The 206,507-nt window shown below is 41.3% G+C and overlaps 11 protein-coding genes and 1 long non-coding RNA gene across 26 annotated transcripts; 8 read left to right on the forward strand and 4 right to left on the reverse strand.

The window, feature by feature from the left end:
• The first annotated feature begins 62,893 nt into the window (after positions 1-62,893).
• Positions 62,894-92,369, forward strand: cbfa2t3 (CBFA2/RUNX1 partner transcriptional co-repressor 3). Of its 2 annotated transcripts, none has more exons than XM_028955807.1 (12): positions 62,894-63,548; positions 77,196-77,342; positions 79,452-79,702; positions 79,817-79,906; positions 80,710-80,891; positions 84,023-84,282; positions 84,367-84,452; positions 84,668-84,803; positions 84,998-85,066; positions 85,841-85,894; positions 87,289-87,479; positions 88,054-92,369. In XM_028955807.1, the coding sequence occupies exons 1-12, from the start codon at positions 63,359-63,361 to the stop codon at positions 88,426-88,428; spliced, it is 2,031 nt and encodes a 676-aa protein (XP_028811640.1). In that variant the 5' UTR covers positions 62,894-63,358; the 3' UTR covers positions 88,429-92,369. The 2 variants fall into 2 exon arrangements, with proteins under 2 accessions (XP_028811640.1, XP_028811641.1); XM_028955808.1 differs by lacking the exon at positions 62,894-63,548 and adding an exon at positions 69,118-69,912 and having other exon boundaries at positions 88,054-88,428.
• Positions 92,370-94,833: 2,464 nt separating this feature from the next.
• On the forward strand, positions 94,834-96,516 carry pabpn1l (PABPN1 like, cytoplasmic). The gene is made up of 4 exons (XM_028957083.1): positions 94,834-94,943; positions 95,908-96,016; positions 96,263-96,330; positions 96,406-96,516. Exons 1-4 carry the CDS (start codon positions 94,890-94,892, stop codon positions 96,514-96,516), a joined length of 342 nt encoding a protein of 113 aa, XP_028812916.1. The 5' UTR covers positions 94,834-94,889.
• Positions 96,517-97,715: 1,199 nt separating this feature from the next.
• Positions 97,716-99,472, reverse strand: trappc2l (trafficking protein particle complex subunit 2L). 2 transcript variants are annotated; one of them, XM_028956158.1, is made up of 5 exons: positions 99,312-99,472; positions 98,799-98,971; positions 98,258-98,345; positions 98,085-98,164; positions 97,716-98,018 (listed from the first exon to the last, which is right to left on the reverse strand). In XM_028956158.1, exons 1-5 carry the CDS (start codon positions 99,342-99,344, stop codon positions 97,973-97,975), a joined length of 420 nt encoding a protein of 139 aa, XP_028811991.1. In that variant the 5' UTR covers positions 99,345-99,472; the 3' UTR covers positions 97,716-97,972. The 2 variants fall into 2 exon arrangements, with proteins under 2 accessions (XP_028811991.1, XP_028811990.1); XM_028956157.1 differs by having other exon boundaries at positions 98,799-98,983; positions 99,312-99,373.
• Positions 99,374-120,635, forward strand: galns (galactosamine (N-acetyl)-6-sulfatase). Of its 3 annotated transcripts, none has more exons than XM_028956154.1 (14): positions 99,374-99,631; positions 99,706-99,829; positions 101,104-101,178; positions 101,611-101,713; positions 102,433-102,576; positions 103,380-103,446; positions 103,915-104,042; positions 104,818-104,957; positions 106,214-106,317; positions 110,597-110,733; positions 111,972-112,074; positions 116,496-116,617; positions 119,829-119,946; positions 120,330-120,635. In XM_028956154.1, exons 1-14 carry the CDS (start codon positions 99,527-99,529, stop codon positions 120,414-120,416), a joined length of 1,557 nt encoding a protein of 518 aa, XP_028811987.1. In that variant the 5' UTR covers positions 99,374-99,526; the 3' UTR covers positions 120,417-120,635. The 3 variants fall into 3 exon arrangements, with proteins under 3 accessions (XP_028811987.1, XP_028811988.1, XP_028811989.1); XM_028956155.1 differs by lacking the exon at positions 120,330-120,635 and adding an exon at positions 117,042-117,049; XM_028956156.1 differs by lacking the exons at positions 101,104-101,178; positions 101,611-101,713 and having other exon boundaries at positions 99,619-99,631; positions 102,433-103,446; positions 120,330-120,416.
• Positions 120,636-122,883: 2,248 nt separating this feature from the next.
• On the reverse strand, positions 122,884-127,095 carry LOC114766270 (uncharacterized). Its single transcript, XR_003742765.1, has 3 exons — positions 126,954-127,095; positions 126,773-126,836; positions 122,884-122,941 (listed from the first exon to the last, which is right to left on the reverse strand). It is a non-coding gene; the product is annotated as an uncharacterized LOC114766270 (long non-coding RNA).
• Positions 127,096-129,765: 2,670 nt separating this feature from the next.
• LOC114766437 (troponin I, fast skeletal muscle-like) lies at positions 129,766-137,851 on the forward strand. Its single transcript, XM_028957235.1, has 7 exons — positions 129,766-129,872; positions 130,765-130,792; positions 130,875-130,911; positions 131,013-131,141; positions 131,259-131,348; positions 131,431-131,607; positions 137,584-137,851. The coding sequence occupies exons 2-7, from the start codon at positions 130,785-130,787 to the stop codon at positions 137,668-137,670; spliced, it is 528 nt and encodes a 175-aa protein (XP_028813068.1). The 5' UTR covers positions 129,766-129,872; positions 130,765-130,784; the 3' UTR covers positions 137,671-137,851.
• Positions 137,852-137,974: 123 nt separating this feature from the next.
• LOC114766438 (troponin I, fast skeletal muscle-like) lies at positions 137,975-141,587 on the forward strand. The gene is made up of 6 exons (XM_028957236.1): positions 137,975-139,821; positions 139,940-139,976; positions 140,156-140,284; positions 140,634-140,723; positions 140,800-140,976; positions 141,187-141,587. The coding sequence occupies exons 1-6, from the start codon at positions 139,814-139,816 to the stop codon at positions 141,271-141,273; spliced, it is 528 nt and encodes a 175-aa protein (XP_028813069.1). The 5' UTR covers positions 137,975-139,813; the 3' UTR covers positions 141,274-141,587.
• Positions 140,901-143,963, forward strand: tnni2b.1 (troponin I type 2b (skeletal, fast), tandem duplicate 1). 2 transcript variants are annotated; one of them, XM_028957234.1, is made up of 7 exons: positions 140,901-140,976; positions 141,187-141,235; positions 142,539-142,575; positions 142,715-142,843; positions 143,015-143,104; positions 143,313-143,489; positions 143,615-143,963. In XM_028957234.1, the coding sequence occupies exons 3-7, from the start codon at positions 142,546-142,548 to the stop codon at positions 143,702-143,704; spliced, it is 516 nt and encodes a 171-aa protein (XP_028813067.1). In that variant the 5' UTR covers positions 140,901-140,976; positions 141,187-141,235; positions 142,539-142,545; the 3' UTR covers positions 143,705-143,963. The 2 variants fall into 2 exon arrangements, with proteins under 2 accessions (XP_028813067.1, XP_028813066.1); XM_028957233.1 differs by lacking the exons at positions 140,901-140,976; positions 141,187-141,235 and adding an exon at positions 141,648-142,417.
• A 7,483-nt stretch (positions 143,964-151,446) lies between these two features.
• LOC114765883 (non-muscle caldesmon-like) lies at positions 151,447-170,513 on the forward strand. Of its 3 annotated transcripts, none has more exons than XM_028956389.1 (14): positions 151,447-151,715; positions 155,514-155,636; positions 157,398-157,725; positions 157,809-157,954; positions 158,521-158,770; positions 159,165-159,302; positions 160,324-160,365; positions 160,563-160,606; positions 160,963-161,044; positions 161,611-161,751; positions 162,516-162,614; positions 163,179-163,262; positions 163,378-163,483; positions 169,998-170,513. In XM_028956389.1, exons 1-13 carry the CDS (start codon positions 151,657-151,659, stop codon positions 163,474-163,476), a joined length of 1,635 nt encoding a protein of 544 aa, XP_028812222.1. In that variant the 5' UTR covers positions 151,447-151,656; the 3' UTR covers positions 163,477-163,483; positions 169,998-170,513. The 3 variants fall into 3 exon arrangements, with proteins under 3 accessions (XP_028812222.1, XP_028812223.1, XP_028812221.1); XM_028956390.1 differs by having other exon boundaries at positions 157,812-157,954; positions 169,995-170,513; XM_028956388.1 differs by having other exon boundaries at positions 151,448-151,715; positions 169,995-170,513.
• Positions 163,397-173,028, reverse strand: LOC114765881 (mucin-3A). Its single transcript, XM_028956387.1, has 3 exons — positions 172,909-173,028; positions 172,526-172,562; positions 163,397-169,557 (listed from the first exon to the last, which is right to left on the reverse strand). Exon 3 carries the CDS (start codon positions 169,546-169,548, stop codon positions 164,800-164,802), a length of 4,749 nt encoding a protein of 1,582 aa, XP_028812220.1. The 5' UTR covers positions 169,549-169,557; positions 172,526-172,562; positions 172,909-173,028; the 3' UTR covers positions 163,397-164,799.
• Positions 173,029-174,362: 1,334 nt separating this feature from the next.
• tnnt3b (troponin T type 3b (skeletal, fast)) lies at positions 174,363-184,039 on the forward strand. 8 transcript variants are annotated; one of them, XM_028957244.1, is made up of 16 exons: positions 174,387-174,467; positions 175,474-175,513; positions 175,814-175,824; positions 176,512-176,526; positions 177,435-177,569; positions 178,601-178,618; positions 178,979-178,999; positions 179,574-179,592; positions 179,716-179,761; positions 179,853-179,969; positions 180,067-180,144; positions 180,221-180,334; positions 180,696-180,805; positions 180,963-181,053; positions 182,839-182,879; positions 183,870-184,039. In XM_028957244.1, exons 2-16 carry the CDS (start codon positions 175,494-175,496, stop codon positions 183,904-183,906), a joined length of 873 nt encoding a protein of 290 aa, XP_028813077.1. In that variant the 5' UTR covers positions 174,387-174,467; positions 175,474-175,493; the 3' UTR covers positions 183,907-184,039. The 8 variants fall into 8 exon arrangements, with proteins under 8 accessions (XP_028813078.1, XP_028813077.1, XP_028813076.1 ...); XM_028957243.1 differs by lacking the exon at positions 182,839-182,879 and adding an exon at positions 182,296-182,336 and having other exon boundaries at positions 174,388-174,467; XM_028957245.1 differs by lacking the exons at positions 176,512-176,526; positions 182,839-182,879 and adding an exon at positions 182,296-182,336 and having other exon boundaries at positions 174,363-174,467.
• Positions 184,040-184,652: 613 nt separating this feature from the next.
• LOC114766445 (myoblast determination protein 1 homolog 1-like) lies at positions 184,653-186,368 on the reverse strand. The gene is made up of 3 exons (XM_028957251.1): positions 185,751-186,368; positions 185,583-185,661; positions 184,653-185,278 (listed from the first exon to the last, which is right to left on the reverse strand). Exons 1-3 carry the CDS (start codon positions 186,315-186,317, stop codon positions 185,067-185,069), a joined length of 858 nt encoding a protein of 285 aa, XP_028813084.1. The 5' UTR covers positions 186,318-186,368; the 3' UTR covers positions 184,653-185,066.
• Between the last annotated feature and the right edge of the window lie 20,139 nt (positions 186,369-206,507).

Raw genomic sequence — 206,507 nt, forward strand, 5'->3', positions numbered from 1 at the left:
TTCTGTTGCTAAAATCAATATTGCTACCACTATTCTCCTAACACCAATATTAATACAGCTACAGTTGGCATGTTATTGTAATATTATTGCTAATTGTTTCATGTCAAAGATGAAAGAAAAACATTACACTGTGCAGCTTTTTTACAGGATGTCGCTGTATTTATTGATAAAATTGCAGAGAGGGTCCATAACCTGCCAAGAAAGGTGCAACTGTCACATCTGTCACAACAGATGAGGTGCAACTGTCACAACACGCCCCTCCTCCCAAGAATTAGAGTCTGTGTCTGCGTGTCGTGTGTGTGGCCACCAAAACCCTGGTTGGTCCTAATTCATTAGTGTGCGCTTGGCCGTAACATTCCCTCACTACTGGGTGGGAGTTATTTCATAGGGCCCTCATGGGTAACGAATGTTAGGTTGCATGACTGTGCAGCCACTACAAACTCCACCACCATCATTAAGTTTGCTGAAGACACTGTCGTGGTGATCTCTGACAATGATGAGATGGCCTGCATGGAGGAGGTTGGAAATCTGGAGAACTGATGCCAGCAAGACAAAGAAGTTAATAGTGGACTTTAGTACTGTCACATCAACACCGTGGTGAAAAAGGCCCGGCAGCGTCTCTACCACCTCAGACGCCTGAGAGACTTTAGACTGCCCTCAGAGGTGCTCAGGAACTTCTACTCCTGCACCATAGAGAGCATCCTGATGGGAAACATCTCAACCTGGTTCAGAAACAGCACCATGCAGGACAGGCGAGCCCTAAAGAGGGTGGTTCAATCAGCTGAACACATCATCTGTATTAAGCTCCCTGACCTTCAATCAACCTATAGCAAGAGGTGCTGGACCAGGGCCAGGAAGATAGTGAAGGACCTCAGCCACCCCAACAATGGACTGATCTCTCTGCTGCGATCAGGGAAGCGCTTCCGCTCCCTGAAGGCCAACGCAGAGATAATGAGGAGGAGCTTCTTCCCGCAGACTATACGAGCTCTCAACAACCACAACACTTCATAGAAGTCTAATACACTCCAGCACTTTCACTTTCAATCACTTCTGGACTCAATCCCCCCAGAATACTTGCACAAACTTTTTACTTTTACTCTTACACTTTTTTTATTTTTTACTTTTTACTTTCACTTCACTCATTTGCACACCGTCACCCTACCTGTTACACATATTGGCCCTCCGAATCAGCCTGTTCTGTCCCCAGCGGAGATGCTGCTGCCCCAGCAGACCACACCGTAAAAGAAGGCTGATGCCACTACAGAGTCATAAAGTCTTTAGGAGCGGCCCCTATACTCCAAAAGACCTGAGGCTCCGCAGCAGGTACAGCCTGCTCTGCCCTTTTTTTATTGAGAGCATTTGTGTTATGAGTCCAGTCCAGTTTATTGTTCAGATTTACCCCAAGGTACCTGTAGCTCTCCACAGCCTCAATGTCCATAGCCTGGATGTTCAGTGGTTGCAGTGGAGGATGTTCGTGCCTGCGGAAGTCTAGCACTGGTTTTTCCAGTGCTGATCTGGAGGTAGCTCTGCTGGCACCAGTCCGCAAAGTCCCGTGTCAGTTCTATGTACTCCCTGTTGTTCCCAATAGTGAGGAGGCTGACCATTGCATCAGAGAAATTCTGCAGGAAGCAGTTGGTAGAGTTGTAGGAGAAGTCTGCAGTGTAGATTGTGAAAAGGAACGGTGCCAGAACCATTCCCTGCGGGGCCCCCTTACTGCAGACAACCCTGTCTGACACACAGGTAATATTTGGTTATGTTTGCACTATTTATATATTGCATCATTGTATACTTGCAAAATTTGCAATATTGATGTCTATAGCAGTTGCTAAAGCATTTCACTCCATATCATACCGTGTATGACTGTATATATGACAAATAAAATTTGAATTTGAATAGATCCGGTTTGTCTTGTCTTTAACCCCTTATTTAATCCGGAGTGCTTCAGATTTTTTCTCCAAGACGTAAAAACAATGAGTCCCGCCTTGTCTAGTTTTTATGGAAGATCTGGTTTCTTCATTGTATTCTTTTGTGAACCCTTATACAGGTTTGAGCTCTACACACAGTGTTTCAAACGAGACGAGACCTTTCCAAGTGACTGTGTAACTGGGCTCGAGCGGAAGACTTAAAAGTGACAAGCATCAGTAGCATCCTCGGTCGCAGTACCAACTCAGAACTGGGGGACTTGATCAGCATTTGGTGTGGTGGTTTCTTTATTATTCTTAATAAACCCCTTTTTCGTTCCAAACCTCAGCGTCTGTCTTCTGTCCGTCCACCTCGGTCGGACAGTATCTAGTGTTTACACTCTTTCACTGTCAATACTATTTTGGATACAAACAAGAGATTATAGGACATAAGCTGTTCTAAACTATTTTGGGGCTTTCTCAGTCTTCTTATTTACTTACACTCTAAGTTTCCAGAACCACTTAGTCCTACTCAGTGGTGTCCTAGCGGTTAAGGAAGCGATCGAATCCCGATCCGCAAAGGTGCCACTGAAGTGCCACTGAGCCAAGCACCGTCCCCACACACTGCTCCCCGGGCGCCTGTCATGGCTGCCCACTGCTCACTCAGGGTGATGGGTTAAATGCAGAGGACAAATTTCACTGTGTGCACCGTGTGCTGTGCTGCTGTGTATCACATGTGACAATCACTTCACTTTCACTCAGGGTCACGGCCGCTGGACCCCATCTCAGGACACTAAATGGTGGTCAATTTACTCTCCTTTACCTTAATCATACTACATTTGAAACCCATGCGCTTGTGATTCCATTTGACAGGAAGAACTTAGTTGGCCAGAGGCTTCAGGATGTTACAGTATGTCCCCCCAAAAGCCACACCACCGGGGCATAAGGTGAAGGTCTAGGAGGAGGAAGCAGTAATGGAACATCCACCCAAGTAGATGGCAGAACCCCTGTAGATCCAGCTGTGGCATCATCATAGTTCTCCTTCGGCAGCTGAGTGTAGATAGATGAAAGCGTGTTCCTCATTGCAATCAAATTACCTACAGTCCAACCAGTTAAGCAGCTCCGGAGTCAAGTGCACAGTGTTGCAAGGAGAGCGCAGGGAACAATATTGTCATTCTTTCCTTCCAGCGTGTGTCAACTGACCTCTGACCTTTTCAGCAGGTCATTCAATGTCACGACTGAGTGTACATTTGCACAACATTAATTTATTAAAGTAACAGAACATAAACTGGAAAATAGGCACGTGTGTGAAAACAAAACTAAGGATTAGTGGAGCATGGTCCAAACTGAATGGGAACAGAAGAGAACAGCATATGAAGGGACATTCACCACACACAAGCAACAGGAATAAATAAACAAATATATGGCAGATGTGGAGGTTACATTACCAATTCTGATGAAACAAATGACAAAATTAATAATTGTTACAACAAAGAAAGGAGGAGGACCCAGGCGTGGATCAGTGCAACCTTTTCTTTATATTCTCACAAAACAAACCAACACAAAGGACTACACAACAATCACCACACATTAACCAAACGGCACCTGAGAGACACAAGTCACATCTTCCTTCCCTCAGTTTGTGGTTTGCAGAGATTGAAGAGGGGTGTGGCCTGCAATCGGTGTTCTGGGAATTCACGTCAGATGAGCCTGGTTCTCGCGGGATCCGCCATGACAATAATAATACTTGTTAATTGGCATGCATTTCATAGGATCATTTTGTGAATAGATATTTTTTATGTGTTTGTGTGTCTCCCCCAGATGTTACTTCCCATGTAGATCTGAAAGAAACATTAAAAAAGCACAACAGATGGATGAATAAAATATGGTATATGCCTCTATGTGTGCATGTCTGCATATCTGTGTGCTGCTGTGTCTGTGTACAGTACAGGCCAAATGTTTGGACACACCTTCTCATTCAATGTGTTTTCTTTATTTTCATGATCATTTACATGATAAACCTCGACTGGGCTCAGGTCCGGTGACTGTGGAGACCAGGTTTCTACTTTTTGTTAAATGCATATCTCCACAATGTGTTCATTCGTAGTTTTGATGCCTTCAGTGAGAATCTACCAATGTACATGGTCATGAAAATAAAGAAAACACATTGAATGAGAAGTTGTGTCCAAACTTTTGGCCTGTACTGTATATCTCACTCATTATCTGTAACCGCTTAGTCCATTCCAGGACACTGGGCGCGGGGTGGGGTGCCAGGCTGGTGTCTTCGTGCCAGCCTTTGGATACGTCAGCATAACTGCTGAAGTGGATGTGTCCTGTCTTAGTTTACGAAGCAGTTCACGAGGCAGGGGGGGTTTTGCACTGCTGCCATTCATCCTACAGAGGGCACTACTCATTGACATGTGTTTGATAGGAGTAGGTTGCTTAGAAGATCCCTTTCCATTTCAATGAAAATAAAGAGAAAATATTAATAAGACATGTAGTACCTTATCATCATGGCACTTTCTTTCCCCCTGCATGCTGAGCTTTGTAACAGTGAGCATCCACTCTGTTTGTGGTAACCTTCTCCTGAAGCACCCACTAGGAAAGTAGAAAACAAGGGGTGGGGTTTGAAAAGGAGAGAATAGGGGGGTCTCAGAAGATTGGGTCAGACAGATTTCTGTTTTTGGGGTCATTGTTTGATAAGGCTTTCAGTGATGTGATGGGACAAACTGACAGGCTGTCAAAAGCAGGGCGCAGGGTCCGACGCTAATGGGCACACATTTTGAGTGGACGTGGCATAATTAGGTGCTCATTATCATATAAGTTAATTATCAGGCTGGCTATTTTCTCTGAGGAAAAAAATCCCTTCTGTACACAGGCATAGGTTATTATTTTCAATTTTTCTTTATTATCAATGTGACAGGATAAAACAATAGACCTGCTTATACTGTGGTGGACGAAGCGACCATCTGTGCAGAGAATGGGGACACAATACAGTTCCATATGGCCACAGCTTCACGACTTTGTTTCAGTCTCATCAACACTTTGTGTCCCCAACACACACAAATGATGTGCTTTTAAAACCTTTCGAAAATTTGTATGCTTGCAATATACATTTAACTATAAAAACACGCATCTTCAAATGCCTCCTGTACACTTTATCCACACTTGTAAGCTGTGTACCAGCCCCCACACTCATCACTCCCATCCCCCCCAAATCCCCAACGCACCCCTCCAACACCACCACCAAAAAAAAAGAAAAAAACACCCCCACCATTCCAGCTGTCAGCTCAGTGCAGTGGGAATGGAAGCAGACATTCGCTTACCTGGGATTTTCTCGTGATTACCTGATTTCTGGTCTTAACAATAGGATATACATTTACATTTGTTTAGGTCGCACAAGAAAACAAATCAATTCCTGTTTCTTACACCAAAGGGTTGGAAGTGGATTAAAGTTTGCGAAAATCCAATAAATATGTGTGGTGGCAGCATGGCGACCCTCATAATCTCCCATCTCCTGTTTTGAAAATGCAGGATTTACTCTGGCTTCTGGTTAAATCACAACTTGAATCTTAAAAATGAACTGGAGACAATTAAAAAAATAGATTGGAGAGCATGTGCAGTTTCATTTAACAGTAAACCAGACTAACTGTGTAAACCAGGTCCTTGTCTGACCCTGTGTGTGTGTGTGTGTGTGTGTGTGTGTGTGTGTGAGTATTGGAAGCCTAATCCTTGTTATTCCTCTGTGCAGGAGGCAGGAGGTACAAGCTATTTGAAAAGATAACAGGGAAAGACCAAGGGAGAGAAACAAGTGTGGTTGGAGGGTGCGGTGAAGATGACAGAAAGAGAGCACATGAGCCACAGGGGAGGGTGAGAAGAGCAGAAGAACAGTGGGGAAGGGGTGGTGTAGAGTCAATTAAGAGTAGAGGAACAGGAAGAGGAGATTTATTCCATTTTATATTCGAATCTCTTTCCCCCTCACACTTGTCCAGATCCATCAGGTTTGTTTAATAATGATACTAAGAAGTTCAGCGCTCTCATATATGTGCCCATTTCTGCCAGTAAAAGGTGAAAGTGGAGCAGGGTGGAGCTGCTGAATAAATTGCTTTTCAGCATTCAAAATTAAGATATACTCTCCATGTGCAACCTACACATTGTCTGCCATTAATTTCAGATTGTTCAAGTCACTTGCATATTTACAACAAATGGTTTGGAATGAGGTGTCCCTTCATTATCTTTGACACAAAAGTTGTGTTGGATTTTCCTTTTGGTAAGCTTAAACTGATAAGTTTATTAATACAGTTTAACAATGTTACAGAATTCTGCCCAGAGTTCAAACCTATCACTTCTGCCAACACAGACATTGCTCCTTGGAGCCAAGTGGTCAAGAGGCATTTGTGAATCAGTCTGATGCAAGCACATCTACTTCAAGTTACAAGTATGCAGAGTATACACCGATGCTGCATGTTAAATGAAATACAGTATGTGAGGTAACAAAAGTTGTAGTTGCAATAAAAGATCATAAACTAGTGATTCAATTTGGGTGAAGTCTAGATCCAAATCTGCTAACTAGCTCCTGGCTGGTGAACAACGAAAGCTGTCCCTTCCATGTGACGTATTTTTACAATATTTATTGGTCACACCAAGATCAAAGGTGGAAATGGTCACGCGAAGCTTCACCACCAGCCAATGGAAAAAAGTGTTCCCTACTCCCTAATCCTCTCTGCCCAATTTCTATGGAACATGTGCATTACATTACAGATGCCCTTTTCTGGATGGAATTACAAATAAAATGCCAATACATTTTTTTCCACATTGAACATGTACAATAAGCACAGAAATTGAGACTTTAGAGGGTGCTTCGACATCTAGAGCAGATCATTACTCTACCTAGGTGCCACAGCAGAGAAGAGCCTTGATGCATCTATTCATGGTACCTTGAGAAATGGTGGGAGCAGTTGAGCAGTACCGGAAGATCGTAGCGGGTCAGGGTGGAGTATGATAAGCACTTTGAGGTTGGAGAGTGTTGGTTTTTGCTTTGTTGGTGAGCATCAGTGTTTTGAATTTGATGCAGGAAGGGACAGGAAGTCAGTGGAAGGAGGGAAGCAATGGGGTGGCATGGGTGAGTTTGAGAAAGTGCAATCAGTTGCAATGGATGAATGTACAAGAGACAACTCTGCCTGGAGTCTAGTCTTAAAAGGACAAATGACTAAACAATTACCTTGGTGGAAAGAAATAAACAAGTCATTGTGATGTTGGAAAAATTAATTTGACAAGAATTAGAAAGATTTGCAATATCAGAGGAATAGGACAGGTGATTGATTAGCCCAGACCCGATGATGAGATTTTGAATGAGTAAGTGAAAATGATTGTCATTGTGAAACACCACAGCACAACACACGGTGCACACAACAAAATGTCCCCTCTGCATTTATCCCATCATCCTTTGTGAGCCATGGGCAGCCATTAAAGTCCCTCGGGGAGCAGTGTGTAGGGATGGCACTTTGTTCAATGGCAACTCCGAGCCTCCAGTACTGCTCACCTGGTCCTTCCATCTCTGAAGGTAAAAGGAAAACATTCATCTAGACTCTTCTCCGTCTTGGCCCCTCGGTGGTGGAATGAACTTCCCCTCAAGGTCAGAACAGCTCAATCACTGAGCACCTTCAAACGACAGCTCAAGACCTTCCTCTTTAAAGAATATTTAGATTAAATTGTAACTTGTAAATTGCAACTTTCTTGTTGTTGAACTTGTGTACAGAATCTACAACAGTGTAAATAAAAAGATTGTATTCATAGTTGGGGTCCTAGTGAACCGGAATTGATCTCTTCATCGATGGTAACTTGAAAGCACGTTGTAAGGTGCTCTGGATAAGGGCGTCTGCCAAATGCCGTAAATGTAAACTCAGTGGGACCTTGGAGGCTTGGGATTTGAACTGGCAACCTTCTGATTAAGGAGTGAAGTGATTGTCACTTGTGATACACAGCAGCACAGCACACAGTGCACACAGTGAAATTTGTTCTTTAACCCATCACCCTGAGTGAGCAGTAGGCAGCCATGACAGGCGCCCGGGGAGAGGTGTGATGGTGTTTTGCTCAGTGGCAACAGCTAGGTTGCACCTGGTATTCCCAGGCAGTCTCCCATCCACGTGCTAACCAGGCCCAAGCCTTCTTAGCTTCCAAGATCAGGCAAGATCGGGCGTTCTTCAGCTGGTATGGCCGTAAGAGAACAAAAGAGTACCTGAAAGAAAGTTCTCAGTCCTGAGGGACACTAGTGGACAGTATAAGTAAATCACTTCTATGTTTCCTAAAAGGACTTGTCTTGAAGATACCACTGCCATGTAACACACTTGCCTATGAAATGTAAATTTAAGAAATGAGGCAGAGAATGAACACTGGTGACAGTTTTGCTCAAGCAGCGTCTTACTTCTTAGCTACTGCAGCTAGGACCACCTCTGCGGAATGTGCCACTTTCATTGTCATTATGCTTATGATATTATTATGTTTATTATGATTATTATGGAAATTATTGTTATTATTATCTAGCATCTCTTCCATGGACAATAACCTGGACTAAATCAAACTACAGTGGACTACGGGCTTACTGCGTTTCGTGCCAAGAGGAATGCAGCACTGTGTGGTGTGTTCACCATTGGTTGCAGCATCTCTAAGCATTTGCTAATCAGACCACATAACTGTTATGCTAATTCCAGCATGTCCAGCATGTCCGCTGTTCAGACTCTCAAAAACAATTCTGAGGCAGGTGAGAACCCGGCCAGCAGGAGCTATTTTTGCTCTTCAAGACAGTTTTGAGTGCACTGACTGAAAAATGCAACCAATGGTAACAACACCATCAACTTGAAGGAGTACATCACATCAGTGAACAACTACACCAGCAAATGCAGTGTAATGGATGATGAGTCCATTACCACAAGACCAAACAATTCACCTATTGTCTGAACCACTCGCACCCACCTGGACAATAAGTTCAGCATTCAACACCATCATTCAGCACCTAATTGAGAAGCTGAGCTTGCTGGGCCTGAACACCCCCCTCTGCAACTTATTACATTACATTTACAATTATGGCATATGGCGGATGCCCTTATCCAGTGAAACTTACAATGTGCTTCTTGGACTCAATCCTGGACTTCCTGATGGGAAAAGGCCTATTATATTCGGGAACAGCATCCTCCTCTGGGCTGTGTGCTCAGTCCAATGCTGTTCACCCTTCTGACCCATGACTATGCAGTGATGCATAGCTCTAGCCACATCATCAAGTTTGCTGATGACGCAATCGTGGTGGGTCTCGTTAGCAAGAACGATGAGTCAGCATACAGAGGTGCAATGACTGACGGAATGGTGTAGTGTGGTGATACATGAAAGTGTAGGTTGGTAGTAGCCTAGTGGGTAACACACTCACCTATGAACCAGAAGACCCAGGTTCAAATCCTGCTTACTACTATTGTGTAGTAGGAAAATACCCATCTCCTAACACACATTGAGACTATTGAGAGCATTCTGACCAGCTGCATCACTGTCTGGTTTGGGAACTTCACTGCATCGGACCATACAGCGGATTGTGACGACAGATGAGAAGATCCTTGGAGTCCGTCTTCCCTCCATAACAAACATTTACCACACACACTGTATCAGTATAAGTAAATCACTTCTATGTTTCCTGTATCAGGAAAGGCTCCAGCATTATAAAGCACTGTACTCGGCCCCAGAACCAGAAGGTTGCTGGTTCGAATCCTGATCTACCAAGGTGCCACTGAGGTGCCACTGAGCAAAGCACCGTCCCCACACACTGCTCCCCGGGCGCCTGTCATGGCTGCCCACTGCTCACTCAGGGTGATGGGTTAAATGCAGAGGACAAATTTCACTGTGTGCACCGTGTGCTGTGCTGCTGTGTATCACATGTGACAATCACTTCACTTTGGGTGCCTTTCATGGCGGCCTTCTGCTCACCAAGGATGCTCTGTGACAATCACAGGGGGGCAGTGGTGGCAGTGGTGGCCTAGCGGTTAATACAGCGGTTAGACTAAGTGGAACAGATGTAGGTAGGTTGCTGAAAATATCTTGGTATTGTTCACTGATAAGGCTTGTAACCTCTTTATTTTGTAAACTTAGTGTTTGTTTTTTTGCAAGCATTAGAAAAGCAGCACCTCTTAGTTTTTCAGTTTTTCAACCAAACCGTTCAGCGCTGACACCTTATAGGGTTTTATAAATGGCCATGAAGTAATGTTGCTGGGTTGCATTAAAGCATATAATGTCTTGTGTTTAAAATTATATCTGGTGGCAAGGTTTAAAGTGCATTTTGTCATTGTCACATCAAGATTGAATATCTGATTTTTTTTAAAGGATCTTTAGTATTTTAAAATTATTTGTGGAATAATAATATTGACTGTAAATGCCAAAAAAAGTATATTTTTAATTTTTGAGAATTGTTTAATATATTACCTTTTTTGTCCTAATCAGGAAGAGGGTCATTGAAAATGCTGATTTTTTTCCTTGTGCAAGGCAACTTTTTATTTGAACTAAGTGATGGAATATGTTGGTGACCATAACTTGTGGACCATAACTTGGTGACCATAACTTTTCAATGGCATATTTTATGATTTTCTAATACTCTTCCACTTTTCAGCTTTATAAATAAGGAAATGCTTAAGGAAAAACAGGGTTTTTTATTAGCTGTGATTGCTACATTCATGTAGTTGTAAAAAGCATGACAATATATAAAGTAATCCAAAGTATTCAGAATACGTTACTCACATTGAGTTACTTAACTGAATACATTACAAACTACATTTTGGGGCATGTATTCTGTAATCTGTAGTGGAATACATTTTAAAAGTAACCTTCCCAACACTGGCCATCACATATAGATCACATCAAAATCAGCGATTGTAATCAATAATCGGTTAATCGTGCAGTTGATTGTGTGTACAAATCTCATTCCATATATGATTGGAAATGGCTGTTACTGCTGTGCATGCATATCTCAAAGTGACAGAGTTCAGAGTTGTGAATGGAAGGTCCGTTCATTTCAGAGTGCCTCATATTTTAGCTTTACTTTGCAAATATGATTTATCAACACAGAAAGCATTCATACTTGCAATTTGCAAGTAAGTCTAAAATATGAGGCTAAGATGCCCCAATAGCCGGCTCTCTGAAAAGTGCCAAACTTCCCTTCACTAGTTCTGGGGAACGGAGCTGTCACTCAAATACATTTTGGCCAATGATCCAAAGCCCTGACTACGCTATAACATTGTGCCAAAATTTAAACCCAATCCTCAGGCAGCGCAAAAATAAAAACGGAGCGGAGCGACTGAAAAGCCAGCAATGAAACTGTAAAAAGTCTCACAAGCACAAAATTTAAAAGAGCGAGATGTAAGAAAAAAACGATGGTTTCCAGCCTCTTAGTTTACATTTCAATCTCAACATTAGGTCTGTATCTCCACCTCTGTCTCTTTCTAGTCCAGTGTGAAGGAGAAGGCATAAACAGAAGAAGATAGAGGAGAAAGGTTTGCTGTCTGTGGAGCTATCCAGGTCTTATTTAGTGTCAGAAAATCAAGAGAGTGACAGAGTGGCAGTTCCAGAGTCCTCCTCACTATACTATATGGGTGCATCATTGGAGGGAAGATAGCTTCTTGGATATGCAGATGTGAGCTTAGTAAGCTGTGAGAACAAAGTGAAAGGGAAGTGATGGCCATTGTGATACAGAGCAAACACAGCACACAGTGCACACAACAAAATATGTCCTCTGCATTTAACCCATCACCCTTGGTGAGCAGTGGGCAGCCATGAAAAGCACTTGGGGAGCAGTGTGTGGGTTCTTTACTCAGTGACACCTCACTGGCACCTTGGTGGCTCAGGATTCGAACCGGCAACCTTCTTATTACGGGTCCGCTTCTTTACCTGCTACGCACACAGAATCCTATTTTTACAGCAGAAACTCCTGATTGGACTTGAAGCACACATTTGTACATTTCGTGGTGGAAAGCCCTTGTCTTATTTCTCCCAGGACCACTCTTGGTCTGATGCAGGAGCCCTGGGACCCTGATTGGTCAAGTGATGGCTGACGGCCCTCTCATCCCCAATGTCCCTGAGTGAATCTGAGGCAGAAAAATATCTTGTTTTGAAGATTCTGTTCTGAAGAACTTCCTACATGTTTCCTCTCTGTTTTTTTTGTGTAATTCAGACTAAAAGGTGCAATTATTTTCACTCCTAAAATATCCCCCTCAAACTCCTCATACTGCGAAGGCGGCATGTATAATTTAATTTGAATTAATTACTTCTCCTGCGTTAATATATTCATGACTGCCAGTTCTTTGGGCTGACCCACCACCTGGAGTGTCCTTCCTTATCTGTGTCAGCCCTCTCTCTCCTCCTCCTTTTCTGCTCCCTCCCTCCCTGCACAGCCCCTGGGGGGTCATGAATGGGAGGTTAGGGCTGAGGTCAGAGACTCTCTCTCTTTCACACACACATAGACACACACACACACACGCACACACACAGACACACACATGGGTCCCCAGCATCATTAGGCTGCAGTGGAATGTGTTATGTTGAGCAGACCAGCTGGGACTGATGTCGACACCTCCTCTCTCCAAGATGGGGGAGATGGGGGAGAGTGCAGGCACCTGCAGCAGGGCCTGATGGGACTGAGGAGACATAAGGGCCATGTGGAGGACGTATGTATGTGTGTGTGTGTTGTATAGGAAGAAAGGGTTAGTAAGAATATCCTTGGGTAGACAATATAAGGAAAAAAAATTAAGAAACACACTCACAGATGAAAGAGTAAGCTGTAGTGTGAGGTTAGGTCTAAAGGGGGCAGTGATTATCTCCAGAAGGTCCCTCAGGAGAGCCGGTGAGATGTTGGATCGGGTCCCAGCAGGGAGATTTAATGCTTTAGGCAGAGTCCAGCTTGCCGGTTGACTCTGGCTGGTCCTGCTCAAGGCATTTCTGAGGAATCACACACCAAGTATCCTCTCATCAGCTGGCCTGCGCAGAAGCATTAAGATAACACCATCCGCACTACAGCTACTACTACCAAGAAGGCCTGTATGCCCACGGAAGCACACCTGCTCAACATCTCATGGTTACGAGACCCCAATGAATGCCCTGATTCAGAGCTAATTAGTGGTCTTCCATGTATGAAATCCTCTTCTCCTCCTCGACTTACCTCTGGATTATCCCTGGACTGACATGACTGCCTGATCTCGAGACCACCTATGCTTCATGGAACAATGACCCTTGCCTGAATCTGATGTTTCCGTAGCCCAAGTCCCCAACAGTAAGTGAGTTTTCTAACACTGATGCAACCTCCTGCTGTTTGAGCTTGAGTGATATACAGATGAAATATATACTAAATACATAATTTATATTAAATGTATATTTTGCAGTACAAACGTAAGTGTGTGCATTGAGGTATGTGTGTGTTTTTGGTGATAACTGTGAAGACCACAGAACAGCAAGACTGGCAGCCCATAATTATAAACCATTTCAATCTTTAGAGAATGACACTGATAAATAATCACACACACACACACATGCACACACTACACACAATTCTCTTTTCTCTGCTTTTTGCATCATGTGACCCCAATTCAACTTTCCTGTAAACCTCTCAGTCTCCATCTTCCTCTCTTCCCACCCACCCCCTCCTCATTTTTATGCTGTGCATATTTTTTCAGAGTTGATGATGAATCTGTTTATGAGCAGAGTGCCCTGATTTCCCCTGAGTAGGATCTCTCTCTACCACCTCTCAGTCCTGCTTAACCAGTACCACCTCTCCCCCTCCATCTGCCTTCACCACGAAAAATGGAGAGAGGAAGAAAACCTTGTGAACCGTCCCCAATCCATAGAAATACTTCATCATTCTGTGCTTTGAATGAGTGTATGTGTGTTGGATTTTGAGTGTAAGGTCAGTGCAATTAAAGCAGGGGTTCAAAACTGTCCTATCTGATGGCAGCACTTGCCTAAAGAACAAATTAATATAACTGCATTAACTGCAGTCACTCACTGATACAACACTTCACACATGGAACTGGTTTACACCAGCAATGGCCCAAAAAGGCTCAAATAACAGCAGTCTGGGGTCAGAGGTCACATGCACACTTCTGTGCCAAGGTCTAAAGTCAATCAATAGAGGGGAGTAGGGAAAACTATTAGGAAATGTCCCTCCATGAAAACCTAGGAGATTGCATTTCAACCTCTACTACTGATCCATATCCATAATGCAGCTGCCCACCCTCCAACCTCTGACAACCTCAACAACACCACAAGGTGGAATGAAAGATGTCAAAACAGCTGAGTCATTGAGTGTCTTCAAACATTAACTAAAGTCCACTTTCAGAAGTACTTGTATTAGCAACTATTATATTTGTTCTTAAATGAAAAAATGTTTCCATTTGTTCATACTGTGTGACCTAGCATATGATAAATAATACATTGTCAAAATGAATTTCGTGGATATCAGTATTGATGGCAGCTGGGGACTCACCTGTGCCCAATCAGAACTACAGTTAAAAGATGCCATGCAGCCACCCATCAGCGGCTGCTACATAATTTGTGGACCTGGCAACTGTTTGGTAGTGTTGTTTTGGTAGAGTCGCCAGCGGGCCAGTTTAAGTTCTCCCCTTGTTTACCCTGTTTATGGCCCTTGAGTATTTTGGTTTCTGTATTAAAAAAAAAATTCCTTATGTCCCGCCTCTGCTTCCTTCCCCCGTCAGCTCGCCGACATGCAGTGGTGGAATGTAACGAAGTATTTGTACTTCGTTACTGTACTTAAGTACATTTTTACGTATCTGTACTTTACTTAAGTGAAAATAATAATGCATACTATTTATTTTACTCCACTACATTTTGTGGCAATTATCTGTACTTTCTACTCCACTACATTTCTACAATTTATGCCGTTACTCGTTACATTTTATGAACACAATTTCCTCAAAATCTTGAAAAGCATGAAAAAATAGTTTGCCTATTGCGTTCAGGATTTATTAGCTCCGATGCAGTTCGCAGCACAAGCTGGTAGATGAGACATTCAACATGGACCCAGAGCTGCATCTACTGAGCTCTGAATCACAAAGAAATCCTTGGCCGGATTTAAGAAATTTATTTGAGTACAAAGGAGCAAAGAACGAGTCCTTGCGATTTCTTTGCATCCCATGATTGCCTCAACATAAAGAATTGTTGGCATTTAAAAACTCCACTTTGAAAAAAAACATATAGAGGTAAGCTATGCTATGGAATGCTATGCTTTTGGGTATGTTATGACATGTTATGATACTATTATCTTGCGAAATGTATGTTGACATACAGAAATAGTATAAAAATCACACCAGTGTAGCATCATTTTTTTTTTACATGGTGGTAGGATAAAACTGGTTTATTAGCTAAGAGAAGATAGCTTAATGTCTTTGCTAGCATAATTTCCAGCTCAGTGTTGTGCCAGTTCACACTGAAAAATAACTAGTTCACGTTCATAGTTAATTTTTTAACATTTTGAACCAAGTTCACAGCTCAAAAAATGAACTAGTTCACATTCGTTCTTCAGTTTTTTTTTTCTTTCAGTCCGTGAAAATTGAAACAAACTGCTTCTGCAGAGGCGTCCGGAATCGAAGCACCAGCCATGCTAGCCTGTAACCAGCAAACTTTACTTTACTTTACTTTACTTTATTTGGCAGACGCTTTTATCCAAAGCGACTTACAATGGGAAGACACCAGCAATTCTCGTTCGATTTCTATAGAATATCGAGTATACAAACTAAGAGCCCTGATAAGGCTTAGACTTGTCATTGAAGAGCATGCTCGGAGAGTGTTGGGTGCTAGACTAAGAAAAATTATAATGTATTTATACATTTTGTATTTGTTTGTTCAATGTGTATGCATGTGTATGTGTTAAATTTGTCTGTAATATTTTTGGAATAAGAGGGATTTCACCTTCTTCTTAAAAGTGGTGATAGTCTCGGCTAGTCGTGTGGAGGAGGGCAGGTTGTTCCACCAGCCAGGGACAACAACGGAGAACAGACATGATTGGAATCGGAGACCCTGTGAAGAAGGAATTTTTTAGTCTCCTTTCGTTTGCCGATCTGAGAGAGCGTGCAGGAGTGTATCTAGGTAGTAGTGTGTTGATGTAGGAGGGCGCAGTTCCATTTACAGCCCTGTAGGCAAGCATCAAGGATTTGAACTCAATGCGAGCAGCTACCGGGAGCCAGTGGAGGGAGGTAAGAAGAGGTGTAACATGGGTGTATTTTGGCTGATTGAAAATGAGACGGGCTGCCATATTTTGGATCATCTGGAGTGGTTTTATGGTGACTGCAGAGGCTCCAGCCAGGAGAGAGTTACAGTAGTCGAGTTTGGAGATGACCATTTAAAACGTGAGCGGCGTTCAGTCTCGCCAGAGTGAACGTCACTCACGTTCACGTTCATAATTTGTAAACTGATTCATTCAGTTCAATGTTCACGAAAAATAGGAATGCGTTCATTGAATGCGTTCATGCACAACACTGGTCCAGCTTGGCTGGAAGTGGTGCTTTCCGCCTGTTTCACAATCAGTAGTCATCTCTGACTAGAGAAGTGATCACAATACACCAACACTCCTGTATTTCCTGGGTTTCTCACATATTTCAGGACCCGCTCCAATTTGGTTTTATATTCACTTAAATGCAATCTTTCGTAATTATAAGGTTTATATCGGTAGGGCTGCACAATTTGGGGGAAAAAGACATGTTGCGATTATTGAGATCAATATTGCGATATGCGATTGTGATATGATAAAGGACACTTGCTTGTATATCAATGAAAAGTCACATACTAATAATGAAATGTTTAATTTCAAAGTGAAACATACAAACTACTTATAACAACCTGAAATGCCCAGTGCTTTCAAAATACAATATTCTACAAAATTAAATAAATCACAAAAACTCTTTACATTACTGTCGAATGACAAACCCTGGTAAGGCTACACAACTGTTTTGATTATATTTGGCCATTATAAAATCCCGTATGTAACTTTTTGATTTTGTTTCTTGAACCGCAAATGATGAGCTGACACCCGAGAGATTTTCTGTGCAAAGTGTATTCTGTACAAAAAGCAAGGTCGCATCAGAACGTCGTGCGCCTCTCTCTACTCTCACAACTCACGCCATGTGTCCAAGAGAACTGAACATTAACACAAAGCATTCACAATTTACAATACTGCATTCCTGTACAAAAAGCAAGGTCGCGTCAGAACATCGCGTCTTTCTGCACCTCTCTCTACAATATACAGTATTAAAAGAACATAAAAAAATCACAAAATAACACACATGCAAAATATTCCTAATTGTACATAAATTAAAATGAAAGAAATAACTGTTTGCACATAAACCCCGCACCTCTCATGCCATGTGTCCAAGAAACCTGAACCGGGTCTCAAAAACAAAATAAAAGTCTTTAGGAAATAAGAAACTAAAAGAAAGAAGAAATATACTTATAAATCTAGTGTAACCATTTAACTCCGGCACAATAGCTTGCGTAGTATAGACCCAGCTCCCAAACCAACTTTGTGAATAGATTAACGGCGATATTTTTTTTATTGCCCGATAAGAGTCTCACGTTAACGCAGCACGTTTTAATTGCCCGATAAGAGTCTCACATTAACGCAGCACGTTAACGACGATAGCGGCACACCACTAGTTTATATACATAGTTTAACACAGTAAATAGGCCTAATAATATACTTGATTGTGCTAGTTACTTTGTTACCACTGGTGTTTGGTTACTGTTGTGTTTCCCTTTTACTGCTCTTTACAGAAGTGTTGAATAGTTTTGCAAGTACATAAATGATTTAAAGATATATCATGTCCTGATTGGTTTATCTTAATGGTATATTAGTGGGTAATACCTAGTAGATAACTTGTCATCCACATAATTCTAAGGTACACACAGTTTTGCAGAGTGCACGCACAATAAGCACACTAAACTTTCCAATACACATATACTGTATAATTGCTTTTAATTATTACGAGCAATGACATCAGTACAGGCATAAGTCAGTATATGTACTATGCTTTTACAAAATGGCAAACCCCAGAGGTTGAGACAAACCATTGATGCAGCAAGAGGGGCTGCATGTACCCAGAATGCACCGGTGCATTCAGTCGTCGGAGTGTCCGGGACTGCCTCCCTGCGTGGGGCAGGGAACGACGCAAGACACGTGAAAGGGGATGTGCGGAGACAGGCCCTGCAGGCACCCGGAAGGGTCGGCTCTGAGTTGTCTGTGCAGGTTGGAGGGACCGAGACCACCATGCAGGACCACATCTGGGAGCCAGCCAGAGAGTCCAGTGGGAGGACACAGCAGGGCAGGCCCTGTGGTTGATGCCACCCACCCCTCCAACTCCTCTGATAGCCCATGGAGGTGGGGCTCTGTCAGGATTGATGGCACCTGGGGACTCACCTGTGCCCAATCAGGACAGCAGTTTAAAGGTACCATGCAGCCGCCCATCAGCGGCTGCAACCTTCTTTGTGGACCTGGCAACCGTTTGATAGTGTTTTCAGTTCTGGCAATTGCCACAGGCTTGCAAACTTGTTTAAGTTCTCCCCTTGTTTCCCCTGTTTTCGGCCCTCATGCTGTTTTGGTTTCTGTATTTAATAAATCAATGTTTTCATTATGTCCTGCCTCTGTGCTTCCTTCCCCTGTCAGCTTGCTGACGTGACAGTGGACCAGCATGAATTTTCACTGAATTTTCCAGATCTGTGTGTGTATTTGTGTTTATTATGGTTCTTTTTTTAAAATGTAATAGAAAAGAGGTGAGTATATGTCGAGTAAAAATGTTGTTTTTTTTGTTGTTTCTGTGTTGGGGGTGGTGATCTGTATGAATCTGTATGAACCACTGAGTTGAGCATCACATCGTGTCATTAAAAGCCAGCTATTATCAATCTCTCTCTCTCTCCCTCCTCATGTCTCTCTGGTTCTCTCTCTCCCTCCCTCTGTCTCTCTCTCTTGCTTTCTCCCTCTCACACTCACACTGTCTCTTTACCCACCCCCCCCCCCCCCCCCCCCCCCCCCCATCTCTCTCTCTCTCTCTCCCTCCCTTTCTCTCTGGCAGTGCCAGCAGAGACATGTGCCATATGGTTCTCTGTCAGCACTTGCTTTTAATTTACTCGTTGTCTGCAGTGAAAAACAGAGCAGCTATTTATCTGAACTGGTGATTTAATCAGGAGGCTTTAAGCAGGGACTTCACAAACACACACACACTCTGAGGAGTGAGCATTCCTTTACTGTAAGATAGAATGCACACACTCTGTGTCTGCAGACACACACGGAAGCATACAGGAATGGACACATTCACACTCACCACTGACGGACAGATTTACAACCATACAGATTCACAGATATACGTGCATGGTGAAACATCAACACTGGCACACTCTCTAAATAATTTCATAAATCTCACTTTACTTAAATAGTAATGTGGTATGTAGAGTCATATGGAATTCATCTTACTTATCTAACCTGGGCAATATAACTGTCATGTGCAATATAATTTAACAAGGTTTACATCCCCCTTTCATTCTCCACTCTCAACAGTACTGGAGTATATTTATTGTTCTGCACTTGTTTTGCACTGAATGTCACTTTTGTCACTAAATGTCATATTTGCACTGCAATTTCTGTGCTGCTTGTTCATACATTTTGCCCTTATTGTTTCCATTTGTTCTTATTAGTATAAATGTATCCTAGCCTAGTCCAGTCCTTGTTCATTTGTCTTTTACCTGTTCATGTGTAGTGTCTGTGTGAGGGACCCCCTAAATTAAATCCTCATGTTAGTGAATGGTGCGTTGCGTCTTTCCTTACCCGTCCTATGTCTGACATTAATCTTCAATGTTTACACATGTCATATAAACTGAGTGACAGTAATGACCTACCTAGCTTTACACATACAGATCTGTCCATGGTGCTGATTTGGTTTTGTCCAAATGTGTGTGTGAACAGTATGTGGCAGCACAAGGCTGTTGATGATCCAGTACGCTCAACATCAGCATCCATTTTGTGAAAAGTCCACCCATTGATCCAAAAATGTAATTCAACTCAGCAGTGAAAGGTGGACATCAGAGATTTTTTTTTTTACATTTTTTTACATTTTTAATTTTTCCATTCATTTCTATGTATTGCAATGTATTTTAACTCATCTGATGTTACCCCGACAGACATGACACAATAGAAATTATTGGAACAAATAGTTTCTCATTTTTACATTAAAATGTTGTATATAAAATGTAACAGAAAACCCCATATTAGAAAAGGGGGAAAATATATTAAAAGCAAGTAGCAAACTCCAAAGAGGAGAGCAGAAGCAAGGGAAAAGAAGAAGAGAAGAGTCCAGAAGCTTGGGGGAAAGAACCCCCAGCAGCATGAGAAAAAAGAACCACCCAAAGGAGCATGTCCTTTAAACTGGACATTGCGCTCTCGAAAAGGTTTGAAATAAAGTGTGGGGTCTAATTGACAAATTACAATACAATACGTTTACGGCATTTACTAACCCGTGTAACCCATTTAGTAACCCATGACTTACATCTTGAATCATGCTGCTTGATAGCATGTCTCAAACCGCCAAGGTGCCACTGAGATGCTGTTTCCACACACTGCTCTCCAGGTGCCTTTCATGACTGCTCACTGAGGTTGATGCAGAGGACACATTTTCTGCAACAAAAAAAAAACTGAAATACACAATATTACCCGGTAATACTAATGAATATTTCTAAACTACAATTTCCGCCCTCAATATTGTAGCACAGTATCTGCCACAGCTTATGACATAAAGACTTTTGTTTCATTGTTTTATTTGTTTAGTTTTTGTCAAGGGTATTGGCAATTACATCCATACACATACAAAAATAAAAGTTTCTTTGCTGATTTTTAATAATTTACTTTTACAATACATTGAAATGAATATAGATTAAAAATTCAAAAGTGTTTTTTTTAAATGTGTCACTTTCTATTCTGACATTATTTGTTTTTCACTTAATGCTCTGATGGGAGTCATGGGAGATTCTGTTTTCTGAATATGAGTATGTAAAATAAAATCTGTGCTGATAAGTGCTTACTGGCACACTTCTAAAATTCATATAATGTAGAAAACAGTTTTAGTCACTAGGCTGTATCACCTCACACCATCAACAAATCTGATTTAAGCTACAATCTGCATCTGTCACGGGTGGGCTGGACCGGTCCGGAACCCCTGCCGGTCCGGATCATGACAGCATAATTTACATTATGTACTTCCAGCCACTTTTTTCTGTGTTGTTGAAATGAAGCATTGCAACACCTCACTCTTGCCAGCCAGTTGAATGAAAGCTCCTGACTGTATAGGGACCTGAAAATTAATTGCTAAGCCTAGAGGTCCATATAGACTGAGGTGCATACTTTTCCTCTGTGTAGAAATGATCAAGCATAATAATTTCAATAATTGGGTCATCATTTTCTACTCTTTAGACTGTCTGATGTTCTGATGATGATCAGACACTCCGCACCTGGGCACCAGTGCTCCCCACTGAGGTAGCGAGAAAGGGAGGGACACCTATTAAAGAAAGCAGGATGTAGGGAAGGCATGTAGAGAATGAGTATGAAGGAAACTGTTTTCACAGAACATCAAAGGTGCCGTGTATTCCAGGTTCAAACTGAATTGCATGTGATTTCTTCTCCGACCAAAGCCTGAAGGACATTTTCTTCATACATCCTACATTTTCAGAAGGCAGAATTAAAAGAGACAGGCAAGCTATCTTCTCTTTTCATGCACCTAACTGTTTTCCATTTTGTTTCTGAAATGTTGCTGAGCTTCTAATATCAGCATTCTCTATATTCCTGATGAATGTGGCAGTTCACAAATGTGGCAGTGTCAGTCCTGATCTTGAGACAAAATGTGTGCACAGTACATAGAAAAACTACTCCAAAATAAGCTACAGATCTGCAAACCTTCATTCCATAATCTTTCTTATTTATGACATCAAATTGCAAGACCTTCAGTAACACATGTTTCACAGACATTAGCAATAGGTTTTATGAAGAAATGATCTCCTTAACAACAACAGTACATTACAGCTGAGTAATAAGAATTTTTAGTTCCTGCTGTAATCAGAGGAACTGTCATGGCAAACTCAGTTAATACTATCTGTAGTTTTTGTTGTGTTGTCATTGTTATCATCTGTATTTTGTGCACATCTGTAAATAAGATCCTGATTGGATATTGTATTTCTTGATCTCTACTGTATGTTGTATTTTATTTTACTGTGTTGCTTGAGAAACACCAACAAACAGAACAAAATTCCTTGTGTGTTCCTTGTTGGTTCCTTTTTTGTACAAACACAATTCTGATTCTGATCCATAAACACACAAACATTCACACAAACAAATACACGCACCATCATTGTGTTGAGAAAGCGGTAAAATGTCTCAACCTTGACATCAACATTTGGCATCGGTCAAAATGAATTTGTCTGACTTTCATCTTTTCACACAAGCACACACACCCACACATTCACAGTGGGAATAGAGTTGAGGGGCAAGGCTTCTGGCTTTGAGCACCTGAATACTTACTGAATTTGAATTCTTGTTTTTCTCTTCTCCATTATGCAGATGACAATCCCTCACCTTTTCTCTCTTTTCCCCAGTGAGCTTTTCACACACGAGTCAAGGCTGTTCCACTTTCTCTTCTCATCCCCCCACCTTTTCTCATTTCTCTTCATCTGGACAATGAGACATTCAGGTGCGGGCGGCGGTCTCAGGTATCAACTCATTACATCCATTCAACATAGATGTTCGCCTCCAAACAAGAAGGTGACAGAAAAGAACTCAAAAACATTCAACACTGCTAGACACACACACACACACACACACTCCCACACACCTACACACACAGCAAAAAAGCAAGCTTTGACTTGCTTTTGGTGAAAGAGGTCATGAAATCCATCCTTCCTCACCTCCCTCAGATGCTCCCTCACAACTGGCTACTGGTGTTAGACAAATTAGCAAAACAAAACAGTTATATAATGGAGAAGCCTGCCTCACTGTTTTTATTGGCAGGCTTTTTTCTTTTTTCTCTCTTTTTTTTTTAGTTGCAGCTTTCTCGACACAAGGGTCCCTGCGGACAGCACCAGATGTTCCAGGCAACACACTCCCCACTCTGCTCCTAATGCAATATTCATGGACAAGTGGGTGAACACTTTTATTTATTTATTTCATCATCCTGTGCAGAATAACAAGAGCACCAACATACAAAGAATCCTCCCTCCCTTCTCCTCTTCTCTTCTTCTCTTCTCTCTACCCTTTATCCCACACCTCTGTGTATTTTTCTCACTCCTTCGAGAGAGCTCTCAGTGCTCCAGACGCTCATTTGTTTCTTTATTTGTTTCTGAGCGATTTTCTTTCTTTGTATTATCCTTGACTCATCCTGTCTTGATATAAGATATCAATTGTTCACTAATGGCACATTCACTAATTCACCAACCAGAATGCTTGAATTAAAATGCTCCAAATCAGCATGTTTGGTTTGGTAGAGGGCATGATCCAAAGATGTCCCTGCATACCCTGGGTACCAGGAGTATTATTATTACAGAGAATGAAGAGATACAGAATGTGAAGGACTCAATGGAACACTAGGGTGTGCTGACAATCATGCATACATCCTCCTTCTTACTTTAACTTTTTTAATGGACAGAATGAATGCATTGATCATTGCAATTCATTTATGCATTTGTAACATGTTCAACGCAGGTGTGTTTGATTTGACTTATGACATGGATGCAAATTTCATCCATGCCAGAGAAAATCCCCACAGAAAGATGTGTCCTCAGTCCATCTGTCTTGTTTGACCAGTCTCAGTTCAAGTTATCGTCATAAACTGGACCAGCGCACTCACTTCTGAGCTTTCTGTCTGTTTAGATTCTTAGGGATCTCCTGCACTCCCAAACACAATCTGCAACCCCAAGATGTCACTGCGGCCAGCGCTCCCAAAACCCCACCCATTCTCCGTCTCTTTGCCTGTCATTCTCTGTCTCTCTGCCTGTGTCAATCTGTGTCTCTCTGCCTGTGTCATTCTCAGTCTCCCTGTCTGTGTCATTTTCTCTCTCTGCTTGTCCTTTTCTGTCTCTCTGCCTCTGTCATTCTCTGTCTCTCTACCTGTGTAATTTTTTTGTCTCTCTGCCTGTGTCATTTATCCATCTCTCTGACTGTCATTCTCTGTCTTTCTGTCTGGGCTTTTGTCCGTCTCTCTGCTATCTTTTTTCGTCTGTCTGTGTTCTTCTCTGTCTCTCTTCCTGTGTCATTCTCTGTATATCTGCCTGTGTCATTCTCTGTCTCTCTACCTGTCATTCTGTCTCTCTGCCTGTGTCAATCTCTATCTCTCAGCCTGTGTCATTCTCTGTCTCTCTGCCTGTGTCATTGTCCATGTTTCTGCCTGTGCCATTCTTTGTTTCTCTGTCTGTGTCATTCTCCAACTTTGTGCCTGCCATGCTCTGCCTGCATTGTACTTTGTCAATTTGCCTGTTACTATCCCTAGCTCTCTGCCTGAATGAGGGCTTCTGAATTCATGGTCCTGTCTGTTCACTTCCTGCAGGTAGAGAACCACAATGATGTCATGGCTGGTTCCATGGGATCCTGTGTTTGCTGCTGCAGGGCCAGAATTAAAAAAAAATTCAAATCCAAATTCAAATTCAGAACTGAATCCTAAAATTGAATTTGCAGTGTTTTATTTTGTAAAAAGACATGACCATCTCACTGTCACTCCCTGTCTGAGCCTCTTCCCCACCCTTGTTTCTTTTCAAAGTTTTAAATATGCATTATGGTAAACTTTAAGAAATAACCATGATTAACCACTACTTCATTAGTTCAGTTTGTATTGATAGACCACCCTGTTTTTAAGTTGCATGTTTTAAAAATGAAATGCTGATTACAGAATACAACTGCAAAATTACTGCATTTGCATTTACAAAACCTCACAAAAACGAATTTCTCCTCCTTCCAGATATAGTGCACCATGCAGAATTTGGAAAAGTGTTTCTGGTGCACCCATGATTTTGCCTAAGAAGAACATTGTGATGTTTTTATTGTTAGCTTGTTAGGATGTACATGTCTCACACACACAAAGACACAGAAACACATTGGAGAGAATTCAAAAGGCATCTATACAGCAAAGGAAGAAGAGTTGCAGAGACAGAAGGAGGCATGCTGAAGGACTTGACTATGGTCCAACTGAAAGCAGCAATGCTGACATCATGTTGCAGCAGATGTGGTAGAAGCTGACTCCAGCACTCGTCCTACTGCATATCCCTTGTTTCCACCTTTTTGTGATTTTACATAGCTATTTTTCTTTCTTTGCTTTTTTCGCTCCTCCTGTGCTTATCCTCCACCTGAGCCATGCCTGATTGTCCAAGGCACCCCCAACCATTGCACCCAAGCTAAATTACATGCTAATTGCTAACTAATATGTGATTTGGGGCAAAACGCATTGGGGAATAGTGGCTCCTGCTTGGATCATTCTTTAAGTCTTGGCACCAAACAGTGCAATAATGTGGATGTGGTGCTGTGAGCTGGCACAAGGCAAGTCTGCTGTAGTGATTGTGGCTAATGTGGATGTTTGTGTGTGTGTGTGTGTGTGTGTGTGTGTGTGTGTGTGTGTGTGTGTGTGTGTGTGTGTGTAGTCATTCCTAACATTAGTTATTGCATTAATAACATCACAGAATAAAAAAGAGGCACTATCAATGGTGCTGACTACTGATGTGTTACAAGACAAAGATATATAAATATATAAAGATACACATAAAGATACATGTGCATTTTGGGTCAAACACTCATGTTTTTTTTGTTATGAGTAAAACACTGTCTTATGTAAACCCGAATCTATATTTTGAAACCATTTTTTCCTTTCACTTCATTTTATTTATGTAGAATGTTACCACTGACAAGCAGAAGTCAAAAACTGGTGTATCACAAAAGCATTGCCATTTGGACCCAGATATTTTGGTGAATGCTTGGGAAAATTATATAGCAGATTTGTTTATTTATTCATAGCTAAAAAATTTGCATCATTGACACCATCAAATAAATAAAAACTGCATTCAGTCAGTTGTTGCATTTTAATCTTACATATACAGGGCCTGATAAAATTCTTGTCTCGTCTATTTTGTAGAAACACCTGCTATTAACCTGACTTTTAATGAATCAATTGTTGTTAGAAATCTAAAAAGCTGAAACCCTACCTCATGATGTTTAAGGCATTGAAATTAATTTGTTTCTCTGAAAAAAGATTAATCATTTAATCAAGACAGAAAGGTAAATTTTGTCGCTATACAGAAATTGAACTAAATTTACTGCAAAAACAAAAATATGTCAGTAAATTAAGTAGTAGTGCTGTGAGATCCAAATTTAATATCTTGTATAACTTCCATGAGCTTGAAGGACTGCATCCATGCGGTTTGGCAAGGATTCATATCATACATTCATCATTCATTTACTGATGAAGTCATCAAGAATAGCAAAGAAAGCAGTCTTGCATGCCTCCCAGAGTTCATCAATATTCTTTGGTTTCATCTTCCATGCTTCCTCTTTCATCCTACCCCACACATGCTCAATGATGTTCATGTCTGGTGACCGGGATGGCCAATCCTGGAGCATCTTGATCTTCTTCGCCTTGAGGAACTTTGATGTGGAGATGTGGAGTATGTGATTGAGCACCATCCTGCTGCAGAATTTTGCCTCTTTTAAGGTAGCTAAGATTTCTTGGTATTTCAGACTATTGATGTTGCCTTCCACCCTGCAGATCTCTTGCACATCCCCATACTGGATGTAACCCCAGGCCATGATTTTTCCGCCACCAAACTTCACTGTTTTCTGGGTGAATCTCGGAATCATGTGTGCTCCAGTAGGTCTCCTGCAATATTTGCGGTGACTGTGGTGTAATTCAACAGAAGATTAATCTGAAAAATCCACCTTGTGTGACTTTTCTAGCTTTTCTGAGACACATTGAAGGTGTCTGCCACATCAGCAGTGGATCTGGTCTTCAGCGTCTTGATAATCAACACTTTAGTCTCAGGGTGAATCTTAGGCATGTTTGCAGAGGTCTAGTTACAGTTGATGTGAAGGTCTAGTGTACTGGGGTTCTTTTTAAACACACCTGAGACCTAATTGATCCGTTAATAGTCACAGGTGAAGCTCATACAAGGCGACAACACTTATGTCTTTGCAAAAATTGACATGATGGTCTTTACCAAGCTTTGAATATTAGAATACTTTTTGACAGTTTTGTTTTACAAAAGTTGTTGGGAATAAAAATCTTGATTAGAAATATATTTCAGTGGCACTTGAGGTCAATTTGTACACAAGCGACAAGACTTTGTCAGGAACTGTACACCAAAAGAAGTTTATCTAGCTCACTTTTGCAATGCCAGTATCCACTTCCCAATATCGAGGGCAAAACGAACTTTCATGTATGTGTAACATGTAAGCAGAATAACAACATACAAAGCTGGGTATTGTAAACATCTATATTTTTTGGCTTTTTGTGTCAGATGACAGCCCATTTGACCTGTTTACTTCTACAATCAAGTCCAATCTGCAGTGGCTGAGCAGACTAAAGCGCTGGACTTAGGCTCCAGTCTCTTCAGAGGTTCAAGTCCCACCGCTGCCATTATGGGCAAGTAAGGAAATAGACCTATAATCATAAGGCTGCCTGTTTGAATTCCAAATTGCCAAGGTGAGCAAAGCACTGTTCATATAGAACCTCACCGGGTGCCTTTCATGGCTGCCCACTGCTCACCAAGGGTAATGGGTTAAACGCAGAGGACACATTCATTTCACAATGACAATCCATTCACTTTCATATCTTTCAAGAGCATTTCAGCTCCAAATGTTGCTGGATCCATTAGGACCAAGGGAGAGTTCATCTGAACCGGGCAGCTCTCACGAGTAGACAATTGTGAAGCTTGGCTGGCCAGGAGAAGGTAAGCTCAGCTGAACAAATGGTGTTAATTTGCAGCGTGTCTCAAAAGCTCCACATTAGAGAGAAGCCTTCAGGGAGAAGAGAGAGTAGAAGGTGGAGGGAGGGACATGGGGGGGGGGGGGGGGGGGGGGGGGGGGATGAGAGAGAGAGAGAGAGAGAGCAGCTGTGCAGGAATTAATGTCTGCATGCCAAATTAGAAACACTATGCATCACTGTCAAAAGAAGAAGAAGAAATGTTGGAAAGGAGGAAGAGACAGAGAGATGCATCCAGAATGTGTGGTGAGTACATTTCGACTGAGGTTTTCAATAAAATCAAGATATGCAAGAATAAAATTAACTCTTTTTAGGGCTAAACATGTCTAGAACTGCATCACACCACACTGCTCCTGCCTCTCAAAGGTCAAACATCTCTCAATCACAGCTTAAATATGTATATGTATTTGGATTGAAATATTGGTATAATGGTTGATTAATGGTTTCGAACACTCCAATGATAACATGAAACAACGGTGAGGTTTTAAATCAATACTTCTCTTTTTTTTACCATATCTCATTTTTCAAAGAAAGCCTGTGTGTGACAAGATGTCCTCACATCACAGGCGTTTGTGTGTGACTGAACTCCACCCTCACCTCGAGCAGTGGAAGTGAGATGGGACAAGCCAGGAGCCATCAACTCCAGAGCAGGTCCCTCAGTGGCCCCAAAGCTGCCTGAAGCATCAGCAGTCTGGGGATCAATAATGACCTTACAGGTCCTTTCTAATGATAGCTGCAGGTCACAGATCTGGAGCCTCAGGGCACAGAACGCTGAGCCCTGCAGGTCTGAACTGAATGTCAGATGAGGTATGGTGTGTGTGTGTGTGTGTGTGTTATGCATGTCAATAGAGCAGTAGGAATGCTGTCCCTCTGATCTACAGGAAGGGACTAGAAGTGATCAGCAGAATGTCTGGGAGTGTTTTATATGCTGGTTTGTGTGTGTTTTTCATTTGTTTATAGACATTTCAGATTTTTTTAAACTGTACATGTGCAGTATACGTGTGTGACCATGTATAAAGAAGGTGAGTCGATTGAAGGACATTTGAACAGATGGTGGGTCAGGTTGGCAAGCTTGTGTTTTATTATAATACATTTGGGCGCTCAAAACCACCACAAGGTTAACAATGACAAACCTGCACATCTACATTTTGTGAAATAAAAACATATTCATCCAATCTCTAAAATCAGTGTATAGAGCTGAACTGGCCATCTACACTCTGCTGCAGACACATGCAATACACTGCATGTAATGTCCCATGCATCAGTAACATGAATAACAATCATGGGCTGCACATCATTTAGATTTTGACTTAATTATTACAAACCATATACAATATAGTCAGGAACATGGGGCAATGAAAAGATGAATGCAAACACATCCATTTAATAAATAATAAGCAGGGCACAGGGACCTGAGAAATTAACACATAATTCAAAGGTAAAAGACGAATGACAGAACAAGGATGGGACACATTAATACTTATAATAACAGATGAAAAATAAATCATGGAATAATGATACAAAGCAAACATATATACTAAATATAGATTTTTTGGGTTTGTATAAAGACTTAACTGCATAGACAACTCTCCTGTCATTTTTAATTTTTAATTATATAGAAGTTGAATAACTTCTATATGTTTTTTTATCTGTGTTGAATAACACAGATAAAAAACTCATAACCTGACAAAAGTCCAAAATATTGCAAAATACATGGCAGCATTTATATTAATTTTGTATTACAAATTATAAATAACAACATTTAATGACAAAATATAAACAACAACAACCTCTATAAAGATTCTTTGTATCTTCTTCTGAGACAAAGCATTTCTCTGCAGCCTGCCTTAAACACCCACACACACACACACACAGACACACACTCCCCCTACAACTGAACACCACCCACCATCCAAACCCCCCATCAACTCCTCAGACATCACACACAGACACCTCCCTCGTTCTCTCTCTCTCCCACACCCCCCCGGGAGGTGACATCTGCCGGGATGCGCTCGGCTGCCTCCAGATGCACGGCAGGCCAGCAGCACGACGCACGCTCTGATTCCATCAGCCCTCCTCCAATCAGATCCTCTCTCCCCTGTGCAAAATTAACGAGCCTCTTTCATTTGAATACATAATTAGCCGACTGAGCACTCTGCTTCACTAATTTCGAGACAAAAGGATGTGAGGTTTGGGGGGAGGGAGAGTGAGAGAGAGGGGTGGAGGAGCACTAAAAATGAAATAGCGAGGAAAGTAAAATTCCATGTGGAGAAGAGTGGGATTGTTACAGAGGTGTGGGTTCTTTGGCGCATCTCTCTGCCTGGGCCATATCACTTTCCTCTTTTCTTTTCAAAGTTCAGTGGGTCCCACACACAACATATTAAACTATAAAGAGTGCTCTTTCTCTCTCTCTCTCTCTCTCTCTCTCTCTCTCTCAAACACACACACAGCCAGCCTGGTATCTCAGTTTCTCTATCGGCAGCCAAACAGAACTCTGATACCTTCATTGCCTCTGCCAGGTTCACACTCTTCTCATTAGAAGGGACATGTGCCACCTCACCACACAGACACTTCCTCTCCTCTGACTAGCAGTGCTGGCCCCTTGACACTGACTCATTTCACAACATCTATTGATTCGCCAAAAGTTTACTTAGGCTAATTCTGAGACAAAGCAAAAAGCTTCATTGTTCATCTGCATACAGAATCCAGAATATCATATCACACGGCAAGGAAAGGATACATTTAAAGGATACATTTAAACTAATACTAACAGATGAAAACTATCAAGCCTAGCGGGTAACACACTCGCCTATGAGCCAGAAGATCCAGGTTCAAACCCCACTTACTAGCATTGTGTCCCTGAGCAAGACACTTAACCCTAAGTTGCTCCAGGGAGACTGTCCCTGTAACTACTGATTGTAAGTCACTCTGGATAAGGGCGTGTGATAAATGCTGTAAATGTAAATCAAGGTCATTGGGTAAACACTAGACAGAGCAGACACAAAACCCACAACATGGAGAACATGCAAACTTCACCCAGAAATCCGAAAAAAAAAAAAAAAAAACGCTCACCCACTTCCTCTTGACATGATACTATAATAATAACCATAAATCCAGCTTTGGCTTCAAAGCTCACAGTTACTTGCTCTGAAGATTCTATCTACTTTTCAGCTACTGGCGCAAAATCTTAGTTTGTCATAAATACTCAGCTTGAGAGGGATACAGATTTAGTGTGTGCTTGTATATGTGTGTCTGTGTGTATGCTCCAAGTACTGCAAATACCTTACTGAGAAGCCAGAGGTTTTGACCTCCAGGTCAGTGCTAAGATGACTTTTGGTGGTGAATCATTGGAAATCATAAGAAAGGTCTAGAGAAGGGGGGGTATCTGTCTTTGATGACAGCTGAGTTAGGAACTCTCCATCCCTGACTGGTACCGGGGGACCTGGTGGTCTACAGGGAAACCCCACTCCAGCTGAGCCTCCTCTGACCAGTGGGTCTCTTCTCTGCTAGGGCTGGTGGTCTGTACAGCAGCTGTAGTCTGCAGCTGCTATCATTTACTCTGTCTTCTGTATAACAGGGCTAGCTGTCCAGAAGTACATCATAGTCTCAAGAGTATAATGAGGAGATGAAGACGATCTGAATGGATAAATGTGTATTAGAATTATTATATTATGTGTATTATAAACACGAGCAGAGTATTTAATTGCATAATGACAGATAATGATTGATAATGACATCTCAATGTTGTCATCTGTCCATCAAGATCAGCCAACAGCAGATTCAGAATCAGAACACATTATTTATCCTGAAGGAAACAAACTCTGACTGCACAAACACCTAAGACTCACTTGAATCCCATGTGGTTTTTAGTGGTGTTCTTCAAAACAGTAATGAAGGGAGCCATGTGTTCTACAGACACATCAGAATAAGGAAATTCAGCCTCAATTTAGGGAAACACTGGACACCCATTCTTTCATTGAGATTGATCTGATCTGTAACTCAATACGGCCTGTATTTTTACACCAGCAACCAGATTCTGGCAAACTTAACAATTCCATATCTTATTTTGACAGTAGTAGTAGTAGTAGTAGTATGTTTGTGCATGTGATATGTGATTTAGGGGGTTGAAGTATGTGGGATATTGAGATAAGGATCAATCACTCAGGCATGAAGCCCTTGACCCCTTCAGTGATCTCAGGCTCATTAAAGGTTTCTGGTCATTGAGGCTTAATGATTTTACCATCCAAAACCCCCCAAAATCTGAAAAATCGAAATCTGGATTCAAACAAACAAATAAATGTGATTTTAAATATATAATAAAAATAAATATCTTGACAAAAATAAAAGCATTTGCTTTACTGTATATGTATTCAAAGGGCTGTCTCAAGTGGTGTCTCAGCATCATGAAAGTGCACAGCATTTCCCACAGAATTCTGTAGATTCACATTATTGTCTCCGGACAGAATTTAGATTTTTTTTGTCCTTGTTTAACAGAGATTTGTCTGTATTGAAGTTTGCATCAGTGACATGACAGCAAAACAGATTCCACAACGAATTCTTATTGTTTTAATTTCTCAGACTGTCTGCTCTCTCCTGCTTTTTCCCTGAGACAACAGAGAAGATGAAGAGGAAGTCACCGTTTTTTATTGTTCACAAAACCACAGAGAAACTGACATTTTTCGGTGTAGGTGATGTGGTTGTTAAGCTTTGTGTAATATTTGCGCACACGCACAGACACACACAAACACACACATGTGCTGCAGCAAGTAAGGGGTTAAGCACACTCGCAGCATGCCTTGTCTCTGCATCAATGTATATTACGCTCTTCTAATTTGCATACTGCAGCACAAGCTCAATTAAAATGAACTTTTAATTTCTTACAAGTAAATTAGTTTTGCATGTGATGCGTGCAAATGTCGTTATAATGGCTGGTTTTTAATGAGCTCCAAAGCCAAATGCATTCCAACAAGCTGGGAGGAATATAGGTGTGGCCAGGGATTACAAATTCTCAGAGACCCAAGCTTTGTCTGTCTGTCCCTTTTTTTCTGTCTGTCTCTTTTCCTCTCATCATTTCAATTCTTCATTTCTCATATCCTTCATCTTTCTTTTTGCACAATTATTCTCTCTTCATGGCACCATGCCTCCTTTTGCTCTTTTTCTCCCTCTCAGGGGCAGAGGTGCTCTTTGTAGGGAGTGTGTGGTTGATGTCACAGGCTGGGAACAGGTGTGACGGCAGAAAGAGGTCTGTTGTCTTGGTGCCCCCTCCGTTGCTGCGGCTGCATAAACACACCCGCCTGCGGCTCTGCGCTGCTGTTGTTATCCTGCTGAAAACACACACGCGCACACACACACACTTTATTATCAGAAAGCCCATTGTGCTGCATTCTGCTTCTGGTGCAGGTGTGTTCAGCGTGATATTCTACAGGCCATAGATCCAGAGCAGGATTATTTCACTCATATACAGTTATTTTAGATCAAAGTCATAATTGTGACATCTGATCTGCAACCACATGTAACAATAAATCTTATGTAAAACATTACTACTATCAAATTAACTAACATTCTAACATTATAGAATAATATTGAGTAGGTGCCCAGATTGCTTCCAAAACAGCCCTGACCTGTTTACCTCAATGGACATCTGATGGTATGCTAAGGAATTTGGTACCAATTCATTAGCATCTGACCTGCTCGAACGGTATTGAGATCTAGAGAATCTGGTGTCCAAGGAAACAACTTGAGCTTGTTGCTGTTATCCTAAAACTCATCATGGTAGAGTAACTTCGAAATGATTCATGGGTTTCTTACAGGAAGCATGCCCAGAGCATGCCAGCTTGCCGTCTTCTCTTCCTGTATATTTACATTTACATTTATGGCATTTGGCAGACACCCTTATCCAGAGCGACTTACAACGTGCTTTCAAGTTACCATCGATGAAGTGAACAGTTCTGGTTCATTAGGACCCCCAACAATGAATACAATCTTTTTATTCACTCTTGTTCACTCTAGATTCTGTACATAAGTTAGACAATAAGAATCTAAATTCTTAATCTAAATATTTTCTAAAGAGGAAGGTCTTGAGGTGCTGTTTGAAAATACTCAGTGACTGAGTGTTACGTCCAGAAGTGGGACAAAGTCATTGCTTTTCAAGTCACAAGTAAGTCCCAAGTCCCAAGTCAAGTGCCAAGTCAAGACAGGCAAGTGTCGAGTCAAGTCCAAAGTCAAGACTGATAAGTCTCAAGTCAAGTCCTAAGTCCTGCAGTTTGAGTTTCGAGTCCTTTCAAGTCTTTTCAACCGCACAATAATAATATATTTTCACCGATCGTGTATGCTTTTAAAATCTATTGTTTTATTAAAACAAGTGCAATTGAAACTGCAGAAATACATAGTGCTGACATTGCACTATTAACTTCATTTTTAACATTTAACTCATATTTTTAAAGAATATTCTTCATTTTAAACCACTGCTTTACAGAATAAACACATCTGAAAAAACAAGTGCAACTGTAATTATTCGAACAAAAAGTGGTAACATTGTATTTCCATGACAAAAATTGCTATTCAATTAGTTCCACAGCAGTTTGTCCTGTACTGTAACAAATACATGGACAGAAACGAACAGGGCAGCTTTATACAATTAACACAGGTGAGAACGATTAGGGAACATTACACAGGACAGCAATGAAGTAATGTGAAACCCCATTTCGGACCGGATCGTGACACTGAGCTGTTCTGACCTCGAGGGGAAGTTCATTCCACCATCGAGGAGCCAAGACAGAGAAGAGTCTAGATGAATGTCTTCCTTGTACCTTCAAAGATGGAGGTACCAGGAGAGCAGTACTGGCGGCTCGGATTATACGAGGTGCAGTGCGAGGTGTAATAAGGGCTGTGAGGTAGGATGGTGCTACTCCATGTTTGGCTTTGTAGGCCAGCATCAGTATTTTGAATCTGATGCGTGCAGCTACTGGGTACGTAGCAGAGGGGTGGTGTGGAGAATTTGGGAAGGTTAAAGATCAGTCGTGCTGCTGCATTTTGTATGAGTTGTAGAGGTCAGATGGTACATAGAGGTAGAACTAGAACTGTACACTAGTGCCACATCTTCCCCAGGTAAGCGAAGCACACACACCCGCCTATTTACATGAAACTGCGGGTCATCGGACCAGACCAGACCAGACCAGACCTGACCAGACTTTAGAAAAGCATGTCTGATCTTTTTTTGCACACAAAGTGTGTCTGTTACAAATGATGCTGCCGGAATCCACATTTCACAATGGTTATGGATGAAGCATGGTTGAAGCAACAGCAATGTACACGAAGCGAGAAACCCAATTGCACAGTGGAGCAAAGAAGCAGGTGACTATTGTGGTGTTTATCTATGAACACAAATCAGTCTAACCTGCAGTACCCACTGGCACTGGTGTTCACACATAGAAACGGGGAAGCTTCAATCAAGAAACAATCAAAGGACACATTTGACAAGGGGAGAGCAGGATCGAGTACTTAGACGTTGAATCAGAGAAGAACTTCTGACGAATTGAACTCAATGACAAAACGAGAAAGTGTTTATTTGTCATGTGATGCACAGCACTGTGAGGCCATGGTGGCTCTGGAGACATCATTCACCTTGCATGACATGATAAGCACTCAGTGTACACTGTAACATCAGTAGAAAAGGGAGGACTGTTCACCCTCTGAATGTAAACAAAACATGTGTTAAATGTCCTTCAATAAAAAAGAAATAACACCTATTACCCTGCGACCTGTTTCTAAAAAGTGGGACTCATTTATCAAATGTGCGTATGGCAGAAAAATGGGTGAACAATCATTTTTATGACCCTTTGGTGATCGTAATCATATAAAAGGCTATGTCTGCTCTCAGATCGCGTAGACAGCACAAGGTAACAAGCAGTGAGTGTTATGCCTCAGTTTACCTGGACTAGCCAAGTTAAGCATGTTGACTGGTGTGTTGACCGGAGTGAACTCTTTGTATTTCAGTTGTTTTCTTATGTGCACATTGGTTCTTGCATGTTGATAAAACACGGTTACGTTGCCTTTAGACGTACGTTTCATTTATGTCTTGTTTCTGTGTTTCCAGCCAACGCGCTGTTTTTGTTTTTAAACCCCATCTTTTTCACCCATGTTATGAGCTGGTGCCTGTTTCTTTATTCAGAGTAACAGAGTATTCAGAGTTCATAGCTAGTTTTAAATATTAAGCAGCCAGGATTTTTAGGTGATGTTTGTTATGGATTATATGTGATTAATGAACGTTCTTTATTAATGAACTTTTTTCTCAATTTATATAACAGTGAGATTATAAGGTAGTTTAATGCTTTATTACAGACATGCTTATAGATGTAATTATTTTTTACATATTTTACATCATATTTGTGAAAGTGAAAGTGAAGTGATTGTCACACGTGATACACAGCAGCACAGCACACAGTGAAATTTGTCCTCTGCATTTAACCCATCACCCTGAGTGAGCAGTGGGCAGCCATTACAGGCGCCCGGGGAGCAGTGTGTGGGGACGGTGCTTTGCTCAGTGGCACCTCAGTGGTACCTTGGCAGATCGGGATTCGAACGGCAACCTTCTGATTACGGGGCCGCCTTCGTTAACCACTAGGCCACCACTGCCCACCACTTTAACACCCAGGTCCCTAGTGTGTAATTGTGTACCAAGGTTAAAGAAAATGAACACATCCAGTATAAATTAAATAATTTATTAATTGACGTAACATTGTAGGTTAAACAATTAATGAGACTGACTTAAATAAGAGCAATAACAGTCATCATTTTCAGCCATGGCAAATCTGGCACTGTTATCACACAGGAGAGGAAATATATCACACATAGCCATAACTTGTTGTAGGGCCAGTTTTTTTTCTCTGCAGGCCTCCGTGGTTCCAGACTGGTGCTTGGCACAGAAGCATGTGGTTTAATAAAATTTGAATTGTTCAAGTTTACATTTTTCTTTATTCAATGAAAAAAACAAAAAATATACTTAATATTTTAAGTAATAAGTAGCGATCTTCAAGTTCGACCATCAGGGAAATTCCTCTTCATAGAGATTTCTCTACCGATTTCTCCACTCATTTTGATAAATGAGGCCCAGTGTCCTTTTCAACCAATGTCATTTTGCCACCTGAAACACGTCATGTTCTTTGATGCACACGGGACAGCATGGGTATCTTGATATAAGATGTAAGTGTTACTGGTACACATTAGTGATGTTACCGGTCTTAGAGACCTGTTTTTGGTGGTCTCGGTCTCAATGCTATTTTGTCTCGGTCTTGTCTTGGTCTTGGACATAGCGGCCTCAGTGGGAAAACAGTGCATCCTCACAAACAGTATCATTATTTATTATGCAAATGCAACCAGTCAGATGTCATGATTCGGTCCGAAAGGGGTTACCCCAGTCCGGGATCTGGACCAGAGTTTCACTGTTGTGATGTGTAATGTTCCCTAATCGTTTTCAACTGTGTCGAATGTATAAAGCTGCCCTGTTTGTTTCTGTTCGCCGTCAGGTCTTTGATATGTTACATGTTCACGAACATCTTGGATGTCTCCCCTGCCCTGTTCTTCACAAATTAAAATGTGACGTCATGCGATTGTGTCCTTCTTCTTCGTCATCTCGTCACCTCTTCGTCCTCCTCTCTGCCTCGTCATGCGACCATGGTTGTGACTGAAAGACCTGACCGCGCATTTGGACGCAGCAGATGCAGCCCCGCTGAGATCAAAGGAGCCGCAAAGTCAAGTTCACGAAAATGCCGTCACTCTCGAAGGGACGGAAATCTCCGGCTTTTATGCGCTGTCCGGATTGGGCACAGGTGATGAGCCCATCTGCAGTCAATCCTAACAAATTTAAGATTTAAAATCCTGGGGGGACCCTGTGTCTTGGCCTCGATTTAGGCGGCCTTGACTACAACACTAGTACACATACACTTTTACATAGCTTGATAACACCAGATTAACTTGTACAAATGAATATAACGAGATTGTGGACACCTTCTGCCCAAGCCTATCATAATCACTGAAAGACTTTGCTTCCATAAGCAAAACCAGACCAATGGAGAATCAATTGTCTCAAAAGCCATGCAAAAGCATTTAATTTCCAAATCTTCTATGACGTTCCAGTAAGCTGTGGAAATAGCAGTATCGATGGAGACAGTTGCAAGAGAGTCCTAGCAGCTGAGTGGGGCATTAAAAGTGGATGCACTTTGGTTGCATGGAAAAATGCTGTGGAAGAACAAACAGTGAGAATGTTTGCTACTACAAATGCCACACCTTGAATAAAAATGGATGGAAAATTACCTTTGAAACAAAAGATTGAAGGTGTGTTTGGAAATGGAATTAGACACAGGAACAGCAGTGTCTTTAATTTCCAAGCAGCTCAATGACACACATTTAGCACATATTCCGCAGCACCAAACAGACATTCAAAACATGAAAACATGTTGAACGTGACGGTCAAAACGGGTCATAAAATTGGCAGTAAGATGAAACGTGCAAAGAGGCAAACTACCACTGTACGTGATGGATTGAGACACACCTTCACTTTCTGGTGGAGAATAATTTATCAGATTTTAAGAATACAGTCAATCCTGCACTTTGCCTGGAACAACACCCCTTTCACACATGATGTCAGGGATGCGTGGGGGTAAGGACAAGAATGGAAAAAAATCACAATCAATTAATAAATAATAAACAGGCAAATAGGCCCTCAATCGTAAAAAAAATTGAACACACAGGAAACAAGGTAAAACGAATATGGGGTGTAAGATTGGGCATCGCAGGACCATGCTTTTGTTTTGCATAGCGACCGTCTACAAGGAGAAATGTGACATTCCTTTGCCAATTGTTGTGCATGAAGATTCAACACCTCTGTTTCACATGCCTGTAGTCAGACGGCCTTTTGCCGAGCCAAACGTGTGAAGTGTTGGCCGTCGGGACCGCCTACCCTCTTTGTCTTGCGCAGATGGGAGGCCCCCGAGCCAAACGTGTGAAGTGTCGGCCGTCAGGACCGCCCAATCTCGTTGTCTTCCCCAGATGGGAGGCACCGGGGGGCGTGACATCAGAAACAACAGGTTCTGATTGGTCTGTGACAACTTCCTGTAGGTGAGTGACAACTTCCTGTAGGCCAGGGGTATAAAGGTCTGCTCACATGTGGGGAAGGGACTTTCTTTTCTTTCCCAGCTGTCTTTCCATCGAAACCGGATCTTCTGGTTTTCGAGCCTGCTCTATCATCTCATTATTTCCCATGGCTCTGCCTCTTTCTCTCTCTCTCCCCCTTTACTCTTACTTCTCATTTTGTTTTCTCTGTAACCTTGGTACCTTTTTACATTCAATATTCACATGTAACTACAATAATTATTTACCGGTGTTAATAAATTAGAAACTATTCATTTTTAACCTCTATTGTGCCATGTATCTTTCTGCCAGGTAACATCAAATTGGAGTGGTTGAATACAGTGTTTTTACAGGGGAAATGTCAGGATCTTGACAGTACCTCCCCCTAAGGTACAATGGTGGTGCGCCTCAAGATCATCGTGTAAGGAGCGGTGGGGCAGCAAAGTCATCATCCCAAAAAACCCACTGATCAGACAACTCCTCCATGCCTCGGGCAAAACCAGGGCCAGGGAACAAAGAGATGGGCATCTGCAACTGTGAAGTGAAGTTGAAGCCATTTCAGCTATGTACATGTTAGAGAGTACATAGTGAAACGAAACAACGTTTCTCTGGAACCTGGTGCTACATGTAACATTTAAGTGTAAAGTAAAATAGTGCAAATACTGCTGTGCAAAATGGAAAGGTGTATTAATATTACAGATAGATAATACTACTCAATATAACAGAGGTAGCGTGTGTGTGTGAGGGTGTCAGTCCAGGGAGTGTCTGATAGCCTGTAGAAAGAAGCTATTGCATAGTCTGGCAGTGAGGGCCAGAAAACCTTGGTACTTTTTCCAGATGGTCAGAGGGTGAAGAGTGCATGTGAGGGGTGTGTAGTCCTTCACAATGCTGGTGGCTTTCCTGATGCAGTGTGTGTTGTAAATGTCTGTTATGGAGGGAATAGAGACTCTGATACAGTGCATATCCCAAACCAGACAGTGATGCAGCTGGTCAGAATGCTCTCAATGGCCCCTCTATAGAAGGTGGTGAGGATGAGTGGTGGGACATGGGCTTTTCCTCTGCCTCCACAGGAAGTAGAGACACTGAAGAAAGTGTCTGTGTGAGGTGAGTGCCTGGATCCTGCTGGACAGAATGGGTGTCCACACCCTCCCTGGCACCATGGAGCGTGTGCAACGCCACAAGGGAGCTATGAGAACCAAGACTTCTTGATCCAGGGAAGTGAAGCAGGTGAGGTGAAGAGTCAGGATGTAACAACTGATCATGGGGATGAGTCGGCTGCATCCAGTAGTTGGTTTTCCTGTGAGGAATGTGTTGTGGAGAAAGAAGGCAGGATGCAAACGCACGACTAACAAACACAGGGTTTTGAGGGATAAATCAGGGCACAGGGAGCGTGATTCAATAAGTAATAAACAGGCAAGACATAAGACACAAGAAACATGAAAAATAAAGGTAAAAATGACAAATGGCAGACTGAGAACAGGACATGACAAAAATGCATTTTTACAAATAATCTCAAATGAAAACATGAAATGAACTTTGTCAAGATTGACTGCACCTGGTCTGATCACCTCTGCCCAATCCGAACAGCGGTTAAAAGCTGGGGATTTCCGCCCCTTCGGGAGCACCGACATTCTAGTGAATCTCTGCACTTCTCTCCCCCCTCAGCTCGCGGTCGTGACAAAACTTAATCAAGATGCACAACACAGAGAAGATGAACCTGTGGTCTGTCAGGCTTGTAACAAAAGCAGGTCATGTATTCTACACAATTGATGTAGGATCATCTGTAACCTGTTATGCCACATGGATCAGATATTGGGATGAGGAGATCAGTACTTGAATTGTGTCAGTCCAAAAACTTTGTTATTCTTCCTGACAGAAAAAACAATTGCAAATGCGAAAAAAATACAGTGTCAAAATGATTAAAACCCCTAAAACTATGTCATTGAATGCAATGTTTTGTGCAGCCCCTTATGAAGTAATATAACTAATTATTCCAGGTAAAGGAGTAATTGTTGGCCACACTGTCAGTCCTGGAGTCTTCCTTCTTACATGCTGATACATGGTGGAATGCTCAGCACCTATTCTCACCACGATGCGCTGTATCCATGGCCACATTCATGGTTGTGGTGGCCTAGCGGTTAAGGAAGCGGCCCCGTAATCAGAAGGTTGCCGATTCGATGGGTTTGATGCAGAGGACAAATTTCACTGTGTGCACCATGTGTCTCACAAGTGACAATCACTTCACTTTTTTACATTCAGAAATGTAATAGTGGTGGTATGTCTGGTGAAATGAAATCTCTTCCTTCCTCTTCCTTATATTCCTCGTAAAACCCCTCTCTGTCGACCAGCATCTCTAAATGCTAGTCCATCAACTTTGTTCCTGTTTATCTGGTGTGGACATATCTGATGCTCCCAAGCTTGACCCACGCCCATGGACCTTGATCAAGCCAGTCGCCTTTGTATTCACCCCTGCCCCAGTAAGTCTTAAATGTCCTTCCTTGCTCAGTGCCCATGCCATCCCCACTGAACTGGACTCTCCCTATCCCCTTGCTCCAACGCAACCATATCCCTACACCCATGGCTCCTTAACTCCACCTCCTATGCTTTTCTCCAAGTGCCATCGTCCTCAGCCTTCACTACCTGCTGTGTCATGTTCCAGCCCTACCCCTGGCTGGCTGACCATGAACCACAGATCAAGTGGACCACAGAGACAGTCCTACGCTGGGGTAAGCAGCACTCATCATTGACCTGGGGGCCACCCTTCTCTAGTCCCCGCAGCTCTTCTGGGACTCAATCATGACCACTCTTTCTGTCTATGCGTCATGCCAGCTCCCATGCCATACTAGATGCTAACTCAGCCTCCCACGTCTACTGTGCCACACAAGGACCTGTCCTCAGTCTGCGCCTGCTACCACAATCTGGCAGCCATATTCAATGAAGAACACCACCACGGCCCCCCGGATGACCTACTATTGGACAGAGGGAGCCAATTCGTAGTTGTGTAAACAGCTGGGAATGATCCTAGGTCTCACATCCGGATATCACCAGGAATCGAACGGCCAGACGTCTAAATCAAGAAATAGAAACCAGCCTCTGGTGCTAATGTTCCGCTTGTCTGACCTCCTGTTCCGCTCGTCTGGCCGCCCATCTCATTCACGCCAAACTCACCTGCAATCAAAACATCTTGTCCAAAACACCAGTCTGTCCCCCTTTGAAGCCACCATAGGCCATGCGCTCACCTAGTTTCCCCTTGAACCTGCAGAGGGCCCTGTCCCTTCAGTAAACCAGCACTTCTGTCAATTGCTTTGCACCTGGTATTTCATGCACAAGCCCTGGACCGAACAGTGGCATCAAGCAAACCAACACTGATGGCCAGCCCTCATTCTCCATCATGGGGGCCAGGTCTCCTAGTCTCCACACATGCCCTTCATGGCCAAGAATTTGGGACCTTGGTAAGACAGTGCCTTTTTTTTTTATAAGTGGAGTTTTTGTTAGAATTATGGCAATGTCAGGATTGGCTCCAGGTGATTTGGGACCTTTTTGTGTGGCCTGCAGGGTCAGTCCAGTGGCCTACCAACTCCCCCGGACCATGCAGACACTGGACCTGGCAGCTAAGTTGCCACTGAGGTGTCACTGAGCAAATCTTCACACCCCGGCACCTTTCAAGACTGCCCACTGCTGTGCTGTGTTTCACAATGACAATCACGTCGCTTTCACATGAATACGATCTGTGTGTTAATATGTGAGGGCCAATTTGTTTGTGAAGATTAGTTCAATCAACCCACCATTTAGGAAATCAAAGGGATTCAGTTTAGACTATGCATGCATCTTTTGAAATGTCTATACAACTGATATTATGTCTCTGTGTGTACATGTGTATAGCTTTAGGCATAGATATATATGTGTGTGTTTGTGTGTGTGTTTCTTTGTACTTGAGTGGTAATTAGCACTGCTCTGCCAATCACTGAAATTTACATTAAACCTAAAATTAATTTCATATTTTTTTCCTGCTCTCTTTTTAATTATGCCAACATCTGTTCCAAAGGAGAATTGCACACATGAATTTTAATAACGCTTTTTTCCCTTCCTCAATTCCCTATGAACTTTGTGGGAGAACAGCTTATGTTTTTTTTCTCTTCAAAGTGAAACACTAAGCCACATTGAGGAGAATAGACCAATAGATAATTAGTGTCTTCTGGCTCATCTTTCATTACAATGCAGTGTGGTGAATACATTACCCAGAGATCCCCTTTTCAAAACAGCCCCCCCCATTTATCATTATAAACAAGTCATAAATCTCCTATTTGAAAATTCTTTAAAAAAATAACAGTGGAAAAAATATAATAATTGCAGTGAGCCACTTCCTTAAAGATTGGTTAAAGATAGTTCAATGCTGAACTAAAATATTCAAACATTGGACAGAGAAGATAGGTGGTTTGAGAGAAGAGTGAGGAACAACAGAACAAAACCCTCACTCGACAGACATGGAGGCCTCAGACACATTTTATTTACAATTGTCACGATGGTCTGGACATGGTGAGGACATGGACAGGGGTTGCACGCAAATGCACGCAATAAGGGCCGCGACGCGACAAGGGAACATCACCCCACAATGACCTGATGGCGAACAAACACGAACAGGTTAGTTTTATACAATTATGTAAATATAAAACAGGTGAACACGATCAGGGAACATTACAGAGGATGAACATGAAACTCCGGTCCAAACTCCGGATCCGGAGTAACCCCTGCCGGACCAGATCATGACAACAATCTATAATGCTGCCCTTTCATCCATCCCCCCAAAAATCAGGCCCAATTCATACGTCCACCAGGTTGGCCACATTTAACAACCCACTTAATGGGGGCAGGAGGAGCTGTCAGGGTGGGGCTGTCACATGTAACAACCCCCCCCAGCACTTTTGTTTCACTTAATGAGCCTATTCAAGGCAGGAGTGATATTATTTTCAAAAATAAAATATTAATAACACAATGAACACTTCACATACTACAACAAAACACATATTGTAAAAACATATTTTTATATAATCACTGTTTTGTGGTGGCAATGTTGCCTCCGAGGTTATTGGCTACCTTAGTTACCAACTAAGGTTGTGAGTTTGAATCCTGACTTAGACCTTGTGAATTGCAATGTAAGTGCAGTGATTGTCATTGTGAACACCACACAGCACACAGTGGCAAAACAAAATGTGTTCTCTGGGTTTAACCCATAACCTTGGTAAGCAGTGGGCAGCCATCAAAGGCACTTGGGGAGCAATGTCTGTGAAGATCCTTAGTCATCCAGGTGAATTTTTCTGAAAGTTGAGTCATGGCAACTGGACTTTCTTTCTGTAATGTAGAGACGTTTCATTCTGCATCCATAGAACTTTGTCAATCTAAAGGAAGTTGGCTTGTGACCACAAATTTATCCTCCAGGTTGATTTCCCCTCACTCCTGCCTTGAATAGGCTCGTTAAGTGAAACAAAGGGGGGGGATGTGACAGCCCCGCCCTGGCAGCTCCTCCTACCCCCATTAAGTGGGTCATTAAATGTGGCCAACCTGGTGGATGTATGAATTGGGCCTGATTTTTTGGGGGATGGATGAAAGGGCAACATTATAGGTTGAAGATAAGTTGTGTCCATCTCTGAGTGAGGGTTTGTTGATTTGCACATGCAAACCTTCACTCACTCCTTTCTCAAACCACCTATTTTCTCTGTCCAATGTTTGAACATTTTAGTCAAAAAAGGAGTGTCCTTTGTCCTTGAGGTGAAGGTACACAGCTGATTCTGGCCCTGAGGTGTTGCTCCTTGTGTGCTGGGCCATCCTCCTGTGTAGCAGCTGTTTGGTTTCCCAAACGTACAGCTCGGAGCACTCTTCACCGCACTGGACAGCATACACTACATTGCTCTTCCTTGGTATCTTGTCTTTGGGATGGACGAGTCTCTCTCTCAGTGTGTGAGCAGGTTTGAAATGGTATGTGGAAAGATGGGGAGCAATGTGTGGGGACTGTTTCCTTGGCAGTTCAGCAACCTTCTGATTTATGGGTCCGTTTTCTTACCTGCAGGCGTCAGCAACCCATTGCACTGTGGCTATACTGCTGCTTCCTGTGGCTTTAAACAATAATTGCTAATTTTAATTTTATTTTTAGCCATGAATTTTTTGTTATTGTATTGCCTGCCCACCCCCACCAGAGCCCTTCATCAGTTTGTTTCAATAGTTGATGCCTCTGAAGGTAAGTTGTTTGTAATATTTAGTGTTTTTTTTTTTTTTTTTTTTCATTTATTTAAACTATTTTCATGTTGACTTTTTTTTTTTAAGTTGATAAGTAAGTTGTGAAGAGTTAGCATAGCACTGCCAAGTTATGGTGGCCAGATCATCCTCTTTTCCCAGAAAATGTCTGGCTGGTTTTTGTCTTGTCTGGGTGATTTGTCACATCATGGGCTTCTACACGAAAATTCTTGGTAGTAAAAAAAGCGGCACTTAAACCCTTCCCATCTGCATACATGCAATCTACGCAAGATGTTTTCCTTGCATAAATAAAATAAATCACAAACACACTAGCCTACTTTGTTCTTTTATGGAATCCGGGTCCAAATGGCTCTAGTATTAAAGATTGCTGACCCCTGCGCTAGGCCAACCACTGCCTCCCCATCAGGAAATTGAACCCCAGTCTCCCGCATGACAGGCAGAGATACTAACCATTATACTAACGAGGAGATGTGCAGAGTTTGCATGCTCTCCCTGTGTTTTGGCCCGTGTTTTCTTTGAGTTCTCTGGTTTCTTCCCACTGCTCAAAGGCATGTGTGCTAGGTGGATTGGCAACTCACAATAGTTTCCTAAATAAAAAGTAGACAAATTTTGTTCACCAAACGCAACAATGGATTAGTTCTGTCCAACTTTACGTACTACAAGCACTATGGACATGCATTGTTAATGGGAGATTACAGGTTAGGGTGTCATAGGCAAGACATTGTGAGGAAAAACTCCTAAAATCTCTTAAGGAAGCAGTCCCATAATCGAAATTTGCTGATTCAAATCCTGATCCGCCAAGGTGACACTGAGGTGCCACTGAGCAAAAGCACCATCCGCATACACTGCTGCCCGGGCGCCTGTCATGGGTGATGGGTTAAAAGCACAGGACACATTTTGTTGTGTGCATTTTGTTGTGTTGTGGATGATCATGAAACTAGTTTAATATCAGAGAAGATTGGTGGAATGATACATTGTTGCTGATGATTTGATTTGCAGCATTGACTGTATTGATTTGGTCTAAAAATGCCAGAATGAGAACTTTACAGTAAGGATCTAATGTTGGTGTAGTGCTCCATGTCACCAATTATATTTCTTACACACTGTTATAAAGCCTAAACCTGATGTGGGGTAGTGGTTGCCTAGCGGTTAAGGAAGAGGCCCCGTAATCAGAAGGTTGCCGGTTTGAATCCCGATCCGCCAAGGTGCCACTGATGTGCCACTGAGCAAAGTACTGTCCCCACACACTGCTCCCTGGGCACCTGTCATGGCTGCTTACAAAGGGTGATTGATTAAAAGCAGAGGAAAAATTTTGTTGTGTCACCGTGTGCTGTGGTGTATGACAATGACTTCATTTTGACAAAAATTAAGAACCTAATTAAGCAAGTTTTTTTACAATCCTGGGTCAGGTTATTTGAAAGACAGTGCCTTTTTTTTTTATAAGTGGAGTTTTTGTTAGAATTATGACAATGTCAGGATTGGCTCCAGGTGATCGCGACAGCTGAAGCCAATTCTGACCGCCTTTAAAAGAATGTAACTCCGCCCCTTCTGCAGCGGCGACATTCTGGTGAACTCAGTGTGCAAACGTTTGTGAACTTGACCTGGCAACAATGTATGTATTTTGAGTTCTGGCAATCTCCACACGCCTGCGGGTGTTTATGTTCTCCCCTTTATTCCCTGTTTTTGGCCACCGCGCCATTGTTTATTTGTGTTCTTTTATTGTTTGTGAATTAAACCCCTTTCCCAGCATGTCCCGCCTCTACTCTTCTCTCCCCCTTCAGCTCGCGGTCGTGACAGACAATCTGATAAGTGTTAAACTGGCCTGATATTTTTTATTTGAGTGTTTAATATGCAGTTTAACACCAAAAAGCCAAACTGGCACCAAAACAGGCAGTATGTGTGTGTGTTATTCCAAAAGTGTTTATGTGGCTGGATGACACTGGTATGTGTGTTTTGGTGTGGTGTGTGCTGGACTCTCTTTTCCAGTTCTTTATATCCATGTAATCCCTAGCAAGTCTTTAAATGTGACACCTGCCACTGCCTTTTATCACAGTCCAGTGGTTACCAGACCCATCAAGCAGCCACCCATCCATCCAGCTGCCTGTTCTCCTTCTCACTTACTCGCGTTCTATCCACAATGTCCTCTCACCTGCTGGTTATTTAGCTGTTCATCACATGAGCACAAAGCAGCCATGACCCAGAGGTCATCTGCTGACTGTCCCTCCCAGAGAGCCACCATGCTGACAATCAGCACGGCTATCAGCCTCCCCTTTCAACACAACCATGCACTGAGCACAAAGCAGCAGCATGTTTAGATGTGTGAGGGTTTTCTATGCTGTGGTCTTCTTCAGTGGTCTTCTGGCATAGAAAAGTCTTCAAATTTGAATAACAATAAATGACTTCAAATCACATGAGCCAACATAAGAAATTCTTAACATAACAAATGTTTAAACTGAGAATTAAAAAAATTATGCACAAAATGAGTTCATTCCCTGATACAGGTCACATGCACAAACCAATACAGGACAACAGTTTTTATGAGCCACATAAGACAATAAGCAAACATTTACACAAGACTACAGATGAACACGATAAGGGCAACAAGGGCACAATAGACGATAAACTCCAGACCAAACCGAGTCCGATCATGACAGTACCTCTGGTCCTAGGTGTAACTCCTAGCACACCTCTGCAACGAACCCCAGGACAGATCCCAGTTCTCCTCTGTCCATCCACTCCCCTCTTTGTCCTGGAACAACAAGTGGACGAGCTGCTCCCCTCTACCTTGCACAGCGGCAGACTGGGGTACCATGGAGCAGACATCCACGATCAATCATGCATGCCAGGACCCTACTGAATTCGAAGCCAACCGCAGCCGGGCAACAAGGGGCTGGCAGTGACTTCTGATGAGCAGCGGAGCCACGATGGTTGTCAGATTCTTCATAGATGAAGCCATGCTGCAGTATATGGTTTTGCATCGTCCTGCTGAAATACACTAATCCCTGAAATCTTCCCTGAAGGTTAGGCGTCACCTAAAATCTTGCTTTTTTTAGGGCTGGGCCTATTTTTAAGAGTAAAAATAACATAATTAGTTACTAGATTTTCACCCAGCTGAATACTTTTAAACCCATTCGTTTTCTGTGCATTTTTTGGAGACATGCAGCTGGCATCAAATTTGAAATGAGCTCATTTAATGGATAAAGTTGTACAGTTTCTCATTATTTTGTTTATTATGTTATCGGTTTGTTATCTACATGTTATCTATTTGACATATCTATTGTGTGATTTGATAATCTTAATAAACATTTTCTGGAAAAAACTTTTCTGGAATTCGAGTATAATAAAAGTCTTATCTTAATTTATGTATATGTGACGCATTGTTGTTCTAATCATTATATTATTCATAAGATTTTTGTAAAAATCACAGAAAAGGTTCCAACAATTAATGCTATTGTTATTAAAAGGATTATCAATTGTTGTTTTGTGCAAAACCTTCTAATTATGTCAAATTACAACACTGATTGAATCTACTGTACACACCATGATCCACATGCGATGGTGTGCTGCGGGCTTTGTTGCCACTTAAATCCCCATCCAATTTTGAGAGCGTATGGGTTTGCTGTTGCAATGATGGTTCTATCCCACCCAATCAGAAGCAGAAATGAGGTCCATGTCTCTCTCTTTCTCTCTCTCACTTTCACTCTCTCAGGTGATAAAGGGGCAATCTGCCTCCCCTCCTTCACTCTGACACCCACAGTTCCTCTCCTTCTTTAGTCACAGTCGTTGTCGTCAATGTGTGCTCAGTGTGGAGAGCTGCCTGCTGCTTACAAAATAGTTGACAAAAGACAGACACCCAGCCTTACACAGCTGGAGCTGAGAGAATACCAAGACAAGTACCAATAAGAGACTTGGGTCACACTATTTTAATGCCAATGGAAATATTTGTGTACACACAAAGTTAAAATTTTAGGGCAAAGTATACTTTTTAAGATACCAAATGAATTTCTTTTTGAGATGGCCTTTTACAATGATATGGGTCGGGCTGTGGATCTTCTGCCAAGGACATTTTTAACTGTTTACACATTATACTGTAAATGTTAATACTACACATGCTTTTAACACATGCCTGTTATATAAAAATGTTATGGCATAATTTAAATGCATTGTATATAGTTCACTGTTATAATTATAAATTATAAATATGCTTACTTTGTGTTACTGTTATTGATTGTTTCTTTTTAAAAATGATTTTCCAAATTATTTAAAAATTTGGCCCCAATTCTCCTAAGAAGGTCAGAGTTGGACTGATTAAGGGTTCATTTATCAGTTCTACTAAAAATAACACCTTCACCCAATCACAGGCTGCTACTTAATGGATAGCTCAGATCATATCCAACACAAAAAATGAAAGCAAGCAAGATTTAGAAAGAAGTGATAATGATCCAGATGCTTTTAGAACCAATTGAATAAAGAAATCAAGAAATGTTCCAAACAAATCAATACAAATAAATGTGCAGTCTGTCCTGCTACCTCCTGTTCATGACAGGGATGATGTCTGCACCCTTCTTGAGCGTGTGTGTGTGTGCGTGTACGAGTGTGTGTGTGAGTGTGTGTACACCATGAATTATGTATGAGCTTTCATTAAGAGGTGTGTGTGTGTGTGTGAGTGTGTGTGCCTTGTGGCTGCCATCTGGATGCACGCCACCGACTGCCAGCTTTCCAGGGGGTGGGGGTGGGGGCGGGGGGATGAGTGTCATAAAACAAAGGAAGAAATAAAGGCAAAGGAACGTGGCCCTATTGTACCACGATGCAGAGAACCAGCACTGATACTACAAAGATTACAGATACAAACACACAGACATGTATATGTACCGGTTGCATCACCGCAGTATAAGAGACAGATAGTGTTTGCCCACACACACCTACACTGTACACTCTCTAATGGCACAGTAATTCATTCACAGTAATATGAATTCCCCTCAAAGCCATTCCAAATCAGTAACAGTTTGGATTGTAGGTCTTTTCAATTGATGTCAGCTGTGCTGTAGAGCAGATGGATTGTAGAACACAAGTAACTGGACCAGTGACAATATGAGATCCAGATGGCTTACAGAAGGGTCACATGTGTGTGTGTGAGATAGAGAGAAATACACAGATTGTGTATTTGTGAGGCATATGTATTTTATGTGTGAGACAATGCCAAGTTCATCCATCAGACATTATATCACTCATCCTGTCACGGTGTATGTGTGTGTGTATACATAAAACAGCTATTTTTGGACATTTTTTTGTTAAATTTTCCTATCTTGAATGTTTATTACTAGACACATTTCCCCATGTCGCAGTTTGACTTTTGTGAGCATTTTTAATGCCCCAATTATCTGTTTCTTCTGTGGATCTGGCTTTTTTCTGTTCTCACCAATAATTCTCAAGTAATCTTCATGATTTTTAATCTCTTAAAATGTGCAATATGAGAAAATCACAAACAAATCTACATGAATGGTTCCACAGAGATGATTGTTGTGTTAAAGATACATCTAACTTTTTGAATCTGAACTGGATTTTAAAAACAAAGCCAAGGCCAGAAGTGGTAAGACATATAGAGGGGTGGGAACTTTGGCAGCTTAAGGATCAGCTAAGTCTGCCACAGAAGGTTCTCTTAGCCTGTGTGAATGTGTGTGTGTACATTTCTCCTATAGACAGAAAAAATATCAGACTTCAGATTTCAGTAAATGTTTTATATCACTTGTAAAAGCTGTGTAATTCTGTGCTAATTTAGTCTTAATTCAGTGTCACACACCCTAAATCTAAACTACAGGCTCATTGGTCAAAACCCTTTCATACATAGTATTTAAAATGCATTCCTCTGAACATACAATGTGTATGTATAGTCTAGCTTCTGTACTGTGATATGCCGCATGTATGTGTGTGTGTAGGATTACACTGTGGCTATAATGAGGCACCTTAAATGCAGACGCCAGCTGGGAGTGTGTGTGTGTGTATATGTCCATCTGTTGTCCTCTTTGGGGTCAGGGTAGTCTTCCTCCACCAAGCTCAACACCATCATCATCATCTGCTGCCTAAGCAGGTGGTGTCAGAGCTGCTGGAGTATGTTTTACATTAAACATACACACACACACCAAGCAAATTTTCTTAATAAAATTGTTGAAATAAAAATAATCAAGAGACATAACCATAATTAAATCAATAAATAGCCTAGTTAGCATTTTACACGAATAATACATTCTAGAATTAGACACATGCATGAAAATTTTGGCATATTTAATAATTAAATTCAGGAAATTCTTTAGATAATCTTCTGAAGAAATTTTTGCTATTTTTAGTGTTTTCTGCAAATTTGCATTTCTGCATACTCCCTCATTCAGGCCATTTGTTTCATACAGTAATGTTTATTTAGCTTCACTTTACAGTTGTAAGAGTACTACTATCTTGTTCTCATTTTCCATGTTGATTGAAGTTAAGTACTTTACTGTAATTTTGCAGTACAAATCTGCAGCATCAGTCTTGTGCAGTGCTTGGTAAGTTTATAGCATTTCTCTGTATACCTCAAAGTAATCATGAAGAAAGTCCTTGTCATCTAAATTGTCTCATAACCATCCTCTCCAACCATATTTCTGAATAAAATCCAGCACGACTTCTGACAATAAGGTTTTTTACTGAATTTCTTATGGTAGAGTGTGACAGATTAAAATAGTGCATGGCCATTGGAAGACTGTGTTAGTTTTAACACATTTTAACAATTTATTTATAGTTTTGGCTGATATTTTTCATTTTGCAAACAAACTGGGTCGTTCTGTTAATTGGGTGTAGGTTTTTTCTTTTAAACTCCTTGAATGCCATATCCAAAAGTGCAATGCAATGATAAGGCTGATGGTCACACACCTTCCAATGCCATGCAGAGCTATGATATTGATATAGCACTAGTAGTTATATTGCCCCCATGTCATCCTTGGACACTGATGATGGCACAATATCCAATAATGTTCCTGGCATGGCTTCCTTCTTTTTTTAAGATTGAAACACAAAATTAATTTCAAGATCCATGGCATATATGCATTGTTGTCCTTTTTGAGGACTGAGAGGACTGCTTTGTCTGCCCTTGCTTATGTTCTCTGGTGATACCAAGTATGAAGGAAACAGATGTACCGGGTGCCTTTTGAGCGGAACACTGAAAGAGTAAAAAAAACTGAGGCATAATTATGTACAGGTAACTATTAGACTTCAGGACGCTACATAAAATATTGCATTTCTTTCTCCAGTACTATAAACACAAACCTAAACTACTGTTTATTGAATCTTTTTTTGTTGTTAGACAGTGCTGGAAATGGATTCCCAGTGCCATCTTAAAAAAAATTTAAAAGGTTGGGAAAACTTCAAAGTTGTCTGTAGACAAATGAACACAGATGTGAACAAGGAACGATGAAGGGGAGGTTTTTCCGACTTCTTTTTTGAAAATAAGGATGGACTACATCACTCTGACTCAGCTTTCTGTGGAGCACAGAACCTTACCATATGTCTACAGCCACAGGCCATTCGCTTATTTACAGCCAAGTGAAGATGAGTCAGGACAGCACTGTGATGAACATACAAATTCTTCAAAAGAAGTTCCTACTGATAAAACGTTTGACACCAGTTAGGACTTAATTTTACTAAATAAACCCATTTACGACAACATATTTGTACAATTTGTATACAAGTGTACTAAAATCAAAATACAATTTGTGTGAATTTTTAAAAGCTTATTGGGTTGATTACGTTAACTGATGTTTTGTAAATAAGTCTTCCTCATCCTGCAATAAGAAGTAAAAAAATGATCAGTTTTGTCTCAGTGCACATCCATTTTTGGATCACCAGGTTAACTCTGCAACGTATAATCTAATAATTAGTTCTAGATAATATTCTATAGTGGAAAGTATACTTTATCTAATAATTGTGTCCTGATCAGTCCCAGCTGCCGTGAGTGATCAGGACCCTTTATAGGAGTGCATGCAGGACACACACGCCTGCCTCCATTTGTTTTAAGTCATCTTGCCTTATTTGTTTTCTGTTTAAAAATCAAATGCTGAGCTGCTGCATCTCCTTCCCATTCACACCGTGCGGTATGACAAAAGCAATACTCAATTCAAAGCCCTGTTTCTGCAAATTGCACTGCATAAGTACTAAGTACGGCACAAGTACTGAGCATTTTTTTCCCTAACATATCTATAACATAATTACATTTAAATTAACTACAAAACAATGATAAAAAGGTACTCTATAGTACCCTGGCATTTCTTTATAACTGAATTTGGACATTTGGCATCTGCTAAATGCCGTAAATGTAAAAGTACATGACAGTTTAAACCACATAGACTCCTGTTTCACAGTCTGTGTCTTTTAATAATGTGTGGAATCAGAAGGTTGCCGGTTCGAATCCCGATCTGCCAAGGTGCCACTGATGTGCCACTGAGCAAAAGCACCATCCCCACACACTGCTCACCAGGTGCTTGCCCACTGCTCACTAAGGGTGATGGGATAAAAGCAGAGAAGCAATTTCCTTTGGGATTAATAAAGTAAAAAAAATATTGATCAATGCATATTAACAATAGAAGAGACATGTACAATGTTGACTTTCTGTGATACAAAACAATAAAAAAAGTTAATATCTATCTAGATTAAATATTTTTATGCATTAAGTCCTATGGTGCTGCAGGGCTGCAAAAATATGTTGGTTAAAGAAAAGGTGCAGTGTTGATCAGCAATGTTACAGTAATATTATTACTTACTTTACTGACTCCCTCTCTAATGTAACTAAGAGTCACTTTTAAAAAAAATTCCTCACTACCCATTGCCATTTATTTCTCATCCTGGGCAGGTTGTCAGTGCGCTGCAGGGTGCACACATCACTCACACATCATTCACTGATAGCTATTGTGACAATTTGGGGTCACCAGTTTACCTAGTCTACATGTGTTTTTTATGTGTGTGTGAGGGGGAAACTGGTGAACTCCACACATAACAACTTTTCCTGATTAACTTGCCTGAAACAGCACATTTCTAATTGATCTATACACTGTAAGCCTCCACAGATAATATGTTGCACCCAGCCCTAACAGACGCATCTAGAAAAAAAAGATGAATGATGGAATTGTACAAAGTCAAGAAAAAGTGATGTGTAGTGTGCAGTTCGAAATATCTAGTATGAACAGACAAAGGTTAGCAGAGTGAGCAGATGTATAAAGTCTGTGTACAAATAGCATGTTCATATGTTGTATATTTGCGTAGTGTGTGTTGTTTCTAACATGAACACAATACTGTTTTTTGAGTGTATGTGTGTGTTCTGTGCAGAGTGTGAAGGGCAGTGAGATGGGCTTGGCTTGGCTCCAGTGGGCCACTGCAGGGTCCCTGTGCCAGCTGGCAGCCTGCTCCCTCCATCTGTGGAGGTGTGGGTGTGCACAGTCATCTGTGTGTTAAGGCACAAAGAGTGTGTGGTAATATCAGTGAATAAATGTGGTAACCTTCCGGTAGGTTATATGAGGAGAAGCCAAAAAATTGCAGGTTAAGTGCCCCGAGTTCCATAAAGTTATGTGTTAACATACACTGGCCAAAAAGTGGCTATATTTTTCAAACAAGCAAAAAAAAAATTATATTAATATAGTATTTTAAAAATCTGTTCTACTTCTAAGTCACATAAAAGTACTGGAGTCACAGACATCACAACATCTTTGTTCAACATCTTGAAATCATGCAACGAAGGCTAGGACTAATATATATATATGTTTAAACACACAGTATATGTGTATTGCAATTTTAGGAGCTCAAAACTGTGATAATTCTAAAAACAGATGCAATATCCAAATAAGAAGACATGTCCAGGTAAAACAGGATGTCTGGTCATCTTAGACTGAAGCATCATTTGATTTATTTGTTTAATTTTATGAGCATGGCACATCTTGACTTGGCAATATTTGTCAGAGTTGTCAGATTGCAAGGACATCTCTTGTGCCTCTTCCAAAACTGTAACCCTCAAAGCATTGCACTGTACCACTATGGGTATGGTGTCATTTTAGTGATGCAAAGTTGCATTTTTTGCACATTTTCTAAAGCTGTTGCCAAGACGTTCTTATCCGATCATAAAATTTTTCCACAAATGCTATTGGGAGATATTGAATCATTTATTTATAACTAGTCTAAATAGGAATTATGGCTGAAAATGTATAACATTGTGTGGTGTTACTACCCTTTGCCAGCATCATTTGAATAAGAATATATTAATGTATTAAATTATTCAATCAATATTAACATGGGTGCTAATAAGCATCAGTTTTACATATGAGGTCAAGCACAGTCACTAACTGGAACAGAAAGGGGAATGGCAAAACTCTACCACCAGGATGTATACACACACACACACACACACACACACACACACATATATATTAATGGTGAATAATTGTGTGCATTGCTAAACTGTAACAGGCCAGACAGTAAAGGTGAACAGTCTCCACTCGGTTCTTAAAGTCAGCAGCAGGGGCACAGGAGATTAATAAGCAGACGGCCATAGCAGAAGGACTCCATATTTATTTATATATTATTTTATTTTTTATCTTAAAAGGTGCTTGTTTGTCAGGAGGGATGAATATTGACTGTGAAATTGGGATCAGGGGTAACACATGCCGGCACAGGGTCCTTATCGTGCAGCAGCAGGCAGCCACGGCCGCGTTATCTCTGCTCTGCAGCGACAAGTCGCCACTCCAAACTCTCTCAAAGACTTTGCATTCCCTTTATGTTGGCTTGGAGAAGTCTGTTTACCTTGCAGGGACTTGATATTCCTATTAGAGCTGCTTCTGTTTACTCCCCCCACTCTATTTTTCTACATGTGCAGTCTCTCATGCCTGTCTCCCTTTCTCACTGTCTTTTTTCCTCTCAGTCCTCTGACCTTCTCAGTTTGCACTGGATGGCTTATTTGCTTGCATCTCTCTTGGGAGAAGATTTTTTTGTGTTTTAGTTTCTTTTTTTCTTTCATGATGCCACTGATGTGCTTCTTCTTTTCTCTCACTTCTTCCTCCATATTTTATTTTTCGGTTAGCCTTCCACCTGATTCAGGTGGCATGTGAGGTCTTATTCAGGACTGACCTTTTAGACATGAGACAGGGAAAGCAGATGACAGATCACAGTGCAAGCAGCACGGTCACTCCCAGAATGCACCGCCTCGCCACCAGCGGAACTTGCTGTAAGAATCGTTGGATGAGGATTACACATTTTGACCATGCAAGTGCAACATCTGAGGCAAAAACATGTAAAGGATATAAGTGGTAGAGCATTTTTGAGTCTGTTTACACAAGGCAGGGCTGAGAATTGCATCATGCACTGACTTCAACTTTTATTTTCTCTAATCACTTTTGTAAAAATGTGGATTATTAGTAAATAAACACAAACACACACACACACACACACACACACACACACACACACACACATATATATTTTTTTTCCATGTTTATTTACTGATAATATGCACACACACACACCAAATAAACAATAATGTAAATGATGATGAACTATTTTACTAATAAAATAAGCATTTCTCATAATATGTCTTAATACGTCATTAGGGGTTGCACAAACACTGAAGTTGATATAAAAGTCAAAGAACAACACTGTTCTTTGATATAAAATGATTCCAGTATTCCTTTCCTCTCTGTCCTTTTTAAGCTGTTTAGATTAAAACTGCTCTGATCTGCTCTAAACACAGTATAACCACATTACTGTAGTGTAACTGCTGGTCAGGATATTATGCATAATTCCCCTTGAAACAGAATCCAGCGTACTGTCTGTGGCACCCAGGAAAGATAAACTGATGCATATCCAAAGAATATCCAAAAACTGACACATTGTTTTGTCTCACAGGTGAAGGAAGAAAATAAATGTTTGTGCAAGACAGGAAGTTTATAAGGAACTTATTGTGACTGGGACATCCAGGTGTGAGAAGCTCTGGATGCTGGAATGTCCCAGCAGTGAAGAATAAAGGAGCTGTTCATTCATCTGGGTTTATCTTACTGATGTCCAGATCCAGAGCTGGCAGAGGTAGTCCATGACCTGCCAAGGAAGGTTTATAGTGGTTTTACACTCTTCCACGGTCAAGTTTAAATAGCACCACCTTGGTCTCACCACCACATTATATTAACACAGACAAGCAATTAATATAAATGCTTCTTCATATGGCACACTACAGGGAGTGCAGAATTATTAGGCAAGTTGTATTTTTGAGGAATAATTTTATTATTGAACAACAACCATGTTCTTAATGAACCCAAAAAACTCATTAATATCAAAGCTGAATGTTTTTGGAAGTAGTTTTTAGTTTGTTTTTATTTTTAGCTATTTTAGGGGGATATCTGTGTGTTCAGGTGACTATTACTGTGCATAATTATAAGGCAACTTAACAAAAAACAAATATATACCCATTTCAATTATTTATTTTTACCAGTGAAACCAATATAACATCTCCACATTCACAAATATACATTTCTGACATTCAAAAACAAATCAGCGACCAATATAGCCACCTTTCTTTGCAAGGACACTGAAAAGCCTGCCATCCATGGATTCTGTCAGTGTTTTGATCTGTTCACCATCAACATTGCGTGCAGCAGCAACCACAGCCTCCCAGACACTGTTCAGAGAGGTGTACTGTTTTCCCTCCTTGTAAATCTCACATTTGATGATGGATCACAGGTTCTCAATGGGGTTCAGATCAGATGAACAAGGAGGCCATGTCATTAGTTTTTCTTCTTTTATACCCTTTCTTGCCAGCCACACTGTGGAGTACTTGGACGCATATGATGGAGCATTGTCCTGCATGAAAATCATGTTTTTCTTGAAGGATGCAGACTTCTTCCTGTACCACTGCTTGAAGAAGGTGTCTTCCAGAAACTGGCAGTAGGACTGGGAGTTGAGCTTGACTCCATCCTCAACCCGAAAAGGCCCCACAAGCTCATCTTTGATGATACCAGCCCAAACCAGTACTCCACCTCCACCTTGCAGGCGTCTGAGTCGGACTGGAGCTCTCTGCCCTTTACCAATCCCGCCACGGGCCCATCCATCTGGCACATCAAGACTCACTCTCATTTCATCAGTCCATAAAACCTTAGAAAAATCAGTATTGAGATATTTCTTGGCCCAGTCTTGACGTTTCAGCTTGTGTGTCTTGTTCAGTGGTGGTCGTCTTTCAGCCTTTCTTACCTTGGCCATGTCTCTGAGTATTGCACACCTTGTGCTTTTGGGCACTCCAGTGATGTTGCAGCTCTGAAATATGGCCAAACTGGTGGCAAGTGGCATCTTGGCAGCTGCACGCTTGACTTTTCTCAGTTCATGGGCAGTTATTTTGCACCTTGCTTTTTCCACACGCTTCTTGCGACCCTGTTGACTATTTTGAATGAAACGCTTGATTGTTTGATGATCACGCTTCAGAAGCTTTGCAATTTTAAGAGTGCTGCATAATTGGTAGTAGGCTTTCGAGCCTATACAGCTTGGAGTAAGACAACATGCATGAAGAAGATGATGTGGACAAAATACTCATTTGCCTAATAATTATGCACTCCCTGTAACTGTAAAAAAACAAGCTGTCACATGAGGTTTGCACTGTTTTTTTTTTTTTGGTTACACTTAAATGTTTGTGGAAAGACATTTAAAACTTAAACTCAACTGCAACTATCTGCAACTTGGCTGCTACTACATTCCTTTGGGTTATATTTTTCATAATGCTGGCACAAGTTTATAAAAATATTTATTTATACTTTATTTATAAAGTTAAATAATGTAGTAGAAAATTGCTGGTTTGTTGGCAACGCCTACCTCTCTCCTCCATCCTTTGGCGGCTCCAAATCAGACGCTCTGGTTGTCTGCATAATTGATTTGCCAAAATGTTTATATCAGATGCCCTTTCTAATGCCACTGTCCCCATTTACCCAATCTTGGGACCAGCACCAAGAAATACACTGTCACATGCATACCCTATGCCCAGGGATCATCATATACCTACCTCTCCATTGGTGAAAAAGTCTAATTGGAACTAAAAGCTTATTAGCACACAAACATTAAGGTTTACTATATTTCTATTCACCAGTTTCCTTGACAGACGGATCAAGATAGAGTCTGGCACGTGTTGAGTAAACTCTACACACACAAGGTCTGAGCTCGGATTCAAACTCACAACCTTGGAGCTGCACCACCTTCTGGCCCAATATTAATCTATAAATTATAAATTAGTGCTTCTGCAAGAACAAATTAAATTCAAGACAATATGTCACATGGACATTAAAAAATTTAAAAGCTTTACACATTTTCAGTCCAAAAGCTGGTAAGGTGTGTGGTGAGTGAGTGTGTGGATGTGTGTGTGTGTGTGTTTGTGAACATTACATGAATGTGATAACATTATACTATAGAGAGGTGAATGGTTTGTAATGAAGTACTATGGCACCCAAAGAAATGAAACAGAGTGTGTATAAGATTAATAGCACTAGTGGCAGAGTACATGGTGATCACCACAGACCCTCTCTCTCTCTCTCTCTCTCTCTCTCTCACTCCTCATTCTCCAGAACCCAAAATGGCACACAGCTGCATGGAAGCAGTCAGCAGGGAACCTTCATTTCCATCTGTCCGCTGTTCAGGGTGGCACCGATTTAGAGCATGTGCTGTATGTGCCTTGAGAGAATGGGACTGGGTGGGGGTGGATGGAGGTGAAGGTAAGCCTGAGGGGACTGTAAACAGGTTTACACCTGGGACTCCACTTCTTCTGGGACAGTTTTATCCAGGTCAGTCGACGGATAAATGCCACTTAATTGCTTTTTGCCTTGAAGTACAGACACCCCTAGGTTAGTCAAATAATGTATATGAGACAAACATCTGCTCCTACTAATGGCCATGGTTTTATATAAGAGAATATGAACAGTCTCTGTGCATTCAGCATATCATCGCTAACCAAGGACGTGCAGGTGTGTTGGTGTGTGTGTGTGCAGGAGAATTCACTTCATTTAGCAGGTGCACTTTGACAGTTTTTGAATGTAAGCCAACGCTGAAGAAAAAGCAGAGAGTAGTTTCAAATAAATAAATAAATAAAAAAGGGAACAATCCCACGTGCATCTGTGAGACTGTGTGCCATGACAGATGGGGACGGTTTAACTTACAGAGTTTGGTTAAGATAGGGAGCATTTTTGGGGCTGCTTGTGCCAACCAGGTGCATAAAATTATCAGAAGAAGGAAAGAAAGAGAGTGAGAGGAACTGGAAACACCAATGAATAAAGCAGCTGCCACTTTAGAATTGTGCTCAGCTATGCTGTTTAGAACCATTTGCTAACGACCTTTTTTTACCTGGAAACTAGCAGACAAAATGTCCTCCATTTAGAAAACTAAGAACAGATTATGTGAAGTGTGTTCATCACCATTTTCCTTTGAAACGCTTGCATATTCTGCATCCACTGGGGATGCATGTGACTGTGTTTCTTGGTGACTGTCCCAGGCCTGGGTAAATGGGCAGGGTTGCATCAGGAAGGACATCCAGAGTAAAACAATTATGATGCAGACAGCCAGACCGGTTGATCCACTATGGCAATCCCTAACTGAGGGTGTGACTGGGCTGCACCTGGCTATCCCAGGGCCACCGAGGCATCACCACTCTTTGACTTTGCAAAAAATGATTTCCAAATGAATTGTGACATATTCAGGCTTGTTATACCCCCTCTTTTCTGGATTTGGGCCACTGATCACATCTTTAAGTTCAGTCTGAGCCAAATCAAGGATTTTCATGGCAATTGATTGATTAGCTGAAAACATTAGACAAAAGGGGGTTAGGGGGCGGGGTCTGGCAGAATCAGGAATAGAGTGATCGTTACGCTGTCGTCCTCCACCTATAATTCTGTATGTTTTAGCATTATCATTGTTATTACTTTGCAGAAGGGAGCCTGCAAGTTGCTGATAGGGGGATTTTTGCGATGCAACTCGTTGGGTCTGGCTGTGTGTGGGTCTGCGAACAGAAGTAGGAGATAAGGCCAGACTTGCTGTTTGCCTAGAACGTTGCCCCCTTCCCTCTCACACCCCTCTCCTGGGCTTATCGGGCACTGTAGAGGCTGCGCTGCGATAGCACAGGCACAGTGCAGAACTGTACTAAAGTGATTATGAAGAGGGAATCATTATCTAAGCCCCACTTTCCCTACTGAAAACACACACACACACTCACACAAAATTCTGTACATGCCAAGATCAGAGAGCAGTAGGAAGCAGAAATATTAAAATACAGAGACTGAGAGTGCTGTTATAAATTCCATTTCTTGTTCCTTGTGTTCATAAGAAATTGAAATATGTCATGATCAAACAAAACACAGGGCACAGGCAATGAAGAGCATCACAGAAAGTGTTGAACATACACACACCGTACAAAATTTATTGAATCCATAAACTAATTGTGTTACAGCAATGGGCACTATTATTATCTCAAAGAGCCATAAATATTGATTCTGTACAAGACATGGCTGCTTAGGTTCATATCTGTAACTGTGCAACTCAAACCACTGGTGAGAAGATTGAAAAAGATGCTTCCTGGCCTGCCATGACAGGGAAGTCCCAGAAATACTTCTGCAGTTTAGAGTATCAAAAACCTTACAAAAGTCATATAGTTCCACCTGGGCCACACACACACATCCACACACTCTCTACTCTCACATCCCCTGTGCTGACCACCATCTGGGAGGCGTTTGTTGATGACAGACGGTGCATCTGTGTGTTCACATCCCCTTTCACTTCTGCCAGTGTGTGTGTGTGTGTGTGTGTGTGTGTGTGTGTGTGTGTATTTGTTCTCAGACAGATTTTTGCATGAACAGCATATGAACAGTATACCTGAATCATTAAATCTGAACATCATTAAATGTGTTCAGCTATTCTTTGCTCATAAAGCCAGGAAACACTATTGAATATAATATAGACCTGGAAATATGGAAATGTATGTTTTATGAATACATGAACAGCTGTCAGGAGAAAAGTGCTTTCCTCCAGGAAGCATCTCACACTTAGAGAACTGCAGCCTGTATGCGGGTGGTGAACATTCCAAAGGATTTTTTTACACCAAAAAAAAACACATTGCTATAACAATAAGAAAATGAAGGTATAAATTAATCATAGACAAAATCAAAAACACATATGAATTTGCAATATTAGTGTCAGAGGAGCGTTTTATATAAAAAAAAAAGAAATAAAAAAGGCAAATTATTTCCCTGTGATTCACAGTCTGTTTCTTTCTTTTGTAATAGTTTTAAACATGCATTATACACTTTAGCTTTAGTCTTAAAATGTAATAGTGATTTTATTTAAAAATGTGTGATTAATGACCTAAAATAATTGACAAGTGTACTATTTCTATTCGTATTTGTGTATGAACATGTGTGTGAAGTGCAGGGAACAGGGCCATCCGGAGGGAAGAGTGTGCCGCCTGCAGCCACAGCTGGTTCCTGCCAGGGGAGCCGGGTGGAGGCCTGCCCCCACTATCACCTCCAGCCAGCACTGTTCACCTTCCCCTGGGGAAAACACACACACACACACACATTCTCACACAGACGCAGTGAATCGTGTGCAAGCGTGTGTGTGTATGTGGGTGGGTGGGTAGAGACCAGTACATGCTGTCATTCTGCATTTGCTGCTTCCTGACCTGCTGCTACCAGGCTGACCTCCACACAAAGGAGCTTCCAGATGACCTTCACCCTTCCTCACCTCACTGAGCAGAGACTTTCAGAGCGAGCGGCAAGAGGGAAGAGGCAGAAACAGAGACAACTGAAGGAGGAGTGTCTTATAATCACTCCTAACGCACCCACTACCTCACTATATTCATTCATCACTCGCCTTCATACAAGTATGTCAGTTTGTGTTTTGTTCAGATTTGGGTGAAGAAGACAACACAAAAACCAGAAGGTTCCCAGAAGTTTTCCAGGACATTGAAAGGAAATTTTAAAGCATCCTTAGAATCCATTAACGTGGAATACTGGACTGAAGCCGCAGCTGCTGCTGAAGTAGGGAATGCAGAGGGTGTCCACAGAGATGCACTGGAATCTGCGTGGCGGGTCTGAGCTCCATGGAGGTGCAGCGCCTCAGCGGGGCCCGAGGGTGGGACCTCTTATTGTCCCCACGGTAACACTGACCAGTCGCCATGCCACAGCAACGGAACACCGCAGGAACACTTTGCGGAGAATGGGGAGGAGGGTCGGAAGTAAGTTCATCCCACATGTACACACACAGCTTCAGGTGAGAGGCACGTGGCTCGTGGCATGCTAATTACTCTGAACGTGGCCTTGAACTTGTTTTTTTTTTTTGGATGTGGAGGCATGTGCTGGGAATGTGTGTGCTGGGGTGTGAATATTGAAGGAGAATGACTGGGAAATGACCTCCCAAACTGGGAAATGTTAAACCCAAATCCTGAAGATCACATCAAGGGCACCACATGGCACCAGTATCTCGAGGACAAGAGCAGGGTAATGAGAGAGTCTGGTGAGACCAAAAATGCTTATTTGCAGTCATTGATCTCAGGGGACCCGTGGGAGCTGTGTGTTGTGGGGTCCCACTAGAATGGGACAACTTTATGACAATGGCTCAACATGATGAAAAATTTATATATCAGTTGCTCCCATTCTCTGAAGTAATGGGTATCGTGAACATTTAGCAGAATCAGACTTATCTGCAAAGATAAAAAATGGGAGGCAGGCAGGGGGAAGTTTCTCTGGCCGGTCACCATGATACAGGTGGTTGGTGGTGGGGCTTTGTTTGTCTGGATGTGTTAGGTGGTGCTAGTCGTGTTTCTGGCTGGTGCCACAGACAACAGGCACAGCTGTGGTGGGTGATAACCAGGCTGGCAGAGAGACTCTGGAGCACGGGCACATTCTGCCTGCGCCTTATCAGCTCCATGCACACACACAGCCCTCCACAATGAAGACCGTCTGCAGCAGGGAGGGAGAGGGGGACTGATTTCTCGAGAAGGGAGGGGGAATCAAAACAATGCACGAGTTCTCTCTCTATCACAGGTTTCACAGACCTGAACTTAGCTCTCCTCTATAATGCTACCTGTGTGTGTGGCAGACTGATATGTCCTCACATCCCTATTATGCATGTGTCTGTGTGTGTGTGTGTGTGTGTGTGTGTGGATGGCTAGAATACGGGGAATGAACTTGTTTGTAATGGAAGAGGAACCAGTATTGCGGCTTGATGTTTACTGAAGACTGTGATCCCAGTTTCTGAGCTGTGTTAGACCTTGTGATCTGTGTGTGTATGTGTGTGAGGATCTGTGTGGTTACAAATCACATGCTGATTTAAAGAGAGAAAGAATGTGTGACTGTGTGGTGTTCAGATTGTTTGTTAACAGCACATAGCTGAAAACTGTTAATAACTTTATAGCAGCAAGCTACTTCCCACTTTATTTATGCATGTGTTTGTAGTGTGTGTGTGTGTGTGTGTGTGTGTGTGTGTGAGAGAGAGAGAGAGAGAGAGAGAGAGAGAGCTGTTATCCTTCCTATTTCCTTTGCAGCTTTTGCGGTTTGCTTGAGGAGCAGATGTTCACAACTTGATACACAGCGTCATCCCCTATGCCTGCTATCGCATCTCACAATACAACTGCCAGTGTGTGCCAGTGTGCTTCCAAAAGCTCACAGACTTTGTTAGCACACAGGTTCCTGAACAGGCCCAGTTAACAGTGAAAGAGTGCACACATGCACACAGACAGACACACCTGCAACTCTCTCCCCAAACTCAGAAACCATCTTCCTGTCCAACTGTCTCAAACAGCGCGGTCATAACCCTGACCTGGGAACAGTGGCAAGGTGACACAGATTACAATAGCGGAACAAACAATAGAGGCAGAGCCTCAAAACACACCTGATCAAGGTGTTTTCCAAATCTAGTCCAACAATACAGCCAAAGTTAGCTGGAAGTGGTCCACTGATTTGTTGGTGTATTCAGGACACAACCCTGTCCAAAAACATGTCAGTGTTGTATCAAGAAGAATTTAGAACTGAAACTGCTGTCACATCTCTCTCTCCTCCTTTCACCAAACAAATACAGGCTTTTGATTTTAGTAAGTATTCATTAGACAAGAGAATATCTACATTATAGTGAATTATTGCAGCTGACTTGTGTTAAGTAAAAATATGTTTCTGAATTGTAGTAAAGACTAGTGATGTGCAAGCCGATTCAAAAATGTTGCAGCAATGATTTTAAATGACAAGTGAGGAGATTATTTTAATTTTATTTGTTATTAGTTGTTATTATCTAATTTGTGTCCTGTGTGGAGTCTGACCTATGATGAGGATTAATTTTTACTTTTTTTCTTCAAATATATGTGACTGTCATAACTGAATGCCATCGATTGCAATGTATTTAGAAATCATTTTTGCATACACACACACGAACTGAATTATTTTTGAATGGAAGATAATAAAAACATGTAAATGCTGCTACCAACGATCTTCTAATTGTATAACAAAGCAGTTAGGTGAAGACAGGAAGCTTATCTCTGTCCAGCACCATAGCAGCTCTTAAACTGCAGAGAGCTCTGAGTTCATTATCTCTTCATCCAAACAGTGTCTGTATAGAACATGTCTGTGTGCTTTATTCAACAATTCCATCAACACAGACCTGCGTTTCTCAAGCAAATGCTGTTAGTTCATTAGAGGGGCCTCACGCTCTAGAATTCTTTCTCCCCAAATCTGCCTCCACCCATCAAACCACACATCCTAAATAACTATAATTTGCATTTACAATTTACTGACTCTAAATGCAGCTGAATTGCGATGGGCCAAGGAAGGGGGATCTGCACGTCAGAGCACAATGGGGCTAGGTTTCTCTCCACCAGCGAGAGCCCCTTATCTCCTTACAACATGCCGGCCTGTGACAGGCTATAGGAAAGGATTTACAATGTGCCAGCTCAGAGGAGGAAGAGCTCCAGAGACTCTCTCTCTCCTTCGCTCACTCACTTTTTCACTTTTTCTCATTCTCGTACCTCCACGAAGGAAGGAGTGGGTGCCATTTCCATGCCAGGACAATGGGGACCAATCAGTGCTGCCCATCTCTGTCTCCACTCCACTCCTGCGATCAAATAGAGACAATGGAGCCAGAGAATAAAGAGAGCAAGTGTATTTCTGTGTGTGTGTGTGTGTGTGTGTGGGTAGTTCTCATTAAGTAGACACTGGGTGAAGGTCGAGGCAAGAACAGTAATGCTGACAGAGAGTAGTCATTGTTTTGAAGATGACATTTTTGGGAATGGTGGTTGAGGTGGTGAGGGAGGTTGTCACTAAAAGGTGGAGAGTGAGAGCCGTGGCAACAAAGTTGGCAATTAAGCAAACTAAAGAGGAGCTGTCATCTGTCTGACACTGACAAGCTGTCTGCTACAGTAAAGAGCCATCAATCTCTTCACCGCCCTGGTGACAGCAAACCACGGGAACAGCAGCAGCCAGTGGTCTAGCCGCTGTTTCTTCTGTATCAAACGCTGTCCACTTTCTCATATTTCAGCTGTGTCCCGGTCATCAGCTGTTGTATACAGTACTAAGGGTAGGAGCTGTTTATAGATGCAATATTTCTGCACAGAGGAGCATATGATAAAGACCAGTACAATGACGGTGGTTAGGTCTAAATGCCGATGCATGCCCCACACACAAAGACGGGCGCACACTTCTTGTGTGGTCTTCAGAGAAAGCAGCAGGGTTGAGCAGCCTGCACAATAACTTCTCAGCAGGGCATAGGGCCATAAACACTCCATCAAACCCCGGCCACTCAGCAATCCATCTCCCTGACAGTCAAAATCCCAGCATGCTGCATGGCTCCTCTGATAGGGCTCTGATGGGTTAGCTGTGTGTGGTTTGTCCAAGTCTCTTGTGGGTATGTGTGATTGCTAAAAAGTGGTGTGCGCACTGCAGGTCTAAAAAGGCAGATCTAAATGTCCCAGTCAGTCAGCTCCAGGGTCGTCGGCCCTATTAACCAACACAACTCAAGCCCTATCAGCCTGGGTTAGTGCAGACTCAGCACCTCTGCCTCCCTCAGCTCCTCTCTCACAAGTGCTTATGATGACCAGTGCTTATAACTCCAGGATAAAATATGTAGTACAGTTTTTACTAGATCACTAGAACACACATATACACACACAACCAGCCCTTACACTTAAAACTGAATGACTTTCAGTCATTTTTATGCACATTGTTTCACAAATTATTTAACACTCATAGAATTGAGTGTAACACTTGTTGTAAAATAACTTGAACCAACCCTAAAAATGATACAAATTTGGATTTTATTTAAATTAGTTATTGAATTTGTGGTTTTACAGTTGGTATTTGTATGATATTCATTTCAGTATGTCAGAATGAATTATTAGTTTTTTATAAATTTTAGGACTACTGTGGAATTAACAAACAGAAGAGTCACATTATTACATCTATTTGTATCCTAAGAGAAAACACAGCGAATAGCCACCTGAGTGATAATGGCTCCGCGGCCGCCACTGTGCAGCTGTCTCTGTGTACTTTCCTCTGGCTAGGGATTTTTTTCTCTCCGTGTTTTTGAAGGTACAGCCATCACGAGATTTTTGTTTGCTGTGTCTCTCAGACTCTCCCGCTACTGCTTGCAAGGGAAGAAGTTGCAGATGGAGGTTTCTCACTGAGATAACCTGCTTCATCTCCAGTGAGAAATATTCTGAAGTCAGTCACGTTGCACAGTAAGAAAATGAGTATGACAGGTGTGTTGATAGTTAAACAGTCACAATGAAAAGGACTCGACTGATGAAGCAGGAGAAAATGAGAGGCAGCCATTTCTCAGACAGCTGTATTTACAGTACATTTGCAGCCAGAGCCCTCCCTGACTGAGGAATATTTTGTGTGTGAAGAAAAAAAGGCAACTCATATTCATATTCAAATGTTGCATAAAGTGAGCTTGGAAATGCCACTGCACATCCATATTCATCATGGAAGAAACATACACTTCTCTCACTTTCTCTCTTTCTTTTTTGATGCCAAACAGAATCTCCAGCTATTAAATATAGGATGTACAGCAGATTTTAGAACATAATGCCAAAACCAATTATCAGCAACTTTGTTACACCAGCTTCTCAATGAATACACTGTGCCACCTGAGGCTGTCTCTGAACTGAACTACAATAGGCCATAAATAAGAATAAACCACGTGTAAAACACATAAAACCACAAATACAATAATAAGGTCTTGTAGCTATTGGAGTGTTGAATTGTAAGCTGCTGCTCGCAGTCAGCAGCCCAGTTGGACTTGCTGATGCGAGGAAACAGCGGCCCCTAGAGGCGGCGCCCATCACCCTGCACTCCGCACAGCGCCGCGCTGCTTTGTCCTTTCTGGATGCACAATGCAGAAAAATGGATTACTCTGCGGAAAATAGGTCTTTCGAAGAAACACGAAATGTAATATTCTTGGTATTACATCCTTAAGTAATTTAAATATTTGAAACAGTTCATATCTGCATAAATGTGCATCTCCCCCATTCTTCTTGATTTACTCATGAAACCCAGGAATCAAGGCTTTCAAAGCACCATTCGTATTCCTGTTGTATTCTTAAGGGTTTGAAGATGTATTTTCCCCCAATGAAAAAATATTTTCCTAATGACAACAATAGATTTTTCTGCTGAAAGAATAAAATTAAGCTATTTTCATCTTTAAAAAATGACTTTTAACAAGTGAGAATATGTAAAGTCTATGTTGTGTGTACATGGTGAATTGAGGTAAATAAGAGCGCGGCGCCTTTAAGGGGCGGACCCTGGTCGCGAGGAGGCAGTTGTCAGAGTTACGGACGGAGAGAGAGAGAGAGAGAGAGAGGGAGAGAGAGAGAGGGTAGCGGGGTTAGCTGCGCTCCAGATGGTTTTTTAAACGCCGACAGAAGGCTACTGTGGGAACAGAGGACACAGCCATCAGGCGGCAGCGCACTCGACCCACCGACCATCGCACCAACAGGCAGACCGACCCGCGCGGCAGGATGAGCGGCGGCAGACCCGCGCAGATGCACGCCGGCTCCAGATAGTTCCAGATATCATGTTTCAGACTCTTCATTGACTTTTTTTTTTTTTTTTGTCCGGTAACAGTGGGAATATTCACTCCGCAGCGAGGCTCCAGTGTGGATGTAACCATGTTTCTCCATTGGCTGAGAAATTAAATGGGGTGAAAGTGGGCCAGAAGTGGCCACAGCTCTGTATCAGTAATAAAACACCGCGGACAGGATTCCCAGTCGTGTGGAGATGTTGAGCCTCAACCTGCAGCTCCATTCTCGCTTCCTTAAATAAAACCCCGCTGCCAGTCACCGGAGAGCGACAAAAATCAACCAAAGACTTCGACAAAAGTCGCACTAACTTCTAGCTTTCAAAATATACCTCAACATTTCTCTACCCGAGAAGGCCAAAGGAGCACCAATTTCCTCACTGTGATAAAAAACCGTCTATTTTTCCTGCTGAGGTTTAAGCTTTTCTTTTTTCACGTCGTCCATATGATGAGGATTGGGGCGATATAATCGCCCATCCATATTACTGCTGTGGATTATCCTTCCAGAAATTACCTCAGCTTCACCTCGACCTTCATCAGTAAGCTGCATCTTCTCTTTATTCTTCCTTTTCTTTGCATCCTTGCCTTTTTTTTGCCTGAATTCCGTGCATTTTATTTTATTCGCTGCAGATTGGATGTGACGTTCTTTCAGTTCTTGATGTTAAACTTGAAACATTTAAAAGTCATACACTTTCGTCGCTTTAAAAGTTATTATGACACGAGTTTATGTGTTTTAATTGAAATAACTTGGGCCCGTGGTGTGTCTGATGTCGCAATGGGACTGGAAAAGTGTGTGTGTGTGTTTATAAATTTGATGCATTATTACAGTATTACAGTATATGCAGTATTACAAAGTAAAGGCATTTCTGTAATAATTTCAATTAATTTGAATTTTAAATAAAGATTAACACAGAGCACTAATTTAAACTATGCAACTTTAACCAGATTGCGTCCTGAAAATTATTATAGTTTTGTCTGTATTTGTAAGCTCTTGCGAGATTAACTGATTTCATTTGGCAGTGGTAGTAGCTCCCCGTCCTATTAAAATTATTCCAGCTACATTCACACACAGTTAATTAAAACCATCAAATCACACAAGGAGCTGGTGCGCGAGTGTAAAAGGTCATTAAACAATCCTCGCCCAGGAGAGAAGCTGCCGGAGAGCCGGGGGAAGTAGCAGCGATAAAATGGAAATGTTTGCTGCAATGCAGTCTTTTATTTTATTTGAGATGCAAAGTGTATCTGAATTTCAGCTGCATGCTGACTGGTTCGGCTTCTCTTACGCTCTGTCAATCCGGCATTGATTGCTCAAAGTTGTCTACGTTTGACGTATACCCGGCACAGCACATCTCTGTGTCAACTAGGTGTGGGAATCACTCAGAATCTGTGTTGTGTACAGTAACAGTAAGATGTGACAATATTGAAGATTCAGCTACGATATGGTCATAATATCTGTTACCATGTTGTGTGCAGCCAGTGTCCTGGTGATTGTTGCGTGTGTGACGATAATGGCAGTTCTGCTGCCACCGTGTAATTGCAACTGAACTGCACTGCGTGTTTACTGCAGCGTGACCGTGAGAGTGACACACTAGAAGTGACACTGTGTCCTTTGGGGCTCCACCGCAAATCATCACATAGCAACCAAGGGCCGGCGTGTTATGAAACACCAGGCCAGTAATGGGTCCGCGGAGAGGGGCGGCGGCGGCGTGCGGCTTCTTGAAAACGGAGGAACAGATGTTAGCCAAGGTGGGAGAGGTGAGTCACACACCAGCTACTGTCACTCACCCTGGCATGCTCATCAAGTGTCACGAGGACAGTGGCGAAGCGAGCGCGCGTGTGTGTGCCGTGACCTGCCGTGGCACCTGGGGACTGGTGGCGTGTGCGCGCGATGATTATGGTAATTTGAGTGTGGGCGGCGCAGGTGAAGCTGGCCGTCTCGTAATTAACCAGGGGAGCAGATGGCGGTGGGCGGAGGCCGCCAGCCGGGCGGGGGGGGGGCGGTGATGGAGGAGAGTAGGAGAGGGGACGGTTCAGGTGTTCACCGGTGACACAGGTCAAACTGCCTGAGCGCCCACACACGCCACACGGTATAATTCATCATCAAATACAGATCAGTCACACAGTGACCTGGGATACGAAAATGCACATTTCATGTTGAATAGAAGCGGCTCCGCTGTCCTGGAATCTCAACCTGCTGGCAGCTGGGCAGATTACCAATCCTAATTCCTAATGCACTAATGCCATTGTGCACTTCTACACACGCGCATCGCCATGCTGGAATGCTCGTCTCTGAAGAAGAGTGGCAGCGGCAGAGATTATTGGAATATTGAAGAAGTGAATCAGCCCAGAACAGCCTCTCTTATTACTGTCTGTTTTATTGGATGCAAGCAGCCAAGGGTCTTAGGCAGAAAACGACTGGACGTTCCGGATTCATGGAGAACAGTACAGAAGTTGCGTTTGTGTGCTGGATTAAAATCTATGCATTTGACTGTGTACTGAACTGTCTCACTGGTGGCCACCTAATGTGCTTTTGTTGCCATTGTCATGTAAGATCTATGTTCGCGCTGGTTGTCTCAGCACACAAACACACACAAAACTTGTCTGTGTGAGGAAACCACCATCAGAATGTTTTTTTCTTAATCTTTTTTTGTGAATCGGCAGCTAAAGGAAAAGTTTCACACACACACACACACACACACACACACACAATACAATGTGTGTGACAAAAGACGTGAGGTTCATCTCACAGAAATGTTGCCGGTGTGTTTGTGGTGTGTTCTGTATGACAGTGAGCAGTACTGGCCAGCAGCTGGCCGGTGAGAGAGAGAGAGAGAGAGCAGCTGTCACACCTGCCACACCGGAAGTGCTGCCCCGCCTCCTCAGGAAGTGATGTCAGCGGCGTGGGCGTCGGCAGCAGATGTTCCTCCTTGTTGTTATTGGCAGGAGTTCCTCTCGTGTTTGTCAGGGATCGTCAGCTTCCTCCAGAGGAGCTCTGCGACGCCGTCTTATTCCCAAGCTGCACTTCAGCTGCTGGCGCGCGATTAGGGGAGTAATTAAAAGCTTGATGAGCTAATTGATGCAAGGTGAAGTTGCAGGTGTTTTGATGGGGAGCTTGTTTGTGTGGAGGAGAGAAGTAAACAGATTCTGCTTGACTGGGAACGAGCCTTTCCTGCTCCCCGTGGGGAACAGTCCTGTTCCGGTTCACACAGCGAAAAAGCCCAGTTGGAACCAAATATTAGCTGATTTTTCCAGCGATGACATCAGTGGGCATGTCCGTCTGGCACTTCTCTGCAGTGGACCAAATTTGGACCTGTCTACTAGATGGCATGATTTATTAGTCTCACAAGTGGGAAATGTAACTACTGCAGCATTACTAATGGTGTTGAGCATTTAGGTTTGTAGCCTGGATTGAAATATTGAAACTGCGTCTGATTACCGAGTATCTCCCCGCATCTTCTCATTTTTAGGGGTTGTCTCAACTTCAATGTCATATCCGGAGAGATCAGGTGACCATCACAGTGCTTGTGTCAACTTGCTAAAATTCCCACCATGACTCTTTTAGGGTCCTATGATATCTGCGGTGTGGAAAATGCAGACAGAATTGGTGAAGAGGCTGTCAGTGTCGAATCCGGGCTGCTCGCTCAATCGGTTCCGTGCAAACTCAGTGTAGTTCACAGAGGGTGGAGAACAGTGATGAGGGTGGAGAACAGGTGGAGAGGGTGGAGAACAGTGATGAAATGTCATTTGTCATATTGCATTTGAACTTTTTTCCCCCATCTACATTTACATTTTACATTTACAGCATTTATCAGAGGCCCTTATCCAGAGCGACTTACAATCAGTAATTACAGGGACAGTCTCCCCTGGAGCAACTTAAGGATAAGTGTCTTGCTCAGGGACACAATGGTAGTAAGTGGGATTTGAACCTGTGTCTCCTGGTTCACAGGCGAGTGTCTTACCCACTAGGCTACTACCACTCCCATCTAGTCCATATTAGGTGAATAAAAACATTTATAATGGAAAACATGGAAATCAGAAGAATTCAAATGGAAAAATACAGAATTTAAAAAATAAAACTGATTTCCCTACTCTTTAATAAAGCCACAGGCACCAGTTTATAGCATGTGTGATGTTGTCAGAGGTTACATGCTGTCCAAGAGGTCTCCTTATTTTCCTTTTAATTCTGTCCCCAGTTGAGTCCATATGTTTCACCATCCCTCTCTCACTCACTCTTTCCTTTATCTTCACTTTATTCCTCTCCATTTCATTTCTTTTTGTCTCTCTCTGGTTGTGGTGGCAGATGTGTGAGTGACGGCTGTGTGCCCACAGCGCTGGCAGTCCCCAGGTGGTGAAGATGACAGTTATTGATGTTCAGGTGTTCTCCAGCTCCCTCCCTCTGAGCAGCAGTTAGACAGGCGTTACTGGCGGATCCACAACTAGAACCATGAAGAAACGCAGCAAAGCAACAGGAGTCTGGATGAGCGGCCCCTGATCTTCCCACCCGGCAGATCCCGGCTTCACATTCGCCACGGCAAACACTGCAGAGTCTCACTGGGATATAAGATGTTGCGAACAGTCTGTGTGTGAGTCTGTGTATGTGTCGCCACATACACTGTGCTGCTGTAACATACTCAACGTTTTCCCGGGCCGCAAAGTTGTTCTTGGCACCGCCTGTGGCAGCAGAATCTCACAAATTCTTTCCTTTATTTAGGAATGGCTGAGCGTGTGTGTGTGTGAGTGTGTGTGTGTGTGGGTACGCGTGTATAAAGCATCTTGCTGCAACATCTGGGTTCTATTACGGCGAGGGGAGTTTTTCTCGTCTCTCTGGCCAGCTGCTGCCCGCTGCTGCTCTTGTTCGAGCGTCCAGTGTGGAGATCCCACTTCACCACGGCAACAGTGCAGACTGGGCGTGTGGAGGGTGACCACACAGACAGGAGCGTCCCCAGCCGGGCCTAGTCTCAGCTATCCTGTCCCTTTTTGTCCTGTTTTGTCTCTGCACATTCAAATGATGAAAGACACAACCCCCTGACCCCAAACCAATCTGGATATACAGATGTTATAAATTATGCAGCAACTGAATGATTATTTACATTTACAGCATTTATCAGACACTCTTTATATGGGCCAGTGGTAGCCTAGTGGGTAAGAAAGTGGACTTGTAATCAGAAGGTTGCAGGTTCAAACCGCCAAGGTGCCACTCAGGTCCCCTTGATCAAAGTACCGTCCCTACACACTTCTCCCGGGTGCCTGTCATGGCTGCCCACTGTCACTAAAGGTGATTGTTAAAAGCCGAGGACACCTATCGTCATGTCACCATGTGCTGTGCTGCAGTGTTTTACAATGACAATCACTTCACTTTCACTTTATTCAGAGCGCCTTACAATCAGTAGTTATAGGGACAGTAGATGATGGGGTCAGGTGGTGACGGAACCCCATCAACCGCCTCGCTGATGAATAATTATTTTTACCTTACAATCAGACGTTCTCATCAATGATGATGATGAGGGGTGGACAGACAGGATGCCCTTTAACTTTCATCACCATGAATCAGCTCTGAACGTTGTGTTGGATTATTGAGGACATTCAGGCAGTGGGAGAAAACAGTGGGATGATGTGGGTCACTGTGGGGAGTGTGTGTGTGTGTGTGTGTGTGAGACAGAGCAGGGGCCTCCGTTCTCCTCCATCTCCAGCTGCCCCTGATGGAGAGCAGATGTGGGAAAGCAGGCGGCCGGGCAGAGCGCCAGAGCAGCTGGGGAAATTAAAAACAACTACATTCCAGCAGAGAGAGAGAGAGAAAGAGAAAGGGAGAGGGGATGGTGAGAGAGGAACACTTTATTACGAACCAGTCGTGTTACAAAAGACAAAAGTAAAATAAAAAAAAATCAATCAAACAAAAAACCCAGTCTGTGTGAGAGACAAAGAGAGAGGAGGGTCGAGACACACACAGGATACCATGAAGAAAACCAAATCATTACATTTTGGGTAGAAGCACATGTGCTGGTATACTAAACACAACCTTGAAATAAAGAAGAATTATAAATGTATGTCAGTGTGTGCATGTATGTGTGAGAGAGAGAGAAGAGAGATGAACAGCATGTGTGGACTGCCTTATAAGTGTGAGGTGTATCTATCACACACAGATGCAGTCTGTCCATTCCACCGTAGCTGTCAATCAGTGAGGAACTGTCCAATCAGAAGCGGGATCATCTGGTGGGCAGGTGGCGGTGTGGAGTGGGATGTGCTCTAGATCATTTGTTTCAGTACAAGTGGACTATCGCTGGTTTGAGTTGGTGCACAGATGGCCACAGATGGGGGAAGGGTTTTTTTTTTTTTTTTTTGGACTTTCTAATGTATTAAAAGAAGAAGACTGAGTGTGAGAGACACCAGCCCTGTCCCACAGCTGGTCAGATTAAACAGCTGTCCATAATCCCACACACACACACTTCTCCCACCCCCTAGGGAGACTTGGATGGGGCAATTCCCAGAATCCCATGGGAATGAACACACTAAAGGGGGGGTCTGCGTGTTCATGTGATTGGGTGGAGTTGTTCATTTTCAGACAGAAAGTCTGAGTTGGGGATGCGTGGTGAGTAATGGTGAGTCCAGGTATGATGTGCAGCCCCTGCGCAGCCGGGCCGGGTGACAGATGGACCAGTCCTGCCCGTCTGGCCTCCTTCCTTCTCTGGCACAGGCCACAGGACAGTGTGTGTGTATGTGTGTGTTGCAGTACAGTACCTGTCTACATTTGGCCAGAGTGGATAGAATCTGGAGCCAAGCTGCCCTCTCGCCCTCTCTCTCCGTGGACCTGTGGTTGGCTGCTGCTCTGGCACCCGGGCACCTTGTTATGTTTGATGGCTGCAGAATGATTGGAGGCTGCTTAATGTTGGAGTTTGGGTGTTTCTGCCTTACAAATCATCATGGATTGTAAAAGTTCGGGTCAGAACGTAAACAGAAGCTGGTTACATGATGAAAAGCTGCTGATGCTGAGAGATCTGAGATCAGGGTGATGCTTTCTGTCATAGTGCTTGATATGATGACTGTCCCCGTCTGCATGGTCACTTTGTCCCCTGTAAGGTCGTGGTCCAGTTATGTGGCTGCGGGTTTATTTTGTCGCTAGCCATTGGGGGGTGGGGGGGGGTCGGACTCTACACAGCTCGGGCGTGGCCGTGTGAGGTCGTGCCTGGAGGTGTGTGGTAAAACCCCGGAGCAGCTGATGCTGCCGTGTTGGAGACGTGCATGCAGTGCTCATATGGCCAAATCCTTTTCCTTCTTTGGTCCCGGTAGGATGGGGGTCCTTCTTTTCCCAGTGGGGGTGTTAAAGTTTTATGCAGCGGGGTCCATGATCGACAGCAGCAGAGGGCTCTGTGACAGACAGCAGCAGATCCAGCTGCACTTGTCACTGACCGTCAACTTGCCACGGCCGTACGGTGTGTGTGTGTGTGTGTGTGTGTGTAGTGAGACGGGACAGATGCATGTGTGTGTGTTTGGGGGGGGCATGTAGGACACCAATGGGAATGTATGTGTAGGGGGGTCTCAGCAGCTGAGCCCACAGAGCAGGTGCTGCTGGAGGTTTCTAGATATTTACCATGGCCACCACCCCCCCTACGGAATCGGTCTCAGTCTCAGTGGGGCTGCATGGCTTGTTTGGCTGAGCAGTGCAGTGGAAACTCCTCTGGTCATTGCAGCCTGAGGCCTTCTACAGGATAAGTGCTTTGACGTGGAGGTTGCGACCACCTCTGTTTACCCTGCATGTGTGTTTGTGTGTGAGTGTGTGTGCAATTCAGTCAGACTCAAACCCCTGTCTCGCCTCTTTTTTCCACAGATAGCAGAGAGCTGCCATTTGGAACAATGCCAGATTCACCTGCCGATGTCAAAACCCAGCCCAGGTCGACTCCACCCACTATGCCGCCCCCACCTCCTGCAATTAGCCAGGTGGCCAATCGCAATGCCTCGTTCACACCCACTACCAGTAAGTTGCGTCACTGCTGCATCCTACTGTGGTCGAGTTAGACTAGGTGTGTATCAGCAGCGGGGCTGAACCTGGCTGGATCACCTACACTTGCCATTTTAATCCTCAGGCCACCAGCACCACAGAGTAGAGCTCCAGGAAAAGTTTTTTTTCTTACTGTCAGGATATTGGAACTATGTACGGGATGGTAGTAGCCTAGTGGGTAACACACTTGCCTATGAACCAGAAGACTACAGAGTCACAGGTTCAAACCCCACTTAATACCATTGTGTCCCTGAGCAAGACACTTAACCCTAAGTTGCTCCAGGGGGACTGTCCCTGTAACTACTGATTGTAAGTCGCTCTGGATAAGAGCGTCTGAAAAATGCCATAAATGTAAATGTAAATGTAAATGTACACAAACACACATATGTATAGTGCACATACACACACACACATACACTTGTGTATATTTCTATAATGTACTTTTCAGTATATTTTAGTAATCTCTATTGAGTTTTATGTAGCGTAATTTATCCTTTTTTATTAAAAATATATTTATTGGAGCACTCAGGGTTACAACTGAGCAAGTGACATTCACTTAAAGTTGCATTGTAATATACTGATGAACTGACAACAAAGCTGACAACTGTAAAAACAATTATCCAGGTCTTATTAAGGGCACTGTGTCCTTGTCATGGTGACAGTGCCATTGTCAGCTCCTGGGCTCTTTGCTGATCTCTTCCCTATATAGTCAGTAGGACGTATTGTATCACCTGTTGTGCTGGTTGTGCTCTCTTTCTCCTGCTCCGTCCCTCCCTGGTTTTCACCCTGAACCAGAACACAAGTGCAGGGTCATGCAGGGTCGCATGAAGCCATATTTGCACACAAGCATTTGAACAGATATTGTTTAAATGTTGTTCCATACTGATCTCTTTCCAATTACATTTGCCCAAACATTTGCAATGAAGAATTACATGCAATTTCACACTTCATACGTTGCCTTTAATCCTTTTTCATAAGAAATGAAAGCGTGCAGGAATAAGATTGATTGAATCAATGGTATAGATCTGATCAAGTTGTGTAATTTGATGACTTTCATTCAATATCATCCCACTGTGCACTGTGTATTTTGCCCTTCTGTGGAACTGGTCACATATAATCTGACTGTACTCCCAAGGGGAGGTGTAGGGGTTGAGTGCAGCAGAGTGATGGGTTGAGAGACCGGGAGGGGGTGGTGCGCATGTGCGCTGTGAGCTCAATATAGCAACACACCTGCCGCTGATATAAAAGTATCACAAGACAGCAGGCCTATTTTTGGCCTCCTCTTTAACAGATTCCTCTAATAGCTGCATCCTACTGAGTAAAAGACAGACACAGCAGTAGGCTGTATGTGTGTGTCTGAGAGACAGGTCAGAGACAACTGAAATATGTATAGCCAGGACACACACAGTCCAGTACGGTCACATGTACCTCATTTGTGCTATACTGGTGCTGGTGCCAGGTGCCGTTCTGGTGCTTGGCCGGTGCAGAACTGAGAACTGGTCCGCATTTACACTAGACAGGAGCTCAGTGTGACCTGTATGATAATGCATCACAGGTCACGCTCACTAAACTAAGCTAAGCCACTGCCACTTTTACACAGCCCCTTCTTTTGTCCCTGTTATCTTTCTTCCATTTCTTTTTAGCCTATTGACAAATGGGTTGTTCGTGGGAAGTTCCTCCCTTATCCCTTCATACACTTTCTTCTAGTGCACTAGAACTAGTACTGGACTATTGGGTGCTTTTTTCTCTTCTAAAGCTGCTAATCACTCCGCCCACCGCTCGTTAGGTCACAGGTTCTCACTATGAGACCAGCTAAGCTTAGGGGCTGCTGCCATGGAAAACCATGGCACTGCTTTTTTTCTGTATTTGTGTATGTGGGTGTATTTGGTTAGTGTGTCCCAGTTAACTCCATCCATAGAGTCATTCAAAGAACCATTTTTACTGTAGTTCACCATCTACTGACCACAATCCCATTGTGACCCCCATCTGGAACCATGAATGTGTTTTGTACTAATATAGTGCAGTGATGATGTCAGGACATTAGTGCTAACACCAACATGAACACTCTCTGTCTCTCTGCCTCAGTGCTGAATGGCAGCAGTGGGACCAGCCACTCACCCACAGCGCTCAATGGTGGCCCATCGACGCCCAATGGATTTAGCAACGGCCCTGCTGCCTCGTCAAGTGCCGCCCTGTCCACCCAGCAGTTGCCCCCGGCCTGCGGCGCCCGGCAGCTGTGTAAGCTGAAGCGCTTCCTCACTACTCTGCAGCAGTTTGGCAATGACATCTCACCTGAGATCGGCGAGCGTGTGCGTAGCCTCGTGCTGGGCCTGGTGGTGAGTTCAGCCTTGCCTCTGTGCATGATGGTCTTTGCATCATCTGAATATCTGATATTTCTATTTACCTTTCCCTAATTTTGATGTCCAAGTTGTACGTTGTTGTCTCCACAGAACTCTACTTTGACCATTGAAGAGTTCCATTCCAAACTCCAGGAGGCAACCAACTTCCCCCTGAGGCCATTTGTCATTCCATTCCTCAAGGTAAGGAATGAAAACACACACACCATCTCCAGCCCTATAAAGAGACAGTCTTTTCTCATGATGAACCATATGGAATCTAGAAAACACCTCAGACAAACAAAAAGTCATGAAATGGTGGCCAACACACAGGCTAAAGATGGATTATTTAGGCGTGTGTGTGTGCGCACAGAGATTACTGGAGTCGGGTGGATGCAGATGCCTACGCTGCCCACCATGCCAGCCTGCCGTGGCACTGTGTCCTCTCCATATGTTCCTCATTTGTTCCCCATTAAGGCCCCACACTGCTGTTTACCCCAAAGACAGAGGGGGTGAGGGCAGATTTTTCTGACACATGTTGACGGTGGCCTCAAGCTGGACTCACTTCTCAGAGCTGATCCCTGATCAAGCTTATACTCTCACAGACACACACACATGAACATCTACAAACGTATGGATCCACACCTGCACATACACACACACAAAAATGTACTCTGACTCACATACAAGCAAAGCACAAAACACACAGCACACTGGCACTGATGCAGTACAGAAACGCTCCCCCTTCATCTGTGGGAAATATGTGTGTGTCTTTCCACTGGCTGCACTGCATCACACAGTCAGGCGAGTCTCCTCCCAGCAGAGGAACTGGGGGGTGGGGTGCTGGGTGGGCTTATGTCTAAATTAGTGTTATCTCATGTCTGAACCCTCTCTCAATAACACACACTCTCTCTCTCTCACACACACACACACACACACACACACACACACACATATTCTTTCCCTTGTTCATTTCTTCCCACTGATTCCTGTCACTCTTCTCTCAGGCCAATCTGCCGCTGCTCCAGAGGGAGTTACTTCACTGTGCCCGGATGGCTAAACAGACCCCAGCTCAGTACCTGGCCCAGCACGAGCAGCTGCTGCTGGACGCCAACGTCAGCTCACCGCTGGACTCATCCGAGATCATGCTGGAGCTCAACGAGCATGGCAAGAGACGCACACCAGAAAGGTACTAACGCTGTTCCTGTACTACACCCACTACATATCATGTGATCAGAAACTGAGAGAGAGAGAGCGATTGCAGTGAGTCTCTGTACATGAATGCACCGCACACAGTCGCTTTAGTACAGCTCAGCTTATTCTCCAAAGAAGTCTACTTTAGTACATCAGGCCAATATTGGCTCTCCATTCTGTATTGATCTTGTTCTTCTGCTTGTCCTTTTTTAACACCTTTACACTCCTATTTACCACCGTCCTGCTCCTTAAGCTATAAAAGCTGAAACCAGTAACTGGCTGGCGGTCAGTTCTTTTTCAGGGGGGGTTTAAAATGTGGTGGCCTATATGTAAGCAGCTCTTACTTTAATGATGCGTCCATCCATTCACTTTATTGTTTATTTGTTGACTTGTTAAACACTCCCATAAAATGAAAGTCTGGGCTCCAGAGAGAAAGGGTCATTGGAATGAAATGAGATGTCTCAGTAGACATGATTAGGCCACACCTCATTCTGAGGTCTAACCCCATGATATTTAGTCTTTTCAGACTGGTCCAGAGGTATGGGACAGGACTCAGCACAGGACATGGTGCAGCAGGAAGTGGTGGCTGGACACCTTCCTTTTCTGTGTCTGAAAGTTGAGTCATGGCCACTGGACTTTCTTTCTTTAATGTAGACACGTTTCATTCTGCATCCACAGAACTTTGTCAATCTGAGGGAAGTTGGCTTGTGACCACAAATGTATCCTCCTGGTTGGTTTCACCTCACTCCTGCCTTGAATAGGCTCGTTAAGTGAAGCTAAGGCAGGGGGAGGGGGGTGGGTAGATGTGACAGCCTCGCCCTGACAGCTCCTTCCTTTACTGTATTAGATCCTGTGTATGTCAATGAGTTATTGAACTGATTTTCATCAGTTTGAAGTAGAATAAGGAAAGATAGTCCATTTGCATGAGTAGACCCGTTTCCTCTTTGCCATCAATAGGAGCTTATCAGGGTCTTCATCACAAGACATTTACATTTACAGCATTTATCAGACGCCCTTATCCAGAGCGACTTACAATCAGCAGTTACAGGGACAGTCCCCCTGGAGCAACTTAGGGTTAAGTCTCTTGCTCAGGTACACAATGATAGTAAGTGGGATTCGAACCCGGGTCTTCATAGGCGAGTGTGTTACCCACTAGGCTACTACCACAAGACACTTTTACTGCAGCTGCTGTTCTCCAGATCTTTCTCAGTTGCTGTAATTTTTTACCCTGTGCAGCCCAACACTTTTGTGAACCACTGAGCCTTCCACTTTGGACATGAGAAACCCACCAGTGGACAGACTTTTATATAACCTAGAAGTTTTCATGAAATTTTGCTTGATCTTAATAAGTGTTTGCACTTATCTATCTCTAAATGACCTCCTCACTACAATATTCCTTACAGTCATTATCTTCCGTGGTCTCACAGCTCACTTTTGTGCTGTTTTTCCTTTAGAAACAATTATTTCGGTAGAAGGCTCTTTGTTTTTAGCTACCATTAACTCATCAAAGTTCAGGTCAGGTTCAGCCCTGACACCCATTCCACATGTTTATTTCATGTAACTACTATACTGATGCAAGCAGGCTTGTGAAAATGAGCTGTCTGTGGTGCTGATTGACCCTGAGGCATTACTGGGTGTTCAGAAATCTAAATTAAAACCTGCTACAATCACTGGAGGCTGATCCTCCAGTGATTGAACACACCACGAAACAGACATGCACCACACTACCTTTTCACACAGCCTCATAATGTCTGGCAGCTTTCTGTGACTCTGTTCAGTACCATGGAACAAAACAACAACTGGTATTTACGGATTTAAGAGCCTCCCTCCCTCCCTCCCTCTTTCCTTTCACTGCTCTCGCTACCTCGTTAGTCTCCCTGCAGATGCCCATATGTCAGGGATGTGTCCAGATGGTGATCTCGCATCCAGAGTGGACAGAGGAAGGGGGCAAGCCCCATCATAATCCATACACCTCCGCCTCCAAGGGCCCAGTTTACAGTAGGAGCCCAGTGGGAAGCTCCAGCTGTTGCTTTGATTTGTAGGACAACGGGCTAGTGGGCTAGCAGCTAGCGTGGTATTACAGAGCCGCCCGGCCCTTTCATTAAATTGGGTCTGCTGCAGGGGTCCCACCCATGGACAGAAAAAATACTGGAGGGTGCTTACTCATATGGGGTGACGCACAGAAAATTTGTTTGATGTTGAATTTGAAAGTAAGTGATTTAACCTGAATAGCAACACTCCACCGGAAGCAGGCCAGATGGTGGAAGATTTAGGAATAAAAATACCATCGTCACTGCACTTCTGCTGGATGGGCATAGGCCTCATAGGTTTCATGTTCTGCTCAGATTTTGGGGAGGGTTTAGAGGAAAACTGAGGGGATTAAATGGTTGGGTTCTTGTTTGTGCGTGTGTGGGACAGACAGATCATACAAATGTGTTCATGTTTGTGTGTGCATTTTCTTTGCATATGGTCCACAGCTGTGCACACTTATCCTCTCTTCTCAATAATAACAGAACCTATCTACAACTATATGATGGGATTTCGGTCCCAGGAAATATTAATGTAACACAAACGTCAGCTGCCGACCACAGAATCATAAAATCAGAACATATTCACATTGGAATTCCCTGTCTTAAAAGCAAGCAGCAGGAGTTGAATTATCAAACAAATTCTAGCTGAGACTGATCAGATGAGAAAGATGTCTGTCTGTATGGCCGGCAAAGTGGCAATATTGTGAAATACTGTAACCTCCTTGAAAACAGAGCTGAAAGAGCCATTAGAAAAATATGAAGATATTGTCAATTTGTGTCAAGCAATTAGCATTCAATACTCCCTCGCTATAAAACCTCTATTAAGTGAGTGTAGTGTGGGATATTATCTTGACAACTTTGCCCTACTGCATCTTCTCTGTGTTTCACATGTTGTTGGCAGGGAATGTAAGGTGCATGAAGCTGTGGTTTTGTATGTCAGCATTGTATTTTCTTATATAGGGCTTGTGCAGCAGCTAATGCATTTTAGTCTTGTTCTGACTCAGAAAGCACCCAACATTTAGTGTTGTACACATGAATTTAAATTGTCTGTAGAGGAGCTGGAGTCATTAGTACCTTCCCGACTTCTATCTTCTAGGACCAAGGAGAGCAGCAGCGAGAGAGACGGGCTGCACCCAGAACACCTGGCCAAGCGGCCGTGTACTGTGAGCCCCAGCCAGCGCTTCAGCCCCAGTACAGGTGGCCCGCTGCCAGCACACCCCCTGCCCAATGGCCTGCCCCACCCGGCCCCACCGGCACCTTCTGCCCAGCACTACCGACTGGAGGACATGGCACTGGCACATCATTACAGAGATGCTTACCACCGGGAAGCCAGAGACAGACACCGGCAGACAACTGGTAAGGGATAAATTAATAAATTTCATCCATCTTAGAAAAAAAAATCTCTTTTTCTTACTCGGTGTGTGTGTGTGTGTGTGTCAGCAATACAAGGTGCACGTCAGGAGGAGGTGATCGACCACCGGTTGACGGATCGTGAGTGGGCAGAGGAGTGGAAGCATCTTGATAATGTGAGTGATGTTTGTGTGCGTGTGTGCACGTGTGTTTAGGGAGCACGTTTGGTTTTGTGTGGGAAACAGTAGGGGTGTGATGAGCTCATCTGTTCTGCTGCACCATACACAGACAGTGCATCTCATACATACAGTAACCATAAATGATGTTCTTGTTTCTATTTGCATTATTATCATGATAACAGGCATGAACCATTAACCTTTTCTGTGTTCAGCTGCTGAACTGCATCATGGACATGGTTGAGAAGACCCGCCGCTCACTGACTGTTCTGCGCCGCTGCCAGGAGGCCGACCGTGAAGAGATGAACCACTGGATCCGCCGCTACAGCGATGTTGAGGACATGAAAAAAGGTTGCAGCTTGTCCCAAAACCTTCCTCTTCCTTGTCATCTTCACCCATCCAGCAGCTCAATCACATATCAGCCTGTACTATTAGCATTTCACCTGTACAAATTCATATCTAAATGGAGGTGATGCACAGATAATGAAGGAAGAAGAAGGGATGTTGCTTACAGGGCTATCTTTATTCTACCTTTTTTTGCTCAGAGATTCACAGAGACTTCTTGCACCGGCCACCTTCGGGGTATATGCCTGAAGAGATCTGGAGAAAGGCGGGTAAGAGATGTGGTACCTCTGAAAACAGGTTTCTCCCTCAACCTAACCTCATATCATTCTTTAGATTCCACAGAATTAAAAGTTTTTTTGTTTGTTTTGGCTCCATATCTTTTTCTAGTTCTGGTTATTTGCCCTCTTTTTGCCTGTCACAGAGGCATGAAGACATATGACTCAGTACAAGCTACAGGAGAATTTGGATTTGGGAACAACTCAGCTCAGCTGGATGTTCTTCATTAGACTAATGCAGAAATCCTGTGATTGTAGTGGAGACAGGCAGACATGCGGACCCTGTAGAGATATGGCACACTAACAGGGTTCCATCACCGTAGTTATGTAAGGTCAGGGATTGGCTGGGGCTACCGCCCATCATTAGTGGTAAGTGCTTTCCATCTGTCACTACTGTGAAAGACGACTGCAGTTAAAACAAATGGAGAAAAAAAGAGAGGAACCCTGGCAGAAAGGGACTGTGGTGAAAATGCAGTAAACATGTGGAGTGCAGCAGCAAAATGGCACATATGGTAATGATTTGTGGAAAGAAGATGGTCATTGTTTGGGGTTTTTAGGTTTTATGAATGCTGGCCTCATCAGTGTAAAATGACAGAGGTCCAGCCTTTAACCGATCACAGCTCATAACAGCTCATTTCTTAACCCAGTGCTGTTCTTCTACTGGGTCCTACACACAGTGAAGAAGGGGATGGGATGCTTCTCTGAAGTCAGGCTGCATTTTCACTGTCAGTTTAAAAGCCATTTTAACTGCAGCTGTCTCTCATGCAGGTTCAACCAGCATCCCGCTCTCCCCAGCACTAAAGCATCTCCAAAATAAGCAGGGTGAGTACAGCACCCACACAACACTGACCTCTGTGCACATAAGAGATAATAAATAAAGCTAAAAATAGTTATGACAAATAATAGCATTTTACACAAGATTTGAGTGTGTGAATGTAAACAGAGTATCTATCAGGAATCAGCACTACAGACAGCTCCTCTTTATTATTCTGTAAGGTTCTATCTGTTGTTAATGCAGTGGCTACACTGAATAAAGATGCGTAATCTATATGTGGGTGTTCAGGGATCAAGCAGTTGACAGATATTCTCACTCCTGGTTGGGTCTGACATGACAGCAGGGTCTTTGAAAAATAAGATCTGAAGTGTGAGGAGGAGGAGGAAAAAAGGAGGAGGAGGAAAAAAAACATGAAACCTGCCAGGTCCCTGCAGAATGAAAACGCTAATACTGCTGCCCCAGTGTTTTCCATTAAGTGCTAATTGCTCCAGCATCTGCTCCTTGATAAAAATTAATTACATTTGCAAAAAAATAAATAAAATAATTGAAGGCTGAAGGTAAAAGAAGACAACAGAAGGCAGTGGGGGAGGTGTAGAGTTTATGAACTAACTTTCCAGCACCCTAGAATTTAGTGCAATGTATAAAATAGAAGAATGGAGAGGTTACACTGTTTTATGATATGTTATAGCAAAAAAAGTGGCATTCATGACATTATTAATGGTACAATATCCAGTCAAATTTACCACAATACCACATCAAGTTTAATAATCCTAATATTGCCAGATTTCATTTTATTGTTTTTTTTTGTAAAAATAGGCATTTGAAAAACACACGTGAAAGGGGTGGGGAGATCTGGTTCATAACACTTACCTGCTGCATCTGGCGTAAGACATGATAAACAGTGAGATGAAATGGGAGTGCAATTATCACTGTGTTGAACACTGATATCCTCTTAATGAGCGGCCTGTCTAAAGAGGCTATTTTCGCTTGTACGCGCACCTGCCTGTCCTAAAAAAACACACACAACATTCTTTCACATACTGCGGCGTATATAGAGCAAAACAGACAGAGACCCTCCCCCAGATGCACCTTTAGTGGAAGCCATTTGCTTTATTTAACCTCATTCTTCAGTTCTGCCAAAAGAAAACAAGCAATGGCAGAAATGCATCAAAGTCAAAGAGCAGTGGGTTAATGGCCAGGTTTGTCTGTGTTGTTCAGAGACAGCTGGCATTGTCAGTGTGCAGCAGGGGAGATGATTTGTTAAAAGGCTGGATGAATTAATAAAAGGCTTCTCTTGCAGTTTTTTCCCAGACAGAATATTTTAAATCATGGATGATACGCATCTGACTGTAGAAATAAAACAAGCAGGCAGCTTAGATGGCCTCAATAAAAAACGAGGGAAAGGTTTACCATGACTGAACCCTTCCTCTGGTTCTCTCAGAAGAAGCAGTGAACGAGGTGAAGCGACAGGCCATGTCGGAGCTGCAGAAGGCCGTGTCAGACGCTGAACGCAAGGCCCATGATATGATTTCAGCCGAGCGCTCAAAGATGGAAAGAGCACTGGCAGAGGCCAAGCGGCAAGCATCAGAAGATGCCCTGACTGTCATTAACCAACAGGAGGACTCCAGTGAGGTGAGCACACACACACACACACACACACACACACAAACATGTACAGAACAGCAAACTCACCCTCACAGACACACATACTCAAGCTTACTTCTATGGGCACTTCCAATACACTTCAGATGGTTTTTTTTGCCTAGTAAACAATTTGTGTGGACATTTGTTTCCTACTGAAAATACAGTAACAAATAATTAGATATTTAGATTTCCCAATCATTGTTGGAAATTTCAAGCTACCATACACAAATGTAATAATGTAACAAATAATTGCTTTTTATCAATAATTAAAACATTTCTGAATGACCAAGCCTTTGAATTGTAGTGTTGTGCCACACCCCTTCAAAATACTCAGAAATGCACAGAATGAAATGTAAATAGCAAGTGCAGACCCAGTATTTCGTACATAGTGGGAATTCAAACTGCTTCTTCTTTTTTCCAAAAAGAAAGAGGATCTGTAGAACATTAAATACACCAAGAAAGGCCTAAATAAAGGTGTAAAATTAAATGAAGCGTTGGGAAATTGTGCTACATGATTTAGTGAAGTTTGCCGGCTGTCTTTCTCTCTCTTTCTCGCTCTCAGAGCTGTTGGAACTGCGGCCGTAAGGCCAGTGAGACATGCAGCGGCTGCAATACGGCTCGGTACTGTGGTTCCTTCTGTCAGCACAAAGACTGGGAGAAGCACCATCATGTCTGTGGGCAAGGCCTCCAGGGGCTGCCAGGAGGGGGCAGCAATGTTCCTGTGGGGACACCTTCCTCCACCACCTCCTCTTCATCCTCCTCCAGCGCCCCACCCATGCACTCGGAGAATGCTCCATCTGGTGCTCTCTCTCTGGTCGGCTCTGGGGTTGGTGGAAGCGGCAGCCCCAAAGATGCCAGCTCCAGCTCCAGCTCCAGCAGTGCCTCTCGCTCCACCACCCCAGCTACACCTGCCCTGTTGGACTCATCCTCACGCTGAGGACCTCCACCCTTGCTCAACTACCACAGGCAGCCAGATGCAAGGTGACCAGACTCCAGTGGGGCTAAACAGAACCTTTTACCCCAAATTCTCCCAGAAAGAGGAGTCTCCTCACTGTCTCCTGTGCACATCAGACTGCACTTGCCATGAAGGCGCACTACTTTCTTCACCTGCTCCTCTTCTCTTCCCTCAGAGGAACCAACTAGTGTTAAAAAAAGCAACTATTTATTAAAGAGAGAAAAGCACTCCCACACAAACATGCTATGAGAGCAAACAAAATAATGATGGAGCAAACTGGGACCCCCATCATTTGTCCATCTTCTTCAGGGTTGGGGTGGTACAATTCCTGCAACAGGGCAATGTTGCTGACAGATTACTTCAAGTTGTACTTTTTTTGGCTTTAATAACCCTAAGTCCAAAAATCCACTAAGTAATAATAAATAATAACATGAAAAATAATTATTAAATAGTAACTGTTGACTACCTTGCTAGCGAGCCAAGAAAATCTACACCAGACTCACCTCTCGTTCACTGATGCGAAACCCAAATACATTTTACTAAGAAACAAATGGAATCCAAACCTTTATATGACACTGCCAAAGCAAACTGAGAGACATGGAGAAGCGCTCACCTTGAAACCAAAATGGAGAAAAGCCTCCTCCACCCCCTCAGCCATCCTGTGAGAGAGGAACAACTCCATGAGGTGGGGCCACCAACGCCCTCCAAAAATCCTTCAAAACTAAAATGCACTCGAGCGGCCCACCAAGAGACTGGTGGAGGATGGAAATCCGGAATTTGATGACAGTGCATGCACTCACTCTCTCTCTCTCTCTCTCACACACACACACACACACACACACACACGCACAAACTGAGATGTGTCCTGAAGGGGCATTTTGTTGCTTTGTATGAAATGGAGGGCAGTGAAGTGACAGGAAGATGAACATGTACAGGACCTGTCCTTATCTGAGCAGTGTACACTAAGAGCCTCCAGTCCTTTTCTTCCTCTCTGGGCTGTTCCAGTGGAGTTCTGCCTCCACCCTTGCTTCCTCCAAAGCATGTCAGGTGGTGAGAAATGCAAGAGGCTCCAACAACAGTGTCGACTTGGTTCTCTTCTCTCTCTGTCTCTACCTCTCCCGGCCTCGTCCTCATTGTTCCTCCCCTTGTTTTCCCTGTGGATGTCTCTACTACTGTAGCACTGATCAGATCTTCGGAGAACCTGCTTGTAGATAACTTCTTCCTGTATTTATTTTCTTTCTCTTTGTGTCCCTATGCTATCCTGGCAGTATGTCTCAGAAATATTTTTTTTTTATTGGGTGGTGTAGCAATGTTTTCAGCAGGGGCAGGGATTCCAGCCCACACTGTATGTTTTGTTTAATTAGTTGTATCTATATGGATGAAAAATGGAAATCCCCCCTGTAGAATATTTTATATGGCTCGCGTTTTGCTAATCAGTAAGAAGAACCGAGGTGCAATATCAAGAGAGCATTCAGCTACTGAGCGGAACCTCACATATAGCCCTTAGGCTGACTTATAATACAAAGTATACTTAGAAATATATTTAAAATGACAACAGTAACTTAATGTGAATGTACATAGTATTTAAACAAGAAGCGGTCCAAAAATGTGTTTGCCAAATAACAGAAACCTTAAAAGTATGTCTGGATTTTTTTTTCTTTTCTTCATGGCGATATAATTGCTCGGCCATTTTTGTTTTGGGTGATGGTCACGCTGTGTTATCTGTTTTAGTTTGGGGACTTGGGAGTGAAGATTAGTTGACTTGATTGGAGGATCATTGTTTCACCCTGTCGCATGTTTCCATGGTGACAGGTGGTCCTGGCATTTGTCTTGCAGTAGTCAGGTTAATGACCTTGATAAATTTCACTCAGCGTGGAGGAGCTAAGTGAAGATTCATCCCCGCTCTGTCCATTTCTCACACAACCTCTGAGTTTGGTTTCATCTGCAAGGCCACAGAATTGTGTGATATATACATTTTATTAAAATTTCCAAAAACAAAAAAGCCCAGACAGTAATTATTTGCTGATGAATTCAAGTACATTTAGCCACATAAACCTCTGAAATGGACCAAACTTGAAAGATCATCCTGTTATTTTTGTTTGACGCCGTTACCTGGCTGTTAGCGCTAAGTCATTAGCATCATCAGCAAGTTTGCTTTTTAAATTATTTAACACATAGATATTTACATGACCTATTTTCTTATTTAATTATAAAAAAGTAATATATGTATTCTGTCAGATTCTGTCACATCCTGATCATCGACCAAGCTCTCCGTGATTGGGTGTAGAAGGCCATAGCAAGTATTGGTCAGGATTCAGTATACCATTGTGTTTGCCCATTGTTGTCTTCTACCTGTCCTCCCCCATATGCTACGTGTCATGTATGATGAAAGGTGCCAGCAGATCTAAGAACGTTGCTGCCAGCAGACATGCAAACTAGTGTGAAATGCAGAACGTGACACGGACACAGGCACAGTATATTCACTCTGAGTGTATCTGTGCTTATGTTCACCCGTGACAGCTTGCCAACCAGGAATCAGGCATTTCTGTTTGAGCTCACTCACACCTCCATTGTGTGTTTTGTTTTTGAGATCTTTTTTGAAAGACCAAGAGTAATGCAAATGAATTCTGACAAGGATCTTGGCAGCAGCAGCAGAGCTTCAACATGATGGCAGACAGCAGGTCTGATTTTACTAAAGCTTCGTCAACTCAGTCATGACTTCGACAGATTGTCAGATTGAGAGTAGAGCAAAAGGCTGCCGCACACAGAGGTGTGTGCAAGTCAGAGCTGCTGCTGTGTTGAGTGAATATAATCAGAGACCTTGAAGCCATTAACCAAAGTGATAAAAAAAACAGATAAAGAAGGCCAGGGGTTCAATGCTTGTTCTCACAAATCCAAGGCTCTGGAAAATACTACAGCAGAGCTGAAATGAACTCGACCAAGCTTTGCTTGAAACCTGAAAGAGTGTGTGTGTGTTTAATGATTTTGCTCTACAACTTACATGAACCTTGAGCGCTTTAAAGAAATATCTCTGTTCAGCTCACATCTGAAGCGTGTGATTTGCATGTCTGCTGGAATTAATAGATGAATCTTAAGATCAAAACTAAACCATGAACAGGCGCATTGTTCTCCAATTGCCATACTGCTACCTTTCTGAAATACTGGAAGTTTACATCTTTGACTGATCGGATGGGGCATTTAGTGTAGTTCCCGCAGTCCTTGAGATGGAGAGTGTTGGGAGAGGTATCTTCAGCACCACTGCTGTGCACATGTAGAACATTGGGGCTTTCTGTGATTTTTATCAGGTCGGTACGGGGTCTTTCTTTTTTTTCTCTCACTCAAAGGGACACGTTTATCAAAAGCAAGAACTGGGCAATGTAGGGGCTCTCTGAAATTTTGAAGGTCTGCAATTCTGCAATTAATTAAAAAACAAAAGTGTCATGTTTACTGACTTGTGTATGAATGCACACATGTGGACTTACTTCTGGTCTCCTAACCACCAACATGATCTCATTGTTCATCAGACTGTACTGTTAAAAACGCAGCACTTGTCTCATTCAAGCCACGTTAGAGTGAGAATTGAACTATAGATGCTCAAGTCATTATCTTGAAGTATGTGTAGAAAATCATATATACTGTACTGTGCAATACAATGACAAAGAAAAAAGAGAAATGTTTGTAGGAAAGGTTGGCATGTTGAAGAATTTTCTTTTTTGTGTTGTCATTATCTAGATACCGTGAACCATGCCAGGATCATTCAGAATTTTTATTTATTTCTTGCATGCCCACCTCCCCCCTCCTCTCACTGTTTCTCTTTGCTAACTGTGCGCTATGTTGGATATGTGAAGCTGTAACCATTCTAAATCAAGTTATTGTCTGTGTTGAGCAACGTATCTGTGTAATAAAAAAAATCAGTGAACATTCTTTGCTGTTGTTTAAAATTGTATCACACTACATTAATTCAGATAAGCCACAAAATTAAGCACTGGTTACAACTTCGTTTTCGTACTGTTTATATTTTGTGCCTCCAAGCCACCTTCAATAATGTTAAAGGTGAATATGTCTTGATATGTTGAAGCAGAAAAACTGACACGTGTCAGAATCTGAGCTACTCTGAAGACTCTGATTTTCTTTAGAACAGCAGGTTTTGTGATGAAAACATTCCAACAACAAGTGAATGTCATTTTTAAACAATGACAACTATTAAATAAAAGCAGGGAGGGTGATCAGTATATTCCCATAGGAGTAATTTAGGTAAGCTTCCTGATGAGGATACTAGGTAAGAAGGAGCTTGGTTGGTAAAGTTAAAATGGTTGTAAATATGTAGCATTTCTGGACAATGTTCTGCTGAGAAAAGCTGGGTCCTGGTCCTGACACTCCAAAAACACTCCTACTTTGATAATATTTACATTTACAGCATTGAGCAGACGCTCTTGTCCAGAGCAACGTACATCAGTGCGTTCATCTCCATGCCCGTATAGTTAGGCTTAAATCAACAACTTCTGATTAACAGAGACCACAAGATAAGTTGCATACCATTAGAAAACGTATTAAGGTTAAAAAAAACCTTACATTTAAAAACCAACCGTCAGGAGAAAACATGGATAAGTTGTTGATTTAGTCCATGGCAATAGGAAGTTGGATCCCGAGTGATCTTGTGTATATGGAGAAGCGGAGGGATGGAGCATTGCAGAACTCCAAGAAAAAGAAGTAAATCTTGGTGGGCAGACTGGGATCCTTGCCATGCCACCTGGTATGTTTGATTCAGATGACCATTTTTTGGACAGAATCAGCTTGTTCCTGAAATGGCAGAGGAGATACTGGTCTGTAGCAGTCAAGAGATGGTTTCTTCTGAACTGGTGGAACAACCAGTTCAAACAAAAATTTCACAGGCACTGTCACAATGCTGAGAAGCCAGGAAATTGGTCACCACAGGCTGGTAGGGGCAGTAGGTGGCCTAGCGGTTAAGGAAGCAGCCCCATAATCAGAAAACAAACAATAATAAAGTGATAAAGTAAAGTGATTGTCACTTGTGATACACAGCAGCACAGCACACGGAGAGGACACATTTCACTGTGTGCTGCTGTGTATCACAAGTGACAATCACTTCACTTTATGGTGGCAGGTTGGCATTCAGTCTTTTGATTGGATGGAAGACTCATGCAACGGCCATCAAAGAAGTCCTCTGGTGAGAGAGAAGCAGGGGCAGCAGGAGATTTGTAAGTGATGATAAAGTATCAATAAGTTTGCAATTGATGGATTTGAGGTCAATCTTGCTGTGTGTTGTCCTCCATTTTCATCTGATAGCCAAGATGGCACAGATCATGGACACACATTAATCTGGAAGACACTAAGCAGAGTTGGTCCAGCAAGTTTCGAAGATCATATGTAGCTGAATCTACCATTGAAGGCCAGTGAGTAAGTAAGGAGAGAAGATAGAGACACAGCTGAGGACCCTAACCCAAAGATTTTTGCAGACCATCTAGACTTATTGTAGAAATATTCCTCAGGACCTTTCAGCATGAAAAAAATGGTTTAGAAATGTTCCAAGGACGTGGAGGACTAAGCAGTTATGGAAGGTGAGTGAATGAGTGACTTTGCGTGTGACAGACTGGTTATAGTCATATATATAGAAATCATTATTGTAGATACATTAAAATCAGGAAATGCAAAATATCACTATTGTGATTTGTATTTTTCTAAATAGCAATGGATTATCAAATTACTGGGTAATCAAATACAAAACGCATACTCCAGAAAAGTCCAAGTGCTCTGTTTTAAGTCCTATGGCTACATATAATGAATTTAAATAGTAGTATTTAATGTGTTTGTATTTACTATCTAACATAAGTTCAAACTACAACATCACATTAAATTAACCTGTTTTCACGACAGACTAGTTTTCGGGCAAATCGTCCCAAAATACATTGGAATCGTCGTCGTCTTCCTCCGCTTATCTGGGTCCGGGTCGCGGGGGCATCATCCCAAGCAGGGAATCCCAGACAGCCCTCTCCCCAGCCACCTCCACCAGGAGCCCAAGGCGGACTCCTGCTGGCAGGACATGCCCGAAACACCTCCCCAGGGACGTTGGAATATTTTTTTCTTTATTAATAATTGCAAAAATATTTTGTTGGTATTGTTCAATTTGCTTTCGTACTGTTTATATTTTGTGCCTCCTAGCCACCTTCAATAATGAATTTCACACTGGCGCCTTAACTAATTGGTCATTAATGTGGTCTAACGTTCGCACAGAAGGAACAGCAGGTCGCTCAAAATCTCGCGAGAAGTGGCATCGGCGCACAGGTGGGCGCTAATTAGGGCCGACCCCCAGGCATGCTACTTATCCTGCGCCTGGCGCAGGCCGCCGCCTGCCGCTTTGCACTGCTATGGTCTGTCCCCCAAGCGTGGTGAATTCTTGTTGTTACTGGGGGAATGGTGTTGGAATGGCGGAACATCTAGACGCGGAGATTCTGGCCACGCAAGGCGCGACAGATCCTGTGAGTGGTTCTTGGCGTTTCTAGTGTTCTAGGTCGAGAAGGCCATTTAATAGGACCACTGTCCAGTATACATGCGCGGCATTAGACGCAGCTGTTATTGGTGACTGCTGTGGCGCATGCGCGGGGCGCCCATGCGCGTTTGCGGGTTATCTGAACTTATTTATCTGTTAATCGAATTCCAGAGACCTTCAAGCAAAACGCGGCAAGTTGAGACGTTTGTCCTGCAATAAACTCTTAAATGTTATTTCAGATTTGCTCCTCTTTACGTAACTTTTTTTTTTTTTGTTCCCATATCTAGATTGCAGTAGAGAAACTGTATAGAATTCCATATAGAACATGCACTTTTAAAATAAATTTTGGTCTAGATGTATTTCTGTGGGAACCTGTGACTTGGATACCAGGTAGGTGTTCCACAAAGATACTTTCAGTAAACTGTCCAGTAAGCACTGACAAGCGTTACTTCTATCATAATTGACACCAGCTAATTTATATGACCATGCCAGTGTAATGTTTCATGTACCTTTGAATGTGACTCTTCATATAACAAAACTCAAAATTTACCTGAAGAATACCTTTGGTTATTTTAAAATCTTGTGGAAACAGAAGTTGATTTCTGAAGATTGCATTTTTCTTACATTTTACATTTACAGCATTTATCAGAACGTTCTTCTCCCATCCCCATATTTTCCTTCCTTTGCCATCGTAGGCTGAAGAAGCACTGGAACAAGTGTTCTAGGTCGAGAAGGCCATTTAATAGGACCACTGTCCAGTATACATGCGCGGCATGGGACGCAGCTGTTATTGGTGATTGCTGTGGCGCATGCGCGGGGCGCCCATGCGCGTTTGCGGGTTATCTGAACTTATTTATCTGTTAATCGAATTCCAGAGACCTTCAAGCAAAACGCGGCAAGTTGAGACGCTCGCCGCTCCACACTAGTTAATTTTTATCTACTTCTCTCTTTAGGAGCTTGAGGCCATCAAGGTACGAGTTCTGGAGTTGGAGGACGAGGATGAGAAGCTGAGAGAAGTTCTGTATAAACCAGAGGACATCACTCTGGACAGCCCTCTAGCAGGTGAACTGCCAGACCCTTTTTTATGGGTTAAGTTTTATCTTAAGCATCTCTGTGGAACACCCTGGTGGTTGAGGTTCTGGTCATTTTGATGTCCTTTACCACCAGCTGCAGGTTAAAGGGTTTCTATATTCTTGGCGGTTTTGTCTGTGGAATGACTATAATTGTCAACTGATCTCTCTTAATCCCCTTTTCTTTTTTCTTTTTTTTTTTCTCTCCCCCCTCTTACGTTGTGCATTAATCCCTCAGCGTTGTACTATCGTGTGACCCATGAGGAGAGAATAGAAGTAGACAATAGATCTGTCTACGTTGGAAATGTAAGTCTCATTCTGATGCACAGCACCAAGCCATGGATTTTATTTTCAGCTTGTTGAATAATCATTCCCACACAGGTTGACTATGGCACCACAGCAGCCGAACTGGCCTTCCACTTTAATGGCTGTGGTACTGTCAACAGGGTAACCATTCTGTGTGACAAATTTACCGGCCATCCAAAAGGGTAAGCGTGCAGCCACTTTATTGACTGATAATGCTATATATTATGCAGCCTAATATATTATTAATGCGTTGCTGGGCGAACGCCACACGTACACCTATTAAGAATAGTTTCCTTTTTAATCTTTCGGTCCCCAGGTTTGCCTATGTTGAATTCTCCAACAGGGACTCTGTCCTGGCTGCCATGACTCTGAATAGTACTTTATTCAGGGGTAGGGTGATTAAGGTAAGTGCATGGCAAACGTTATCAGGGTTATGACCTTTTCAAACTGGCTCAGAGCTGTCTGAGATTCTTCTATAAACCGTTGCACAGATCTGGTCTTAGTCTGCCAGTGTCATCGCTGTGTCTGAATGAAAGCCCTTTTTGGTGGGGTTGTTGATGAGGTCTGCTTTGAGACATACTGCAGCATCGCTTGATCCATATGCTGATTAGCATGGAACTTCTTCAAATGTGAACTGACTGAATGATGCCTAAAATGTTGCTGCTCTGAATGATTCCCCCTGCCCCGTATATATAGCAGATGGACGTTTGAGTGAACGGTTTTATTTTGAGGCAATATTTGTTTTGTACAAATGTGTAGGACCGTGCTGATCCAAAACCGCTCTGGAACCTGCACCTTAATGGCACTTTTATTATGTGATTTTCAGAATGTGGTTGTGACATTTATACAGAGAATATTGCAACATCCCCTCAATATATCTTCTAGTTTATTTCATGGAATTGTTTGTTTGTTGACTGCCATAATAGGTTTTGCCCAAAAGGACCAACATGCCCGGCATTACCAACAGAGGCAGCCAGCGTGGGGGCCGTGCGTGGGGTAGAGGATTCCGCGCCTACAGGATCGGCGGCAGCTTCCCTGGCCGCTTCAGGTGTGTACAGTTCACAGAACCAAAGTAGAGTCAGTACATAAACTACAAATGGTAAGGAGAAAGTGTGTAAGTCTGTCAAATTGTGAATTTTCCCCAGTTACTACAACTGTACACATTCCAATTGCTAAGCTTTAAGAATATAAGTGGTTAAAAGTTTTTTTTTTTTTTTTTTTTTTGGGGGGACTTCCTCCTTCAAAATACTCTTGCTGCAGGGGACATGGAAGACCACCATGGGTAGCACATTATTGAAAGAGAAATACATTTATTAAGATGCTTTTTAATTTTATGTTTATGTGCCTTGCAAGGATTTGTATAAAAATCAAAACAAACACTGATACTGATTTATTTAATCTGGCCATTTTTATTTTCCATGTTTTATTTTGAAAAAGATGTTCTACTCTGCCTAGGCAAGATGTTTGTGTTGTGTTTTTTCTATTACTGGAAAATAAATAGAAATTTATTTGCTGTGGCCTTCTCTTCTACTTATTCTGCTCATGGTATGGTGACTTACTGAAATATACAGTATGATTTGTAATAGTTTAATGGTGAGTGTACAAGACAAGATCTATTTACAAAATCCAACTTCACAGGGCATCAGCACGCTTGGACCATCATGCCAGACACAACACTGTCAAAAGCCCTATTGGAGAAAACCAGATCAGTTGCTGTTAATCAACAGTTAGTTCTAGGTGTGGGTGCTCCTTACCTTGACTGAATTGCATCTCCAGGGTTGTAGAACGGATTACACATCACATCTGTAAATGAGTTGTGAAGCTTTCTGAACATCTGCAGGAAGAACAAAGCATGGAATCAGAGGTAGGGTCATACAGCAGGCACACTGGCTAAAAGTTTTCTGTATATTGTACAAAAAATACTTACACTTCTTATCTCATTATCCCGAAGAGAGGTGTTTGAGGAGTCAACCACTATTACGAACTTCACTTTGGAGTTTGTTACGTACCCGTATCTGTCTTCTGAGTGAAGGACTACATATTTCTACAGAATTTTACTGCTGGCACCAAACGTGCTTATATTAAGAGGAGAAATCGTCTTCCCCAAGTGGATATTTTCAGCACATTTTAAAGGTCCCTAACAATGAGGAAAAAAAAAACTACTCTAATACTGCATAACACTTCTAGAAGCCATGACTGTGGAGATAATAAGGAGGGGTAGGAATTTCTCTGTGTGGAAAAAGCATGAGAAACGGGAGATAAGCTTTCCCCTTATGACATCATAAGCGGACAAATTCCGGATCCGGCCATTTGAACAGCCACTATGAATGACCAAAGCACTCTTTCCACCATAGACAGGCTAGAAGAACTTGTATTAACATTAAATAATCTCACAAGGTGACATTTTCATGTCAGGGGACCTTTTAATGCATGGACAATTCCAGGATGATGTTAACGGTGAAGGATACACCTTGTAGTCTTCTGTGGGGTATAGCAGGCCCAGATACAGCTCTCTCTGGTCGGCCAAGGCCTTGCCCACTGCTGAGACCTTCTCCTCCACCACGTCCAAAGAGGTGTGCACGGTGTAGTGAAACTTCAGCTCATTCTGCGTCGGAACGCTGCGTATGTACAGGGGGTAGTTCTGAAAAGACACCTGAAATAAATTTTCTGTAATGGAATTTCTACGCAACTGAAGCCGTTTTCAATATCGCATGAATCCCTCCAGAATCGCGTATTCGTTGTTGCGATCGTTATTTCGAAGTCCTGGAGGGACTGAATATTAATGCAGCAATAAAGTCAAGTTCTATTATTATACGTTCATTTCCTTTCAAATTGGAGTTAGCGATGGCGTCAGCCTGGTTTAATACAGAAGAAACCTCCGGAATTGCGGAAATGACCCCGGTTTTCTAGAAATGATCGTGGCTACTGGAGATCAGAATAAAACGGAATGCGCGCTGAACAGCGGCGACGCGGTAGCCTACCTCTTTAGCAATGACAGCCACGCACACCGCCATGTTGGAAACGTCGGCCCCGTCCGGTCACGTGACGCGTGTCACGTGACGATCTTCTAACCTGGAACGCGCTTCTGATTTTGACCAGTCGCGTTGCGTGTGTGAACGCGTGCAGTGTAAGTCTGTAAGAGCAGGAAGTCGCATGTCCAGCGAATCAGCACATGACCGCGGCGGGGTGAGGTGAGATGAGTGGCATCGGTCTGCTTCTACTCGCTTTGATTTGTGGTTTCGGTGCGGTGAAGATCCAGGATGAAGCCCCTCCAAACATCATCCTCCTCCTCATGGATGACGTGAGAAATGAAAACACTTCAACGCTTGTTTTGTTGGTTTATCTCTTTACTCGTCTCATCACTTTACTTTTCAGATGGGGTGGGGTGACCTGGGTGTTTTGGGGCAGCCCTCTAAGGAAACCCCCAACCTGGACAGGATGGCAGCACAAGGGATGCTGTTCTCTAACTTCTACACTGCAAACCCACTCTGCTCTCCTTGTAAGTGTGGGTTTGGTCACATGTTCTGTTCTCTAATATTGACCACCTTCAGCTTTGGTTACAGTATGTATTCATACTAGTAAAGTTTCAGTAAACTTACACAATGTCACAACATGCATTTCCTGGATTTTATTCAGATGGTCATCAGACCATATTTTATTGCTAAATGGTTATGATGACAGATCAGGGTCATTGCATGTCAGTTACTCAAAACAAAATTTGCTGTATCTGCTTAAACTGAACTTTTTGTGTCTTGGATTCATATTGAGGGAAATTTATTTGATTGGCTTTACCTTAACTTTGTGTTGAGTTGGTGTGGGTTTCCTCCTGCTTTCCAAAAGGCTTGTACACTGGGTGAAATAGCAACTCTGAATTATTCGTAGGTATTAGAGAATGGTGTGTGTGTGTGTGTGTGTGTGTGTGTGTGTGTACACCCTGTGGTGGGATAGCGCCCCGCCCTGGTCTCTTCGGCATTTTCTAGTAAAATTGTTCAGTAATATGATTGTTTCTGGGGCATAGAAATAACAGACTGCATGAATTAGATACCATAGAATTTTTTTTTTTTTTTTTTTTGCCGAACTTTACCAAGACGAAGCAGTATTTATTTTATACAGTCCCTGGTACATCGAAAAACCAGGCCGAAACAGAGATGCTGCCGCCAGGTGCAGAGTGAGAAACCCAGCAGTTATTTGCATTATAAACAGGGCATGTTATGAACTAAATGTTGCACACTGCACCTTTTACCAGCATGGAACCAGGGGAGAAGGCTTCCTGATCTCACACCATTAAAGGTCTTTTTTTTAAACTCCCTGAGTAAATGTAAATAAATGGTTGGAGGCCATGTGTGTCGGGATGATAGAAAAGCATGAGCCATTATGCAAAAACGGATAATGCACAATTAAAGTATGCCATGTGCGCCTATCTGGGAATTTGGGAGACCCGTCATGCGAGAAGAGACCTGCTATAAACCATCCTGCCTCTTGCTTCTAGTATGTGTTTAAGCAAATGAGAGTTAATCCGCTGTTAATCGCAGGTGGGTACGCAGAGGGCACCTTGACGGTCCCGATATTGCTTTATTCACACCACAAGACCAAACCTGTACCAAACCTAATGTTACCAGTGTGGCCTGACCTTCTTTGAGAAGCGTGGAAGCTTTATTTGGACTTTATTGTTTGTATCTCACAGAAGGATTTCATAAGGAAGACCACTGGAAAGCATATCTTTTTGCTTTTTTTAAATGATTATTTAACTGCTGACACATTTTCTCACCGCAGCCAGAGCGGCGCTATTGACTGGAAGGCTGCCGGTTAGAAATGGGTTTTATACCACCAATGGCCACGCGCGAAACGGTACTGTTCATACCTCTGACTTCCTCCTCTTTATTGTTGTCGTAGATGGCTATTTAACCACAAAGTGTCCCTTTAGTGTGAACTTGATAAACAGTGTGGACAGAATTGCCATATGCAGCAGGAAATATTATCCTGATCCTGATCCACAAGCAGCTATTTGGCCAAATAGTGGTTAGCTTATTTTATGGCAAACTGCTGAATAACCTTAAAGAAGGTTTGTAGTGTTTATTACAGTGTGAACCAAAATATCCCAGAAAGAGTTCAGCCCAGCCATGAAATAGCAGACTGAAAGAGACTAGTCATCAGAAAATTCCCCAGTCCTTCCGACCACTGCTTGTGGGGATATAGAAAGAATCTGGGTAAATAATTGAAAGTATAAATGCATGCCTGTTAGTTCCGAGCTCTGCTGATGTGTCATAATGCTGCCTGCAGCGTACACACCTCAGGAGATAGTGGCTGGCATCACAAAGGACGAGGTTCTCCTGCCAGCCATACTTAAGAAAAAGAACTACGCCAGTAAGATTGTGGGGAAATGGTGAGTGTGACCGCGTCCTCTTTGATTTGGTTTCTGCGGCACCAGGTTTTCCCTGTTCATACTGGAATATAATGAACCTGTGCCTAACGATGAATGTTGATCCCAGCTTGATTTCACTACTGGTTATGGTACAGAACTGATTCATGCCCCTAAAAATGGATTAAAGAGAAGGCAGTGTGCACTGTTTCATGTTCTGGTCAATGTGGTGTGGAAAGCATCAAATTTAGAAAAGGATTAGGAGACAGAACTCAAAATTGGAGTACAGCAGTGTCTACACACAAGATTCAAATTAGACAGTGACTTGTAGATGTAGTTACATGAGCAAACATGTAGATATATATATTTAACATATTTCAGTATAAATAACAACATTCATCTATTGCCTAGTCAAGATGTGCCATGCTGACTGACTCCTACCCAAGAAGACTGAAGACTAAAGTAACACTTTATAATAACCCTTACAAAATCAAAAGGGACTTCAACAAAATATCAGTGTGCTAACTTGTGCAACCAACTTGTAGTAGTTTTTGTTATTTTCAATTTAAATGAATTGATCACAAAACCTGGCCTTTTTAACATTTTTATATCCACTTTGTCATTAAAGTTAGCTTTGATCGTAAAAATTAAAAGTACAACAACAAATGAAAACTATTGTTTTATTGTTAAATGCATTGTGGCGGGTTGAGCATATGAAAAACAAGTTGTCCTTCATTTGTCAGGCATCTGGGCCACAGGAAGGGACACTTACCACTGGAACATGGGTTCGACAAATGGTTTGGTTCTCCCAACTGCCACTTTGGCCCCTACAACAACAGTGACAGGCCTAACATCCCCGTCTACCACAACTCTGAGATGGTGGGAAGGTAGAGTATATCAGCTCACATAATCAGACACCACCCCCCCACCCCCCACCCCCGTCCGATTCTGCTGCTCCTGTGAGTACATTTTATTTTTTCTTGCTCCTTCCTGTACCAGCTGCTTTTCTGATTCCTATTTTCCGCCCATTTGTTTCCTTCCACAAACAGCCATATGTGCATCAAGGGTCATTGGCTCTAGCAGGCAGGCAATTTTTGTGCTTAGTTGTGGGTTAAATCAGTGTGGTATACTCAGGGCGCGGACAGACGGAACACGGTACACACCCAGGAGACGGTAGGTTCTGCCGGCGGTGTTTTAGGACACCTGGAACAGCCAGTGCATGAAAAGAAGCGATGTCTCTCGCGCCTTGGTTCAGCTCCACGCTTCACCACCATTTCATATAGGCTCCCCTGCTTATGAATGTACACACACACGCACACACACACACACACACACACACACACACACACACACACACACACTAAATTGAGCTTTTTCACTGTTTCCAGCTCAAACTGTGCTGTCATTAGGGAAATAAAAAGTTTCTTGATGGGGAAATAGTTGAAGTGGGAAGGTGGGGCAGTGGGGTCCATGGAAACGGTTGCTGGTTGAAATCGCGAACCGCCAAGGTACCACTGTGATCCCTTTGATCTGTCCCCACACACTGCTCCCCAGGTGCCTTTCATGGCTGCCCACTGCATATCAATGTGATTGGTTAAATGCAGAAGACACATTTTGTTGTGTCACCATGTGCTATGCAGTGTTTCACAATGACAATCACTAATTACATTTGTGCTCGCCTTATCTGCAGATATTACGAAGAGTTTGTGATCAATCGAAAAACAGGAGAATCTAACCTCACACACATGTATCTGCAGGTGAGTGATAGGTGTCAGTACTTCAGATGTAGGTGTGAAGCAGTATTTGAGAGTAAGGAGTTACATGTAATGTCATTTACTGACAAAAAATTGATTCATGATTACATCTAAGATTACATCCTAATATTGTCTACAAAACCTTGCCGATATGTTTAATAATAGTAGTGTAGCAGGAATCATGGGAGTGGTATTTCTGTCTGTTAAAATCCCTGTGAAGTGGACATTGTTAGTTGCATGACAAGTCGCTGGTCCTGACATGGAACCTCTCTGTTCGGAAGTTGGAGCTGGACTGCCATGTCACAAAATGGTTAATATTCATTCATAGTTTACAAAATTAATCAAATGTAATGAGTAATATAAATATTAATGCTACTATTACATTTTAAATAGGGTCATTTCCAGCCTAATCTTCCTAACACTGGCGTGCTCTGTGGATCCACAGTTCAATCGAGTCCTCTTCTCTTCCAGGAGGGAATAGACTTCATACTCAACCAAGCTAAAGCCCACCAGCCCTTTTTCCTGTACTGGGCTGCAGATGCCACCCATGCACCTGTCTATGCTTCCAAGCGCTTCCTGGGGAAGAGCCAGAGGGGACGGTAAGGATCCAAGCACATCCAGGATATGTGGAGTTGGCAGGTTGAGGCATAATGTTAATGAATTTTGTTTTGCCAATGTGCTCTCTGTGACTGTGCTGCAAGTGGACTGACTTCATTTACAGTGAAATCTCAGTACAGTACAGGCCAAAAATTTGGACATACCTTTTCCTTACAATAAGTTTTCTTTATTTTCATGACCATTTACATTGGTAGATTCTCACTGATGGCATCAAAACTATGAATGAACACATGTGGAGTTATGTACATAATAAAAAGTGGAGACCTGACCTCCAAGAAGTGGAGATTTACATTTTTTCTGCTCTCTTAATATTTTGTGGTCCTCAGTATGTAGATGCCTCTTCAATTTCTTTATGTAGCTAATAAGTAATAAAGCAAACATCCCGCATAACAATGAGATGCATTTCGTTAAACTTTTCTCTTTCCCTCCTCCAGTGAAGGTCTAATGGGAAACGTCTCACCTCAGATCACTTATTATTCCACTCCAGTCCAGTCCCAGAATGGCCAGACCCAGTTTCTTCATAATGCCAAATGTGGTTGGTGCTGACAGTGAAATGGATTGGCACTGATAGCTATTATGCAGGTGCTGGGAAAGTGGAGGCTTGTGCTCTTCGCTCTCTTCCACCCACTGATCCATTTACTTTCAGCATGGCTACAGGATACTGGGAAAGCTGAGGCCCGGCAGAGTGGTACCTGTGTACATTTTAGAAAGAGGTATCTCTCCAGCATGTGTGAGGTTGTGTGGTGTGTCCTGCAGCTATGGCGACGCGGTGATGGAGTTGGACGACAGCGTGGGACAAATACTGGCATTTCTGGAATCCCTGGGCATCTCCAATAACACCTTTGTCTTCTTTACTTCTGACAATGGGGCGGCAGTGATGTCAGGGCCAGACGAGAGTAAGAATATCTGCCTCTACACTCCAATAAACCTGACATCTTAAAGCAGACTAATTAGATTTTTTGCTTTGAAGACGCATGTCTTGTGGGATTTGATTTAATGTTTTTTTAAAAGTGATAATTTCTTTGATGGCTGGACTAAAGTCTGCAGTGGAGTTTGGAGTCTATTTTTCATTTGTCTCCAGTGCTACTCAGCTGAAGACCTTTGGCAGCTCTTGGTGTATACAGGGTGGGCCATTTATATGGATACACCTTAATAAAATGGGAATGGTTGGTGACATTGAATACATTTTATAAGTGGTCAGAAACTTGTAAATAACTCGTAAATAAGAATAAACCAAGCACACCATTATTTTTCTTGTGAATTTGATGAATAAATTTGATGTCACATGACCCTCTTCCTATTGAAAAGACAAAAGTTGGATCCAAGATGACCGCCTTCAAAATGGCCACTATGGTCATCACCCATCTTGAAAAGTTTGCCCCCTCACATATACTAATGTGCCACAAACAGGACATTAATATCACCAACCATTCCCATTTTATTAAGGTGTATCCATATAAATGGCCAACCCTGTACTGCCATGTTCAGCATGGACAGGACTTGGAGGCTACATACGATCCTGCAAAGTGTAGCATGCCCACCCTGCCGAGACAGTAGACATACTCCCAGATATCTACTGTAAGCTGTACAGAAGAGAATGTAAGAGGGATTCAAAGGCTTTCTGCATCAGTCTGAAGACCTGAGAAGCTGTAGCCTTGTGACTTAGCTTAGAGACAGCAATCTAAGGCAAAGAGGTTCAGGAGAAAGATCCAGCCATCCTAGAACCAGAACCACTGCCAAATGTGCAAGTCCTCTTGAAACACCAGCAACTTAAATCAGACAGAGGGGTCTCTACACAAAAGTGTCTAGTCATATGTTCATGTTGTAGACATCTTGTAAGATGTATTATATAAAATTAAATTGTTCATAGTTTTTCTTATCAAAATGCAATGAACAAACAGAGGAGAAATCTAAATCAAATCAATGTTTGATGTGCATAGTTGAATCGTTTGGCCTTGTTTACTTGTTTACTGCAACTGTATGTGAAATTGATGATTGTATTCAGAGGTATTATCGACAATAATCTTACAAAATCCCTGCCTATAAGCAATTTTCCAATATTTCTTCATGTTGCATTTATTTATTTTTTAATAAACATTTATGAAGCGTTCTCAGTTTATAGCATTTTCACTTTTGTCTGAATCCTCTGTAGGTGGAAGCAATGGGCCCTTTCTTTGTGGGAAAGAGACCACCTTTGAGGGGGGAATGAGAGAGCCGGCCATTGCATGGTGGCCTGGACAGATTCCAGCGGGTGTGGTGAGGATTGTTTTTCTTCCACATAGTCAATAAAAGGCAATGTTGGGTTTTAAATTAGGCTATATGTTCAGTGCATATGTGCATTTTAGCTATTTGTCATTTTAGCCAGACTGGTCTATAAACAATATATGTATAATATTTATTTATTTTTGCTTTTTATTGATTGTGACATGTTGACATTGTTGACATTCAGAATGCATCTAGTTTGTCAAAAATATTAAGCAATGGATTCCCTTTATTGGTTTGATTGTGTAAAGGAGATGTGCAGGTGGATTACGATAAAGCTACGATGGGTCTATCCCTGACCAGTACGTATTCCCAGTTTCAATTACAAAAGTAACGACAACGTTTCTTTTTTATTTAGTCCAAAATCACGTGTGTTGTAGTATATCAACCTGTACACAAGGAAAAAGAAGTGAATCAGAGGCCGACTTTCCCTTCCAGGGTAGAGGGCAGGGTTACAGCAGGTAAACTCCCAAATGGTGATTTGTCTTTTTGAGGTGGGAAGCAGATGAAACATTTAGACTAAAACAGCTTTCAATTAAAACTAGATGAAATGTGATAATAACTGATTTGCTGAACACTGGACATTTCTGCCACTTTGCTCAATGGTACTTCCTTAGCCGCTAGACCACCACTGCCCTATTGAAACAGTTCACAGGAACAGAATCTATTTCCATCCGTTTTGAGGAATGTTAAATTGTTGCTTTTGTACTCTGTGCTTTTGTACTTTTGTTTCTTAGCACACACACTCATACATGCATGGAAAAGCTTTGATTTTGTCATTCTAAACTGTTTCTATTAGGTAGTGTTTCACTTGCCCTCATCGATTTCATCTGTTGAGAGCAGGATCTGTGCTCATTTGTTTATACTACCATATATGATCTTGTATGATTTCTGTGGTCAAAGCCTATACCTGTGTATGTGTCTGCTTCCCTGCTTCCATCTTTACTTCATCTGCAGGCCTGTGAGATCCTCTCTCCCCCTGTCTAATCTGCTCAGTGCAAATGACTTTTAATTGTATTAGGAACCGCTGTGACACAGTGGTAGTGCTGGTGGTGGTGTTGGGTGCTCGGTTGATGTTGGAGGAGTGTTGTGGGGGGGGTTAAGCCGTGCCCCTGGCTCTCAGACGGCGGGTGTGCAGGGCCCTGATAGCACCGTGGAGCAGGGGGGTGACTGGGTTGGACTGAGAAAAGAGTCTTAAGCGGCTAATCTGTTTGTGTGTTTGCTAGGGTTGGATTGAGCTGTAATGAGGGCTCTGTATCTGAATGTGGCAGCTGCACCGGATAAAGGAATGACAGGGAGGGATAAAAAAAGATGGAGGGAGAGGAGAGCTGTGCTGGATGTAAGATGTTTTCTCCTTTCCAGCTGCGACACTGCTGCTAGTGAAGGAATTGGGGTATAGTGTCCTATCACAGCTACTATTCCTCTTCCCAAAGAGGTCATCATGAGCCCTTGTTCAGCCCTGATTTGTTAATAACAACTGTTGAATTATGTGAAAATGAACAATAGTTACATTGCAAAATAGGGTAAGGACTTAATTTGGAAAAAAATTAAATAAATACATTTTTATTTATTTATTTATTAAATCGTGCCTTTAATAAACTCATAAAACAGAAATCACAGAGTGAAAGTGAAGTGATTGTCATTGTGATACGCTGCACACGCAAAGAAATGTCCCCTCTGCATTTAATCCGTCACCCTTATTGAGCAGTGGGCAGCCATGAAAGGCACCCGGGGAGTAGAGTGTAGGGACAATAGCTTGATCAAGGAGACCTTCAGGATTTGAACCCACATCCTTCCGATTACGGGTCCATTTCCTTACCCATTAGACTGCATAGGCTGGGAAGGATATGCATTATAAGGCAAAAATAATTTTAAAACTACATAGACAGGCAATGTAACCTGTACATGCATGTGCAGCATATTGAAACCCAGCTTTACTGCGTTACTGTAGTATTTTGTTATTTTGTTTTTGCCATACCTTCTTGCAGATGAAAAAAAAAAAAATTTAAACACGCAGATTTTTGTACAAGACAGGGTGTCGTCATCTTAATGAGACCAGGAAGGGACAATTATCCAGAATTTATTTTACTGAGTTCCAGACCCAGAAGCTGGAACGTATTATCCACAACCTGTAGACCTAACCTGGTTTTACACTCTTTCATGGTCAAGTTTAAACAGGACACCACCACCTCACCACTGCTGCATAATATTAATACAGACAAGCAATTAATAATATACACATGGGACACACTAACAGGAGATAAACTGTGAATAAAAATGTTTCTATGTAGTAATCATTTTATATATGTGTATGATTTTATTATCTTAACGGTCAATCCTCTTTATTGGTGCTGTAGTGAAAAACAAGTCCTGGATTCATGAGGTTCTCAAAAGTCTTAAGCAGTAAAAGTGGCAACTGGACTCAAATGACTGACTTCTGGCCTTGTCCCACCGAATCTGCCGAGCGGCCGTCTGGTACATTCTATGACTCCATGTAGGTTATGGCATTGTGAAACGTGTTCACGCCTTGCACTGCGCCCAGTGCCTGGACTGCAACAGAGTCAGCGGTGTGCAGTATTTCCAGATTGCTGCCAGCCACAGGAAGTACAGAGGTGGGAGGGAATGTCAATGGGAGCTGAGTTGCTATGGAAGGAGATATTGAAAAAATCTCTGATTTCCAGTAGTGACAGTGGGAAGAACAGGCTGGATGGAAGGATGAAGTGTTGGCTTCCTCGGCCCCAAACCTTTATGCTGCATTTTATCAGCAGGAAAACAATGAGGCTGAGTGTATTAGACAGGGATAGCCGGGCTGCTTCCTCAGATAACCACCACAGAACTGAGAGAAGGGGGGAGGGAGGGAGCTGGAAATGAAGTGAAGGAGATAAATAAAGGCAGAAAATAATTTCCCTCCTCCTCTAAAGGTGTGTGTGTGTGTGTGTGTGTGTGTGTTTATTATTCCCTCTATTGGATAAAGGCCATCTGTGAGCTGTGAGTCATCATCTTGAATCATTTTTTTCCACATTTTTTTCACCACTTCTCCCATGTCTGTCTGTCTGTCTGACTGACTATATGACTGTTGTGTTTGGGGTTGTTGTGTGTGCACATTGTGGAAAGTGAGAGTGTGTGTGTGTATGTGTGTGTGTGGCATGCTGCAGCTGCTCTGGACTGATAACACTATCAGATGGCGAAGGCTTCTGTCTCCCTGCTAAAGCCATGCCGGAGAAGAGAATGGAAGTGAAGATCAAGGATGACTGTTGGTGGGAGGAGAGAGAGAGAGAGAGAGATTGCTGGAAGGTAGAGAATGGCGAACAGCATTTTATCTTGAAATAGTTCAAAGTTTATAAATAAAATAGAGCTTTTCTTACAGAGGGACTGCAGAACAGAGATAAAACCACAGCGTTCCTCTTTCCCTATTCCCATCCTCACTGTCTCTGCTTGCTTTCACTCAAATGTAGGAGACATTTGTACCGGCATGGATTAGAGGGAGAGAGTGGTAAGAGAATCATATCATAAGTTGGCGTCACTCCTTTCATTTTCTCTGATCACCATTTTTGTAGCTATGCCATTGCTCTCTGTAGTGTCTGCTCAGTTCCTAAAGTGGTTCCTGTCTACCCCATCCTAGATGTCCTCAGCTGGAGCTGGCTGTGTCCTGATTAGTTGTGTGATCCCTTCAAATCTGAAAAAGGGCTCTGTTGTCTGTATTTTTAGCCTTGTGTTACATGCAACGTATTTGTCCATCATTACTGAAAGGTGTGTGACTTGACTGTGACTAGAGGTGGGTGGAGAGACTGGTCATCTTACGTTCATCCCCCGTTTAGCATATCCTGCCTCAACGGCATCCCCATGGCACCCTGTTATACATTTTTGAAATGGAATGAACATTCTCCTGATGTTTTTTTTGTGTGTGTGTTCAATATGCTGCAAAGAAGGTTATATGCTGAAGCTCTTTATAAAGGTAACTAGTGAACACTGCCTGAGATAAACTACCCTAAAAGTGTAAATATATTTTATGAATTGATCTGAGAATTAGTTGATTTGAATTAGTTTATCTTTTACTGGTAATCCTTGATTGATATTTTACTCTGATAAATGCTGTACTTTCTATAGAGAACAGTGAGCCCCACATAATCAATAATCGTTAAATATCATTTCACTCCCAAATGCACCGACTGTTAAGCACTGCCATGTTATGTAATAATTTCTAGCTTACTATGTTTCTCTGCATCTCTTTTAATGCTGTGTGTCTCCTGTCACCTTTCTCTCTCATTCTAAGGTGAATGATCAGCTGGGAAGTGTGATGGACCTCTTTACCACCAGTCTGGCCCTGGCTGGTCTGGTTGCCCCTGACGACCGTGTGATTGATGGACTGGACCTGCGCCCCGCCCTGTTTAACCTGTCCATCATTGAGAGGTGAGTTCTTCATCCATGTTAGTACTAGGGCTGCCACATGATTCTGTTGGACATTTTTACAAAGCTGCAGTTGCTTCAACAAAGATCTGTGATTGGTGAAGTGATTATAACCCACCTTTCCCTTTATCATTTACATTTATCTCTACCTACGACATCATTTCATTTCAAAACGAGTGTCACAATTTTCAAAATGTCATATTTTTTCACTATTCTTATGTCACTGGTACAGTTAATTGCTGTGCACTATTATGCAACAGCTTATTGCATATTTTTTATTTATAATATTTCATTTTGCCCAGATTTGTTTGTTTTTCAGTTGATTTGTTCAGGTTTAGTCACATTAAAGGTCTGCTAGTTTTTAAACTTTTTATTGTCATCATATTTTGGTCTAATCACAAAACCATTTTAAATCACTCATGATGTAATTATAATTTTGTACTAAAGTAGGTTCATGCTTGGTCCATGCCTAATTAAGACTAATTGACTATAATTATTCTCCATTGACCAATTTTAATACTTGTAATTGAATGAATACCACTGGCTGGGAAATAGTGAAAATGGAATGGCGACTACCAGGTTGCAAATCAACCTCAATGTGGTGATCAACCTCAAAATGCAGATAATGAAAAGATATAAATCAATCTGTGAAAGAAGTTCCCTATATTGCATGTAATTAGATATATGCAAAACAAAGGAAACTCAGTACTTTTTTTGAAGTACTAAATATTATCTCCCCCCTCTAGTTCAGCAGCTGCTCATCAAATCATGTGTTTTGAGCACCTCTGTCTCTCACAGTTGAATTGTACCTATGGGCAGTGGAAGCAGGAAGTAGCCCCGTAATCAGAAGGTTGCCGGTTCGAATCCCGATCCGCCAAGGTGCCACTAAGGCGCTACTGAGCAAAGCATCGTCCCTACTCATGACTGCCCGCTGCAGTGTGTCACAATGACAATCACTTCACTTTCACTTTTTTTTCCACTTTCTCTCATATTCTTTTTTTTATCTCTTTAGATCCGTATTAAACAATTCCTATGCACTTCATCTCATATAGTATTTACACTCATATAGTATTTGTTTAGACCGCTGCCTCTTATTTGACATGAAGCCACACAGGTAGATGAGGTATTCCAAAGGACACATAAGGGGATAATCCAGAGCTGGATAATCAGCATCCATAGCCGGATCTAGGGGTGATTTTATTGGAAGAACCCAGCAGTCACCAAAATCCTTTACCCCACAGGCCCATCTTTTATTACCGTGGCAACGAGATGATGGCAGTGCGGATGGGTCTTTACAAAGCTCACTACTGGACTTGGAGCAACTCATGGGAGGAGTTTAACCAGGTTAGTGTGATTCATCTCTTTTTATGAATGAGTTTCTTTTGGATTCTTTTGCAGCACCTCTTAAATTCACAAGTAGACCCGCCATGGGAAGCCTAAGCTAAGAATACAGGGAGGAGGGCACAGTTGCTTTACAATTGTGACAAATGCCAGATAGGTGAACCTGGATTGACGTTTAAAATAAGTACAACAAACTTCATATCTTTCATTTTTATATACAACGACAGTGTATTTTCTTCAAATGATGAACACAACATTTATGCAGAGCAAAACGGATGCAGCACAAAATATCAATAGTTTTTTACTATAGTAAGCAAATTTGCTATATGCTATGTTATGCTATATGCTATAACCAACACCACAATGGCTAGTTCTATGTGATTCTATTCTTGCCTATAATTAATTCTTGCCTATAATATTTTGTATACTAGTCCAAATAATGGAATTCAGATTACCTATCAGCCATAACCAGCATAAAGCAAAAATATTTTATGTAACATTTTATTCACAACAGAACATAGATAACATAATGTGTTCAAAATTGTTCACTTTTATCTATCAAGATTTATCACGAAGAACACCTTGATCTCAGGTTTGTAACATGATCAGCTATAAATGGTAGAGTCTTCAATCTGTTAAAGAGTGCATACAAAGATTTCACCAATGAGTCGATGTTTCTCAATGTCAAATTGCATAGCTTTGCAGATCATCTGCAGTCCTTAACCTCAATAGATTCAGTAGAAACTGGAGATGTCTCTGGCTGAAGATCTTTATTGGATAGCTGTGGTCTTTGGAACAGCCCACCATGCCCACCATGCCTGCAGATACCTTCTAAAGCTCTATCATGAAAAAATGGAAGGCGAATATGAACATGGTCCAGAAGTGCCATTGTGTCATCCGGGCAAAGACTCATCCAGGGTGCATAGGTGCATACTGTACATGCAGCTTGGATGTTTTGGAAGGAAAAATGAATATTAAACATATTCTCCCCTCCAGATGATGTCCATTGCAGGAAAGACATTTTATGTTTTTATGCAGGACAATGCAAAACCACATACTGCAGCTGCATGTTTTGTCTAAGAAAATGAAAATGAAAATGTCAAAAATGTATCTTCAGCATCTGGAAATCTACATCAGGCAAGAATGAAACCAAAAAATAACCTTTTTGAACCAGTCACACAATGAAATTTCCCCACGGCACGCTGTTTCTGTGTCTGTAGCCTTAAATGCTACAGAGGAGGAGAGAGAAAGGGAATTGAGGAGGAGAGTGTGAGGGGGCATTAGCGGAAATTATGTCATCAACAGCATTCACCAACCATAATGTTTACCACAGAGAGGAGGTATTGGCTTAATAAAATTAAGCTAATGGTTCTTCAGTGTGACAACTAAAAAATACATTTGTGCTCATTTTTACATCCAATCATTGAGTAACTGCAATGCTTTGCAGGATTGGAAGCCGTGATGGTCGATGGAGTTACTTTTTTAGGGGAGGGAAGGGGGAAATCTCTGGGCGCACAAAGCATGAGAAAGGGGAGGTAACCTTTCCCCTTATGACAACATATGGGGAGACATTCCATCCGACTGTCTGAGATGCCTCTCTCTGAACGGAGATGCTGAATGACCAAAGCACACTTTACACCTATCACCATTTCTAGCCACCACAGGACCATAGACAGGCTAGGGGAACTCCGTATTAATGTTATATAATTTCACAAATCTCATCAATCTCACAAAACATTTCATGATAGGGGACCTTTAATCTACAATGTAAAAAAAAAAAAAAGTGTGTGTCATTTATTTTTATATATATATATATATATATATATATATATATATATATATATATATATATATAGTTCGTTTGCCCTGTAATTCCTCCGTTTACTTACCTCCGTTTCCATATTAAAAGACGGAGGTTTTATGTAGGAATGGTGGTGGGAAGCTAGCCTGTTTCAGTCAGTGCAGCTACTGTCGCTGCATTAGGTCTTCCACGGTGAAACATTGAATTAATCTCTATGCTGAATGTTGGTAGAATTATTAGCAGTGTTACTGCAAGAATTAGCCAGAGTGTTCATTATGTCGTCGCTGCTTAAAACTGCAGCCACTGGGTTTAGTGCAGAATCACTCGCGGTGAGGAACAATTCACCTGTTTAGCGAACTAACATTCTCAAAATGGCGCCAACGGCTTGGTGACGTCAGATTTCATTCCATATATTCAGACTTTCATTCCATATATTCGGGTTTCATTCCATATATTCAAGTTTCATTCCATATATTCAGACTTTCATTCCATATATTCAGTTCCCTGTCAATATATATATTATTTATTTCCTGTTTGGCTTGCCATAATGTGTGTGTGTGTGTGTGTGTGTGTGTGTATGTGTGTATATATATATATATATATATATATATATATATATATATATATATATATATATATATATATATAAAATGGCATATCCAAACTATTGACTTGTTTGTATGTGTATGTATGTCTAGCGGTTCTTCTTCTGCGTTGTGTAATTTTTTGATTTCTTTTCTTGAACCGTAATAGACGAGCTGACACCCAAGAAGTTTTCCGTGCAAAGTGTATTCTGTACAAAAGCAAGGTCAGAATATCGCGTCACAAATCGCGTCTCTCTGCACCTCTCTCTACAATATACAGTAATAACAGAACATACAAAAAATATTCACAAAATAACACACATGCAAAATATTCCGAATATGTACATAAATTAAAATAGAAGCAATAACTTTTTACACACAAACCCCACGCACCTCTCACAGCTCATGCCATGTGTCTAAGAGAACTAAACCGGGTCTCCAACCCACTAACCCAAGGGCACGGCCGCATCCAACCACTTTTCGGGGGGTGATCAAAGTTTTTAAAACCCACATAACTTTTTATAAGAATCATAAATTGAACAAACAAAAATACAGAAACATATTTAACATAACCAGAAACATTAACACATTTTAACATTCTACAATTGAACAAACACCCTGATTGTCGTTATAATTCCCTTACCCACATCAGAATACAGGTAAACAAAATAAAAGTCTTTAGAAAATAAGAAAATAAAAGACACAAAAAAAGAAGAAATACATTTATAAATCTAGTGTAACCATTTAACTCCGGCACATATGTATGTTTTTTTCATGAACAAATGATTTATTTCCCATGATGCTTTTTCTACACATGTTTAATCAATGGATAACTAAGATTACTCATTACTCTTGTGGGATAAATGACTTAATTTTACCAAACAACTGTTGCCAGTCATGTGGTCAACCAGACTGTCCATTACTTTGGCCTGAGTGCTCCTGTGGGTGGGGGTTGTGGGTAAAGATGAACGTCCACTCAAACACTTATAAAAGAAACATGGCCTCCTTCCCTCCATCACTTTCTGTCTCTCTCTCTCTCTCTCTCTCTCTCTGCTCTTATCCCGTGACCCATGGGCTTTTCTTCTCTGAATGTCCCTCAAGTTGGTTTTATGCCCCATCGCCCACTTAAATTGCTCTCTCTTGGAGGGCCGCAGAATCAATAGTGGCTCCTTTATCAGTGCGTGTGAACCGGAGTGGAACTCCACAAATAATGGCGCCTGATTGCCTGTGAGCCGCCTATTGATTGGAACAAGCCACAGCTCTGTGCCACAGATGGTTTAGAAGGAAGGAGGAAAGGCAGAGGAGGGTCCAGGGGCTGTGACTCTTAGTCTAGTGGCTTAAAGTGCTTTTGGGTGGCAACTGTGTGGCACCGGTGCAAAGCATGCTTTTCAAACCACGCTGTCGTTTAAAATCACCCTCCGTAATAATTGTGCTAATTGTGTCCTCCATGGGATTACAGTGCCAAGGGAACAGTGGATGTTTTTTCTGATAAGAGTCTGTCATTGGCTTGGCCTTGCTCAGAGCTTGTTTCCTTAATGAACTTGGTAGAAATGATGGATTAATGGTGGCAGTGACCATGGAGGAGCTAACGTTCCACTCATGTGTGAAATAAGAAATTTCAGGGGGGTTGGGGTAAAGGGTCTGGTGGAAGTGCTGATGCTCACATCAATTAGCAACATCCTGTTGTATTGGGCAACTTGGCTTCACTTAATGGCGACTTTTTAATCTGGTTGAAGAATGCAAGCTGATCACCTTGTTATTTGTCTCCATTAGCCGCTGAGCAGAGCCCAAAGTCAAATAATGGGTTTGTAGTTATACAGCATTCAGCCATGAGCATCTTATTTTTTTCCTCTCAGAATCGATTCCTCTACTCTTCTGTTTGTTTGTTTGTTTATTTATTTATTTTCTGACTCATTGCTGCATTATTAATGACTATGGATGATCTGTTGCTTGAATCTCTGCTTGCACAGAAATGGAAAAACTGATTGTGTGTGTCGCAGAGAGAGCATTCTTAGTCACTCTTCTCTTTTTCACACCAGGGTATCAACTTCTGCCCAGGGGAGGAGGTGCCTGGTGTCACCACCCACATCCAGAAGGAGCACACTATGCAGCCTCTCATCTTCCACCTGGGGCGGGACCCTGGGGAGAAGTATCCAATCAGGTGAGATCTCTAAAGATACACAGATGTTATAAAGTACAGGTGCAGCATCTGCTCAGTTCCTGTGATGTTTGTTCAGTGAGGTTTAAAAGAAAACCAGCGACGTGGCTCCTGATGAGAGAGGAGAGGGTGGAGTCTCAGTAATGAATGCAGATCCAGTTCTGTGAAGTATTCCCTCTGTGATTTTCCAAGCAGCATCTTAAACATCCTTATCCAGTTACCTCTGCAGAACAGGCAACCAGGAGGAACCAGGGCGATCATATTTGTCTGATTACTGCTGGCAGTAAACTGTTTTAATATGTGAATTCTTTAGAACTGTAAAAAAAAAAATCATTATATTTTCATTCCTTTGCTTTTCCCTGCCACACCTATCTGTGCATGTTCTCATATTTCTTTCTCTTTCTCTCCCTTTCACACAAATGGAAAGGGAAATGGGTAATTAAACATTAATGTTGTTTTTGAGCTGATCAACCCTTCTTTTCATTTTTGCTTGGTCGGACTCCAGTCCCAGGACTAGAGAACAAGGAAATGGCAAAGAAATCAATACCTGATGCCCACTGCATCTTCTGAAGACACACACTATGTGCCTTGAGATGTAGTGCTCTGTGTGTGTGTGTGTGTGTATGGGGGGGGGGGGGGGGGGGGGGGGGGGTTCTGGAATGAAGAATTAGAGATTAAAATCATTAAAAGAACAAAATGTAAAAAAATGAATGGTCTAGTTGTAAACCAAAACCCTAGTTTCAGTTTCAGAACTACTGTCTACTCACCAACCAGCTACAGCTGTCAAACCCAGCTGCATTTGGGACATCTCATGTATTTTTTTGATTGTGAAAAAGACACTAGTGATTGCAGAAATTGAATTTATTTATTTATTTATTTTGTTTAGAAATATTTATTAGTTTTTACTATTTCAGTTTAGACTGATTGATAGATATTTTTTATTTTTGAGGAAGTAAGCATTTTAGTGGGGTTTTAAATGACTTTGTTTTGAGATCTAGTGGAAGTTCACTCCACCACCTAGAAGTGAATGCATTCCTAATACTTTGAGAGTACCTGGTATCAATGAGTCGAGCAGCCACGGGAAGCCAGTGGAGGGACCGTAGCAGTGGAGTGGTGTGGCAGAATTTGGGAATGTTTAAAACTAGTCCTGCTCCAGAGTTCAGGTTCACCTGGAGGGGTCAAGTAGGAGCCAGGAGTGAGATTAGGCTCTGTTGATAAAAATGGACAAATCCTCCTAACGTTGTACAGACGAAATCGAAGTGAGCAAGAAAGACTAGCCAAGTGAGATGAGGAAAGTGATTGTTAATCCGAGGGTGCATGGAGGTACAGGAGAGTTTATAAAGTTCTGTTGTTGGGAGGAATCGGCAGGGATGAATAGCAGTTTCAATGAAGAGATGTCAGACAGGCAAGCAGAGATGTTGTTGGACACTTCTTCTCGTTCCCATCATCAGATGTAGCAGAGTCGGGTCTCATATAATAAGTAAATTGGTAGGATAATCATCCTTCGAAGTAAATTCTACATGGCTAGCTGCCTGTATAGGGGTATTTACTGTGATTTTTCTAAAACACAGTAAGCAACACTTTACTGGCTTACTAACACATTCCTTTATAGACCTGTGTCCTAGGAGCACCTGGTTCACCAACCGAATCTTCAGAGGGTGTTATGGTTTTGCATGAAGCTGAAGAAATCATCATGTTCAGCAGATAGGAAGTGGTCACCTGATTAGGTATTGGCGGACACAGGTGTTCATTTTTGCCCTCTTAAATTTGTACAGTAAATTGTGTCATGGTGGGAACATAATTGGCTAATTGGCATTAGTCATAAAGCACAGGGTTTGGGAATTTAGCTGATTGGTCATTCACATCAGTGTCCGTTGCCTGCAAGTTGGTACTGGGACAAGCAGGCCACAGATGGCTGTATGGGAAGGCTGCCACTCACAGCTGCCTCTCCTGCCGCTCAGATCTCATCAGTGGCAGCTGTTGCCACAAGGGACACCGCTCTGCAGTCTCTGATATGGATGCTGGCCTTCCAGGCTTCTCTCTGGTGGCTGTAACCACCTGCGCTACACTGGAGGTTGACTGAGGTGGTGCACAGGAACAAAGTGAAGGCCCGACTAACAGCACGGCTAGCTCCCTCTTGCTGCATGCAGGCACTTTAACTCTTCAGTTACTTTTTTTTTTTTTTCTTCTGGAGGGTGTGTGTATTTGTAATAATTATTGGTTAATCTGTTCAGTTAAGCATTTTGTTCTGTATATTTCTTAGAAGTGCCCATTGACTTTTTTTTTTAATCTAATAATCTGACTAAGTGATGGAAGTAATCAAGTTTTAAGCAGCAAGTTAACATTTTGAAGCAAAAAAAGTAAAACTAGACAGCGTCTGGGGTCATTACACTAATTGATGAGTTACCTCACACTTGCTTTTTTCTGTCTGTCTTACTTACACACACACACATACCTACCCCTTGGGACCAATCAGTGTGTGTTTGGTGTTGTGTAAGACTCCACATTTGGATAGTTGCAATGTTGCTGCCTAGCTGATATTACCAAATATAAATTGATTTATAAAAATAATTATTATAATTATAATGAGTAGGGTTGTGTTTCATGTTACAGTGAATATTCGTGCGCAGCGCCATGATGTCCAACACAAATGACTGAAATGAGGGGAGGACAGACAACAGCAAATTTTGTTCTCTGGGCATTCCGTCATTTGTGTGTGTGCATGTGCTTGTGTGATTTTATTGTAAGATTATTATAAGATTATCCTTTTTAAAATGTATGTGTGTCCTAGAGAAGGCATATACAATATTATCATAATTTAATAATCTGGATTCAATTATATTTTTTAGATGTAATATATTCATGGCTCAAATTGGAGGTCTTTATTTAATCTTGTAATGCATAAACATTTTAATTGATTGGAACAGTGTAGGATGTTCAACAGAAATATTAGCTCATCTGGGTACTGTTAATAAGCATGAAGTGTCTGCTTAGCATTAAGAAGCCATACCAATTAAAACGTATGTATAACTTTTTTTTGTATGTATAAGTTTTGGTAATAGCCTTTAAAATTTTTTCATTTTTTGGGGTAAATTCATTAATGACCACTTTCCTTGAAATACATTTAAAAATTATTTCAATATATTTCAAGTACACATGATTGTGTCTGGCACTACTGTCCCTTTTTTATTATGTATTTTCTCTATTCATGCAGTGTCCTGACTGAGGAGTATCAGACTGTACTGAAGCTCATTTCTCCTGTAGTAGAGCAGCATAAAAGCACCCTGGTACCCAGTGTGCCACAGCTCAATATGTGCGACCTGGCAGTCATGGTGAGAACTCACTGAAAACAAAGTAAACCTTTATCTGCTCCTCCTTCAGAACCATTACACGTAAACCTAAACATTAGATTTGTCATTGGGATTGGGTTCATAGCCAATGCTGTCACCTTGAAAAATGGAGGCGGAATGGATTGTGGTACAATAGAGCCATCTAGTGTACTAAAAGAAGGGTTGATTTTGTTCATCATACACTTTCTGCATGTAAGGTACTTTGCCAAATTAGATCAAATTAGAACAAATGTAATTGTTGATTGTTTTAGCTGGAAACACAGACACAACTCATTACAACTTCAGATGTTCTGGAAAATAGCATCAATTTAACATGAATTTTGAGGTGTTGCCTTTTGGGTGAAAGAATATGTTTTCTTTTGCAGAACTGGGCTCCTCCAGGATGTGAGAAGTTGGGGAAGTGTTTGAAGCCTCCCAAGCCAAACCCATGGAAATGTGAATGGCCACATTAGCATGGTTATTAATTAAAAAAAATCCACTTTTTAAAAATCTTAATCATCAAGATGCTGTGCTGTGCCCTTTATAATTACATAATTATATATTTTTTCTGAACATTTGAATGGCTGCTGTAGTTTGCACTATGCAATGACTGGCTTTCTACAAAATCGATTTAATAACCGTGGACAATCATAAAATAAAACACCACATAAAATATTGTGATTTTTAGTCAATTTTTATCTGTGTTCTTCCTTTTTTTATTTTCACGTTTTTTAACTGATTTTATTGCCTTTCAATTTATGTTTTGCAATTGAGTATTTTTCAGTAAAGACAATTAAAAGCAAATTCAATTATGTCATCTTTTAGTGCAAACATAGAACATTATATTTAATTAAGAGGAATTTTAGCAAAAACAGTGTAACTGAAGCATAGAGTGGGCTGCAAAAGTATTCGGCCCCCTTGAACTTTTCCACATTTTGTCACAGCCACAAACATGAATCTATTTTATTGGGATTCCATGTGAAAGACCAGTACAAAGTGGTGTACACTTGAGAAGTGGAATGAAAATCATAAATGATTCCAAACATTTTTACAAATAAATAACTGAAAAGTGGGGTGTGCGTAATTATTCAGCCCCCTGAGTCAATAATTTGTAGAACCACCTTTTGCTTCAATTACAGCTGCCAGTCTTTTAGGGTATGTCTCTACCAGCTTTGCACATTCTTCCTTGCAAAACAGCTCCAGATCAGTCAGATTAGATGGACAGCGTTTGTGAACAGCAGTTTTCAGATCCTGCCACAGATTCTCAATTGGATTTAGATCTGGACTTTGACTGGGCCATTCTAACACATGGATATGTTTTGTTTTAAACCATTTCATTGTTGCCCTGGCTTTATGTTTAGGGTCATTGTTCTGCTGGAAGGTGAAACTCCGCCCCAGTCTCAAGTTTTTTGCAGACTCCAAGAGGTTTTCTTCCAAGATTGCCCTTTATTTGGCTCCATCCATCTTCCCATCAACTCTGACCAGCTTCCCTGTCCCTGCTGAAGAGAAGCACCTCCAGAGCATGATGCTGCCACTACTATATTTGACAGTGGTGATGGTGTGTTCAGAGTGATGTGCGGTGTTAGTTTTCCCAAAAGTTAGTTTGGCCAAAAAGTTCTATTTTGGTCTCATCTGACCAGAGCACCTTCTTCCACATGTTTGCTGTCCCCCACATGGCTTGTGGCAAACTACAATCTCTATTTAGTCATTAGCACTCATCAGGCAATGTCTATGGGCAACTGACTGGTAGTAGCCTAGTGGGTGACACACTCGCCTATGAACCAGAAGACCCAGGTTCAAATCCCAATTACTACCATTGAGTCCCTGAGCAAGTCACTTAACCCTAAATTGCTCCGGGGGGACTGTCCCTGTAACTACTGATTGTAAGTCGCTCTGGATAAGGGCGTCTGATAAATACTGTAAATGTAAAATGTAAACTGACTGCACTCAGACCAAAGGGGGCTGAATAATTATGCACACCCCACTTTTCAGTTATTTATTTGTAAAAAAAGTTTGGAATCATGTGTGATTTTCATTCCACTTCATTCCAAAGTGTACATCACTTTGTATTGGTTGTTCACGTGGAATTCCAGTAAAATAGATTCATGTTTGTGGCTGTATTGTGACAAAATGTCAAGGGGGCAGAATACTTTTGCAACCCACTGTATTTCCCATCTATATCTGATTAAATATAGAATGAATATATAAATATACATTTACGGCATTTATCAGACGCCCTTATCCAGAGTGACTTACAATCAGTAGTTACAGGGACAGTCCCCCTGGAGCAATTTAGGGTTAAGTGTCTTGCTCACGGACAGTAAGTGGTAGTAAGTGGGATTTCAACCTGGGTCTTCTGGTTCATAGTTGAGTGTGTTACCACTAGGCTACTACCACCCAAATAAATATAGAATGATATTTGTGAATGATATTTAAACATTGTTTAAACCACTGATGTATGAGGATAAACTTAAACAAGTCAGTTGTTAATTACAACAACATTTATTTCTTATATAGCCCAAAATCACATACAGTATGTCTCAATGGGCTTTGACAGGCCCTACAGTTGACACCCCCCACACTTGACCCTTATGCACACAAGGAAAAACTCCACACAAAAAAACTCTAGGAGAGAGAAAAAAAGAAAGGAAGAAACCTTGGGAAGGAGTGATACAGAGAGGGACCCCCTTCCAGGGTAGAGTGAGCCTGCAAACGGTGTCAGTGCAGGGTTGGATATGATATAATAATAAGTCCTACGGTTGTAGGGTTGGAGAAGTCCAGGATGTATTAAGTGTCATGGTCTAGATAAGGTGTCTGTAACGATGTTACTGGTCCATTTGAAGATCCCTGGAGCTGTAGTTGTAATGGTGGTGGTGGCTGTGGTGACCCTCTGGTTTGTTTCATGTTTTGTCCTTGTAAAGCAGTTGTCAGGAACCAGGATTTATTTGCTGGTCTGATCACTGGGGTCTGCCAGTAGTCTGGGCGCCTGATTCCGTGTCTCGGAGAAAAACAAACAGAAGCAGCGGCAGACGGTTGGACTGTACGACCGATACTGAAATATGTGGTATATTGGTGCTACAGTGGCCCGGTACCCTAACTAGGACAGCCTAACTGGTGAATTTAACTTTGTCTGTGTCTAACAGGGGGACTCTGTGATAAACTGGACTTTATAATTGACACTGTGTCAAAATCAAGTGAAATGAGAGTCTAGGACTTTAGCAAAAAGCCAGAGAAAACAGATAGGTTTTGAGATTGGATTTAAACCCTGAGACTGTGTCTGAATCCCGGACACTGACAGGCAAGCTGTTCCACAACTGCGGAGCTCTATAGGAGAAGGATCTGCTCCCAGCTGTGACCTTTTGCACCTTTGGTATCAGTAGTGACCCCGCACCCATTGATCGAAGGGGGCGTGGCGGTTCGTAAGGAACCAAAAGTTCACTCAGGTACTGTGGGGCGAGACCATTTAGAGCTTTATAGGTTAAAAGTAGGATTTTGTAGTCAATCCTAAATTTGATGGGTAACCAGTGCAGTGATTGTAAGACTGGGGTGATGTGGTCAAATTTCCTGGTTCTGGTTAGAATTCTGGCTGCAGCATTCTGTACTAGCTGGAGTTTACTCATGCACCTACTAGAGCATCCAGACAATAATGCATTGCAGTAATCTAACCTTGATGTAATAAATGCATGGACCAACTTTTCTGCATCATGCATTGAAATTATATTTCTTATTTTCGCAATATTTCTAAGGTGAAAGAATGCTATTCTAGTGACATTATCTACGTGCGAACTGAATGAGAGACCTGCATCAATGATGACACCTAGATCCTTCACTTCAATACTCGGTGAGAGAGAAAGGCTATCCAGGGTTATTGTGTAGTCAGCCAGTTTATGCCTGGCTGCTTGAGGCCCGATTACAAGCGCTTCTGTCTTGTCAGGGTTTAACAGGAGAAAGTTGGTGAGCATCCACCGTCTAATGTCCTTCAGACAATTCTCTATTTTGTTCAGCTGCTGCCTCTGGTCTGGCATTGCTGACAGATACAGCTGTGTGTCATCAGCGTAGCAATGAAAGCTAATACCGTGTTTGCGGATGACGTCGCCTAAAGGTAACATGTATAGAGAAAAAAGTAACGGACCTAGGACAGAACCTTGTGGAACACCAAATTCTACTTTACTGTGTGAAGACGAAACACCATTGATGTCCACAAACTGATATCGGTTGGTCAAATATGATCTGAACCATTCAAGGGCTGTTCCCTTAATCCCGATAACATTCTCTAACCTGGCAAGGAGAATAGCGTGATCAATAGTGTCAAACGCTGCACTCAGATCAAGCAGGACAAGCAGCGAGATGCGCCCCTGATCAGAGGCCAACAGCAGGTCATTAACCACTTTAACCAGCGCTGTCTCAGTGCTATGATGAGGTCTAAATCCTTATTGATATACTTCGTGGATATTGTTACAGTCTAGGTATGTGCTCAGCTGCTGGGCTACAACTTTTTCTAAGATTTTTGATATGAACGGAAGGTTGGATATCGGTCTATAATTTGAAAGCTGACTGCGATCAAGATCCGGCTTTTTAATCAGGGGTCTAATGACTGCTACCTTGAACGAACTTGGTACGTGGCCGGTGCTAAGCGACGAGTTAACAATTTTGAGGATAGAATTTATAACATTGGGTGCTATTTGCTTAAGGAGTCTTGTTGGAATCGGATCCAAAGCGCAAGTACATTGATTTGATGATGAGATTAATTTGATTAATTCATGCTATTTAATAGGGTTGAATCGTTCTAATCGGTGGTCAATTAGAAGATTATTTTCCATGGAAATATCGGCAGAGCTATTTGTTGTGCTTTTAATCTTCTCTCTATTTGCGACAATTTTCGTATTAAAGAAATTCATAAAATCATCGCTACTATGATTATATTGAGTGGTCGCATCCGTTTCTGTCTTATTCCTGGTTAGTTTGGCTATAGTTTTAAACAGGAATCCAGGATTATTTTTGTTTTTGTCTATTATCGAGGACAGATATGTTGATGCGCTAAGAGCCTTCTTATAGTTAAGTAGGCTCTCCTTCCACGCTATTCGGAATATGTTTAATTTACTTTGACGCCATTTGCGTTCTAATTTCCGGGCGGTCTTCTTGAGCGAGCGTGTGTGATCATTATACCAAGGAATTAAGTTTTTCTCTCTTACTATCTTCCTTTTGAGGGGAGCGACTATATCTAACGTACTACGCAGTGTTAATTCTAGACATTTGGTCGCTTGGTCAAGTTCAGCGGGGTCTGACGGTGAGTTTATCAGTGTTGATAAATCTGGTAAGGTATTAATAAACCTCTGTGCCGTACTTGATGTAATTGTCCGTTTGTCTCTATAACGAGGGGGATTGAGTTTGTTGTGTCTGAGACATATTTTAAAAGTGATGAGGAAATGATCTGAGACCATTTCAGATTGCGGAAGAGTAACTATATCTTCTATATTTAAACCGAAGGTCAACACAAGATCGAGTGTGTGACCACCTTCGTGAGTAGGTCCTGTTACATGTTGGATAACTCCAACTGAGTCTAATAAAGACAGGAATGCTGTTCTTAGTGAGTCTTCTGATTTATCACAGTGGATGTTAAAGTCGCCGACAATTAGGGCTTTATCCACAGATACAACTAAGTTGGAGACAAAATCTGTAAATTCACTAAGAAACTCAGAATAAGGTCCAGGGGGTCTATAAATAATAATCAATGGAATGAATTTAGGATTTTTATTTTGTGAGACTACATGAGTTATATTGGTATGTAGAATCTCAAAAGAGTTAAATCCTTGTCCGGGTTTATAAGTAATACCGAGGTTATCCTTATAAATTACTGCGATGCCACCTCCTCTTCTAGTTAAGCGAGGTTGGTGTACATAGCTGTATCCAGGAGGACTAGACTCGTTCAATGCTACAAATTCGTTTTGTTTTAACCAATTACTGCATATTCAATCTTTCCAAATGTCTTAAAACAAAGCAAAATATTTAGATTGGCTTTAGTCCAACCAATGGCTGGGAGACATGGCCAAAATGTTTCAAGTTATGTTAATGCTATGGATATGACTATAAGAACATGTGAGAATCAACAAGTGGTGTCACAAGCCATTGAGTTTCTAAAGTACAACAAAAAATAGAGGGGTTCACAATAGTCCAATAGTAGCGTTAGAAATCAGAAAACAAGTAATATTGTAATTCCAACAAAGAGCAATATGAAGATCAATTTTCAACAGCCAAACAATTCCTTTTGATTTCGCTATTGCCTGATCCCCGTGCTGAGAGTTCTCCCCTGTGTAGCGACGTTGCCTGCTTCAAAACACTCCTCTTCCCACCGAACCTTCGCCTTTTCGTGCGCCATGCTCACCGACCACTGCCTGATAACTGATAACTCTACCTCATGTCCCCAAACACATTCCTGGCGGTATGTTCCAGAGTGTCTTGCTGCAGAGGTTCTAACTGATAATGCTGGACTAATTCTTATCAAGCCTGTGTTCTTACCAACATGGCGCTGCCATTAATGGGCATATATTGTCAGAAAGTACTGAAATAACTCCAATTACCTCAGTAAATTCAAGTGAGCTTTATTGTCATTTTAGCTACATATAGGTTAGACTGTACGGTGATGGTACAAAACCCGTGTTAAATATTGGCAACCGGGCTACATAAAGTTCGATCAAGGGAAGCAGGCAGTGCAAGGGTGACATATGAGGCAAACAAAACATGTAGATTTTTAGACACCAAATTCCACTTCTTTACCCGCTACACATTTTACATTTTACAACATCAGACGCCCATATCCAGAACAACTTACAATCAGTAGTTACAGGAATAGTCCCTCTGGAGACGCTCAGTTGATTTTATGTTTACCAGGATATCTGTAGTAGAAAAACCAAAGCACATTGAACACAGATTAGTTGTGTTATGGAGCTGAAAGAGAGCAAAATGATTTTCTTCCTAGAGGTTCTTGGGTAAAATGCATTTGTTCAGCTGACTTCATCTGTTACTGCTGATCCACAAAATGTTGAAGCTGGATGGGTCAAGAACTGAGCTTAAAAGGCCATCTGGAGGGTAGAAGCGAGGGATCCAACACAAGTGTATTTATTTGAATATTTCAAACATTGTGATAATAGCAAAACCTTGACCTGAGACCAAATGGGCTGATTGCATAGTTAGACTCTTTGATGTGGTGTCTTGAGAATTTCAGTGATCTTCTGATGGTTACACTGGCATGATAAGAACCCTGCAGGATATGGCCAACAGGTTATCACTACCCTTTCACACCAAGCTAAAAGTAGAAACATTATGCCGTCCCCAAATTCCCATTACTTGGAGCCTGTGCCAGTGCAATGCTAGCTAAATAAAGCATGGGTATGATTTCTATTAAAATAGGCCTGAGTTTTAGGTCTGAGTTGCAATGTGCAATTTGGAGAACATGAATTTTGGGTGATTTTTTTTTTTCCCAGTGTGCATTTGATGAGGTCATGAACTGCAATGATCAATTTCAACCTAAAAAATCTTGCTGGTGTCTTCCTCTTGTAAGTCACTTTGGATAAAAGCGTCTGCTAAGTAAAGTAAAGTAAAGTCTATGTGTTTGATTAGCATTTGCTCTCATGGGGAGACACCAGCGTTGGCTCTATTTCAAGCTATTGTCGCCAAAAGTCCCACTAATGACCTTTTGGAGGCCTTCTGCGTACAATTCATGTCTTGACATGATCTAGGATTAAGCACAGCTGCTACTGGGACTTTCCATAGTTGGATGGTGCAGTGTTACTGTCGCTTGCTGGCTCTGTGCTAGCTAATTCTCACAAAGTCATGTACATGTACAGTGTATTATCAGTCAGGCATGGTTGAAACAGGACTGGGTTGAGGTTATACTGATAGAACTCCAGTCCCACTTCACTAAATCACAAGGCACAGAATATGTTGAATTGAGTCCTGGTGAACGATGTGAAAATTTTCAGCTGCTAAATAAAATGTTCTATTATGTACAAGTCTGGGGTTTTATTTATGTACCGAGATGCAAAGGGGAACACTGAGAAATCTTTTTTTTTTCCCTACTAAATTTGTGGAGCTTCCTTTCTCTTTACTAGCGCTTCAGAGGTCTGTGCATCTGGGCATTGGGGTCACTGGGGGGTCATTTTGAAGTTGCAGTGAACAAGCTTCAGATACAATACCGAGCCACTGTGTGCTCTGCAGCACCTGAGCTGAAAAGCCAGCAGCTCCGATGCCCCTTGTCTGCCATTGGTAATACAACCTTATTAATTAATAAATTTATTTATTTATCTATTTATTTATTTATTTATTCTCATGAGATCCAGTCTTAAGGTCAGATGGGCAGGTTGTAAAAAGTTGCTTCCCAGTTTAGTAGAGAGAATCATCTTTCTTGGTATGACCGTCAGATATCAGTCTAAATGTCAGCCTGAATGGCAGATCACTTAAGGTCACGCCACAAGACAGGTTGGTTTTAATCTGTGTTCTCTTATTCTCAATGTTCTACCACACATCAGTATGTGCAGCTCAGCACCCTACAAGTGAATTGCACCTCCGTTTTAGCACTCTGCAGATGTGTAGCTTCAATTTGAAAATAAATCTAAATACACAGGCAAAAGATTCGCCATGTAAATCAGCCCTAAAAATCCTCATCTGTCATTCTCCATTTTCTCCATTTTCACAATTTTTTATGCATTTTCTCTGGAAGTCACCTTCATGTCATACGTCAAATCCTACACAGGAACTAAAGAAAAAACCTAGTGTTACATTGTGTTGTATTAATTGTGTTAATCGCAACAATTAACATGTTGTCACAGGGCGCAGTGCAGGGAAGGATGCATTTGCTTGACTCCATGTACGCACAGGGACATAATAGTCAACACAGAACAAGGACCCGAGTCAGACACTGAGGAACAATAATGCTCACACGTATTTGGCAGCCACCGATTGTGCAAGTTGTCTCATTTAAAACGATGAGAGAGGGCTGGAAAGGTATACTTCAACTGTGAGACAGAATATAAAATAATTAATTTGAATAATAAATATTTATAGATATAAATATTTAGCACCTACAGACACCTTTAAAAGTGGGACAACTTGCATAATCGGTGGCTGTCAATTTACAGTCATAGTAATCAGGGAACACAGGACAAGGAACACACATCAATCCTGGCCCAGAGTACCAGGAAGATTACGGATCACGACACATGTTCATTTTACAGCCCTAGAGAATATTTAAATTTGAATGACAGTTTTTTTAAGAAATTGGAATAAGCCTATAGCAGAATATTTTTTCTTATTAATAGTTGCCTGACTGAACAATTGTGAAATTTGCACTAAATTTTTATTTCCATTTTAAGGTCTTTCAATTTGAAAAAAAAAAAATCATCTTCCTGTTATTGCCTTTCTTAGCCTCTTTCCGACACTTATTTTGGTCTTAGATATGTGTTAGTCTTCGGAATTAAATGTGTAGTTAATTAGTTAGTGACTTCATTAATCTGAGTTCCTCACTCATATAGTGTTGTTAGTCAGGAATCAGATGATGTTTATAGTAGTATGACTGTCTGTAGAAGTACACTGGATAATCTCATCATGTGCATCTGCTCAGCATCTCTTGTCCAGTGCTGTAGCATTTTGTGTGATGGGTCTTTGATGATTAGAGGATGTGGGTGGCGTGCTTAAAGTAAATAATAAAACTTCAATAACAGTCCTGTAAGAAGAGGGTTATTTATACTGAAGTCGATGGGAGGAGAGTGGGGAGATAGACTTTCATCAGCTTGCATCTCCATTGGTCTGTTCCAGACTCCGGCTCCATAAAGAGATAGATGCAGTTGTGCTGAGCCAATATCTAAAAACTCTCTTTGCATTTCAGCTACCAGCAGCAGTTGAGAATTTTGTGTGTCTTCCATATTCCCTCCAAGGTGAGAGCCTGTTGTTTCTTCTGTCTTGTCTGCATGTATTTTGACATCCAATGATGAAGAACTAAGCCCAGAATGAAGTGCATGGTGTTTTATGGTATTCTAGTCATATGAGAGGAATTGCTCTGAGAATCATTGTCCAATGATTGTCCAAAGACAGTAGCAGATATTTTATCATTTTACGTGTGAAGAAATGGAGAGACCTTCTGTGAAACTGATCTTACACAACTAATGTAAATGGCCTGTATTTAAGATAAAAATATGAAACACAGTTTAGAAAGTGTACATATTATTTTTTTTTAGGTCTATGTTTTTTATCCTAGTAATAAATGTAAAAGTGACAGTATAACTCTGAATATGGTAGTTAGCCTTTCATATAAATAAATGGTCTCTTACAGCTCCAGCAATATCAAACCTCTGCCTTGTTGTATGTTTTGTATGAAATTTGTATTCCTCTGAGACACTGTTAGAAAGTCGAGTGCACTTGACCTTGAACACCGATTTAATTTCATACACCGTGCGTTCACACAGCTGTCCATAGCTTGTCCAGTGTGAGGAGAAATGCAAACATTATATTTAAATAATATCCACTGAGACATATCAACTTTTTACTTAATAATTGAAAACTTTTTATTATGCAATCTATTTGACCATCTTTAGGTTATATTAACTTATCTAAGGTAAAAGCAAATCAACATGTCTCTAATTAGAGAAAATTATATTCTATTTATATTCTATATATTCTATATTCTACCACTCTATTTTGGACATGAACGTGTTTCTGGCTGTAACAGGGCTGATGGTAGTAATTGAGTGGTAGGGGCAAGGGGCATATCTTTCTACCTCTTTGTAGCAGTGAGATTTAATTATTTTATTTTGCTTTATTTTACTGTAGCAGGCTGACACAGACAAGTCATGTCGGAGTAAGTTTTTATGACAGATTTTTAGACTAACGTTCATGTTTAAAATATATGAATTGGATTATAATTCAGTATAATTTAACAGGAAAAAGATGAGTTCAAGCCGCAGGCATCACTTAAAGGTACGCCAGGTCCAGCATTTCATTTTTCCCCACTGCATGACTTCATATGTATGAACTGGATCTGAATACTGAACTTTTTTATTTATCTTTTTCTTTTACAGAGCCTGATGCTCCAGATTGCCAAGGGCTTGCTAGAAGCAGAGGCTGTCCAGGTTGTAGAGGACAGGAAATGCTACATGCAAGAGTACTGCCCTGAAGTATCCATGCCCGGATCCCTTCAGGAGCTCCAGGTATCACCACATTGGCACACTAATCGAGAGTGGAGTCAACATTTCTCAATTTATCTATGGTTTATATACCAAACTGGATTAAACATTGCTTACTTAAGCACACCCTTCTTCGCTCAGGAACTGTGCAAAAAGCTTCATCAGAAGATTGATGTTGTTGATGAAGAGAGATATGACTTGGCCTCCAAAGTAGGAAAAAGTGAAAAGGAGGTATAGCATTTAACATGTTTTCATTTTGTCAATTAGACCAAATTCAACCTTGTTTCTAGCTGTTTATCAAATTTCTATGCAGATTGAGGATCTGAAGATGAAGGTTCAGGACCTGAAGGGAAAGTTTAAGAAGCCGGCTCTGAAGAAAGTGCGCATGTCTGCTGATGCTATGCTCCAGGCCTTGCTAGGCTCCAAACACAAGGTCAACATGGACCTCAGGGCCAACCTGAAACAGGTCAAGAAAGAGGTCAAAGAGGAGGTATGCATCCTTTGTCAGGTTACAGATATTACATTTGGAGTCAGATATACATATTTTTTCTTCCAATTAAGGGAATATTGATAAAATCTACTGCAGGCCAGACAGACACTTCTGGCCGACTCAGGTTTTTCTTCCAAAATAAACAATATGTTGCTTTTGTTACGTTATTAGTAGAATGCATTAGAAATACTTAACTGACTGTAGCATACACTATTTGCAAAAACAATTCAGGTTTCAAATCACAACATCATTTAAGACAGACATAAATACAAATTCAAATTTCAAATTCAAATTTTATGTCTTCTACACAGTCATACAAGGTCAAAAACTGAAACCAAATAAAAATGAATACAGTGATTTGCAAATCCTTTTCAACCTAAATCCAATGTAATACACTACAAAGACATATAATGTTCAATCTGATAAGCTTGTTTTTAGCAAATCTTCACACATTTTGAATTTGATGCTTGCAGCACATTACAAAAAAGCTGGGACAGCTACTGTCCATAATATAATCAAGTTATAATTTGTATCTACCATACAAAGTGAAAGCTATATATGAACCACGCCCAGAAATGCCGCTGGCTTCTCTTGACTCAAGATGGCGCAAAGAGTAAATCATGAACATTGGTGCCTATGGCATGGGTAATCTGTGAAGGCACTCTTAATGCTGAAATGTACAAACCTTTTAGAGCAACATATGCTGCTGCTATACAAGCAACGTCTTTTTCATGGACATCCATGCTTATTTCAGCAAGACAATACGAGGCCACATCTGTTAGAAAGAACGGTGATGTAACACGGTGGTAAATATGCCAGTATCATAGCTTTTAGGAACATGCTGCAGGCAACAAATTCAATATTTTTTGAATATATGAGTTTGAACATCAGATATCTTGCCTTTGTTGTGCATTCGATTGAATTTAGATTGAAAAGCATTGTCAAATCAATTTATTCTGTTTTTATTTATGTCCAAAAAAAAAGGTTGCGGGTAAGAGTAAAAATACACTAAGTAATAGGTTCCTGGCATATCTGAGGAAAGACAAGTAGATGGTCCAAAACCTTGCAATCAGCAACACCCTGTTCTGGGGTTGTGGAGAGGAGCAAAGGTCTTTGTCACCTTTCAGACAGATCTGCATTCAGCAGAAGAAAAAAAAAACAGATTATTAAAATAAATTAAATATAAAGCTTCATAATTAAAATGAAGCTTAACAGGTGTATCTTTTTTGATAGACTATTGATGCAGATCACATCATCTTAGTTATATAATTTTTTCCCAATGCGTCCTCTTCACTGACTGTGGACTGTAGATTGCATTTTCAACACTTCAAATAACAGTCCATTCTCATGACACTGCTTTATTTAATCTATGCTGCCAGGTTCATAGCAGACAGGATGTTGTACAAGTTAATACATTTCATTTTCTTTACAATATGCTGGTTAAGTTTCTTAAACCCATACTGCACAATGGCAAATTATGTTAGCATCTTGTGGCATTTTAAAATCAGACTTGCAGATTGAAAACGAGGTTCTTAAGTATTTCATGTGCCGTGTTTTATAAAACCAGATGTGTGCCATGTGCAGTTTTGCCTTCATTAGAGCAACATAGATTCACTGCAAACATTCCAGCAATATTCAAAAATAACACTTAAAGCACAAAAATTGACTGTCAGTGCACTAAAGACGCACCTGATGTGTCTTGTTCTTGGAAAAGTTGTATTAATTTATTCTTCTTTTTAAAGTATACTTATGTATTCAACGGTGCTGCTGTTACTCTGACTGGATTGGATAAAGAGAACACTAAATTTTAAAACTAACTAAGATATTGAGTTCATTAAACTAGTCACTTTCAGTTTTGAAATTTTACTAAATACACTGACTAAGTAATGAAAAATAAATGGAGGAGGCCTATTAGGTTTGGGTCAGAATGTAAGAGGATTTAGGATTTTACTGTGAGTAATGTACACAGTGCGAGAACAGAGAAGAGCAGCTGATTTAATGAATACAGAATCTGCTGTGGTGGCGCTCGTTCTGGTTGGTTCCAGCAGTGCAGGGTCAATCAGGAAGCACAGTCGGTGAAACAAGCAGGGTCCTACCGGGTGAGTCATCAGAGCAACAGGCAATACAAAGTCAAAATCCAAAGGACAAAGGGGTCGTGAGAGGTACACACTCTATGGGAACAGTATACAGACGTTCATACGGGGGATGCATACAAGTGAAATCAGGGTGAGAAACACTAATTACATGTAAATGGAATATGTGAGGGTAATTAAAGACAAACAAGACAGTGGTGCGGTGCCATCTGCTGGGCGAGTTACAATCTGACATTTACAGTTCCACACATTGTTCAGAAGAACATGTACTTTGATTAAAACGTTGATTGGAAAGTGGGAAAAGTATAAAGATGTGCAGAAAATGACAGGCTGATTGGCAAAAATGATCTCCAGTGCTTTAAAATGCAAAGCAAAACCAGAGTGAGATTTGTGACAATGCCTGTTTGAAGTTAATCTATTGACTAAATGCCTCACTATTAAAAAAAAGACACTTGTTGAAGAGGACACAATTTGTCAAAGACTACAACAGAAGAGAAATGGAGGAGCATTTCTGTGGAATTTTTGGGTCCATGTGCTAGAGTTGCCTGGCAGGCCACCCTCATTGAATGTTTGTCGCAGGAGGTCAGCCACTCGTGACAGCGTTTACAATCAGGAGAGAGAGTCAATTTCGGGAGGGCCTGTGGGCATATTGCGCTTCACCTTCACACCACCGTGCAGTGGCAGTCTGCCACATCAGTTCCGGGAAACAGGGCACTCAGTTGATTGGACTCCAGGCTTTTGTGGACTCCAGGGCGGCAGGGAACATCATAGATCATACCTTCGTCAGATTGCATCACATTCCCATGGAACTCCTTTCATCTCCACTCACCATCACCTCCGTGGATGGTCGGCCCGTTCTCTGCGGCTCCATGTTGATTCTCATGTCGAAGAAATCCATTTCCTTATCACCATCATCATTCAATTTCCACCTGTCCTACCGTCCTGGTTCTCGGAATCAAATAGTCAACGCCCTGTCTCGACAGCATGCTCCAGACTTCTCGTTATCTGAACCCGAACCCATCCTTCTGTCCCACCGAATCCTAGGCCCTCTCCGCTGGTCCCTGGATACTAAGGTTCAGGCCACCCAGACGTCTGACCCTGGGCCAACCAACGTCCCACCAGGGTGCCTGTATGTCCCCAACACCTGCCAGTCCAATATGCTGCACTGGGGTCACTCCTCAGTTCTCTTGGGCAACCCATGACGCCAACGGACCTTCTCATTCATTTGCTTGGCGTACTGGTTGCCAACGTTAGGGCAAGATGTTCAGGCCTACGTGGACGCCTGTGGCATCTGTGCCTGGGCCAAGACTCCAAACACTCCTGCTGTTGGTCCCCTGCACCCTCTTCCCATTCCTTGTCATCCCTGGACCCACCTCGCCTTGGACTTCATCACCGGTCCCCCGAAGCCAATGGAATGACCACCATCCTGACCAAAGTGGTCATCACTTCTCCAAGGCGGCCCACTTGGTCGCCCTGCCCATCCTACCGTCCTCTGCCGCACCTGCTGACCTCATTCTCCAGCACATCATCCGCCTTCACGGGTTCCCCCAGGTCTGTTATGGATTTCAACCGGCCATCTTTGCCCACCAGGTGCCCGCAGGTGAGGTCCCGTCGGCCCGTCAGATGATCTGTGGCTGCCAAAATGCCTGGAGAATGCCTCATCACATCCACCCACCGGACGTCGGTCCAATATGACACCCACGCTGACTGCGCTTCCGAGTGGTACAGAGAGTGTGGCTGTCCACTCAAGATCTTTGTCTCCAGACCGAGTGACACAAACTGTCCCCTCGGTACATCAGGCTATTTCGGATCCTCAGCCGGCTGAATCCACTCACCTATCATTTCCAACTCCCACCTAATATCCGTGCCCATCCAGTGTTCCATGTCAGCAGGTTGAAACCCTTCGTCACGTCATCCCTTCATCCACCGGATCGGCTGCTGCCATGAATCGTCTTTCCCAGGAACTTTTCAGTTTATACATATAGGGTTTTCTGTGGTTTTCATAAGTGGCTGTTACCCCACAAAACTACTACCACCCCTACACCCCTGAACAAAGGTATTGAATAAATCGGGGCATCCAGGCCATGAAAAACAGTGACCCCTCCCTACCAGATGCGATGAAAGACTTTTAGGCACAATTTGACAAGCAGAACAATGTGACTGTGAGGAAATCCAACTCTAGTCCCAGTGATCAGGTGCTGTGGACCAGACAACGTCCCTGAAAGAATACTCAGAGAATGTGCAGACCAGCTGGCAGATGTTCTAACAGACATCTTCAACATCTAACTGAGCACCACTGTTCAAGGCTACCACATCGTGCCTGTGCCAAAGAAGTCTTCAGTGTTGTGACTACTGTCCCGTTGCATTTACACTCATCATGATGAAGTGCTTCTAGAGGCTGGTCAAGAAACATGAAGACCCTGCTGCCCTCCACCCTGGACCCACTGTAATTTGTCTATTGTCCGAACCGCTCCCCGGACGATACCGTCGGCACCAACCTGCATCTGACCCTCACCCACCTGGACAATAAGTACACATATACACACATGCTGTTCAAAGACTTCAGTTTAGCATCCAACACCATCATTCCTCAGCACCTGGTGAGAAGCTGAACCTGCTAGGAATTGTCACGTCCCTGTCTAGGGGAATGTGTGGGTTGGGAAGACACAGATTCCAAGCCCAAGTGAAATATTGTGCTTTTATTTACAGTGAGCGGTGAACAACAAACCAAACCAAAAGTGATATATATGTATATAACAACAACACAACAACCCACAAGGGGACAACACACCATGAAAGGAGAGACAATACAAATACTCAACAAAACCACAACTAACCACACTAATCACTAACACACAACAAAGGCTTCTCCAAGAAGAGAGGAGAACCTCTCCTGGAACACCCTCACCCTCCTACCATCCGGAAAAAGGTACCAAAGTATGCGGGGCCTCACTGCCAGACTCTGCAACAGCTTCATCCCCCAGGCCATCAGACACCTGAACATTAAGGGACTTACCCGTTTGGACTGACACACACACACACACCCACACACACACTTGCAATACCTCTGTTATATTGTATGATTATCTGTAATATCATCTATTAATGCACCACTTCATTTTGCACAGCAATATTTGTACTATTTTACTTTGCATATTTATTATTCATTTCACCTGTTTTGCACCGTCTGTCTCATTGTTGTGTACATGCTTTTTGTTAAATGTTAATCTTGAACTGCCTGTGTTCCCTCTTTGCACTTTATGTAGCCAAGTTTGTCTGTGTCGCACACATGCACTTTGTCAGTATGTAACTTTGTCTAATCGTTCTAATGTTACATGTGGCACCAGGTTCCAGAGAAACGTTATTTTGTTTCACTATGTACCGTATAACATGTATATAGCTGAAATGACAAGACACAGCCAGCATATCTTTAAACTTATAATAACAGGTCCACACAATCAGGAAATCAGGAGCACACTACAGAAAACATGGTGGACCCAGAAATGTCAGGTCATGTCCGTTTATGCTTATTCCATTGTCAGATAAGTTGACAAAACATTTTTGATCACACAAATCAAAACAATCAATTGCTGTAATTGCTGGTAATGCCTGGACTTGTCAACTTTCATTTTACTACTCATTTTACTCACTCACACTGGTATACTATATGTTTTATATATTTGGTTTATATATTTGCTTTATATATCTGTTTTTCAATTCATTTGAATAAATATATAAAAAATTATGGAAATAGAAATATCATTAAAAACAAATGAACGCAAATTATTTGGATGGCTTAGTTAACAGAATGCATATTAGGTTTATATGGTAATATTTGCACTATATATTTGTGTTTTAATATATTTGCTTTTCATCTTAACAGGACATACAATCTGTTGGTGACTGGCGTAAGAATGTTGAAGACAAGTCTGGTATGGATGGCAGGAAGAAGATGTTTGACCAATCCTAATTTTGCATCTGATTTAATTTCCCATTTCTGACAGAATTCTCCAGTTAAAATTTTATTAGCTGTATCTAATAACAATATTCTGCCAGTGTTAATTTTTTTTTAAAAGAAGGGCCCTGTCTGTCGCTTCTTTAATAACATTGTGCTGGTCTATATGAATAAATATTATATACTATTATAAAAATGGTTATCATCCATTTTTGTATGTTAGTCACAATTAACCCATTACATATTATGTTTTTAAGAATATGGAAGGACACTATGTACTAATTACTATCACTAAGCATATTATAAGTGGTGAAAAACCAAAGTAATGCACATTTTTTTATATCATGTTCATTTTTGCACTTGTTGCATAGCTGAAAGTTTACCATACATTTGCTGTTATTTCCTGTGTATTATATTATTACTTATTCAACTTAGTTTACTAAGTTATATATTTAGTCTGCAGAGCATTGCATTAGAAACAGATGCTTGTCCGTTTCCCAGCTTCTATTTTTTTACCAAAGTTGATTAGTCCCCCTGTCTCTCTCACTCTCTCTCCCTTTCTTTGTATGGGTATTGTTCTATATTGAATACTACTGTTTGGAACTGAGCTGAACTAATCTGTCTCTTTTCCTCCAAGAGGCACTGACCCTGGGGCTGACAGTTTGCATGAGAAAATAAAATTAAATTGGAATATAGATGTTTCTAACAATCAGACATTGAGATGGTCACCTTCGCCATAATTCCACCTCATTGTGTGCAATATATTAGAAATTTCCATACAATTCATACAATGAACACATAAAAAATATTGTTATTACCTTCATTCCTCTCCACTTATGACTGTATATCACAATGTCATCTGCAAACTGATCTGATCTCATGTCAACATGTCCATAACCATAGCAACCAAGAAAGGTCTCAAAGCTGATCCTTGTTGTAGACTCACCTTGAAAATGTCTGTCACTCCTACTGAAGACCTCACTGCTTTCACACTGTAATCATGTTCTGCACCAATTTTACGTACTTCTCCACCACTCCACCTCCCAGTGCAAACAAGGCATCTGTAGTACTCTTTCTGTCTTTAAACCATACTGCTGCTCAGTGATCATCGCCTCTCATCTTAATCTTTCTTCTACCTATCTTTCCCATAACTTCATGCTGTTATGTTTATCCCCCTGTGCAGCTCTGCATTGATGGCTTAAGAATATTAAGGGTTAGTAGCAGTATTATTAATAACATTATCAGCATGAGTAATACATGACTAGTATTACTTCTTTTCATCAATGTTTTTTGTTGCAATGATCATATCATTGAGACACACTCCAGGAACAAACAGGACTTTTATTTATGTACAACTGTATCACTTTTGTGCCATGATCTGTATAACCATGCTTTGAGAAAAGCTTGTGTGACCCCAGAGGTCAGGGAAGTGTCCCATGTCTTCCAGTGTCCGGACTCTTAAATGAGACTTAACAGCTTAAAACTATTCAGATTTCCCTCATACATTTAGAATTGGATCAGTCCATGGACAGTTGGCTGGACAGTGTAGATATTTAAAAAGAAAATCACTGTACAATATTTGTGGACTCATTTGTCAAATTGAAAATCCTGTAATGGATAGATCTCATGAATCATTTATTCAGAGCAAATAAAACTGTTGTTCAAAGTAGAACAAAAAGATATGGTTCTGTAACACTTGAAGGCATGTTTGATTTTCTTACAGAGGTATTTAGGGAACAGGCTGAACCTTTGGCCTCAAGAAGACCCCACAGCCATATAGAGAAAGTTTTGAATTTGCTGACCTTTCAATATTTGTGGTATATATGCTGCACAGTTTCCACTTCTTCCTGTTCGGTAAACATCTTTTTCCTGGCTAAGAGGTGAGATCAGGAGTTTTCTTTGTGTGTTGTCCTGTTGGGCTCAGTAACCCCGCTGCGTGAAATGAAACTATTTGATCTTAGAGTGTGAAAAAATCTAGTGTTCCTGTTGGCTTTGTAATGAAAAAACATTTAAAATTTTTATAGAAATCTTTCCTTAAAATTAAATTTAGTCATTTTATAGTAAATTGTTCATATCATTATCTCCTTCTGTTAACCATTCTCTTTTTCATTTCCCTACGTTTCTTTTCCACAGGGGGTGGAAGTTATAATTGCGCAAGATGTCTGAGTAAGTTCTCTATATACTATAATTAAAACAAATGTTATTTCAATAAAAAAATTATTCATTTAAATATATCCCATACAAAATATACAAGACTGACCTTCCTTTCCACTCTTACCAACAGAAAAAAGATGACATCTAGCCGTAGGTACCATTTGAAGGTAATAATCTTGGTTCTGTCCTGTCTGGACAGTTGGACAACATCTCAATTGCCTTATTAATATGCAATTTAATTCAATTAATAAATGGTTGCATATGAAGATTATTGTTTTTCTTAACTGTGTTGCATTTAAGTAAAGTGACATCTCAATAATTGTCCTCTGTCCCTCCCGAATGTCAGAGCCTGCTGCTCCAGGCTGGTGCCAGCATGCTGGAGGCAGAAGCTGCTGAAGCCAAGACTGAAAAGAACAAGTACATGGTGGAGAGCTGTCCTGTTCTAGACATACCAGGCTCTATGCAGGAACTACTGGTATGATAGCAACTACAATCTACAATGTTTACTGCATCATTTCAGCCTTGTTTAAATATGGCTGACATATTTCTAAAGCTCAGCCAAAATGTAAACATCATAAGCAATGAACAGATCTTGTTTTCTTACAGAATTGTGCCATGATAGAGTTGATTAAAAATGAACATGGACAATGTTTGATTGATGCCAATCTTGTAGGTTTGCTAGAGCCTGACCAAGATGCATAATGAATTTGACACAATGATTGTCTGATCTGATAATTACAAAGTCTGATCCTTTTCCCACATCACACACAGTGAGGGTTTGATCCATTCAGAACATTTTCTATGCAGTTGCCCTCTGTTCTCAGGAACTGTGTAGGAAGATCCACCAAAAAATTGATGCTGTTGATGAGGAAAGATATGATATGGCTACCAAGGTTGAGAAGAGCGACAAAGAGGTATTTTCAGCCAATTACAAAGTTTACTCCTATGTGGTCTATCATTAGATTCATATTCTGTCCTATCTGCATACAGATCAATGATTTGAAGGCGAAGGTGGTGGAACTCAATGGAAAGTTTAAGAAGCCGGCTCTGAAGAAAGTGCGTATGTCTGCTGATGCTATGCTCCAGGCCTTGCTGGGCTCAAAGCACAAGGTGAACATGGACCTGAGATCCAACTTGAAACAAGTCAAGAAAGAGCTGAAAGAAGAGGTGGGTCTCTGAAGATGGCTTTTCCTATTAGAATAAACATTTCATGTTTTATGTTGTAAATCTGTTATATATAGGCAAAATTCAGTAGAATACCTAAAAAAAAAACCACACACAAATCTAGTGACATTTGTAGATGGACTGGGTTTGAATGTTGATATCATTGTACTTTGTTTTATGATTAATATTTTTTCTGATTAATATTTCTTGCAGGATAAGGATTCAGTTGGTGACTGGCGTAAGAACATTGAAGACAAAGCCGGTATGGATGGCAGGAAGAAGATGTTTGACCATTCCTAATCTGACAATTTCTTCACTGGCATTTTGTCTTGACTAATGATACTAGCCGGTCTTCCTGTCAAAACTCAGTTTGATCTTCTATTTCGTACATGCGATAAACAGAAATAAAATAATATTGAAATGTTACTAGCTCCTAGTCTTTTGTAAATCCATTTTACCGTAAAATAATGGTTGGTTTCTATTTTTTGTGCTGTCATTCTTAACTGAGGACGTAATATTATCCTCAATGAAGCAGGTGTGTCTTTATGACCACAACTGCATGTGTTAATGTATCAGGTGACCCTCACAGAGTTCTTCCACCTGTTGGTAGCCCAGTGTGACCAGCATACATGACCAGTATAGCAGACAGCTGGTGCTGCCTTAGAAGACATCCTGAGGTCTCCCCATCTTTTTTTTTTGTTGTTGTTACGCTACTCCAAAGTGGAATCTTCATCATGTAATTACAACTGTATTAACCAACTACACTGCATGATCCTGAGGGGCATTATTTTATTTCTGGATCACATGGCCTGCTGTCTTAAAAATGGAGGACAATCAGCACCTTGCCCGAAAAAAGGTCTAGTATGGGAAGACTATAAATATGCAGTGTTAATATCTCAGCTGCTCATGACTCTCACAGCCCAGCTTCTCCATCACATCAGCTGCCTCTTTTTTTGCCATCAGTAATAGGCAAGATTGTTTGATGCACTCTGTCATGGTTCGACTTAGTGTGGGATTAAATTAAATCATTTCTAAATTAGCAGAGCATTCTGCTGAGCTCTGTCATTCTGGATAAATCCCAGAGCAGATGTCCATAAGACAAAGACCCATGGGCCATTATACTGAATAGTATACTGTCTTTTTACTGAACTAGAATCGCTAGAATAGTATCAATTGTTACATTCAGTACAGTTTTTTTTCATGGGAGGTCTTCCAGACAAGTTGTCAGCTGTTCGGGTGCTGGGGAGCCACCCCTCAGACAGGAACTTACCAAATAGCAGGAAAAGACAACTGTCCCTCTACTCCTAGGCCAAATTTAGACATTTAGACATGGCTGCTGTGAAATGTACTCTGTGGGTGGCACAAAACATAGTGTTCTTTATAAAGACAACAGTTAGCAACCTCTCTAGCTGAATCCTTGCAGGCAAGAGGACGAGATGTCTGAGTACGTATTTTCCTCTCAGATTTATAGAATAGACATTCTCCTATTTTACATTTGTCATCTTATAACTTATGGTGGAGATAATTGAATGAAGGCCATCCTGACTGTATGCGTCTGTCTACAGGAAAAAGATGACATCAAGCCGCAAGCATCAGCTAAAGGTACAGCTTCAGGAATTTGGAAGCACTTCTTTAATATGTGTGTGTGTATACACATACACACACACATATATTATATGTGATGTGATTGGTTGCAATGTGATTGATTAGTCATGGTTACCCAGAGCTTGGTTTCCTCCAGAGCTTGATGCTCCAGATTGCCCACAACCTACTGGAGGCAGAGGCTGCTGAGGCCAAAGAGGAGAAGAAGAGGTACATGGAGGAGAACTGCCCCACACTTCCATTCCCTGGAAGCCTGCAGGATCTCCAGGTATGCTGAACTCTGTGGAATAACTATTAACTAAGCTACCCACTACACACATTTTCTATTTTAAATAAACAATTAATATTAAACATCAATTAAACATTAATAATTGTCCTCTGGACTACAGGGAATGTTTTTTGTATCTAATTCCCTTTCCTTTATTGTAATGTTCCACAGGATCTGTGCAGAAAACTGCACCAGCAGATTGATATTGTGGATGACGAGAGATATGACATGGAGGTCAAAGTAACGAAATCCAACAAAGAGGTACTGTGGATTCAGAATTCAAGCATTCAGAACTATTTCAAAACAGGGAGCAATTAATACAAATAGAAAGAGACATCCTCAAAAATAGGCACCAGAGTACTCTTCCATTTCCAACATTTGAGATTGAATAAAATCAGATTAAGGATAGAGTGCATTTTTCCAGTTTCGCTAATTAGTTAAAGTTAAGAGGTCTTGCTGGTCTGTGTAGATTGATGATCTGAAGATGAAGGTTCAGGACCTAAATGGCAAGTTTAAGAAACCAGCTCTGAAGAAAGTGCGCATGTCTGCTGATGCTATGCTCCAGGCCTTGCTGGGCTCTAAACACAAGGTGTCCATGGATCTTCGGGCCAACCTGAAGCAGGTTAGGAAGGAAGTCAAAGATGAGGTAGGTGTATAGTTTCTGACTAATATCATTTTATCTGATGAAGTTAAAAGATATTTTGTGATTTCTGATGGATCTTATATCATAAAAAACGGCTGCTTTTCATTGGCCTCCTTCTGGTTTGTCAGGAGAAGGATGCGCTGGGAGACTGGCGGAAGAACATTGAGGACAAGGCCGGCATGGATGGCAGGAAGAAAATGTTTGAATCCGAGGCTTAAGTGAATGAGTTGCCTGTCTGCTGTATGAATTTTACTTGTGTGTCATTTGTTTTTACCGCACCGTGTTCTGCCTTACCTGTTTTCGTCTTTCTCTGTCCAGATAGCACTGGCTAACAGAGGAATAGAATATGTAAAAGAAAAAGCTTTAACACCAATCTTCCATCCTTTAATGCAGTAATTCCCTCTAAACTTCCAGACTGTGCTGCCGGAAAAAAAAAAAAAAAAACCTTACATAAAAGCCCCATATCACATCTTTAAAGATTTGAAGAGGAATACATCCCTCTGTTTTTTCTTCGCACAACATACAAACAGTTTATTTTCCTATTTGAAACCCTCTTTGTTGGTCCCTCCTGAATGCAATTTTAACCGAGGGGTGAATTTCAGGTTCAGAAAGTATTTTACTAGTATAAGGAGAGAGGGTTGTTCATAACTTAATTCTTTAGTCAGGAGCCTATAAACAAAGACAGTGTGTGTATATATAATATTATTTACCAAATGTGAGAACTATTAACAAGATATCATTAATAATTCTGACTGATTTCTGTTAAAATTATCACCGCAAAACATTGAAGGCAAAGAATTTCCTTTAGCTCGAATAAAGTGGGAGAAGCGAAGATTCAGTTTTCAGATCCAAATAGCTCTCTGTAAGTTAAATAAAAACTTACATTTAAATTCATTTATTAACATTTGTGGCATTTATCAGACACCCTTATCCAGAACAACTTACAATCAGTAGACACAGGGAGACACTCAGGGTTATTGCTCAGGGACACAATGGTACTAAGTGGGGTTTAAACCTGTGACTTTGTGTTCTTCTCATTCAAAGGCGTGTGTCTAACCCGCTAGGCTATCACCACCCAAAAAATTAATGCAGTTAAAAAATGTCACTGCTTCATCTGAAATGTTGACAACTTCCATTGTCTCCATGACATGAAAGTGTTAACGTATGGGACGCTGATGTGTGTGGCCTGGATAGGAAAACTGTTATCATGACAGGGAGTCATGGCAAACCTGAAGTATAAAGATACTTGTGTAGATTTATATTTATATTTATGGCACGTAAATTATTCTGGAAATGAGGAGTGAGTCAATCTTCACCTCATAGCAAACCAGGTAAGTATGGATCACAAGTCAAGTCCAGTCCCAGGGGTAACATAACAGCTTCAGTGGTTTGATCTGTTTGTGTTGCTGTCCCTGTCCCTTACATTATTATAACCCATAGAATGTATATTCTGTTCCATTATACATGTATTTATTATTAGTCAATAATCCACCAATAGACATTTACGGGTTTAGTAGGCTGATACACCCATAGTACATAAATATAGATAAACAAATACCACTTAAATTAATTCATCAGTAATTAGGAAATATTATACAAATGATTTGTCTATATAGATAAGTAATAATCACAATTTGCACGAACATCTTCCGCATCTTTTACCATCTCACCACAAGATGGCAGCAAAGTCATGTTGGGTACATATTGTGATTTATCTTTTTCTAAAGTACAGAAAAGACAAAATAAACACTGTCATGATTAGCTTGCGATATTATTATAATATGTGCCTGCCTAAGTGACATTACCTCATGAGCATTTTTACATTATTTGAAATGGATTAAAAGAAAATTGACATTTAGTTCATCCTTCCATTAATCTGGGACTATTTTGTTACCATTAAGAAAAGATGTGGAGAAAAATGGCAAATGTCTTGTACCAATAAATCAATTGATACCAATTTATATTTTTTTCTTTCACAAAAGAATGACCAGTGACATACCACCACAAACATCATAAAGTCTTCAAGTGTGAGTTTGAAAAAAAAAGCCTGATACTTCTGATTAGATTTGTACCACTCACGAGATTATTGATATTAAGGTTATAGACTTCTGAGTTCCTCTGTTTTTGTAACAAGATGGGGAATCTCCTCAGTCTTCTTTCAGTGTCAGACCCAACCAGAAAGAGGATGTAGGGTTCTCCACTATTCTCCTTCTATGGATATGTCAGATGGTGGCCAACCCTGTTGTCCTGTATCATGCTCCTGAGCAGTGTATGTGTGTCTGAAGTTACACCATGAGCTCAAATGCAAGATGTTTGAGGAGGACCTAAGTATAACCACTGAGGACGCTGGCATGAATGCGAGATGGATTCCTCAAGGCTAACTTTGGACTGACGAAATACCCCAGGGACCGTTAATGACCAGAGTCATCACAGCAGTGAGATGTGTTGGGTGGTTTTGTAACTGATAACTTTAGCTGCCACTGTGCAGATAGAATGGCGTGTTGGTGTCACATTTCAATTTGAATACATTTTGTAATTTTTTTACTCCTTAATGATGAGGCTTATATCACAAAAACAAGTATATTTTGGGCTTTTACTTATCTTTCATCACCTTGATCAGACCGGAGTGTGTTATTGTGGTCACCTGTATGAGGTTCTGTTACGTCACTGGACGTACGCATGTTTTCTGTGTGACTGGCTGTGTGTTTGTGCCCTGTCTCTTTTAGGTTGACTTCAAGGGAGGAGTTGAAGCCTACCAACTCCACCTACCATCTGCTATTGGTCACCTCCACCTATATAAAGAGACTTCAGATGGTGTTCGAGAGGTCTCCAGGGTCTGCAAGGCCCTTACTCTTTTGGGATGTCCCCAGGGTCCACGGAGATCTGCAAGGAGCTCTGTTTGGGATCTCATTCGTGTGTATTATTGCTTTGTGTGATAGACCGTTATCTCCACTGGAGCATCACTTCCTTTATGCTGTACTGATGTTGGTTAGCTGTCCTGAGTCCGCTGTTTTATTGTACCTGTTAGCTCCCTGTAAATAAAAGAACTGTTTGTATGATTGGTTTGGTAGTGTTTGTAAAACAGTGGACCTCCTCCTCTCCACACCCTTGTTACGTTTCTTAGACCCCTAGACATTGAAGAACAACCACACCACAACCAGTACAATAAGATTAAGTATATTATTAACAATGATTAATTATTAAAAAGTGATGCATTTTGTAATATCTGTATTTGAAAACGCCTCAGTCATATGTCCATACATAAACAGAGCATTTGCAGGAAGTCTCTGAGACAAAGCTTGGATCTGAACCATATTTAGATGCTGTGGGGTAAGCCAAAGGAATTCTATATAGAAGAACAGAAGAAGAAACAGAAAATAAGTACTGAGGAGGCTTTTTTTTTTCCGATGAAGTATAATGTTGTATTTAGATTTAAGTTTAGTTTTTTTTGCATGTTTTTTATGAAATTGTTCTTCATCAATCACTTTTGCTGTGAATTCAGAATCTGAAATGAAATGTTTACTTTTTTGTTTAATACGTATAAACTGCGCTTGGTTTTATTTTTTACTAATCAGCTAGACTCGTAGTTAAAGTAAATCCATGTCATATCACAAAAGACTAATATAAACTACTTCAACAAATCAGTTATGGAGGGAAAAATTGAACCAAAACATTGTTTAGTATCAGAACACTTCACATTCTGAAAATGTTTGGCAAATTGATGTTAGAGATGAATAAAAAGGGAAATCCTACCGATTACGACATAGGGTGTCTTCACTTTTGCCATCTACATTCATTTTGTTGTTCTACTTCCTTCAGCTTCTCCTATCAGGGTTCCTGACCAACATTACCCGTGCTTGGGACTGTCACTTGCGTCCCCAGTGACTGGGTTTTCTACATTAATTTATTTTCAGTTTTTTTGAAGTGTCACACATTCATTAGCATTATACAGATATAATTTAAAAGAACATTTCAATATCAATATGTTGATATTTCCTAGTTAAAATATATATCAACCAATATATATAATTGGTTGTCCAAAACTGTTCAAGTATTCAAGAAACTGTATTAATAAATAATGAACATATACAATTGTTTTGTTCAGTTTTATTTTATGTTATACAGCGCTTGTGTCTCACAAGTCAATTCTGACGAATCCTGTGCAGGAAAGCAAGTTAAAACACAAACATTTACATGTATACATTTATGTCATTTGGCAGACGCCCTTATCCAAAGTGGATTACTTTCATGTTACCATCAATGGAATAATGAGTTCTGGTTCACCAGGACCTGAATACAATTGATTCACTCTGTGACTGTTGCATGTGTGTAAATGATCAAATCCAGCACTCTGACTGGTAAAGTAGTGAACTTGAAGTGATCCCTTTTGATGTCTGACAGGTAACAAGGCACAATAGGCAAAAACTACACAACGCCACTCAAATGAATTGAAACTAGAGTGAAAGCTGGTTTTGAAAATGTAAGGCATATTCAGTTCAGCTATTGATGTCATACATGTATGTTGATTGTTATATCGATTAGGTATAACAATAATATGTATAATAGATACTCGCAAACTGTAAAGACATATGTGTGCTTGGGTGCTTCCCATCTGTGAGGACAAGGGAGAAGCAAAAAAGCAGTAACTGCAGAAGATAATGAGAAACAGAGAGGTCTTAAGAAGACATCTGCATTACCAATGGAAACCATTTGCCTGTTAATTCTGCTGATGGTTAGATCTTCCCTCAGCTGCATTACAGCATGAGCCTTCAGCAGGCAGCAGCAGCTTTCATGTGGGTTTGATTTTGTGTTTTATTGTACTTCTCAAAAAACTGCTTTTTTTTTCTTAAAAGAAAAAATGTCTCTATGACCTACCAAACACTGTATTCATATTATGGATGTCCACATGTCCACAGTCACCACTGTTTGAATTTGTATCTGTATTTGTTGATGAAGCTAAAAAAATGTTTTTTTTTTATGTACAATTTTTATGTACAAAGTTTTTTTTTTTTTTTGCACATTTTCTTATTAAATGATTCTTTATTATCTGAAATTAAATATTTACTCTTTTGTTTAATATGTATAAACTAAACTTGGTTTTATGTTTAACTGATCAGCCAGACTCATAGTTTAAGTAAATCCATGTCATATTACTATAAACTACTTCAGTTATGAAGGGAAAAAATGAAATCAAAACAGTGTACACTTCACAATCTTGTAACAGACTGATAAAACTTTCCACTATTTTTTCGAACACTGTATTCAGAATCAGCTCTACATGTCTTTAATTTGTGTATATATTTTACTAGGTATTTTAACTGAACTACAACCTTTTGGACACAAACGTAGTAAAGTTTACAGACTTTTACATAACTACATGATCATCTCTGTGATTAATTTAAATTCTTTAACAGTGGATATACTAACAAGAATTATAGTGATCTATCGATCACAATTCCTCAGAGCTTAAGTACTATAGTGAGTCACAGATGAACTGCTATGAGTTTCTGGGTTGTCTGGTTTCCATCAGGAACTGGTGGGGGTGCTGTCTGGCCATGATGTAAGAGAGGGAAAAGCAAGTACAGAACAAGGCTGAGAGTAAAGGCTGCCATTTGAATGGCACAAACAAGTAGACACAAGTGGTAATGATGGACAAGGTAGCTTTACACAAAGTTGGACAGTTTACATCTTTACTACTTCAGTGTCTCTGCGAGGACTGCTTCCTCCATCTAAAAATGTGGTCTGTTGATCTACTTTATGAATTTAATGAACTAGGGACTGTCACTGCTGCACTGAACATTTGTGGGTTGAATATGTTTGAGAATACCTTAGACCTCTTCTAGAGCAACATTCTATTGGAACATAAAAAAAGAAATTTCTCACTTTATTTATCTTGTCCACCAAGAAGAAAACTGTGTTTTAACTGCAGTTTAATTGTGTTTTCCTCAGGCAATGTATGCTTAAAAATGGCTACAGCCATGTTCTGATAATAAACAAATAAATACATTGGAAAAGGTTCCTTAGATTAATATAGATTAAAATTGTGAGACACATTTGAAGGATCCTCCAAATTGGGACATTCTAAATTATGTATTATACGGCTCTTGCAAGATTATCAAAATATATGATACAAAAGACATGATTTAGAGGAATAACTAAAAAACAAGAAATTACATATTTCAAATTGAGACCCAAAACTCCTATTTTGATTGCTTGATATTTCAGTATCTTGAGTTAGAAAATAAAAAAATATAAATGCAATCTGTCAAAACAATTCCCTTTGTCGATGTCATGTGAGATTTATGTTGCCCATAAGTAGCCTAGTGAGTAACATACTCACCTCTCAACCAGAAGACCACAAAGTCACAGGTTTCACTTACTGTCTCTGAGCAAGACACTTAACCCTGAATGTCTCCAGGGGGACTGTTCATGTCACAAACTGATTGTAAGGGTCTCTGGATAAGAGCGCCTGTTACATGCCATAAATGTAAAACCCTACTGTGATTTTTGATTGTGATATTGTAACGAGTCACATTCATGAAAGGAAACTGTGTCAAACATGTCACCTCAGGCTTTGTTTTGAAGTTAAAATGTATACCCACTGTGTACCCGCTATGGTTTAAAACTAATCAGTCACCTCTGCTACATTGCAAAATTTTTGACAGCCATATGTGTTTCTGCCTTGCCCTGTTTTTGTGGGATACTCTGATACCGTGTTCTGGTCCAGAGTTTGGTGTTGACTGTGTGTGTTCCTGATTCCCAGATTGTGTTCAGCTATGTTGCTCTCTATTAATCTACCCTGGTTGTGTCTGGTTGCTGTTGGGCAATTGTGCCTGTCACCCTGTCTTGTCCTGTCTTGTCTTGGAATAAATCTTCTGAATGTGGAAGTTGTGTGATTATGTTGTCTGTTTCCTGCCGGCACGGATTCCTAACAGCCCCATGTCCCCCAAGTCCCACATCCTGTGGGAGTGAGAATGAAAGGGGTGGGGGTGTGGATGCATTACTGGGTCTGAAATTAAAAATCTTTTAGCACAGCCTCAACATGGAGAAGGACAGTCCCACACAGATACATTCTGGGTGCTGTGTAGAAAGGCGTAGTTAATACATTTAATCTTCATTCTGTGATGTGTGAATTGAAACATGAACTGAGAGCACTGTGGCTCAGTTGTAACGTTATCTGTACTATCTGCCAGCTGTGTGCGGGCAGCATTGCAAGTCTTACAAGAACTTGCTAACATTGTATGTAAAATGTCCGTTTCTAATTAAACTAATCTGTGACCTGTGAAGATCATGTCTTTCACACAATTACCTGGCCAGCAGGTAAGACTTATGTCATTACTATTTTGAAGCTGCTTAAATTAGGTTGTACAATATTATTGATATTTCTCTGCATTTCTGCATTTCTCTACAGGGTGTTAGTCTACTTTTCAGCTCCAAAATACATTCAGTGCCATAGAAGCTTTAACTTAAAACATTTTGGTTTAACAGGGTGGTTTAACATTTTTTACAAATAATTTGGTAAAGATTGTTTATTATATTCACTCTCTGTAGACAGTGACAAATGATGTCTGTGCACCATGTCTGCACATGACTCACAATGATGTCAGGAAAAAAAACTCAGTGTCAGTGATATGGTTTATTAGATCACTGGATTTGGGAGAAACGTCAGCTACACATAACACAATACACTTGTAACATAATACATTTACTGTGTTAACAAACGACTAACAGAAGAAGGTTAAATGAAGCGATAAAAAATATGTTTAAAGATAAAAGAAAGTGTTTATGTGAGAGTGTGTTTCTGTGTGTCATGGGGTTTTGCAGAGGTATCATCTTACATTTCCTGAGGGGAAAAGCCAGTAGTCTTCTGCTGATCACTGGTGGGTGGTGGGGGCTTGAGAAGGGTTAAGAGCTTAATATGAACCACATGCAGGTCTCTTGCTGAGGAGAGGGGGATAGAGGGAGGAGAAAGTGGAGCAGAGGGGCAGGACACTGTGACTAAAAGCTGTCTGGTGTTAAAGAGGGAGGCTGGAGAGGGTGTCCGGATATTCCAGAGTCAACAAGACAAAGAAACATCCTTCCTGGAAGCAGCTTCTGTTGGACAAAGGGGCTTCACTGCATTCTGCTGCTATTCTTTCTATTAAAAGAACCAACAGGGCAAACTGAGACCATGTCACATGCAATCCTGAGGAGAAACTCCAGCAAGCAGGGACTACAGAATCTTCTAAGGTATGTGCATTTTTACTAATAAAGGCACTTTCAGACATCCAACACTGACTGCGATTGGGGATGTACAGTAAGACAATATTATATATTGTCTTTATATATGAGTAAAAATGTAAGAGAGACATTATTCATGTAATATTTTATAATCCATCAGTTGATTTGCCCCATTTACTTTCTTGTGTGACCGGTTCCCTTTTAGCACTGCTGGCGTCTCCTACAGTAAGCTGCTGGATAAAGTATCTGTGTTTTGGCTGCTGTGTGTGTTCGGGGTGTTATGTGGGTCAGCAGGGCAGCAGAACCAATAGGTGAAGAGAGATTATAGTTATTATTTGTGAACGGATTACCACATGCCTTGCTTTTATAATTCCAGACAGATGTTGGCACTGGCCTGGTTTTAGTGATGTTTACAAGGAGCAAAGGTGATGGGGGGGTCTCACCTCTACTGTTATAGGGCAATGTGACTTAGTTTAGTTTGATCACTTTAGCCTTGCTTGCCTGTTAACGTAACTTAAGAAACTTTTTTTTTGTTAAATTGAAGTATTTACAACACAGAAGATAGTCTCATCATAGAGGGAACCTTGGTCAAAGGTTTTAATGATAGTTGCATCATTAGGTCATTTAATTACTACATGTAACTTTTTCATTGACCATAAATCTGATACAATGCACCATTATCATAAGAAATCTCAAACACAGGGATTTATTATTTTTTTGTAAATTAACTATGCTCCTACCTGTTTCAGTAATGAGGACTTGCACGTTTCATCCTATACATCTGTGTGTGTGTGTGTGTGTGTTTTTCCTCTCCTGCACAAGACGTATTTGTTGGAAAGTTTATGCATTATTAACCCACTGTGAGGTCCATGCTGATAAACCTCAAATCCACAGAGGAAAATATTATGTTGACACGGCCATTCCTGGTCCAGACATCAGGTTCCTCTCAGGATTTACACCACTGGTGTTCCTGTGAGATCTATCACACCCAGACACGCTTTGCATTTTACAAAGCATGCTGTGAGGGACCTGGTTGACTCCATAAAGAGTGCCCTGTTCCCTTCATCCCACTGGGCTATGAAAGTGAAACTGTAAAATGATGTAATGCTGCGGAATTAGAATGAAGGTTCCTTCATTGGGGGGTGGGGGGTGGGGGTAGAACAGTTCAGAATGTTCAAATGCATGTCATTGTGCTCTACAATCTGTTTTGTGAGAATGTTCTACTTTCCCACTACCTTTGTTCCAAAGTGAAGCCACGCCCCTTTTCTCTTACTAGATGTGTACCAACCCCTGTGGATAGGGGTGTGATAAGGAAGGCATTTGAATTCAGGAATGGGCTGGAGATGAATAGGCTGAAGATTGGACCAGCAGTTTGGAAAAGCTTGAGATCATTAATGATAGCTCTTCAGAATCAGAATGCATGGCTGACTAGGTCAGAATAATATAATTGGGGAGATATTTTATTTTTTTGCTTTTCATGCCACAATTTGAGTTTCAGTCCCAGGTTGGTGCATTAGCTGATTACATCATGAACATGAAATGTACTGCCTTTTAAATGCTTTCTTTTATTGCTGAAATTTCCCTCATGGTGATGACCTCATCTTGTTCAGCACCCCCAACCCTCAACTCTCCACCCTCCTCTCTCCGTGTCACAGGCCTCAGCTTTGTGGAAAATGTGAGGTTTGCTCTGAATGGGCCTCACTGCTGAGAAGTCTGCTCCATGCAAGAAAGTCAGTCTGGACTGTAAATGAAATGAACTTTTTTTACAAAATACATCTGTGACATGAGCAAAGACAACACCATGCTGAGAATTTCACCATCAGGAGCTACAATTTAATCACATCATAAATGACTCTAAAGAAAGTTTAACAATAGGTTTAAATTACCAGGTGACTCCAGCAGCAGAATATATTCAACAACTAGCATGAACGCAATGTCATATAATGCCAACAAGCTGTACATATTGAAAATGTATATATGCATTTCCAAATCAGATAAAATATCACTATACTTTCTGTATATGTTGTATCTGTCTCCAGTGTGAATCAAGCCAAACTGTGGACCATGCAAAACCCTAGAAATAATCAATTTTCACATTTCACTATGTTTATGATAGCTCAGGATTCATGTGCAAGAAACAAATTATTTAGAGAAAAAAGGTTTCCCGTCTGTTATAGTTTCCTTTTAAATAGCTTAGAAATTATAAATACATTCTGGGATTTTTTAATTTAATGATTGTTTCCAAATACCATAATAGAAGAAAAGCTAATAAGCAGAATAATAAGTAGAAAAGCTAATAAGAATAATAACCTTGATTTAGGCTAAGAAGCTCATGCTTCCTCTGATCACTCCAAATGTGTTTCCACTTCGCTAGTGATCCTAAGTTGACCCATTTCCCTGATCAGCATTTCCAGGAACATTGGTCAGCCCATCTGCTGACTGCTCTTATAGCATGTAATAATATAGCAGATGTTTTTAATTAAAGCTGAATGAGTGAATATTTATGCATATTGTTTCTAAAATAATGTTGGGAATTCAACCAGTATCCTTGGCAACAAATGAGTCTCAGTGGATATATGACTTAAAGGCTCATGAGCAGGAGCCAAAGCCTTGTGTTCTTTTGATTTCTCTCTCAATATAAAAGCACAGTGCAAAAACGTCTGTTGAACTCAAACAGTAAAGTATTCAGGTCCTGTTTTAACTTCATCTTAACAAAGCTGGATAATCCTACTATAGATATGTTTTTAGGAATAGATCTGGTTAAGAAAAACATTGTGCTAATTATTTGTTACAAACATATCAGTGATGTCAGGAAGTCCGTTTCCTGCAAATATGGGAACAGCAGGACACCGTCTCTTCCTGGCCATAAGGACCATTCCTCCTCCACCACTGGCATCTCCTCCACTTTTTCCTCCTCTCACCTCTCTTCAGTTTCTGAGCCTTGTTCTATATAAACAATTGCTCTTCTGTTTGACACCCTTTCTCTTTTTGAAAAGACCACTAAACTCCTGAAAACAAAAGTATGCTCATTATCACAGGGGTGTTAATTGTCCTCTCTGGGTTGCCCCCATCAAACATCCCACCCGGGCACCTAATAACCCAGGGAAGAAATCTGATCTGGAAGCAGATGTTTGTGAAGGTGGCCCATGTGTAACCCGACACACTGTCCTCCCGTTAACAACCCCCCCCCCCCTTTGTTGGGGCTGCGGTGACGATTGCTCAGATGCTGCTTTGATCAGGGCGTCAGTAATGTCACTGCTCTCTCCTCAGACGACAACGATTTTTCAGCTACCCAGGGATCCTAAGCACTTGAAATGATTGCATAGTGTAAGCGTGAAGTCATGAATGGACTGGATATATCCATATCAAAATTCATAATAATGAATAATACATTTTTGGAACAATGAGGTTTGGGCACATTTGTATGTCTATTGTATTGTATTTGTATATCTATTATGTTTGTATTGTCTCTGAATTACATGGGCGAATCAATGCAATAATTCTAGTACATTGTCATCCTGGGAGGTAGTAGCCTAGTGGGTAACACACTCGCCTATGAACCAGAAGACCCAGGTTCATTGTGTCCCTGAGCAAGACACTTAACCCTAAGTTGCTCCAGGGGGGACTGTCCCTGTAACTACTGATTGTAGGTCGCTCTGGATAAGGGCATCTGATGTAAATGATGTAAATGTAAATGTCATCCTCTTCTTAACTGGTTTTAAAAACCTAAATCTGGAACTCCTCAGAAGTCAGCTGTGTGAAAGTAGCCTCATTGAAATGATTGTGTTTGTGACATGTCTGCCACAGGGTGACCGCCCAGCGGAGCGTTGAAGATGCAGAAGAAATTGAGCGTGAGCGAAGATGCAGAGCCAGGACAAAGCTTTGTGGGGAGACCCCAAACAGCAGCGGGATTCACCTTGATGATGGGCTGTGAGTATTGGTACATGAGGAGGCAAATAAGCTGGAGTGCTGCTGAACAAAGACTTTTCTTCTGCACCTGAATACAAATCCATCTATTTCCTGCTATTTTAAGTAGGAATGGAAATAATTCTGAGATACAAGCTATGCCATTTCTGCAAGTAAAATTAGTGAAAAACAAATAGTCTGAATTCTACACATTGCTCACCCTTATGCTGTCTCAATGTCCAGCTGTTACTCTGCTCACATTCCCAATATCAGGAAGAGCTGCTTTTGTCTGATGCTAGTTATTTATACAGTATTGAAATCATCTCTAATTTTCACAACAATATGGATTTACATAATCAGGGCTGTTGAAGTTTTGGGTGTTTTATTAAAAAAAATAGCAGATCATCTCTCTGTCACACTCTACAGTGAGCTTCACACTGGTGGATGTGTTATGTGAAATGTTTAATGAAGCAAATATCAGAATACTCTCCAGCCTGACTGTAGGCTCTCCAGCAGCTGCACTTCGCTGAACTTTCTGTGATTCACCAGTTCTGATGGAGTCACACACAGATTATTAATCATCTGGTACATATATTGTGGTGTCACAGCCCACCCTTTGAAGAAAAACAATGAAGCTCTCTGTTGTATAGAAGACTTTAAAAGTCCCAATGTTGCTTTGTTGTTGTTACTTTGTTGTTAATATTTGGCTAAGGATTCTTCATCAGCACCAATTACATTGCATTTGGCTTTAATTTATTTCACTCCACAGCTGCAAACATTTTGTTTTATTCCCATAATTTTATTCCCTCTAGAAGAGGAAAAGTGAAGTAAATGAAAAGAAGAAAGACATTTTCAGCTAGGCTCTTTGTGAAAGACCTGTGTGAACAGTGAAGAGCATCTCAGCCCACAGATTCAAACAGGAAACACATTTTCCCTCTCTGTTTGTGTGGTTTTCCATCCTCTCTCCCTCCATCCGTTTCCATGGTGTCCCAGGTCTGTTATCAGCCTCAGCAACCCCCACCCTGTTGCCCTGGTGATTATCTGGGACAGCACAGGCAGGTGTTCTTTTGTTTGACTCAACCCCTGCTGCTCTACCTGAGAGGCGGTTTGCGGTGTCAGTGGAAGACCTTTTGTTCCTCTCGGTCTGATTAAACACTGAAATCAGGCCTGTTGTTTTCATGCAGAGATACACATTTACATGACCTTCTAAAAGAAGAAAAGAGGGTGAAGTGATTGTGAAACACTGCAGCACAGCACACGGTGCACACAACGAATTGTGTCCTCTGCTTTTAACCATCACCCTTGGTGAGCAGTGGGCAGCCATGACAGGTGCCTGGGGAGCATGGCGTGGGGACAGTATCTTGCTCAGTGGCACCTCAGTGGCGGTTCGGGATTCAAACCCACAACCTTCTGATTGTGGGTCCGCTTTCTTCCCTGCTAGGAAATTGTGGGGCACTGTTGGCCTAGCAGCTAAGGAAGCGAACTCGTAATCAGAAGGTTGCCAGTTCAAATCCATGAACTGCCAAGGTGCCACTGAGGTGCCACTGAGCAAAACCCCATCCCCACACACTGCTCCCTGGGTGCCTGTCATGGCTGCCCACTGATCACTAAGAGAGATGGGTAAAAGCAGAGGGCACATTTTGTTGTGCACTATGTGCTGTGCTGCAGTGTTTCACAATAACAATAACTTCCCTTTCAAATTTCCCTGCTCAGATCCCAAGAAAATGTGAGAGATTTGTCCTGTAAAACTGTCTGGCAAACATCTTATCACTCATTTTTCTTTAGATCTGAGAATGACTGTCAGCCCATACATCACACAGCTTTGGAGGAGGATGAAGGTTTCAGTGATTGGACCCAGCGGCTGGAGAGACAGCGGCAGAGGGGTCTGGGCGGGTCGAACCTGTCCAGTGAGGAGCAGTCCGGCATGGCAAATATCGGCTTTCCGAAGTCATCTTACAGCCCACTGAGTAATGGAGAGGTTGCGAGACAAGCTGATGAGGACGAATGGACACAGAAGAAAGCGAGGAATCACACACAGCGGGACAGAGGGACAGAAAGGGAGAGAAGACTCAGGAGGGATGAAGAAGGCTGGAGGAGAGACAGAGAGGGAATGGTACAGTTCTCACAAGAAAAAAAATATTTTGTCAAATTTTTTTACTCGCTTCTAAATTCTACTCTACTATCAATCTTCCCTAGCAGGGGAAAGTACAGAAAACACAGCTCAAAATCTCATACACGTCCAAAGTTTTTCTGCCACAGGAAGTGAGGCATGTGAATGGAAATGAATCTACAGCTGGACAGGAAACGATGTCATACACGTCCAGAGAATCATCTACTTCAAGGTAATCCATAACCTGATAGCATCATTCTGTCATTACATTTTCTCCATTTACAAATGCTAACAACAGGATTTAAAACAATGTTTTCATGTGCTACTCATAAAGATCCTAAAATGGAGAAAGAAATTCTCATAATGCCAGACTGAGAACAATGTTTCAATATTTCATACCTTCCTCTTTTTTTCCTCATTTCCTTCCTGTACTCAGTCCAAATGTTAAACTCAAAATTACTTCATGGTTGTAAGTCATTTAGTCATGGCAGAGCAAAGGCTGCTGTCCTCAGTCTCCTGCAACAAAGTCAGGTAAAAAAAGATCAAATCACTTAACATTCAGCATTATGAATATTTGTTAAAACTGGCTCACAACTAAAATGTAAAATGTTCTTTTGAATAACCACTTAACCTTTTAAAGTGAATAATTTGCATTAGTAAACACAGCATCATTCCATTGGAACTTTCTATATTTAGGCAGCAATTCTATTAATTTCCAACTGCAGTGAAGTCCTGTTAACGTAGCTACTGAAGAACATGGTATTTATGACTGCTCTCCCACTGTCTTTGTGACAATAGGAATGAGAACATAGATCTGGAGGATGATGAGGTTAGGACTGCCCTTGAAAAGGAGGCCCGTCTGGAGAGCTTCCAGAGGAGTTGCCATCAAGCCGAACAGCAGGGTATGGAAGAGCTGAGGCAGAAGAAGGCAGATTCAGAGGAGGATCTTGAAGAGCTCAGCAGGAGGATAGAGGGACGCCTTAAGGTCCGAGAAGAAGTGGAGCAAAGAAATCAGGTGGAGGAGCAGTTACAAAGGGTCAGGGAGAAGGTAAATATGGAGAGTATACCGCAGTAAACTCAAAACAATAAGCATTTGCATTTAATAGCCTAGAGGTTAACCATACGACCACATAGTTACAGGATCAAACCCCACTAACTACCGTTGTGTTTACACTGACAGCCCTGGAGACACTCAGGGTTACGAGTCTTGCTCAGGGAGAATAGTAGAAAGTGGGGATTTAACCTGGGACTTTGTGGTCTTCTTAACCACTAGGCTATGACCATAGGCTTACCTGTCTTACCTGGGATGTTTTCTTCACACACTTTCAGATGAATGTAAAGCATGTATGTATGTAAGGCAATGTAGTTGTTTAATTCTGATTCAGACACCAAAATTGCGAGCCATTTCTGGAATAATATGGTTTTGCCTAATCTTCAAACAGGAAGAGGGGGAGAAAATGAAGGAAACAATCAGGCTGGATGCAATGGAAGCGATGGAGAAAATGAAGCGTATCAATATATCCAACACTGAGGCAGAAGAGCCCTTTAGCCCCATCAGCCCAAAGAATTCTGCCTTCAAGGTACTACCACTGCTGCCACCACCACTACCCTTGACCTTTTAAAACAGCGTCCTATTTAGGATGTGATTTTTTTTCTGGGTCACTGCATGTGATTGTTGTAATTGTACATGACACATGTACAAAATACCTAAAGAGTATTTTTGCTATTATAACACTGGGAATTATTATTAATTGCTGCTGCACCAATACAGGCTCCATACATTAGACCTAAACCATGCTCTTCAAATTTTATTTCTGAGGTCATGGTAGTGGTGACATTCAGTCAACCTCATGCAACATAATGTTGTTAGCATAATCATGTGATGATTTGACGCGGATCTGTAACTCCTCTCATCCAATGGAGCTGCTAAGTCAGAGCTAACTGTGGATTGACATTCTGTATTCCATGCTTCACACTATCCCACCAGAAACTTCTCATTCAGTTTTATCCAGTAAGTAGACCGCACATTTCTAGTATGGATCTGAAGAATCTATATTTCTGCGGCATTGTGCAAAATCTTTTTTTCCTGTAATAAGAGCATGTGATGAAAGATAGAGTATTAACTTTGCAGACCCATGTTCAACATATATGTAATATAATGTGACATGATGTAATATAATGTGAACAAACTGTTCCTGTCCTCATGCCACTTCTCTTTTGCATGATATTGTGTCATACCAAACTGTCCTCCATTTCCTTTTTTTCATCATCTATCCTTGCCTTGTTCATGCAGCATCTGTCAATATTTTAAAGATGCAAAAATGTCCCAGCTACTGCATGCCAAGTGAAAAATCTTCACAGCATGATGTCACAGCATTGTGAATCTCTATAACTAGAGAAGGGGGTGCTGGACCATCATTAACATCAGCAGCAATAGTCTGTGAGGTTTTGCAGTTAAACAGATTGGCTCTCTGTATGTGATGAAGGAAATTACCATATTTGCTCATGATATTGTCGTTCATCTATAGCCGAGTGCCTGTGTGACATATGTGATCTCTGGCATTGTGGTGCTTATTTTTCACACTGCCTATGTGATTTCAGAATGAGAATGAAGAACGAGTGACCGCAGAAAGCACATGCTCGGTGAGTTGCCCAGTCAGTAGCTGTCTATGTAGGGGTTTAAACAGAAAACAAGGTAAAGATGAGGACCCTTTATCTCCTCTGCTTGAGCTTAGCTTCAGGTGTACTGCTTAGATTTCTTCTCTTGTGATGCTTTCTGCTGCTGTATTCAAGTGTGAAAATGCTAATGCTGACGTGATTTCTCTCACCTTTTCACTCAGATTACAGAGAGAACAGAGAGTCTGAACCGATCACTTAAGACAAGGTGAGTTCACCAGCAGACTGAGAGACTTATTTTGAAGATGAAACCATATATTATTTTAACTATAGACACATTGCCAAAGTCAATGATCATAGCCCATACCTTAAATAGAGCCTTAGACTTTGTGCTACAAACTATATATTTTTTACATTTTGACACAAAACATAAAACATTCCTGCAGGTGGCATGCAAACATTATGCTATGTATACAGTTATCTAACTAATAGTTATCTAAGTGTTTTCTGTGTACTTTAACTGCACAAATGTAATAGAAATGTCTGTATATTCTCCAGTATAATGTGCAGCTATGTAATAATGTAATATTTTTAAATGTATGTATATTTATTGCCTTTTAACAGTAACAGCTTCAAGAAAATCCAGGCTCCAGTGGTCATCTCCAGAATTGACAACAGGCTGGAGCAGTACAGCCAGGCCATTGAGGTAAACTGAACTTGTGTATCAGTGATTCATTTGGGGATTGTGCACCTTAAAACATGACCTCATTTACTAAGACTTCAAGCCTTATTTTATGACACACATTTTACATCATTATTTCATGCCTGAACAGGCTCTTCTCTTTCTCTTTGTACTGATTCACCACTTTATCCATGTCTATAGGAATGGATTGATTGCACCCTGAGGCATTTGTCTGTGTAACATAGCGTTATGTCATAGTGGCTTAGGTAATAGGAAATAGGTGTGACAACATTTGTGGGAAAGAAGTTATTTTTTGTGGTTGGGAGATCACAACTGTGAAAACAGGTCTGACTCAGATCTAACATTGTGTGAGGCAGAACATATTATTCATTCCTAATATTGTGTAATTATTACAGACAGCGTTGACCTGTTTGTGTTGATATGTTGTGTCTAAATTAACAACTGTTATATGTGTGAACTGCTCTACTGTGCCTTTTAAATTGCCTCCTGGAAAATAATTGAATTGAATTGAATTTTCCCCTGTTCCAAACCTCAAATCAACCTGACTGCTGAATACTCCATGCTTCCAGATATCCTCTAAGGAAGCCATAGCAGTGAAGCAGATGTTAATGGACATCCCCAGCCCCTCAGAGCCCATCTCCTGCAAAAAGAATCTGTTTGAGGCAGGAGAAGCCTGGAACCAGAACGACACCAAGAACACACCATCCAAGGTTCATAGCCAAGCCTTCCAACAAGTTCTGTAGAAAAACCTGTTTGAAATGTGTGTATCGAGAGTTTTTTTATCTGCATGTTTGTTTGGCAGTTTACTTGAAGTGAAAGTGAAGTGATTGTCATTATGAAGCACACTAGGCAGCACAACAAAATGTGTCCTCTGCTTTTAACATCACCCTTGGTGAGCAGTGGGCAGCCTTTACTGGTGCCCGGGGTGCAGTGTGCGGGGACGGTGCTTTGCTCAGTGGCACCTTGGTGGCTTGGCATTCGAACCGGCAACCTTCCGATTATGGGTCGATTTCCTTACTCACTAGGCCACTACTGCCCCCACTTGATTGTCAGTTACTATAGGAGTTAGAAGTTTTAGCTGTTGCCAGGTATACTGTTCTTAACATTTACATTTACAGCATTTATCAGACGCCCTTATCCAGAGCGACTTATAATCAGTAGTTACAGGGACAGCCCCCCCCCCCCGGAGCAACTTAGGGTTAAGGGTCTTGCTCAGGTAGTAAGTGGGATTTGAACCTGGGTCTTCTGGTTCATAGGCGAGTGTGTTACCCACTAGGCTACTACCACCCAGTGGTAAGATATTATATGACATTTATATTATATGATATTATATGACATTTTGATCCAAACTGACACTTCAGCATTTCCCATATATGTATGCATTTTAGTAATTTCAGTGATCTCCTTTGGAAAAAAGGGACGTTTTATGTCTAATGTGTATTCATGGCTATTTGTGTCCTGCCTATGTTTTCAGGACACAGAAGGTTTGAAAGTGGGCGTGGCTGACCTTATCAATCAATGGGTGAGAGGAGCGAGTGATGACACTGCAAAAAACTCTTCTTCCAGACCAGCAGTGAGTTCATCCTCTATTTCCTACTACTCAGTCGTGTACAGTACATTATTTGAAGTAATTAAACTTTTGCAAGAAGCTACAGATCCCAGATGACTGAAGTTAGAAAAGTAGATGCCAACAGTTATTGTAATAAATATTTGTTTTTCTCTTTCTGAATCTACCCATCCTCTTTCATTTTTCTTCTCCCTCAGTTGTTTTACTTCTATTCTTGCCATGTCTGCTCTGCTACTTAGCCTTTTCTCCTCAAAGGTAACTGTCACATTTTCCCCCACTACATCTCTTTCCCTTATTTTGAATGAAACTCACTTGTCTGTCTTGACCTAGCTTTTATTGATCTACAAAGAGCCTGCATGCAGAGACTTGGACATTCCGAGTTAGCCCCCACTAATAAACAGAAGGAAATGTCATCATACATGCAAGTTCTGTTAGAACACTCATATTAATCACAGGAAATATTATATACTGCCACCTGGTGGAGGAAAATTAATTCCATGACTTGTAGAAAATGGAGATTTCTGAGACGAGACGAGTAAATCAAATTGGTGTGTTTTTCATCTTCTGCAGGAAGTGAACGCGGGTGATGTTCTGCACAAAAAAAACCTCTGGGAGACATTAGGGGACTCAGGGAGACCAGAACCCACTGCTAAGGTGATTTTAGACAGGGTTTTAAAAAAAGATTTGCCTTTTACATTCCTTTAAATGAATAATAAATACATAAATACATACATACATAAAACCTTGATCAAGCTTTTATTTTTTTCAGGGTAATTCATCTGGTAAACGGTACAAGTTTGTTGTGACTGGACATGGAAAATATGAAAAAGTTTTTGTTGATGATGACTGCAGTGAATACGCAATCTGAAAATCAGGTATGAATCAGTTTCAAGGCATTTACATATGCCTGTAGCATCCAGCAAAAAGATAGTTTCAAGATTGTGATTCAACCTTCTTCACATGCATTTTCACAGTTACGTATATGTCTGTGTTTCATCTACGTCCTTGCTAGTCTTTTGTTAACCTGATGGATGACAGTTTTTATAATTACCTGTGTCTACCACCCAGTGTGTGTAAATGTTCTATATACTGTATGTCATAGCATAATTTAATGGGTTATTGTAAATGCTGTTAAATCAATTCAATGTCACACCATTTGTCAAGACTTCCATTTGACTCTACAAAGGTATTTTGAGACCATAAAACAGAAGTTGATTTTGCAGTAATTTGAAAAGCATTATATAAAGCTAAACACAGAAAAACACACTAGACACACTAGACAATTAGCCAACCAACAAGATAAAATTTGACTTGCTTTAATTGTGTATGTGCCACATATACTTCAACTGATGCATTTGTTTTCGTTATCAACTTTTTGGGCAAAATGTAAAAAATATAATAATAATTAATGATTTAAACTTGATGCTATCTATGAAACATTAACATTTAAATTACTACAAAACAACAATATTTCCAGTTGAGAAGTTAAAAAATCTGATACTTAAAAAGGTTGCCACATCAAATCTTTTGCATAAAAAAAAATTCAATGCACATAAAAACAAATGTGTAGCAAACACTCAATCTTTAAATTCAATCTTTAGCATTTCTGGGTGAAATTACATTTCTCTGTACAATAAGCCTTGCATGTCTTCCAACCTTTTCACTTGAAGTTGAATTCACTTCTTCATCCAAATCTGGGTCACATGGATACTGTAGCTTTAGCCACAGTATCAAGCAGTGTTAGGGTCCATCTACACAGTGATCTTAAATAACCATCCTTCACATTCTCTCAACCATCTTACATCTGCACCTTAATATTGACCATATCAATATGTAAAAACATTTCAGTGATATGCACCATAAATTGTTTGCATTTTGATTTCCTTAATATTTGAATTGGTCGTGCAAAATCTTTTTGAAGCCAGTGCCTCACACAGCTGTAACTGTCTGTCATACGCTGTCCTTAGACCCTGACTGCCCAGGAATGTTGCTGCTCTATTTCCACACTGAGAGCCAGAACACACTGAGCTTCTCCCCTTATAATCTGATTTGGGAAGCAAAACACATCGCATACCACAGCATTTCCATTTTTATGCATGTTGCTGTTTGTAAAAAAAATTAAAAATTATTACCGTACAAAGCATTATTCCAAACTGCAAAAAATGAAAATACAATCATTTAATGTCCACAGTTATTCTGGCATTACTTCTTTTTCATCTGATGCACCAAACCCTTTGGCTTTTCTGTTAAAGTCCTTTGGCTCATCATCCTGATTCTTGCGTTGTAACAAACCGCGTTCAAATACACTGGCAATTTTTGTAAGGGGTTTTTCAGCAGCTTCTTTCAGCTTCCTGGCATCAAACCGTGGGCTGTAAAGTAAAAGTGGCAGGTGGTACACAAAGGATGGGATGTCTAGCTGACTAGACACTGTCTTTATGTCAACCTCGTTTTTATTAGCATTGATTTGCTGCAGAATTCTATCTTTTGTGGAGAACATTTTAAATAAAATGGCATCCCACATTTTCACAGCCCTCTGTGCTTCCTTTTTCTTCACTATTTCCTGTCCTGTACTCTCATAATTTGCCTTTGTTTCTTTGCTAGCTTTTCTTTGCTTGTCCTTGTCTTCCTTCTTGGCCTGTGCATCTGCTTCTGGAAAATTTGGTTCCTCTGGTTCTACCACCATGTGCTTCTTCAGCCGGGTCCAGCCGCTCAACTTAGCTTTCAAACCTTTGGGCTTTAATGATGCTTTGGACTTTGCTTCATTGGAGGAACATTTCTGTCTGTCCTCATTTGGTTTTTCCATGACTTGTGATGTAGTTGTTGGAACACACCCACTGGTTGTTGGAACACACCCACTTTCTTTTGGTTTTACCTGTGAAACTTCTGAAATAGGCTCTTCAAAGTTTATTCGATCAGACTGCTGAGGGGTTTCATATTTTACAGCTGGCTCTGCAATATTTGCCAAGACAATACTCTGAGAAGTACTAGGACAAGGGTCAGTGAACAGCTTAAACTCAAGAATCCGTTTATTTGTTTCTTGGACTTCTGTTGTTGTCTTTGTGTCAGATGTGGTGTCTGGTATAAGTCTCAGTTCTTTTTGGCAAGTACTGAGCTCAGAGTCTGCATATGATTGTCTTTGTTGTAAAACTGAAGGGGACTTTGAGTGTGTACAGGAAAGTTTTGATGGTACGTTTGATGAAGACATTTTAATATCTCCAAAACTAGTGTCCAGTGCTGAGAGGTCTGCAGCTTCAATAGAGGTGGACTTGATGCTTGGGCCCTGAGACCTTGAAAAGACAGGAGATGTTGTTGAAAATCTGCTTGAAGTTCTGGCATTTGCTGAATTTTCTGGGGAACCACAACCTGTTGAGGGAATTCCTGTTGTGATCTCAGATTTTGTGATCATGTTAGGTGAAAGAGGAGCTCTCATCCCTGTCTGGTTATTGTCTGTCTGTCTATTGTTTGTGTGGATGCTTGAAGTTCTAACTTCTGCTGCAGACCTTAAAGATTGTCTAATGTCCATTGTGGATTTAGCATAAATTCTATTTTGTGTAGACCCTGTGAAAGATCTTTTGTTCATTAGAGTACTTGATGGCTGGATTGCATTCACTGTTCTAATTTGTCCAGAGTCTGGGTTGCTTGTAAAGGTTTCAGCTCTATTCAAGAAGCTTGTTTCAGCTTTGAGCTGGGTCATTTCTGCCATCTGTCTGGATTCATTAAGAATTTGTGTGGAAGAGACTCCATGTTGAGCTTTGATAAAAGATCCAGTATTAAGAGTTGACAGTATTGCAGGCTTATATCCTGTGTTCTTTGTTGAATTATCTTTGGGAAGAACTATAGACTGTTCTGTATTAATGTTAGATGACAGGGAAGTTGATTTAGAAACCGACTCAGAGAATTTGATATCTGCTGATGTTTTGAGGGTTGAGTTAGTAAGCAGGCAAGATGCTTGTGGTTTTATCACATTTGAAAATGTGCAGGAATCTGAATTACTTCCAGCCTGTGTACTATGTTCTGATTTAAATGTAGGTTCTGTCGAAGCCACAGTTGAAACATCATGATTTGTTTCTATTTGTTTAGGCAGCAAACAAGTGTTTAGTGATGGTTTACTGATCATGCTAGAGTTCACAGAGCTGCTAACTTCTTTCATGTTAATATCTGTTTGAGTATAGTTTTGGGTTGTTTGTTCTAATATTCCAGCATGATTGAAAGTTTTAACATTAGAAATTTCTGTTGTTAAAATGTGAGATGGATGTGGGATTATCAATGAAGCTGGTCTTTTGGTTTCATTTTGCATGAAATTAGCAGAGTTGATTACAACTTCAGAGTCTGTTGAGCACTTCAACATGGTCACTTGTTCACCTTCTTCAACTTCAGTTTTAGTACTTTTATGTAAAGTCGATGTGTCTTGCATCAGTTCATTTAAAGGAGGATCACTTGCTTGTGTCTTGCTTGCTGATGGAAAATGACTTTGTGAATAATTCCTGATTCCACCATAAGCAGCATACTCAACTGGTGTGAGTCCATAATATACTGATTTCACCTTTGGCTTATAGAGTTCCGTCGTTGATACAGTCATCTTTTGACTGCCAAGCTGTCGAGATGGGGGTCGAGGTGACCAGTATACTGGTGTGGAGGGAGTCTGGTAACTATGAGGATGAGGAGATGCGATAAACGCTTCCTCTGTGCTTGACATTGTGCCTTCAGTTAAGGTCTTGGAGATTCCATGCTCTTGTGGTGTTGTGGCCGTAGAGGATATGTAATTTGATTTAATATTCTCAGTCACTGATGACGAAAACTCACTTGCAATTTTAGGCATTGAGAGTGCATTAGAAATTACTTTTATAGCTTGACTTTTCTCTTTTGGAGAATTTTTAATGTTGATGCCATTCTTCAATTTACTGTACATTATTTCATCTGTTATGGAAGGTTTTGAAATCGTACTGTGCATTGAGGAAAGTAGGTTTATCATTGATGCAGACGTTTCATTGCAAAGTTTTTTAACCTCATTCTGAACAACACTGCAAACATTGACTGTTGAAGTAAAAGTAGGATTTGCAGCAAAAAGAAGGTTATTTGCTTTTGATACCTCAGATACTGGTGTTTTAGACCTCAGAACAGATCCTGGTATTTCCACTTCCCCTGATGAGGTTTTGGTTCCACAAATGTCATATGAGGCTTGGCCTTTTTCTTTTTGTAATGAAGAAGTTGATACTCCATTATGAGCTGCGTTATATCCAACTATGTCCTGAGGAGGTTTAGATATTTCATAAAAGGTGGCTTTAGATGTGTATACCTTCCTTTGGGAAGCATCCACCATAGATTTTGACAACTTAAATGCCTCCACATTGCCCATCTGTTGAGGTTTTGCCTCTTGACATTCAATATCTGATGAAATATTATGTCCAAAACTTTGGGGACTTTGCATTAAAATCTGTGGGGTCATTAAAACATTCTCCATATGGCTTGCTAAAGGTGTTAAGGACCTTTGCTTTGGTGGCAGGATTTGTTGGGGACATGGTCTTGTCACCGATGGTCCAAATGAAGCTGGTGAAAATCTTTGACCTGTGGTATCAGAAATAGAAGGAGGAACTGGGGCCAGGAGAGGTCTTTGAATTTGCTTTTGATCAGAAATTGCCATTGAGCTTTGCATGTTTGGGGGGACTTGTAGCTCAGAGCTTGGGGTAATGTTTATTACTGTGGGTTGGTCTGAAACTGATTTAGAGATGTGATTTAATGCAACAGGCACATGGAGTTTAAGAGCTGAATCACCAACTGAGCTCTCGGAAGGTTCTTGTGAAGGGCCTGTATGCTCTTGTGAGCCTGATATGAGGGTTGTCACTTTACTGGGAGTAGGTTCTGAGCCTTGTAATTTGGTAGCTGATTCAGCAAAATGCAGTGTGGACATAACTGGAACAGATGAACCTGGTTTTGTTTTTTGACCAAATGAACCCTGAGCATTCAAAGAGCCTACTGGCAGTGTCAGGCTTTGGTGTTCAGAGGGTGATCTTGTTGTAGATGGTGTAACTGTGGGATGACTGTATGAAGACGAGGAGGGTGCTTGAGCAGGGGGTTGATTTGGAGATGTTTGCAGAGGTACTAAAATATGTGGTATGGGGTCTCTTCCACGTGAAGATACTGTCCAGTTAGCTCCAAGTGAATCAGGGGTAATTGTTTTACTTAAATTTACTGGGGGAGACAGAGCTACAGCTATGGTTTGAGAATGTGAAGGAAATTGCAGTTTGAAACCTGAATTTTGTGCAGGTATCCCAATGGTAGGTTGATATGAGTTGGGTGTGAGTGTTTGACCTGAATAAATCGAATCAAGAGAGTGACTTGGAGGAAAGGCAATTACTTTTTCTTGAGCTGGCAGAATAGTGTTGAAAGAACTTTGTGTAGCTCCTGTGGACTGCACTTGAGGAATAGCATTGGTTAAATGAACTGAAGTCAGTTTATGTCTACTCAAGTCGGTTTTAGCCGACTGATGAAAGACAGGCTGATTGACCTGAGCGTCTTCTGAAGTGGATGGTTTTGTAATGCACCTGGCTTCGTCAAACAGAAATGAAGAGCATGTATACAGTGGAGCAATTTGGAGGTCAGGTGCTACACCAGTCAATGACTGATTGTTGAATGGTACAGATGAATAACATGAGCTTAGGTTCGAATTCCTCAAACAGGGTGTGGCATCTGGTGTCCTTGGTGGTGTGTAGTGATCACTGTGCTCAAGATCTGGGCTGGCCTCATTAACTGGAGACAGGCATGAGCGGAAGGGTATGGGTGTTTGAGAGGAGGTGCTGCCTAGCTTCTTCTTGGCTGATTTTTTCAGCAGTTTTTGCAGCCGGATGTTGTCCTTGCCTGGCTTGGGCAGCAGTGGTGGAGGGTACTGCAGGGATAGGAGGTCATTCTGTGGTCCACTGCAGCAACTGGCTGCCATCAGCATTTCAAGAGCCTAGAAGAACCATAAACACATTAAGAGATGACTATTTTATAATTAGTCTAAAAAAAATTATAAAACTGTATTCTTGGTGAAGTGAAGTGAAAGTGAAGTGATTGTCATTGTTATACACAGCACAGCGCACGATGCACACAATGAAATGTGTCCTCTTTTAACCATCACTCTTAGTGAGCAGTTGGCAGCCATGTCAGGTGCCCGGGGAGCAGTATGTGGGGACGGTGCTTTGCTCGGTGGCACCTCAGTGGCACCTTGGCCGATCCGGATTTGAACTGGCAACCTTCTGATGACTCTCTACTTACTGTGTGAACAAGGCCTGCTTATATTATATGTATACGAATGACCATTCATTCGTCATTTTTACAGCCATTGTCTGTGTATGTTTACAGTTTCCTGAAATGATGAAGTAATGTTTGTTCTCTTCTATTTTTCAGCAGTGTTATGCCATGAAGACTTGTGAAGGAAGCCCATGTGCTTTAAATGTATTTTGAAATTTTAAACATACACTGCATTCCTCATCAAGCAATAGATTATTGAACTGATGTGACTAATGGTGGAAAATTAACATACAAAATACAACAGGTTTTTTCTACTCAATTCAGCATCATAGCCTTTGATTATAAAACCTTGTAGTTTGTAGTGTTGTAATGTGTTTATGAATACATTTCTCAAACTCAAATCCAAATCATGACACTTATACTGTAAGAACACATTTGTATAAGATGTCTATCATAATGTCTGACAGATCATAGTGTCTGAAGGTCAACGACAGTGAGTGCCTGATGGTCTGTGAGCGTGCACTCCCAGCTGCTCTCTATTTTTACATTGCATATGAGAGTCAAGGCACAGGAACTGTGATGGAAAAAATGTTTTGCTGTGTCCAAGATGAATTCATGTTGCTCAGTTCTATAAATAAAATCCCAGTTCTGGAAGTTCTGCATAAATGTGGAGAACTACAGTCTATGTGATTTTTTTTCTTCTAGGTGAATTGATACAGACAGATTTAATTTAGACAGTTTAGAGTTAAAGAAGCGGACTTGTAACCAAAAGGTAATGGGTTCAATTCCTGAACCACCAAGGTGCCACTGAGGTCCCCTTTATCAAGGTACCATCTCCACACACTGCTCCCAGGCGCCATTCATGGCTGCCCACTACTCACTCACTTTCATGATCAACAGGCTTTGGACCCAGTAAGTAGTTATAAAGATGGCAATTTAATAAATAAAATAAATAATGTGAGTGAAAAGAAGCTAAAATTAGCTAAAATTCTTTTCACATTCTGGCAATTTATGTTCTTAAAAACCTGTCAAAACATGATCACCAAAATAATTATTTAAATGATTTTATAAATTATGTGAAAAAATTTACTTACTTTAATCTACTTTTACTATCACACATAGATTTCACTAAATGTTGCTCTTGTATGTACCATGTATGTGTGGTTTTCAAGTGCTTATTTCCATTCACAAAATGCATTCTATGCCACAAAAAGAATTCTATAATGATGGAATCAACTTACACTTTGTTGCATTTTGTCCAAAGAAAGATAAAATGACATTTAGTAAAAAAAAAGTCCAGTCCATCATACAACACAGCCTGTCCACAAAATTGTGGGTGCTGTATGGAAATAGTTTAATTTCAAAATTCACAAATAAATATCAGACCATTCACAAATGTATTTCTTGATTCAGCAACAAATGTAACAAGATTCGCAAATATAATTTATGACTTCACAAATGCAGTGCAAATGTGTATGTAATGGCCGTATATAATTGTGAATACCCTTAAATTTATTTGTGGATTAATAAACACAAATGTGTTTTTATTCAAAAGCTGGCCAATCAAATATCTCCTGAATTTACAACAAATCACATAAACGGATGTTCGAGAGTTTGATTTAATGTTGACAACCATGCGCTACTTTTATGCATAGTCATGGTCTCTTGGAAGGAATTGCGAAAACACAAATCAGGAAAAATATAATGTCAATCCTCCAGTGTTTCACAGATTTAACTTTCTGTGGATGAAATGCAATAAAGTATAAGTTCATTCCATCAATATCAATAATTCATCTTGTGGCACATTTTTTTAAAGAGCCACATATGTATGTGATAAATAAAAAATATTAAATCTTGAGTATTTGTATTATTATCTTATCTTATCTTAGTGTTACCATGCAATCAATTTCAGGGAGGACTCTATGAGATGGGACATAATTTCAATTGAAAGGACCGGGATTTCTTTTAAAATGACTGGGGTTTTCCCAGCTTCTGATGCCACTTAATTCACAGTGCCACTAAAAACAAACAAGAACACAAGTAAACTAGTCAGAATGGCTTCTTTAGAGGTTTTCATGGTGTTTTCATTAGCATCAGTAACCGTTCATTTGAAAGCAGATCTCTAATGAAAGACGTGTCTTTAGGTTCCTTCCGATTATCAGCCCTTTATATATAATTTATCCCCTGTCCTGTTCTATTTGTTAGTGTTCCAGCTGGAATAAAATAGTGGGTACTAGTAAGCGAAAAAAAGGTCCAACTGCACCACTTCATCTTTATTTTGTAAAACTCCAACACTATTCGCACAATGTCTTTAATTTAATCAGTGGCACCAAAATTGTACCAAATTGCCTGGCATGTTACAATAAATTATGATAACAGAAACTGCATGTGTGCAGACAGAAGCTGTATACTGGGCCATAACAGTAATAATAAGTTCCACTGATAGACAACTGAACCCTGCACCCTACAAATATATGATCCAATTAAAGCATTGCCACCCTGTATATATGGGACATGTCCATCATGCCAGCTTTCAGGATGATGTGGTAAATATAGCTGTAAAATTCCAGGAAAGTTTATGTTACTACAAATGAATAAAACTATTATTTAACCAGGAGTAACAACTGAACATAACACAGACTATCAAAAAGGAGTGGAAAAAGAAGTGAAGGTTTCATATGACTCACTGTATCTTGGTGACTAATGAAAGGAACACGAGACTGTCTGCAAAAAGGAAGACAGTGTATATGGTTGGTAAAAGAGTTAAAAACAGAACAGTAAACACTGAATGGACACAAGGAGTGATCATAAATGTTGACATTGCTTACAATGAATCTATCCTTATTCATATTAAGCTTCATTGCTAGCATTTGGCCCCACAATGTAGCACACTAAAATTCTGGAATAACGAACATCACAGTGGGTAAAGCACAAATAATGGCAAAACCTAAAAATGATTATGCATTTACAATTGATCTCAAGGAAACATAACACTAAAATATCAATTTCAGGCATTGTGTACAAAAATATTTTTGCACAATAACAAGCATGTGATTTATGTAGCATTTACCTGTGTGTGTTCTGTTTTAAGAGTGTATTGACTTGCTCCCTGCAAATCCCAGTTTGGAGTGCCAGAGGGAACAACACAGACCTTCATCAGACCTGCCCAGACTGGGGGTGAGGGAGCAAGCAGCAACTCCAAAAATAAAACCCCCCTGCCTTGAATTCATGTTCTACTTTGACCACATCATGGCCGACCATGTATCTAGGCTGGGCCGGGGGGGGGGGTGACTTTCCATATCACCTGAGCAATATCACTGTGCTGCACACACACACACACACACACACACACACCCCATATTAGTCAAAGTAGGGCTGTGTTCCTGGTGCCATCAGTCAGACTTTTATTGCTCCCACTTCTTGTCTGAAGGGCTTCCCCAGCTATTTGCTCAGTGCCGCTTTAGGGGGAGTGTCTTGAGTGCGGGGATCTCACTGATTGGAAGTGCACAGTCCTGCCAAAATTAACACAACATACAGCAGGATAGGGAGTGGCAGTGGTCATGTTTAATGTGTTGCTTGAACAATAAACTGAGGTTTATCTTTACTCACCTATAGTCATCCGTTTTGAGGACCAACCTGACGAGCAATCGAAACAATAGGGTATAATAGAGGAAATTGAATACAATAGTAATAATTGAGTGCAATAGTGTGAAAGCAAAAGCCCAAATACATTTACCCCTTATGGTCCAAGACATTGTTGAGCAATACAGAGTAATCTTTGACTGATAACTTCTTCATTGCCAGGGTAACGTGAAATTCATCAACATTCTCCACCAGCCATAAACAGAAAATTAACAATCTCAACGAAAGAAAAAGTGTTCATAATTTTATGCAATTCCATTGGAATCAACATACATAAAATGCACAACTATATTATTTATCCACATTATTTATGTGGATATACTACAGCTCAGGCTGATAAGTCAAAAATAGTACTAGTGAAGACTAGTGTCTATCTGAGGTTTCATATACTTTTCACTATTTCATTTACATGTTCTGTATTTTTAGGGTAAATTGTAAGTTGGTTCCTGGGTTCTGAAACACTGGCGAAGATTTTGAGTTCTTGTTTCCAGTACTTTTACATAACTTGACATTACTGTTGTTAAACCAAATTAGTAACTGTATAAATCCATGGTTAAAATGTTTTCATTATTAAATTGAACATTTCATTCACCTAATGAAACGTTCAAGTGATTAAGACCAAGTTTTAGATGCCCAAATAGCTTTTTATGAAGGTACAGCTCATTTTTGGTTCTTTTGGTTTGCTACTGTGGACATACTAGCATGTCCACTCCCATTTGGGCTCATTTCTGCTTGCCTTGTATTGCAACAAATATAGCAGCTGGCCAATCTCGGCTTCTTAAACTTGAAACCTCCTACATCCCATCCATCTCCTTATTCAGTACCCACAGGCTTGAGCAGCCAGCCTCGTTCGAACTCGCAGCCAATAAGACTCCTTGGAAGATCAAGTATCAGTATAACACAAGGACTTATTCGCTGTGAGAAGTTTGCAGAACCTTACAGCCAGTCTCCGCCACCGGGACGCTCACTTCTTGCAGCTTTCTTGAGGTAAGAAGGAGAGAGTGGGGGGAAACCTTGGTATTCCATCCAAACCTGGGGGTGATGTCTATCTTTTTCTAATTTGGTGTGATGAAAGCATGACTAGCAACTGTTACTTGGCTCAGACGACCTCAAAGTCTGCCTGTCTGAATGAATGGGACTGGGATGGGAACATTATGTGAAGTGATGGAAAGTTAGGAAGCTGGGCTATGACTGGATATTTATGCTTTAGGAATATGGAGTTGTTTGTTAAGTTTTCTCATACATATCTGAAGGACACGGATTTCAAGTTAAGGTTTAAAAAACTTTTTGCAGACTGGTGTTGGTGTCAGTACTGGCAATTAGACAACCTCTGATTTGACTCCAAAAGACCAACAATGTACTGGTCTGCCACAGGTTCCATGTCACACAGACCAACAGTATATTACATCCATGCCCATGCGTATATATACACTGAGAATCTCTGTAGACAGTGTAATCTAAATAGAGCCATATGTCTACATTATTTTTGGATAGAGGCCTGAAAAAAATACAATTAAAAGTTTCCAATTATAACCGTCTCTGTCACAGCCCCATAAGGCAGAGTTATGGGGAAATATGGCAGCTATTTGGATGCAAGGCGTCTTCGCTGATGCCGTGAAATCCAATACAGGGCTGATCCTTAAAGACATCCACAGCTGTGCCTCATTGCTCACACACTGGCTTGGAGATCTCAGCCTGTCTAATACAGAAAATGTTCCATATAAAACAATGAATGCTGTGTTTGTAGTGTAGTGTAGTGTTATTTGTTTCTTGTGTAAGGCTGAATTGAAATTACTGAGGTTAAAACTTTTCTGAAGTGCAAGTAGGTATGACTTAAGCTATGGAACATTGTGGCCTTTTTTGACCTTACTTTTGACCTGTACCTTGACTTTGAGTTTGGAAGGACAGATTGATTTCATTGTTTATGGGCACTCACCTAATGGGTGCAGGGCCTGTTTACTAATGATCTCACAATATTATTTTATTTTTTCAGGTGTAAATTCTACTGTCATCATGTCTGACACAGAGGAAGTGTAAGTAAAGAAGTTATAATGGTCAATGTAGTGGTCAGCAGCTGTCAATTTTTAGTTTAAAATGATGGTGAACCAGAATTTTACACAAATTTAAAGGGTCACCATATTTTATTTCTTACTCTTAGTCCAAACTTCTAGTCCATATTTAACAGACATAAAAATCTATCCCTCAGAATGTATTTCTTATTTTTTTAAGAAGCTATCTTTACAATGTCTTTGTCTGAATTTAATAATTTTTTTATGGCATGTTTTTAAAAATTCTAATTGTGAATTTTTATTTCTTTAATTTATTTTTACCAGTGCGGTTGAGGGTAAGTTGGAGATTTTAATGACATCCTATTATTTTATATTATTCTACAAATAATAATAATGTTTCAAACAAATGCATATGTTATTGTTATTTTTGTTGTTGTTATAATCAAATCATTTTTGTACTGTACTTCCCTCTGGTGGTGGAGAGGAGGAAATGCAACTAAAACTTGGTCAAATTTCACTTCTCTTTGACACTTTCATTGTCTCAGTATGTAAAATACCTCTTGTATGGAACATTTTTTATTTGAATTGCCTTCAGGAAGATTGTATGCCATGTTGCCATCTGCTGTTGCAACATTGGCAGTAGACCTAGCCCAGCAATTCTATGTTTATGAATGAACTGACAAGTTCAGTCACAGGCCACAGGTTGTGAATAGTATAGATTATTGACAATTTATTTAATTTCTTGACACCAAATATTATTCACATCCTTGTCCTGTAATTGTCCTGAAAAGCTCTGCTACCATACTGTCCTCCAAAGCTGACTGTATGTTTTATATATTTAAGTGCAAATTTTTGCATACTGTAGATGTTTCATAGTCGGTTTTGGAAGACAGCATATGTATGGCCAGCATGATTCTCTATACAGCTATGTTGTAGCCTTTAGTTTATTTCCAGTATCCCTGCCAAGCAGGAGACAAATTGTAATTGTATTCCTTTACTGCTTTTCTTTTCGGAAAATGAAGATGTCGATGGGGAAGGTAAAAAGAAATACAGATAATTAGATCTGATCTCAATGCCTCCTTATACTAATTTTACAACCTTTCCCACCCTTAATTTGAAATGTGTTTGACGATTGCCTGTGTTTTAGACATAGGTCAGCTTTCTAAAGCACTAACCCCTTGCTGTTATAAAAGGGCTGCTATAACTTGAAATAGAATGGGACTCAGAATCACCTCCTATTTAACATTGCTTTTATTGATTTGATGGGATTGGCCTTCATTCAGTGAAGAATGGCATTCCAATTAAACCAACCCTATAGACTTGTAGGGCACACTGACCCAGAGGCACTAACCAGTTGTTGGTGATGATGGTCTGAACTGCCAAACACAACCCAAACGCATTTTGCAGACAATAAAACCAGCTTATTACAATACATGCTTTTAATGCTGAAGAGTTTTTATCTTGCACTAAAAAATTGTCTGTCAAACACAAACTAATTAAGGGTGACACATGAATGACTTACTGGATGAATTTCTAAAACTCAAACAACTGTATTTGGGCATCGAGAGAAGTCATGTTGTTTATTCTGGCATGCAGTAGGTAGCTCTCTAAGTCCAGGTATCTCTGGTAGATATTGCCGTTCACCATCTAATCTACATGTTTGTTCTTCTCTCTACTTTCTTCACTGTCACTGCCAGCTGGACTTTTTATTTTCAGCAGAGCTGTCTGTTTTCTTTTTCTAATCTTGTCCTCTGTCTTATCTTCAAAATCTCTTTTTTAATCTCTCATATTTACTCCTGGGGTGTTTTCTCTTCCTCTCCATTTCCTTGCACCAAATTTATCCTTTAATCTAATGCCCATGTATCTCCTTGGCATTCCAATAACAATAATGATAATGATAAACCTTCCTCTCCCTGGTTGCTTGCTGCATGCTGCGTGGCTATAGCCGAAGAGGTAGTGGAGGTAGAAGTAGCCCCTGAGGCGGCTCCAGAGCCTGTGGTAGAACCAGAACCTGAGCCAGAGCCTGAACCAGAACCTCAGGTAGAGCCAGAGCCTGAGCCAGAACCAGAGGTGCAGGAAGGTATGTGGCATGGGTATTCATTCATCCTTACCCTAAATTTAATCTCAAAAACACAATTAATATGTAGACTGACTCATTTAGAAAACTTAACTGATGAACTTGCTGTCAACTAGTCTCAACCCCCCGAAATCTTTAACAGTTACTGGAGGTACCTCCTCTTCATAACTGTCCATTATGAAGAAGACATGGAGATAATCTCTGTAGAGTGAGTTTTGTGTTTCTCAGTATAAAAACACTTCCGAAGAGTGCTTTCAGCAGCTTGTCAGTCACCAAATGCTTCCATTACATGCAAAGTAGGAGCTTAGAAGGCATTAGGAACTTTCCAGAGATACAGTACTAATATGGTGAACTTCATCACAGCCTACTAGACATTTGTGGCAAATGCCCCTCAGCTAAACCCTTCTCGCTTCCTCCCCCTGCTTCTAACGACATTGGGAGTTACTGTGGTGCGTCTGTGGTGTGACTCTGTTGTCCTTGTAACAGTCTGACAGCAGCATCAAGCCATAATTCAGATGCACTGCATGCATCCTGCTTAAAGGTTGGAGGGTATTAGCACCTCCATCTTTGGCAGAGTGTACCAGACATCAAAGGGACAAAGAAAGTATCTGTATATTTTACAGAAAAGTTTTCTTTTGACCACATTGTACAAGAAGCGTAATCTGGTCACACCAAATTTTTAACATGTAACTTCATACATGTTAACATGTGATGACGGTTCTTGTTGTAGGTGCCTTTTTTGTCCCTTTAGAATTTTTATGAAGAACATGTTAAGAAATGTTATCTTCGGCCAGAGTTTTTGGCAAGGTGATGAATCATGAAATGGACTGCCTCTTGTGCTTCTGCAGTTGTTTTAGCATTTAGCGTTGAGGATTAGGTGCTCGAGAAAAGGTCATGTCCAGCAGACAGCAGAAATGGGTACTACGCTTAGTGCAGCATCTTTTTTTTTTTTTTGCAGTGGCTGTTTTTGAGGCCATGTTTGTGATGCTAATGTTCTCTATTTTGCTCTTGCTTTGGACGCTTGCTGCATGCAGAGACCTATGAAGAGGAAGGTATGTTGACAACATTTTTTTCATGCATTTTTTTGAGGGGCTGTAGCTCTGCAGGTCTAATAATTAGAGGAGAAGGTACAGAAAAGGTCATGTATCACCCACCCAACCTCCGTCCAATCCAGCTATGGTGTCCACCGAGACAGCATGGTGTACACCTAGCACAGGAAGACAGGAACACTGGACCGTGATAAAAAAAAAAAAAGCAGTTCACACACATATAAGCATCAAGTGATGATGTATCGACATGGAAAAAGGGTGAAAGAATATTAAATGCTCACATTCTGCCTTTAACCACTGCAGTGACCTCACTGTTCATGTTTGCTTTGCTTCTTTCTCTTTGCATGATATGCCAAAAACCAGTGGAGGAGGGAGAACAAGATGGTAGTTTGTATTTTCCTGCAAGGAAACTTTGTGCAATTTGCTGATGCTTATGCTTGTATTTTTCTCTCGGTTTCTCTTGGGGTGTGGGGGTCGAGTCAAAGAGCTAACACAGTGAACAACCCACAAAGTTCTGAAACACTCACTAGCGTGTACTGCATATGTATTTAACAGTAAATCTGAGTCACGTCACTAAATGTAACTTAAACAATGGTGCTTTTACAAAGATTCGTACAGATACCAAAAAAAAGGTCTTTTACTCATTTACTGATGAGCACCTTCTCAGTGCTTGTGTTTTCTTTTTAGATGTTTCATGTGCACATTAATATTTTTCCCCACTAACTCTTTTAACCTGACACAATTGAAAGTAAGACTTTAAAGTGGTTTACTTTCGGTTTAAAGAAAATTATACAAAACGGCAACTCTAGCATTGAACTGTAACCTGAAATAACTGTCCATTCTTGTGATGATTAACGTAATCCCCTTTGGTTGTTGCCTGACCTCTTTTACAATGATGTGGAAGTCTAACACTGTAACATGTCCTTCTCCCCCCACTGTTTCTTTCAATATGGAACAGAGGAGAAGCCAAAGTTCAAGTAAGTATTGAATGCGGTTATTGAAAAAGTAGAGGAATATGCAATGATCCACATTTTCACACTTCCTCTGTAAATCAGACAACAGCGTTGTGTTTAGCTGACATGTGGCTTAAACGTTTCCAGGCCCAGTGCTCCCAAAATCCCTGATGGTGAAAAAGTGGACTTTGATGTAAGTTATCAGCCATCGTCTACTTTCAGACATTCTAGAAGCAGCCAACAAAGGCTGCAGTTGACAATGGAAGTGCATCCATTTCTCACAGGACATCCAGAAGAAACGTCAGAATAAGGACCTTATAGAGCTGCAGGCCCTGATTGATGCTCACTTTGAGCACAGGAAGAAGGAAGAAGAGGAGCTGATTGCTCTCAAAGAAAGAATCGTAAGGCCTGACATCTCGCATGGTTCTTGCTGTTTTTAGCAGGAACTCGGGTCAACATTTTTGTTCTTTGCATGTGCATTTGTGTGTGTGTCTACAGGAGAAACGCAGAGCTGAGAGGGCAGAGCAGCAGAGGGTCCGTGCTGAGAAGGACAAGGAGCGTCAGGCGAGGCGTGAGGTATGCGTTCTTCGGCTCAGTTCACTCACTTCTATACATCATACTCAGTGTTAACGAAAACGCTGTCCCATTACAGGAGGAGAGGATGAGGAAGGAGGAGGCAGATGCCAAGAAGAAGGCAGATGAAGATGCCAAGAAGAAGTCTGCTCTCACTAGCATGGGCTCCTCCTACAGCAGCCACTTGCAGAAGGTCAGATACAGATTGTAGGGGGAACCATCATTCCCTGAAAACTGAACACTGGGCTGGCAATCTTTCACAGTTAATTCATTTTATTAACAAATGGTTGAAACTATATCTTTATTTTATTTCCAATCATGCTTGGAATGTATGAATCTACAATGTGCAAAAAATTAGTCTTCCTAAAAAATTATGAGCTGAATAGTGGATGCTCCATCTGGCAGGTTTGTTTTACTGGTTTAGCTATACATTTTTGAATCACCAGAAACACAATTCAGTTGGGATCCAGGTGACAATGATGACAGACAATTGTTCATTTTTTCAATTTAGCAATATGCATTCATAAGGTACTGACATTTACTGATGCCTACAGGCTGACCAGAAGAGAGGAAAGAAACAGACAGAGAGAGAAAAGAAGAAGAAGATCCTGGCTGACAGACGCAAGGCTCTAAACATTGACCATCTGAATGAGGACAAGCTGAAGTGAGTTCTTCACATAGCAGGGAAGGTCATAAATTTAGTCTGAATGTAACATTCCATCACCTGAGAAGATGTCAGACATGTGAATTGTTGGGGAAGTCGGTCGGTCTCAAGTTTTCGTGTGCATTAGTCTCATCTGTCTCTTTTTTTTCTAAATTAGGGAGAAGGCCAAGGAACTCTGGGAGTGGATGTTCACCCTGGAGTCTGAGAAGTTTGACCACATTGAGAAGCTGAAAAGGCAGAAGTATGAGGTGAGTGGGTCGGGTCAGGTCAGGTCAGGTCAGGTCCTCCTGGTCTGCTTTTATTCTTCTGCACTCTGTTTTTAATGTTGTGAACTGATGAGTTTGGTCGTATGGAAGACTTCTTCTTTCCATAGTTATGTTAGTATGTATGATGTGATGTGTGCTTATAATATTGTTCATATTGTTCCTGTGGCCATCAGACATGAAACCATTACCTCTCATCTACAGTCTTTAGTGCACTCTTGCTGTGTCCACATATTCATTCTCAAACATTTCAGCATGGAAATAGGTGTGGAACTGGTCAGGACTCACCTGTTTTAAATGTGAAATAGATGAAGGGGAAATGTTACCACAACGGAAACTAAAAAGCTGAAGGATCAAATCATCATTGTCCTGATTCATACAGATACATGATCCTTTCTGGAAAGGATTACAAAGAAAGAAAGGTGCCGTAAGCATCATCTAGCAGTCATGTTTCAGAATGCAGCTACCCCTGCCTCATCCTGTTCTTTTTAACATTTATTAAATCCTCTAGTGGCATAGGAGTGAGTAGCTACATCCATTTTAACTACATGCTCTCGAGATTCCAAAATAACATCTGGACCTGTGGAGACTGCAAAATAACATCACCACCTGGATTTACACAGCAAATAAGCAAGAGGCTCCCATTGGATGATTATTGCATGTATGATTACAGTATGTTTCAGGTAACAACCAGTTTTTTTAACCCGAAACTGATGCAGTGAGGCACTTCATTTCTTACACAACCATGTCAGAAGACATATCTTCTGGTTGTGGAAATATTTAAGAAGGGTCAAAACATTGGCAAATTATTGGCCAATCAAAGAAAACATCGGAAGAGACTGTTGGAGCATTTCCACACACATGGTGTGATGGGAACTCAAGGGATTGGGAATAAACCGCTGTATAGCCTTAAGAAAACCTTCTTCCCTGATGTCACGGGCATACTCCATGATGACAATAACAAAAAGCAGTCCAAACACACATTACAGTGAGTAATTACTTTTTTCTTTGGACAGGCACTGTAAAAGGATTCAGTTCATTATTACACACCTACACCAGAATACAATTAAAAAATTTTAATTTATAGAATTCCAATAAAATCTACAGTTCTAGAATGGCTTGTATAGATTTCCAGAGATCCAAAATCCCATGGTCCTCAGTGAGACCCACCACTGTTTAGCGGAGCTCCTCGTGCAGATTTGAATGTAGCTGTGCTTTGATCCCCAGGTTACAACACTACGTAAGAGAGTGGAGGAGCTGAGTAAATTGTAAGTAAAACTGTCAGTGGCTGAGCAGCCTAAGGCACAGGGTTGAGTCTGGGTCAGAACGCATGGGTCTGTCTGCATGGGAAACTCATGGGAAGGCCACGGACATGGAGACAGCGTCTGGTCACAGGTTCAATGCAGAGTGACAAGGCTGCGTAGAAGCAGGCTGCTTAGAACATTTGGGGAAAAACAGGTGGTGCAGACAACCTTTTACCTCGTCAGGTAAGTGGGAATATCTGGAAGAGAAGGTCCTTCATTGGTCTTAGCAGACAAGAAGAAAGCTTCATGCTTCGATGTGCTGCTTTTTGGGCTGGAAAACATGCAGAAAATGTGAGAACGGTGACCCTCGGGCAGTAAATCATCACGGATATGTGCTGGTGTGTGTGTTTGGCTCTGGGTCTTCAGCTCAGTTCCCATCAGAGGAAAATTTGCTGCAATACAGGTGAGGGGCGTGGCTTCGCACGTGCTGTGTCCTCGTATAAATGCACTGATGTGTTGTTTTCAGGTCATCTCTCTCAGAAACCGCATTGACGAGCTGCAGAAGCAGTAAGTAAAACGGCTCCAACCCCCTCTGTCGGCAGCATGGTAGACTCATGCACCTTCTGCCCCACCTGAGAAGTGCATTTGTCATCACTCCACCCTAATCTCATTCTGAGTAGAACTAGCACTACTCAGCCTGGCTTTCACACCACCTCAGATATACCGCGTTGCATTCGTCACATGGACTAAGAATGAACAAAAATGTCCTAAAGTGGCGGTTGCCTACAGAGTCCTTTCTGGGAGAGGTAAGTCAATAGGAGGACATTTTTGTTTAGTACCAAACTCACTACACCCGCTAAAGCTTTAACCCTGCGGTCTGAATGTCCCCAATCGCCACCGAGCCATGCACTAAGTACAGCAGGACTGAGTGACAAGTCACAGCGCGGCGACTCCAAGGTACTTAATTTATTTCCATTGCTTCCTGTACACTACCACTTCTGTACTGTATGCTAGCATACATGTAGTGGCAGCATGACAGGAAACTGCGCTCTGCTGTATTGTCCATGTTTCCTTTTAAGGACAAAGAATATTAGGGTTTCTTTATTCTTTTTTTTTTTTTTTACATGTATTTTGTATGTATTGGGAAAAAACATGATCCAATCATTCAAGTTAAAGTAATTTGTATAAATGAATGATATTTTATACATCATTTTCTTTGTCCTTAAGTGCTGGTATAATTCAGACCACATTATCCATAATGTTTTTATAACTGACGATCCTTAAATAACAGTTCATCTAAAACATTATGGTAAGTCCTGCATGGAGTTGCTGCATGAACTTTGAAGTGTCTTTCATTTCACTCTATGTGTCCACTCAGAGTCCACAGCTCTCAGTAGGATATGAATTTAGTTAATAATGATCCCATGCAAAAAAAAAAAAAAAAAAAAAGGGGCAAGCAGTTTGAAGTGCCTGCTGCGCCGCGGCCTGACAGCAGGTGGCGCCCGTGTGGCGCGTCCCGGTCTCTCACTGGCGCGTTTCCGCTCTCGCCGCCTGCAGCAGCAAGAAGGGAGCCGCCGCCCGCCGCCGGAAGTAGAGCCCCCGCCTGCGGGTCCGAAGCCGCCCAGGCCTGCAGGGAGACAGCGGGCATCGTCGCTCCGCCCCCTCGCTGGACTGCTGTTAGGTTCTCATGGGGCTTTTTTGTAAATAAAGTTTCACCCTTCAGCATGGTCTGTTGTCATCTTACTGTGCGCGGACTCTTTATATTTATATCATCTCAGCCAAGGATATGAAAAAAATAGTCATATATGTAAATAATGATTGCATAAACGTTTCAACCAGAATCAGCGATAAAATAGATATATTCATAGTTGGGGGTCCTAGTGAACCGGAATTGATCTCTTCATCGATGGTAACTTGAAAGCACGTTCTAAGTCGCTCTGGATAAGGGCGTCTGCCAAATGCCGTAAATGTAAATTTAATGTAAATTATAATAATCACACAGTTTATTATAAAAAATAAACACACCGTTGCTGAGAAGTTAGAGCTGTTCATTTTAAGAATTTATCTTCATTGCATTTTGAGTTTTTATGGCCTGGTGATGCATGAAACGTCACGAGGCTGAATAAGACGAAATAAATACCTCAATAAATAAATGATATTCGGAGTAAAAAAAACGAATACAAACAAAGTAATAGTATTATGAACTTGATTAATTATATTATATTATTTTCTCCATTCATCTCTGATCCCGGTTTAAATTAAATCTCCTTTCTTAACGAACCTCACGTTACAAATTCGTCTTTCGTTTCCATTCCAATCACACAGTTAAAAATAACATGGTTTCATGAGTATAAATATTTATTGAAATTGTGAAATTGATTCAATTTATTATAAATATAAAGTATAATATCCCAGCAATCAGAAGCGGCATTAAATAAATTTCTTTGGCTTTTCAGCAGCGCAACTATTCACACATTTGTACAAAAATGGTCCTCGTTTTCCACTCATCGTGAGGAAGAATTCCCTTTGCTCCATCATTCCCGAGTTCCTCGTTCACGCCGACATTCCTATTCCCTGCTGTACACCAGCATACGACCAGGAACCCGAACCCGGCACGTCTGCTGCTGCTGCTGCCATCTGTCATCTGAAATCGTGACAATCATCTCGCCATCGTGACCGTGGCACCCAGTCGAACCGTCTGCAGCCTGCTGGTTGAGTTCTGATGATCAGCTATTTCCAGCAACGTTCGTTTCCTCACAGCGTCTGGAAGGTCGGTTGGGGGTCCGGGTGGGCTGGAGTGGTGGGCGGGGCCGGTTCGGCCAGCGTGGATGCGTCCTGCGGGGGAGACGGGCTGCCCTCGGACACGTCGTGCACTGCGGGACAGGAGCCCGTGTCTGTCGTGATTCTCTCCACGATGCTGGACAGACAGTCCAGGCTGGAAATGACCGAGCTTTTGTTGCTGGAATCTGGGAATAAAACGTGCGGCGTGAAATTCAGACCGTGAAGCCCCGTCACCTCCTCCTAACAGCGGGGTGAACCTGAGGTGCCACCGTCCCCACACACTGCTCCCCGGGCGCCTTCCACGGCCGCCCACTGCTCACCGAGGGTGATGGTTAAATGCAGGGGACACATGCTTTTGTCACCGTGTGCTGCGCTGCAGTGTTTCACAATGACGACCACTGTTTTACTTGCACAGACAGACAGATAGTTCGCTTGGTTTATGGATCGTCGTGTCAGTGTGAACGTTGTCACGTTGTTGGTCACACTCACCATTTGGCGTCTGGTTGAAGAAGTTTCCGCTGAAGTTGCTTCTTCTGGTTGGAGCGCACGGTGGCCCGCTGAAGTCCACCTACAGAACCCGGAGCAGATGTGCACGTTAGTTGTGTGGGTGAAGTTAGTTGGGTGAGGTTAGCTGTCTGGGTGAAGTTAGATCCTCACCATGCCGTCGGAGCAGCTGGACCTGGGGCTGGACGCGTCCGAATCGCCGCTGTAGTGGTCCAGGACCGGGTAGAAGTTCTCCTCTTGTCCGGCGCGGAGCAGGGCCTGCAGAGACTCGATGTAGCTGATGGCGTTCCTCAGGATCTCCACCTTGGGCAGCCTCTGGTTGGGGTTGGTTGACGTGCATCTTTTGAGGGTCTCGAACGCGTCGTTGACTTTGCCGAGTCGCCTGCGCTCCCGCATGGTCGCGGCTTTCCTGCGGTCCGCGTTCGTGGTCTTTCTTTTGCAGGCTTTGCATGCCCACAGCAGACACCTGCCAGCCTGGTGGTGCCCGCTTGGTGCCCGGATGTGCTCGTCTTCGTTCTGGTGCTGCTCGTCCGGCTTCAGCAGACTCACCTGCACCAGCCTGGGGTCCAGGTCCTCGAAGAACTGCATGTCGGTGGAGTTGAAGCAGGGGTCGTCATAAAAGTCAGCGGAGGTGATGGGGAAGCCGATATCCAAATCCATGCCGCTGGTTTCCTCTGCTTGTACTCGGCTGTGACCGCTTTCATCGGCAGTAGCGCGCATGCGTCACAGGGCGGAGAGGAGAAAGCCCTTCAACTGTCCGGGAGCTCGGAACTGCACTTATACTGACCTGCCGGTGGTGGGCATGCTGCAGTGCGGACCCTCCACACAACTGGCCAATGGCGGAAAAGCTTCCACAGAGGGGCGTGACCATTTTTATAAAAAAGAAAATATATATAATGTGATATAGTGTGAACATTAGAAATGTTAATTCGTTTCAGTTTAAACGAAATATATGCAAAAACTTTGTTAAAGAAATAAAATAAAAACAAAATAGTAATTCCCACGTGGTTTTAAGATCCCACGTGTTTTTTTTTTTTGTTTTTTTTTACATAATGGTCAGAAACTAAGCAAGAAAAATAAAACAATATTTGCATTTCCTTTTTCATACACATAATATATATATATATATATATATATTTCCCAATTCATTTCTAATTCACTGCAACCTTTAGTTTGCCTAATAAACCACATTCATACAGAATATAGTTCATTCTTCTTGGTTCTTTGGAAAAGAGAAGTTTTATATGACACAGGAAGTGACACAGTAGAGGGCGCTGTATCGTAGGTTTCTGTGAGCACCAGGATGAGAAAATAACATTGTGAAATCAAATTATTTTTAATTCGTTGTTGCTAGTCCAAAAGTCTCACAAAATTATTGTAGAATTAAACTAAATCAGAATTTAAACGAACGCTAATACATGGCGAATATAAGTATTGACGCTTAAATTTAATATTGTTAAAATCAAGGCATGCTAGAGCTGCACTCGATAATATTAATATTAATAACATGTTTATTATTCGAAGTAAAAGAAGAAATTATTATTTTTATAGCACTATATTTATATTATTATCAATAACAATGACCCTTGTTATTATCATTATTACTGATCTTGTTGTAGTCAGGGCTACTATAAGATGAACACAAAAATATTAAGAATTTCTACCACCGAGCTCACAACAGTGACAGGTGACCTGGAGGAATTTGCATAGTTCACACAATCAAATCATTACTATCATATAAATATGTTATTATAATCGCGGGAAATGTCTAATTAAAAGACCCATGCCAGTCTCTGCTCAGATCCACGTTAGATATTATTTAGGACATACAAAATATTCACAAATTTAGGATCTGTGATTTATTTATTTTTAATAACGGGGTTAAATTTTTTATTATGTATTTATTATTATGTACTATGTTTATTTAGTGGTATTGAAACAGGAAAATTACTGGTTACCAGGAAATTTAAATAGTACATAAAAACTGAAATTTATCAAGTCAATGTGACAACAAAATGCAGTTTGTTACAGATGTATACCTGCATATTCATAATCAGAAATAGATGCTAATTTGGGGAAATGAAAACATTTTTGTTTAAATGAAATAATCATTTATTTAATTAAAAAATATTTATTTCTAATTTTACACAAACACACACAGAGAGAGAGAGAGAGAGAGAGAGAGAGAGTGTAGAGAATGCAGCCAACAGCCTGGGAGCTTCGCCTCACACCTGCTGCAGAGCACAACCCACAGGAGACCAGTCCAGTCCCCCAACCTCACAACACAAGTACCATGCAGTGACACAGATTACATTTCAGCCATGGCACAGCTGAGACATTTCTCTTGTCATGGGTATTGGGGGACAGCAGCCTGGGACACCAGTCTGTCTACAGGCCCAACGCCACCAAATCCCCGATGACACACCCTCCAAAAGCCACACTTCAGCCCAAATGTCCATGAAAATGTGCTCATGTTCAGTTTTCATAAGAAATCCATTTTATGTACTTTTGTTTTTTCCAGGCATAAATGCTTTTCTGAAAATTGGTTTGCATATGTAACATATTGCCTAGAACTGTGCTGAAACTGACACATGCATTATACTTGTATTATACATTATCATAAGTTGATTTCAGAAACAATTACTGTAAAAGTTTGCAAAAAGTTTGTTTTGAGACACCACAGAGACACAGGTTTCTGCAGAAAAATTAGAAGAGAAAATAAGCAGCATTAGGAAGAGTTGTTAGCAGCAAATTTTCATCTGAAGATCTCCAGTTTTCATTGGGCACCTTGTGTTTCTTCAGTCTCATCATTTGATTTGATGCCATTTTTCTCAGTTGTCTTATGTATCATATCCTGAATCTCTTGAGTTCCAGGTAAAATATGTTCTATGGTACCATAAGAGTCCCCTGCCCCCATCCAACAGTGTTAAGTTTCAGTTTGCAAAACCAGAGGCAGTGACACCTCTTGGCAGGCCACCCACGACACATGCGTGTGGCATATATGACATACAGTACAGGCCAAAAGTTTAGACACACCTTCTCATTCAATGTGTTTTCTTTATTTTCATGACCATTTACATTGGTAGATTCTCACTGAAGGCATCAATACTGTGAATGAACACGTGAAGTTATGAGAAGGTGTGTCCAAACTTTTGCCCTGTACTGTATATGGCCTCTGAATACAATGAATTAGGAAATTAGGGCAATTTTCAAAAGAGAGTCACAGTGCCAATAGTAATTATCTTGCCGTTTGAATCATATTAATTTCTCAGTCCCATTTGGCGATTGGTGGTGAGGTATTGGCTCATTGGCTGAGAGTCTCATCAGGGCAAAGCTTAAAGCCTCTCAGACCTACTGTTCCCCTTCCTGTGTGGTCTCTACACCCTTACACCATCACTAAACACACCACAAGCTAACATGAAGTCAATCCAAATGGGCCAAACATCAGTCAACAGCACATTCCACTTGAGGACTGCACAGTTAACATTGTACTTTCTGCATCGACCCAGGTCTGACCTGCTAGTCTTTTAGCAGCCCACTATTATCTCCACCCAGACTATTGCCTCAGTTTGAATGATTATGCTTCTGATAATGCATTTTAGTGATAGATTTACATCGGAATAAGAGCACTTTTACCATTTTGAGAATGTGTATGGACATTGTGATAATACGTTTTCATAGGGCACAAGGTGCCGCAAACATGAAGCATGGAGAACACCCACCCAGAACCAGGCCCATTGCCTACTATCCCCTGCCCAGCCCACCATGGCTATAGCAGGTGTCAAAGCACGATTGGGGACGCCACGACTGGGTCAAATTCAGCTCCAGTCAGTAATGTGGAGGCGTCTGAGCTTTGGCAGGTACATTCTTGGGTGGTGTTAGTCTTCAGCTCCGGGTGGTCTGTTTGCAACATTTTTTGGCATGTGCAAATGGCTTAAATAATCAGAAGTCCTAGTTCTGAATGCTGAGTAAATAGTGACACTTCAGGGGCATGCCATTTGATGTTGGTGTGAATGCCACCATGAAGACAATAACAGTGATGAATGGCTCTTTAAGTGAGCTGACAGGCGCAACACTCCACAACTCTGACAAAACATATTGAATAGATCTACTCTTCACAACTATCGTAACAATCATCTCAGAACATAAAACTGTCCCATGAAAGATCAATGCAACCCTGATGCTCCCAAACCCTTTAAAGCAAGGATAATGTCTACCATGCTGCATAGAGTAAAGTAACGAATCAAAGCTGGTAGCTGTAGAGGTTAGGTTGTAAGATCTCAGTCTTCTGGTATTTCATTAGAGGAGGGGTTTGGACTTGGCCTCAGGGCTGTTGAGTTGAGGACACACTCCCAGGAGCCATGGACCATCTTAAAGCCTCATTAGAGCATACTTTTCTGTTTCTGTGCTTTACAGTACAACTGTCTGATGTATGCTAATAGATTAAAAATGAGAGGCATGTAAGAAGTGTTGTCTTGACTTTTTAAATCAAATATGAAACCGTATAACCTCTGTTCATGGAGCCTTGTATGCATATGTGATTTGTTGGGTTTTTGTGAACACCCATTTCCTTCTAGGAAAAAATTAATTTTGAGTGCTAAACTGCTCCAGAACAACGTCATGTTTTGATGAAAAGAATCTGTGTTATTGGAAGTATTTTACTGAATTCATTATGATAATTATGAAATAATTATGAAATAATTATGTTACTACCCTGTTGATTATTAATGTGAACATTGTAATTAAGTCCATGAACAAGACCCAAATTCCTGTTTAATATAGGATAAGAAAGAAAAAAATAGCCAAAACATAATAATAATAAATTGCCAAAAAAGCAAAACCCATGTGTTTTTTTTCCAAGCATTTTTCAAGAATTTGAGTTGTGGCCCCATTTATGTTAACTGTGTACAGCATAAAAAAAAAAAAAAACCTGCAATTGATAAACATAATAAGTATATATGTGATATTATATGGGATGTATGGCTCTTCTTGGTGAATGACCTAAACATTTTACATTTACAATTACGGGATTTGTCAGACACCCTTATGCAGAGAGACTTACAATCAGTAGTTACAGGGACAGTCCCCCCCAGGAGCAACTTAGGGTTAAGTGTCCTGCTCAGGGACTCAATGGTAGTAAGTGGGATTTGGTCTTCTGGTTCATAGGCCAGTGTGTTACCCACTAGGCTACTACCACCCACCAATTTTAAACTATTCCACACCTCTAAGTTCCAGTTACATTAGTATTAAGGTGCACTTAGCATGACTGTTGAGGTGTGCATTGTTCTTTTTTATCGTGTAATCTTTAAAAGCACATATCATGGTAGATAATGTCAATTTTTTATGACAACTATCGCATGTCCTGGTTGTGTATTTAAAGAACACATACATTGTCCTCAGCTTCACCATGAAAGATTAAATATTGTATTTAAGTATAGAAGGCGCCATCCAGCCGGCCTTGTACTTACAATGGGCTGCATGCCAATGCCTTTATTGGCACTGACCTCATAAGACAGAACATGTACACTCTGAGGGAAAAATCTGTCCCCTATGATGAGAGACATGGATAGCCTGGTGCTGGCCCACTCACACCCCAAGTAAAACAGGGCCTTTTTATTATTGTGGAGGGTAGAGGTGTGAACCTTTACTGGTTTCACAAATTCGATTTGATTATTCTTATCAATGCCTCAATATCGATGCATCACGATGCAGCCCATACATTTTCTGCATGGTCTCATGATGTTTTCAAATACAAGAGTTATGGTCTCGAACTTTCTAAACTACCGGTATGACGATTATGTCATGTTGTAGATCTCTGGACACTCTGGAGAATGATCAGCTATTCCTCCATTTCCACTACCATTTTTCTCCCAGCATCTGTCACATCCCTGTCTAGGGGTCAGGAAACATGACAACAAACGAGGGGAATGTGTGCGGTGGTAAGACACAGATACCAGGCCCAAGTGAAATATTGTGCTTTTATTTACAGTGAGTAGTGAACAACCAACCAACCTAAAGTGCTATATACAACAACAATTCCCAGGAGGACAACACACCATGAAAGGAGAGACAATACAAATACACAACAAAGCCACAACTAACCACACTAATCACTAACACACAACAAATGCTTATCTGTAACTCTACCACACTCCAAAACTCCAACTCCAAAACTCTCCTCTCACTTCCTCCTCCTCCGGCTCCACAACAATGAGCCCTGAATGGTGGCTGGAATGGTCCTTAAGTAGATCTCTGTCCTGTGCGTTGATTGGCTGCCAGTTGACGAGGGAATTGGTCTCCACCCAGCAGACAGCCTAAAAGAGAAACACGCACAACACAGAGCACTCCAAGCCATTCTACGGCCTAAAGGACGTAACAGAGTCTCAGCCCGGCCAAACGCAACTATCATTTAGGCAACCATGAACTGTTAGCCATCAAACTAGTATTGGAGGAGTGGCGCCACTGGCTGGAGTGGCTGTGTATCCATTATATGCAGTAATGACCATATTACTTTGGCGTACATCCGGCTGAATCCCTGACAAGTAAGGTGGGCGTTGTTCTTCTCATGTTCTGACTACACGCTATCATATCGGCCAGGCTCCCATAATACCAAGGCCGATGCCATCTCCTGCTAGTACACGTAACAAAACAGAACAGTCCTGACCCCATCATCCCTGCCACCTACATTCTGGCCCCCGTTCAGTGGACCCTGCTCCAAGATGTCATCGCTGGCCACTCCCTGGTCCCACCTCATACTAACACCCCTCCTAACCGAACAAATGTCCCCACAACACTCTGTCCTCAAATCCTCCAAAGGGGCCACCACAACTCCCTGGAAGGACATCCTGGACACACAGAACACAGGAACTAATTCAGCTAACCTTCCGGTGGCCTTCTCCTGCCATTGCCCCGACCACACCATCACTTGTCCCATATATACCTGGATTTTGTCACTGGGCTTCACCAAGGCGACCCTACCAGGTTGTCCCACTGCCACCCAAATGGCTGAATTCATCATACAGGAAATAGTACACCATCATGGCCCACCCACCAACCTCCTGTCAGATCAGGGATCAGGGACCACAGTTCGTCTCAAGGTTCTGGTGGCAGTTCTGGGGGCAACTTGACCTCAGATATCACCCTGAATCCAACGACCAGACAGAACGCATAAATCAAGAGATGGAAAAATACAGAAGATGTTACTGCTCTGCACGCCCTTCCACCTGGTCCAAGCATCTCCTCATGGCCAAAAATCAACACGTTTCCTTAGCCACAGGTCTCTCCCCGTTAGTAACATCCACAGGTCACAAATCCATATGATTTCCTGCAGACCTTGCAGAAGGACCTGTACCAGCCATGAACCTTTATCTGCGACAGCTCAGAAACACTTGGAACTTTGTCGATCAGGTCCTAAATCCCACCGTAGAGACCATGAAGAGACAGGCCAACTGACGCCGACGACCAGCCCTACTGTACCATCCATGAGATCAATTGTGTGTCTCCATCCGGGGCCAAGTTGGGGCCCTGGTACATCGGGCCCTTCCAGATCTAAAGCACCCAACTGTCTCTTCCTCAATCCTATGTTTCATGTCTCTCACCTTCATGACATTGTCATGTCCCTTCCACTGCCCACATTCCTCATCCTCCCCTGCCTCGCATGGTGGACGGCTCTCTAATGTTTACCATTCACAAGCTCCTCGATGGAGCTTTGAATATTTTGCCAACTGGAAGGTGTACGGTCCCAAGGAGTGGTCTTGGATTCCGCGTCAGGAATATAGGCACTTCCTGTTTGTTGCGTCTAAGCCCATTTGTCCACGGCTTTTGTTCCTGCTCATCTATCCACTCACTTCAGTTGTATTATCACTTCTTATTAGGCACCTAATAAGAGTGTCTGCCTGCTTCCTAAATGAAGCAAGACTTTGGTAAAGATAATATGGGTGTCATGACAATATCGTTAACTCCATTTTAAGTGAAAGTGAAGTGATTTCATTGTGATACACTGCAGCACAGCACATGGTGCACACAACAAAATGTGTCCTCTGGTTTTAACCATCACCCTTAGTGAGCAGCCATGAAAGGTGAAAGGTGCCCAGGGAGCAGTGTGTGGGGACAGTGCTTTGCTCAGTGGCACCTTGGTGGATCGGGATTCGAACCAGCAACCTTCTGATTACAGGGCTGCTTCCTTAACCATTAGGTCACCGCTGCCTTACCACTGACAGTGGGTAACAGATTGTGTATTTATACAGGCTCAGTTATATGAAAAAATTTAATGATTCCCCATGGTAAGTATCATTATGGGATTACCATGGGGATTTTCAAACAGTAGTGGAATGATACATGCTCCATGTACTTTTATTTGAATATGGAATATGGAATATGGAAACATAAAATTTGACTTCAAAATCAAGATGCGAGAATTGTTGGATTTGTTACAGCCCTAATACAAGCTACCTTGTGGTCAAGGTCAATAATGGTTGTATTCTTTGTGGTGGTGTGACTTCCTGAAAGTGAACACATTTTCAAAATGATCACCACAAGGTCATAGGCATCATAAGATGATAATACAGTAAACAAATACAAAAAATAATTTTTTTTCATTAAGATTCATTAGATGTAAGATTTAGCTTTATAAATCTTCATGAAACCCTTTTTTAAAAAATATATAAAAATGTAATTTTACCATTCTGTATATTACTATTTTTCTTATGTTATATTAGAGCATTTGATTATTTTATCCTCTGTGAACATTTCTATGGTGTGCTTGGTGTGGTGTTTTTGATAATTCTTCCCCATGAACTCCACACCCAGTCCTAATAAACTATATAAGCCGCTTGTAAAAATGGTCTTCAGAATTTTGTGACACACTGTGAAAGCAAAATGAATTATGTATCAGATGTAATGTTGTCCAACAAAACCATCCCCTTGTTGCACCATCAATTTTTAGCTATTAAACTGAGACCTGGCTCGAAGGCAACCTGAGAGAGTGTGAATAATTGCCCCAGACCTAGGTACTATTTCTGCGGGGAGGCAGAAATGGTCTCAATAAACCATTTCTCTCCATGTTGGCTTTCATTGGCGCTCCACCACCCTCAACAGAGTCTGTATCCTGCAGAATGCAGCTGGTCCCTTAGCTCAGCCACCACTGCCATCATAAAAAGCATTTGCTAAATAGATTTCAGACCTGGCTCACTCTATCAAGATGATAGTTTCTTTAATTTTCCTAACTTTACCACCTTCCAGAAAGATGCAGTCATAAACATATTTTTTTTTTCTGGAGCTTCATAAAACTATTAATTTAAAGCTTAATACCATTTCCACATGAGTGTGGAGATAGGTATATGTTACACTTCCTTCCTGCAGAGTATTTGATGAAGTTTCATGGAGTCTAAATATGTATTGTATTTAATTTCAAACATTTCCACATTTTTATTCACTCCTATGGATCTGATTGTTTTTTGGTTCATTTCAGATGTTACATTTTTGATTTTGCAGTGGGCCTGTGTATTACTTTGTATTACTTTGACCCTTATCAAAATTCAAGAAAAACATTTCAACTGCACATGAGTTCCACTCAAACCAGAAAGGTGCTGTACGGTTTTATTGTCTACCAGTCTAAAGTCCTGCTCACTGAGGCAACACGAGTTAATGAGGTGCAGGTCTCACCCTCAGCACTGACATGCTGTAATTCACTCTTTTGATTCCCACCATTATAAGAAGCAAAACAAGCCAACAAACAGCAGGGGTCTGCAGGAAGGTTTTGTTCTGTGCCCTGTAGATGGCTAAACCATAGTGTACACTGAGCACTGGACAGACAGGATGATGCTAGCGGGTACATGGGGACATGTGGTTCTCGCAGTGACATTCATCACTTTGCTGTCTGCCTGACCGATCCCTGGCCCAGCAGGGGATGTCGGATGGGGATCCCATATGTACCCTGCACCCCCCTGCTGGGATACACCCTGCTTAATTACACTACATGACAAAAGGGCACAGTAACTGTCCACCTAATTCTAGACCATATGAAGGATATACTGTAGGAAAAGAAAAGCACTGTTTTTGGTTATGTGTTCAATCACTTGATCAATAATGCATAGAAAGCAATGCTTACTTCATTCACAGCATTTATCAGACGTCCTTATCCAGAGCGACTTACAATCAGGTGACACCCCCTGGATTAAGTGTCTTGCACAGGACCACAATGGTAGTAAGTGGGGTTCGAACCTATGACTTTATGGTCTTCTAGCTCAGAAGCTACTATGCTACTACCAACCCTTTCTGTGCACAGTTTGTCCACAAGTTCTATCTTTATTTTGTTCGAAAGCAAAGACAAAATATACCTGCCATTTTGTAGACAAAATCCTGAATTCAGCATGGTGCACATGGGGCTCGAGGGGGGAATTTGTTATTACATGTTACAGTCTGAACTGAATAATGGAGGTAATAATAATGGAGGACAGAGAGGCAAGTGCACCAGTGTCTTGTGCCTCCTCCACCTTGTCATCACTGAACCTCCTTCACCTGTGTTACAGAATGAATATGGCCTTACGATATTTTCTCTATGATCCATGGCTTCCAACCAAGCTATACTTAGCTGGAATGTTGACCATGCACTGCTTTGCTGAGAAGACACAGCCATAGCTCTTATTTGCATGACGGGCTCATAGAATTACTGTTGTGGTGAGATATTTTCTGCTGTCTTGCAGCTTCAGCTCAGTCTGTTCTGATATCACAGAACCCACTTCTGTAAAATATTGTTCAATAAATATTTTGAATAAAAGACACTTCATCTCCCAACTTGTGTATAGGAGAGGAGCTCCAGTAGAGTATATCATTTTTAAAAAATAAAACTGGTCACTTATTACATCTGCTTGTAACCATCAGCTCTGGTATAACCGCCTTCTTACACAGGATTATAAAGCCAAGGGAAATCAAATTTGATGGGTTCTTCGTTCGCCCATGATACATTTCACTCTTGACTTGATTCGCTGTTGACTGAAAACAGAACACATAGAAAAGCTATGCAGAGCAGGCCCCAAATGAAATGTTTGGGTGGCCTGTCTCAAGACCCTCCACAACCTGACCAGTATTTCTTCTGAACTTCTGAACCATCCTGCTACAAAAATCTTTAATGACAAAAAATGTCAACGGTCACCTTTTACATTGGCTTTGTACAGTTTCAGGGCCTTTGTTTGGATTAGTGTAACTTTCTTGTTCCCTTTCACAGTACATCAGTGGATCATTAGCCACCCGAAGTGTATTGGGAGGAATGTGTGGGTTTTTTTCTGATGGAAATATCAAGTTTCTTTGTTTTACTGGATAGCATCAGGGGTACTGTGGTTGTGGGCCAGATGTGCTTGAGGATCTCTTATGGTGCTGCTCTGTAGTATTTCCTCAAATAAATGTTTGAAAAAAAAAGATTTATCAAAGGCAAACGATTTACCAAAGTAAACAACAAATGTGTTTTTAAGTGAAGGATTTTATTATAAAGGGAGAAAAAGAATCAAAACCTACATGGTCCTGTGTGACAAAGGGATTGCCCCCTAAACCATACAACTGTTTGGGCCACCCTTATTAGCAACAACTACAATCAAGCATTTGCAAAAACTTGAAATTAGTCTTTTACAATGCTGTTGTAATTTTGGCCCATTCATCTTTGCAGAAATGTTGCAGTTCAGCCACATTGGAAGGTTTTCAAGCATTAATTGCCTTTTTAGGGCTATGTCACAGCATCTCAATAGAATTCGGGTCAGGACTAGGTCACTCAAAAATTTTCATTCTGTTTTTCTTCAGAAAATCAGAGGTGGACTTGCTGGTGTTTTTTGGATCATTGACCTGCTGCAGAACCTAAGTTTCGTTTCAGCCTGAGGTCACAAACAGATGGTCAGACAATCTCCTTCAGTGTTTTCTGGGAGACAGTAGAATGGTCCGACTCTTCAATGCCCTGGAGCAGCAGAAAAGCTCCTTATTTTTCTGTTGGTATGATGTTTTTTTCTTTAAATTATGTTTTTTTTCTTCACACCTTCCAAAAAATTAAACATGTAGGTTAGGATTTGGATTGGATTATTTTTCTCCTTTAATAATAAAATCCACAATAAAAAACACATTTGGAGGTATTGTTGCCTTTGACCAGTATTTATAATTCATTTGATGATCTGAAATTGATGAACTTTAATTGTGGAAAAAAGTAAGAAATCAGAGAGGGGTCAAAAAGACTATACATTTCCGTTATATACAGATCCAGATACTACTACATAGATTTGTAATTTTTTTGGTCCCTTTTGATAAAGACATGTATAGTCAAGGGCCTTGCTAAAGGTCTTCTATGTGAGATTTAGCAAGTTTAGAAGAAACTGATTACTTTGAAACTTTGAAAACAAGCTTTATTGTTATATGTACTTGAAAATGTGTACTGAAAACTATATAATTACATTATTTTAGCAGAATTAAAAATACTACATTATTAGATGTTGTGAATAAATTAATTGGGCTTGCTGTCCACACCTGAGTGTGCTTTAGCTCCCTCCTACCAGCTCAGGTCAAAGGTTAAGTCAATGATAACAGTTAAAACAAGAGACTTGCTCTTAAGTCCTACCCTTCATGTTATAAGATGTCAGGGCACTTCCTGAAAAGAAGCTATGGGTGACAAATGTCACAGGCTTTCTCACTGATGTCAGCTGGCCAATCACTTGTCCCCCACCAACATAACGGCCGTGCAAAGCTCCCTGTGTCTGGGCTTGTCGTTGTCAGTAGTGTCATCCCATTCGTATGATTCTGACATTAGGGTGTTTTCTCACATCACTTCAAACCCCCCTCCCCTCCCACACACATATGCACATACACACACACACACACACACACACACACACACACAAAAACAGTCACTCAAAAAGCACCTTGCTTGCTTGGTGCGCTTGCTTTGCGTATGAATTTGTAACATTTAAGTTTGAGACTAAATATGACAGTTTTACTATGTGTACATGAATTATGTTTTTATTCATTTAGAATAGTTTTTAGAATTTTGAGGAATTATTGGTATTTGATAGGGGCATCACTCAGTGATGAGAACAAATATGTGGTTTAATGAGACATGAAACAGAGGTCCAAAATGCCATGAGGTCGTCAAGGCTCTCAGAACACATGGTTGAACAATAATGGCAGACCAGTTCCTCCTACATCATTTCTTTTGGCAGATCATTTCATTCAGATCTCAAATTATTGACCTTCAGTTAAATACAGTAACAGTCAAAAGTTTGGACTCACCTACACATTTATGGCTCTTGCATTTTTTATGTAACATCCACCACCACCTTTCCCCACCTTAAGTTGAACGGCTTTCAACAGTCCTAAAGGTTTATGCTAAACACTTTACTCCTGTTAATGAGCATCCCATCAAGTGACTTTTGACGATGACAATAGTGAACAAAGCAGACATAAAGGTAAAAAGAGGCAACTCTGAAAAAACAGATTCATCAAACATACTTCATTTTCTCCTTATACAAAAATACCAAATTTGTTTCTTGTGTTGGATTCTTCAAAATGGCTCCATCTTAGTCTCCATAACTGCCACAGAGTAGGTGCATCTAAACTATTGACTGGTAGTGTATGTACAGATGTGGTCAGAAGTTTAAATTCATACAATTGGAAAGATCCAAGGAGCTCAATGAAGATATACAATCTTACAAGTCAAAATGGTCTCTTAGAGACAAAAAAATAAACAATTGCACATTCTAAGATCAGTTAAAGTAACTATACATACAAGTGTACATAACTATATGTACTTAACTATACCACTATGCTCTATATGTACTTAACTATGCCACTTTGCCAAGGTCAGAAGAGCAACAACAGCCAACCAGGAACCACCAAATACCAAGTCTACCATGAATTTTAAACGGCTGTTTTCTGACAACTTGGACTGAGAAAGTGCCACCCAATATAGAAGACTCTATAAGACTTAATAAGCCAATAGCCTTCTGGGGGAATTTTCATATTGAAATATTTTGTCACAATAACTAGAGATCAGCAGTAAGACCGGGAGGTAATGCACAGGATTTCGATGCCGAAGAACTGGGTTTGGGGCCGGTCCCACCAATATATAATTATATAACAGGGCAGTGGTGGCCTAGCAGGTAAGAAACAGACCTGTAATCGAAAGGTTGCCAGTTCAAATCCCGAACCACCAAGGTGCCACTGAGCAGTGTACCATCCCCACACATTACTCCCTGGGCACCTTTCATGACTGCCCACTGATCACCAAGCTGATGGGTTAAAAGCAGAGGTTGGGCTGCAGGAGTGAAGGAGGGGTTTTCAAAGACAAGAACACTGCATTATCTGCTTTGCTCTGGGTATACCACCAAGATAATCAGCAAATCAACAGCTAGATGACTGATATGTGGACATAATTCAATGCTAAAGCAAGACAAAAATTCCAAACTAAATTGGCTGTGGAATGAAGAAAAACATGACATTTTTTGGAATGGTCTTCCAAAATCCTCAAACCTTTTGTAAATGTGTGGACTTTGTTTCATGGCAGTGTCTGTGGCAAAAAAACTAAATCAAATCAACATTTTTTGTTGAGAGCAGTGGTCATTATGCCAGAGGCTTGCCAGGAATTGTTCCAAGTGTAACTTGCAAAGGACACTAACCAGATATTCTTCTGGGTGTCTGTATAGTTTTGAGTCTGTATGCATTATTTGGCTGCTTTGCAAACTCTGTTGTATGTTTTTATCATTAAAAGTACATTTCGTCCAGTCATTTTAAAAAATACAAAACACGCTATGATACACAGAGCACAGCATTCAGTGCACAGAACTAAAATGTGTCTTCATCCACAGTGCAGCCATGAATGGTGCCCAGTGCGTGGGGTGGTACAGTAACAAAGAAACCAGAAGGTCACAGGTCACAAATCTGCTTCCTTATATACCGCTAAATAGTTCATTGGCATGAAATGCATTATGATTTTACCAAGTCGATCTCCAGTAACCGGGCTGATGACCTCACATGTGATGAGGTGGCTTCTAAAGATGGGAGCACAACAACAGCAATTTGTAGCAGTTTCTGAATTACAAATTAAATGTACACCTTATCTAATTTACTGTAAATGTTCAGTTGTGATACTAAATTGGGAGTAAATATCAGTAAATTTCCTCAGAAGCATAAACAATGTACTGAGAGAAAAAGAGAGACATTCTTGCGGATCCATAGGTATTTTCTCCCTACTCTAAAAAATAGTAAATTGATTTTGAAACAGGCACAGTCATACACAGTATGATATGCCTTGATATGCAGTGAAATGCTGACAGTGAGGAAGTGTACAGCACATTTCTTCTTTTACATTATCACACCATAAACTGCCAATAACCCATTCAGTGCAGAAAAACTTTATCAGTTTTAACTGTCAGCTGCCAGTTACTTTTTATGCTGATAACCATTGGCATTGGGTTAGGCTCTCTTCCTTCAGCTTCTCAGTGTGGCCAAGCCACCTGCCACTGGGCCTCCAGGGACCTTCTCCACTGAGACCTGGAGTGACATCCCCTGTCCCACAGCACATTGCACACCACACTTTTCAACGTGGTTATTCTACATAATACGTAAAACAGAAACTGAAAGGAATAGCTTTTGAATAGCTTCTTAACCAGACTGATATCAGCTCTCTGACTGTCACACATAATTTACAATATCACAGATTTTATTTTAAACAGTGAGAGCTGCAAATAGACCAACGTAACACATGTAAAATTTACAAGCTGCATTACGAGACAGTGAGTATGTACATCTTCATTGAAGCAAAAACATTTTTTTTTTTATTTTATCATAATTTTCAAGTAAATTTCAAGACAGGGGATCTGAGTCAACTATAGCTGCTCTGGCAGCTTTAAAGAACCCCTTAATGAAGCTTAGTATCTGTGCAGTGATGCAGGACTACACTGGGCTTTTTTTGGCAGCTTTGCCCTGAAATTCTACCCAGCATTCCCCATGTTTGCCATGGCTGCCAAACTCCCCACACTGGCTCCGGTCTCCTATTGGCCATGGAGACGGCAGCTGTCTCCAGGATGAAGCAACTACTTTGAGGGTGCCAGTCAGTCTGCCCACCCCCACCACCCCTGAAAGCACTCTGAGCCAAACACACATTAACACCAGGGGTACATAAAATTTACTAAAGGTGTGTTTTATAGCCTCTTTTATGAGTACAAAGAGAATTTCATTGTTGAGCTGGATCTGCCAATTACCATACAGAAATAAAAGATCCATTTTAAAACATTGTTGTAGCAACCACTCGTAAAATACTTTATATTGATAATAACATCAACCAACACATGTAATCAAAGTGTTTCAGTGTGTACTTATTAATTTTATCATATTTCTGTGTGTCATGTCTGCTGCTGAAGACCAAATCAGCCGGCAGCCGGCAGCCGGTCCTTGCAGGTTTCCTCATTTGACAGACAATAGCGACTTGACCAGGATCCTCGCCCGGCCCGGACTGCTCTGGTGTGTCAATTCAGCACCCCTCACACACCTGCTGCTGGGTTGAAGAGCAGATGGACATGAAGGTCTTTTTAAAGGCCAAAAACACAGCACCCATGACAGCGTGGCCATCAACAGCTCCGTGTGGCAGCCCCATCCGAAGGATACGGCAAAACAGCCAAACGGATTTTTTACATTGCTTTTCTGGGAAAAGAATCGGTGAGACAGATGTGTCGAGTGTGTCAGAGTGTGCCAGGAGGTCTCTAACCAGGAGAGGCATCTCCTAAGTTCTTGGAGTTGCTTCACTGAGGACTGCAGTGAGTCAGAGGCCAGAGACAAGTGTGTGTATGACTCGTGGTGAATAGTGTTGGTGTGTGTGCATTTTGTACGCTGAGCATGATGAGTGAACCACATAATAATGTTTATGAAGTGACAAGTGACAAAAGAATACCTTTTATACTTATAGGGTATCATTAATATAACTTCCAGATGTTTCTGCTGAAGCATTGCATGCAGCATTGTGTAGCTTGGGTGCGAATAGGGTGTGCCATGTCTTTTACATCCCCATCATCCACAAAAGCGGGTCATAAAACAGGGACCTACCAGTTCAACCCCCAAGACACACCCTATGTTAGCATGAAGCATTTGTTTAAAAAGGAAGGGACTTGTGTCATTTGCAGTTTCGTTGGACCATGAGCAAAATCTAGGTGGCCCAAAGGCAGTTTGATGGATCAACCAAATTCCCACATTACCTTCAAATTTACCATCAACGATAACAGTGATGCTGCAATGATGTACACAATGATCAGTACTGAGTAATGAAATGGAAATGGTGTGATCACGGCTGACACATTAGTTTATGTTTATCTGTGAAAAGGGTGAACGGGAAATCACAGGTTTCTATGCACCCATAAAAGATTATTTAAAAGACCTGAATTTAAGCATGTGCTGTTCTGAAAATCACACTGAAAGCTTTTTAAATCATTTGGGTGAGCTGAGCTTGGTTCTAGTATCTCTTTTTTAAGGACACTCTGAGCCAGTGTGAAACTATACATCCCCAGTGTCCAAATAACAGCTGCAGGGATTGACTGGACTTTCTTCTGAAATAACCACTAAGCCACCCTGACTCCGAACACTGCGGACACAAAGACAGAAAGGAACTCAAATTTCTGCCAAATGCAAGCAGAGTGAATTTACTCATTTTCCTTCAATAAGTGAAGGGATTGTCATTGTAAAACACTGCAGCACAGCAAATGGGGCACTCAATGAAAAGTGTCCTCTGCTTTTAACCCATCACCCTTAGTGAGCAGTGGGCAGCCTTGACAGGTGGTTTAGTAACGTAGTGCTTTAGTAAAGTAGCAGCATGGATCTTCTGCTTTTAAATCAGCACTCCTTGATTCAAATGATATTTAAAACCATTCCGTGGCAGGCACACATAGTGCCTGCACCCAAAATAGATTCAGTGTCCGTTTTCATGGCATCCTAAAGGGCAGGAGAGTTCATAAGTCAGTACCAAGCCATAAGAAAGGACACTGCGATCCCCACAACAATCAAACATATTCTTATGAAAGTACATCTGTACAGTATGTGGGTAGAAATTGAAAAAAAAGATGAGGATTACAGAGAGAATTTATTATCCACAAGCACCACATTGTGCTGGAGAAGCAGCTGACTGACAACAAAGACAGGTGCAGGGTCAAAGCCTTAAACTGTCCACCTGTCAGTGGATCACTCCCATTTGTCTTTGACCTGTTGACCAACTTCCTGTCTCCTACAGAGCATGGTAAGGTCCACGAGGTGCCATGGCAACTGCTCTCATTCATAAATCATGCAACTCCTGTAGTCCCTACCTGACCTCGATCTGACGTGCCCTGCCCAGGGTTGTGGCCCCGCCCGCCTTCCTCCCAGTCTTACCAACTGGTGCAGGGGTCAAAGGGCAAACAAGACGATATAAAGTAACACAGAAAACTGTGTTGTGTGCATTTCCTGACATGATATGTGGTGCTCTTCCCTAAAGACAAGTCACCAGTGAAACGCTCACACAGCAAAAAAAAATGACAGTGTACTTTTCCATCAAGATCAGGGTCTTTAACACAGCAAATTTATGTAGTTGCATATTTGTGAATATGAATGTTTCTAGAACACAGATGCATGTCTGAGGTCTGACACACCAATACGGGGTTCTGTAACCCGTTGGTTCAGCCAAGGTTTGAACCCAAGTGTTTATTTATCCTCTGACATTCAATCTGTGAGGGAAAAACTGAGCCAGAGATTAAGATACGTTACAGTGATGAGGCACAGAGAAAGAGATGGACAAAACATCTTCCAGAAGGTCTATTCTTCATTATGAAAATGAACACGTCTGGGGGGAAAAGTAAATAGTAATAGTAAAGAGGTTTTAATAGTAAATAAGTTTGGTCTTGTTGCTGATATCTAACACAGTAAGAACCTTCTGAATTCAGGCCCTGCCAAATCACTAGACCATCTGTTGCCAATCAAAGGAAGTGTACTCTGTTAACGTCCTCAAATCTGCTCTGTTCATTTGAGAAGCACACAGCCTTGTAGCTTTGCACGAATGCACAGAGATCCTTGTGACACAGCTGCTTCTAAGGACATGACTTTGAAATCGGAGACGACACAAAAGTTATTTGTGCACCATTTGCACAGACACAGGAAAGGGACCGTTTAAAAATGTTGCATTAGCCCGGGATGTAGAATCAGACGTCAGAGATCCTTTTTAATTTGAGCACATATGGTTATTTCTGGCTATCAATTAAGAGGGGATACTAGCCTAATGGGATACACACCCACCTCTAAACCAGAAGACCACAAAGTCACAGGTTCAAATTCAAATGTAAATTAATCATGCACATATATATTGCAGGTTATGCTTTGGAACCCAGTGCAGATGAATCACGCGCAACATCTCTGACATTTATGTGTCATCCTCACTGACACAGTTGACACTTTCTCGAGTTCTTCTTCTGGCACACTTATTAGCCTTTTGACAAGAGTGTGACAGGGAATAGGAGCTGCTAAACGGTTATAGTGACCAAGGCTATGATATCACTAATGTAACGTATAAATATGTGAAACAGTGATGTGCCAACAAAGTTCCTGCCTGTTGTTGTTCTGTTTTGGGTGTGTGTGTGCGCGCATGTGTGTGTGTGGGTGTATATATATATCAGCTTTGAAGGGATTTTGCTGCCTCCATCCAACATGGTACAGTATATCACTAAAAAGCTGTCTGAAAAAATTGTCCTGTTAGTACTTTTATTGATAAACTCATTTAATTATGTTAAGTACTCTGAAACAATCAGCTGAGCATGGAGCAATTGTTGAGCAAGAATGAGCCAATGCCAAATAATCCTTTAACCAACATTTAACCATCACCCTTGGTGAGCAGTGGGCAGCCATGAAAGGCGCCCGGGGAACATTATGTGGGGATGGTACCTTGATCAAGGGGACCTCAATTGCACCTTGGCGGTTCAGGATTTGGACCCGCAACCTTCCAATTACGGGTCCGCTTCCATACCCACTATGGAATGGTCACCACTGCCCATCGTCAACCATATAGTTTGATGAAGATGACAATAGATTGGTCACTGTGGGGGAACTCTCCTGCCAATTGGCCCAAATTCTCTGATGTAATTCTCTGTGACTGTGTTAGAAAAACCTGCGTCATTGTGTGCTCTGAGTTGCGTCCCATCTCTTGACACCATGTGACCTTCAGCTTGTTGCATCTTAAAACAGATCTGGTGACAGATCAAACTATATAGTTGACGATGGGCAGTGGTGACCATTCCATAGTGGGTATGGAAGCAGACCCGTAATTGGAAGGTTGCGGGTCCAAATCCTGAACCGCCAAGGTGCAAAAAAACGTGGGTATCAAGTTAAACATGGATAAAAATGGATAAAAATCTTAGAGAATCCTGCCTTCTCATTGACTGTTAGAAGAATTTAGGGACATAAATATTTGTTCAATGGTGACAATAGGCTACATGATCAAAATGTGTCATCATCAGAATCAGTCAGAATCATTTGATTCTTTTCGTGATCATGCAATTTTTTTAATTAAAAACTGGATGTAGTGCTGTAGTGTATGCCAGCTGTGCTTAAACAACCCAAACACAGAATGGCAGGACATGGACAAGATGCACACAGCTGAGAAGAACTTTCCATGGACTATCTGTCACCAGCAGAATGGTGATCTGAAGTCTGGCTGCATGTTATGCCTCCGGCACGATTCAGCCACATGCGGCTAATCCATCACTGGCATGTCCTGAGTGTGGCAGACCGGTTGGCGGCAACCTCTGCCACAGCCACCTGACTACTTAACAACCACAGTGACAGGACCCTTAAGCACAGTGGGATGTATCTTCTGCACTCAGGACAATTTCCCTAGTGTTGCCGAGGACAACAGCTGCTGTGCAAATTACAGCAAAG

The sequence above is a fragment of the Denticeps clupeoides genome, chromosome 16 (assembly GCF_900700375.1).
Source record: "Denticeps clupeoides chromosome 16, fDenClu1.1, whole genome shotgun sequence".
NCBI classification, from domain to species: Eukaryota; Metazoa; Chordata; class Actinopteri; order Clupeiformes; family Denticipitidae; genus Denticeps; species Denticeps clupeoides.

What these genes read in the sequence shown, in the direction of transcription:
- LOC114766445 (XM_028957251.1), bottom strand. Translation starts at nt 186,317, where the DNA reads ATGCGCGCTACTGCCGATGAAAGCGGTCACAGCCGAGTACAAGCAGAG. An exon ending in CCAGCTGCTCCGACGGCATG is followed by an intron (nt 185,662 to 185,750) that starts GTGAGGATCTAA and finishes CGGGTTCTGTAG; the next exon opens with GTGGACTTCAGCGGGCCACC. An exon ending in CTTCAACCAGACGCCAAATG is followed by an intron (nt 185,279 to 185,582) that starts GTGAGTGTGACC and finishes TTTTATTCCCAG; the next exon opens with ATTCCAGCAACAAAAGCTCG.
- tnnt3b (XM_028957244.1), top strand. Translation starts at nt 175,494, where the DNA reads ATGTCTGACACAGAGGAAGT. An exon ending in ACAGCAGCCACTTGCAGAAG is followed by an intron (nt 180,335 to 180,695) that starts GTCAGATACAGA and finishes TGATGCCTACAG; the next exon opens with GCTGACCAGAAGAGAGGAAA. An exon ending in ATTGACGAGCTGCAGAAGCA is followed by an intron (nt 182,880 to 183,869) that starts GTAAGTAAAACG and finishes CGCCGCCTGCAG; the next exon opens with CAGCAAGAAGGGAGCCGCCG.
- LOC114765881 (XM_028956387.1), bottom strand. Translation starts at nt 169,548, where the DNA reads ATGCTGATGGCAGCCAGTTGCTGCAGTGGACCACAGAATGACCTCCTA.
- LOC114766437 (XM_028957235.1), top strand. An exon ending in GATCCCTTCAGGAGCTCCAG is followed by an intron (nt 131,142 to 131,258) that starts GTATCACCACAT and finishes TTCTTCGCTCAG; the next exon opens with GAACTGTGCAAAAAGCTTCA. An exon ending in AGAAAGAGGTCAAAGAGGAG is followed by an intron (nt 131,608 to 137,583) that starts GTATGCATCCTT and finishes TCATCTTAACAG; the next exon opens with GACATACAATCTGTTGGTGA.
- pabpn1l (XM_028957083.1), top strand. Translation starts at nt 94,890, where the DNA reads ATGGCGGAACATCTAGACGCGGAGATTCTGGCCACGCAAGGCGCGACA. An exon ending in CGCAAGGCGCGACAGATCCT is followed by an intron (nt 94,944 to 95,907) that starts GTGAGTGGTTCT and finishes TTCTCTCTTTAG; the next exon opens with GAGCTTGAGGCCATCAAGGT. An exon ending in TCTGGACAGCCCTCTAGCAG is followed by an intron (nt 96,017 to 96,262) that starts GTGAACTGCCAG and finishes TTAATCCCTCAG; the next exon opens with CGTTGTACTATCGTGTGACC.
- galns (XM_028956154.1), top strand. Translation starts at nt 99,527, where the DNA reads ATGAGTGGCATCGGTCTGCTTCTACTCGCTTTGATTTGTGGTTTCGGT. An exon ending in CATGGGAGGAGTTTAACCAG is followed by an intron (nt 112,075 to 116,495) that starts GTTAGTGTGATT and finishes TTTTCACACCAG; the next exon opens with GGTATCAACTTCTGCCCAGG. An exon ending in GGGGAGAAGTATCCAATCAG is followed by an intron (nt 116,618 to 119,828) that starts GTGAGATCTCTA and finishes CTATTCATGCAG; the next exon opens with TGTCCTGACTGAGGAGTATC.
- trappc2l (XM_028956157.1), bottom strand. Translation starts at nt 99,344, where the DNA reads ATGGCGGTGTGCGTGGCTGTCATTGCTAAAGAG. An exon ending in TGGCTGTCATTGCTAAAGAG is followed by an intron (nt 98,984 to 99,311) that starts GTAGGCTACCGC and finishes AATTTATTTCAG; the next exon opens with GTGTCTTTTCAGAACTACCC. An exon ending in GGAGATGCAATTCAGTCAAG is followed by an intron (nt 98,019 to 98,084) that starts GTAAGGAGCACC and finishes TTTCTCCAATAG; the next exon opens with GGCTTTTGACAGTGTTGTGT.
- LOC114766438 (XM_028957236.1), top strand. An exon ending in TTGAGAAGAGCGACAAAGAG is followed by an intron (nt 140,724 to 140,799) that starts GTATTTTCAGCC and finishes ATCTGCATACAG; the next exon opens with ATCAATGATTTGAAGGCGAA. An exon ending in AGAAAGAGCTGAAAGAAGAG is followed by an intron (nt 140,977 to 141,186) that starts GTGGGTCTCTGA and finishes TATTTCTTGCAG; the next exon opens with GATAAGGATTCAGTTGGTGA.
- LOC114765883 (XM_028956389.1), top strand. Translation starts at nt 151,657, where the DNA reads ATGTCACATGCAATCCTGAGGAGAAACTCCAGCAAGCAGGGACTACAG. An exon ending in CAAAGAATTCTGCCTTCAAG is followed by an intron (nt 159,303 to 160,323) that starts GTACTACCACTG and finishes ATGTGATTTCAG; the next exon opens with AATGAGAATGAAGAACGAGT. An exon ending in AACCGATCACTTAAGACAAG is followed by an intron (nt 160,607 to 160,962) that starts GTGAGTTCACCA and finishes GCCTTTTAACAG; the next exon opens with TAACAGCTTCAAGAAAATCC.
- tnni2b.1 (XM_028957233.1), top strand. An exon ending in TAACGAAATCCAACAAAGAG is followed by an intron (nt 143,105 to 143,312) that starts GTACTGTGGATT and finishes TGGTCTGTGTAG; the next exon opens with ATTGATGATCTGAAGATGAA. An exon ending in GGAAGGAAGTCAAAGATGAG is followed by an intron (nt 143,490 to 143,614) that starts GTAGGTGTATAG and finishes CTGGTTTGTCAG; the next exon opens with GAGAAGGATGCGCTGGGAGA.
- cbfa2t3 (XM_028955807.1), top strand. Translation starts at nt 63,359, where the DNA reads ATGCAGAGGGTGTCCACAGAGATGCACTGGAATCTGCGTGGCGGGTCT. An exon ending in AAGAGACGCACACCAGAAAG is followed by an intron (nt 80,892 to 84,022) that starts GTACTAACGCTG and finishes TCTATCTTCTAG; the next exon opens with GACCAAGGAGAGCAGCAGCG. An exon ending in TGTTGAGGACATGAAAAAAG is followed by an intron (nt 84,804 to 84,997) that starts GTTGCAGCTTGT and finishes TTTTTTGCTCAG; the next exon opens with AGATTCACAGAGACTTCTTG.